At 44.3% G+C, this 288,358-nt stretch overlaps 3 protein-coding genes and 1 long non-coding RNA gene across 22 annotated transcripts; 2 read left to right on the top strand and 2 right to left on the bottom strand.

The window, feature by feature from the left end:
* Positions 1-3,145: 3,145 nt before the first annotated feature.
* CERS3 (ceramide synthase 3) lies at positions 3,146-73,908 on the bottom strand. 2 transcript variants are annotated; one of them, XM_006129209.4, is made up of 12 exons: positions 73,789-73,908; positions 55,336-55,518; positions 53,294-53,411; positions 51,365-51,483; positions 40,146-40,203; positions 38,734-38,784; positions 38,138-38,230; positions 32,491-32,619; positions 30,682-30,788; positions 29,304-29,460; positions 23,152-23,199; positions 3,146-5,340 (listed from the first exon to the last, which is right to left on the bottom strand). In XM_006129209.4, exons 1-12 carry the CDS (start codon positions 73,842-73,844, stop codon positions 5,212-5,214), a joined length of 1,248 nt encoding a protein of 415 aa, XP_006129271.2. In that variant the 5' UTR covers positions 73,845-73,908; the 3' UTR covers positions 3,146-5,211. The 2 variants fall into 2 exon arrangements, with proteins under 2 accessions (XP_006129271.2, XP_075753065.1); XM_075896950.1 differs by lacking the exon at positions 23,152-23,199.
* Positions 73,909-90,510: 16,602 nt separating this feature from the next.
* On the bottom strand, positions 90,511-113,101 carry LINS1 (lines homolog 1). Of its 13 annotated transcripts, none has more exons than XM_075896933.1 (9): positions 113,035-113,101; positions 112,143-112,304; positions 106,976-107,090; positions 105,270-105,836; positions 105,092-105,181; positions 102,137-102,278; positions 100,272-100,868; positions 93,287-93,455; positions 90,511-91,731 (listed from the first exon to the last, which is right to left on the bottom strand). In XM_075896933.1, the coding sequence occupies exons 4-9, from the start codon at positions 105,693-105,695 to the stop codon at positions 90,837-90,839; spliced, it is 2,319 nt and encodes a 772-aa protein (XP_075753048.1). In that variant the 5' UTR covers positions 105,696-105,836; positions 106,976-107,090; positions 112,143-112,304; positions 113,035-113,101; the 3' UTR covers positions 90,511-90,836. The 13 variants fall into 13 exon arrangements, with proteins under 13 accessions (XP_075753048.1, XP_075753054.1, XP_075753049.1 ...); XM_075896939.1 differs by having other exon boundaries at positions 112,212-112,304; positions 113,035-113,057; XM_075896934.1 differs by lacking the exon at positions 113,035-113,101 and adding an exon at positions 112,964-113,032.
* A 68-nt stretch (positions 113,102-113,169) lies between these two features.
* ASB7 (ankyrin repeat and SOCS box containing 7) lies at positions 113,170-164,607 on the top strand. 6 transcript variants are annotated; one of them, XM_075896948.1, is made up of 7 exons: positions 113,170-113,353; positions 115,252-115,297; positions 115,702-115,794; positions 127,235-127,335; positions 132,165-132,411; positions 139,116-139,721; positions 159,773-164,607. In XM_075896948.1, the coding sequence occupies exons 5-7, from the start codon at positions 132,201-132,203 to the stop codon at positions 159,910-159,912; spliced, it is 957 nt and encodes a 318-aa protein (XP_075753063.1). In that variant the 5' UTR covers positions 113,170-113,353; positions 115,252-115,297; positions 115,702-115,794; positions 127,235-127,335; positions 132,165-132,200; the 3' UTR covers positions 159,913-164,607. The 6 variants fall into 6 exon arrangements, with proteins under 6 accessions (XP_075753063.1, XP_075753059.1, XP_075753062.1 ...); XM_075896944.1 differs by having other exon boundaries at positions 115,702-115,908; XM_075896947.1 differs by lacking the exon at positions 115,252-115,297.
* A 3,113-nt stretch (positions 164,608-167,720) lies between these two features.
* LOC112546827 (uncharacterized) lies at positions 167,721-283,361 on the top strand. Its single transcript, XR_012895705.1, has 4 exons — positions 167,721-169,894; positions 179,807-179,922; positions 265,994-266,218; positions 283,280-283,361. It is a non-coding gene; the product is annotated as an uncharacterized LOC112546827 (long non-coding RNA).
* The last annotated feature ends 4,997 nt before the right edge of the window (positions 283,362-288,358 follow it).

Below are 288,358 nucleotides of genomic sequence, written 5' to 3'. Positions count from 1 at the left end.
TAGCAGCCACTACGAATTACAGAAGGGTTCAAGCCGGGGGACAGGCTCAGTGCAAGATTGGGGGCACAGTGCACAGCTACCGCTGTGTCACGTTACTGGACTTTGAAGGGAGCAGCAGGATCACTGCTGCACCCCTGGGAGGGGGGTTGGCCCCAAAAATGGTATAAAAGGGGGCTGTGGGAGGTGTTGAATAGAAGCTTACTGTCTGCTAATCCTATGTACGCTGTTCATGTGTTTGTATAATGCCTGTGTGTGCAATTATAAGCATGTACTTGTATGGATACTGAATATTTCCCTGCATGTGGTTGAGCATTGGGCAGAGCCCGGCTTATGGACATGCTAATCAGCGAGGCCCTGTGGGACAATGGCACTCAATGAGCCAAGGACACACTTAAAGAATGAGTGGTGACTCATACCTAAGGGCTACCAGCAGGCAACACAGGAGTAAGGTGGACCAGGTGACCTGCTATAGCCAAGAAGAGACCAGGAAGGAGGGATAAATAGGCCATGTGGTGGTCTCCATCTTGTTCTCAGCTCAGCACTTCATCCCAGAGGCAGCAATGCAGGGGTCGAAGAGCCGGAAAGACCTGTGCACCCATCCTGATTCTAGGATGTGCAACAAGGACTTTTAAACCAGCAGCTGTAACATCTCTGCTAGAGCCTGCATCGAGGACTGGGAGTTTCGATGCATGTAATATACTATTCTTTAACAACCTTACTCTCATGCTTTTCTTTATTGTAATAATATACCTTTAGATGTTAGATGCTAAAGGATTGGCCCAGCGTGATTTGTGGGTAAGGTCCAGAGGGTAAATTGACCAGGGATCTATGGCTGGTTTCTTGGAACCGGACAGAACTTGTTCGGGGTAGGTGTGATTGGGTTCTAAGACCCCCCCACCAGTGTATGAGGCCCGGGGCCATCCGGGGCACGGATATTGCTGGGGTGTCAGAGGGGTTTTGCTTGGGAGGCTTCAGGCAGGCAGCTGAAACGCTCTGTGGGACTGGTGTGTGGCCTGTTTGGAGAGGTCACCAGTTAGGGGCTGTAAGGAGCCCTGGATTTGAGCAACTCGCCCTGAGCGGACACCCTCAGCTGTGCCCAGACACGGCCCGGTCCGTCACACGCTGCACACAGATACACGCCCCTCAGCACCACTGATGTGCAGCTTCGCTTCAGCTGAGGATATATCCCCATGAGACCACTGAGCTTTTACAGCTATTAGATGCCAAGGGAAAATAAGCCTGCTTATTTGCCATGTTAAAAGCCGTAGCTTTTTACTTATCCAAAGCCATGCTTGAACATGACATAATGTACCAAGTACAAAGGGCTTTAGCAGAGGGACATACGTGTGCGCGCACACACACACACACACACACAGCTGTAGAATTCAATGGTGCAATTTCAAGATTTCGGAATAATCTTAATGAAAACAGCTACTCACAGAGGCTAATGATGGTAAACGAACAAGGGCCCAAGAGCATTTCAAACTTGGAGACATTTTTAAAAGGTTTATTTATCGATTGGAACATGTTTGACAAGACAAAAGTAGCGACATGAAGTATAAAAATGGTGATCACATAAAAGAGCATGATAATGACCCGTTATCAGTGAATCCCATGATGACAGCAGCCCTGGTCCAAAGTGGTTCACTAGGTTAAGCCAGCCATCTTTTTTCTGTCTAAATAACTGCTACAGAAGCAGCATAATAGAGATTTTTTCCTTGAAAACAAAGGATGAATTCATGGCACTATTGACTTTAGACTGAGGGTAAAATCTGGAGCCCACTGAGATCAGTGGCAAATGACTTCAAGGGGGCCAGGATTTCAGCACACGTCTATAGTGCTACTGACTGTTCATATGCTGATGTGGAGAAAATAGAATAGCAAAGTTATCCTCACAACTTCAACTGGTTAATCTCTCCATTACGTCACACTTCTCCACGTGCCAACGTCCAAATGCAGAACACGCTGTGGCACAAAGATCCAAAATGAGGGGCATGGAAAAGACAGGGCAAAGAGCTTGAAGCAATGTGAAAGTCATTTCTTTAGCACGGATCATATTCTCGAAAGGCCCGTTTCTTGCTTCAGGGAGTGTTAACAATTTTCAGGAAATAACGCAAGTTCCGAGGGGGGGGGGGGGGAGAGGCATTTTTGGGGTTAATGTGAGGAATGTCCCTCCTAACTTGGGAAAATTTGGAGATATGCCTTAAGGAGCAGTTGAGAATTCTTACCCAGGCAAAACTCCCATGAACTTTCAGTGATTTCAATGGAAGTTTTGCCCAAGCCAGGATGGCAGAGTTTGGCAACAACTCGCATCAAATTCAGGCTTATTCCTCTGAAGAGTTCAGCATACTCTCTCCTTTTGGGGATGGGGTGGGGGAGGGTTCCTCTCTTTTGCACACAGGAAATATTTTTGAATCAAAAGTGAAAAATTATGTGCTGGCTATCTCCCAGAATAGCTCACCAGCTTGCCTACCATAACTCTAGCCACCGCTCTTATAAAAAACGATATAGCCTGTTCGTTCCTGGACTTCCTAGGTTTACATTTTGCTAAGAAAAGCCATTGTAATGCATTTAAATTATTAGACGCAAGTTTTATAAACAAGGACGGCTCAGAATCAGAGCTGTTGCTGGTGACTTAAATACTGGCAGTGAGATACAATCTCTTGCAGTGTTCCAGGTATTTCCTACAGTATGTACAAATAAGTACAATGGACTACAGCAGACATTGAGATAACTGGCTACTCATCCCAAGCAGTGCAAGCATTGGTAAGCACTAAATACAGCACTGACTGTCCCAATGACTGATGTTTTTCCTGGTATGTCTCCTGCTCTTTTCAGAACCCACTAGGTTAGATTCCTTCTCTAGTGTAATTCCATTTATCTATAATAAAGCATCCGCTGCGAAGGACCTCTACCCCTTATCCTCCAAATTAAATATAATTTTAGAGATCAAAATGACCACATCACCAAATTTCCTCTCCCCTCCACTTCCGTAGCTTATTATAACAAATTAAAACTAATTAGATGATGGCATAGAGAGTACGCTTACTAAGTTTGCCTATGATACCAAGCTAGGAGGGGTTGCAAGTGTTTTGGAGGACAGGGTCAAAATTCAAAATGATCTGGACAAACTAGAGAAATGGTCTGAGGTAAACAGGATGAAGTTTAATAAGGAGAAATGCAAAATACTACACTTAGCAAAATACTACAATCAGTTTCACACATACAGAATGGGAAGTGACTGTCTAGGAAGGAGTACAGCTGAAAGGGATCTAGGGATTATAGTGGACCACAAGCTAAATATGAGTCAGCAGTGACACACTGTTGCAAAAAAAGCAAACATGATTCTGGGATGCATTAACAGGAGTGTTGAGAGCAAGACACAGGAAGTGATTCTTCCACTCTACTCTTCACTGATTAGGTCTCATTTGGAGTATCGTGTCCAGCTCTGAGCACCACATTTCAGGAATGATGTGGAGAAATTGGAGGAGGTCCAGAGAAGAACAACAAAAATGAATAAAGGTCTAGAAAACAGGAGCTATGACGGAAGACTGAAAAAATTGGGCTTGTTTAGAAAAGAGGAGACTGAGAGGGGACATGACAGCAGTTTGCAAGTATGTAAAAGGATGTTACAAGGAGGAGGGAGAAAAATTGTTCCCTTTGGCCTCTGAGGATACAACAAGAATCAATGGGCTTAAACTGCAGCAAGGGAGGTTTAGGTTGGACAGTAGGAAAAACTTCCTAACTGTCAGGGTAGTTAAACACTGGAATAAATTGCTGGGGGGTGGGGGTGGACTGTGGAATCGCCATGACTGGGGATATTTAAGAGGGGTTAGACAGACAACTGTCAGGGATGATCAAGACAGTGCTTGGTCCTGCTGTGAGGGCAGGGGACTGGACTCAATAACCTCTTGAGGTCCCTTAGAGTTCTATAATTCTATGAAAATATGAGGCCTAAGCCTCTAGCAACATTTCCCATCCCAGCTCCTTACTCATCCTTCCATTTTCCAAGGAAAGCCTGGGAAAATAGTGAATTCTGCAGCATGTCCTATAGGTCACCAAATGGAGAGAAGAGTTTTTCAGAATGAAAGGCTCTCAATGAGAACCTTGTACCAGTAACCCCTCTTGTCTCTTCTGAGCTACAAGCTTGACTGAATCAGATCAATTCAAAGGCTGCAGAACCACATGGCAGAAGTCTCTACAAGGGGACCCAAATAGGTTAGGGCTTTATAAGTCAGTACTATCTGAAACTTTGTCTGGAAGATGATCGACAGTCAGAGTATTGATTGGAAAGCTCTGAGCTCAAGTGCTCTTTTTGTGCAAGGCTCAATGACTGAGGGAAGCCATTGCACTATGCACTAGTTGCAATTTTCGAGTGGCTCGATAGGGTAGCCTCCTGCTGAGCTCTGTGCCACAATCCAGTCTGAAAAATGTTACAAACACCATTAATGAATGGGATTTATTTATTTATTTGCCGCCACTTTCTTGAAAATCTTCCCCTGAAACAGAAGATACCTGGAGAGATTTCAAAGGACACCATTTCAAAGAACAGATTTTTTTTTTTTTTTTGAACAATTGCTTCTTTAAGTGAAGGAGGCATTGTAGGGCGGCACAAACACTAAACTTAAATAATAACCCCATAGTGTACTTATTAGCATCCCTTAGCCACATGGGAATTAAATCGAATTCCAAAGCAGTAGTCCAGTGATGAGGGCAGTTACGCAAGCAGCATGCAGAAAATGCTAGATGATATATCCCAGTGTCATAGATTTCTCCCACATGGAGCAATTCTGATCTTTATTGAGGTTCACATCACCTACGCACTTCTAAAAATACATGGAAATGCCACCAAAATTATTGGGTAAAGTTGCCTGGCTTTTCTCAGGTTTGCAATGCAGGGTTAAATCCGATTGATGTTAAAATGTTCTGAGATAGTTTTGAAATTCTTGAGTACTTTAAAGAGAGATTTGCAGAGTCTTGGGAGGTTTTTCACATGCTTGTATGCAATAATTCAGAAAGTGGGTCAACACCACCTTTAGCCATTTTAAGCAGCTTTTTCCACCCCCTTCTAAATTGGGTTTCCTTCCATGACTAGCAACCAGGAATAAATCAATCACAGACTCTCATAAGTCAGTTGACTTTAAGATCTCTACTGTAGGTTGGGTTAAGGACACTGCAAGTGGCCCTGCCAGAGGTGGCGCAGGCTTGGATCTAATGACTGTTGTTTAAGAGTTGGCGTCTGCTCACGTTACAGCCATTTTTGCTGCCATTCTTAGTGCACTCTTCATTATCGGTGAGAGAGTCTTCCTCTTCATCATCACTCCGGTCATCTTTCAACTCCTAGGCAGAAGAAGAAAGCATCATCACCACATGCAGATATTTACTATCACAAAATACCAAGTATATCCGGGCAGTAAGGACAATGGCTGAGATTTTCAAAAGTGGACTATGGAGTTTGGACAAGCCAGTCTCATTCATTTTAATGCCAATTGGGTATTGAAATCCACTGGGTGGATTTGGTTCTTGCTGATCTAAATGTAACCCACACAGGAGGTGTGTGGACACCCCTAATGGACACCGGATCAAATACACACAGGACTTAACAGATTAGAACCAACACCTTGGATCACACCTGGAAATAGACTGGAAGCTAGTGATATTTATGGCCCTCAAGTATAATGTGAACTATGCATGAAATACTCCTAAGGATAAACATGCTGCCCAAGTAGTTTTCATGTACCACCCATAGTGTAGTCATCCCATGAAGATGTAATACATGCATGAAAACTGTGGTGCATCCCACCGTCCAATATGAAAGGACACAACTTTCTTTTTTCATGTGAAGATGAAAAAGTGCTCTCAATCGCTGCAGATATCAGGACATCTAGGAACAAGAATTGTGAGCTCTTTTAATAAAGAATGGATAACTCTCCTCCATCAAAAGGGTAGACATGACGACCGACATCGCCTGTCAGTTCCCTGAGTCAACCAGCATCCTTTTCATTTTGTGTGGACTGAGCCAGTCTCAGCCAACTCATGTTAACCTCAACATCTCCAAGAGAGGGGGCACATCTCAAAGATCATCTGTGTTTGATACAGAGGGACTGGAGGGCTGAGTGTCAATTACCCAAAATACTTCAGAATCTTCCAGCAAGTGGCATAAGAAAGCCAACCCCCTCTGATGTCCTGTAAAAGAGCCCTTGGTGCTGATTAGCAATTGGAGACATTGTATATGTGCACACCTCATGTTCAATGGTATCAGAGACTGCTGCCATGTTTAGAGGAATTAGGAGGGAGATTTTGTGTGTGTTCATCACCAGAAGGAAACTAGCAATCACACAGGTCACTGCAGTCTGTCTCGCATCCAGATCTCCCAATAGGCAAGAAGAGCGGAAAACTCTACAAAGTATCCAAGCTGCTTTGTCACTCAAAACTGCTAACACCTTCATCCTGACAGATCCCACACTGCTAACACCTTCATCCTGATGGATCTCACAGAGGTTAGAGAACCAATCCTGGCCTGACAGGTGTCTAGCTTCAATTTCTCCTGTTAGGAAAATGGTAAAAAGAAATGCCAGTTATTGTGCAGATTAACTAATGCTGGTGAAGTGCAGGAAAGGTGAAAGAAACATTATGTATGGTCTCAGCATTAACAACACTGTAACAAAGAGACATGTACTAAAAGGTAGCCTTGTTACTTATAGGTGTAAACTACTGTAGCTCCAGAATTCCTGTTTGCATCTCCATGTCTCCTGGGGTTAACCGAATTCTTAGAAATGCAGTAATCAGAAAATACTCCTCTTTGCAGCATGGCACATGGATCACCTCCTCATTTGCAAGAGACACCCCACACACCCTACTCCTGTCTTACACAGATTGACCAAGCCAGATTTATTATTAGAAAAATTGCAGTATGTGCAGTAGCAATATAACTATTCAAAGGCCGGTGAGAAAGGAAGGGGTTCTTCCCTCGAGTAAGGGGCAGATGGGCAAGGGAGGGACTTTGTTCCTAAATAGCTTGGGGGTGGGAGATTTCTCAGAGGAAGAATGGTGAACACTTTGTCATTCATTCTTCCTGCGCCAAAACCAGGCCAGCTGGTAAATAATTACCTCTTGCCAGCTAAAAACAGGTGCCTGGCATCTGCTGCACCGCATCACAATGAGGCTTAAAAGAAGCTAAGCAAAAATCAACTGAATACAGTGACAATGTGATGACATTTGGCATAATACCTAAAAACTACTCCTTTCCTATGTTTTGTTTCACCACGCCATAAGCAAAACATCATCGTTTTCAGGAGTCGGGCTCAAGGTTTGGTTTAGGACCATCAAATATTTGCTTCCTTTTTAACGTAACAGTTTCGGCAGAGGAGTATCTAACCACTGTAATGACTTTGGTGGAGCTAGAACATCCTCTGACTGAGGGGTCTTTGTCCCGGGGTAGGGGCAAGTGGGTGCTTGCAATCGGGTCAGCAAGCTGCTGTTTATGTTTCCTAGCTATTTGGTGTGCAGTGCACAGCCCTATGTTTGATGGCAGAAGTGCCATTATAAATAAATGGGCATAGTGGCTCTATGTGTTTAAATATTACATGCTAAACCTCTCTAGTCCAGCACCCTGGGGACCTGAATGGTCCCAAACGAGGGAATTTGCCAGACAACGGGAGGTCTCCTGCTACCGGCTTCCCAGACCACCTACCCTCCCCACTGCTGGCCCTATTCGCCTCCTCCGCTGAGATACCATGCTGCTGCGACCACAGCAGCTCAGGCTGCCCCGGATCCAGCCCCGCTACTGGGGCTGCTGCATCTCTGGCCCTGGCTCTGCTACCGTACCTGCAACATCCCTGGCCCTGCTACTGGGGTTGCCACGGCCCCTGCTGCTATGGGGCTCCAGCGCCAGTCCCAACCCCAGCTCCACCGGGCTCTAAGTTGCCAGCCCTTTTATCACTGGGGCTCTCAGCCAGGACTCCCTGGTCCAGGAACACCTGTGGTCCTGCCTGACCACGGATGTTGCCCAATGAGGGAGTCCTGGTTTATGTTCCCACACATGAAATATTTTGGCAAATTTCACACTGAAGTCTCCCTACACCTTCTCTTGCCACGTGGTTACATTTCCTCCAGCGAGGACATTTGGGCTCTATGTATTGGTTCCCTTTGTTATGAATTTCAGCCTAGGGGCTGACTAGGCCTGGAGTTGCAGTAGTGATCTCTCCATGGGATCCAGGGATGGGGGGGGGGGAGATTTCACTGTTTCTGCCCATCCCATTTCCGCTTTGTGAATACCTAATGATTTCACTCCCCAAGACTGTTAGTCTGTCACTGGCCTACAGCAAGCAGTACATTCATACATAAGAATAAATGACCATTACGGCAACTGAAATCCTACATCCCTTTTATATATTAAATTTCAATTAAACCATATCAGACTAGAAAAGAAATTAATGCATACATTCCGCTGGCCTCGTCACAAAGTATAAACTTCCTGGGGCTCTTCTTTTGTCCTTTCCTGAGCAACTTGTAAAGGATACCAAAACAAACAAATCTTAGTGTAAATACTGTAGAATTAACTTGGCATGTCATCAGTTAGAGTAAAGGAAAAGCAATCTTTCCCCACATGCAATTTATGAAGTTTCATCTCCTTTGGATCACCTCTGCTACTTCCTGCTAGTGCTGTGTTTTGTACGTGTGATCAAAGGCAGAAGGGTTAATTTTTGCCATTAGAAATAGTTAAGAAACAAATACAAATCAAATCAGGATAGAGAGCTTGATCCGAAGTCAATGGAAAGACCCCAGGGATGTCAACAGGCTTTCAATCAAGGCTCATGCAGCTGAATGCTAAAAGAGAATGTGATTTGGTGAAGCCAGACTGTGTGTCAAGGTAGGTAAAACATTTAAGCTTATACTTAATTTTAAGCGCGTCTTTATGCCCCACTGAAGGTAAACGGTACTTAAGAAAAATGCTTGAAATTAAGCATGTACTTCAGTGGTTTGCTGAAGTGTTTGCTACAGGGGCCTCAGCAGGATAGCTTTGCAGACTTTGCAGTCAAAAGCACACTTCATTTTCCCAAAATAAATTACGTCAGGGTCACCGTGGGAGGCTTCTTCAGTAGGAGTTATGTTACTGTACTAAAGGATCCATAGTGCAGGGGCCTTTCCATAAGTATATATAGTAGTTTAAAAACAGACATCTTTAAATATAGGACAGGTAGTTACCAGGAATGTTAGATATCGGTTAACTGAATAGTCGAGTAACCTCATTAATTCTTATCGGTTACTTGACTGTTCTATAGTTCCCAGGGGCACGGCTAGCAGCCAGTGCAATCCGACCCAACTCTCGAGGAGCCCACTGCAACTCCATCCTGCTGCCTCTGTATCAGAGGCAGCAGCGTAGGTTGCCAAGCAGCTGCCTGTTGCCTCTTAAATGCAGATCCACAGCAGGGGTAGGTCCCAGACCCATTGCAAGCCAGGACTGATATAGGCTGTTGGCCATCCTGCTAAAAAATTTACTGGCCAGGAGGAAGGGGAGGAAATGCATGTAGTCGATAGGATTAACCTATAAACTTTTGCTTATTGGTTAATCAACTACACTATTACATCCCTAGTAGTTACCTTATCAGTCTAACTCCTCCACTCAAGACTTCATCCTTCCAAGGTAGCTAAACCATATCATGGACTTTGAGGATGGGATCTTCTGAAAGAAAGCTTACACACCAAGATCTGGTCTTCTCTAAGAACAGTCATACGGAGTCGTACTAATGGTCCTAGCCCAGTATCCTGTGGTGTAACAGTGGCCAATGCCAGCTGTTTCAGAGGGAATTAACAGAACAGGCAATCACTGAGTGGCCCAGTCCCTGTTGTCTACTCTCAGCTTCTGGCACTCAGAGGTTAGGGAAATACTAAGCATGGAGTTACATCTTTGACCATCTTGGCCAATAGCCATTGATGAACCTATCCCCCAAGAGCATCTCTAATTCACGTTTGAAATGTGTTACAATTTTGGGCTTTACAATATCCTGTGGCAATGAGTTCCACAGGTTGCTTGTGGATTTTATGAATTAATCCTTTTGTTTTAAACTGCTGCCTAATGATTTCTTTGAGTGACCCTTGCTTCTAGTTTTTATGAGGTGTTAATAGCACTGCCTCATTCACTTTCTCTATGCCATTCACAATTTTGTAGCCCTCTATCAATCCTTTTTTGAAATGGGATGATCAGAACTGCACTTTGATTCAAAGTGTGGGGGATACCATGGATTTATATAGCGGTGTTATGATATTTTTTATCTTATTATCTAGTCCTTTCCTAATGGACATAGATATTAACAATCTCATACCATTTTTCATTTGCCCTGGCATGCTTGGCCAAAGACTCTTCACCCCACACTTGAACCCTCATTGATTCCTGCCCTTTTCTATGCTAGTACAGGCAGTCCCCGGGTTACATGGATCCGACTTACATTGGATCCCTACTTACAAACGGGGTGAGGCAACCCCGCACTAGCTGCTTCCCGCCAGCAGACCAGAGAGATGCGAAGCTAGCGCCCCCCCCTCCCCCAGCAGACCAGAGAGATGCGGAGCGGCTTTTCTCAGCAGACACCTCAGCTTGAGAATAAAGGCCTGAGGGAAGTGAGGTGTGGGAGAATAAAACTGAGCTCTGGAGAAATGTTTGGCTAGAGTTTCCCCTACAATATGTACCAGTTCCGACTTACATACAAATTCAACTTAAGAACAAACCTACAGTCCCTATCTTGTACGTAACCCGGGGACTGCCTGTACTTCCCTTGGCCATCTGCCCCCTATTAGCTGTCATAGCTTGTGGTCTGCTTTGGAATACCTCGCAGTGGAGAGTGCTAAATGCAAGCTACATCTACTCTGACATTCTTACTCCCTACAAGGGTGGAGTGGAGACTAGCATTTAAGCATGTAACTGGGAGTTGGGAAAAAAAGTTCCATTCATAGCTCTGTGAATGACTTATTCTGAACTCGGGCAAGGCATTTTACCTCTTTGTGGCTTAGCTCCTCCATCTATAAAATGGAGAGAGCAACAATTACTGATACTACATCAATCAATGTTTGCTTGGTGCTTGAAGTCCTTCCGTGAAAGGTACTAAGCACAGTAGGGCAAAATATGGGATTCGGAATTCTCATCCAGAAACACAATGAAGTTCTCTGAGAAATAATACCCTAAGGATTTCAGAACAGCAAGAGTGCATTTCCTTCATGTTCTGAAGCACAGAACTGGCTATAGAGCAAGCCTGTTCAGTTCTGGAAAGGTTTATGACCTTTCAAATTCTGATCACTCTCCAGATGGAAGCAAACTGCAAAGGCATAAACTTTCATTTTGACACTGAAATAGATTCAGCTCTTCCCCTTTTGCATCTTTTAAATCACACAAATACTTTCTGAACAACTGATTGCACTTCAAAAGCTCTTCCTTTGGAAACCCTCTCTTTAGTACTGAAGAGTTGTGCAAGCAACTGGAGGGCACAGGAAGTGAAGATGGGACAGAACTTTAAGCAGCAATAACTTCTTCTGTAACTAGAAAATAATTGAGCACTCAGATTGTTTACAATGGACTCCTATAAAGCTATTAGAATAGCGTGAACTGAATTTGTGCTTCTTTTAACTTTGACCCTTTAAGAATGACAGATAATGTAACAGTTCCGAGGCTTCCACTGCTTTACTTCCAAGATACTTTATTTGACTCCAGCACATCATATATTATACTCATGTTTTCCAACTCAAAGAAAAGGTCTCTGCTGTACTAGGATTGATTACGATACTCTCAAAAATTTAACAGCTGGTAAATTGTAGCTATCCGAATGGAGGCCACCACTCAATGCTTTTGTTTCATCGTATTGGCTGGATTTTCTATAAGGGGCTTGGGGAAACAGACATCATGGGCATGTATATTTTATGTTCTGGATGACTAATCAATTTAATCTTTTCTAAATGGGTGAATGGTTTCAAAGTTTATGAGAAGCACACTAATGCTATAAAGCCTCCAAGAGTTATTTGTAGTGAGGCCAAAGCCGCACATTTCTATAATCTTTTCCCTTTTGTTTAACCCTTCCACCTGCTGCTCAATCTGCCTCTTTTAGTTAAATGAACCATCTTGGTGAAATCAGTTTTGGCTCCTTACCTTTTGATGGCTGTTTCAATTTGTATCATGCAAACTGCTAGCAACAAGTCTAGGAAAAGAACAGCAAAGGGGCTTTGACCAACACAATGGGCCTGATTACACCAAACATGTAGAGTCGCTCCCCATCCATGGCGGTGTGAGAATCTGGCCAAATTTGCCCCCTTAATGCAAAGGAAAAGAGCACTTCCCCTCCCCCAAATCTTAATTTTTTTAGGAAGGATGTTTCTTAAATTCATAGATTTGATGGTCAGAAGGGGCCATTAGATCATCTACTCTGACCTACGGTATAACACAGGTCAGAGAATTTCATCTAGTTACTGTTGTCACGATTCCAGGAACTCGTGTTTGACTCAAGCACATTTTTCAGAAAGGCATCCAGTCTTGATATGAACTATGAAGCCCACGATAAATGAAGAACACACCACTTACCTTGATAGGTTATTCCAGTGGTTAATCGTCTTTGCTGTTAAAATGTGTGCCTTATTTATAATTCAATTTGGTCTGGCTTTGATTTCCAGCCATTCATGCTTGTTACACTTTCCTGTGCAAGATTAAAGATCTTCTTCATATTGGGTATTGTCTCCATTTCGAGAATTAGAAAGGTGAGTGGCAAGCACTCCTTTAGAAATCTGCCAGAAAGTGTAATGTCTATGTCTAATGTTGTCAGCAGTGGTTTAGCTATCCTTCCCCTTGATCTAATAGCTGGGATTAACATGCTCTCCTGACCAGTGTTCTAGACACGTTGATCATCAGAGCTGGTTAGGACTGAGAAGAAGAGCAAAGGCATTCTGAGCTCCCGGTGATGCCTCCAGACTGGGAAAAAAACTGAATTAAAATATATTTAAGAACATAAAATACCACAAGGGCTCCATCCTGCTTCCCCTGAAGCCAATGGCATAACTCCCACAGGACTTTCACAAGAACGGAGTGAGGCCACAACTGAAGAGATGAGCAGATTCCAAATTCTCTGCTGGTGTAAATGGGTGAAATGCCACTGAAGTCGGGGGGAGGGGGGTTGTGAAAACAGTCGTGAATTTGGCTCCATGGGAATTTGGCTCTATGGGTATGTATACACTGCAAATTATCTTCTAGAATAACTTATTTTGAAGTAGAGCGTCCACACTACAGGGAAGCCTCAAAATTAGTCCGAGGCAGGCTCCCCTCAATTTAGAGTCCCAGGACGCCCTGGGGAGGAATAACTTAGAATGGACCTCATGAAGAGCTATTTCGACATTGCAGCCGTAGAGCATCCACACACACCCTCTTCCAAAATAGCTTTTTCGGACAAGGTGTTATTCCTTGTGGAATGAGGTTTATCAACATCAGAAAAAGCCCTCCATTATTTCGAGTTTTTTTTCCCAAAATAACACAATTGCTGTGTAGACGCTAGTATTGTTTTTCTGGAATAACGGCCATTATTCCAGAATAACGGTGCAGTGTAGATGCACCCTAAAAGTGCAAGTGAGCACTACCTAGTCTTTACCTTCTTGGCCAACTGGTTCATAGTTCTGCATTTTGCCTGGTGCTGCTGACAAGGCACCATGAGAATATTAGAACCAAATTATGGCTGCCAGTAGGTTGAGGAGGAAAGTGCATGGAATAGCTGATTCCTAAAGTTCCTTTGCCAGAATAGCCAAGGTGGGGGATGCAAGCTTGTAAGCATAGTGAAGGGGAAAGAAAGGGATGGCTGTATGAGTGTTGTAAGCAGCACCTGCCATGTAAGTGAAGGACTGTCTGGGCAGAGTGAGCCCATGACATGGGTAAGTAGCTGCAGAATTGCACTTCAGGTAGCACAGTGAAGTGCATGCATCTGATGAGTAGTCTCCCTGCCAACTACGAACCTCCATGGGCATTGTGCTTCCAGACACGGCTATATAGAGAGCAGTGCTTTTACTTCCTGTCCTCTTTGATCAAAGCCACTGGGGAAGCTTTGTCTGAGTATGAACCCTAGGGTTTGACCCCAGTATCTGCTACCTAATATTCAAAGTGCTAGAGACAAAAGCAAAGGTAAAGACAATGCCAAAGCAGTAAGCAAGGCAAAAAAACCTCTCATAGTAACACTGATACCAGAATGATGATGGAGCCTTAGAATCAAAGCTCATAGAAGAGTACGGGCAATTAATAGAAAAGCACATCATCCACCCTACAGAGGCAGTCTGTGTCCAACAGAACCTAACCATGTTGCAAATTGTCAGATTCCCATCCTTCCATCTTAAACTGTCAGCCTATCTGTCACCTAAACATGAAGAGGATGGCATAAGAAAAAGAAAGAACTGACTAGTCTTAGCAGCCTTTCAAGACAAAGGCTTGATTCATACAGCCCGGAAGCGATCAGAATAGAGAAGTCCAAAGAAAAGTTCTGCTATTCATTCTTCTGACATATCAAGATTTCATCTCCAGACCATCTTTGGCTTGCCCTCAGAAAGGCATTCGCTTCTGTCTGGGATCAGAGATAAGTTCCTGAGGTGTGGTAGAGGTAACAGGCCCAAAGACTGCTCTATGCCCATGAGGTTGAGAGCGTGGATTTTTTAGCCAAGTTGTTATACTAGTAAAAGTTCTTGTGTGGTCACAGTTATACTGGTATAAGGATGCCTTATACCGGTACAGCTATTTCCCTTCCCCTCTGACAAGGAGCTAAACCAGCATAAACACTTTTATATTGCTATAACTGCAGCCACACTAAGGGGTTTATCCAGCTTTCATTGTAGTGCAGAATACTTCAAGTGACACCACTTGTGTGTATGTAGACAAGGTCCAAAGCTAAGGGAGCACTAGTTCTTTATTGTCTCTGTGTCCTACTTCTAGACTAGGTACAGGGCATCCCTGCTATAAGTCGCCCCGGTATATGTTAGTTTATGTAGCGTATCTTGGACTTATAGCAGGGAAGCCCTATACATCATTCTCAAAAACATAAGCGGCCATCTTTGGCCAGAGAGAATCAATATTCAGCCTGCTCCTGAAAGAAAACTGTCCAGATAAAGTTTAAAATACCTGACATTGATAACCATAGGAAATATACACCCATCCACCCCTAAAATGGATTGTATATAAACAGCATCATTCACAAGTAAAACAAAACTCCTGCATTTTGCTTTGCCTTTTGCTCATTATAAAACAACTAATATACTGGTGTGCGTGCACACACATACGCACATGGGCACAATGGGGTCTGAATATCTGTGTCTACTAATGAAATACAGCATGCAAGGTCTAGCTACATATGTATATACTGCTCTCTGGCAGGATTCTGGCCATTTCTGAATTGTGGAAAACAAGAAGGGCTACTAGAGGGCTCACACACTATTTAAAGGGGCACTACCCCATTCCGCTATGCTACACAGTTTAAAATAAGAAATTTAGAGTTAAGGTTAAAGAACAAACATTTAAGAGTGATGAAAATTGGAACCACTATCTTAGAAACCTAACCTAGTTACAGGCAGGATATTAACTGCTGTTTCAATGATGGCTACATACACAACCCTACCCAATTCATTCTTTCACTATTGATCGGTGATTAATACTTCAGAGCCAGGTCACAGGTTGCCTGTTTATACATGTATTGTGCTCATATCAACTCTAGACTCTTTTGCAGAGAAGTAGGCTACCCCCATACCTCCTCTTGTGAGTAGTGTGTACCTCTGCTTTGCACTTTTTTCTCCTCCTTCCTGGCTCTATTACAAAGACTCCACACACTTACCTGTTCAACTACTCTCCTTATGGGGGCAGGGGTTTATTCAGACAATAACTCAAAAGTAAAACTCTCAAATATCTACCCTAAAGCATAGCTCTTACCTTGGAGTCTGGGTGAGCAAAAGGGCTCCTTCATCTAATCCTTTTCCTTTTTCACTAGTGACCTACCAAGGGGGTCAGCGTGCAGCAGTCCTGCTCACAGCTGACTCCTGTAAACTTCCCAGAGTCAGCTCCATCAAACAACTGCTTCCGCTCTCATATAAGGAGCTAGCTGCTTGTGACTCAGGTATCTCTGGTTAGCTCATTTAGCAAACCTGCTCCAGGCTCCAAGTCTCCAGCAGGCAGCACCCTCATTCCCTTTGCTCTCTCACACCTTTGTACAGGAGAGGAGCCACGGTTATATCACTGTACAAGACAATCTCTTGTCAGTCACACAGGCAATAGAAATCAATTATGTTTCTTTAGACATTTGCATTCTATGCATGAATTTCCACCTTTCAAATGTTTGCTGTTTGTTATAACAATAATGTGCTCAGTGATGGTGGTTGAATTTAACAGATATCTATTCAAACTTTAACTCCATCTTAAGAACATTTTTTCATTTCAAAATCTAAATATGTGTTGACTAGATCCTGACTTTCTAAATTTAAGAGCAGTACATTCCACTGCATCTTACAGTGCAAAGAGAAAAATGAGAGATAATAAAAAGTGTGTCCCAATAAGCAAAGGAGGGTAACTTTCCAACAAGCAGTGCTATAATGTCGACATAACTCTAAATTCAGCATGTATAATTCAATTGATTTAAATCAGCTAACATTACGACTTCATGTGACTTTTGTCTCTGCAGGAATGAAAGCAGTCTATATTTAGATTCAAGCAAATTGATCTAAATTTCCAGCACGGAAGATTTTATTGCACAAATTATTTTCCTTTCAGCTTATCATTCTGTAGTCAGTGATCTAGGCAAGGATCCAATTTTGATCCTCAGAGGAAGATGGATTGTCTGTTCCCTTCACTGCTTTCAAATTAAGATGCAGAATCTTTATGCTCATTATGTTGAGCATCTTTTGGCCACAAAGTGCCTTTAATTTAATCTTCCCCTTCTATGCCATGATCAACTGCAAATGATTCCCATTAAGAGTTTTCATGGTGTACTGAAACTGGGATCCAAGAGCACAAAGTTAAAACAATGATTACATTACTTCCCCAAATATTGAAAAGAATAACCAGGTAAAATACAACAGATTTTAGACCAAACTGTTACAGTAAGCCCCTTATTTCAATAATGGAATCAATTCTCTCTTACCAAATACCACTTGTATTACCACTCAGCACAACATAACTGGGGCTACAATATATTGATTGTTTAGAAGAAATAAATCATTGTTTTCAATTAATCAGGTTCTCTGTCATTTCAATAAAATCCCCTTGTTATGTTATTGAAATCCACTACCTAAAGCTTCCATTGGAGTATATGTAGCTTTATGAGAATGTCAAAAACCCAGGAGGTACTGAGTGAGTCATAATGTCCCACTGCGTATTGTATGATTCCAATTTTAAATCCACAGTTGGCAAAGAAACAAAGAGCAATCTAATAAGCATTTTGATGCCATTTTGCAAAGTGAACTTTTTTTTACCCTACTACAAAAACTTGCATGAAGCCAAGGAGTTTAGTGTTGTGAACCTTTATCAGGACATGCCCTCTTATTTCTTATATGAATGCTTGATTAGTACAAAACAGATTATCAGCACCTCGATTTTCTGTACTTAGTGAGGTACATTTAGATTGAGTAGCTGACACAACATATTCTATGCTTTTAGACTGAGTAGCTGACACAACACGTTAGTTATGAGCATTCTTCTTACATCATCCCTGTAATAATATTAACTATTCAAAGCCTGCAGAATATCTGACCACTTGAATAACAAATGCCTCCTTCTTACACAATGTTTTTCTTTCTGCTTTTCCTAATACAGGAGCATATCATTCAACTCCAGGAGACAGACATACTTACAGAACCCCTGCATGCCCACAAAATGTGATCATTGCAAAAATAATCACCTTCGTTAGCACTTATATCAGAGCCATCCATACTTGGCCACGTTGGGCCTCATCATTACCACTGTGTGATGAAAATACAGCCCATCAAGACTACCGGTCTCACCATATAAGAGTCTTCATCTTGTGTCAAGTTAAATTATCATATGGATCAAGTTAGAGCACAACATACACAAAGCAGTGGTCTCTAGTGGCTGCACCTCTGTATTAATGATAATGATAACAATAGAATGCTCTGCACAACTTTAGGGTTCTTATTTGGCCTGTGGACACCAATTAGGATGCTTCTGGTTACTTACATGTTAATTACTTAGGGTACGTCTACACAGCAACATTATTTCGAAATAACTAGCGTTATTTCAGAATCACTTAGTCCACGTCTACACAGCAGGCAGTTATTTCGAAATAATGTTGAAATATGTCAAGTTGGAGGACTTCTTACTCCGACTCCTGTAACCCTCATTATACAAGGAGTAAGGGAAGTTGGAGGAAGAGTGCTCTATTTCGAAATAAGTGCTGTGCAGATGCTCCCAATGTCTAAGTAAGCTACACAATTGATGTACCTCAATTTACGTAGCTTATTTTGAGTTAAGCCCTGCTGTGTAGACACCCCCAGAGGTGCAAACAATGGCTTTCCACATTAAGTAGTAGATGGAACCCAACCTGCTTGTGCCTTATCATTCTAAATTACGGCTGTCTATGTTTTACCATGGCACTCACTTTTACACTAATTACTCCAGGACCAAAACAAAAAACAAACAAAAAAACCTCACCCCACTCAAAAAGTCAAAAAGTGTAGAGTGGCCAGAGTGAGGGGAGGAAAGAGGGAAGTTTACCTGCATTATCTTCTATTTTCAAGAAGAGAGAAGTTTCTTTTTGGTTAAATTAAATACAACTACTGTTCCCCCTAAACTCTTTTTACTCAGCTTAATGGAGCATAGTCTCACTGGGAATTCATGTGGAAATATGAGGAATAGGTTCCTAACTATCTGCTGTGAAGTGGAAACACATTTCAAAAATTCCCCCAGTCTCTTCATATTTCCTTTGAGTTATAAACGGCAGGATCTAAAAGCTGGCTAGAGTTGAAGGTTTGTTGTGAAGGGGACGGTGTCTGTTTTCTAATTTATAGGTTTTAAAAATATATAGTCAGTAAAGAGAGCATTTCATAAATAGTCTCCTGGAACATTAAAACTCACGAGTGAACCAATTACCCCCCAAAAGAGCAACAATTGAAGCTGTCAGCTAGTACCAGGGCATAAAGAATATTGAGAGCAGAATGGCAATTACTGACTTGGAAAACAAGTGTCTCTGGGATGACAATTTTCACATACAGAGAATTTTTAGATCAGGCAGGGCTTTATTAAAAAGGAGTTGTTTCGTGTCAACAGACAGACACATACACACATGATTATTGGACCAGAGGATCCTTAGCTAGAGAAAACTGGCACAGACACATTGAATTCACTAGAGTTGTGTTGATTTATGGCCCAGGATCAACCAAACAAACTTCTGCTGAATTGGCTAGGCCTTACACATGGTAGACTTCAAAGAGCCACAAATATATGCTTCTTTATTCTCCATGGTACTGAATGCCTGCCACTCCTACTGAAGTCAACTCAATACCTTTGGAAACATCAGACTAAACTGGGCTTGCTGCACTTCCTATGAAAGGTCTGTATGACTCCATATGTGACACAGCTGGTAAAACAAGGACACTGAGGGCATTCACATCCATCTTTCTGGGCTGAGGCCAGAGGACTGGTCATGGCATAGAACTCTTCTTGCAAAATATGAATGTGGTGTAATGAAACATGGAGGGTTACTTCATTCAACTGCAGATCCCCTGTCATCCATCTGCTCTGCTACTCTGGTGAACTGTTTGAACATTCATCCCTAACCCACTCTGCCATAGTCCACCCACCTATAAAATGGATATAATGATACCTAACTCAGATGTACATTCTGAAGTTGGTAGATTTTTATAGAGTGCTTTGAGCTACTCTGATGACAAGTGCTAAAGAAGTACAAAGCATTACTGGGGAAATGGTCTGAGGTAAATAGGATGAGGTTTAATAAGGACAAATGTGAAGTACTTCACGAAAGAAGGAACAGTCAGCTTCACGAATACTGAATGGGAAGCGACTGTCTAGGAAGGAGTACAGCAGAAAGGGATCTAGAGGTCATAGTGGACCACAAGCTAAATATGAGTCAATAGTGTGAGATTGTTGCAAAAAAGCAAACATGATTCTGGGATGCATTAACAGGAGTGTTGTGAGCAAGACCCAAGAAGTCATTCTCCTGCTCAACTCTGCACTGATTAGGCCTCAACTGGAGTATTGTGTCCAGTTATGGGCAGCACATTTCAAGAAAGATGTGGAGAAATTGGAGAAGTTCCAGAGAAGAGCAACAAGAATGATTAAAGGTCCAGAGAACATGACCTATGAAGGAAGACTGAAAGAATTGGTCTTGTTTAGTTTGGAAAGGAGAAGACAGAGGGGACATGATAGCAGTTTTCAGGTATCTAAAATGGTGTCACAAGGAGGAGGGAGAAAAATGGTTCTCCTTGGCCTCTGAGGATAGGACAAGCAGCAATGGGCTTAAACTGCAGCAAGGGAGGTTTAGGTTGGACATTAGGAAAAACTTCCTAACTGTCAGGGTTGTTAAATACTAGAATAAGTTGCCTAGGGAGGTTGTGAAATCTCCATCTCTGGAGATATTTAAGAGCTGGTTAGACAGACATCTATATCGGATAGTCTAGACTCGATGACCTCCTGAGGTCCCTTCCAGTTCTAGTGTTCTATGATTCGATGGTTATTAACAGAGCTGGTCAAAAATTGAAATTCCAGTGAAAAATGATTCACTATTTTGAAGTTTATTTTTTTAAACCATCTCTAATTATTAAGAGCTTCCTAAAGTGTTTCTGAAGTTAACACGTATCTGAAGCCTGTGAGCTCCTAACATACAAGTAGCAGCAGTTCAAAACTTACCCTCTTCCTGGATTTTATTCGTAGAAGGAATTCAAAATGGAGCACCTTAAAATCCAGCCCAAATCTCTTCTCCAGGCATGGCTGCTCCTAGTGGTCCTCCTCTCACAGCCTAATTTTTATGCTGTTGTCTTCAGGCTCTTGTACTACATCCATCACTGTGGTATCAAAGCACCTTCCAGGTGAGCATGAAGTGATATGACTCACATCTCTGAGGTGTTTTTCCTTCTAGAGAGCTAATCCCATCACTCCTTATAACCAAGCAGGGGAAAAAACTGCTTCAACCAGCCAGCAGAATCCCATTCATTTTCCAGCTGGTTTAACACCTGTTAGCAAGGTGGGATGTTCAGGTAAACATTAGAAGATGTTCATGCTTGTAGCAGTCTGGCAAAGCCCTCCTTGCCATAGCTGCTCTTACTACATGGATCTACAAATAGGTAACCAAGAAGCCTGTACAAGACTGAAGGCTGCACTATAAACTGAAGAGCTGTACTTCCCTCTGCAGATTTGAACAAGGAGGAACATGTCAAATTCAGAGGGAGTGCAGGCTGGCAAACAAGGGACAGGTTAAATCTATTATAGATGGGACTGTGCTGTGAAGTCCTTGACAGATGGATAAGAATCTTGCCAATGGATTTCATGGTGACAAGCAAAAATTCTGAACAAACTCCCCAGATCTGTCTTTATAAAGTTCCTGTGAAAACAAAGTCTGAAGAGGACAACTTTCAAGCCAAGTTGATGAACCTTCTGGCAACCTCTGACACCCTCTCCTCCAAAACCTTTACCATGGTGTCCTAGATGGGTGTTGTCTGCTGTGACAGATCCAGCTTGCAAGCTATTTTAAATCCAGATTAGCTTGAAAATGAAAGCTTGTCTACAGGGGATTCACACTGTAGAGTTGGTGGATGGAGGAGTACAAAGTTCCATGCTGCTTGCTTGAGTTGTTTCCTCAGGTTTTCTGCATGAGGGCTCTGAGTTATTTAAAATTCTTAGTACCCAAACAAGAATCACATGCTTTGCCCACTTTTAAAGTCAAGCAGTGGCAGACACTTCTGTTTTCATCTTTACTTTTCTTCTTACAAACTGCTGTCAGAGGCCTATAATTGCCAGGAACCTTTTGCCTGGAATTAGCTTTCACCTTTCTTCATTTCACAAATAGAGGAACAATTACAGGCTGTTCTCTTCTTTTTTGCCCTCTGCTATCCAGACATGCTGGCCTGCTATCACACATCTTTCTTTTGTCTTGGGTGCTAGCACAGTCATGAAGTGCTTACTAAAGAAGGATCTCGTGGCACTCCAGGAATGCCCTGTGCATCAGCTTAATTATTTTCTTCAAACACTACATTGGAATCTTTATCTCACACTCAGAGATTACGGCGTGGGCTTTTTGGCTGGTACCCCGTGCAAGTGAGGCTAGCCAGTCAAAAGGAGCTCTGGGTGGTAGAAACCACCTTAGAAATCTCTTCAGCCTTTATGAAGCAGCAACCTATCATGAGTCTTCAGTCAGAAAGGAGACTACACCAGCCTGCTGAAATTGTCCAGTTAGCAGCCTCTCCTGAAATTCCACCTTTGGAAAGGCCTGTCGCCCTGTCAGTCAAAGGTGAGACTAAGTCAAGAGCCAAAACTGGCACAGGGGTTGAGCAGAAATAGAGTACAGGTTGAACCTCTCTAGTCTGGAATTCTCGAGACCTGACCGGTTCCAAACCAGAAAATTTTCTGGACTATGGGAGGTCAATATTGTCTAGCACCATTACCAACACTTCCACTGCTTACTGGGCTATTAGAAGACATTTAGGGGTAAATTAGAGCTAAATAACACTGAGAGCCAGGGCCAGTGGCTGTAAATACATTTTATGGGACCATAACCCATGAAACGTGGACATCCAGCTAACTAAAATAATTCTGGATCATGGATGTTTCCGAATTAGAGAGTTCTGGACCAGAGAGGTTCAACCTGTATTAGTGTCATGGAATCATAATTTACAGTCTTGTGCATTTTAAAAAGGTGAGGGGGAAAAGTGATTTCCTTCTAGTGCAAGGGAGGGGAGCAAAAGAGAGGGTGTGAAGGAGTGAGATTTTGTAGAGTTTTCAGGTGAATCAAATGAGCTATCCCAATTAGATAATTATCTGAAACCCTGGAACAGACACCAGTTGGAAACAAGTCAGTGTATAATTATCTGGCTTAACAAGGAGATACAGTCTGATTTTAAAGGACACCAGATAAATTTCAAAGATAGATGGACCATTTCTTGATTAAGCATTCAGAGTCAATGCATGCGACTTACATTTTTGCCATCAGTTTTAGCCCAAGCAGGTGTAGGCCTCTTGAGCACCTGAAAAGCATAACTTCAGCTATAGCTAGAGCATAACTGACAATAATCCAAGTCCAAGGTATGCTACAAAAAAACTACTCTTGCAATTCGTATGTTAAAGGCAGTTTTCAAAAGAGCTATCTATAACAATAGAAACATAGCTTGTTTTTCTCCTCTGCTACAGAAAAAGTGTATTAAAGTTCTGGCTGCTGGTCCCCTAAAAAAGCTATTAACATGACAAAGTAATGCAGTTGTGGGTAGATAAGAAACCATTCTGAGCATCTAGCATGACCTCTAGCATAACACAGGCTACAGAATTTCACCAAATGGCCCCCAAATCCCGACCAATACCTTATGACTGACTTTGAGCATATCTTTAGAAAGATACCCAGGCTTTCTTCAGAGACTTCAAATGATGGAGAATCTGCCACATCCCAAGGCAAATTATTCCAAAGGTTACTTACCTTCGCTGTAAAAAAAGTCATGCTGCATTTCTAGTCTGAATTTCCCTCATTTCCTCTTCTAACCTTGGGAATTTTTTATGCCTTTATCTGCTAGATAAAGAGCCCTCAACCTATCAGAAATTTTCTCCCCATCTAGGGCCTGGTCTGTACTACAGCTGATGTTCATCTTAAAATAAGCAACTCTAGCTATGTAAATTACATAGCTGGAGTCGGTGTATTTTAAATCGCACTGTCCACATAGCGAGAGGTCAATGGGAGAAAACACTCCTGTCGGCTTCCCTTACTCCTCGTGAGGAGCAGGAGTAATGGCCTCAATGGGGGGTGCCCTCTGAGTTTGATTTAGCAGATCTTTACTAGACCTGCTAAATCAAACCCCAGAAGATGGACCATGGCATTGTCAACATGGCCTAGATACCTATAGATTGTGAAGGGGATGTGGAGTCAAACTCCTCTCGTATGATGCAGTTTGGGGAGCAGTGTGTTAGGGAGCCACGACAAGGACTGTGTGCTCAAAGGGAGGCCTGGGGGCAGTACAGACCTGGGTATCAGATGGCACAGAGCATCCTATCATTAGCAATAAGCTTTCCTGAGAAGAACACAGCCTGCACCCATTATTGTTATTTCCATAGCCATGATGAACACCACTTGGGCCTGCAATCGGTCTTAATTGTTTTTATTTTATTCCTTTTCCACCTGCAGGTAAATTTGACAATCCTGTAAGACAGGGGTGGGGAATGTTTTTTAGGTCAGGGGCCACTGACCCACAGAAAAATCAGTTGGGCACCATACACCAGTGAGAAACAGGGAGACTGGAGCACCAGCACAGGCTCCCCAATGCTGGAAGGGTGTCCCCCAGCCTTGAGGGTCAGAATCAGGCAAGCCTTACATTTCCCACACCTGCTGTAAGATGAATCCTGTGGACACACCTTGGGTCTTAACTCGACTATTTATTGTCACCGAATGGGAAAAATTGCAAATCAGAGAAAAGCAAAATCAGGAAGTAATTTCCTGTTAAAGGGAATATGAGCCTCCCTCTGACCTGGATGTCTAGCTCCCTACCGTTAGACTATAAAATAAACTTGGCCCCAAAGGAAAGGGGTCCAATTTGGAGTTGACTGTTACATGATGGAAAGCTCCCAAGAAAACTGTAGTAGATTCACATGCAAACACTGAGTATTTTCAACATGTAAAAGAAAGATCTGTTAATGACCAGCTCACCGACCTCCCCATGCCCATCTTCAGATAGCATATCAAAATGTTTCCTAAGGAAAATCAAACCGTTCTAATCTAATTTGGGCCTACGGATGCAACCCCATGCTCAGGATGGCCATAAAACTCTGAATGCCAGAAGCCAGGAAGGACATCCAGAGGTATTGCTCTCCAAAACTGCCCTGTTCTGTACACTGCCCCAAAGTTCAGGTGCTGGCTGCAAACTGAGACAGGTTACTGGGTCTCAATGGATCATTGGTCTGAGCTAATGTGGGGTTCTTATATTTAGTCTGATTTGTGCTTAATCTTCATCCAAAAGAACTTTACATTGCGATTTTCTCTGACTAAGGAAAGCGTAAACCAGGGTTGGGCAGGCCTTAGCTGTTTTGAACCTCTAGTGGAGCATGCGCGGTGCTGCCCCCGCCCGGCCCAGCAGCCCCACATGGTGCCCCCTACAGTGGGGCGCCCCAGGCGGTAGCCCGGCTGGCCCATACATTGGGCCGGCTCTGAGGTTATGGGTACGGAAAAGAGGGTCTCCTAACCAATTCAACCCAGAGAAAGTTTTCTTCTGCTGTTAGGGGGCTATCCTGGAATTTGGGAGACCTGGTTTCAGTTCTATGCTCTGCCACAGATTTCCTGTGTGACCTTGTGCAAGTCACTTTGCTGCTCTGTTCCTTAGTTTGCCGTCTGCAAAGTCAGGATAACAGCAATTTCCTAACTCAGAGCGGTGCTGTGAGAATAACTCCATGAAAGATCATGAAGTGGCTCAAACTCTGGAAATGGGGGTCATAAGGACCTACGAAAGGTAGGTAGATTCCTAGTTCCTGGAACAGAGCCCTGGGGCTGTTGACTGTGGAGCTGCTATAATTTTCACTGGGGATCCAGCCCACATAGAACTGGTCAGATCACAGAGGGCACAAAAGTGATTTAGAGACATTTTGTGCTCTAGGTATGTGGAGCACTCCTACTCTCTCCTCCCCTGCTCCCCTCCCCCCCACGAGAGTATGTCACCCTATGCAGGTGATCATCACTTACAGCTTCTTCCTGGTTCAAAAGTGACTTTGTTTTTCCATTCTAAGCTGTTGCTTTTAAAAAAGTCAGAATGGCCTGTTTTCTGAATGAATCCCCCTCATTTTGGGCGGAGACATGAAAACCTTTGCTAACACAAGGGCGACGGTTTACTAGTATGCCACTAAAATAGCAACACCTATTGGCACAGTGTATGTGTCTATTAAATATGTGTTACAAAAAGTATTAGCCCCTTCTATCAGTGGCTTCTCCTTCACCATGCTGCCTTGCAAACAGCGTTCTTTTGAAAGTTGGCTTTGCATCTTTGGGTGCCCAAGCTGATTTCACGGCCAGGTTTGCCACTGCTGTGGGAAACAGGCTCCGCATGCAAGCCAGCTGAAGTCATCCGGGCTGAAAAGGACTAGCACTGCCACCGCCACTGTAAATGTGCCATTGGACGCAGCCTTTTCACAGGGCTGGGTAAGGAATCAAAAATCCAAGGCAATAGTGCCAGCTTGATACCTTCCCGTTGCTTACGATGGCTAGTCCTGGGCAATCGTTACTTAAACTTCCATCCCTTACAAAGAGACATCAGCAGTTAAGCAGAGAGGGACTGCTTCTATTCTATGGAGAGTTTTACACCAGCCTCATCACTGTTGTCCCTGGGCACTTTCCAGAAGTGCCCTCCCATAGCACCAGCCAACAGGAAGGTGGAGCTGTGCCAAAATGGTACTTATCCAATGCAGGGAGAAGAGAGGAGATTTTAATAGAAAATGGAAAGCTGTGCTTTTTCACCCTCTTCTCCTTTTACTTCAACTCCCCCATAGAAGGAACGCATGACATACTCTGGTAGACTCACTTCCAGCTCTACTGCCTCTCCTATTACGTAAAACAGCTCTGACTTGTCATTTTCACTCAGTATTCCATTCCCGGCATCTATCATTTCATGGCTTATAAGTGATTTGATTTCTGCATCTTTCTTAATTAACATCTGCGCCTGCAGAATTCTTGAGTACAGGTTGAACCTCGCTAGTCTGGTACTCTATGATCCAGTAACATCCGTGGTCCGGCATGATTCTAGTTAGCCAGATGTCCACTTATCATCGGTGTGACCAAATTTCCCGTGGTCCCATAGAGTTTGTTTATAGCTCTCAGTCCTGGATTTCAGTGCTCTGTGCTGTTATTTAGCTCTACTTTACCCCAAATGTCTTCTAAGAGCCCAGTAAGCAGGGCAAGTGTTGGTAATGCTGCTTTACAATATCAACATCCTGTAGTTTGGCAAACTCTCTAGTTCAGCACCGGCCAGGTCCCTAGGGTGCTGGACTGTAGAGGTTCAACCTGTAGTTATTTCTAGTTAATTCATGGCATATATACACATTTTTCTTCTAAGTAAAATAATAAAGAAATCAGAATGGACTATTTCTATCCTTCTAAAATGTTCCATATCATTAACTGTGGCTACATCTAGACTGCAAACTTCTTTTGGAAGAAGTTTTTCCGGAAGAGATCTTCCAGAAAAGCTTATTTCAAAAGAGAGCATCCACCCAGCAAAAGCGCAATGAAAAAGTAATGTGATTTTTCGAAAGATAGTATCCAATCAATGTCAACACTATCTCACATTTAAGTTGTGATTAGTCTGGACGGAGTGGCTACCAGGGCACCTGTGTTATTTCCTGAAGGCCTCTTCCCTTCAAAACTCCCTCTTCTGCATCCACAGACGCCTTTTCCCGAAAAAGCTTTTTTCTCGTAGAATGAGATTTACCACCGTTGGAAAAACCTCTCTGTTCTTTCAAAAGAACTCAATGGCAGCGTGGAGGCAAGTATTGTTTTTCTGGAAAAACGGCCATTTTTCTGGAAAAATACTGCAGTGTAGACGCACTCTGTTTGAGATAGTAAGGCTGTTGGCCCTTTGAAGTTACATAATTTGGGACCTCAAGAAAATCATTAGTGTCAATAGAACAGCCTAGCCTTAGGGTGTGTCTAGACTACAGAGTTTTGTCGACAAAAGTTCACTTTTGTCGACAAAACTCTACCTGCGTCCATACTACCACTGAGTTCTGTCGACATAATGTCGACATAACTTAGCAGTTTTGTCGACGCTGGTAAACCTCATTTTACGAGGCATAACGCCTTCTGTCGACAGAATTTCTGTCGACAGAAGGTGTTATTGCATGTAAACTGTCCTTTGCGTCTACACTACCATGTCGACAAAGCAGCTTGCTTTGTCGACAGAACTCAATGTAGTCTAAATGCTCTTTGTCGACAGAAGTTTTGTCGACAGTATCTGTCGACAAAACTTCTGTCGACAGAAGCCTGTAGTCTAGACGTACCCTTAATGGGTAGAATGGCAAACATTTCTTCAGAGATCCTTTTTCCTAGCACTGCTTTTCTTCCTACTTAGGCGATAGTGAAAAGATTGCCGTTTGCTACAGCAGCTGCAGGCCCAGTATTAGGCATGGCTCCTCACGAAGTGGTCTTTGCTGTCTGTTTCACACAGGAGCCCTGCATTATTAGGGGAACTACTTTATAGCCTTAAAATGGTGCATTGTTTTTCTGTTGGGGTGCTGCTGACAGGTGAATTTTGCTTATTATGAGCTCTGTAAAACTTTTTTTATCTCATAAGTAACAGCATTCTAAGTACTCTGACTGGTGTAAGATTACGAGCTTCAATGGAACTATGCCAGTTTAAGACCTGGCAATTAATCGTGATCTGGTTATAAAAGGCAGCCTTTACTAAGGACCATCTCTAGTAAGTCATGTTGTGTCTTATATCAACCAGTTTAGCCGTGCAATTTCCACATGTTTGTCCAACCTTCTGTCAAGCGCACTTCCACAAGGCAAATTAGTCTGGTTGGTCTCTTGGGTGTTGCAAAGACAAGGATTTACTGTGTCATGATATAAAGCAGTATCTGTTTTTATTTTCTAATATTCAAGATTATAATAGGTAAGGATAGCAGATGTAGGGACTGGAGCTCAGAGCTAGACACACTTGTGGAACTTTGGTTGCAAGTTTTCTTATTTTTCTTGAGACAGCACTGAAAGATTTTATTTCTCTCATTTTTTTAAAAGGTTGACCTGCTCATTTTCATAAGCCAGCTAAAAAAATTCTTACATTAGGTGCCACATTTTCAAAAAAGCTTTGCTTTGGGGGCAGATTTTCAAGAAAGTTTAGCTCCCATGTAAGCAGCAAATAAGGGACCAGATTTCCAAAAGTGCTCTGGTTATGTGGAACTGAGTTCTTATAAAAATCTGGCCATGGATATCACAGTGAGAGCTGGTGGATGTTGTGCAACTTTTGAAAATCTTTCCCTTATTTAGATGCCTGCTTGAAAATCTGGCCCTCCTGGTGAAGGAAAAAGTAAGAATCTGTGTGTAAATCTACCAAAGATACAGTTCAGTGTCTGGGATTTCTCACAGCTTTCTACAGAAGCTTCAAGTACTTACCTTTAGGAAAATAAATTTATTCAAAATTTTGAGAACAAAATAGCCCCAGTATAGATGGAGTCCTTGCAGAATTAAAAGTGGCACGTTGTAGATGAAATACGCTATAACCATTGTGGAGGAATAATATGAACACAGATATAATGTACCACGTAAAATCCTGAAAAATAAAGAGAATTGTTACAAAACAAGGAATCCATTGTGCGTGCCTGAGCTATTGGTTAATATAATCACTTTACTATTAACTCAAAATATTTAAATCTCCACACACAAAATATTCAATAACAAATCTTGGCTCTACTGGAATGCACCGTATACTATTAAAGTAGTCTTCCAAAGCTAAGCATTTTGAGAGTGGCATGAAAATGGGTTTAATATGGTTTAAAAATTCCATGATCTCTGAACAGGAAAGTGTATGCAGAAGACACATATTGCTGTTCAAAAGATTTTCTCCACCATTTTCAATGGTAATTCCCACCGATCTCTAGGCCCAATCCTGAAATCCTTTCTAGTGAAAACCAGAAAGAATTTAGTATTTGTCTCTTTGTTAATGAATTCATGTGCTTATTTTGTCTTGAGCCTCATCTTCTATTTCATAGCTAGGTTTTTTGTTTTTCTTTTATACTCTTCAGTTGCTTCCCTTACTCTTTCCAAACTTAAGAGTGATGACACAAGACTCCATAAAGCAAAATGCCTGCTGGAGACTGCTTGTGCAATTAAAAGGACAAAAAAGACAAAAGCTGGGGGCATTTTGGAAATACAGAGACTGACAAAGAATTAAGAAAGGGTTGGGCAATCAATATGCAAGCATATTATTAATATAACCAGCAGTGGGGTCAACAGACTGACCAGGCCCCAGACCAAGCAGGAGGGGGGACAGCTCTGCACCCAGGAAGGGGTGGTGCTTGGGGCAGAAGGGGTGGGGCTGGAATTAATCTCCCTCAGCACAGCCTGGAGAGCGCTGTGTAGGGCTCTAATGGCAATTTAAAGGGCCTGGAGTCCAGCCACTGCCACTGTACCGGTGGTGGCAAGTGGGAACCCTGGGCCCTTTTGAATTGCTGGCCCCCCGAGGCAGTTGCTCCTTTTGCCCTCCTCCTCCGTTGGCAACCCTGTAGCCATCTTGTGTCCCTGAAAAAATCCACTGTCGCAAACTCAAGCTACGATGCACATCTTAAGAATTTTAATGAGCCAAGATTAGGTACTGTCCCCATTGTATTTATCATTTAATGGCTGCTATTTTGACCTCTGAAAATGAATTATAAAGATGTTCTCCTGAAGCCATAACCCAGCCAGGTCCTTTTCCTTCCCGTCCAAACCTTACCCAACCTCCATCTGAAAAGAAAATGAGCGAGGACGTGTGACTGAACCAAATGGTACTTACCAAAAAGGGAAAAGGACAATCCGTGTGATGAAGAACACAACAGAGAAGATGACGAAGAGAACATTGCAGGTTTTTTCCCATCGAGCGTAATTAAACATTTTGGCTGACTAAAATTGAACAAAAACCAACCAGACATGTTCAGAGACAGTCACAGGTTCCTATGTAAGTTCTGATCAATAAGGGTTTAGATTAAAGAGACTTCCCATCCCTTGTAACAAATAAAGCAACCGTTTTAATGTTATGTGATAAAACAATAACCAAACATTGCAAAGAACAGGTCTCTGTGCCTAAGGCCTTGCAGCAACTCTCTAGTTAGAACATTAAGTTAGTTGCAAGACCTTCCATTCCCAAGGTTTGCACCAGATTTAAAGGGGCCGCAGTCAGGGAGGAGAGGGGAGAGACAGGCCCTGCTACACACTCAGGAACAGCCCCTTATTTAGCCATCAGTGGCTAGCAATCAGCACTGTGGCACCAGAGCTGGCCAATGAGGGAGGAGAGAGATGTCCCAGAGCCTAGTGATTTACAACGGCCCAGGGTTCCTGGACACTGCTTCCATTACCACGGCAACAGCAGGCCTTTTAAATCACCACTGGAGCCCTGGGCTGTACTGAAGAGCTCGCTGCGGAAAGCTAGCCACCAACCCTGCCCCTTCATCTAAGGGTGAATCCCTTTCGGGTCCAAGACTCACCCCCCCCCCACACACCGTGCCAAGGGTCCAGCGAAGTTTGTCAGCTACCTTGGATAAGGGCATGCTGATGTGTCTCCCTCAGTGCCTGATGCACAGAAGATATGTTCCAGATTGGCTCTTTAATTCACACTCTAGAGCTTATGCTTTCAGTGCTGGAAGCCTCTGGTTCAATCTAGTGTAGTGGCCAAAGCTGGGTCTCCCACTGATTGAATTAATCGAGGTTTGTCTCATTCATGAAGCCTCAGCTAGCCTTTGTCTACACCATGGATTCCCAAACTGGGGGGCGTGAAGAAATTCCAGGGGGGGCACGAGCCCTTCCCTCCTCAATTCCCCCCCTCCCCGCCCAAGTTGTGCTGCTATTTTTGTTTTTTGGCCCCAGTCAGTTCCTTTTCTTTCTTTCTTTTTTTTTGCTCAACAAGTTTTGCTGCCGGGGGGGGGGAGATGAGGGTTTCTCAAAAATCAAAAAGGGGGCATGATGCCAAAAAGTTTGGGAACCACTGATCTACACCTAACCAGTGCAGGCACCCCAATTATTGGCCTGAGATAACTGAATCAGGGCTCCCAAGGGCGGACACAGCTTCCTGGCCCATCCTCTGCTCTTAGTAACACACGTGTAAATCTAGAGTAACTCCACAATGAAAGCACCACTATGTGCTGGCTCTGCTGCAAAGGGGCAAGTTTCACCTAGTGGAACTCAATAGACATGCCACACACAGAGAGCACTAAGGGTCAGCCCACAGGGGTAAATGCCTAAGAAGTTAAGTGAATCTGGATAACATTACAGATGCTAATCCAGACCAAACCTCTTGAGATTTACCCATCACTACAAACTACCCAAAGTTTGACCTATTTTGTTTCAGTCTAATTGCAAAAGAAGACCAATCAAAGGCACACAGTTGAAATTTTAGCCCCAGTTTTACACTACGGGATTTCTCTTCCTGTCTGTTTTCAACTGCCCAAAGTTATTCAATGACAAGGGATCAGACTAGATGATCTAATGGTCCCCTGGGCCTTAAAAATCTATGAAAACATTTCTTACTGAGGTTGAAAAGGGGGGAAAGAGTGACAAAAAACCTGCCACTGAACAAAACCTGAACAGTAAAATTAAATGCCAGGTTTACCTCGAGCCAGAAGTCTGCAGCATCGTGTACAATCATCACTAAGGATCCAATACGAACGTAATTGCTGCACCAAGAACAGGCCAACAAAACAATGGCCGCCACATGGTGAACGACGTGGGCCATAAAGTCCTACAAATGAAATAAATCACAACACTTAAAAGCAGAACACTTTTCAAATCAGACATTTAAAACATGACGTGGCACAGCAGTGCTTGCAGCCAAACGAGAGGGTGCATTGGAAAAAGAACGGTTACTTACCTGTAACTGTTGTTCTTCGAGATGTGTTGCTTATGTCCATTCGAAGTAGGTGTGCGCGCCGCGTGCACCACGTCTTCCGGAGCGTTTTCCCTAGCGGTACCCGTAGCGCCAGCGGGGCGCCCCCTGGAGTGGCGCCGCCATGGCGGAGCATAAGTACCCGTGCCGGCGCTGCCCCACCTCAGTTCCTTCTTGCCAGATACTCCGACGAAGGGGAGGTAGTGTGGGAGTCGAATGGACATGAGCAACACATCTTGAAGAACAACAGTTACAGGTAAGTAACAATTCTTTTCTTCTTCGAGTGGTTGCTCATGTCCATTCGAAGTAGGTGACTACCAAGCTAACCCCATGGAGGAGGGGTCGGAGCAGTCATACCAGCAAAGTCATGAAGAGAAGTGAACAATAAAACTGATTTATTTGAACAATCCAACACTTATAAAGCACATATTTAGAACAATGGCAACAGGACATTATTAACCTATTTACAGTATCGACTCGAGGACTGCAGAACCCACACCTGCATCCTCCCTAGCTTGCAGAGATAGCACGTAATGCGCTGTAAACGTGTGGAGGGAAGACCACGTGGCTGCCCTGCAAATTTCTGTTATTGGAACCTGGGCACCAAAAGCCACCGAGGACGCCTGCGCCCTGGTAGAGTGTGCCTTCACCCTGGGTGAGGTTTTACCAGCCAGTTGATAACACTCTGCTTTACATTGCACCACCCATCTTGATAACCTTTGCGTAGAAATAGGTGAACCTTTCCTCTTATCCCCAAACGCAACGAACAATTGTTGGGATTTACGGAAGGGATTGGTTCGGTCAATATAGAATGCCAGTGCTCGCTTGGCATCCAGGGAGTGTAGTACGCGCTCCTTAGGGGAGGCGTCGGGTTTAGGGAAGAACACCGGTAGATAAATCTCCTGTGACAGGTGAAAAGGTGAAACCACCTTCGGGAGGAAGGCCGGATGAGGCTGTAGCCTTACGTTATCGTGCGAAAAAACAAGGTAGGGTGGTTCTATAGTTAGCGCCCTTAGCTCTGATACCCTTCTAGCAGACGTAATGGCTACTATGAAAGCAACCTTCAATGAAAGGTGCTTCAATGAACATGTAGCCAATGGCTCGAAAGGAGGGGATATAAGCCTGTGTAGGACCAGGTTGAGGTTCCAGGCAGGGTGCGGAGCCCTCACCGAGGGGTACAATTTCTCCAAACCAGTAAGAAACCTTTTAACCACCTGGTTAGAAAAAAAGAGAGGCTCCTGCCATACCAACATGGAAGGCGGAGAGAGATGCCACATGGACTTTGATAGAAGAAAAGGACAGGCCACTAGATCGGAGTTGAAAGAGATAGTCGAGAATAGTTGGAATAGGGGCCGAGGATGGCTGTACTCCTCTCCAGGACGCCCAAGACGAGAAGCGCTGCCACTTGGCAACGTACGACCGTCTAGTAGAGGGCTTCCTGCTGCTAAGGAGCACCATCTGTACTTGTTGGGAACATTCCCTTTCCGGTTGGTTCAACCATGGATAAACCAGGCCGTTAGGTGAAGAGACCGGAGATCCGGGTGAACCATTATCCCCCCATCCCAAGGTTGAGTTAGCAGGTCCCGAACTGGAGGGAGTGCTATAGGGTCTTGGGTCAGCATGTCCACCAGGATGGGGAACCAGAACTGTCTGGGCCACCTGGGGGCTATGAGGATGATTGAGGACCGAAAAGTTCTCGCTCTGATCAATACCCTGGAAATTAGGGGAAACGGGGGAAAAGCATAGAGAACGCCCTTTGGCCACGTGGTCGTTAGGACGTCGCCCCTGGAGAATTTCCCCAGCCCCAGCAAGGAACAGTAGTTCCTGCACTTGGCATTGCGTGCCGAAGCGAACAGGTCTAGGAGGGGATAGCCCCACCTGTGGAAAACCTGCCTGAGGACAGAGTCCTTGAGCGACCACTCGTGGGCTCCAAAGGATCTGCTCAGTGTGTCTGCTAGCAGGTTTTTGCACCCGGGGAGGTACTCCGCCTGAGGCGTGATATTGTGGGTGACACACAGGTGCCAGAGACGCAGGGCCTCCTTGCAGAGGGGTGGCGAACATGTCCCACCCTGCTTGTTGAGGTAGAAAACCGCTGCAGTGTTGTCCATACGCACCAGGATCGAGCGGTGGGAGAGCCTCGGCAGGAATGCTTCTCAGGCCCTCCTCACCGCCCGCAATTCCTGGACGTTGATGTGCAGGGTCCGTTTGGAAAGGGACCAGAGGCCCTGAGTTCTGTGGCACCCAAGGTGTGCTCCCCATCCCAGGTCAGACGCATCGGTGACCAGCGTCAGTAAGGGAGGAGGGGCGTTAAAGGGAACCCCGCTGAGCACCACGGTTTCCTGGGTCCACCAGAGTAGGGAGTCCAGAATGTCCGGGGGCACTGTAACTATGGAGTCCCATAGACCCTTGGATTGGCAGAAGACCTTCGCCTACCACGCCTGCAGAGGTCTCATTCTCATCCTGGCATGGCGCACCGTGTATGTGAATGCTGCCATATGGCCCAGGAGCCTGGAGCAGACCTGAGGTGTCGTGATGGGAGACTGTTTTAGCCCTGAGATCAGCTCCACTATGGAGAGAAACCTGCTGTGGGGCAGGAACGCTCTTGCCACCTTCGCATCGAGGAGGGCTCCCACAAATTCTATCCTCTGGGAGGGAATCAGGGATGACTTCTCGACATTTATCATTAGCCCTAACCTTAAGGAGAGAGCTCTTATGAGTGTTACGTGAGCTTCTACCTGCTTGTACGAGCGATCTCGGATCAGCCAATCATCGAGGTACGGGAACACATGTACCCCTCGATTGCGCAGAAAGGCGGCAACCACAGCCATACATTTTGTAAATACCCTTGGTGCTGTACATAACCCAAAGGGGAGTACTGTAAACTGAAAGTGGCAACGGCCCACCAGAAACCGGAGGAACCTCCTGTGACTTGGCCTGATTGCCATATGGAAGTAGGCATCCTCTAGGTCGAGAGTCGAGTACCAGTCGCCCAGTTGTAGTACTGGGATGACCGAGGCCAAAGTCACCATTCTGAACTTGTGATTTACAACCGCCTTGTTTAAGTATCACAGGTCCAGGATAGGACGAACTCCCCCTTTTGGTTTCGGAACAACAAAGTAACGGGTGTAAAACCCCCTGCCCCGCAGATGCGGAGGGACCCCCTCTATTGCTCCTTTTTCGATAGAGAGAGAGAGATGCTCCAACGACCGTCACGGCAGTAAGAAGGAACTGAGGTGGGGCAGCGCCGGCAGGGGTACTTATGCCCCACCATGGCGGCGCCACTCGAAGGGGCGCCCCGCCGGCGCTACGGGTACCGCTAGGGAAAACGCTCCGGAAGACGTGGTGCACGCAGCGCGCACACCTACTTCGAATGGACATGAGCAACCACTCGAAGAAGAACAGAGTGCATTCAACAAGCTTGCTTTGGGTGTACAAGTTCTAGAGTGATGTTGTCCTTCCGTCAGTGGCTCCAGGGGCCGTCTTCACCCATACACAGAATATACAGCTGTGTAGGGCACCTGAAAATTGGGGGCACCCTTGGTTCTTACTGGCCACCCGCCTCTTCATATTCCTCTTCTGTGGCTCTCCTTTCTCCTGAGAGGATCTAGTTAACTTACAAGTGAAAAAGCCTGACAGAGCTATTAGCCCAACACTGAACTTAGGAAAGAGCCATTCCAGTGGTAATGAAGCCATTTAACAGGCATTTGTCAACCCTGGGTATATACTGACAGTTTCTGAATTTACTGTGCCAGTCTACAGAAGCTGAGTTTAAATTTTACCTTAAAACTATTTCATCAGTGTGTTGCTGAAGATTATAAAAGCATACCTCTAAAAAAAATTATCTCCCCTCCCCAGGGTGTCATTGGGCATAGAGGCACCAGTTTAATAGTACTGCGTAGGGCCCCATAAATAAGGACAGCCCTGAATAGCTCTCAACCTTTCTGGACTCAGGACTAGGGATGTAATAGTGTTGCTGGTTAAACAATTAACTGATAAGCAGATGCCGATCAGTTAATGCTACCAGCTATATGCAACCCCCACCCCCTCCACCTCCACGGTTCTGCATTGAAAGTATTTTGGGAGCCAGCAGGCAGGCACACTGGCTCAGTCCTGGCTGGTGCTGGGTGCCAGAAGCTACCCCTGCTGTGGCTCTGCAGCCAGAGCGGGGGTAGCTTCAGGGACCTGGCAAGAGCTGGGATTTAGCCAGTGTGCCTACCTGCTGGCTCTCAAGCGTCTTTAAATGTAGAGCCGCTTATCGGTTAATCGTGTAACCAACACAATTTTTGTTGGCTACATGATTACCAAGTTACACGCTTCCTCACGTCCCGACTCAGGACCCATTTGTCAATGTTTATAGCCTGGGGTGGAGGCCCTGAAGTGATTTCAGTCAGATCCTGGCCCCTGGAGGGTGGGGAGAGATTAGGCCCTGCCTAGCACAGTACTCAGCCAACAGTGGAAGTTCCTGCAGCTCCTATGCTATGGGGCTGACTGGGCTGGGCTTGGCTCCCCACTCTGGGTGATGCAACTTCTGGGGTTTGGCCCTGCTGTGTTGGCTGGAACAAACACACGGGAGTGGAGTTATGACCTGGCATTCTGGGGTGGCAGTGCTGCTCACTCAAATTTGGCCCACCCAGCTGCACTAAATTGGGATAGCCCTTGGACCCCAGAGGGGCAGGGAGGTGAGCCCAGCCAGCCTTTGGGACAGGAGCCACAAGGAGCTGCTGGGTGACTCTTTGAAACCTTCTGGTGACCCACTGTTGGGTCCAGAGCCATGGGCAGAGAAACCCTGATCCAGTGGTTGACCCCACAGAGAGGCTATGAGACTAGTTACTGTTTCCAGAGGTGGGAATTCTATAGAAGCTAGGAATAAAAAGAAGCCTGTGGCTTGGGAGTGGACGGACCAAGCTTTTAGTCTCACCCCCTATTTGTTGCATTTGATTTAACTGTGATGTTGGTTTATTGCAGGGGCATACACACAAAACACACACACACACACTCTCTCTCTCTCTCTCTTTTAGTACACATTACAGGGGTCAGAGTTACTCCTTGTCCCTTCTCCCTGCCTCCCCCCCACACCATACAGAGAATATTACAGAGGTGTTGTTTACTCCTGGCGGCACAGACAGGTTATTATGTGGGTGAGACATTACTCACCTCTTCCCCCCTCTTCTTGTTATAGGGATGAGGGCTCTTCCATACTACGCCCCACACAGAATGTCTGGGGACATTGTGGCCATATCATATTCAGCAATTAGCTTCTGACAAAGGTTCAAGCACTGATTATTTCAGCACCTGCCACAGTGTTTCCTTAACAGAAGGGTATAAATCATAAGAGAATCAAAGATTATGCTTGCAAATAATCATAGATACTTGCCTTCCTTTTGGTGTCAGTACTCAGGGTAAACAACAGAGACCAATAAAAACTAATCTCAGCCATGTAGTACCAATACTGGGATGGTAGCAAGGACTGTAAAGAAAGAAAATATTTCTTTTTTTTCCCCTCTAGTCATTTCAATGCATTGCCACAGATGAGTACAAAATACCATGGGTTCATTTATACTGTGTTTGCCCTTCCTCTCAATCTGCATGTGAAAACAGAAATAATGTTCTGACCTTTATTAAGGGGAAAAAATATTCTGAAAGCCAAATCTTTCATACTTTACTCAGGCAAAACTCCCAGTTATTTAGCGGCTCCACCTCCAGTTTCTAGCATGCTTTCCCTGGCAGTTCGCTGCTCTGTATGCAGAGCGCACGTGCATTTATGTGCAAACCAGTGAAAATAAATCAAGCCCATCATTGTTATTTACAAATTGAAATGTTAACATTTCCACATGTCTGATAACTGACACAGAAGCAACTTATTTATCTGATAAGCCCATGCATCTATCCAAACGGAAAGGGCTATTTCCCTCACTGCAGAAAACAGCAAAAATACCCTGCTGATCATTGCAACAGTTTGCAAGAGCTCACCTGAAACGGGTAGCCAGCCCACACTTGCCATATATCATAAAACCAAGGTTTCTGTGAAAGACAGAACCATGCAAAGAATGAGAAGTAGAGCAGTTAGTCAATCTTAGCTCAGAAATATTTAAAAAACGGCTCTGGATGAAACAGGCTTATCAGTTATTTCCTCATACTGCATTTTCTCTACCAACTGTACCTTAAAGCATGTCCCAGTTTTAATAGGCCAGTCCCAGTTCTTCATATGATATCCCAAATGTCTTGGGAGATTTTTGGGGCATCTGAAATGTTTCAGTTTTCCATTTTATCATTCAAGACTTTGGATTTCTTTTATACATACAGTTTGTTCAAGATGCCTTGTTACAGTGATTAGAATTTGCATAGTCTTTACCAGGCACAAACTTTCCAGCGGAATGAGCAGTCAGCAAGATGTACTGTGCTTGTAGCACAGAAAAAAGCCAAACAGGCACCCACACTATCAAAGTTATTCTTTTGCTCAAAATAAATGTGAATTGCACGTGTTCAGGGTTTCATGGGAAACCTATTCAGAACATTAATTTACAGGAGAAAATCCCCTATTCCAAGAACACCACCCATGCTGATGTTGCCTATTGACAACAGCAATCTCAGTGACCATTTTTTAAAAAAGTGGCTTTTTGAGTTTTATAGGAATCTGATTGTAAAAAATGTGGCATCAAAAGTCTCCTGGACTTTAATTTTAAAAATCTGGCCACATTACATGGCATCAACGAGGTGCATTGTAAAATCATCACCGACCTCCACCCCTGGAGATGAAAGAACACAACATTGCCTAACAAATACTTTCTGCAGTTCTTCCTTAAAATGCTGGTTAGAGTAAAATTACATTTTATTGAGAAAACGTAGTACAGGTTGAAGCGTAGTCTAGTCTGGCATCCTTGGGACCTGAACAATGCTGAACCAGAGAATTTGCTGGACCACGGGAGGTCAATATTTTCTAGCATCATTACTAGCATCATTGCTTACTGGGCTTTTAGAAGACATTTAGAGGTAAATTAGAGCTATATAACAGCACCAAACAATGAGAGCTAGGACTGGTGGCTGTAAACAGACTTTATGGGACCGTAAAAAACTTGGCCACAGCCATAAGTGGACTTCCAGCTAACTAAAATCATACTGGACCACAGATGTTGCTGGATCAGAGTGTGTCAGACTAGGGAGGTTCAACCTGTAGTAAGTTTAAAAGTAAAAAAAATCAAGAGTGAAAAGAGTAGGCTTGTAATATAGATTATTATACTTGATAAAAACAGCATTATGGTCTAAATCCAAAGCCCAACCAAGTCAATGGTTAACCTTCCACTGACTACAAAGGCCTTGGGAATATGTCCTTATTTCGTTAAAAAGAGTGATAAGAATTAAAACTCTCCCCTAAATTAACTTACGTCATATAGAAATATCAATCCAGCAATGGATGATGTGAGATAAAATGAAAATCGCCAGCTGCAACACAAAAAACAAAAATCAGAACCATTATTGCTCCTTCAGAGACATTATCCAGAAATGAAATAGTGGCAGCCAATCAGTGTGTCTGGAGGCTGCCCAAGGAGTGAACCATAACATATGCACCTTTATCTCTCCCTGCAATCTCCTAGCTGTGTCTATCAGTCACCATATGATTATCTCTCAGTTGTCATTATGCAAATATTTCTCTTTGCGCTAGCTAATAGTTATTATTAACAAGGATATGGGGCTTTACATAACCACGATATGGCGAAGGAGTGTGCACATTTCTCTGTTATGATTAAGTAACTCCTCTCTTCTAACTGGCTTTACAGAATGTCTTTCACAATGGCAAAATGTTGATGAAATGAACATCCATAGCAACTGGCAATTCAATTTGAAGTGACATATATTTGTTATAGCTGAGGCTGGTACCACAGCCTTATGTTAAATTTGCCCAACACTTCCCTTTGCATAGTCTCTCTACACTACTACCAGATAGTCACGTTTCAATAAGAACTTTTTCTTGTTGGGGGTAACTGGCCCCTTTTCTGGGACTCAGAGCTCAATCTTCTTGCAGCTGCCTTCTGAAGACCAAAATGGGGATAACTCACTGTCCTGAGTGTCTAATTAAACAATTAGGAAATGAACATCTGAGCCTAGTGTAAAAGTTACCTCAGCAAAGGTAGATACGCTCATGGAGAAGGTGCTCCTAGAGAGAAGTCTTCCACAGAGGAGATGTGTGTTTTCAGGGACAGAAAGCTGGTCAGGGGAGTTCACAGGAGAAAGGACCTACAAGGTATGCCCCTAGAGAGAGGACATCCCTAAGGGAGAGCTACAGTTAGCAGGCCATAAGGAAGGTCTGGTCCCAGGAAAGGGATCTCGAAACAGTGGTAGGAAGGCCAGTCTGTCAGAAATCACAGGCTGTCCCTGAAAAAAGCTGTGGCTGGCCAGTCTCCACAGATCTCTGGCTCCGGGGAAAGATTCTTCACAGATGGCGGCAAGAGACCGGACTCCAGGAACAGAACGAGAGAACCCTGATGGTTAAAGGACCTGGACAGAGGAAAGCAATGGACTCAGATGGGATAAAAACTAAGACTGACTCTGTCTCCCAGCTAAAATACTGGGGATGAAGATTTTACTGGCCTTGTCTGTTAATACATGAGATCCTCCAAAGGGGACATTCTTTAGTACCTGAAAGTCTGACTAAACTTCTTTATACCACAAATGAGGGGAAATCTTTCCTAACCCCACAGGGGTGCTCTGGGGTAGCTTGAACCCTAACACCCTCGTAATTCTATGTCTGCAAGGTGGTGAGGCCCACTAACTACTACGAAAATCTATGTGGCATTCAGAGCACCAATAACTAACTTGTTTTAGTTCAAAATCAAACTAACTTCTATTCATCGCTTAACATAAAAGGTAGAAAACAGCAGAACTGTCCAAAGTGAGCAAGTTTATGTCTCATTGCCTGATGTTGGTTGACCCTTGGGTCAGGTGGGTTAACATTTTGATGAGCCTGATTTTTGGTTTTGAGTGACAATCACATGGCATTTGGTGGCCATTAAACAGCTTTCATCCAAACCAATCTACACATTAACTGAAATCTCTGAACAAAGCTTGAAAGTCAACTGAAACAGTACTGCTCCTTACAGATCTAGTAAAGAGATGTTACAAATTCCAGTCAGTCAAGCACTGTTGTAATAACAAGAATTGGGCAGAGGTGTTCCATGCCTATTTCTTAAGATGATGGAAGTGCAATACATTATGGTAATTTTCTTTGCTGACTCAATCCCCAACTTGCCCCAAAATAACTCTGGATGGCCAAGGCGTGGCATTAGCCAGCATGAAAATGTTCCTTGATTTCAAGTGTCAAGAGTGGGAGTAAAAATAGACACGAGACCCAAAATTTGGTGGGAACATTTGGTTAATAAACAAAGTGTATCACAATGCTGTGAAGAAACAGTGCTGCAGAATGATCACGCAGATTTGACATGCCGAAGAGGATGAGACAAGATAAACTCCTACACTAGAATTCATGCAGACATACACAGAGAAGATGACTATGGTCTTCTCCTGATACTAATTCACTTACATTAGCACAAGATGAGAGACCTGTGTGAACAAAGGCAGCTTGACCTTGATCTGCACTGCCCTGGCTCAAATCCAGTGTGAAGCCATTGAGGGGTGAAGCCAAAGAGCCAGCATATGCAGTTTGCAGGAGTTCATAACAAGGGTTGGTTTTTTCCCCTAGTTTTCAGCCCATGGCAGGTCAGATCATGCAAGGTGCTGGTAACTAATTCTGTGAAGTGCTTAACTGTAAATATGTGGATAGTCCTGTTGACTTTGATAGCCTTATTTCTGTGCTTAAATGCTTTAGAATCAGAAAAATTATATAATTAGTAGCCCAATGTCTGTGAGTCTGTAATGCTGATGTACACGGCCACGCCCCCTGTCCGTGTACATCAGCGCCCCACCCCCCCTTCCCCTCCCGCCGTGGTACTGAGTGCTGCACCCCTCAGCCAGGCTGCCACGGGGGAGAGAAAGGGGGGCGGTGACGTACACGGCCCCGCCCCCTGGCCGTGTACGTCACGTCACCGCCCCACCCCTCCTCCTCCGCGGTGGCACGGCAGAGCGTGCAACACTCAGCCGAGCCGCCACTGATAGAGGGGAAGGGGGCGGGGCAGTGATGCCCTCTTCCCCTCCTGCTGTGGCACTCAGCTGAGAGCTGCACCCCTCAGCCGGGCCGCCACAGGAGAGCCAGCAGTGCAAGGGGCCATTTGGGCTCCCCCGCAGTGGAAGGGCAAGGGGGAGGGTACAGTGATGTACACGGCCTCGCCCCAAGGCCTTGTATGTCACCGCCCCACCACCCTCTCTCGTGGCAACCCGGCTGAGCAGGCAGCACTCAGCCGAGCGTCACGGCGGAAGGGGAAGGGGAAGAGGAAAGGAAAGGGAAGAGACAGAGGGGAGAGAGAGGCAAGAGGAGGAGGAGAAGAGAAAGGGAGAGTGAGAGGCAGGAGGGGGAGAAGAGAAAGAAAGACGGAGAGAGAGGCAGAGGAGAGCTGAGAGAGAGAGGGGGAGGCAGTAGGAGGAGAGAGAAAGAGAGGGAGCGAGACTAGAGGCTCGGGAGAGAAGACCAAGGTGGAGGAGAGACCTGAAAATCCCGTTTTATGATTGGCTAGTCATAAAAGATTAGGATGGGAAGAGAACTCAAGAGGTCATCTAGTCGAACCCCAGCTCAAAGCAGGTACCCGGGGCACTCAGCTTGATACCAACTACCCACTAGACATTGAGCCATTGATCACTACTTGTTGAGCCCAACAATCTAGCCAGCTTTCTATCCATTTTATAATCCATTAATCCAACCCATACTTCCTTAATTTAGTAGCAGGAAGACTGTGGGAAGAAGACCACTAGCAAGAAGATGATATCAAAAGCTTTGCTAAAGTCACGATATATCATGACCACAACTTTCCCCATATCCACAGAGACAGTTATCTCATCATAGAAGGCAATTATTTTGGTTATGCATAACTTTCCCTTGGTGAATCCATGTTGAACGTTCATGATTATTTTCCTCTCTTACAATTGGTTCAAAATAGATTCTTGGAGGATCCCCTCCATGATTTTTCAGGGACCAAGGTGAGGCTGACTGGTCTGTAGTTCCCCACATTCTCCTCCTTCCCTTTTTTAAAGATGGGCACTACATTTGCATTTTTCAAATTATTTGGGACCTCCCCTGATTGCCATGAGTTTTCAAAGATAATGGCTCAGCAGCCACATCAACCAACTGTCTCAACATGTTGGGATGCATTAGATCTGGCCCCATAAACTTGTGCATGTCAAGATTTTCTAAATAGTCTTTAACCTGTTTTTCACCACTGCACCCAGTACAGCAGCCTGGGAGCTGACTTTGTCTGTGAAGACGGAGACAAAAAAAAAACACTTTTCCCACATTATCTGTCACCAGGTTGCTTTCCCCCACTCAGACTACATCTACACTGCATGCTTCTTTTGGAAGAAGCTTTTTTTGGAAGAGATCTTCTGGAAAAACTTCTTCCGAAAGAGAGCGTCCACACTGCAAGAGTGCATCAAAACACTGATCTGCTTTTTCGAAAGAGAGCATCCAGACTGAATGTATGCTCTCTTGCATGCAAGCAGTGATTGCTATGAACGGAATGGCCACTAGGGCACCTGTGCTTTTTCCTCTTTCCTCTTCTTCCGAAAGAACTCCCTCTTCCCTGTTCACACATGCCTTTTTTCAAAGCAGCTCTTCTCAAAAAGGCTTCTTCCTCGTACAATGAGCATTATCAATGCCGGAAAACCCCCTCTGTTCTTTCTATTTTCTTGCGGAAGAATGCAATTGCAGTGTGGACATTCCTCAAGTTTTGTCAGAAAAAAGCTGTTTTTCCGACAAAACTCTCTAGTGTAGACATACCCTCAGTAAGTAAGGGTCTCGCACTTTCCCTGACTTCTTGTTGCTAACATGCCTGTAGAAACCCTTCTTGTTACCCTTCACATACCTTGCTAGCTGAAATTCCAATTGTGCTTTGGCCTTCCTGATTACATTCCTATATGCGTGAGAAATGTTTCTATACTCTTCCCTAGTCATCTGTACCAGTTTCCACTTCTTATAAGCTTTCTGATTGTGTTTAAACTAACTGAAGATTTTTCTGTTAAGCCAAGCTGATTGCCTGCCATATTTGCTGCACATAAGGCTTCTTTAGAACACAGCCAGCAATCCTGGACTCCTTTTCCCTTCATATTAGCCTCCCAGGGGATCCTGACCATCAGTCCCCTGAGGGAGTCAAAGGGCACATTCCTGCACAGGGCCATGGTGTTCAGCACCTTGCAGAACTGACCTCTTAGACTCCGACCATGCAAAGATTTAGGCATGTGTGCTCTCCTACTAACTTCGGTGGGACAGCACATGCATAAGGTTATGTCTAGACTACATCCCTCTGTCACCAGAGGGATGTAAATTAGACATACCGACACTGCAAAAAGCTGCTGTCAAGACGGGGATTGGGCGACAAAGAAAGCCTTTGTCGCCCAATCCTGTAAACCTCGTTTTATGAGGCATAAGGGATCAGCCGACAAAGGCTTTCTTTGTTGCCCAATCCCCGTCTTGACAGCCACTTTTTGCCGATAAACTGCTGACTTGGCAAAACACGACGGCCATTTTTATTCAAATGAAGCACGGGAGATTTAAATCCCCGCTTTATATGAAATGTCGGTATGTCTAATTTACATCCCTCTGGTAACAGAGGGATATAGTCTAGACATATCCCCAGTCTTTGCAGGACCGGAGTCTCAATTTACTCCCCACAGTGAATTTGGAGTTGGAACAAATCCCAGAACCCAAAGCAAAACTCATCCAGAGGTTCAAATGAACGACAATGTTATTTATGCTCCTAAGTTACTTAGACACAGTAGTGGCACTATACATGAAAGAAAATGTAGAATCTAATAAAATAAAAATCTTAAATGAACCAAAATGCTCCATAGAATCTCCAAGGATAGTAATTCCACGCTCTGATAATAAGAGTATAGCAGCAGGGCTATATTATCGATCGCCTGACCAGAATAGTGATAGTGACTATGAAATGCTAAGGGAGATTAGAGAGGCTATCAAAATAAAAAACTCAGTAATACTGGGGGATTTCAACTATCCCCATATTGACTGGGTACCTCAGGGTGGGCTGCATAGATAAAATTTCTTGATATCTTAAATGACAGCTTCTTGCAGCAGCTGGCTCTGGAACCCACAAAGGGAGAGGCAATTCTTGATTTAGTCCTGAGTGGTACGCAGGATCTGGTCCAAAGAGTTAAATGTAACTGGACCACTTGGAAATTATGACCATAATATAATAAAATTTAACTTTCCTTTGGTGGGGAAAACTCTTCAGTAGCCCAGTGTTGTGGCATTTAATTTTAGAAAGGCAAACCACACAAAAATGGGGAGGTTAGTTAAACAGAAATTAAAAGATACAGTGACAAAAGTAAAATCCCTGTAAGCTACATGGAAGCGTTTTTCAAAGACACCATAATAGAGGCCCAACTTAAATGTACACCCCAAATTTAAAAACACAGTAAGAGAACCAAAGAAGTGCCACCGTGGATTAACAAGCAAGTAAAAAAAAAACAGAGAGAGATAAAAAGGTATTGTTTAAAAAGTGGAAGTTAAATCCCTGTGAGGAAAATAGAAAGGAGTATATACTCAGTCAAATTGAAGTATAATAAGAAAAGGCGAAAAGGAGTTTGAAGAACAGCTAGCCAAAAACTAAAAAAGTAATAGCAACATGTTTTTAAGTGTATCAGAAGCAGGAAGCCTGCTAAGCAATCAGTGGGGGCACTGAACAATCAAGATGCCAAAGGAGCACTCAAAGACTATAAGGTCACTACAGAGAAACTAAATGAATTCTTTGCTTCAGTCTTCACGGCTGAGGATGTTAGGGAGATCCCAAACCTGAGCCATTCTTTTTAGGTGACAAATCTGAGGAATTGTCCCAGATTCAGGTGTCATTAGAGGAGGTTTTACAACAAATTGATAAACTTAACAGTAACAAGTCACCGGGACCATATGGCATTCACCCAAGTGTTCTGAAAGAACTCAAATGTGAAATTGCAGAACTATTAAATGTGGTTTGTAACCTATCCTTTAAATCAGCTTCTGTACCTCAGGACTAGAAGACAGCTAATATGATGCCAATATTTTAAAAGCGCACATAGATAAACATATTGTTGGGGGAAGGTCAACATGGTTTCTGTAAAGGGAAATCATGCCTTACTAATCTACTAGAGTTCTATGAGAGGGTCAACAAACTTGTGGACAAGGGGGATCCAGTAGATATAGTGAACTTAGATTTCCAGTAAGTCTTTGACAAGGTCCCTCACCAGAGGCTCTTAAGTAAAGTAAGTTGTCATGGGATAAGAGGGAAAGTCCTCTCATGGACTGATAACTGGTTAAAAGACAGGAAACAAAGGGTAGGAATAAATGGTACGTTTTCAGACTGGAGAGGGCTAACAAGTGGTGCCCTCCAAGGTTCCGTAACGGGACCAATCCTATTCAATCTATTTATAAATTATCTGGAGAAAGGAGTAAACAGTGAGATGGAAAAATATGCAGATGATATTAAACTGCTCAAGATAGTTAAGACCAAATCAGACTTCGAAGAGTGTCAAAAAGACCTCATAAACCTAAGTCATTGGGCAACAAAATGGCAAATGAAATTTAATATTGATAAATGTAAAGTACAGGTAGTCCCACACTTACAAATGCATCGACATACGACCAACTGCACTTATGGCACCAACCTCCCATTAAGCGCAGCCCTGACTTACGTAAGTGCGGATTATCGTTCGAGCAGCGTGGTCCCATTGAAATGAATGGGGCCCAACTTATGAACACATCAAGTTACGACCAAATGCTTGGAATGTAACTCGTTCATAAATTGGGGACTATCTGTAATGCACACTGGAAAAAATAATCCCAACTATACATAGAAAATGATGGGAACTAATTTAGCTATAACTACTCAAGAGAGAGATCTTGGAGTCATTGTGGATAGTTCTCTTAAAAAATCCACTCAATGTGCAGTGGCAGTCAAAAAAGCAAACAGAGTGTTAGGAATTATTCAAAAAGGCATAGAGAATAAAATAGACTATCTTACTGCCTCTATATAAATCCATGGTACGCCCACATCTTGAATGGTGCATACAGATGTGGTTGCCTAATCTTTAGAAAGATATATTGGCATTGAAAAAGGTTCAGAAAAGGGCAACAAAAAAAGATTAGGGGTTTGGAACAGGTACCATGTAAAGAGAGATTAAAAAGACTGGGACTTTTCAGTTTAGAAAAAAGGAGACTAAGGGGGTATATGACAGAGATCTATAAAATCATGACTGGTGTGGAAAAAGTGAGTAAGTAAAAATTATTTACTTGTTCCCATAATATAAGAACTAGGGGTCACCAAAAGAAATTAATAGGCAGCAAGTTTAAAACAAACAAAAGGAAATTTTTCTTCACTCAGTGCACAGTCAACCTGTGGAACTCCTTGCCAGGGGATGTTGTAAAGACCAGGACTTCAGCAGGGTTCAAAAAAGAACTAGATACATTCATGGAGGTTAGGTCCATCAATGGCTACTAGCCAGGATACATAGGAATGGTGTCCCTAGCTTCTATTTGTCAGGCTGGGAAAGGAGAGAGATCACTTGATAATTACCTGTTCTGTTCACTCCCTCTGCAGCATCTGGCATTGGCCACTGCTGGAAGACAGGATACTGGGCTAGATGGACCACTGTTGTGACCTAGTATATCCATTCTTATGTTCTAGACTTGTCTATGCTAGCCAAGTTTTACCAGCATAACTAATCTTTTTGCTAAAATATTTATGCCAGTAACAGCCCTGATATGAATGTGGGCTATATAGGCATAGAGGTGCTTGTATTGAGGTATACATTATTTTGGTTCCCAAACCAGTATAAAGTATATGCTATAAGCATTTTACTTAGTATACCTGCAGCCAAGGAGTTTTGGGCACTTATACTAGCATAGATAAGGCAGTAAAAGTTTCTAATGTAGACAATTCTGTCTGTCCTTTTGAAAATCTCACCCTTAAATGCTTTGTCTGACTTGCAATTATGTGCACACAGGTTCTGTTGTTTACGAACATTTTTGTCACCCACAATTACTTATTAATGTCTGATTGATGTGAACATATTTCAGTTTATGTTCACAACCTGTTCCCCATGAGCATCCATTAGTCATACTCTCACTAATAGCAGCCACACTGGAAAAAAGGACTAACAAAAATGTCTCTTTCCATCAACATTTTTTGCAAATGAAAAATTGTTCCTATTCTCTGAAAGCTGCCATTGACAGCGAGTGCTGTAGCTAACTCCTATAAACAAATATTAAGCACACTGAAGAATAAAGCAGAAAACTTCAGTGAAATGCCAGGGCGAATTCTAACTTGCTTTAAGAAAGAAGAGTATCTGCTGAAGTAAAATATCAACCCACTCTGGAGACAGAAGAACAGAAGACACCAATTTGCTTAAAAGCTTAAAATAACTGATAAGAAAGGTACTTTTTAAAATCCCTTTTGTGTTATGGTACATACTATTGTACCATTGTGTTATGTTACATACTATTTGCTAAACATTTCAGTAACGATTCAATAATAAAAAATTATTAATTAAGAGAACTGATATTAAATAGCATTGAGTGCATGTGAAAACACACAAATATAGAATCATAGAATACTAGGACTGGAAGGGACCTCGAGAGGTCATCGAGTCCAGTCTCCTGCCCCCATGGCAGGACCAAATACTGTCTAGACCATCCTTGATATACATTTATCTAACCTACTCTTAAATATCTCCAGAGATGGGGATTCCACAACCTCCTTGGGCAATTCATTCCAGTGTTTGACCACCCTGACAGTTAGGAACTACCCTGGCGGTGAGGAAGGACGTTTTTGTGGTTAAGGCACCGGCCTTGGAGTCAAAGTAGATCTGGATTCTTTTCACAAAAATAAAAAGTTGCTGTACGACACTGGGCAAATCTTAATCCTTCTCTACCTCACTTTTCTCATCTGTTGGATGGAGATAAAATGCCCAGTTTTAATTTTTTAAGCTTTAATTAACCCCACATTATATTAATTTTACCTTTAATCAATCACATTCCCATGCTGGCAGATAGAATTCATCTTTTTTTGTACAGATGGGGAAATGAAAAAGAGAAGTCAAGATACATGCCCAGGGCAGAGGAGTTTGCATGTGCCAATTAGGTGTGATCACATAAGCATGCCCATCTTTGGCCATACCTAAGTAAAGTAAAATATGTATATTAAATGGACATTGGTAAGATAATTAAACTTCAGTGAGAGGAGTCCAGAATTTAACATAGTCAGAATACAAGTTTTCATCCCATCCATCATGAAAAAAGGACCTACCGAGTTGGGAATTTTAAAAAAAATCTAAATTGCTACTGAAATCTAATGAAGACGCAATATTCTACCATATAATTAATTTTAAGATTAAAAGGTCACTCTAAATCCTGCTTGGAAGCCCAATGAATTTAGTGGAACATGTCAGACAGAAATAGGATTTTACTTAGCACTTGTTGTAATGCTAATGCTTATACATCTTTCATTAACTGCCATGGCAGCAAAAATAACTGAGTGATGCCAACCATCTGGGCATCATTGGCAGCACGCAAATGAAAAGGACTGGGGTGATTTTATGTGCTTTATCAATTTTCTGCTATGGGACCTTAGCTACGTCCCTTCACTCTCCTATGTCTCAATGTCCCCAGATGTAAAATGGGGATGATTCTTACCTTTCTTTTTTAAAACGTCTCAATCTGAGGCCATGTCTATACTTACCCATGGATTGATGCTCCGGAGATCAATTTTCTGGCATTTGATTTACAGGGTCTAGTAAGGACCAACTAAATTGAATGCTGATGGCACCCCATTCGGCACCAGTACTCCTACTCCTTCCGAGGAGTAATGGGCGTCATCAGGAGCATTTCTCCCATTGACCACCCACTGTGTGGACGGTGTCCAAGTTCAAATTGAGGTACGTTGACTCCAACTAAGCAATTAACGTAGCTGGAGTTGTATATCTTGATTCGAACTTATCCCCTAGTGTAAACTTGGCCTACCTATCAAAGTTATACTTCGTGTTAAAGGGATCCCCAAAGCTGTACTGCCTACACTGTCAAAAATGACTAGTGATTAGAAGTGCTTTGCTTGTCACGTCTTACAGGTCAAAATATCTGGGCAGTTGCAGCAAGTTAGTCTATTTTAAGGGGAACTCAGTTTGGCCACCCAAAATCAAGTAGTTCCTTTGAAAATTGGACAGGAAGCAATGGGCTTAAATTGCAGCAAGGGAGGTTTAGGCTGGAAGTTAGGAAAAACTTCCTAAATGTCAGAGTGGTTAAACACTGGAATAAATTGCCTAGGGATGTGTGGAATCTCTATCACTGGAAATATTTAAGTGCAAGTTAGACAGACACCTGTCAGGGATGATCTAGACAGTGACTGGTCCTGCCATGAGGGCAAGCGACTGGACTCGATGACCTCTCAAGGTCCCTTCCAATTCTATGAGTCTATGTAGGCCTCCAGTATCAAAATAGGCAGTTTTCTCTTCCTACCAAGCTTCCTGGAATTTCCGAAGCAGCGTTGGGAGCTCAAGATTTCGTCGTCTCCTAAACCACTTTTCCACCAAATGAACTGTCCAGTTACACTTTTTGGCCAGGCCTTGAATCTCAGACTGCAAAAGGAGAGAAGAGTGTTAATAGTAAAAAAATACATCTACGTCAGTTTATTAGCTTTGCTGATTTGGCATTTTAAAGACCAGTCAATGTATTTAAAAATAAACAATTAATATGATCTATTTGCAGTTTGCCTGAAAGCTTTTGGATCTAATTTTTGGACATTCATCATTGACATGTTATCTGTCAATTAGTTTCTGTATAAAGGTCACAATGATCTGCCCCTCACCATGGACACAGTGTGCAGTTTTATGATGCAAGTTCCTTCGGTCTCATTCATATAAATGAAGCAGATGTGAGATTTATAGGCCTAGAAGTAGAACAATTGTCTTTCTGTTGGCCTCAGAGGATCTGGGCCGTTAACATTTGGTTTTCATCACTGAAGCATTTACTGCTATGAATGAGATGTGAGTGGGGAGGATTTGGTACAGTGCCACGTAAGTTACTCATTGACACTCTAGAAGCCACAAAGTGGCTTTAGCCAATGAGAACTGGTTATGCAGTATAAAGTGAGGAAGGATGTTTTTGTGGTTAAGGCACTGGCCTCGGAGTCAAAGTAGATCTGGATTCTTTTCACAATAAAAAGTTGCTGTATGACACTGGGCAAATCTTAATCCTTCTCTACCTCACTTTTCTCATCTGTTGGATGGAGATAAAATGCCCAGTTTTAATTTTTTAAGCTTTAATTAACCCCACATTATATTAATTTTACCTTTAATCAATCACATCCCCATGTTGACAGATGGGATTCATCTTTTTTTGTACAGATGGGGAAATGAAGAAGAGAAGTCAAGATATGTGCCCAGGGCAGAAGAGTTTGCATGTGTCAATTAAGTGTGATCACATAAGCATGCCCATCTTTGGCCATACCTGAGTAAAGAGAAAGTAAACTAGTGGTAGAATCAGAAATAGAGCAGTTGTGGTTCTAGCCTTACTCCTCACTCCAAGGCCTAGGAAGTAGATAATCATTGGCCATGAGCTGTTTAGAAGTTTAGGCTGCATCTAGACTGGCATGATTTTGCAGAAATACTTTTAACGGAAAAGAGCATCTAGATTGGCAAGGATGCTTTTGCGCAAAAGCATCTGTGCCAATCTAGATGCGCTTTTGCGCAAGAAAGCTCTGATGCCCATTTTAGCCATCGGGCTTTCTTGCGCAAAAAATTAAGGTGCCTGTCTACACCAGCCCTCTTGCACAAGTACATTACAAAGTCAGTGCTCTTGCGCAAATTCAAGCAGCCAGTGTAGATAGCTGGCAAGTTATCTTGCCAGTCTAGACGCACCCGCTGTGTTTTCGGACACCAACAGACTGCATTTGCAGAATGCTGACATCTTATTTTAATTGCTCTTGTTTGGGTTTCAAAACCAATCACAGATTATCAAAGGTGTTTTTATCCTGCATGCAGCCTATGACTAAACACCTAAGAGCCAACCAGAAGGCTTGCAGTCTATTGTTTCAATTTTGCCCCCTTAAAGGATAGCATAATATTGTTTTTAACCAACATGTCCATTGCTGCTTTTCTCCAAGTGCAGTGATGGATTACTGATCTTCACCAGAAGTAACATTAACAATCTGACCTACAATAACAAGCCAAGAAATTAAACTATTTTATTAGTTTTTGTAGTTTAGATTTTGGATGCTGTGTACCCTGCCAGCAGAGTAGTAAAACAAATCCAAGTGAATTACATCATGCACCGATCAGTTGGAACCCATCCCTTGGACGCATGAAGTCACTGTGGATAGCTGATTGAAACATTAAGAGTTGGGATTTTCCATCCCCCAAAGCACCTTAAAAGAATTGAAATTCTTACTTGGGATGGATGTTTTGTGCATTTTCGGAAATAATTCTCTAGAACAGCATTTGGTTGAGGCTTCACTCGTGTTACGTTCTTTAAACCTAAAGCTTTTGCTAGAGGTATAGCAACATATCTAAAAAAGACACAATGGGAAAGATCTCTCAAAAGGCACAACGGTTAATGGCATTCACCTAGCCCACGAGGATACTAAGGAATTCAACCCAAAATCTTTTTTATCTGCCATCAGAGAGGTAGAAGGTTTATGTGCATCTTCAGCAGAGCTGTCTTAAGAAAAGATAATAGTATCCATACAGCAAAAGCCTAATTCAGCAGAAAACAGCATGTTACTGCTTGTGAAACAGCTTGATAGGTGGTTTTCATTTAAATATGGTAATGAAATTACTATATATTTCAGAATGTTGTGTGCCTGTCTGTCTGTCCATGTGTGAGTCTGTTTGTCCAAGAACTCCTCCTAAATGATAAGAGCTAGGATCACCAAATGTGGAATGAAGCTTCTTCTTATAACTTAAAGCAAGGTCAGGGTTTGGTTGAGACAAGGCAATGGGATATGCCTGGAATGTGATTATTTCTCATAAACTGGAAAGGGAGGGGTCTGGTAGGAAGGATAGTTATACTGTAGAATGAACACAGGGGAACAATAAGTAGCCAGACATGGGGACTAAGATAGCTCTAATCCCATTGGGGCAGCGGGGGGAGGGGTGGGAGAAAGGGACAACTATCTACTATATATTTCAGAGAGTTTGTCTGTCCCCCAGAGGCTGGCTGGCTGTGCCCACTGCAGTTGTAGCAGCCATGGACAGCACTTCTCACCTGGTCCCAAGCTATTGTGGTGACAAAGAGCTGGGATCATCCGCTACAAAACAGTCTCCTAGGCCCTTCAAGTCAATAAGGCACCTTGCTTATTAGGCGGGTCACCATCCGCCAATTGACGTTTTCTGTGGTGGGTGTGATTTGACTGACCAATGACAGAGCACCTCCCACAGGAATGGAGGGCAGAAACAGCTGCTTTCTGTTCCACCTCCCCCAGCTGCAGAATGTGCTGCCAGTATGGCTAAGCTACTTAGGTTGGTCTGCTTGGAATAAGCCCCTCTCGCCCTTGCTGGTGTCCTGCTTAAAGTGAGTTCTTAGCACCAGAACAGTGGTCTGGTTCATCCCTGTTCAAATCAGCTGCACTGTTGGACAGCTGGATGGCTAACTGAGCAGATGAGCAGCTTCAAAATAGCAGTGAATCAAGGCACAACTGGGCAGGCATTTGCTCAGGAGAATAAGACTCTGAATTGTTATAAACAGATTGTTCCAATTCTTTCTTATTTTGAACACAAGTGAATTTCTCTGATTTTGTCTTAAACTTGTCCAACATACAACTCTCCAAATATCCCCATTTTCCCCTGAATTGGTTATCAAAATCATAGTAACGTCTCAGCCTCACAGGACCAATCACAATCTGTCCTGTAAGATTTCAGCTGCAGCAACAGTTCTACGTTCAGTGCCAGATCTTTTTTTGGTAATTATCTTTACTAGAAGTGCATGAAATACTCACATGGAACTTTGTGAGCCCTCCAGCACCTATAGGTTTGCTATGGTTTGCACACATGGGATATCTCAGTCCTAGACACCTGATCTGAAGATTCAGGGAGAAGAAGGGGGAGCCAGAACAGGAGGGCAATGTGAGGTAAGTAAAGGGCATCAGAATTTTTTATGGGTTGGTTTCATCTTGTGGGGAGGAAATTATGGTCTCCTCTAAGACTCACAGACTCTAGTCTCTAAACATACCTTAGGGAAAATTCACTTCCCACTTCTGTAACTGGGCTGCAGGATTCAAACTGTCAACATGACTCCAATAATGGCAAAACTCCTATCCATTTATTCTTCCTTTCTGATCTCCTGTGTTATCTGTAATATACCTTTCTAATGTGACTATTGGCTAAACCATCTTTCTGAAATAATTTGCATACAGATCTAAACACATTTTAGTTTGCTAATATCCTTGGAGCAATGGGAAGGGAGCAAAGTAAAATGTCATGCACATTTCTTACCTTTCTATCAAGAATCGGGCCATCAGCATCACAAAAGCAAATGGTATTGTGGCATATAATTGATATGGCTTTGGAAAGACAAGGCCATCACGGTCTTCAAGATCTGCCCATGTGCAATTGGCAGGCATCCACAAGCTCTCCCACCAGAACCAGCTGTTGAGTGTCTTCAAAATGTATGCCATCCTAAGCAGGTAGAAGAATATTTTCAAATTTGTCCTGATATGAAAGAGAAACCACCTGTATCTCCATAGCAAATAACATATTGAACATTGTTTAGGGTAGATGACTAAGGTTAATAAAAAATGGAAAATGAAAAATTAGGATGCAAATTAATGTCACCCCATGACTTCCATGGCTCTGTGCTGACTTATACCAACTAGGGATGTAGAAGAGTAGTTGATAAGTTAACTACCCAATAAGCCTAGATCAGAGGCAGCAAGGATGGGGGAGCAGGAGCAGGAGCAGGAGCTGGGGGGCGGGGGAAGCCAGCTTAAAAGCCGGTCTATCAGAGGCAGCAGCATGGGGGGAGGCAGGGGAGGCTGCTCTGGCAGCAGCCCTTGTCTGCAGGGGATCCCAGTTGGGACCTGCCACAAACAGGAGCTGCTTTGCCACAGCAGCTCCTGTCCATGGGAGTGTCTGAGCTCCCCACTGGGACTCCCTGCCGCCCTGCGCACAGGGGCTGCTGCTGGAGCAGCCTCTGTTTGCAGCAGCCTGGGATGGCCATGAACAGAGGCTGCTCTACAGCAGTTCCTGTCTGCGGGGAGAGGGTCCCAGCTCCCTGCTAAAACCCCCCGGGGACAGGGGTTGCTGGGCCCAGCATGAGCAGGGACTGAGCAAGCCCGTCTCACTCCCAGCTCACACTGGGTCCAGGAGCTACTTCTGCAGTTTAAATGTTGTAGGAGCCGGGCTGCCTGTGCTCCCGGCTCTTACTACATTTAAACTGCAGAGCCATGGCGAGGGTAGCGCCTTCCCTTATCGACTAATTGTGTAGTTGATACAAATTGTATCAACTACACGATTACCTAATTGCCTGCCACTTGACATCCTTAATACCAACTGGGAATTGACTGGCAGTCTGTATGAAACAGCTGCAAGAGCATTCCTTGTTCAAGGCAAGAAAGAGGTAAACTGCGGCCTAGCACGCCTCCTGCTCAGAGGCTCTGAAGACGGCTGTTTGGAAGACAGAGATGGCAGATGGAAATTGGGCTCCATGTTCAGGATCACAGAACTAAAACGAGGCCTTAGACTGGCCTTTCTGTTTACTTTTCTACTTATGTGAACTTATTTTGAATTACAAGGACTGTCCCTCTGGGAAGAGACCTTGCTGGCTGCCATTTTCTCTCTGTGCTGGTTCATTTCAGTTTTCAATGGCTTAGTTAATCATCAGTCAGATCTACTGAATCCACATGAATAGTCGAAGATGAGAGGGACAGCATGTTTGCAGAGTACTGCATATCTAAATTAAGTTAAGATAAAAGGAGATGAGATGGAGCAGAAGGGAACCCAAGTCTGTACTGATGAGGGTACTAATGTTTGGCTGCCAAGTCAGTCCTACTTAGTAGGCTGATTGCAAAAGACTTTGGATCCTAATTCTGCAAACACAGCTATCCAGGGTGCTATACATCATATTTCCAGAGAGCAACCCCATAAAACGAGAGCTTTCCAAACTCTGGCTATTTTTTTTAAATGGGAAATTCTGCAATGTTGAAATCTGCCTTAGTTCCAAATAAGAAGGAAATGGCCCCCCGCCCCAAACACCAAACCCAAAACACACACACACACACACACACACACACACACACACACACACACACACACACACAATTTCCCACAAAATTAAAAGTTTGGAAAAATGTTGGTTTGGGTCAACTGAAGCATTATGTTTCCCCCAATTTTTTTCATGATAGCTCAAATTAGATTTAAATATTGTTTTGAAGTAAAAAAATAAAGTTAACACAGAATGCTTGAATAAGGTCAAAATGCATCATTTCCTTCACCAGAATCAAGTGTAGCAGCAACTGTATCAGTTTAATTGAATGTGCTTTTTCAGATCAGAAAGTGCTCTGTTGGGAAAATTTTGACCAACTCTACCTACAGTGTGGTACTTTCTCCCCACCGGATGGTTTTCCGTCTTCAGTGTGTGCAGGATTGAGTGCTAAGAGTTTATCCCCTTATGTGCATGCTGACGATTGCCTGTGAGCTCACTTTTCCTCAGACATGCCCATTCCTTCTTCTTACTCTCTCTGTACAATCGTGAGTAAAGGATCAATCAGTACAGCAGACACCACATAGCTCTTAACTTTGCACTCACATGTAGCTTCTACCAGCACTGGCTTGTAACATCCCGCCTAGCATACCCCGGCCAACTTTCCAGATTCAGACCTTAGTCCAGATCTGAGAAGCATTCTTAAAAGAGAATGATCTCTTCTGGAGCCTTCCAGCAGACCTGTGAAAAGCTTGTGTGTCGCAGGACTGTGTCGTATGGAGCAGTGATAATCCAGATCCTTTTAATGAAATTACTGGCCATTCAGAGTGACCAGTATTGAACCGTTAATAATTCACCCATTTAGTATCAACAGGTGTGTTGTAAGCAAAACTCGTGAAGTCATTCTGCTGCTCTACTCTGCACTAGTTAGGCCTCAGCTGGAGTACTGTGTCCAGTTCTGGGCGCCACATTTCAAGAAAGATGTGGAGAAATTGGAAAGGGTACAGAGAAGAGCGACAAGAATGATTAAAGGTCTAGAGAACATGACCTATGAAGCCAGGCTTCCTGAACTGGGCTTGTTTAGTTTGGAAAAAAGAAGATTAAGGGGGGACATGATAGCGGTTTTCAAATATCTAAAAGGGTGTCACAAGGAGGAAGGAGAAAATTTGTTCCTCTTGGTTTCTGAGGACAGGACAAGGAGCTTAAAGTGCAGCAGGGGAGGTTTAGATTGGACATTAGGAAAAAATTCCTAACTGTCAGGGTGGTCAAATATTGGAATAAATTGCCAAGGGAGGTGGTGGAATCTCCCTCTCTGGAGATATTTAAGAACAGGTTAGATAGACATCTGTCAGGGATGGTGTAGACGGAGCTTGGTCCCGCCTTGAGGGCGGGGGGCTGGACTCGATGACCTCTCAAGGTCCCTTCCAGTCCTATGATTCTATGATTCTAGTATTTTTAAACAGCAAAAGGGGATTATAAATATCTACTACATAGATTGTGTAGGTATATATTTTTATGTACAAACTAAAGGGGAGGGGAATCACAGTTCTTCCTGGGCAGGGACCTTGCATGCTGAGCTTTGGCCCAAAGCAAAATTTTATTGCTGAATTATAAACCTCCAGAAGTAGGGATTTATAATGGGACTTTTCATGATAATGAAGCATAGCTTTAAACCCTGATATTTTAGGTCAGACGTAGATGTTTGCAGTCTAAGATGACTCTATTATACAGTCGTGTTCCCTTGTTTTATTTAAAAAACAGACTGAATTGCAAACCGTCAAAAGCTGTAATGATTTCAATGCACAGTAAAAAGAGACCAGTCTGATGTAATACAGTGGAAAGAGCACCTAAGTCCTTCACACACCTTTCGAATGATGGAGCAAGGATTTTAAATACACCCATTTTATGCAGGAATGTATAATATTATGTAAATATTGAGGACAACATGTATCTTTATACTCGATTCTTGGGATTTTAAAATCTTGTTCTTCTAGTACTGTGTGCCAATACTACTGCTTCTGCAGTGTTTATTAACTTTACTGTGCTCGGTTCAGATGCAGCAATACATTCCTTTTCAGCAAAGTCTTTAAGCACATGCCTACATGCTTTTTCTGAATTAGGGTGTAAGGATGTGAGCCACAGCCCATCTTTCCATTCACTTCACCGGGCTCTGGATCCGGCCCTTGGCTCTAAATAGTACACCCATACAGACACCAGACATGAGTACAATTCTGGGGGCTTCTGCCCACTGGAAGTCAAAGGGTTCGTCCAGTCCCAAACAGGCTGTGCAGCAGAACAATCAATCTCTTGGAGTTTCTTCTACAGATATGAAGGCTTCCGCTGTAGTCCTCGCAGCTCCTGTTTTCCTGTTTCACAGCAATGGCTGCTAGAGCCACACAGCAGAAGATTCATGGGCTCTGTTCCTTCTCGGTAAGCCCACATCCATGGGAACATGCCTCTACGAATGGGATCCCAGCTGGCCCATTTCTCCATGTCTACCTCACAATTCGAACAAAGTGCAGACTCTCCTATTCTGCTAGGAAGTGCCTCATAATGCCAAACAAATACGCATACAACTTTTCCGATGCTGGAGGAGGAAGAACTACTGAGATTCCTCTTTTCTCCCCATGTTGGACACACGCAGTCAATGGACCCCATGCACACGCAAGCAAGGCCCACCCAAACACGATCCACCTGACTTTTGGATGGTCCTGCCCCGGCTGGTGCCCTGTGAGCTGCCAGCTACGCATACTTTTCCGGTGTGGCCAGGGCTTCCACGTGCCTGCCCAATAGGTTACCAACTGTTTACACATGCAACCCAGAGACCTTTGCCCCTGCCCCGCCCCCCGAGGTCACATCCCTGTCTCACACAGGGCTCTGGCAACGTGACCTGCAGCCAATGGGAGCAAAGGGGGCGGTGCCTGCGGATGGCCAGTGTCAGCAAAACATCTCACAGCCCACAATCAGATTACCCTGATGGGCTGTAGGTTGCCCACCACCGCCATAGCCTGAGGCTTGCTCACATCCCCTACCCTCCCCACCAATGGCGATCCTCTTCATTGTCTACGTCAGGTCAGTATTCTGATGGCTTTATTGTTGCCAGTCACTCTGGGTAATGTTTGCCCAGCAAAGACTAACCTCTGGCTTTGAAGGCTGCGAAAAGCCGGGGCGAAAAGGGGCACTCCCTTCACCTTAGCTAGCACCATTGCCTCTAGGGCTCTTTGGGGACAGGGCAGGGCACATGCAGTGTTTCTTGTGACACTTTCTAGGATGGTGTTGCCTGCACTTCTCTCCTTTCCCACCCCTGCAGCCACAAGCTGGCACACGGCCATGTTCCCATCCAAACATGCCCCACTGTCACCTGGAGCAGCGCTGGGGGGGCACTTGCTTCCTCCCTCACTCGCACTTCTTTGTTCTGGATGCCCCGTGTGAGGAGGATGGAAGAGGCCTGCTGAGGCCTCTCTTCCACCAGGCGTTCCAATGAAGCAAGCTATGAGAGCGTCTACGCTGCCATCCTAGCAGTGCCCATACATACCCAGAGTTCCCAGCATGCTCTTACAGCTCATCTGCCAACACTACACTGCTATTTTTAGCCATGCCAGCGCTAGTGCAAGCCTACCCGTGATGCAGTCTCACCTTGGAGTGCAGGGTTGACGTACCCTATGTCTGGACAACAGTCCAAGTCAAGTGTAAGGCACATTGCCAGAGCAGGAATGGAGACACTCGCCCTAGTAATACTTAAGTTGTAGGCATTCCATAGACAGAGCACGGCCCTCCGCACGACAGCAAACCTGGCACTTTGCACGAGCACCCATTGCAAACACCCACTTTAAGAAGATTAGAATTGAGATGTTCCAACCCTAAATATAGCAGAGCAAAAACCTGGCCACTGCCAAATGCCAGCATTTCAGAGAGGCTGGCAAACCCTGCTGTGAGGCCACAAAGCCCAGGATTCGCTGACTGAGTCAGCACACTCCCCCAGGCCTGCTGGTTTTTGACTGCACTTGTGTTCTGGTCGCACGGCTTTCACAACAAGCTTGTTTCAGGCTGCCATCCAACCTGCCACTCTGGAAATGTGCGACTGAATGGGACTTGTGACAGCCAGATTCTGCTCGCAGGTCACACAAGTGTAAACATGGATACATCCCACTGACTTTTGTTCAAGTTAGTTACAGTGGCATAAATCTAAGGTCACTGCACTAGCTATACTGGAGTGTATCTGGATTTACACCAGTGGAACTGAGATCAGAATCTGATTCATGGGTTCCAAGGAAGTCCACTTTTTTTTGTTTGCATCAAACTCACACTTCCCACCCCCACACTCCACAGTAGTCCCAAACCTGCTCCTATTGCAGCTAAGCGCAAGATGCTTGATTCTCTTGCATGAATCTTGAAAGCATGCCCAGAGAACAGTCTGCTTGTTCAAAGCTACGTTCAACATTCTGTTCTCCTAGTTCCAAACAGAACCAACCAAACAGACTGAGGGGTTTGGTGTGGGATTAAGTTAGGCCAAATGCACTAGGCTCTGCTGAACCCCTGTGAAAAGACCTCCATAAATCCAATCCTACTGCTCAGTGACAGGACTGAGCACTTTGCCATTGACTTCAGGGCCCTTAGAGAGCATGATCTCTGAATTAAACAAACTTTGGGAAGCTGAAAAGTTCCCTTGAATCCTAGACATTAGATCCATTCTATCAGGGAAACTCATTCACCACTGCCAGTGAAAGACCTACATCTCTGGCCTGTTCAGTCACGTTTTAATGACCAGCTGCAAAGACAGGAAAATCAGGACTGATGGGTGGAGGAATTTCAGACTCACGCTGCTGTGCCCTTATTGAAGCACACACGTAAGTCAGAGAATACTCCAGTGATGCTCATTTTAAAGATCTATTTCTTAGCCTTCTTGAGATGGTCTGTTAAAACATTTTGACCTTGTGCTTCTAAGAGATTTTGCAAAGGAGACCAAATTTCGATTTGCCTTAGCCTAACTGGTTGGGTTTTCTCCCATCAAAATCTAGGTGCTATTTGGAACCAAGGTCCATTGCATCTGGGCCACCAAACTCGGGGGAAAGTACAGAAGACGATTTAGGATTGTTGTCCTCTTCCCACAAAAATCAAAAGGGCTTTACAAAAATCTTGGTTGAGCTATTCTTCTTTTGCAAAGCCAAAACCAGATTCAGGGTAGGTGATACTGTATCCAAACCAGAGTTTGGGAGAAGGGTAGGTAAGAGTGTCTTTCCTAAGCTTTTAACATGGTGAGAAGCCACAGAGAATGCAGGGGTTGCCTGAGCATGGCCAGAAAGACATGGCTTCTCTAAGGATCTTGCTAGACTGCCCGTGGGGCACAATAGGAGACAGAGACAGAACAGATCCAGCAGAACACAGACTAATAAAAGAACTAGGGAGGTTAAATTATGTGACAAGACTGGAAAACCTGGTACAGTGACTTAGAGCTGTGACTGGTATTTCCCAGATGTTAAGTGAGATAGTGAAGTTACTCCAAGCTATTAATCATCCATGCTAAACAGGGAAAGGGATGGGGGGGGGGGGGGGGAGGAGAAGGCTAAGACTAAATAGGACACAGATTCATCAACCCCAGGGTTTGCTGCTTAAGAACAAGCAACAAAGGCTACACGCAGGCTGCTTGCGGGGTTTAGCAGCAGACTGTGGCCTACTCACACCAGAGTACATCTTTCACAGCGGAAAATCCCAGGATCTGTTGTTAATTCCATTTATGATTCCTGAACACAAGCACTTTTCAGGTAAAAAGAGAAACTGTTTTGTCCAAACTGAAGTCTGTGAGAGTATACAGCCGCTTATCCTACTGAGGGCAGCAAAAGCACTATGTAAAATAGGTACCTTTAAAAACTAATCAGCTAAACACAAAGGCATTTAGAAAATATTCAGGATTATTAATGCAGTGTGTGTTGACAGTAATCAGCTGACTGGACAGTATGCACATAATGGAAAGTTCTGACATGGTTGATGTCTCACTCTCAAGTGTTTCAAAGGCACAATGGTACATGGGAACGTCAAAGAAACAAATCGCATATCACGCCTGGTGTTCATCAGAAGGAGAATACGAACACCTCCCAAAACAAGCATGAACCTGGATGATGCAAATTCAGATTTGTTTTTGCTGAAGTGCGAGGCAGTGTCTTAAGCACTTAAAGCTACAATGTGCTGGCCTACTGGATGAAGGTAACTCCTTTGCACCATTGTCTTTTTGTTCCCACCATGTCTTCCAGATGTTGTCCATGTTCTTTATTTACTTTATCCTTCTCACCTGTTACAGTCCCCCTCCTGCCCTCCAGTCTGCTCCCACAAGTCCTGTTACCTTCTTTTCTCCTATCACTGCAGCCATACCACCTCTCCTGATTGCCCCTTGCTTGTTCATTCTTGTCCTCACTCCATCCTCTGGCTGTACGTGTTCCACACAAGTACTTCTCCTATGTCTGCTCCTTTATCATCAGCTACCCCTTGGAGTTCTCTCCCTGCTAATCTTATTCCCATCTCTCTGCTCTCTGGTTCCTTCCCTCCCACTGTCATTCCATATAGAACTCATGCCCCATGTCCAAAGAGCCAGTGAGGAGGAGGATAAAGAAGCTGGGACCACACACCGAAATAAGCTATCTCCTTCAGAGGGTTTCAGAGTTACCCAATCCTGGGGTGAGCTTCTCTCTGATCTCGAGTGTCTGTCTTCCACATGCTCCTTTGTCTTTTCCATACTTTCTCCTCCCTCCTACCAACATTTTCCTTCTCTGAAGCCCTCTCCATCCAGCTCTTCTCTCCTCTCTTTTCCAGACCACTAACATACATGGTCTCTTGGCTCCTTCCTTTTCTCTTCTGGCTTCCTCCCTTTTTCCCTCCTCTCATCGCAGTCTCCCCCTCCTTTAATTTCAATTCATTCAGCATCCATGCTGATCCCCTTCATACCCCACTCATGGCCTCTTTTTCACCTGTTGGCTTGACATTCCCTGGGGAGTCTCGCCATCTCAGCCACTTTCTCTCTTTCTCCACTAGTCCTTTATGGCCATTCCCATTTCATAGAATCATAGAGCTGGAAGAAACCTTAGAAGGCCATCAAGTCCAGCCCCCTGCCCAAGGCAGGACCAATCCCAATTAAATCAACCCAGCCAGGGATTTGTCAAGCCAAGACTTAAACACTTCTAGGGTTGGAGACTCCACTACTTCTCTAGGTAACCCATTCCAGTGCCTCACCATTCTCCTAGTGAAATAGTTTTTCCTAATATCCAACCTGGACCTCTCCCACCACAACTTGAGACCATTGTTCCTTGTTCTGTCATTCATCACTACTGTGAACAGCCTTTCTCCAGCCTCTTTGGAACCTCCCTTCAGGAAGTTGAAGGCTGCTATCAAATCCCCCCTCACTCTTCACTTCTGCAGACTAAATAGACCCAACTCCCTCAGTCTCTCCTCGTAGGTCATATGCTCCAGCCCCCTAATCATTTTGGTTGCCCTCTGCTGGACCCTCTCCAATGCATCCACATCCTTCCTGTAACTGGGGGCCCAGAACTGGACACAGTACTCCAGATGTGGCCTCACCAGAGAGGCGTAAAGAGGAATAATCACATCTCTGGATCGACTGGCAATGCTCCTCTTAATGCAACCTAATATGCCATTAGCCTTCTTGGTTACAAGGGCACACTGTTGACTCATGTCCAGCTTCTCATCCACTGTAATCCCCAGATCCTTTTCTACAGAACTGCTACTTAGCCAGCTGGTCCCCAGCCTGTAACAGTGCTTGGGATTCTTCCATCCCAAGTGCAGGACTCTACATTTGTCCTTGTTGAACCTCATCAGATTTCTTGTGGCACAATCCTCCAATTTGTCTAAGTCACTCTGGACTCATTTAACGGGCACTCCATCATAATCATCTCATGATCTCAAGTCAATCAGCTTCTGAGGCTTTCAGAGACCTCTTCTCTAACTACCCCTGACAATACGGTGCCAACACCTTTGACTGCACCCTTCTTTCTGCAATCAAACGACACCCTTAAAGAACTGCTCCTCGTTTCCCCCCGTTTATGCTCTCGTACCAGTCCTCAACCTTGCCTCCCCCGCCATGCTGCACACTGACTCTGGAGACCATTTTTCTATAGATGGGACATTGTTTTCCCCAGTGAGTAGCTAAGGATGTTCTTGATCAGCATTCCCTGTAAGCTGTGCACTTGGGTGGCCACCCAGGAGAGATTCCAATGCTACCCAGCTGATAAGCAGAGCACACACAGCCGGCAGCATGTGTTTCTACTGGTGGTACATGCCCACACATGCTTCAGTGCACATAACAAAATTTATTCCACACATGGATGGAAAAAAGTGAAACGGAACATTGTTTTTGATGCAAGCTGAATCCACTCAAGACAGAGGTGATGCTGGTGGGCAGAGAAAAGTGCTTGGAGAGTTCACAGAAACAGAGTTGCTTTCTTTGGTTCACAGTTTACATGCTTCATGGGTCGATTCAGTCTGTGGTTCTTGGATACAAAGCTCTCACATAACAGAATCTGCAAGCAACACTATCTACCATTTCTAGTAGAGGGGGTTCCATCCCATCCTCACTGACAAAGATTTGGCCTCAATTTTACAGTTTAGTCCCTAAGCGGGACTACAGCAACGCAGTATAGCTAGAAACAAAACCATCAGCCCTTAGGAATCTCCTGCTTGTACAGAACTCTGCAGTGTCTGCTTAGCTACTAGGAGCATATCCGACTTGTTCTTCACTCTCTTCATGGGCTTCCCATAGGCTACCGAGTCAAGTACAAACACGCATTCCTTTTCTGGAAGGCCTTGGGCCCAGCATATCTAAGAGGTCGCCTAAAATGCAGGATGAAGTCCATGGTCGACAGTTGTGCTCCTGAGACAAAAGTGAACCTTCTGCTGAACCAAACCAAAAAAAAAAAAAAAAAAAACCACACCCTCCTCAATATGGAAGGAACCGCAAGAAGACATTAAGTCCAATCCCCGGCCCTCATGGCAGGACTAAATACCATCTAGACCATCCTTGACAGGTGTTTGTCTAACCTGCTCCAATGATGGAGATACCACAACAGGAAATTTACTCCAGTTAATTCCTCTGCTGGAGAGGCAGCAGCATGGAGGGTGAGAAGGGCAGGCTGGAGCCGATACACAGGGGGAGCCAGCTTTCAAGCAGGCTCCTGTCACGCGCCGGCTCCGTGGGCCCGTCGGCCCGTCCCCTGCTTCCTACAGAGGCAGTGAGTGGGGGCAAGCAGGAGCCGGTGGCTGGGAGGAGCCAACTTAAAAGCCGATTTCCCCCAGCACCAGCTGCCTCTATCTGCGGGGGCAGAGTGAAGGGGAAGCTGCTGTGAGGCAGCCACGGTCTGTGGCAGCCCAGGCTCACCGTGGACAGAGGCTGGTCCACGGCAGCAGCCCCCATCCGCAGGGAGTCCATGCTCCCCACAAACAGAGGCTGCTCTGGCATCCTACGGAGCAGCCTCGGTCTGCGGTGAGCCTGGGCCCGCCTCAGACAGAGGATGATCTGTGGCAGTAGCCCCTGCTCATGTTGGGGGGGTCCGAGCTCCCCATGAACAGAAGCTGCTGCCATGGACCAGCATCAGTCTGCAGGAGCTCTAACCCCCTGTGGACAGGGGCTGCTTCCACCCCATGTTGCTGACACTATGTCAGACTGGCTCCCCTGGCAGACCAGCTCCCGCCCTTACAAACCCTATCCATCTCTGCACCAAATCCTCTTTACCTTTCACCTGTTAAATAGAAGCTTTATTTCTACACGCAACAACGCTAGACCTACCATGCGAGGTAGGTAGCTACCTCCCAGGTGCTGCCTTGAGGTCAGGGATCTCTCTATTGCACCCTGCCTCTGTTTTCCCCATCTCCAGAGCCCTTTAAGAATTCACTTAATCCAAAGATAATTCAACCATTCCTCTCCTGGGGTCAAGTTGACTGAATTTTGCCCTAAGCTCCAACTCCAGTTTGGTGTCTCTCTCACTAGTGAGCATCCCAAATCAAACACCAATTCAGTCTTCATCTCAGGTGCAGCAGGGCACAGTCCCATGTCCCTGGGGGAGTATCTCGTTTCCAAACACCTCAGGCCTGTAGTTTGTCCTTCTCCACAGGCTTTTCCAGCTGGACCTTTGCAGCCTTTCCCCTGTTGTACATAGGGTTGCCAGATGGTTGAAAGAAAAATACCAAACACTCCCCCCCCCACCCCAAAAAAAAACACCAGGAAAAAATTCTTCTGAAGGAGAAGAAAAGGGGGGGGGGGGGGAGACCAAAGTTGTTGAGCAAAAAAAAAAAAAAAGGACTCCAAGGACTTATTAATTTAAATGTAAATAAAACAGCATTAAAACAGCATGCCCCAAGGGGATAGGAACAGGGGAGAGGTTGAGCACTAAGACTTGCTTTCCCTAGGTCTTTTGGTCAGCAGCTATTTTGTGCCAGCAGCCTTGGGGAACCAGGTAAGCATGGGGGCTGGGGTCAGGAGGCTGGGGGTGTTGGAAGGAACTCGGGGGCGGGGAGGCCGGGCACTGAGTGTTTGTAGGGTTGCCAGGTGCCTGGCATTTTCGCCTCCTGGCTGGGGAAAAATTCAGAAAATACCGGACATTGTAGGTATCTGGTAGTCTCTGAATTTTTTTTTACCAGACAGGAGCTGAAAATACCAGTCTGTCCGGGTGAATAACAGATACCTGGCAATCCTACAAGGTGCCTCCCTTCCTAGAGAGCTTTCCTCACTCTAGCTGTGACTACTGCCAGAACCACCATTTGCTGGGCTTTTCTCCTTCACTGCCACGTCCGGCTCCTTTTGTACAGGAATCACCTGATCCTTCTCCGCCGAGTTTCGTCCTGTAACATGTGCTGGCTCATCACTGGGTTCTCTCGTCCATGAGGCAAGCCACCACATCCCTGGTAGCATAAAGCATTTTGTGCTCCCCTCAGACAGAATAAGCGTCCTGCTGCTTGAAGTGAGCTAAGAGGACTCTCGGGAGCCATTGGGGTGAGGTATGCTTAGCAGGGTCCGTAAACTTTCACCCCAATTCTCTGCGTCATTCACAGCTGCTGGTTTACTGGAATTGCTCCTCCTGATGAGGCAGCCATAACATAAAACATTATCAATGGTGAAATTAATTATTAAATTTAATGGGAGGATGTTGCAGTGAAAGTAAGCAACAGTGAAGGGAAAGCAACTATCGGGAGTGATTTGATCATGTGGAACTGCTTTGCTCTAACTGCTCTGATCTAAAAAACCAAATCATGAGAAGATTAAAACTGTTTTGTCTGCCTCGTCTGGAGGAGCAATTCCAATAAACCAGCCACACCAATCCCCCAGACTTCACAGGCCACATCTAATCATTCAGATAGGAGGCTCCAAAGCAGCAGGACAATATATAGCCTGGCTGCCACATGGCGTATTAAAGGGCCCTTTTCAAAAGGCTTAATAAGGGTTAGTGTCTCTCTTAAACTTTTGGCTTTGAGCAATGAGCAGGGCTTGAAAATTCTGGGAGGCCATTAGGACCAACCAGCTGTTTGTTGAAATGACATGTATCACGGAGAGATGTCCGAAGCAGAGCTCACAATAGCATTGCCAACACCAAAAACATTTTCTAAAATGTAAGCCAGCCTGTAAAAATCATGTGATTGGCCTAAAAAAAAAAGATAGTGAAAGTAAGATGATCCATTCTTCTAGCTTCCTTTGATTCTTTATGTTTCACGCTTCCATGATTTTCTTTGCCAGCAATCATTTCTGCCACACCACCGCAGTTAATGGGAATCTTGTCATTGACTTCAACAAGCACAAGTTCAAGCCCTACGAGTGTGACTATTTTTTTAAACTCCTGAGTGAAATCTTCCCATGATTTGGTTTTTTTTAAGTCTTAGAGCAGAGCAGTTCCACGTGATCTAAACTCACTCCCTATAGATGCTTTCCCTTCACTGATGTTTAGTTTCACTGCAACATCCTCCCACCACTAAGAACTTAAGAACATAAGAACGACCATACTGGGTCAGACCAAAGGTCCATCTAGTCCAGTATCCTGTCTGCCAACAGTGGACAATTCCAGATACCCCCAGAGGGAGGGATCACAACAGGGAATCCTCATGTGCTCCCTCTCGTCACCCATCTCCAGACAAACAGAGGCTAGGGACACCATTCTTACCCATCTTGACTAATAGCCATTGATGATCCAACGGATCTAACTTCCATGAATCTATCTAGCCTGTTTTTGAACCCTGTTAAAGTTCTAGCCTTCGCCACATCCTCTGGCAAGGAGTTCCACTTTTAAAATTAATTTCACCACTGATAAGGTTTTATGTTAAAATATACTCCCAACAGCCATTATAGTGCAGATCAAATTCAATCTTAGATAGTGATAAGTCCTGTGCATCTGTCCACCATAAAGACATGGCCCAACCTGCTTCAGGAGTCTCAGGTTTGGAAGGGTCTTTTTTTGGTTGACAGGTTCATAGTCTGAACTATGTTTTAACACTTGAAGTGCTGGAATGTGGGGCGATATGATGGGAGAAATGGTTTGGTTAGCACCCACCTGTTTCCTTGAAACATAAAAGAAAATTCTTCACACAGCGCACAGTCAACCTGTGGAACTCCTTGCTAGAGGAGGCTGTGAAGGCTAGGACTATAACAGTTTAAAAGAGAGCTAGGTAAATACATGGGGGTTAGGTCCATAAAAGGCTATTAGCCAGGTTGTAAGGAATGGTGCCCCTGGCCTCTGTTTGTCAAAGGCTGGAGAAGGGTGGCAGGAGACAAATTGCTTGGTCATTGTCTTCGGTCCACCCTCTCTGGGGCACCTGGTTACTGGCCACTGTCAGCAGACAGGCTACTGGGCTAGATGGACCTTTGATCTGACCCAGTATGGCCGTTCTTATGTTCTTGACTATGTAGTAACTATGTCCCATTTACATTTTGCACTCATGGGCTCTATGCCACCGCATGTATGGCACCCTTAGGAATATGCAAGTACAACTGGTGGCAGAACCGAGTAAAACAGTCAAACTTGCTGCATCTCTTATGGTGGGAACAGAATGAAGCAATACGCAAACAGCAGAGCTGAGTTACGATTGCTGGAGGCCCTCTGACTCCAAATTTCCTCAAAAATAGGTATAAAATCTGAACAGCAGCATCTCCTTATTTGTTTCATTTAATTATGAATCTGAAGATTTTTATGTCTCTGTATGGGGGTGGGCAATCATTTTTTTTGCTGGGGGCCACTTCAGAAATTTGTTAAGTGGCCCTGGGCTGCACTGGAAGGGGAGGGGCCTCAAGCAGAAGGGGCAGGACTAAGATACTCCCCTGCTTCCCCACTCACAGACCCTGATTGGTTTGGGAGCGTGGAAAGTGCGCGAAGTCTCCTCCCACCCTGCCAGGAGCGCGTGGTGCTTCTGAGTGCTGCATGCTCCTCACAGGGTGAGGGGAAGGGCAGAGGACACTTCGTGCACTCCTCCTGCCCCCAGGTCAATCAGGGTTTGGGGCAGGGGAGTATGCAAAGTCTCCTCTCAGCCTACCAGGAGCTGCGTGCTCCTGACAGGGTGGAGGAAACCTCATTTGCTCCCCCCCCCCCCCAGGCTCTAATTGGCCTGGAGACAGGGGAGCATCAGGGCCTCTGTGGACTGGGTCATGGGCAAAGCTTTTTGAAAGAGTCACCATTCAGACTGAACATTTTTAGCTGTGTCTCTGCCCAAAGGTGAATTGTTCTTGCAAGTTTGACTGTATCCACGCTACTGAGTTAGGTGAGAAAGTGTGTGTGTGTGGGGGGGGGGGGAAATCAACTCTTGTTAGGTGTTCTTATTGGTGCCCAAAACAGCTACTATTTTAAATTTGAAATAATACTGGCTAAGGAGTATTGTACACAACCTCTGAACTAGTTTTGAATTCATTTAGTTATGACTATACAAACTGCACGGTCTGCAGAAAATGTGGTTCAATACAGAAGGGCCAGATTCATGACTAGTGTTCCATGTTTGGACAGCCCCAGAAATCCATGCAAATTGGTTCACGGGCCGACCAGTAGAGTTGGTCAACATTTCTAATCAAAAGAAATGGGTGTACGTGGATGATGTTTTTTTGGTCAAAAATAGGCTTGCCTTCTCCCTGCCCCATTACAAATGTCAGGACAACTTTTCACTCCCCCCCCCCCCCCCATTTTTATGACATTGAAGTGTTTGATGACCATCAATGTCTATGTTACTTTTGAAGTGGAATTTGGGAGCTTTGTAAGCAGACAAGTGTAACTTTTTGATCTCCACTCCTGATTTAAGGCAAGGGCTTGGAAGCACTGATTGCTCTCCAGTGTGACAGAAAACAAAAACACAGCAGCCCAAGCAGCATATAGTAGCTAGGACAGGCGTGGGCAAAGGGCCCTCCGTGGGCCGGATCTGGTCTGCCAAGCTGGTGGAGCCGGCCCATGGCCACCCTGCCACTCCCCCATCCCCAGGCCAATCAGAGCCTGGGGGCGGGGAGCACGCAAAGTCTCTCGCGTCCTTTCCCCGCCCTGCTAGGGGTACACAGTGGCTAGAGACACATGCTGGCTGTTTTAGCCAGTGTGTCTCTCTAGCCACTGTGGGGGGGAGGAGACTTTGCGTGCTCTCCCACCCCCAGGCCCTGATTGGCCCGGGGGTAGGGAGAGCGCATGAGGTCTCCTCCCACTCTGCGCCTAGAGGGAATGCCAGCTGTTTAAAAACAGCTGGCGTTACTCTCTAGGGGGCAGGGTGGAACAGGGAGAGGGAAAACTTCTTGCGCTCTCCCACCCCAGGCCAACTGGATGGGGGGGGGGGGGAAACACAAGAAGTCTCCAGGCCCTGCCCCTTCCATCCAAGGTCCTGCCCCATCCAGGGTGGTCCGGGGCCACTTCAGAAATTTCTGAAGTGGCCCCCTTTTAAAAATTATTGTCCACCCCTGAGCTAGGACATTCCAAAAATACTACTCGGCAAGGAGATGAAGGTGGATCCTTAAAATCTTACTCCAGATTATTGGAGCAGGCATCCTTGGCACGGAAACCAGAGTGGGAGTGCTATTGGTCCGACAGAGTGGTCAACAGGGCTAGAAGAGAGGCACCAGTCTAGCTCCTGATTTGGAGAGGGGAGTAGTAGGAAGGAGGGCAGTGAAATGAAAGATATACATGTTCCTCCATTCTGAGCCAGTCAGTAAATGGCTGTCAGGCCAAACCTTGGGATGAGTGACAAGGGGAGAGTTTTGGATGGAGTTTTATGCTGGAACCGAGACCCACAATCAACTCTAGCCCTACTGGAGGCAGTGGCTACAGGTTCCCACCCCATGATTTTCCAATTAAACATATGCAAAAGCAAAGGAGTAACATGCTGTGCAATTTGAAGAGAGGAGGGAAATGCTCCTACGTACAACAAAATAGATACAACATAAGGTATACCTCTTCCTCCGCCAAACCTCATTCCCTATTATCTCCCTCCCTCCTTGGCCTGCCTTATTCTACTCCTTTGCACGGAGAGCTCTGTGGAGCAAGAAATGTGTGATTATTCACACACTGGCATGTCAAGCCATTCCAAGGTAAGGGTTAGACAAACAATAATGAATACAATAATACCAAGAAAATAATAATAATACTAAGGCTGCCCAAAGATGCATGTAGGAGGAGAAGAGCTTCAGGCAGCATTAACCCACAGCCTGACAGCTACCTATGGCTACTGCCCAGACTTGCGCTCTCGTTTCAACAGATTCTGTCACACCAAAATGAGAGCAGATTCCTGCTGGCTGTCCTCTCCCCGGCCAATACTTCTCCCACCCACACCAAAACCAGCATGAACACGGTGGGTATAATAATCATGCAACCATCTGGCCTTCCATCTACATCATAGCAACTGGCTCCCAGCTCTTGCCTCACATCAAGATACGGGCTGAAGGCCAGATCTGTAGCTGATGTAAATCAGTGTAATCCCAAGAACATCAGTGGCACCATGGCAGCTTATACCAGGTGAGGACCTGACACTGAGGCTAGGAAATTACAAAATCTTATCTTAAAAAAAAAAAAAGGTACAGGTCAAAAAAATGTGTGTTTCCTCATGAAGAGCTCTCTGCAAGAGCATGCGAAGTGTGATACCATCACTTTGGAAGTAATAGTTGTGGTGACTTGTTTCAATGTGAAATGTCTGGCAACACCTGTTTCAGCTCTTTGGTCAGAATGATCTTAATATAGAACAGACATCTCATGTTCTGATATTAAATTCAGTTTTCTGTGAAACAATTTTTAATTATTTTACCATTCTAACCCCCAACCCCTTCCAAAAAAAATCAGCCACCTTTTTCATGTGACTTGAATACAAATATTTTCCTTAAACATACAAGAAGAAAAACAGAATTCTCTGTGTAGTTAGCTTACTTAGTTTTCCTGTTAAAAGCATTTTTTTACTTCTTTGATTCAATAATTTGACATTGTTCAATTAAAACTTCATGAAATAGTGATCAGACTGGTAAGATAGGAGAAAAAGCAAAATCTGCCATTCTAACCTTCACACTCTAATTTAAAAAGAAAACTTATTGCAAAATATGAACACCATGACCAATGAATCAGTCATAAAACATACAAAAAAAGTTTTCAAATAAAGATTTGCTAAAACTTATCTCAGACATCTGGCTCATTCAAACACTTTGTCGTAAGTTGTGTTAGAATTGCAGTTTTTCTTTATGAGCCAGACAATGTTAGAAACCAGAGCCTGCTAATAGCTCAAATCCTCAATATTCAGTGTGAAAGGAAGAAATGCCTACCTACCTTTGCAGTGTTTCAGTCAAAGAGGGTGCTAGTGTGTTAGCAAAGAACAGGTACATATGCTGACTACTTTCTCAAAGGTAAACACGCCCCATCTGCAGAACGCCTTCAAATTCTTCAAAGACCCACCCAGTAAAGCTGCAATTCAAGATTTCTGACTGATGGTAATCCTGATGTTGTGCAAAACCACCGGATGCAATTTTTGAGTAGTAATGCAGTATGTATTCTCCATTGTTAGTTTCAACATAGTAAAGGGAGAAAGGTTCTATTTTGATGTCCCTGTGAGCCTCTCTCTCCGCTCTTCTAATTCCAGGGTGGATTTGAACATACAAATTAGGGAAAGGACTCCCTTTTCTATATTTATAATGGAACATTTCATGTCTCAGTGTCAAGTGGATACGCAAACAAATGGCTAGCTGCTCTGACAGTACAAACTGCCATTGATATTCACATAGCTGTGCAGATTTACACATACTGAGGACCAAGCTCTACATGTTTATGTTGTTACTAATTTGGTTTTGCTTCAAATGAACATTTAAACATGACAACTAGTTATAATTAGGATAGGAGGGCAGTCAAAGACCATTCGGCACCACTTACCCCCCAAAACAGCTGACAGCATCTGGAACTGATGGCATCACTGGAAATTTAAAGGCACCATCGTCTCCTGCTGGAATAAGGACTGGGACCCTGTGGCTTCCAGAGTTTGGACTCTGAAATGAGTCTGGAAGGCTCTCCCTCTGCTTCCTAATTCTGCTAGCTAAAATAAAATAACCCATTCAGTGCAATAAAGGCAGATGTGATACAGTCACAAAATTTGGACTAGGGTCTAAATGTCTCCAAAGCTCAGGGTTGTTTGGATCAAAGAGTTTATAACCCCATTTTTTGAGGGGGAGGGGTACAGCATCCTCTATGAGCTGGGTGCATTTCATTTCTTCAGTCCTGCTATAAAAAAAGCCGGGAGCAGTATTCCAACTAAAACAGTACTGAAACATGTAACTTGAAGGTTTACTCTAGAAAGGCAACTTTGCTGTGCAACTTAAATTATTTCTAATTTTTTCCATATCTGAACCCATGACCAGGAGCCAAACAGAACATCTAAGGGCGCTTTCCCAGTTAGGGAAGCAAGCATAGAGCAAGTTGATGCATGTATCATTTGGTCACCACAGTGCTTTTCATTTAATAGTCATTGGCATACTTGTGATGTCCTGATTCACCACCTCCTCGCTGTTGCTCTCGTTTGCCCCAAACTCCTGTGCTCGACTCAAGGAAATTCAAGCCTCTTTTAGATAAGCTTGAGAGAATTATATTTTTACTGGTAAATGTTGATTTCACAGTCGTAAACAAAAAAAAATTTCTATCTAGAATAATTGAAATGAATCACTAGACAATGTGAGAAAATGAGGTGTGAGAACTTATGAGAATCCAAATCTAGTGTTTTAAATATGGCTTGTTACAAACGGACTAGTGAATGAATAGTAAAAACAGGCAAGATTTGTTGATGTAAGTATATTTACTTTGTATATTTTGACCTGTGCTGTTGACAGAGTGTATTGCCTGTTGATAAAGCTTGAATTTTCTGAATGACAGTGCCACCCTAAAATTCCCACAACTATGAACATTTAAAATAGATAAAAATCTAAAAAAATGCTTTGAAAATAAACATTGATAATATCCATTGAAATCATTTTAAAAAATACAAATCAAATTCTGCCAAGATTGTTATAGATAACTAGAAGATTTACCCAGCATTGCTCAGGTCCATAACCCAAGTAATTTTTGTTTCTTGGAAAATGAAATGAAAATGCCCATGCTTCATTTAAATCATTGCTCGAGGGTGGGGGGAGGGGATCAGTATCCAGGCTGCCCCATGGAGAGACAATGACCCTAGGCATCTCTCATTGCAGCACCTTGGGGCCAAGTGAGAAGCGCCTCTCCATGGCCACTGCAGCTCCAGTGGGCAAAGCTGGGGGAGGGGTTGTCATGTTACTGGATTTTAAGGAGAGTAGCCAGATCACTGCTGCACTGCTGGGGGGGGGGGGTATTTTCCCCAAATGTATACAAAGGGGGCCATGTGAGGTGTCACATGAAAGCTTCTGTTCTACTGATTCTGTATATGCTATTCATGTAACGGTATAATATCTGCATGTGGAGTTATAAACATGTACTCAGTATGGATGCTAGAAAATTCTGTCGGTGGCTAAGCAATGGGCAAAGAATGCTCAGCCAATGGCTATGCTAATTAGTAAGGGGACAATGAATCTGTAGGTGCCAATACTCACCTCAGGAATGTGACTGATACCTGCGGACCAGCATGGGACACAGGGATAGGCCACTGACCAGGTGACCTGCTGTGGCCAAGAAGATGCCGGGAGAGGTATATAAGGGCCACGTGGCACCCTCCATCTTGGTCTTCAGTTTTGCTCCTGATCCTAGATGCAGCCTTGCAGGGAACAACGAGCCAGCAGGAACCGTGGACCCATCCTGACATAGGATGTACTCCAGACACTTTTAAGATAGCAGATTATAAAAGCTCTGCTAAGAGTCTGCATCGAGAACTGGGTGATTTGATGCGCATAATGTATTATCTCTTAACAACCTTACTCTCATGCTTTTTAGATTTTATATTCTAAAGGATTGGCTCAGCGTGATCTTGTGGGTAAGAGCCAGAGTGTAAATTGATCGGGACCTGTGGCTGGTTTCTTGGGACCGGAAGAACCCATTTGGGGTAGGTGAGATTGGGTTTTATAATCCCTCACCTGTGTGCAGGCCTGGGGCTGATTGGGGCACAGGGAGAGCTGGGGTGTCAGAGGGGTTTTGCTTGTGAGGCTTCTTGTTGTCCAGATTGGCAGCTGAAGTGCTCTGTGTGATTGGTTTGTGGCCTATTTGGGAAGGGCTTCCAGTCAGGGGCTGTAAGGAGCCCCGAGTTTGAGCAATTTGCCCTGAGCCGATGCCCTCAGCCGTGCCCAGACCCAGTCCGGTCCATCACAGGGGTGCATGTCCCCTGGCTGAGGCAGGTCCAGGTTCATTTGTCCCCTGCGCTCCCCAGCCAGAGTGAGGAATTCAGCAAAGCGGGCACTTTCACCTCACCCCCTGATGAAGGGGAGCAGCCAGCAATGTTTCTGTACAAATTGGAGGCAGGAAGGGGAAGCTGCATCTTCCCTGCCCTTCATAAAGGGTCCCTGGGGGGTGGGAGGCTTGGGGTTGGGGAAGTCCCAAATAGGGGGGTTGCCCCCAGCCAACCCCTTTCATCTGTCTGATGATTCTGTCTATTTTCTGTATGGTTGTATGAGAAGCGTTCCCATTCCAGGCACATCCCATTTTCCTGGCACAACCAAACCCTGACCTTGCCTTAAGTTATGATAAGAAGCTGCATACCAGATTTGGTGGTCCTAACTCTTGGGCTATGTCGAGACTGGTGTGATTTTCCGCAAATGCTTTTAACTGAAAAGTTTTTCCGTTAAAAGCATTTGCGGAAAAGAGCGTCTAGATTGGCATGGATGCTTTTGCGCAAAAGCACTTTTTGTGGAAAAGTGTCCGTGCCAATCTAGACAGTTTTGCGCAAGAAAGCCCCGATCGCCATTTTCGCCATCGGGGCTTTTTTGCGCAAAACAGTTTTTAGCTGTCTATACTGGCCCTCTCGCGCAAATACATTTGCGCAAGAGGGCTTTTTCCCCAAATGGGAGCAGCATAGTATTTGCGGAAGAACGCTGACAATCTTACATTAAATCGTCAGTGTTCTTGTGCAAATCCAAGCGGCCAGTGTAGACAGCTGGCAAGTTTTTCCGCAGTCTAGACGCAGCCTTGCTGTTTAGGAGGAGTTCTTGACCAGACAGACAAACTCTCTCAAATATATAGTAGATAAAATGGAAGACATCAATTTTAAACACTTTTTAAAGCATTTCTCGGCTGCCACAGCACTCACCACAATAATTTGGACTACATTACAACATTAAATCAAGTTATTATTGCCTAAACAACAAACTAGCTCAATTCTAAGCCAGCTCCATCAACTAGGCAAAGCTATTCACTGATCTTTCAGTCTGCCCCACCGCCTGTGAGAGAAGGCCTCCACATCCCTTTTGAACACCAGTTGCCCAAAGTGGCAACTTGTGCTTGTGTGCAGCAGCACTGTCCTCTCCTTGCATGTGTGGTGTGCCAAGACAAAGACATTTGTTGTGGGGCCGGAATGCAGGTGTGGTGAAACTACCATGTTGATTTCCTAGTTCTTATATTGTGTGAATAAGTAAATAAGTAAATAACTTTTCCTTATTCATTTTTTTCCATACCAGTCATGATTTTATAGACCTCTATCATATATAGCCTGACAGCATTCTGTACACAATAGATCAGTCCTGTTTAGTTCAAGACAGCAACCATGCTTCTGCAAGTGATGCGTAAATTCGGTGTATAATCATTTTTCTCACATGAATAGCTGACGATAAAACTTGGAATCTGAGCATAGTGAAATCAATGCCTCTCTCCAATTTTCCTATTCACCACAGTGCAATCAGATGTGGCAGTTGGGAGTTTTTAAAAGAAATATTTTTTAGTTACTTAGGCAGGGCATGCAAGATGGAAACGAGAGACTGCTTGGAGTCATGATGGTGTAATGATTATGTGAAGAAATAAAGCTTGATCATACCAAATCCCCAAGCATATGTGCTAATTACAAACTTACATAAAATAAACCCTTGGGAGGAAAAGGTTATTAAATTAATTGCACATTCCTATACATTCAATGTAGTTTTGTTCTCTTCAATAGGACTCAGAGGGCTTTCAATTGCACCTAGTGCAAAGGACAAATTGTATAAATACAGAAACACAATTATATCTCATGCTATCAGAAAAGAAGTCCAGTATTGTGATGTTTTAACTATGGCTATGTCCACACTGCACGTTTCTTTCAAAATAACTCATGTTATTTTGAAATAGAGTGCGCGTCTACACAGCAAGCCTATTATTTCAATACAATTTTGAAATAACAGGCTTCTTGCTCTGACTTCTGTAACCCTCATTTCACGAGGAGTAAGGGAAGTCGAAGGAAGAGTGTTCTTCCTTGGACTTCCTGCAGTGTAGACAGAGCCAAAAGCCGAGTTAAGCTATTTCGACTTCAGCTACGCAATTAAAGTAGCTGACGTTGTGTAGCTTAACTCAACTTTAGCCTGCAGTGTAGACATACCCTATGACAGCAAACTGTTCTCAATGACATTTTAGGAGGCATATAGTATCACCAAACACTTTCGTTAAGTGAGCATATATATAAACATATTGCCTTTCTTGGCTAACCCCAGGAATTCTCTGCTGTGGAACCAATTCTCTTTGTATCAGGAGATATGACTATGTCTGCTTTCTTTGTTAATCTAACTGGCTCAGTAATAGACTAATATAGCATTGCATAGGGCCAGGTTATGAGGAGGTTATACAAACATCAATAATTATGCTACCTTGGCACTGTTTCTGTGGGCTGATCACACCTTCTCCCTTTTTTGGCATGCACAACTAGTGTGGCATCATTTCAACTTTAGTGAGCACATGCTTGGGAAAGAAGTTGCAGCTTTTTTCAGATGACAGCCAGTAATTCCTGTGCACGGGCAGTTTCTTTTCTGAAATAGAAAGGGCTTCATTTTCTTAACTCAATTTTTGTATCTCAAAAAACACAGCTGAAACAGAAGTGGGCCACTGGTAACAACAGCCTTATGAAAGGATCATAGAATCAAATAATCATAGACTACTAGGACTAGAAGGGACCTCAAGAGGTCATCGAGTCCAGACCCCTGCCCTTATGGCAGGTCCAAACACTGTCTAGACCATCCCTGATAAACATTTATCTAACCCTCTCTTAAATATCTCCAGAGATGGAGATTCCACAACCTCCCTGGGCAATTTATTCCAGTGTTTGACCACCCTGACAGTTAGGAACTTTTTCCTAATGTCCAACCTAAACCTCTCTTGCTGTAGTTTAAGCCCATTGCTTCTTGTTCTAGCCTCAGAGGCCAAGATGAACAAGTTTTCTCCCTCCTCCTTATGACACCCTTTTAGATACCTGAAAACTGCTATCATGTCCCCCCTCAGTCTTCTCTTTTCTAAACTAAACAAACCCAATTCTTTCAGCCTTCCCTCATAGGTCATGTTCTCTAGACCTTTAATCATTCTTGCTGCTCTTCTCTGGACCCTCTCCAATTTCTCCATATCTTTCTTGAAATGCGGTGCCCAGAACTGGACACAATACTCCAATGCAGAGTAGAGTGGAAGAATGACTTCTCGTGTCTTGCTCATAACACACCTGTTAATGCATCCCAGAATCATGTTTGCTTTTTTTGCAACAGCATCACACTGCTGACTCATATTCAGCTTGTGGTCCACTATAACCTCTAGATCCCTTTCTGTCATACTCCTTTCTAGACAGTCGCTTCCCATTCTGTATGTGTGAAACTGATTGTTCCTTCCTAAGTGCAGCACTTTGCATTTGTCTTTATTAAACTTCATTCAGTTTACCTCAGACCATTTCTCCAATTTGTCCAGATCATTTTGAATTATGACCCTATCCTCCGGATTAGTTGCAACCCCTCTCAGCTTGGTGGTATCTGCAAACTTAATAAGCGTACTTTCTATGCCAATATCTAAATCGTTGATGAAGATATTGAACAGAGCCGGTCCCAAAACAGACCCCTACGGAACCCCACTTGTTATACCTTTCCAGCAGGATTGTGAACCATTAATAGCTACTCTCAGAGTACGGACATCCAGCCAGTTATTCACCCACCTTATAGTAGCTCCATCTAAGTTGTATTTGTCTAGTTTATTGATAAGAATATCATGCGAGACCGTATCAAACGCCTTACTAAAGTCTAGGTATACCACATCCACTGCTTCTCCCTTATCCACAAGACTCATTATCCTATCAAAGAAAGCTATCAGATTGGTTTGACATGATTTGTTCTTTACAAATCCATGCTGGCTGTTCCCTATCACCTTGCCACCTTCCAAGAGTTTACAGATGATTTCCTTAATTATTTGCTCAATTATCTTCCCTGGCACAGAAGTTAAACTAACTGGTCTGTAGTTTCTTGGGTTGTTATTTCCCTTTTTATAAATGGGAACTATATTTTCCCTTTTCCAGTCTTCTGGAATCTCTCCTTTCTCCCATGATTTTCCAAAGATGATAGGTAGAGGCTCAGATACCTCCTCTATCAGCTCCTTGAGTATTCTAGGATGCATTTCATCAGGTCCTGGTGACTTGCAGGCATCTAACTTTTCTAGTTGATTTTTAACTTGTTCCTTTTTTATCTTCTAAACCTATCCTCTTCCCACTAGTATTCACTATGGGTACGTCTAGACTACCGCGTTTTGTCGACGGAAGTTTTGTCGACAGATACTGTCGACAAAACTTCCGTCGACAAAGAGCGTCCAGACACATTGAGTTCTGTCGACAAAGCAAGCTGCTTTGTCGACAGAACTCCGTAGTCTGGACGCAACGTTACAGGCAATAACACCTTCTGTCGACAGAGTTCTGTCGACAGAAGGTGTTATGCCTCGTAAAATGAGGTATACCAGCGTCGACAAAACTGCTGAGTTCTGTCGACGTTATGTCGACAGAACTCAGCGGTAGTGTAGACGCTGGTATAGTTTTGTCGACAAAAGTCCACTTTTGTCGACAAAACTAGGTAGTCTAGACACACCCTATGTTAGGCATTCCTTCAGATGTCTCGGTGAAGCTGAAACAAAGAAGTCATTAAGCATCTCTGCCATTTCCAAGTTTCCTGGTACTGTTTCTCCCTCCTCACTGACCAGTGGGCCTACCCTGTCCTTGGTCTTCCTCTTGCTTCTAATGTATTTATAAAAAGTCTTCTTGTTTCCCTTTATTCCCATAGCTAGTTTGAGCTCATTTTGTGTCTTTGCCTTTCTAATCTTGCCCCTGCATTCCTGTGCTGTTTGCCCATATTCATCCTTTGTAATTTGTCCTAGTTTCAATTTTTTATAGGACTCTTTTTTTATTTTTAGATCATGCAAGATCTCGTAGTTAAGCCAAGGCGGTCTTTTGTCATATTTTCTATCTTTCCGACACAGTGAAATAGCTTGCTTTGGGCCCTTAATAATGTCCCTTTGAAAAACTGCCAACTCTCCTCAGCTTTTTTCCTCTCTGTCTTGTTTCCCATGGGACCTTGCCTATCAGCTCTCTGAGCTTACCAAAATCTGGATGTGTATGGATGAGGCAGTACACAAGATTACTAGAGACTAGGCAGTGGATGGTAGAGAAAAAATAATAGGTGCCCCAAAAAATCTATTTCACCTTTATGACAGATGGGAGGGGAACTACAATTTTCCAATTCACAGACACTTACCTTCCTTCCTCCCCCTTCCCACCCCCCCCCCCGCATCCCCCTTCTGTTCTGCAACGTGATTTGTCCTTTTCATATTTGTTCATTTTTTTAAATTGTATCCTTTGGTATATATGGTTGTGACTACTTTCTTCCACTATTTGATCTGAGGAAGTGGGTCTGGCCCACGAAAGCTCATCATCTAATAAACCATCTTGTTAGTCTTTAAAGTGCTACATTGTCCTGCATTTTGCTACAATTTTCTAGACATCCCAGCATTCAGTAATGGAGGGTATGTCTACACTGCAGAGTTTTCCCAGAAAAATGGCCATTTTTCTGGAAAAACAATACTTGCGTCCACACTGCTATTGCATTCTTTCAACAGAAAGCTGAAAGAAGGGAGGGGTTTTTCCAACGGCGATAAATCTCATTCTATGAGGAAGAAGCCTTTTTCCGAAAAAGCTTTTTTGGAAAAAGGCATGTGTGGACACGGAAGAGAGTGTTTTTTCGAAAGAAAAGGCCTCCAGGAAAAAAAAAAAATCACAGGTGCCCTAGTGGCCACTCCATCAAAAGTAATCATAACATAAATGCAAGATAGTGTCCAATCGATGTGGATGCTATCTTTCAAAAAAGCACATTGCTTTTTCATTGCACTTTTGCTGCATAGATGCTCTCTTTTGAAAAAAGTTTTTCTGGAAGATCTCTTCTGGAAAAGCTTCTTCCAAAAGAAGCTTGCAGTCTAGACATAGCCTAAATTGCCTGTAAAGGGTTAAACCCAGACTAGTGGGAAGAGTGTGACAAATTTGAAATGAAACCGGTTTTGCACCTACTTCAGTCTCCTTTGTGTAAGAGTTCAGTGTAAGAACTGGAAGAGAGATAGACTGAGGCAGGAATAAGGCATGGATTATCCAGCAATATCCACATGTAGGAAAAAAATCTCTAAACTCTGGAATAACAGAGATGTAAGAAGAACAGGGATTATTTAGACAGACATGATCAGGATATTTTCTTTATTTTCTGGTTTGTGAACTGTGTGCTGAACCCAGGTAGCTAAGGGTATGTCTACACTACCCCCCTAGTTCGAACTGGGGGGGTAATGTAGTCATACGGAGTTGCAAATGAAGCCTGGGATTTGAATTAGGCTTCCTAATCCGAACTAGCTGTACGCCTTGTTCCACGAGGCGTACAGCTAGTTCGGATAGGAAGCCTAATCCGAACTAGCTAGTTCGTGCCGCGTGTAGCTGCGCAGCATGCAGTCCGAACTAGCCGGCATTTAAAAATGGCACCGGCCGGCTTCATGCAAATGAAGCCCGGGAAATTCAAATCCCGGGCTTCATTTGCAACTCTGTATGACTACATTACCCCCCCTAGTTCGAACTAGGGGGGTAGTGTAGACATACCCTAACTTTTAAACTGAATCCCAAGGAAACAAACATCTGCCTTTTTTCAGTTGCTCTGCAACAGCCAAGTATGCTTTACCAAATAGATCTTTGTTTTGTTAACAAAATCACCTTTGTAAGACTATACATCTGATTCCTGTGTCCTAGAACCAGGTGGTTCTATGTGTATGCCTGAGATTGAAAGTCAGCTATTAAGAGGTTACAGTTTGTTTTCAAGCTCTCTTCTAAGGGAGGGTAAAGAGCTTGGGGTTACCCCACAGGAAGACATTCCCAAGTGCATCTTCCTGGCTTTCAAGGTTTTTTTGCATTTGGGTGGTGACAGTGTACCACACAAAGTTAGGGAATCTTATCTTGGGAAGGTTAAGCAGAAGCCTTTAGGGGCAAAGTATTTTAAGGTCTCCTACCAGGCCCCACCTTCTGCACTCAAAGTGCCAGAGTAAGGAACAGCCTTAACAATCTTATTGAAGAACACACTCAAAATCCAAAGGAAATTTACATAAAAGAAAAAAAGAGTCATTTCAGGTACTGCTGATGGAAAAGACTTACTTTATGCACTGCCACAGTGTTAGTGAAGCAAGCAGAAATGCTTTTATAAAATAAAGGAGTGGCTACTCATCTAAAGAATGAAAAGTTTAGTCACACACAGTTTAAGCCAGTGCACAGAATGATCAGCTGGAGAAAGAAAAAGAAAAGTCCCACCTATAAGCCCTTTCACATCTCTTACCTCATGGCTTGCTTTATTGCTCCAATACAAGTCTCAAAACCAGAACAAATCAATTCCAGCTCCTGGCACTGATAACCACCTGTAGCCTCCCCAACTTCGGCCAGCTGGCCGGGGAGAGCAGCTTCCTTCATCTTTTTAATATATAAAACAAATCCCATTCAGATCAGCTATTTACTAAACAGGAACCCAGGAATAACCAACATGCCAAAATAGTTTTACCCCTTTAATTTTAATGTTTGTGACGAGTGGCATCCAACTTTAATGCCTCACAGCCAGACTCACGCCATTCATCTCTTGATAAAGTATTTTAAAAAGTCAGCTGCACTACAGGGCTGGATATTGAATTACTAATCTAGATGGAACTCTGTTTTTGTTCCTGTACACCAAACTATGTTCTTTTTGTAAAAAGCAGAGTGCAATATTATTGTCCAAAAGAGGTGACTTAAGCCATGGCCAATTAAGCACTTACAGAGACTATTCCTTAATATTATTCTAGTTGCAAAGTTCACTAAGCTAATAATAGTTAAGGTTACAATCAGATAATCATTTATAAATAGTTTTCTCAAGACAGCAAAACTGAATGAGTATTAAATAGACTAGAGGTCTCAAACTCCTGGCCCACGGGCCACCCCCTGCTGGAGAAATTGTGAAATCTGTCCCAGTAGCCCTGGGAAGTGGGGTGGCTGTCTGTTCCATTCCTCAAGCCCTGTCCCTCAAGCGAACATGGCCTCAGGGATTACCGGAAGTGTCTGGTGTGGGGTGGCGGAAGTGGTCAGTCCCCCTGCACCTCCCGCAGCAGCAGACCAAATATGTGGGTGGATTTTAATTTCAGCCAACATACAAAGGACCCTTCTCACACCAGATTGGAATGTTTTCTGGGGATACTTATGCATACATAAAATAAACAGTGGGAAGATAAATAACTGTTTAAAATGAAACACTAAGGGTATGTCAACACTGTGCAGCTATTTTGGGATACCGTATCCCAAAACAGCTAATCCGCGTCTCAACAAGCAGCCCATTATTTTGAAATATTTTTCAAAATAACAGGTGTGCTATTTCGGCATCCTTGAAACCCTCGTTCCATGAGGGCTAGAGGGATGTCTCAAAATAGTGCATTATTTCAAAATTTGGCGCTGTGTAGACACGCCAAATTGCAAAATAAGCTATTTCACAAAGTAATCAAAATAACATTCAATTTGTGTAGCATATCTTATTTTGAGTTTAGGATCCTGTGCTGTGTAGATGCACCCTAAAACTCCCTCTTGAAGGAATTTAGGTTGTTTCATAGTATTGCCATCTCCCTAATGAATTTAGTGTATGCTAACTGATGTCTCTCTGATGGAATATGTGTAGTAATGTCAGATTTCTCACCGTGAGCAATATTTACCTCATGACTCATGACTACTTTAGGTGCAAAATGTTACGTATGGATTGTCACGCTTCTTTAAAAAAAAAAAGATATTCTTTTTGCAAAGCCTTGTTAAATCACTCTTTTCTTGCCCTTTTCACTCATTTTGACACTAAAATAAAATTTTACAACTAGTGAGCTGTGGCCCCCCCCACCCTTCTTGCCACTGCACTCACCAACAGCCCTCCAAAAAACCCCAACCCTCTCTCATGTGGCCCCCAGCTGAAACACCTCACTCCCTGGTGCTCCAGCCCTATGGTGTGGGGAGGGGCAAAGAGAACTGACATTCAAGGCCTCAGGCCAGATTTACTCTTCTGGAGTCCAGAGTTAGTGGATTTTGTGCCCTACCCAGAGGCTCCGGGGTAGGGTCAAAAATGAGGATTAAGTGTGCAGGACAGGGCTGCCAGTGAGTGGGTAGGAATAGGGGTGCAGGAGGGAGAATGCAAGAGGGGATGAGGGTGGCAGACTCTGGACAGGAGGGGCAGGAATTGGATGGGGGTAGGGTGTCTGGCCAGAAAGGAGGGTGCAGGAGCAAGGTAGGGTGGAGGAGCAGGTTGGGGGTGGATAGGGTGTCTAGCCAGGGGGCAGATGCAGGAGCAAAGGAAGAGGCAGGAGCAGGCTGGGAGTGCGAGGTCTGGGCTTGGATGAGCAGGCTGAGTGAGCAGGCTGGGAGTACGGGGTAAGGATGTTAATAAGCGGGTAACCGACTATCTGTGTACTGGATACAATTTGAATCGAGTACATGATTAGTCGACAAGGGGCCCAGCTGCAGCTCTGCAGCTTAAATGTAGTAGAAGCTGGGAACGGAGGCAGCCTGGCTCCTACTAGACCTAAACTGCAGCCTCAGCAGGGGTAGATCCAGGTCCAGCGCGAGCCAGGACTCAGCAGTCCCAGTCACACCAGGCCCCAGACCACTGCACCTCTACCTTTTAAATATAGTAAGAGCCGCCTGGTTCTTACTACATTTAAAAGGCAGAGGTGCACCAGGAGACCTGGTTCGAGCCGGGACTCAGCAGTCCCAGCTTGTACCAGGTTCTAGACCACTGCACCTCTTACATCCTTAGTGTGGGGTCTTGGTGGAGGCGGTGAGTGAGTGGGCTGCAGGTGTGAGGTCAGGGCATAAGGGAAGGAAGGCCACTTGCTTGTGCGTGGCTCCCAACACTGTGCCCCAGGCATTGCTTCCCACTGCTCCTATTGGCTGGATTCCAGAGCAGTGGGAAAAGCCTTCAGGAAGTGTCCTTGCGGTCCTATTCCTCCAGATGGGGGAGAGAAAAGGGGAACAGAATCATGCAGTGGCTTTTAGCTGCGCTTCTTCCCTGCAAACTGGATCCTGAGGGGAGCCTTTCGGTCCCCCCCGCTCTGCTGAAATATTGGAATTTCCAGGACACGTTAGTGCTTTATGGGGACAACGGAACGGAAGACTTACAATTGGGACTGTCCCGGAAAGTGTGGGATCTATGGTCAGAATAAATATAGCTCATCTACCAAAGTTATTACCCTTTAGCTCAAATGAATTTGGACAACCATATAGAAGGATAGATTATTCCTGGATTCTCGGAAAACAGGTGAGCACAGGAGATTGCCTGTTACTCAATTACAAGAGTACTCTGTTTTCAGGGAGACTTCAGAATGCATTGGTATGGTCTGGTGAGTACATGCAAAAGTAGCAGCAGTAGTGTAGCAGTTATTGGTACACTGAGTTCTTGGTGATGCTGGCTATCTCCACTAAATTCTCAATACCAGACCCTTCCATACAAAAGCTTTTTTGTAAAAAAAAAGTCAGAGCGAAAGAAGTTGTACTTCTGCTTTAGAAGAAGTATAAATATCATTTGCACTCCTCTAACACTACTGGACTCTCAAATAAAAAGACAAACAGCATGTCAGGCTTTTCACTCTCAAGCTTACCAAGAAAATTTTTCAGAATTCAAAGAGTTTGATGTATTAAAGTTGCCAACCCATATGAGCAAACAAAAAATGTGAATGTGGAAAAGCAGTACAAATATTGGAGGAGTTTTGAAGAACCACAAGTGTTCTAGATTTAGATGGATTCCCAGTAGAGTTCCAGAAATTAATACCTATTCTTGAAGAAATGCATATTCCGTCAGCTTTTAATAGTAAATAACTTGCTTTCTTATTCTGAAGCTAGAACATCAAATGACTACACAAACCATGGGTCAATCCCTTTTCTTAAAGACAGGCTGTGGAAATGTTAACTACTCAGAACAAAGGGATTTGAAATAATTTTCAACACAACTCATCTGCCAATAGGATTTGTGGTTAAGTTATTCTGCAATAATGCCATGTAATTGTGCATGTCATTAAAGATAAAGAACCTACGCCTGTTGATCAGAGTTTGCCAGAGAGAAAGAGAATCCAATCCCCACGTGCCAGTGATAATGCATTTTGCTACTTATTTGCTGTACAGATTGAATTACCACCAAAGGATTAAAATATAGAACATTTGAGTCCTAAAGGGGTCGGTCATATGGCCACAATGCTCTCTGTAGCACAGTGCTGTAGACTTTGATGTACCCCAGGAACCAGTCTGCTAGCTGCCTGCCAGAGTATTCAAATAATGAGCTAAGAGGTGGAGATAAGAACTACAAAAGATAACTCATATCACTGACATGACTCTAAACCAGCCCCTATATTTTTCGCAAACTCTAACACTATCAATTTCAGATCTTTAATTACAAGATTTCCCCACAGTTTTTCCAAAGAAAAAGGAGGCTTCAAAGCACTCTGAGGATTGTAATGTCAATTGGGTTCCTAAGGAACTGAATAATTGTAAATGATCAAATAGAAATAAACAACAACTAGCCCACAATCAATTTCAGCCTGGAGTTGGTGAGAATTAAAACACCGTTTGTGCCTGGTATCTTAGACCAGATTAATGAGCCCTGATAAAAGTTATATTAATGAAATTAAGATTAATTATAATTATATTATATTCTATAAAAGGATAAAATACTTCAGAATTGTTGCAATTATCCCCAAAATAAACATTAAAAAGATTGAAAATTCAGAGTTAAGATTAACTTTCAGAGAAGGTCACAAAATAATCAATTATAATTAATGCATAACAGTAACTGTGATAGATTAGAGTAATATGATTTTTAAATAATTTATATATTGGACATTTTTTCCCTTTGTGGTGCTATTCTCTATACGCAGCATTGTAAGTTACTGTGGAAGATTTGGATGTAAGAAGAAACTGGGAAAATCGTGAGATTCTCCGGTGATACTGCTGATCTCCCTTCGGTGTTCTACAGAAAACAGTCCTGTATGGGTCTTGTTTACCCTATTGTATAACTGACTAGCTCTTGACTTTATATAATCAATGTACAAATCATTTTTGGAGAGAAAATGTTGATAGACCCAAGCATATCCAAACCTGCTATCAGTCATTTTTTTTTAAATCAGTAGAAATTGTACATTTAAAAGCAGTCTATAAACCTCCCGATGGATAAAACTGTGGCAGATATTTTCTGGAAGTTACCTCGTCTAAACTGTGAATGTGAAACACTTCCCACTATCGCTCCCATTTTTATCCATTCCTAACTAAGTGCAAGATTCTACTTTGGGCAAAGGCCAAGCATGGAAAATTGCAGCCTCAAATGGTTAAATCTGGTTTGTAACGCTTGAACAGTCTGCAGCCATTTTTATTTCAGCAAGGGTAAAAAAAATCTCATTTCAAAACAACTTAGCAATGTATTATTTATATATATACACAAGGAACAATCTTTAAAAAAAATTCCCAAAATGTAGGGTCTCTCCAATTTTGCTGCATTCTACAATACCCTGAAAATTCTAAGCTTTAAGTTGTGAAGCTAGTCATTGTAGCAATGCAGAGGAAAAAGACAGAAAACTGGTATCTGCCAAACAAGAAATTTATCCACCCTTCATTAACATGTTACAGATATTGCCCAATTGGCTATATTTAAAATTATAACATTAAGCATAACATTAAGCAATTTAAATACCTTAACACAGCCATTAGCAACAGTGAAATTATGTTTCTAAACGTGATTAACCAGTTAATCACATATAGTCAGTAAATGCAGAAAATGTGGTCTAATGTTGTTTACATTGCATATCTGCAATGCAAGCAAGTTAGTCATTTCTTCCAGTTACATGCTATTGTATTATAACTTTATCATTATATACAGGATGAGTAATGCACCTGCATAAGCAGTGCTGTTGGAATTTTACATCTGCATTGCATAGTTTTAACTTGTGTTGCATTAGCAAGTTCATTTAAATAGGGAATTTATATTCAGGTTGAACCTCTCTAGTCCGACACCCCAAGGACCTGATCAATGCTGAACCAGAGAATTTGCTGAACCATGGAAGGACAATATTGTCTAGCAGCATTACCAACCCTTCCACTGCTTAGTGGGCTCTAGAAGACACGTGGGGGTAAATTAGAGCTAAATAAAAGCACAAAGCACTTAGAGTCAGGACCTGCAGCTGTAAACAAATTTTATGGGACTGTGAGGGCCACACTCATGATACGTGGACATCCAGCTATATAAAATCATGCCAACCCAAACCAATACTGACTTGAGAGGTGGAACCTGTATTAGTTCAGCTTTTTTTTTTTTTTTTTTAAATTAAAGCACAGAGGTGGAGGAATGGGATATTTTTTTATTACCCGATGCCTAAGACTCTCAGTCATGGATCAGGATCCTGTTGTGCTAGGTTCTGTAGAAACATAGAAGAGACTGACCTTGCCCCCAAGTTCTTATACAGCTGAGCTTCTAAGAATGCGGGCCTAGAATTATCATTGCATCAGCGTTGGTAACGTACTAATAACTTAGTTGGGGCTTACAATGTTAGAATGACATTAGGAAGAATTACACCTTACACTTCAAGTTAAAGTACTTTATTATGTCTTTATGTGAATAACTTACTGATTGTTTATTTTGTTAATACCCAATAATTCACCTTCACTCTGTCATTCATACCATGAGTAAGGTTGGCACCGTGAGACAACAGGTTGGGTACTTAAACATTGCTGCAGATTTTTCTTTTCAAAGTGTCAGCTGGCAGCCAGTTTAGCCTGCTTGGTCTAAACACGCTGATAGGTTTAAAAGGAATTTTGTCTCTGAGAATGTACACTCTTCTTGTGGAAACATTCCATCACACAGTGCTGTGAAATCACTTCAAAATGTCAACAATAGCACTTCACTACCTTATAGTGGATTCATGCTTTTACTGATTGTCTCAATGTGACTCAACAGTTTCAACAATGCAGCTGGGTTGTATGGGAAAAGGTTTCTTCTCTGTAACCTAGAAATTGCTTTTTGCAATTCTTCCAAACATTTCATTGATTTGAGAAGCACAGGGTTATTTGAGGATATATTACATAGGTGGAGGGATGAAGAGGGATTAGACCTTTTTTGTTTCAGGGGCAATGCTTTAGATTCAAGTGTATGGTGTTTGTCATCTAGGTCCATACGAACAGTTTCCTCCCTTATCTCTGTACTGCCTTGATTATTTAAAGGCATCTGCTTTATGTTTGCCAAACATTCATTTCCCGCTGATTCCAATTCAGAATCTTCTGAACTGTCATAATTAACAAGGCTTTGAAAGCAATCCAATACTGAGGTGTTATCAGTGCATATCAATGAGTTAGACTTGTTGGGTTTTAGAACTTGGTCATCACCTTGCTTTTCCATGTGTATAGAAGGCTTCTGGGAAGAAGCCAAAGATACCAGTGTGTGTTGTTCTGGATCACAACAAGCATTTTCCAAACTCGAATCTGTCAGACAAGTTATTTTTTCTTGGTGGGATAACGTGACAAAAGAAACACACACGTTTCTTTTAGACACAATAGCAAAGCAGTTAGAGATGCTGACAAAATGATGCCAGTCTTCTTTAAGAAGTTTTAAATATCTTACGAAGTACTCAAGGAAGCAGGTTTCTGATGAAATCAAAAAATCAAGAAGAACTGTGAAATCAAATGCAATGCTTTTTAGGAAATATAAAAAGATACAGTGAGGATTACAGCCACTCTCATGTGTCAGGCAGATCCAGGTTTCTTTTTCTTTTGCAAGGCACAAGTTACCAGCTGCATCATGCCATAATCTGAAAAAAATAGTCAAAACACAGAATGAATGGAATGCAATAGAACAGCTATTTATTACTGAATATATTTTCCATAAAAACATTCTTGCTTAACATTATTTAGTAATTTTAACTACCTAGGTAGCAGCAATATGTGAGAGCTGAGCTGGATACACATCAGATCCTACTAAAATAAAGGCAAGATTTTCCAATCTATAGATTTAATTCAGCAAAATTCATTTGAGATCAGCTGTGGCGGTAGAGCTAGAGTCTCTGTTAGTATAAAAACCAAGAGTGGACTCTCTGAGGGCCTGCCAGCTTTGGAATTTGCTTCCCTTCTTGGTCTGAAATATATTTAAGCTGATAACATCCATGATATTAATATATCTGAAACTTTTTTGCTCAGTTAGCGTAAACTATAATACTCCATTTAATATGTAATTATAAGTTATGTCAAAGGTGTCTTGAACATGTGACTAGATACCCTTTTCGTGCTTTTGTAAAAATGCAAAACATTAATAAAGGTAACTTCATTTACAAGATTCTACACATCTTGGAAAAAGTTATTTAGGTTCCTAAATAATAGATTTATTGCATTAAAGTTAGATACTTTAAAGTAGGTGTCTCAAACTCCAGGCTCACAGGACATCCCCAGCTGGAGCAGTTGTGCAATTCAGCTTGGGAGTACTGCTGAACTGACAGAAAAGGGATCCGTTCCCACCACCACCCTGCGACTCCCAGGCCAGATTGCGCAATTGCTCCAGCCAGGGATGGCCTACAGGCTGGGAGCTTGTGACCCCTGCTTTAAGGCTAAAGGCTATCATTTTCAAACTTGGGTGCCTTAACATTTAACAACAGATGCTACTAACAATAATGCAATCAAATAAGTTTGAAATCAGCAAGTGATTCACCCAGATAAGTTTCTTTTCATAAATTTGGTCTGCATCTTACCTTCTTTGTACTGGAAATTGAATGAAAAATCAAACACAAGGGTTTGCGTGATTAATTCATAATGCACATATCGCAACGTAAGTTAGATATCAATACTGCCACTTTTCTGCAAGTTATGGGGCTCGTGCTTAAAAAGCCATTACTGTAAGATGTGATAACAGATCACTACAGCAATCCTTAGATTCAACTTCTATTCATTCTTAAATTTTGTTCATAACATGAAATCCTTCTCCAAAAAGCTGAGTGTTCAAAACACTTTCAGTCAGCATCTGACCATCACTCAAATTATGGTAATTCAGCTACTGTAATTTAGAGGGTAGTATTGAACTTGTAATAAAAAATACTACCATCAACACCACAGAGTCTGAGCCAAAAACCTATTAACAGCAATATAAGGCACCCAGTGAATTTCAACTATTGTGAAGTCAATGGGAATCATATCAGGTCCTATAAAACCATTCAATATATCCATTAAATATAGCTCAAAATGCATTTCTTGTATTATTTCTTATGTAATGATCATAAGAAAATACTGCTATTACAAACTATTATGTTCTCAATAAAGTAGTTTAATTTGTCTTAATAGCCCCATCAAAGAAACTTATATTTACATATATATACTAACCTATCAAACTTTAAATAAATTGTTAACAGTGTTTTAGCAGCTTCCAGCATGTCATCATCTTGTTCTATAAAGACCATGGAAAGCCACGCACAACAATGTTCATTTAATAAAGGCTTCAAATGTTGCTTCAAGAATATCAATAGCTGGAACATGAAACTCTGCAAGTCTGCTAAAAACATAAAGCATAACTATAAAAAGCAAAATGTCATTTAAAAAAGCCAAACACACACTTCCTTAAATTAACAATGAACCCAGCTGTCCAAGCACACATCCTTTAGCTCTACTGAATTAGCATTGCATTGACAAATGCCTTACAGAATAATACTGTTTATGGAATCAAAAATCAAAGCAATTAGAAATGGTTTGCTAAGAGCCAACAGCAGAATCATTTCACCCTAAAAGCAAAAAATACTTTTTCCATAAATATTGTATACGGTATGTAAAAAGTCTTACATTAACTTTTACAAGTCTAATGTAAAATACAGATTTCACCGCTGAAGTGCAAGACAACTTCCAGAAGAGTTAACACTGATGCAATTTAAAAGACATATGCAAGTATATGGGATCCTTAGGCTCTTTTCACTCTCTTCCACAGAAAAACCACATATAAGAGGTGAGGCAGGGGAACCTTTATAGTTGGGGGTTAGGACAGGGTCAGCCCTCTCTCTCCCAGTCTTACTGAAGAATAAACAGGGAGATAACATCTCCAAAACTTGCTGGTTTCAGGAGAGCTGTAAAAAACCCAAAGCCATCTACACAGAAATCCTGAGTTCCACATTTGCCCTAAGGCCTCTGGTTCTCATTGGCTCTTTGACTGCATGTCGCCACTGGTCCTGGTCTCCAGCAAATGCAAACAGAGGGGTGAGAGATAATCTGCCTCATCCCCTGGATGCAATGATCCGATAAGGCCACCTTGCTTTAATTTATCCCACTGGTCCCTCCCATACAAAGGAATAATCTGGTGAAGTGTAAAGAATGAGGGTATGTCTACACTATGCAGCTTTTAGCAAAAGGCTGTGTTGACACGGTCTTGTAGGTAAGAGCCAGCTTGTGTGAACACTGTTTTTAATCAACACTTTTGTCGACAAAATACTTCCACCCCTAACTAGGGAGGTTCGCTTTGTCAGCAGGAGAATGTTCCTGCTGACAAATAAGTCTTCACACTTCCACTTGCTGCGGCAAAACGTTGTCCATCAAATACAAGTGTAGACATACCCAAAGATTCTAAGGGGCTAGTTCTTCAGCATCAACAAATTTCAGAATCGGGACCTAAACTTTTGCAGGAAATATAAATGTATGAAATTGGTAATATAACCATAATGAAATCTACTCAAAAAATTCTTCAAAGATTAGACATGTTCTCAAGTGTATGTTGGCATACTGTTTTGAATGAACATAAATATTGAGAGATACAAACCAAAACTTGCCAGAAAATTACATTGAGTAAGTTAATAAAATTTTCCTGCAAGCCCTCATTCTGGATTGCAATACCACTTAATTTTAAATACTATATCTACTGCATGTCAGCAGCACCTGCATTGCCACATACACATGGAGGATACAATAGGAAACAGATTCTTCCATGACTACCATGTGATTTCTAGTTCTGTGGCCAGCTCTTGCATACCTACCTTAGATGAGAGATTTATCTTTGCAATATTCCAGTGCATAGTATAAAAATTCTCCAAATCCAAATTTGGGCCCCTACTTTTCCAAACAAGTGCTCTACATTTCTACAAAAAGTAATGGTAACTTAGATATCAGAAGGCATTTCTTAGATTGTATTGGAAAAGCTTTATGGATTGAATGGTATGGCTCGCCATTTATCTGAAAGGAAGCTAATGTCGCAAAGATTGTTACAATATGGGAATCATCACTGCTGTAAAATAGTACAATATCACTCACCCTTAAATTACATTTTTAAAAGCTTGCCTTGCTTCTCAGAAAAAGAACATGAACATTCAATCATCCTACATGCTTTTCAGACTGAAGTCAGGAATCATTCCATTTCTGTTTTTGTACAACTAGGACATCTGGTATCTTACCACCAAGGGTTAATTTAGATGATTTTAAGCAATTTTAAGTCTATAATTTAGCAAAAACCTCAAACAAAACCCAAAAATATGATCAACCACCTGTTCCTAAATTGTGTTCCTAACATATAGCTTAAAATTCAGTGAAAGGATTACTCCAATATTTTAATTATTTTAGCTAGTTACACCCTTCCTACTTCCATAGGCCAAGCAGTGGGTTCCTTGGAAGCGGTGCCCAAAACTGCATTCTCCACAGACATCAAGCGGTTTAGTGTCTGTATAGCTCTTAGAGGTGTGTGTGAAGGGGTGATCTGAGCTCTGTGCCTTGGCTGGGGGAGACCTGGAAATCTGGCCCAGCAGGACAGGGTGCTGAGAAGCCCCAGAGAGCAAGGAGGTGAGTAAGTGGCTTTGTCAGCACTTTGGAAAGCAGCTACAAGGAGTTTTCTGTGACCACACCTTGTCTCAAAAGGATGTTGAGGGGACATCAAGTCCAGTCCCCTGCCCTCATGGGAGGACCAAGTACCATGTAGATCATCTGTGAAGGTACAACTACACTGCAACACTATTTCGGGATACAAGAGTGTCCCAAATATAGCTATCCTGAGTCTTAACAGCAGGCTCGCTATTTCAGGCTCGCTATTCCAACGTCCCTGTAAGCCTCATTCTATGAGGAGTAAGTGGCATTTCGGAAGAGTGTTTTATTTCAAAATTTGGCACTGTGCAGACAGCACCAAATGATGAAATAAGCTATTTTGAAATAGCATCAAAATAAGATATGCAATTTGTTTAGCTCAAACTGTATACCTTATTTCAAATTATGGTGCACTGTAGACACACTCTGAGAAAGGTCTGTCTAACCTGCTCTTAAAGATCTCCAGTAATGGAGATTCCATAACCTCCCTAGGCAATTTATTCCAGTGCTTAGCCACCCTAACAGTTAGGAAGTTTTTCCTAATGTCCAACCAGGGGCGGCCCATGAACCTAGGCAAACGAGGCAGTTACCTAGGGCGCCGCCAGCCCAGGTGCCCAATGATGACATGGCAGGGCGCTGGGGCGCACCATGATTACGTCATGGCCATTGAGGGCCGTGCTGGCGGGGGCGCCAATCGCGCCTTCCACCTAGGGCGCCAGCTGCCACAGCCGGCCTCAGACCGCTCCTGTGTCCAACCTAAATCTCCTTTGCTGCAATTTAAGCCCATTGCTTCTTGTCGTATCATTAGAAGTCAAGGAGAACAATTTTTCTTCCTCCTCCTTGTGACATCCTTTTAGGTATTTAAAACTGCTATCATGTCCCTTATCAATCTTCTCTTTTCTAAACTAAACAAGCCCAATTCTTTCAGTCTTCCTTTATAGATCATGTTTTCTAGATCTCTAATAATTTTTTAGATGCATGCATCTGACAAAGTGGGTCTTTGCCCATGAAAGCTTATGCTCCAATAAATCTGTTAGTCTATAGGGTGTTACAGGACTCCTCGTTCCTTTCGCAGATTCAGACTAACATGGCTACAACTCTGATACTGAATAATTTTTGTTGCTCCTCTCTGAACCTTCTCAAATTTCTCTATGTCTTTTCTGAAATGTGGTGCCCAGAACTGGACATATTCCAACAGAGGCCTAATCAGCAGAGTAGAGCGGAATGACTTCTTGTGTCTTGCTCACAACACTCCTGTTAATGCATCCCAGAATCATGTTTTCATTTTTGCAATAATCTCACACGATTGACTCATATTTAGCTTGTGGTCCACTATGACCTCTAGATCCTTTTCTGCTGTACTCCTTCCTAGACTAAGCCCTTAGTTCGAGCTAACTGTTACACCTTGTGGAATGAGGTATAACAGTTAACTCGAACTAAGGACTTAGTTCGAGTTAATGTTTGACTGCCATGTGTAGCCGTGGGCAGTTAGTTCGGACTAGGGGGATTTAAAAATGGCGCCCGGACGGGAAGATGCAAATAAAGCCCGGGATACTTAAATCCCGGGCTTCATTTGCAACTTCGAATGCCTACATTAGCCTCCCTAGTTCGAACTAGGGGGCTAATGTAGACATACCCGAAGATAATAAGGGAATAAGTAACAGACTGATGGATTTGTTGAGAACAAATATGTCACACCAACTTGATAGCTTTCTTAGAATAACAAGCATTGTGGAGAAGGGAGAAAAGTGGTAGATGTGATATATCTAGATTTGAATAAGGCTTTTTTATATAGGCTCCCATGACCATCTCATTAACAAACTAGGGAAATACAACCTAGATGGACCTGCTATAAAGGTGACTGCATAACGTTTCCCAGAGAGCAGTTATCAAAGGTTCAGAGCCATGTTAGAAAGGCATAATGAGTGGAGTTCTTGAAGGGATCAGAACTGGAGCCAGTTCTGTTCAATATTTTCATCAATGATTTAGATCGGGGTCAGCAACCTATGGCATACGTGCCATAAGTGGCATGCGATCTGATTTTGAGCAGCATGCAACGGGAGCTCAGCCTTCCCCTCCTCCTGCATGCAGCAGGGAGCTCAGACTGCTGCTGAAGCCCTCCTCTTTCCCCCACGCCTGGCGGAGGTGACAAGAGGCAGCGCTAGGGCTGAGGCAGCAGCTCCTCCAGCATCCGGGGTTAGCTCAGGAACTGCGTGACTATGGTAGCGGCACCTCCAGGGCCAGTCTGGGAATTGTGTGGCTGCGGCAGCGGTGCCTCCAGCCTCTGGGGCTGGCTGGGAATTGCATAGCCATGGCAGCAGCACTTGCGGGGCCAGAATTGTGTGGCTGTGGTGTCTTCAGGGCCGCCACCGAAGACAGCTGGGAAGTCATCACATAGCACTGGCCCCAGCTTTAGCCTTGAGTAAGGCTGGATTTGGGGCTGCAGTGTGACATGGGAGTGCTGGGGAGGCGGCTGTTGCAGTGGGAGATCAGGCTGTTGTTCTTTCTGCCATCATCACTGATGGAGCACCGCTGGAGACAGAGGCTTGTATGCTACTTTAAAGTATCAAATCATGAGCCTGAGATTGGAGAACTCAGCAAGGGAAAGTGAGGCCAAGGATGACATTAAATGGTAAGATTTGCATCTTAGTTTATTTATTAATGAAGCTGCTAAAATGTAAGTAGGACTATTATAGACTTTAAAAAGTATCAATGGCACGCAGGCCTGTAAATAGAAGTGAAGAAATTAAATCTTGGCAAGCCATTTCTGAAAGGTTGCCGACCCCTGATTTAAATAACGGCCTTAGAGGTATGAAATCGCAATTAATCAGTTAAATGTTGGGTTACAGCTCTAGGGGTAGAGGCAGCTGCCAGCCCGTGGGGGCTCCCAGCTACGGATATCAATGTGTATACGACTACATGATTAACCGATAAGCCTAGGCTTATCAGTTAAACCTGTCGACTACATGCATACCTCCCTCCCCCCCGCATCAAACAGTCGTGTAACTGCTAAAATTTGATGCAGTTACATGACTATTCAATTACACGCTGTGTAACATCCCTATTCCTAACCCCACATAGGCGTGGCTGGCTGCCCAGACCTGCTCCCATCCCCAGCCACCAACTGTGTGGAGATGGCTGCGGCCTGCCAGCTGGTGGCCCCACACAGGGGCCCAGTAACTAAAAGGGTGATGCTCACTGGGCAACCGGTTAACCCTTCACATTCCTAAATGGCATAGAAAATAAAGGTATAAAGTTTGTGGATGATACCAAGATGGCAGGATTGTAAGTACTTTGGAAGAATAGGATTAAAATTTAAAATGATCTGGACAAACTGGATAAGTGATCTGAGGTAGACAGGATGAGCTTTAATAAGGACAAATCCAAAGTACTCCACTTAGAACATAGGAAGTTTTTTCTTATCAGGGTGGTTAAGCACTGGAATAAATTGCCTAGGGAACTGTCAGGAACGGGATGCATTGTATAGTCGATTAGGGATGTATTGTATAACCAATTACAAAATGCTTATTGGTTAATGCTATAGATTCCTACACACAGTCCTCCTGCCTCCCACCAGCAAATATTTTAGCAGGCTGACCAGCAGCCCAGATTAGTCCCAGCTTCTGCCGGGCCTGGGACCTATACCTTGCTGCAACTCTGCATTTAAAGTGTATTAGGAGCCAGGTGGGCAGGCAGCACAGCTCAGTTTCAACTTACACCAGGTCCAGAACCTCAGACTGTCTTCTGGACAGCGGCTGCTGCCACCCCACGCTGCTGCCTCTGTATCAGAGGCAACAGTGAGGGATGACAGGCAGCCACTTCATGAGCGGAGCTCTTTTTTAAACTGGCTCCCCTTCAGACCAGCTCCCATCTGGCACCCCGCGCTGCTGCCTTTATATCAGAGGCAGCAGCACAGAGTGGCAGAGGGCTCCTTGGGAGCTGGGCCAGAGCACACTGGCTGCTGACCTCACCCCTGGTGACTACAAAATAGTTGAGTAACCGATAAGAATTCATTCAGTTAATCAACTATTCAATTAACCAATATTTAACATCCCTAGTCTAGCTGGTGCCTGACCTCCAAAGGCCCTTTCATGTCCTATGATTGTATGATTCTCTGCTAAGCCTCTAGCTGCCCTGATGAGTGATTTATTTACCCCAGGGATTACAGCAGGAAGAGCAATTATTTATCTTCTGTCATTCAGGGTGCCAACTTATTACACTCTACAGAAGGAGTATGGTTATGCTGCAAAGTATTATTAGATGTCATCAGTCAATAACAGTAGCCCCAAGTGGTTCCTATGTTCACTCTTTCAATATTCTGATTGTCCCCAAAATCAATAGGGTTCTGGTCACTTACTCCCTGAAATTGATTGGATGTGGCATTTAGAAGTAATTGTGTTACACACATACACTCAAAAAAATGCAATTGAACTGTGTGCAAGGCTCTGAAAGCTCAACCAAGACATTTAAATTGCCTAAATCAACCATAACCATAACATTTAGAATGCATGCTTCTTAATGAATTCAAATTGAACATTACCTTTTATTTCAGCTGCTTTAATAGAGTCCTGGAACTTGATCTCTAAAGCTTTAAGTAAAACCAAACTTAAGGCTCTGAGGATTACTTGGTCAGGACCACTGTGGATGCTATCCTCAGGTTGAGCTTCATTGCCTCCAAAATAGCTGGCTTTTCCAGAAACAGGTATTTGATTCAGCCACCCTAAACTCACAGCTTGCAAAACAACGTTAGCCAGTGCTAACATATCCTTATACAAATAAGGATCTTGTAGGGATAAAGTGGGTAATGATCCACTTACAAAATCTTCACCAGCTTTATAAAGTAGACTTTTTTTAAGGAGCATAATGAATTTCTTCTTGATAAAATAATGAATGGATGAACAAGTGAGGTCCAAGATGTAAGATGTATTAAAAAATAAAATTCTTTGGCATTTGAAATGTGACCCTAGTTGGATTCTTGAGGCCACAAGAACTTCAAGAAAATCTATAAATCCAATCAAGTTGTTTTCAGCTTTAAAACATGAAGTATCTTGGCAGCTGTTTAAACGATGAGACAAAATGGAATTGTAAAATCCTTCAAATGCAGTATCAAGAGGAGTAAAAACCTTCTTCAGTGTGTCTATAACAGTTAAAAAAAAAAAAGCATTAAGCAAGGTTGAAATGGAATTCCTACAGTACAATGTAATCTACTATATACAGGGCATCCCCACTGTAGAGTCGCCCTGATATACATCCATACCACACTAAAGTCATTGATGTTTGTAGGAACTGATGCGTTATAAGTCCTCCTGTTCCCCGCTATAAGTCGTGTGAAACAACTAATTTGCTTAAATGGAAGTCAGCTGTGGGGAAAAAATTCCCCGCTTTAAGTTGTTTCGCTATAAAGTCCAAGTTTTTTGGAAAGTATCTTCAGGAGGACGGCCTGAAGTTGAGAGAGTCTGCCCGTTCAACAACTCCTCTTAAAATGGGAAGAACTAGGACCACTAAATTCAGTATGCAGTGTCTTTTTATCATAATTTAAACCAAGAGAAGAGTTTGGTTGTGCCCGGAAAAGGGGATGTGCCCAGAATGGGATTACTTCTTATAAAACCATACAGAAGAGTCACGGAATTACCAGGCAAATGAAAGGAGGTGGCTGGGGGTGCACCTTCCTATTTGGAACTGCCCTAGCCCCAAGCCTCCCACACCCCTGATGCCAGGGAAGTCTGACAGTGTCTTCAAACAAAAAGTGAGCCAGGTAATATTACCCTCCCTTCATATGGTGAGACATTGCTGGCTGTTCCCCTTTATCAGGGAGCGAAGGGAAGTGCACAATTAGCTGCATTCCTCACTTTTGATGAGAAGCCCAGGGGACAGATGAACCTGAAGTTGCCCCAACCAGGGGATATGCACCCTTCCCCTGGCTGTGCCCACTGGAGCTGCAGCAACCATAAAGAGGCGCTTCTCATTTGGCCACAACAAGCTGCTGCGGTGAGAGGGCTGGGATAGTCCTCTTTCCCCAAGGTAGTCTGTATACTGAACCACTCTTCCCCAGCCCCACCCCAGAGCAATGATTAAAATGAAGCATGGACATTTTCATTTTTATCTTTTTAAACCAAATTAACAACGATCCAAGCAATGCCGGGTAAACCACACTACCAGATTTAAAACTTTTCACCACTGAAACAGCAGCAAGGAGGAAATCATGATAATCTCTCAAATTCAATGTGTACTGAAGGCACTGTATTTTTATTTTTTACTTTTTCATAATGAAAAAACCCACAGTATCATGAAAAAGTAAATAGTATTATTATTTTAAAGCGGCTGATTGCTCTGAAATAAGTATAGTAAGTAGCCTTCCGCCCCCTAGTGGAGACTAGTATATTAACGTTTAAAAATTCTTAGTACCTGCTTTCTGCAAATCTTTATCTTTCAAAATGTCTCTAATAATAGCTCTAAGAATCCAAAGACATTCTGCTACTTGATCACTCTTAGGGAAGTCTGACAATGTCTTCAAACAAAAAGTGAGCCAGGTAACATTAAATGTATTCTAAAAAATAAATTGAAAGAAATCATTGTGCATGGTTGTATATAGCAAGTTAACACAATGACAACAGTTTAAATGAAAGTTGTGGGTATGAACGAAGAACAGAGAGAATATAGTCAAACTGCATGGCACTTCTAAAGAACCTGTTATCCCTTTACAAATATTAAAATGCACAACAGACATTTGGTAAGCAAAAAACTTCATCAGGCTTTGGTTTTCCTATATGTAAAATGAGGATATGTGATTTATCCAAAGTCCCACAAAAGAACTGCAGCAGAGGCAAGAACTCAACCCATAGCTCCCACTTTTCTTGTTTGTAGAGGCTGGTAATAATATAAACGTGAGGAACTGTTTGCAAGAAAACACAGCCTAACTATTTTGCACACGTACAAGTTATTTTCTTACTGTTTGGACCTCCCTCGTCTGCACCCTTGGAACCTGACCGGTCCTGAACAAGAGGATTTGCCAGACCAGGGGAGGTACCTCCCAACATAGCCCATGCTGAACTCCTGCACCTTGGTAGGACTCCAGCCCAGCACCGCTGCTGCCTGCCCAGCCGTGGCTCCCTCCACTGCCGCGGCCGGACCCCGACCTCCACTGCCAGGGCTGGAGCTCTGCAGCCACTACTGACCCCTGCTACCTTCTGGCCATAGGAAGCAGAACTGTCCACTGCACTGATCGACCCTCCATATTTCCACCTCTGCAGGAGGCTCCCGAGTCACCATTCCCTCTGCCACACTCCTGCACCAGAGATTGACCTCCTTTTACCTGAGCTCTGTGGTCCAGGAACATTCCTGGTCCTGTCGGACCAAAGAAGTTGCCAAACCAGAGAGTCTCAGTTAAGCGAGATACAATGTGTACTAGCAAATTGAGACACAAGACAGAAACTGAATTAATGGGATTTATCATTTTAAGATCCCTATGCAAGAAGAATTAAAAACAAATATATTTCTGAAAGCCAATACCATCAACAGAAATTGTGACTGGGCACATACTGTAGACCCTATAAATAAACATAGTAGTTGTATCTCTGGCAGTCCCAGGATATTAGAGGGTGAGGTACTGTCTCTCACGAACAGAAGTTGGTCCAATTAAAGACTTTACCTCACTCACGTTGTTGCACGAAGTAAACAGGAAGTTTTGGTAAGTGGGACATTCAGACAACACAAAATGGAAAAGTTTTCTATTAGTTATGAACTGGTGAGCGGCTTTTTTTTTTTTTTAACTGGAGGACTTCAATTTCAAATACAGTAAGGCTATGTCTAGACTGGCATGATTTTCCGCAAATGCTTTTAACTGAAAAGATTTTCTGTTAAAAGCATTTGCGGAAAAGAACGTCTAGATTGGCACAGATGCTTTTGCGCAAAAGCACTTTTGCGGAAAAGCATCCGTGCCAATCTAGATGCAGTTTTGCGCAAGAAAGCCCCGATCGCCATTTTTGCCATCGGGGCTTTTTTGCGCAAAACAGTCCTCCCCTGTCTACACTGTATTTGCACAAGAGGGCTTATCCCTGAGCGGGAGCATGATAATATTTGTGCAAGAACACTGACAATCTTACATTAGATCGTCCGTGTTCTTGCGCAAATTCAAGCGGCCAGTGTAGACAGTTGGCAAATTTTTCTGCAAAAACTTGCAGAAAAACTTTCCAGTCTAGACACAGCCTAAGATTTATAAAGTTCACCAAGCTGTATAGTTGATATTCTACAATGAACATTGCCTGAAGGGACCATCCTTACGACACAACATAAGATTAAGTGCATTTTATTTAAAAACAAAAACCACAAGCTTGATGAATATTTACATTAAAAGAAATATTCATAGCTCTTTACAGTTTGTTGCTCCTGCCTATGTTTGACCTCACTTCTTCCTACACATTCTCCTGATCACTGTCAGAGCCACTAACTGTTCCCTTTGTCCATTCCATGCCTTGTTAGGTATGTCTATACTGGAGGTGGGAGCAAATTTTCCCTACTGGGTGGACAGACTTATGCTAGCAGGACTCAAACTAGTGCTCTAAAAATAGGATTGTGGATGTTCTGACTAGGGCAAAAGTTCAAGCTCTCAACTCCACGGGAAGGGGGGGCCTTGAGAGCTCAAGCTTCCACCAGAGGTAGGACATCCACAATTGCTATTTTTAGCACACTAACTCAAGCCCTGCTAGCTCTCTCCCACTTGCAGTGTAAAGATACCCGTGACTCCCCTCCTACCAACCATCTCTCCTTTCCTTCATCAAATGACACCTCACCCAAGACCTTCTCAAATATAACCCTTCCAGTGTGATCCACCCCACTACACTACGTCATATTACTTTCACACACTGTTTCTGAAAACGGTTCAGGAAAAAAAAGTGCCCAGTGTTGCACAAAAAGCAAAATTTAGAAGCAGGAGGCTACTGAGGGATGTGGCCATGGCATGCTGCAAATCAGTCATGTTAGCAACTACCAGATCCATTGCCTAAAATCACTTTTTGGAAGAACGGAACACAGGAGACAGACATTACAGATCTGAAGTTGCAGGAAGGGAAAAAACTCTGTTACTGCTCTCTAGTCTGACAGGGAATGGAAGGATTCCAGTATCTCCTTTCACCCACAGGCACTGCCTGTTTAGGCAGGCTTTGCACTAGACAGAAAATTTAACTATTACACTGTAAAATTTTCAGTGACTATTCTGTGCAATTTAACAATTGTAGAGAGCCAGCTATGGTTAGATGGAATAACTTAAGAAAAACTGGATGAAATGTATCCACCAAGTATTCATGTTCACTTTGATAGGTTACATACAAACTCAAAGTCCACCCAGGAACTTGACACACTCACCTCTTCCTTTAGCTGGAAATATACAAGGGAGGCAATACTTTTTGAAGCCATGTGAGATAACAGCTTATCAGAACTGCTGCACAGACAAATCTGCAGTCATGTAAAAAAAAATCTGTAAGTTACAAAGTAAAAAGTGAGTGTATTCTGGAAAGTTTTGAAAATATTTAGAAAAGCTTACTAATTTTGAATCACTTTTCATCTCTTTCAGAAGAACAGTAATTATATCGCAGTACTTCCGTCTTATGCTGAATTCAATTTCCTGGGACTGTATTTTGGCAATCATCATCTTCACCAAGGTTAACTGGAGCAGTATCATTTCCCGTGAGCAGAACATTGAAGAGTTCATGTTTGCAAAGACAGCAGATTTATTATCTGTCACAAGGGTAATAGCTTCTGAAACAGCAGATTCCTGATGGCTCCAAGAGCCACACTTTGGAGATTCTAGGCATATTTGATTATGTGATTCATTACCTCTTACAGCTGAGTCTTGTGTTGAAACATACGGATTGAGGAAATAGGCATAATCATGGCTATTCTTTGTTAAAGGAGTGCCTACCAACACATCCCTATGCAGCTCCTGGAGAAGAAGAAACAGATCTCCCATTTTGAGGAAAATGTTATGTTTTTAAGAATGCCTTATGTCTTCACTTATTACTTGTGGGCATTATGGGTCACTTTTGAAGTTACTTCTGTCCAATAAAAGAAATGGATTTGTAGCTCTATAAAGACATTCCTTCTGGAGTATCTAGGGGGAAAATAACAAGATTAAACCATTTTTGCTATTAAATTTAATAAATTAGCAGAACGATACAGCTGAACTTGGATCATTTACCGAGCACCATAGGTAAAATTAAACTACTGTTAATAAACATCAGTGGAAAGAAACAAACTGCAAGTGTTCATTCAATACAATATTTCTTAAATAGCAAGAATGATAACTGACACCCACATAAAACTCTTCATCTAAACATCCCAAAGCACAAACTTTGCTATACCACAAATCCAGGAATCCTGAATTAAGCTATTTGGATGGAGTCATGCAGGACTGGGTGTACAGTAATACTTCTGAAATGGGGCAAGAATGAAAATTACTGTGGCCATTTGAAACTTCTGAGGAATTGTAGGCGGTCAGAGTGACATTATTCAGTCAATTTGGCAAAGCAGGCAAAAATACCATGCCATTCAGAATGATCAAGACCTCAATTTAAAGTCTCACATGAAAAAGCTCTTGTAACACACAGTGCCTCCAAACAGCAAGCAGGGGCACAAACTCAGACTTGAGAGAACAGTGCCACCTACTGCATTGCCAGCTCCCTTTCCTACAACATCCTGGATTTTGCCAGCTATGAATAAACATTTTTTTTAAAAAGACTTGAATAAAGATGCATAGTCAATATGTCTGAATGTTTGTACAGCAGAGAAAAGGTATACAGCCTTCTTCTCAAAACTTTTATTGCTTGAATGTTCAACAATAGCTTGTTTTGACTAACCATACCAATTTGCATATTCTTTTGCTTCTGCAAGTGACCTACTTCCCTTTTAAAGCCATTAATTGTACTGAGTTTTAAGCTGTTTGGCTGGTGGATGAGCAAAACTCAAAAAAGGAAAACAGTGTATTCACACTGGATTTTAACTCAAGAAAATAAGACCCCCGTTCTCTAAATGGATCCAGGTGAGCAGACCCTTGATCCAGACAGAGACCCAATGAAATCAGTGGGATTATACACTAGCATCAAGATCTGCCTGCGTAATGTGTTCTCATAAACTTAAATGTGAAGCCTTCATCTTGCAATGTACTTGCTGATAGCTGCGTAAGTCTTTGCAGGACTGGCACCAAAACATTTTCTTGACCAAAGAGTTGTATTAAAAATAGGCTAACTTAACTGCTCTTATGATGCAGATTCCTCTAGAGCTCAGAGACATGACTGCAACATTCAAGTGCTCTCCGGAACCGATAAAGGCAAAGTGGAAGGCAGGTTATCACAAGACACATTTTGATCTGAAACACAAAAAGAGAATGTTGGAGAAACATTACTCTCCTTCTAGAGAAGGATGTAAAAACACAGGTTTCTTATACTTGACTTCAGATTCAATTTAGGAGGGCTACATAAAAAGGAATGGGAAGAGGGTAGGATTAAGATATTCACCCACAATAATATTTAAGGTGTCAAGTATCAGAGGGGCAGCTGTGTTAGTCTGAATCTGCAAAAGCGGCGAGGAGTCCCGTGGCACCTTATAGACTGAGAGAAGTGTTGGAGCATAAGCTTTCGTGATGAAGTGGGTCTTTGCCCACGAAAGCTTATGCTCCAACACTTCTGTTAGTCTATAAGGTGCCATAGGACTCCTCGCCGCTTTTGAAGAATAAATTAAGGATCACTCTTAAAAAAAATGTTGAATAGTAGTAGAGAGGTAGCCGTGTTAATCTGATCTTGCTAAAACAAAAGGAAAAACTATGTAGCACTTTAAAGACTAACAAGATGGTTTAATAGGTGATGAGCTTTCGTGGGCCAGACCCACCTCCTCAGATCATATTCTGAAAAAGAATTGGCATGACCATATATACCAAAGGAATACAATGAAAAAAGTGACCACAATATTAAACTGACAAATCAGATTTAGAACAGAAGGTGGGGGGAGGGAGATGGAGGATGGGAATAGCTGTTTATAAGTCAATGAATGGTTAATCAGGGGTGATAAGTGGGGAAGCTGTCTTTATAATGTGCAAGGTAATTAGCATTTGTTAAGGCCCATTCATAAAGTGTCAAATTTAAGCATGAATGAAAGTTCTGAAGTTTCTCTCTGTAATCTGCTGTTAAAGTCTCTTTGAAGCAAGAAACAAGACAGGACTATGCAGCACTTTAAAGACTAACAGGATGGTTTATTAGGTGATGAGCTTTCGTGGGCCAGACCCACTTCCTCAGATCAAATTGTGGAAGAAAACTGGCATGACCATATATACCAAAGGGATACGATAAAAAAAAGTGAACACATATAAAAGTAACACATTGAAGTAAGATGCATGTAGTAAGGTCATTAAGACTAACTCCAGGTAGGTTGAAATGCAAACGGACAGGTTTTTCCTTGTGAAGATGTCTGATTTGTGGGCATTAATTCTTTGGCAAAGTGTCTGAGAAGTCCAATATACATAGCAGAAGGACATGATGGCATAAATTATATTTCTGGACGAACAGGAATGTGTGTCCTTGACCGAATAACTGACATGGTTAGGTCTAATGATGGTGTCACCAGAGTAAATATGTGGACAATGTTGGCAACAAGTTTGTTGCAAGGGAAATGAGGAGTAACAGTAGTCCAAATTAGGGGCTTTAGTTTGAACTACCTAGCCCGTGCTGCGTGTAGTCACGGGCAGCCGTGGGCAGGGAGTGCGAACTAGCGGCGCATGGGAACATGCAAATTAAGCCCGGGATATTTTAATCCCAGGCTTCATTTGCAAGTTCAAATGACTACATTAGCCACCCTTGTTCGAACTAGGACCTAACCCTAAGTTATTGATAATGCATTGGAGGGGTTTAAGTTGGGGGCTAAAGGTGGTGTTCTGTTGTTGGTTTTCTTGGGCATATCTTGAAGTAGATGGTTTCTGGGTATTCGTCTGGTTCTTCCGCTTTGTTTTTTTATTTCCCCCGGTGGGTAATTGAGATTTACCAATGCTCGGTAGAGATCTTGAAGTTTCTGATCTCTGTCAGTGGGATTAGAGCAGATGCGATTGTACCTAAGGGCCTGACTATAGACCAGTTTCAAGTTAATATCCAAGTTTTCATACCCCCTACTCATAACTCCAGTATCTGAAGAAGTGGGCTGTGCCCATGAAAGCTCATGATACCATCTACATGTTTTGTTACTCTATAAAGTGCTACGAGACCATTGGTTGTTGTTTTTTTTTTTTAAACACATTATAAAGACAGCTTCCCCACTTATCACCCCTGATTAGCCATTCATTGACTTATAAACAGCTATTCCCTTCTTCCCTTCCTCCCTCTCTCCCCACCTTCTGTTCTAAATCTGATTTGTCAGTTTAATAATGTGTTCACTTTTTTCACAGTATTCCTTTGGTATATATGGTCATGCCAATTCTCTTTCAGAATATGATTTGAGGAAGTGGGTCTGGCCCATGAAAACTCAACGTCTATTAAACCATCTTGTTAGTCTTTATAGTAGTACATAGTTTTTCCTTTTGTCTTAAAAAAATGGAGATTAATGACCAGATATTGCACATAAGCTCAATGGGAGTAATATGCAAATACTGAAAAAAATATATAAAAAGTTTAAAAAAAAGACAATCTTTCTAAAAGTGTACCAAAGGAGTAAAAATAAAGTTTTCCGCTACCAATTTAGGAGAAAGACTGGATGGCTAAGTATGATTCAAGGTAGTTGCTAACTGTTAGCCATCCAATCTTTCTCCTAAATTGGTAGCGGAAAACTTTATTTTTAGTCTTTTTTTTTTTTTTTAGTTTTTTATTTTTGTCTTTTTGGTCTTTTCCCTCCACACACACTGCGGGATTGCTAGCTCCCCTTCTCTCCCCCACACACAAACTCTCTGGGGATACTGCCTTTCCCCCAGCTCTGGGGCTGTTGCCCTCCTGGTTCTGGTGCTACTACCCTCCCTCCAACTCTGGGGCTGCTGCCCTCCCTCCAACTCTGGGGCTGCTGCCAGGGGACCGGGAGCCAGAACTGGCAGGGGTGGCCTGCTGCTTCGGCTACAGCGGGAGCCAGGCAGCAGATCACTTCTACAGGAGCTGGTGGGGACGGTCGGCCTGTGTGCAGGAAAGGCAAGTTGAAAATCCCATGATAGACAGACAAGAACGGTGACAGCTTAATAGAAAAATTGTCTAATAAGAATTGGTCCCTCACTTTCATAAACAGAATAAAACAAAGCGTATGTAACTGCATTAGTTAACATCTACATTTTCCAAATTAGTCTCTAATTCTGGGTGCCAAACTCCAGAAGCCATAAGCCTGATTTCTAGGGCTGCTAAAATATTAGCTAGTGGTACCCAGCATATATATAGTACTTTTTAGCTGAACATCTCAAAGTACTTTCCAAAGATAGCAAATATTCCCATTTTATATATGTGGAATCTAAGAGATAGATGGATAAAGTGATTTGCTAAGGTTATGTGGCAAGTTAGTGACAGATTGAAGTATATAATCCAAGTGTCCTGACAGTGACTACCATAACTAGACCATATTGCCTCTGAGGCAGAATCTAAAATTGGGATTGGAAGATAAGACAATCCACAATGGACTATAAACGTTATGGTAGCATGCATTTTTTTACATAGACATCCATGTATTTTTGAGAATATCCTTCCACAGCACTTGTTGACTTGCAGTTTTAGAACCTTACAATGTTCCTCAACCAAATTTCAGTGAGGCTACTGTAGGGACCTCTATCAGTTCACAAAGCCTGAACTTTAAATATTAAGAATAAATCTGATACTTCAGGCTACATATTTACCCTTCATTTGTGGAATATACTTTGAATTCTACCTAAGATAGAAAATTATCTGAAAACTCATAAAATTTATTTGTGACTATTTTATACAACACACTTTACCTAAACAAATACACATACATTTATTAATACACTCAGGACCAAACTGAATTACTTCCCTAAATGTTAAATGAATGGCTCTCTTGTGTACCAGTTAATACAATGCAATGAGGCTGTTAGGGTGAATCAACTTTAGAACTCTTCTAGGACTAGCACTATGAAATATTATCTTTCCAATACACTAGTGCTTGCACTTTCCCAGATTATATATTTTACAGCACCATTAATTTACATAGTACTTTACCAAACTTCAATAAACCATGCCACTTGTTTCAAAGACCTCAATCTAAAATAGATTAAAAAAATATAGGATACCAGGTCAGGAAAAAGTGAGTGGTGATCATTACAAAGTGGGACAGGATTGCTTTAAAAGATAGGTTTTAAAGGGTGAATTTGAAAGAAGAGATGCCAGAGGACAACAGAGATATATTCAACTATAGTAAGACAGCATGGCAGATAACTAAACAGGTGAGGAAGGGAGTAACAGCAGTATGACAGTAGGGATATGTAAGGAATAATGTACTCCAATTATATCTAATATTATGGCAGCTCCTAGAAGCCAATCAACAGAACGACCCAGAATAAGACACAATCCCTGTGATGACGAATTTGTAATGTAAACAGACGAGACAAAAGATTGAGAAAAAAGAGATATAGCTTACAAGCAGCATGAGTAACATAATGATTGTCAAACATCATGTAAATTTCATTACTGTTTTGGTTTGATTTAAATACAAATCACAGGGGTTGATAAATAAGGATTACCTAAATAGAAAGCAAGGGAAGAGAGACACTAAAGGAAAAGAAGGGAAGGGATCAGAGAAGGAAGCATGGAAAATAGTTTATTTGAGGCCAATAAATTTTGAGGAATACCATAAAACATGTAAGTCAATGGCTAGTCACTAACTCCACAATATCTCTAAAATGGAATTATGAAGTCAATATACATTTTCAGTGTGGAGTACTTAAGCTAAGTCCTATATACAAAAATCCATCACTCATTTGATAGTGACTAACGAAACAGTTGTTTTCAAATCACATTATCTTCTACATTCTCAGACTACATCTTAAGTTGCAAGTGTTTTTTTTTATTACAGCTGACATGCAGCTGGATGGTATATTATGACTCACATAATACAATTAGCCAAAAAGCATGTGTTTCTCACAATCATGATTAAAGGAAAGTCCTGTTAAAACACTATGTTTGTTTTACTTTCAACTTCATTAAAGTAGATCATATTAAAATACTATTGCATGGAAAGCTTCTCTCTTTAATTGCGGTCTTCACAAACAGAAAACAATGGTGGTTGCAACTCTGATGTATGAAATATGGGGCATGAGGATTCTCTAATTTCACTGAAAGGCTTTTGTTTGCGTCAAGGAAGATCCACACTTAAATCATGAGGTATAAACTAAACTCTGGCTCTCTTAACTTTGTATGCGGGTGGAGAGTTGGGGGTTTTTAGCTTATAGGCTTGCCTTTAAAAACTGTTACATTTCCGGTCTCTGCGTGGGAATAAATATTTCCAAGGTAAATCACAGTTTGACCTTCCTGTCTGTGCAAACACTTTCCACCAATTGTGAGGTGTGAACCATCTGCTGTCCTGATGGTCTGCAGTGTCGTTATAGATGGGCTGATTCCTAGATAGGAAACACAAGGTGGGTGACGTCATTTCTATTATTGAACCAACTCCTGTGGGTGAAAAAGACCACCTTCAAGTTCAAAGTTTAGACAGACCTGTTTTTTCCAGGTCTGGGAAACCAGCTTGGAAGCTGGTCTCGTTCACCCACAGAACATTGGTCCAACAAACTGTATTACCTCTCCCACCGTCTGCCTCCGGATTAGAATTTAGAATGTCACTTTTTCACGGCTGGTCCTTACAGAAGAAAAAAACCAACCACCCAGCCAATATCCTTGCTGAGCAGCGCCATAATTATCAGCACACAGTGGGGGAAATTGCCTCACTCCCCCCCCCCAGTGGTTTTCATCCTCCAGCCCCAAAACGTGCAGGCCACATCGGGATGCGAAAGAGCAGAGCCAACCCCCGCCCCCAAAGGCTGCGCCTCAGCTCCCCCCGCAGCGCCGCCTCCTGCTTCCCACACCTCCCCTCCCCCTTCCCCTTCCTCGCACCCTCGGCCCAGCCTCCTCACCCCCTCCCGCCAACGCCTCCGGGCTTCCACAGCCCGGCCGCCAGCGCAACCCCCTCCTCCCGGCCCAGCCGCCCTCACCGAGCCGCCTCAGGTCCCACGCTCAGCCATCGCCGCCCACCCAGGGCTGCTAGGCAACCGCCTCGCTTTACCCGCCCTCCGGAGACGGGGCGCGGGAGGGCCCACTTCTCCCAGGACAAATTCGAGCGCAAGCAGCCCTTACCGTTAGCTGTCGCAAGGGCCCCCCCTCTTCCCACCCCGCTTTACGGCACTGGGCGGGGAGATAAACGGAGTCACCCAACCCGGCGCGGCGGTGGTTTACGGCTCGGGGCGGAGCTATGGCGGCGGCAGCGGATTGGCTGCGGTGGGGGTCAGTCCCTGCCCAGTGACCCCGGAGTGAGGAGGGGGGCGGCTCAGTCAGTGTAAAGTGTCCCCACAACGCCCCCGGCTGGGTCTGCGGCTCCCCCCACTCCTGAGCCAGTGCCAGTGGGGGGAGCGGCCGCGGAGCGACCGCCGGTCCCGCCCCCCTCAGGAGGAGACAGGTAACGGCTGAAGCCCGCTCTGTCCCGAGACCCCGTCAGGGGGGCGCCTGCCGCGGGAGCGCTCCACCCCCGCCCCGAGTCTGCGCCCCCTTCCCATGGGACTCTGCGGTGTGTGGGGGAGGGGGATAGTCTGCAGCCCCGTGCTCCTCTGAGACTGGGGGGGGCACTAGCCCATCCCCCCCGGACAGGGTCTGGGGAGGAGTATTCCCGCTGTGGGGCTGAGGGCCACCCCCCGCTTTGGCCCATGGTTCCCTTGAGACGGTCTTTAGGGGGGGAGGTTATCTCCCCCCACCCGGCCCAAAGTCCCCGAGGCTCTTCCCATCGCCCTCATCTCGCTGACTCTTTCGAGGGGGACGTGCTCTTCGCTCGTCACTATCCCCTGCCCCCGTCATGCTCCCAAGACTGTTATGGAGCAGAGCAAATCTGCCCTATGCCCCTCTCTTAATCCCCCGCCCCCGTCACTGCACTACAGGGGGTTCACGCTTCTCTTTTCCGCTGGTCTCTTTTCAATGCCTCGAAATTCCCTGTTTTGTGCGCTGCTCCCTTCCCCACCTTTCAACCTCTTCCCCACTACTGGGGTTCTCTCAGCAAATTTTTGGAGGCCTCATAGTGTGGCCACTAACTTTTGTGGTGGCCACTATGAAAATTTTCCTTAAAATATTTAACTTCAGTGAAAATAAATAAAAGGTGGAAGATTTATGTGATCCGAAGAGAAACATACACACATACATGTCCAGATCGTTATAATTTATGTAGATTTTTTTTAGACTCAATAATAACATACAGTTGTCCCTATTTTTTACTTGCCCTAAATAAGAATAGAAACAAAAATAAGGGGCTTTGCCTGTTGTTGTCTTTTGTTGTTGTTTTTTTTGCTTTTTTTTTAGTTACAGGTTTTTTTTAAGACTAACTAGCTAGTAAGTTGTCTTTTGTTTAAAAAAAAAGATATTGGTATGTTTGTTAATATCGCTTTTTGCAGCCAATTTATTGGCTAGTTCGGAGGCAGTAAAAAGTTATATTAACTTACAAATATCACTTTCCATCACAGACTTATTCAGCCCTGGTAGGTGAAGGATAAATTAAGCCTTGAATGGAAAGGTGGGTAGGGAGGTAGCAAGGACTGGGGTATTGGTATGTATGTATAGGTGAGCGGCCAGTGACTGCAGTGGGAGCTCAGGGTAATGGGGGAAGGCAGGGGAGAGTGAGCCCAAAACTCAGTAGCTGAAGTCCAAAACCCAACCAGTGTCTGTGCAGCCAAAGTCCAGAAACATGGGTGGAGTCCATGACGAACCTGCTGGCCTGTGGCCACAACCTGTGCCTGCCCCTTCAAGGCTGACACTAGAAGCCTGAGCTCCATCACACCTAGGAAAGGGGGGAAGTCGCACTGCATTTCTGCTCTTCTAGAGTGCATATCTCCAGGGCAGGGCCCAACCCCTCCTTTTGACCCCCTAGAGAGGAGTTGTACCTTCCCACTCCCCATTTTTCCAATCACCAGCTAGGAAGCTATGAGGGTAAGAAAACTTGTGTTGGCCACATTTGAGAAATGATGCTGTAGATTTTGGTTAGGCCGTAAAAGCCCATTTCTTGATCTTAGATGTTTCTCTAGCCATCCACCATTACTAGGCGTATGAATGTTTAACCAGTAGGGGCTGGAGCAGCTCCTGGACCCACTGCAGATTGGCTGCTCTGACTGGCTGTTCAGAACAGCCCCTGTCTGTGGTGGGCCCGGCCCAGGTGGTGCACCACAAACGGGGACTGTTCGGATCAGATGGCCAGTCATAGCAACCCTTGTTTGTGGTGGGTGGGCTGCTCCAGCCCTAAACAGTTAACCAGTTAAACATAATGTTTAACCAGTTAATCAATAAAACCGAATTTTACATTCCTAACCATTATCCTAGGATTCTGTTCTGGACCATCTGTGTTGCGACCTCAAAACCATGCCTGGTAGGTAATCTTCTTCTCCGAGCCCAACCTTTGTTCCTCAGAGGTCCCCAAGACTTTGTTTTTTGGTGAGGACTTGGGGACAGTTACCTTCCTGCTTTTTCTAATTCTCCAGAAACTCTGATTTTTTCTGTTATTTTCTGCCTACCCATTAATGTTCCTTGTTCCTTACTTCAATTACAATGAGACCATACTTTGAGAAGAATCTCTTGCTGGTTTTTTACCCACATTAAAACCCCAAATATTCCATATGGTTCACTCCTTCTTTTCAGTTTCCACTTTGGGGAAATACCCTGTGCTTCCTTTCTCTTCATTCTCCCTACTTCAACCTTGACAGTGTTTTGGATGCTAATTCCCTTTATCCTCCACTTCTCACTCATCTAACAGTACTAACTCCCTCTTTTCAGGCTCAAGCTGACTCAAGGGAGACTTGCAAACTGGGAATGCAAAGGAGAAGATACAGACTGTAAGAAAAATTGAAAGTGGCACTCAGTATAAAGGTGATAATCCACCTTCATTCTTATCTTGTATCCCAAGCCAACCCTGCATGTCCACACAAGCTTGTCTGGATGCTTATGGAACCCGTTCTTATTGGCTTTCTTGACTGATTTTATGTGAGTACCTAGGATTAGATTTCCCTCTTAGGTGTTTTTTTTTGTGGGTTTTTTTGGGGGGTTTTGGTTGTTTTGGTTTTTTTTTTTTAGAAAAAACAATTTGCTCTTTGGCTTAAAAAAGTAACAAAAATTTGCAGTATAGGGAATGAACTTTTTCCCTTTTCTGTGTCTTGTTCTGCACTTTGCGTTCTCATTTGATAAAATAAGCTCCAAACATTTATTTACTTTTTTTGTAGGTTGCAACTTCAAGATCTTTTTGTGGCTTCTCTCTTTAATAATTTTATTTAAAAAAACCAAACAAACCCACCATGTCAATTGTTAATTGGGTCTCCTTATTTAAAAATAAGCATTGTGTACATCTCTCTTCTTGTCTTACTTCCCACCAATACACACAAAGAAAACCTTCCATGATAAGAGAAATGATTGAGAATTATTACTAGAGTAGGTAACAATAAAAGCATTTTGATGGTTTACTAATAATTATGTCTGTAATTCTTAATGTGTAAAAAGCCTGTGTGTACAGACTGTATTGTCATTAGTTTGTGAACACTGAATACTAATCAATTGATTGTTTACAAGTTCAGATCCTCTTGATGTATGTTGGTCTCTGCAGACGTAGTCACAGGGGAATCAAATAGTATTGTTCATTGCAACTCAAAATGCTACTGGAAAGTGTTTGTTTTTATACACAGTCAGTCAAAAATGTTTTTCTCCTGAAGGATTTTAAAGGGTTTACATGTTCAAGGGAGTTGGAAGATATAAAGCTGCCTTAGTATATAGTTTTAATGAAAGTGTTCCTTTTTCTGTCAGAAATTCTGGTTAGATATTTTAAGTCACTTAACTGTTTCCACTGATGATAGTGCTTAAGCTTATGTCTTATTTAAATGATTTTTTGCAACTATTTACAGTAAAAACTTCTTGCACAGAATAGGAATGTAAATGACTAATCAACTAGTTGCTCTCCTTCCTTGCTGCCTTTATCAGCAAGGGTGGGGAGAGGATGTGCTGGGGGAGCTGGCTCCATGGGAGAGGGCAGGGGCATAGCAGTGGCATTCCACCTCTTGAAATGTACAAGACTCCCTGCTGGGGCTCCAGGTGACATTTTAATCTTTGAAATGATTCCTCTCTTTTTACTTTTTTCCTTCAAAAACCACTTCTTCCTTGCACCACTTCCAATTAAGGATGTTAAATATTGGTCAGTTGAATAGTTGAGTAACCCCATGAATTATTTTCGGTTTCTCAGCTCTATAGTCCCGAGGTGTGGGGTAGCAGCCAGTGCCCTCCGGTCCCACTCCCAAGGAGCCCCCTGCTATCCTGCACTGCAGGCGGAAGATGGTCCACAAGGGGACCCAGTTTAAAAACCAGCTCCCCTCATGGACTGTCTACCTGTCACCTCGTGCTGCTGCCTTTGATACAGAGGCAGCAGCGCAGGGTGGCAGCAGCCCCTGTTCATTGGGTGGGGATCTGAGCTCCTGGATCCAGTGCAATCCAGAACTGAGCTGGGATTCCTGCCTGCCTAGCTCCTAATATACTTCAAATGCAGAGCTGCAGTGGGGGTGGGTCCTGGACCCAGCGTGAGACAGGACTGAGCTGGGCTGCTGGCCAGCCTGCTAAAAAATTTACTGGCCGGGGGGTGGGGAGGAGAGGGGAAATGCGTATAGTCTATAGCATTATCCAGTAAGCTTTTGCTACACTATTACAACTACACTATTACATCCCTACTTCCAATCTCTCAGCTTGTCAGATTTACCCTTATTCTTATAGTAACTGTATTGGTATACAAACCATTGAGTTCTCAAGACACACAAATGCCACTCGCTCAAACTTAATTCAGCATGCATCATGCTACAGCCCCATGAAGGTGGGGGTACCAAGGCTTGGGGCTTCTGGCCTTTGCTGTGGAGACTTGCAGTTGCCTTGAGATGGATCAAGTTAGTCAGGGCTGGATCTATCCCTTGGGCGATAGGTTCCCCATCCCTGTAGATGATAGTTTCAAAGGATACTGTGGAGCCATCCTTTTTGTAGTGTTGATTGAACTCCTGTTTATATTTGTTTTCATTGTCAATTTGCATCTAACAATATTCTCTCTCCTTATTCAAAAAATTTATACTTTACATTTACCTGAAGGAGGCTGTGCATTGTAGTAGAGAAGGAGACAACCAAATTGAATACATTTGAAGTCATTGTTGTATTTAATTTGTAATATACCACAGTGTAGCTTTTAGGTCTATCTACATTAGGGAAATGACCTACTGTTGGCAATGGTTTTCTGACATTCAGTGCTGAAAATGCAAGTGTAAAGGAGGCTGAGCTTTTCTCTGTTACAGAAATATCAGTAGTAGGGTCTATTACACTTTTGAAGTGTGTTGAAATGAATTTGACCCAGTCTTCACTAGCAGTCATATTTTTTTTCAGCATCATTTTCAGAGAGACTATTATTTTTGCTGGCAATATTGGTTAACAATTGATCACTTTGCTAGTACAGATGATTCTTAGTTCATGTTCACCATTGTCAGACATACTTGTTATATGTCAATGGCTAAACAAAAAAAAAATCCACAATCATGCAAGTCAAATAAGATTTATATGATTTTCTAAAAGTATTATGAGGAAGTACTCTGTTACCTTCCTTCATGATTACGATGTATGTTCAAAATCATACCCTTACTGTTACTGAATATGTCCAGCAAACATATTCTATGTGCACCCAGGGGCTTTTTCTACTTGACCGAGTCTTGCACCAGTATAATTTCACTGATATAGCTACACTGGTGCAAACCCCTAGCATAGATGTACTATTTTTCCCCCTTCTTAATCCTTAGTTCTTCGGGATTCATTCATTGGGTGAACAGCAAGCATTAATTTTTTGATTTTGTGAAATACTAATTCAGCAAAGTTTGTAACAGATAGTTTTATGAATGTGATCGCTATCAATTAGGGAATTAACTGCCAATTGAAACTTGATGACTATGACAAGTAATGAAGCAAGGTTAGGAACTGAAGGCAAAATCAGAATCTCTGGAGCAAGAACCGTGTATTACAAGTACAGCTATTTCCTAGGTAGAAGGAAGATTGCACACATAAATATACAAGATAAGTAGTTTTTTTGTGTTTTACTTTCTAGTTGTATAAAACTGCTTCTTCCCTCCCTGCACTTTATGGTGGACTCTTAGGACATGTCTACACTAGGAAATTATTTCAAAATAATTTTACAAAATAACTCCCAAAAATCACTATTTTGAAATAAGCTTATTTCCCCAAGGAAAGCAAAAGTTGTTATTTCAAAATAACGAGGCCATTATTTTGAAATAATGGGCTTGGTACTGTGGACGCTTTACTTGTTGTTTTGAAATAAGGGGAAATATTTCAAAATAACTCCCTAGTGTAGACCTAGGCTTTGACACCTGAAGACTTGCTGACTGAAACTGTCTTCCATTGTTGAGCCCTCAGCATTAGCTTTTAGAATTACACTGAGTGAAAAACTGTTGTGTTATCCATGCAAGTGATCCATTGTATGGTTTCCACTGAAGTTTTTATAACATTCTAAAATGAGACTCTTAGCAAATATAAATCTTTAGTTGAGATCTTTGGATGATGAAACAGGTTATATAAATGCTATTTATTTTTATTCTGCATTAGTTGTGTTTAGAAATATTCTAAGAATGATTGGCTATTTCAGTTCATATCAAAATATCTTTCTCTGCTTGTTGATTCTCATTGAAGTGTCTCTGTTCAGATATTTAAATGGTAGAAGTCTAGGGGTGGTCAATGGTTAGAAGGGCCTGCCACCTAGTCTCGCAGCATCTCTAAGGTCTTGCAGTAGCCTTGGGGTTCCACCACCTGGCCCTCTAGCCCCTCTGCAGCCAGAGCTGCTTCAGTTCAGAATTACTGGCTGCTGCTGGAGTTCACCAGCAACTGGTGGTTAACTGGTAAGCATATGAATAAGCTTCATGCTTTCCCATAGGGCTTAGCGGTTAACTGTTTAACATCACTACAAAGTCACATGTTCACATCAGTTCCATGGGAAACTACAAGCAGCTTTAATTTGATTGTGCTTTTTTGCAGGCAGTTGTGCCCATGCAAAACTTGTACACAAAGAATCTTAATTTTTTTGTGAGTGGTATGTTTAAATTATGTATGAATTGTTATGTAAATTTATATTTACTCACAGTTGTATTTGATTCTTGAGTCCAAATTTTCATGTCAGTTACATCACTGCTTCTCTCTTAATGTAAATAAGTTCCCTACTGGGCCTAAGAGGTGTATAAGTCGTACACCTTGTAAGTAAGGATTGCAAAACACTTGGCACACGGAGCCAGATTCGCCTTACAGTCAGTTAAATTCTCATAGTGATTCTAAGGGAAGAGGTAGCTGCACAAAACTGTTAAAATTGTTCTTATTCCAAGGGAGCCATAAGGGTCTATGCCCTTGGATTCCTCCTGAGTGCTTTAACTCCAGTTGGGAGTTCTACTAGTAAAAGCTTCCCCTTTTCTTAGCTGGAATCATGAGGTTGATTAGCAACAGAAGCACTGCTTACCTGTGCTGCTCTCCAGCACAGAGATCTTGAGCTTACGAATTCTTTCAAAGCCGGCCCATAAAATACGCCTTACAGCACCGATGTGACACAGAGAAATATATAGGTATTATTTCAACCACCATTGAAATGCATCCACCTGTGGAGTGTAACAACACAACAGCTATTTAGCAATGCATATAATAGCATACAACAGCTAAGGACGGGAAGTGAAGAATACCTAGCCAATTGAAATTTCTGGGGAAATTTAAATAAGCAGAAAGTAACTAGAGAAGTTAGAATTTGACTAGCATGCTGGACTCTAATGTCACTTTTTATAGGAAGTTATTGGATTTTTTTTTTTAATGACCATGTGTGAATCTAGGTTGGGTTTTTTTTGTTTTTTGTTTTTTTGAAACACAGTGGTGCAATGTCACCAATACCATTTTGGACGATTTTTTTCATTATTGTTTCTGAGATAAAATGTCTCCCAATGATTCCACAGGTCCATATTCTGTGGCAGTTAAATATTACTTGATCTCCCTTCCATGGACTTAACCTGTCTAAACCCTGCATAACTTGAAGTGTAACTGGACCATAGCACAGCGTGTCCACTGTGAAGTACAGCAGGATAATAAAGCTTCTCAAAATACTGCCGCCATCAGTTTTTTATTTGGTGCTTATGAAAATGGGATATGATAGGAACGGCTATTGTAAGTGGTACAAGAACACAATAATCATGTGGTAGATGCAGAAAGATGCAATCCCTACCATTAATAGACTGCAGCCAAAGAAAATGAGCAGCAATTGAAGGGTGTCAGAAACGTGTCAAAAATACTGTCAATTACAGACATTTTTTATTTTGAATAAATTGCCATTTAAACTAGCCAGTATTAGCCAGATAACTTCTTGTAATGGAAAAGTGGGTTCTGAAGAGAGAATATTGCTCATATTTTTTAAAAATAGAGTGTTATTGAACATTAAACTTCAACAAGAGAGACCGGGATTTAGACTTAATGTCTCATGCGTACATAGCAGTATCATGTACAGGCAGTCCCCGGGTTACGTACAAGATAGGGGCTGTAGGTTTGTTCTTAAGTTGAATCTGTATGTAAGTCGGAACTGGCGTCAGCCGCTGCTGAAACTGATCAGTTTCATCCGCGGCTGAATCTGGATGCCAGTTCTGACTTACATACGGATTCAACTTAAGAACCCTAGGTGTCCCCAAGTCAGCTGCTGCTAAAACTGATCAGCGGCTGATTCCAGGAAGCCTGGGGCAGAGCAAAGCCGCAGAGCACACGGGCAGTGGGACAGTCCAGGCGCGCCGTGGCTGTCCCACTGCTGGTGTGCTCCGAGGCTTTGCTCCCCATCTTCCTGCAGACCAGGGAGACGGAGAGAAAAGCCGCTGGACCCCCCCAGCAGATCAGGGACACCCGAGCAAAGCCGCCGCCTGGGTATGGTAAAGTGCCAGCAATAAAATAGCAAGCCACAGATCTGATGCATGGCTTTGGGATGATTGGTACATAATTTGCTATTTAGATGTGCAAGACACAATAACTGTTGGTATCAGACCTTGCTTTCATGAACACCAACTTATAGCTGCCTGTAATAGAAAAACCTGTTAAGCCATGTCAGAATTTCCCATTTGCATTTTGGTTTTTTACTTATTTAATATGGAACACGCTCATGTAGAAAATTCTCAAATTATAATCTCGGCAACATTAGCGCATATATTGACAGATAATCAAGAAAAAATTGCCAGATTTTAGTTACTGTTATTTCTGATATCTGGTGAATTATTACAAAGGATCTTTGTAAATCCTTTTAATAGGCAAACTTAAGTTATTGCACTTAGTAAAGTCACTCTTCATTTTGGTTGGAGATTTTACTTTTGCCGTATGCAGCTATTTTCCTCTGGAAAAAATACTTGTTACTTTTTTTTTCTCCTGGAGAAAGTTGCTACCTTGTCTCAAGTCTGTGAAGTCAGTGTGGTTCTAATTTATATCAGCTAATAGAAAATGTGTGGCTTTTTTTAAAGTGAAAATCATGCAAAAACAAAAAGAGAACTAATGGCTGATCAGTTATGCATAAACAAGTTTAGAAATGTGATTGAATTAGGTCATGGCAAGTCTGTGATCATTTCTCTAGTTGTGTGATGCTTTTTATACTCTGGAAGGCAAAGATATAGGTAATGGTAGGACCGTTGTGGGTTTCTCTCTTCAGCTACTTTTAGAATGCAAAGCTTTGGTTGTTCTGTGTTTAAAATTTCTGTCACTTAATGTAAGCTAAAATTGCACATCTCTTGTAACTATTTCAGATCAGCTCAGTTGCACAATATAAGAAACAAAAGCCAGTTTCTTTGCTTTATATGATCTGCTAAATAGTGGAATAATTGGTCCTTTTAGTATTTGTTTTATTACTGAAGTGCCTAAGAGCCCTAGTCATGGGCTAGGACCTCATGTTCTAGGCTATGTACAAACATAACAAAAAAGATGGTTCCTACTCTGAAGAGCTTCCAATCTAGGTATAAGGCCAACAACAGCAAGTGAATATGGGCTTATGAGGATCACAATAAATCAAGGAGATTATATTGGTCAGCTTGAAAGACAGTGGCCTCAGCACACACAGCCTAACCATTGGCAAACTTTTTGTAGGCGCCATGGGCAAAGAACAGTTTTGAATAAAGATAACATGCTCATTTTGCATGTGTTCATGGGGAGCGCCTTCCATGCACCAATGACAGTATGAGAGAAAACAAGAAGGAGCTTGCTTGGAAATGTGCAAAGGCGGGGGATGGAGGTTGGCATTGTGTATTAGTTGGGAACGGGGAGAGAATCAACATCTTGATGATGAATGGGAAATGGAAGGTAGAGTGGGGATAGGCTGTAATAGGCCTTCAAAATGAAGACAAGTAGCTTTATATTTGCTGGGATAGAGACGGGGAAGTCAGTGGAGGGACGCAAAGAGAGACATGACATTGTCAAAATGTCAGATTAGGATGATGATCTTTCCAGCATTCCGAAAGAATAAGAGCAGAGCAAGTTTGCATTTGTCCAGGCTTGAGAGACATATGTCACAGTAATTGAGATGTAAAATGGATGAGTCCCTGTACAAGCGTTTTACTGTGTGGATGGCTAGGAAAGGCCATATCTTAGAGATGTCATGCAGAAGGAATCTGTAAGATTTAGAGGTAGCTTGATGTGAGGACTCGGAGACAGGACAAAATTGAAAATGACTCCCAGGTTTTGGGCCTGAGTTATCGGCAAGACAACGTCTGCAGTGATTGAGAAATGAAGGTAACAGGGAAGACTTTGAAAGAAAAATTAAGAGCTCTGTTTTAGTTATATTGAGCTTGAGCTGACAGACTTGACAAGAGATGCCAGAGAGAAAGGTCTTCATTTTAATTTGGACTGAAAGACAAGTTTGGAGTACAGAGGTTGACCCATGAATTGTCTGAATGGTTGAGTTTGTTTTTGGATGAAGTTAACCAGAGAGGAAGTGTAGAGGGAAAAGAGAAGGGGACCAAAGAGCCCCGTAAAACTGTCACAGAAATGGGGGATGAAGAGTATCCTTTGAAGGACACGCTGAAGGAGAGATTAAAAAGCTAAGAGGAGAACCAGGAGTTGACAGTCACAGAAGCCAAGGAAGAATGAAATATCAAGGAGAAAAGCATGGTCAATGGTGGCAGAAGTGACTGTTTGGATTAAGAGGATGAGATTTTGGTGAGTGATTTTTTTTTTTTTTTTTTTTTTTTTTTGGTCACTGGAGTGCGAGAGGCAGAAAAGTTGGATTGGAGAGAGTCTGATGTTCCTCTCCCCCAGTTCCATACCAGAGATTTGTAGAAAAGTGTTCAGTGAGGTTAGATGAAAGGTACATGGGGCAGTAGAAAGGCAAATGAGGTCAAGGGTGATGAGATTAACATGGGAAAGACTAAAGCATGCTTGTGTAGTGAAGGGAAAGAGCAAAAGAAGGAGAGGTAAAAGAGAGAGTGAGAGTGATTACAAGGGAGAAGAGGAGATGGGATGTTGTCACTAGGGCAAATGGAAGATTTAGAGGGAATGAGCAGATGGGAAACTTCTACATCTGCATCAGGGAAGAAAGAGGAGAGAGTTGGAAGAGGAGAAGGGAAAGGTCGCAATTTTTTTTGGTAAACTTTTCCATGAAAGAATTTTTTTAGAGAAATGGAGGCAGGACAAGGGGAGAGTTTGAGTGAGGAAAAGGTGGCTGGTGTGCTGGGCATGGAATTCACTGGGTTGGAGAAGTAGAGCTGTTTAGTTAGGAAGATGGCAAAATTGAAAGAGAAGAGAGTGAATTTGTACTCATGTGCCAAAATATTTCATCAGAAATGCTCCACAATAGAAGAGCAGGAGAAAATGGATGGTGGGGATGAGCCAGAGTTGGGTTTGGCAGGGTGGACCTTGAGATGGGACAAGAGTCAAGGGTGGTGAATGAAGTATGGAGAGAATTGACAGCTATATCAATGGGGGAAGGTGGAGAAAAGGAGAGTGCAGAGGGAATATGAGATGTCATCAGTGTCTATGGGCTGAAAATCTCAGAAAGGCAGATTGACAGGGTATTGTGATGGGGAGGGAGGAGCTGATAGTCAGAGGGGAGGGGGGAAACTCAGCAACAGAGAAATCAGAGAGAGAAAATAGTGCTGGATGAAGTCCAAGTCAAGTGAATGGCCCTTTTAGTGACAATGTTGATCCTGTAACACTTTCAGAAGTTTGTTTTGGACTTTAATACAAATATTCCTGAAGTACATTTAAGAAAGTGAAGAGGCAAAGCCTTAGCTTTGTTTTATGATACCAGGGATTATTGTGAAGGTTCCAATCAGACAAGTGATAGAAATGTAGCCGTGTTAGTCTGGTGTAGCTGAATCAAAAAACAGGACTATGTAGCACTTTAAAGACTAACAAGATGGTTTATTAGGTGATGAGCTTTCGTGGGCCAGACCCACTTCCTCAGATCAAATAGTGGAAGAAAATTGGCACAACCATATATACCAAAGGATACAATTAAAAAAATGAATACATGTGAAAAGGACAAATCAAATTTCAGAACAGAAGAGGGATGAGGGGAGGAGGTAAATGTCTGTGAGCTAATGATATTAGAGGTGATAATTGGGGAAGCTATCTTTGTAATGGGTAAGATAATTAATGTCTTTGTTTAGACCTAGGTGAAAAGTGTCGAATTTAAGTCGTTCATACTTAAATAGTGAAGGTAAAGAGCAAAAGAAGGAGAGGTTAGAGCAGAGTAAAAGAGGGAGTGAGAGTGGTTACAAGGGAGAAGAGGAGATGGGATGTTGTCACTAGGGCAAACGGAAGATTTAGAGGGAATGAGAAACTTCTACATCTGCATCAGGGAAGAAAGAGGAGAGAGTTGGGAGAGGAGAAGGGAAAGGTCGCATACTTAAATTAGACACTTTTCACCTAGGTCTAAACAAAGACATTAATTATCTTACCCATTACAAAGATAGCTTCCCCAATTATCACCTCTAATATCATTAGCTCAGACATTTACCTCCTCCCCTCATCCCTCTTCTGTCCTTTTCATATGTATTCATTTTTTTAATTGTATCCTTTGGTATATATGGTTGTGCCAATTTTCTTCCACTATTTGATCTGAAGAAGTGGGTCTGGCCCATGAAAGCTCATCACCTAATAAACCATCTTGTTAGTCTTTAAAGTGCTACATAGTCCTGTTTTTTGCTCCAATGAGACACAGCATTGATATTGCTCTTATGTGCTGAACCATATTAAATAATAGATCTATGAGGCCATGGACTAGGACAAAATGAATCTTGGGAGTGGAAGTGGGAAAGAAGGTGCAGCTACTGTGTCTAAAAAAGAATGGTTGTCTTTTAACTCCTAACATTTTAAAAACTAATTCAGTACTTGGTAACAGTGGTACCTAGCAGGGAGGGGCTAAATCTGTCCTCTAGGGCTGCATCTACACTGGCATGATTTTGCGCAAATACTTTCAACAGAAAATCTTTTCTGTTAAAAGTATTTGCGCAAGAGAGCGTCTATACTGGCATGTGCCTTTGCGCAAAAGATTTGCTTTTGCGCAAAAGCATCCGTGCCAGTGTAGACGCTCTCTTGCGCAAGAAAGCTCCGATGGCCATTTTAGCCATCAGGCTTTCTTCCGCAAGAAATTAACATTGCTGTCTACACTGGCCCTCTTGCGCAAGAATACTTGCCCAAGAGGGCTTATCCCTGAGCGGGAGCGTCAGAGTATTTGCGTAAGAACCACTGATTTTGTATATTACAAAGTCAGTGTTCTTGCGCAAATACTTGCGGCCAGTGTGGACAGGCGGCAAGATTTTGCGCAAAATCTTGCCAGTGTAGACACAGCCCAGTTGTTTTCACAATCTGCATCCTTTAAGGGTTGGTGCGTGAGACTATGACAGTAGAGCCTACTCTAGCCTTTTGGCTGGATTTTCTGCTCATATTCCATAGCTTGGGGTGAGGAGCATTCCTCCTTCTCCCCTCAGGAGAGAACTCAACTTAGTTTTTCATTCTTCTGTTTACTGGGGGAAAAGAGAAACCTCTACCTTCTCAAAAAAAAATCTGTTTTCTTCCCCTTCATCCAGACACAAATAGCCAGGTTGATTCACTATTATCCAGTCTAACTGAACTCTACCTATCAGACTATAACATCTTATAAAAACTGACTTGACACTTTGTGCCCCTTTTAGCCTAACAGTATTCTGATGACATGAGGTTAAAACCAGGTGCCATGTAAAAGCAGACAAACCCTTTCTATTTAATCTATTTTTGAATCTAACAAGAATATATTATTCTTTTGAAGGAGTGGCTGCTTCTTTGAAATATTATACGGGCAAGATTATGCATTAATGAGGACCATGAAGAGTAGAACACACATCAAAAACAGCAACAGCTTCCTGTAAGGTAATATTTCAGGAATGGATTGAATTCATCCAGGCTGTACTTGCAAATCAGTTAACTTGCTTTGCCATCTGTTTGCGTGATGCTGTACAAATCATGGCAAGAGGGAATTTCCAGGTACATCTTATATCCCTTTCTTGCTTCTTTAACTTGCATGAAGAGCCAGTTGGTAGCAATCCACCCACATACAATTATATTCTAAGGGAGGTGAACGATATTGGAAAATATCAAATGCCATATTGTTCAAACCTTCTATTAACTCTCCCTCCTAGTCCGAAGCTTGATACCCTAAACAGGATTTTGAAAGAATTTTTGAAGTTAACATGAAAGTAGTTTCCACATTTGTGTGTATATACAGCTGTCCCGAAACCTCAAAATGTTAATTATTCTCACATGGCATAATTTGAGTTTCAGTATTGGTAGAGGAGGTGAAATATAAATGTAAAGGCTCTACAAGTGGTAAAAGAAGCTGCCAATGGTTTAATTTGTCTTTCTGCTCTGCATGTGTTTGGTCTAGCTAATCTGACTAATACCCACTGGCTGCAAGCAGCATGTGGGGTCAGTGCCAGCTTTTTATAATACTGCATTACAAATATTCCTACCAGCTGAGACTTCAGCAGTATGATGAAGATCTCTACTTCTTATCCAGCTGCCTTAAATGATATTTGGAAACTTAGTGCTGGTTTCTGAATAAAGATTCCCATTTCTTTCCTTCCCTTTTCTCCCAAAATACCTGTCTGTTGTTTTTGAGTGAGTAGGCATTGTACTCCTTTATCGTGGAGTAATGTGTCCTCAAACTGTTGTTCCTGTGCAAAGAGATATTGTAGACAGGGTGATGGGTGTTGTTATGGAAATCACTAAAATGACATAACCCTCATTTTGAGAAATAGGTTTTGATAACTTCCAGTTTTTCAGACTCCAATCAGAGAGTCGAGGTGCATGTATATATTTTTTTTCTGGCTTATGCATATCACCAGTAGAGTTATTTCTAGACAGTTTCTACCTTCAGTTATGCTTGTAACTCTCAGTGCTTTCAGTAGACTTGCACAAATGTAATGATGGGAATAATTTGGCCCTGCAGTTCAACCTTCATTAACAGTACTGTAGATATGTGATCCAGGGCAGAATCCAGCTCTCTCATGGGGAGGTGACTTGGCTCTGATGTTCTTAGTGGAGTTTAAAAAAATAAAAGGGAAAAAGGGGCTTGGAACCTGATCCAAAGCCCACTGGGATCAATGGAAAGACTTCCATTGATTTCAGTGGACTTTGGATAAGGCCCTTTGTCACTAGATTAAGCAAAATTTGAATACTCTCCAGGAGCAGAATAAGCAGGTGCTGTTTTTATAGCAACTCTTTTTACCATAACCGCAGACAATTTAGTACATACTATGAACACCTGCTTTTTTAAAAAGTGGGGATGTTAAGACGGAAACACTGGAAGAAGGAAATAAGATAGTAATGATAGAGCAGAGGATGGGGTATATGGCAGAGACATTACAGGGATGTGAGTGGAAAAATTGTCAAAAATAATAGCTGTAAATCCCATAACTCTTTTGATTGATCCAAAATCTGTTTTCATGTACTCTTGCCCCACTTCCCAATTGTATTCTCTTCCTGCTCTTTCTCCAGAAAAAGGTTTTAAACATTCTTAATGCTTTCTACTCCCATCCCATCTCTTACCCTGATAATTTATTCCATGGGTTGGTTACTTTATACATTAAATCCTACTGTGTTAAGAAATTGAGTAAAATAGGGAATTAATGTATAGCTTTTAACTAGGGATGTAATAGTATAGTTGATTAACCTATAAGCAAAGGCTTATAGGTTCATGCTATCGATTGCATGCATTTTGCATTTCCCCCCGTCCTCCTCTCCTGCCAGTAAAGATTTTAGCAAGCTGGCCAGTAGTCTGGCTCAGTCCTGGCTTGTGCCAGGTCCGGGACCTACCCTTGCTGCAGCTCTGCATTTAAACTGTATTAAGAGGCAGGCAGCCTGGCTCAGTTCCAACTCGGACTGGGTCTGAGAGCTCAGGTCCCCTCCTGGACAGGGGTTGCTACCACCCAGTGCTGCTGCCTCTGATTCAGAGGCAGCAGTGCAGGGCAACAGGCAGTTGGCCCATGAGGGGAGCTGGTTTTTAAACTGGCTCCCCTTGCAGTCCAGCTCCTGCCTGGTACCTCATGCTGCTGCCTCTGATACAGAGGCTTCAGCACAGAGTGGCAGAGGTCTCCTTGGGAGTGAGACTGGAGCGCACTGACTGCCAGCCTCACTCCCGGTGACTATAGAATAGTCGAGTAACCAATAAGAATTCATGAGGTTAATTGACTATTGAATTTACAAATATTTAATATCCTTACTTATAACTCTTCACCATGGTGACCTTATGTTAACACTTTTAATTGAAAACATCTGTTTCTCCATACTCAGCACATTAAAGGAAACTAATTTAAACATTACTTAACTATTTGAGCTCTGGTATTCTTTACAATGACCATTATTATACTCTACCCCAGGAGAGCATTTACAAAAGGGAGGTAAATATCTAATCTGTTCCCTCTTTACAAAAAATTAAAACTAACTAACTAAATAAATGTAGTCTTAAATAATGCCACAGTAGAAGGAATCATAAGCAAACTCTGAACTAGCTTTGTGCAAACAGCTTTTGTGTGAACTTTTTAGTTAATCGTATAACTATCAAAATAGAAACGTGTTCAAAATGTCTAAATCCAGCCTGTCTCTAGGTGGCTACCAGTAACTTCTGAGTACATGTCTTGTACTCTTTCTTTCTGCATTCTTGCAACAGAGTTCTGAAGGCAGCATGCTCATTAGTAATAACTTCTTGCAACAGACACAACCTTATTGAGAGAAGAATGGATATCAGGGGCCTTATACAGAAAGAGTTGCAATGTTTGACTTTTTCACTTATCTCTCAACTGTATATATATCTGGCACAATAGGAAATGGATGGCCAATGAGAGTACAAGAACCTCATTGAGAGAGATATCTCTTGAATGACCTATAGGCAGATTTAATCCCTTTATTTAACATACATAATTTAGCCTATTTAAATTGTTAGGTGGGATGATGTAGTCTGGCAACCTTGTTTTAAAGGGACACGGTAATGTGGATTTTTTTTTTTTTTTTAAAGAACTAATTTCAAAAAACCTAATTTTTGTTTGAGAACATCAGTAACTTTAAAGACTAAAATGTCTTGTTCTGAAAAGAGCTCTCCCCTAGCTGTCTTAGTGTATCTGAATATCTGAGTTTTCTTCTGTTGCTCAGCACTTAACTTTCTGATACTGCTGCTTTCTTCTTTTGAGCCTTCCATAATAGGGTTACCTCTCTGTGGGATATGGTATGCAGTATGTATAAAAAATAGGAATACAGGCAGTCCCCGGGTTACGTACAAGATAGGGACTGTAGGTTTGTTCTTAAGTTGAATCTGTATGTAAGTCGGAACTGGCGTCCAGATTCAGCCGCTGCTGAAACTGACCAGCGGCTGACTACAGGAAGTCCGAGGCAGAGTTGCTCTGCCCTGGGCTTCCTGGAATCAGCCGCTGATCAGTTTCAACAGGCTGAATCTGGACGCCAGTTCCGACTTACATACAGATTCAACTTAGAACCCCAGGCGTCCCCAAATCAGCTGCCGCTGAAACTGATCAGCGGCTGATTCCAGGAAGCCCGGGGCAGAGCAGCTGGGGTGCTGCCGGGTTGGTCCAGTAGCGCCCAGAGCGGCGCTGCGGGACCAACCGGCAGCGCCCCAGCTGCTCTACCACAGGCGTCTGGAGAAAAGCCTGGTCTGCTGCGGGGGGGCCCACTAGCTGCGCCTCCCCCCTCCCCCAGCAGACCAGGGAGACGGGGAGCAGCTTTTCTCGCCCCGGAGGACACGGGTGGCGGGACCGCGGCGCATCTGGACGTCCCGCCGCTCCCGTCCTCCGGGGCGAGAATAGCCCCGTTCATAACTGCGGATCCGATATAAGTCGGATCCGCGTAACTCGGGGACTGCCTGTACCTTGCAAACTCTGTAACTGCCTATCTTTTCAGGCAACAACACAGAAGTAAGGATGGCAATACCATACCATGCCATCCTTATTTCTGTGCTACTGCTGATGGTAGGTCTGCTTTCAGAGCGGGGCTCCCAGACAGCAATCACTGCTCTTCAGCTGCCTAGCTCTGAAGGCAGTGCCATTTCCAGCAGCAGTGCAGAAGAAAGCGGAGCAGCATCACAACCAGTACTACAATAACCTTGTGACTCCCCCTCACAACTCCTTTTGGAGTCAAGACCCCAACTGTTAACAAGATTGAAATTTCAGATTTAAATAGCTGAAATAATACAATGTATGATTTTAAAAATCCTATGATGGTGAAATTGACCAAAATGCACCATGAATTTGGTAAGTCCTTAGCCATAACGTATTTACTGTGTTCTTCAACTAAAGGTATAGTTGGCATTATAGCTCCAGAATTGCATGCATTAAACTTCACACAATGATCGGTCATTAAAGTATTTTTTTTTTTAAGCTTAACTTATTGTTGATTATTCATTCTAATACACTGTCGTTACAGTAAAAAGAACTTTGTACACTGCTAAAGGCATCCCAAACTTTGTAAGTATTCCTTTCTGTTGGGATGAAAAAATTAGAAATCCTACAGCCATCTCTGTTTCCTCGTCATTTTGTCTGGCTGTCTTTGATCCTATGCTTATCAAGGTCTTGGTTTGGGTGTATATTGGAAGACTTGTTGCATGGTGTCATTTGTAATGAGTCCTTTTTTTAAGGCATCTTCTGTTTTCCAATTCCCAATTCTAATTTCTGTATTCTCTGTGTTGATTAAAGGTGAATATTGTTTTGTAAGAAGCAGATTCAGCTAGGATGTTACACCATCACTGTCGGAGAAACCCTGAACTACAGGAAGAGTTGCAGATTCAGGCTGCAGTAGCTGCTGGGGATGTTCACACAGTGCGCAAGATGTTGGAACAGGGCTATTCTCCAAATGGCAGAGATGCAAATGGCTGGACCTTGCTTCATTTCTCTGCAGCAAGAGGGAAAGAGAGATGTGTTCGCGTATTCCTTGAACACGGAGGTGAGTTGCACAGAGATAAAAGGTCTTGGATTCCCTTCAAAAGTCTTTCAATTCCAGATTGATATCAGATTATTTCTGAAGTAACTTTCTAGTTTTCTTTGTTTCTTGGGAGTGGTTCTTTGTTCCTGTCTCCACTTCTCCATGCTACTCATTTAGGATGTTGGCTTCTTAAATGAGCTGGCAAACTGTTGAGCCTTTTATCTCAGTTCATTAGTTTTCAAAATTGCCAGGAAGCAATTATCAAAATGAATAAGCAAATGGTAGGCAAAATCCTAGTGATTGCTGAGCACAAAGCAGTTTATAGTTCTAACCTGTGTCAGTTGGTCATGTTAAAGATTAGGCTTCCTGAGACTTTAACTTGATCTAATAACTCACGTGAAAAGCACAAGGCGGTTTGTCTTTACTAGGATTTTACCTCAAGTTAGCTAATTTGAGTTATGAATGCACCTTTTTTCACAGGAAAGCAAGACCATAATTATAACTATCAATTCAGTATTTGAAGGGCATGGCATCAAAGACCAGCAATTGGTTAGGGTAGTATAAGAGAGAATAAATGGAAGTAAAGTTCAAGGTAAATATCACTTTTACTGACTTCTGTTGAAATATGGAAGCCTTTTAAGAAAAGGGATGGAAACACTTTTTCTTGAGTTATTTAAAAATTGTTGAGACAAAGCACATCACTAATAATGGAGCACTCCTTACCTTTAGGCTTTTACAAAAATTCCTCGACTTCTGAGGTCACTGGATTGAGTTTGTTGTCCTTGCAGTGAACAGCGTACGAAATGAGAGAGATGAGCATTCCGGGTCTTTAATCTGAACTCCGTCCCTTTAAATCAGGGCTGAGGAACCTATGGCCCAGGGGCTGAATGTGGCCTGTCGGCTTGCCTGGATTCAGCTCCTGAGGCTCAGGGTTCTCCCCCAGCACTGGGGAGCCCGCAGTGGTGCTCCCTTCACCCTGCAGTCTCCCCACCATTCCTCAGTGATTTACAAGTCAAAAGCAAAAACCCACCATTTTGGTTTTTGCTTTTGACTTGTGTGGCCCCCAACTAATTTTTCTGTGGGTTAGCAGTCCCCAACCCAAAACAGGTTCCCCACCCCAGCATTAAACTTTCTTTCTGACAAAGAAGCGCTAGATCAGGGGTGGGCAAGATCTGGCCTGCAGGCTGGCTCTGGCCTGCAAGGCAATTTGATTCAGTGGGAGGGAACTGCTAGCGGTTTTGAACAGTGAATGACTTCGCACACTCCCGCGCCTGCAAGTCCCAATTGGCCTGGGGGCGGGGAGCGTGCAGTCTCCTCCTCCCACCAGGGGCACACAGCACCTAGAGCATGAGTTCCCAAACTGGGGGGCGTGAAGAAATTCCAGGGGAGAGGTGCGAGGCGACCCAACCTTCCCCTCCCCCCAACAAGTTTTGCTGCTATTTTTTGGGGCAGGGAGGGGTGTGAGGGTTTTTCAAAAATCAAAAGGGGGGGGGCGTGATGCCAAAAAGTTTGGGAACCACTGACCTAGAGGGAACTGCCAGCTGTTCAAAATGGTTGGTGGTTCCTTCTAGGTGCTGTGCACCACTGGCAGGGCGGAGGTGAGGGGCGAGAGACTTCTTGCACTCCTCTACCCCCTAGGTCTGATTGGCTTGAGGGCAAGGGAGCACATGAAGCCTCCCCCTGCCAGGGGCGCATGGTGCCTAAAGGGAACTGCTTCTTCAGCCTGAGGCCCCACCTTTTCTGGGATGGTGCTGGCCCACAACCAATACCAAAATTGGCCTCCCTGCAAAAATTATTGTCCACCCCTGAGCTAGATGGGACTCCTGAACTTCCTAACACTGTTCATAAATTAGAGAGACAGTTTGCTACATTTTCACTAACTTCCCATCCCATGGAGACTTACACGAGCGATCTGATTCATAGGAACTACTCGCATATGTTACAGTGTATGAGATCACGCCTCCGGTGTGTGTTATATGTAATAGACTATTTATAACAATACAAAAACTATATTTAAAAGAATACTAGTTACAAAGTCAACCAATGAAAGCTAGAAAATGCCACATGTAGGAATCAGAATTTAAGGTGCATGGGCAACCCTAACTCTGGCATTTCCTGATTTTTTTTTTTCAAATATTTGATTTGCGATATATAAATATCTTGACAATTTTATAAAGTTGACATTCTTTCCAGATTTACATGCTTTGTTTTTTCATTATTCAGTATATCTTCTTATAACTATTTTTTTATAGATACTGACTGGCTGCTATATTTCCCTTTTTAATTATTGTTTTTAATAACCTATTGCCAGGTTATCTGAAATGAAAATCTTTTCCTGGCAGCAGTGCAGAATGCAGTTGAAGGAACTGCAAAGTTGAGTAACTAGGCACCTGAATAAGAAGATTCTAATGGTGTGGGTGTTAGTTACAGGAGGAGGTGTGGGGTCTGGAAGGGAGTTTGGGTGAAGGGGGTTGTGATTGGGGTAGAGGAAGGGGTGCAAGATGCAGGAGAGGTTTCTGACTTGGAGGAGGAGTGTGGCATCTGGGAGGAGTTCGTGGCCTGGGGTGGGGGTTCAGGAGCGACTGTGGGGATTTGGGTTGTGACCTAGAGGCAATGGATGGGATTGCAGGCTCTGAGAGGGGGTATGGGTGCAGGAGCGGGGTGAAGGGGTTTGGGTTGCGATTGAGGGTAGGGAGTTTGGGTGCTGGAGGTGGTAGAGTGTTAGGTACAGGCTCTGGCTGGGGGCACTTACGTTAGCTGGCCAGAAGCCCAGCAAGACCCTAAGGCAGGCTCCCTGCCTGCCACATCACCCATGCTGCTCAAAGTGGCTGGCTGCTGGCCCCTAGGGGGGGTCATCCATGCTGTCTGAGCCACAAGCGTGGTTGCCAGCGGAAGCTGCAAGATTGTGCTGGGGAAGGGAGCAGCATGCGACATCCTCCCACAGGATTGTGTGGTGAGCAAAGATACCCATGGCCCCCGCAGCTAGCCGCTTTGAATGGCTTGTGGAGTGTGGACGCAGGGAGCCTGCCCAAAGCTCCTGCTGGGACACAGATCCACGGTGAGAGAGCATTGGCCCATGGGCTATATTGAACACCTAGACTGGCTATCTTTGTGGATAAAGATTAATGCATTTCTTGGATCTTCCTTGCACCAGTATTGTCTTAGGCGATCCCATGCAGGCAGCAATGTGGTAAATATTTGTGACCCTTGTACTTACAGGTAACTGTCTGGAAGGAATTAAGCCTGGAATAAAGGGAATACACATAGCTACCCATCAACATAGTTACTGCATCTCATGCAGGTGGATTAACTGTGCCAACAGGAGAAGCTCTCCTGTCAATGTTGTAGCATTTTCTCTGTAGCACTACAGTGTTGAAGTACCATTACAGCATTTTCGGGGTAGACCTGCTCTTAGTAACAGTCCTGGAATTTTTTGGTGGGGGAAAAGAAGGAACATACCACAAGGAGTGTCCAAACAAATTCTGTCCAGATGTAAGACAACTGGTCATCATACAAAGTTCACTTTCCAGAGTTGGATAGTTACTTAGGATGGTGCAAAGTGAGAAACCTAGAATGAATAAGGTTATACATTTAACTTCAATATCACCAATATTAATTTTATTTTGGGATGGCGGTAATGGAAAAAACTAGTTTTTGTACAAGATAGTGTAAGTGCTTTTTATCCTCGTAATGTGCAGCTCATAATAGTTTGTCCACAAGATGGCAGCAAAGCACTTTCTTAACAATAATGGGCTGTCTTTTGGGTTTCTTTTTAATGATCTGACTTCTTAATTGAGTAGAAAATTGGTACCAGTGATCCAGTAAAAACCCATAATTTTAATGGGAATTTAAAATATCATTACCATATGGCGCTGTACATCGTATAGGTTTCATAAAGCTTAGTCGTCATATGGTTTGTTTACACGGTTGATTGGATTCTTTCACTTTTTTCAGAGGTTATCTCTTACATAGCTTACTACTTGGTTGGCCTTTATGTCATTATGAGTAACTGAATTGAATTGAGGGTAGAAGGGAGGAAACACTTTTAAAAGGGCACCCTTGTTTGAGAGCCAGTGGCGTTAATTAAAAAAACACTGCTAGTGCTAATCTAGGTGAGTGTAGAAACAGAGAAAGCATAGACACATTACATCACTGTACATTAAAATCAGGTATTTAAGCGGATGATTGGATCAAACAGAATGGAGTGAATTGAGAGGGTCTACCATGCTATCTGAGCAGTCCGGAGAATTTTTTTTTCTGCTGATCATTAATATTTTTAATCTTTATGTTTTTTGACTCTACAGTGGTATGGTTTTAGAGCAGGTTGGGAAAGATACCAGTTGCTTCCTAACAGTACAGGGCTGCTCCCTGCAGCTATTTGTCCAGTTTCATTATTAAGTTTCTCAAGTGCTTCGACTTCTGCTGCTTCTGTTGGGAGACTAGTCCACAGTCTAATACAGCTCGCTGTGAGGAATTTTGTCCAGATATTTAATCTAAACTTGTCCTTAATTTCATCTCATTATATAGAGTTACCCCCTTTTCTTACCTCAGGCAGTAACACTTCCTGTTTCTTAATACCCTTTGTGGATTGTTCCCCCACTGCTCCATTTTTAATTGCTTAGCCATGCTATACTTATTTGGCTCTCGTAATCTTTCCTGTTTTTTATATTTTTTTTTTAAAAAAATCTCTCAAGCTCCTTCATCACTTTTGTTGGTCTCTTCTGAATTCTGCCTTATTTGTCAATATTTCTGGTGAGGTGATGTCCATAAATGATTCCAGGTGTGGACACTTGAGACCCATATAAAGCAGAACTTTTTCTTACCCATTCTATGACTGGATTCATCTGTATGTTTAGCCCAGCATTACATTGACCAATTTTGTTGCCATATCCTATTGCAAACTCCACTTACACCTCCATAGTTGTTGTTTGGAATTTAAGATTGGACTTTGTATCTTACTCCCCAGGCTGCTATGGATGAGGAATATAGCAGTTGCCTGTGTGTCTGTGTTCTCTCTAATCTTTTCTATCCATATGCGATTTTTTTTCCCATCCATGTGCAGAATAAATTTTATGTGCATCAAGACGTGCATGTCCGACACCAGTAGAAACAAAAAATCTATCTGTAGTTGCTCTGCTAATTAGCTGGGCAGCATTAGAATCTCTCCTGAGTGGCCACACAAGTATTCAGCTTATAGGGAGCACTGCTGTGTGTATGTATGTATGTGGTAGGGAGAGTGTTTGTCCCAAGCAAGCCACACAACAATCCACATTAGGAGAGGTGTTGACAGCCTCCAGAGGGAGCAATATTTTATTCTTTGACCTTCTGGAAGAAGGGTCATTCCATCATACTTCTCTCTGCCCCCCTTCCTCACCTTTCCTTTCAAACACTGAATTTATGTCTGATAAAATGCAATGAATGAAGTGTGAGAATGCAGCAATGTGGCTGTCAGGGTTTTGCTCAGCCAAAATGCAGTACTGTCAAATTAAGGATGGTCTTCCATGTGGATGGCTCCTCTCTTTGCACACTTGGAGACTTGGATTGGGAAATGGACTTGGGTTTCCAGGCTTTAGACTGGTAGAAGCTGAGCACATTACAAAATGATGCACATAGGTAAAGAGGGAGGGAGATGACCCTCTATCAGCCTTGCTAGCTGGATAAGAATGATAGTGGGACAGTCTCCATAACCCAGTTAGCTGGCTAAAGGTAAGATGTTAAATGCATGTAAGGAAAGACTTGTGAAAATTCATTTGGGGTGAAGGGGTGTGATCGTTTTTAGGAGTTGAGAGTGGAATTAGGTAACTTGGTCTGGCTAATGTATTTGACCATATATAAAATAGCTATATGGGGTGGGAGGGAAGAATAGGACCTGTCCAATCACTTGTGAATTTAGTACTGCCATGTCTCTGATTTCCCCCTCCCCCCATAAGGGGATGCTTACATTCTTGTAAAATCTTAAATTTTTGTAAAACTATAAATTCAGAACAGACCTTTTCATCTTATAAAAACAGGCTTTTATCAAGATGATCTGGAATAACATATATCTTACATGCTTTGGAAATCCTACAGACCACAGAGTAACTCTTTACCTAATACAGTATTACACCCTAAAAACAACACCATCTTGCCAGACCACAAAACATCTGTAATTTGGGACAGCAGATGTTGCTACACATGCTTCTTTTTAAGACCAAGCAGCAGCACAAGGGAAAATAAAACAGGGAGAAAGAAGCATGACATTACAGATCTGGAAAGGAACTGGATGGACAAAGAAGTTTGAACAATTAGCTTAAAAGTGCTAGGAGAACTGTGCATGAGTTTAAACAACTTCATCTTTTTCTTGTTGATTATGTTTATTAAATGAAATAAACAATTTAACTCTCTTTAAAATTTTGACCTAAGTTCTATATAAAGGCATCTAGACATTGCTGCACTCAAAATTGAAACACCTAACTGATTTAAGATTCTAAATGTTATTTTTAAAAGGGATTTAGGCAGTTTTGGTTCCTAAGGGTAGCAGTGCCTAAGTGCTTTTACAAATCTGGCCCATCGTCTATAAAAGCAAGTAGTAGTTTGAAGCATGTCAAACTACTTCAGGATTTACATCAAAAGTAACATTCTGTCATTTGAGAGAGAGGGGTGTGTGGGGTTTTTGTTGTTGTTGTTGATACCATCCTTTTGTACTCTGTGTAACTTTTTCCCTTTATTTTGTATTTTAACTTTAGCTGATCCCACAGTTAAGGACTTAATTGGAGGCTTCACTGCTCTGCATTATGCTGCCATGCATGGCCGGGCAAGGATTGCACGCTTGATGTTGGAATCAGACTATAGAAGTGACATTATCAATGCAAAAAGCAATGATGGTTGGACTCCCCTGCACGTAGCAGCCCACTATGGCAGAGACTCATTTGTCAGACTCCTGCTGGAGTTCAAGGCTGAGGTTGATCCGCTCAGTGATAAAGGTACTACCCCGCTTCAGTTGGCCATTATCCGAGAGAGGTCAAGCTGTGTGAAAATCCTTCTGGATCACAATGCCAACATCGACATTCAAAATGGTTTCCTGTTACGATACGCTGTGATCAAAAGCAATCACTCTTACTGCCGAATGTTTCTCCAGAGAGGGGCGGATACAAACTTGGGTCGCTTAGAAGATGGACAGACACCATTACACTTGTCTGCTCTTAGAGATGATGTGCTTTGTGCACAAATGTTATATAATTATGGAGCAGACACTAACACAAGGAACTATGAAGGACAGACCCCATTGGCTGTTTCAATAAGTATTTCTGGAAGTAGCCGACCCTGTCTGGATTTCTTACAAGAAGTAACAAGTATGTATGTAAGAAAAGTTAATGAAAGCACACAGTTTTCTTTTTTGGGTTTAGCCTCAGGAAGACATTTCATCCTAGCTGGTTAAATGCTTTAGAAAGTTCCTTAGGGATGTTGGTGGGAGAAGTTCATATACTAGCCTTCTCAGTAAAGATGCTAACGCTAAGGACGACAATTTAATAGAACATTGTTTAAATTATGTATACTGTCTGGAAGTGTTTGTGTTTGTGGCTGAAAAATCCAGCTTTATTAGAGCTGGCCTGAAAGTACAAGCATAATCTGGCTTCTCTACAATCCTTTGCTGCAAAAACTCATCAGCTCACTATCTCATCTGGCATTTGGACCAGAGCAGAAGGAATTTTGTTGTTCAATTTTTTTTTTCTTCTCTTCCTTCTCATTTCCTCCCTGGGACAGCAACATGAACCTACTTAGTTGTTTTCTTCTGCCACCTTTTGCAACTTGTGGGGATCCATAAGTTGTAATGGTAGCCCTGACTCTTTTATTAATATTTCTGAAATGAGAGAGGCATTCTATATTATCTTCTATTTAGAAGTTTAAATGGATAAAAATTGATAACCTGGCGAGTGGACTGTGCATAACACTTTTAAAATAGTACCTGTTCGATATCTGGAAACACTAGACTTAATGAAATTCTGTCCCAGTTCTGACAATTTTTTGACTACATTATGCATATTAAAATTGTGTGACCTATTTAAAAATTTCTTTGCAAGGAGGATGCTGCCATTGAAAATATTCAAAGTCCAGAGCTGTATTGCTAATAAGGTAACAAGGTCTAAGCAAAGATTTAAAAAGGGCCTGACTGCTTCTCCTGTGCCTAGGATCATCTTTCAGTACAGGACACACATTTGAATTGCCAAGTAGTATAGGACAGGTGATGTGTGGCTTCTTAATGATTCTCTTAGATTTTCTGTTGCATTTTCAAACAATGAAAATTTTACCACCACATGTAGTATAGATGCTAGAGAGAAACTGAATTTTTAATAACTGAATCATATGAAATTTAGGAATTGAAGATACACAAGCATTGAGAATTGGACTTCTAACAGTATGTCTGACTGGTATTACTTTGTTTAGTAAAAGTCTATAGTTCATATTAGGGATATAAGCGACTAGTTAACTATCTGATAAGCAAAAGCTTATCAGGTAGTTGACTAGTCCCTCGACTAGTTGCTCCTCCCCACTGCCTCTATCAGAGGCAACAAGGAGGGGGAACAGGAGCCGCTGCTGCAGGGAGCTGGCTTAAAAGCCATTCCCCCCCCCAGCGCTGTCTCTGCTGGAGGCACAGAAGGCAGGGAGGTAGTGGGGACCAGGAGCAAGCCGGATATCAGCTGATTCCCAGCTCGTGGCCAGTCGCAGACACTGCACCTCTGCTTTTTAAATGTATTAAGAGCTTGCAAAATTAAATAACTTGTTTGTAGGCTGCAGATTTCATGAGTGGAATTGCTAGCTTCAAACAATGACTTCTTTAGTTATAAGTCAAAAGTAATTCCAAAGGAACTCTAAAAATATCTTTATAGCTTTAAGAAGTGGCAGCTATCTTTGTTCATACATGGACACTAAGAGTCAAGAAACCAAAGTAGGAATGTGAATGGCTAACTGGTAAGCCTCACCCTTAATGGATGAAGCGTACCAGTTCTGGTTAACCAGTAGGGGTTGAAACAGCTCCCCGCCCACCGCAGGCAGGGGACTCTACAGCCCTGCCAGGCCCACCACATGGAGGGCCTGCTCTGGCCAGCCAGAGCAGTCCCTGTCTGTGGTGGGCCCGGCTCCCCTGCTACAGGCAGACGCTCCCATGGCTGGCCAGAGCAGCAAGCAGCCCTTGTCTGTGGCAGAGGAGGGCCATTCCAGGGCTTCCCCCGACCTCCCCACCCGCCACATCAGTTAACTGGTTATACATAATGTTTAACTAGTTAACAAATTAAACAGGATTTTATAACCCTAAGTCAAAGCCTTAGAATATTGTTACATCTGCAGTGGGCATTCATTCATTTGCATGTACCAAAATAACTTATGCATAGCAATTACGTTTTCCAAGTACTTTAAAGAATTATTCTTTCAAGTTAGTTTCTCTTCCTTACAGAGTATTGTTATCATTGTTCTGAAGGGCTAAGCACAAATTTAAAAAGTAGTTCTATTATCAATGTGTTCTGCTCAACCAAAGAGGCTTGTGAGAACTGGGGTGAGAATTACGTGAAGGTAGAACTTATTGATGAGGATGCTAGTAAAGACACTAGTGGAGTTCTGATTAAACTGTGGCAAGGGTTTCATGTAGGGTTTCTTGTCCCACATTGGCTTCAGCAGAACCTGAGAGATTATAAATGGCCTTAATATGTCTGCTTTGGGTATGTGGAGGTCTCCCCAAGCATCTAGCTCATCTCAGCAACACTCCTTCCGTGTCTGTTTTAGGACATCTGTGAGAGTTGTGTAACTATATAAAATAGATTTATGAAGGTTTAAAATGGAAGAGGGAAATAGCATTGGTTGAAAGATCTGTGGCTGCTCAGTCACTGTGGTAGGCAAGGGGAAAAAAGGCAGGACTAAATCAGTTGCAAGATCAGGACTGAGTTTGAAATATCTCAGAGTACGTCTACACTGCATGCTTATTTCGAAATAAGCTATTCCGGAAGAAATAGCTTATTTTGAAATAGCATGCCCATGCTACAGGGAAGCCTCAAAAGTAGACAGAGGCAGGTTCCCCTAATGTGAACGTGCTATCTCGATTTAGAGCCTCAGGAAGCACTGGGGAGTAATTGCTTTCAGTGGCCCCAAGGAAGAGTTATTTTGAAATAGCTATTTCAAAAGAGGCATTATTCCTCATCCAGTGAGGTTTACAGATTTTGAAATAAGCTGTCCATTATTTCGAATTTATTTCAAAATAACAGAATTGCTATGTAGACACTCGCATTATTTTGAAATAATGGTGCAGTGTAGATGCACCCTCAGTCTCACTGTCCATCTTCTGAGTCTGCTTTTGTGGGAGAAGGATAGTGTGACATTGGCCTGCACAGCAGAGGTAGAGACCACCATCTTCAAATTGGTTCTTGCATTTGTAGTAATAATCCTGATTAGATGATATTGCAGAATGTTTATCAGTACTGCAGTTGGGCATTTGGTCGAAGGTAAAGTGAGTAGTGTGGTTCTGTTGATTGCATTTTACTTCCAAAAGCAATCTCCAACTCAGATTAATTTTTGATAGCATGTCAACTATTGAGAATCCAGGGAAGGTGTTACTTTGGATTTAGTAGAGGTTGCCCTGTTTCATGGCAGAATCCCTAGCTGAGAGCCAGGCTGATTGCTCTAGGTGACTACATTGTCAATGTGGGTAATTCATCTGGTTTAATTAAGGATCTCATGACCACTCTTAATGGTTGTGGAACTATTCCAGTTGTTGCTGTCTCATTATACGTAGCTGGCTATAGACTTGAATTGTTTTCTGGTTTAGCTTTAGAAGTTCTTTTCCCTGGTTTCCCAATCTGGAAAATAGATATTGTAAGCCTCGTTTAACCAGGATGGATGGGAAGATTAACATTGTATATCCATTTGTGGGAGTTATACCACCCCCCTCCTAAGACGTTACCTGTCAACTACGATTGTTACTGAGATCAACTCAGCCTTATTTTGGAGGCTATCAGCAACACTCTTTAACTGTCTTGTGAGACTAAATGACAGATAACTTACTCCATGCCCTGGCAGAGGTTTAGGAATATGAGATTAGAACTAGCCTCTTCCTTGTCATTTATAAAATTCAGTGCGGTTGAACTATGAGACTATTTTAAAAAATGGAAAAACTTTTCATGCACTCCATGTGACCAGTAATTATTTACTTGTACTGTTAAAATCACTGAAATCCTTAAACTGGAGTTCAGGTTGAGAAAGTAGCATTAAAGTAAAAACGCACAGTAAAACATGGTAGTCTAAAAATCGTTAGAAAAAGTAAATGTTAGATTTTTAGTTAAGATGACCCTAAGAAACACTTCAATCTATCTTCCTTAAACTCTTACTGAGCTCAATCTCGATGCATATGGCAAGTTTGGCCAATGAGAAAATCTGAATAGATATGTAGGTTACATGTACCTCTAGAGGGAGACAACTAAATTAACTGGTATATCCATTAGCACAGTCTACATAGCATGAGCGCCAATAAATGTCAATTAACATTTGCTTATTAACTAAATCCTGGGTTACCATTAAATCAATGGTTAGCTGAATTAGTATTTCACCTATATTAAGATCAGTCGTTTTGTCTTTTGAAAAGGACAAGTCATCAGTTTTAACATAGGATTTCAATTTGTTTGCTTTAATTTCATGCATGCCTATCAAACTATAAACATTTTCTAAAGATAAAAGGAGATCCCCTGCATTGTAGCTATCGAAATTCACTGTGCTGAAAGAGTTTTAAGTAAAACTAATATTTTTTGCTATAATTTAGGCCAAAAAATTGATTTTTTTTGTGTTTGCATAGTTTCAATTTCTCTGAATATAGGAATTTCACAGTGTAAAGTTATGATGCAAATTTAATTACCAAGTTACATTACTTAACCCAAAAGCGGTTATTCCTTGAAATCACCTGCTAGGAATCCGTTGGATGAAACCTTCATAGAATCATAGAATCATAGGACTGGAAGGGACCTCAAGAGGTCATCGAGTCCAGCCCCCCGCCCTCAAGGCAGGATCAAGCTCCGTCTACACCATCGCTGACAGATGTCTATCTAACCTGTTCTTAAATATCTCCAGAGAGGGAGATTCCACCACCTCCCTTGGCAATTTATTCCAATATTTGACCACCCTGACAGTTAGGAATTTTTTCCTAATGTCCAATCTAAACCTCCCCTGCTGCACTTTAAGCCCATTACTCCTTGTCCTGTCCTCAGAAACCAAGAGGAACAAATTTTCGCCTTCCTCCTTGTGACACCCTTTTAGATATTTGAAAACCGCTATCATGTCCCCCCCCTAATCTTCTTTTTTCCAAACTAAACAAGCCCAGTTCATGAAGCCTGGCTTCATAGGTCATGTTCTCTAAACCTTTAATCATTCTTGTCGCTCTTCTCTGTACCCTTTCCAATTTCTCCACATCTTTCTTGAAATGTGGCGCCCAGAACTGGACACAGTACTCCAGCTGAGGCCTAACTAGTGCAGAGTAGAGCGGCAGAATGACTTCACGAGTTTTGCTTACAACATACCTGTTGATACAACCTAGAATCATATTTGCTTTTTTTGCAACAGCATCACACTGTTGACTCATATTCAACTTGTGGTCCACTATGACCCCTAGATCCCTTTCCGCCATGCTCCTTCCTAGACAGTCGCTTCCCATCTTGTATGTATGGAACTGATTGTTCCTTCCTAAGTGGAGCACTTTGCATTTCTCTTTATTAAACCTCATCCTGTTTACCTCTGACCATTTCTCTAACTTTCTAAGGTCATTTTGAATTATGTCCCTATCCTCCAAAGAAGTTGCAACCCCACCCAGTTTGGTATCATCTGCAAACATAATAAGCGTACTCTCTATCCCAATATCTACATCATTGATGAAGATATTGAACAGTACGGGTCCCAAAACAGACCCTTGAGGAACTCCACTTGCTATCCCTTTCCAGCAGGATTTAGAACCGTTAACAACAACTCTCTGACTATGGTTATCCAGCCAATTATGCACCCACCTTATCGTGGCCCTATCTAAGTTATATTTGCCTAGTTTATCAATAAGAATATCATGCGAGACCGTATCAAATGCCTTACTAAAGTCTAGGTATATGACATCCACCGCTTCTCCCTTATCCACAAGGCTCGTTATCTTATCAAAGAAAGCTATCAGATTAGTTTGGCATGACTTGTTCTTCACAAACCCATGCTGGCTATTCCCTATCACTTTATTACCTTCCAAGTGTTTGCATATGATTTCCTTAATTACCTGCTCCATTATCTTCCCTGGGACAGATGTTAAACTGACCGGTCTGTAGTTTCCTGGGTTGTTCTTATTCCCCTTTTTATAGATGGGTACAATATTTGCCCTTTTCCAGTCTTCTGGAATCTCCCCTGTCTGCCATGATTTTTCAAAGATCATAGCTAAAGGCTCAGATACCTCCTCTATCAGCTCCTTGAGTACCCTGGGATGCATTTCATCAGGACCTGGTGACTTGCTGACATCTAACTTTCCTAAGTGATTTTTAACTTGTTCTTTGTGTATCCTATCTTCTAAACTTACCCTCTCTCTGCTTGTATTCACTACGTTAGGCACTCTTCCAGACTTCTCGGTGAAGACCGAAACAAAGAAGTCATTGAGCATCTCCGCCATTTCCAAGTTTCCTGTTACTGCTTCTCCCTCCTCGCTAAGCAGTGGGCCTACCCTGTCCTTGGTCTTCCTCTTGCTTTTAATGTATTTATAAAAGGTCTTCTTGTTTCCCTTTATGCCTGTAGCTAGTTTGATCTCATTTTGTGCCTTTGCCTTTCTAATCTTGCCCCTGCATTCCCGTGTTGCTTGCTTATATTCATCCTTTGTTAGTTGTCCTAGTTTCCATTTTTTATATGACTCCTTTTTTATTTTGAGATCATGCAAGATCTCCTTGTTAAGCCAAGCTGGTTTTTTGCCATATTTTCTATCTTTCCTACACAGCGGAATTGTTTGCTTTTGGGCCCTTAACAACGTCCCTTTGAAATACTTCCAACTCTCCTCAGTTGTTTTTCCCTTCAGTCTTGCTTCCCATGGGACCTTACCTACAAGTTCTCTGAGCTTATCAAAATCTGCCTTCCTGAAATCCATTACCTCAATTGTGCTGGTCTCCCTTCTACCTTTCCTTAAGATCATGAACTCTATTATTTCGTGATCACTGTCCCCTATACTGTCTTCCACTTTCAAGTTCTCAACTAGTTCCTCCCTATTTGTTAAAACCAAATCCAGAACAGCTTCTCCTCTGGTAGCTTTTTCAACCTTCTGAAACAGAAAGTTGTCTCCAATGCAGTCCAGAAACGTATTGGATAGCCTGTGCCTCGCTGTGTTAGTTTCCCAACATATGTTAGTTTCCTTGTTAAACTCATCATTAGTCTTCATTTATGTGTGTGAAATTGTGAAAATCTATTGTCTCATTAGGTGCTAGTGGCAATCTCACACTGATAAATGGGCTTTATTTTGTGAGCCTGGGTTTTGCTTCGTGTTAGAGCTATAGGAATCAGTTATTTTATCATTTGGGCCCCATAAAATAAATAAAATCTCATAAAAGTTCCGTGATATTTTCTTCTTCTCACTAGTAACTGTTCAAAGATGAGTTTGTTCTTCAAATAATTTTTGGTTCTTTTATGTAGCATGTTGATGAGAGATCAAATCACCTTTTCGAAGAATTGACACAACCCACGTTCTTTCAGTTGAGGAAAAACAAAGGGAGTAAATTTTCAAAGCTGTCTACAGCATTGCAGTGTGACTATCAGTGTAGTCAGAGTTGGCTGGCTAAAACTGGCACAATGCTTTGAAAATATACCCAGCAAGGCTTTTTTAGCCTGTAACTGGGTTTTTTGTTCATTTCGATCTTTTGAATATTTGCTATCTCAGCAGAACAGTTTGAAGACCCCCTTCTGCAAGCAAAAATTTTGATACATCAATTTCTTGTGTTTTCAAGTACAGGCAACTTGGTCCGTGGAACACAGTATAGTAGGTAACAGGGATGGGTAAATACAGACTTGTGGTCTGGCAGAGTTAGCTCCTTGTGGGCTGCCACCGCTACATTTACCTGCGCAGCCACAGGAACCAATGATCACAGCTCTCAGTGGCCATGGATCACCGTTCCTGGCCAATGGGAGCTGTGGAAAGTGGCATCCAGTCTTCGCCACTTTCCGCTGCTCCCTTTGGCCAGTAATGGTGATCTGCGGCCAACAGAAGCTGCGATCACCAGTACCAGTGGCCATGCAGGTAAATATAGCAATAACAGCCCGCCAGGGGTTTACCCTGGTGCCCCCATGTTATTGCCCACTCTTGGCATATAGTAAAGTATCAGGTATGCAGCCTGTAAGATGGTCCAATAACACTGTTTCTGTAAAGTACGTATTAATTCATTAATTTCTTTCAGCACACTTTTCTTTGGTATATCATTTCCTAAAAAAGAAATATGAAAGGAGAAGTAAGCTTTATGATACTGGAGCTATTTTTGATGAAAAATTCTGTAATATGATTTAATAAAGGCTACCTTCAGTCAAATTACTGAATGCAAACAAGAAGTAAGTTCTGATGTGTGTAGTTCAGAGTACTAAAAGTCCCAATGATATCAATCTTAATCTTATTACATGCTTCCGTGCTTCATTTCAGAAAGTTGGCTGATTGTTTTTGCATCCATGTGCAAAATTTTCAAGCCAAAGGTACCTTTTTTTTAGTACATATTTAATATACCAGAAATACGGAGCTTTGATAGACCTCTACATGACTAATATAAAACACTCAACTTATCTGGAGTGTTGGGTTTCAGTGAAGTTTGAAAATATGGTTAATATACATGTCTCATAGCACAGGTGTCAGCATGATGTTTTAATTAAACTGAAGCTTTTAAACTAGTTTGTTTTCCATAAACTTAAATGGAGTAAAATACTAGCTTGGTCCTGTGGAACTAGTGGAAGGGGAGAGGGGGAAGGAAGGGAATCTGTTTGGTTTCACAGTGCACTATTGTACTGGTAGCCACAAACTATGCAAGTATTCCATTCAAGAGGCACAGGAAATAGTCTCAGAATAAATGATTGCTAGGTTTGATATTCAAACTAGTCCATACGGATTTGATTTATTTTAGACGAGAGAAATCTTCGTAGTGGCATTTACAGTGGTACAAAACCAAATCCTGATATGTCACTTGACCTCCCTAGTCATTTGATTATTACTGTTCCGAGTAGAAATTCTAGATGTTGCATTTCTTAAACTGTTAGCTAGAGCAGGATCAACCCTCCAAAATAAAGTGCAAATTTCCCATTCGCTTCAGTAGCAGCAGGACTCCCATTTACTTCATTAGGAGCTTGTAGTTAGATGATGAGACATAGTCTTGCTATCTCTTCTGCAACATGTCAGTATGTTTCCATGGACATATCTTACTCGAACAGCGAGCATGGCAATGATACACTGAAATTCCCTTGCGTGGAATGAACTAAAATGTTTGGTCCCATAGCCTGATCTGCAAGGCAAAGCAGACCAGCCCTTAGGGAATGGAATGTGTGTATTAGCGGGGTAGCTTTGTTTTCTATACAGTAGGGCATGTGCTTTATGAAGGGCTCGATTACTTAAGATATTCTTAAATGAAAAGCTTGATGTGCTCTTATACTGTAAACTAGTCAATGGACAACTCATGGGTCTTTAAAAAAAGACACTTTTTTTTAAAAACAGGCATTTTTTTTTAGTTATGGTGTCTGTTCCCTCACAGTTGTGAACAATTAATAATAGATTGCACCTTTGTGCTAAACAAATTGGATGGGAAACAAAAATAGATTTGACCCCATTATACACTCCCAAACAAACATAAAAATGTTTTCTGTGTAGACATGTAAAATCCCACTTAAACAGAGGCGGGTGCAGGGCAGGGGGCCTCTCCAGCCTGGATGGGCTGGAATGGCCCCCGCCCGCAGCATTGCGTGGTGAGCCCGTGGCCTGGAACACCCACTCCTCCCCAGTGTGGGCGAGAACTGCTAGGGCTTGGCTGGAACAACTTCCACCCCACCCCCTGCCATGATGAGCTGCTCTAGTGGGGGTAGGAGTCCACCATGGTCAGCAGGCTGCTCAAGCCCACTCAGGCCACCAGTTAACCATTGACATCCCTAATTCTCTGTACTAAAACGTCAGGCCCTGCTGCTTGCACCTTTGCCCCCTTTCTGGCCTTTAAGTTCATCTGCCCCAGGTGTTCAATCTTTTCCCTTTTCCTGTCTCTGGAGTGAGGGGGGGAATCTCCCGATTCCTCCACGCTTCCAACAAGGACCTGGGCACACTATCTGGTGTACACCAACCAGTTACCTACAGGTCTGAGTAAGTCTCAGGAACTTGTGACTGGTGATATTACCCACAGCTCTCTTGAAACAAAGTATTGTTATTTAATAGTTCGAACAAAGCATTGGAGAAAGAGGGTTGAATGGCAACAAATAGCCTACGTACATGTTGAGCCTCATTTAATTTTTCACTTAGGTTTTAGTTATTTTAGATAAGAAGTAAGTTTGTGACAAGAATAGAGCCAGCATGCCAACCAGTCTAGATCTGCATGTGTCTTAAGTTTGTCTATCTGTCCCCCCCCCCCCCTTTTTTTTTTCAAGCTAGTTTTGGAACTCCACAAAGAGAGCTATTTAAGCTACTCGCACTAGCATTGTCTTACTAAACCTTAAATCTAAGCTGTCAGGTGACTATTAGAAAGGGCCTCCCTCTTTTTCCTAAAACCTTTTACACATGGGGAAATTGGCAATAGCTCTTCCAGAATTGTTCCTCCAAGGACATTCCATTCCAGAATAAAAGTGATTTTTTTTTTCATTCTAGAATAATGTCTACATGAGGAGCTATTGCAGAATGAGCTTTCCTATAATTTCTCTGTGAAGACATGACACATAACCGAAGTAGATAGACTGCACTACACCGGCACACATTTCACCTGAAGTTTTCCCGCATTTATGATAGATCCTGTTCCCATGATAGTGACAGAACTAGATCAAGAATTAATAGTTATTAAACAGCCTCCACATTGTCATGTTGGTGGTTAAATTATTCTGTATTCTATCTCTCTATGCATCTTTTGCTGATTACAGAGGTGTTGTTTACTTTCTGAACTCGTCTTGGATAGCACAGTTCATGGAAACAAACTTTCACAGATATAGAGATATGAATGGTTAATTTTATTGGGTGATGCTTACCCATTATGGTTAACCGGTGAGCTAGAGCAACACCCTGCCTGCCGCACTCAACCCCCAACTGTTCTACTTAATCGGTTAACTGGTTAAACATCGTATTTAACCGGTAACTAATCGGGATTTTTCATCCCTAGTTTGTGGTATTGAGGATTAAATCAGAATTTAGGCAGAGGCTGTGTGTATGGGAGACAAGTGTTGTTTACACACCTCTTAAGGAACAGTAGGGAGGATGATTTAAAATGTTTGCTGTGCCAGTATAGTGCAGACTTGCTTTCTGGCCAGCTGATTGATATGTGGCTATATTACTAAAGCACTAGGTGGACAGAGATTCTACGTTCCAACGACAGTGCACATATTCTGGAAGGAAGACAGCCAAGTCCTGTTAGCTCAGTAAGAACATGACTGCCTATGAAAGAGGCCTTGTCAGTGTCCTTTTTTCTAAAGCCATCAGTGTTGCTATTTATATAGTCTCTTACCCACATATTTTGAGGAGAAGAAAGTTGGCTGGTTTATAATGGGCAGAAATGTTTTGAAAATAGACTGTTGCAGCATTTTAAAGATGAAACTTGGGAACCCATGCTCTATATTTTTAAAGATTTTTAAAGCTCACTGTTTACCTTGTCCCTTCCAACTCTGATAACTAATGCATAGAGATGCCAGATATTTATGTTTGTTTTCTTTAAAACTTGGGCCTCTCATTTTATATTATGTAAAAAACTTTCTAATGTCAAAGTACTGTAAAATGTATTGAACTATACCACTCATTCCCAAGTTCAGGAGCCAGCCCTCTGTGCCCCGAGCTAGTTATTTTGGAAGCAGCTCACTCATGCTTGAGATGTAACAATATCCTCAACTAAAATCGTAGAAAAATGTGGGGTTTTTTGTTTTTAAAGTCTGGGTGAGTGAATGGAAATTGAGGGTAAAATGGAAGGAATTAGTTGTATTCAAAATACAGGCAATTATCTTAGTACAAGAAGGAACCACTCTAAAAATCAAAAATGTTTTCTAAATAAATAATTTTAACTGACATAATAAACCTCTGGAACTTGCTTTGCAGGCAACTGAGACATCTAACTTAGAGAATGTTAAACATTTTATAAGAACAAAAATCTGTCCCACTACGTGAGAGAAATCTCAAAGCTATCAGCACTCCATACTGTAGACCAGGGATGGGCAATGATTTTTGACCAGGGGGCCACTTCAGAAATTTTTGAAGTGGCCCTGGGCCACCCTGGGAAGGGCAGGGCTTTAGGCGGGGGGGGAGAAGGGGAGAGGACACTTCCATGCTTCCACAGACCCCGATTGGCACCTCTAGGCACCTGCGCCCGTGGCGGTAGGAGGAGACTTCACACAGTCCTTCCTCCTTCCCCCCCCCCCACATACCCTCCTAAGTCAGATGGTGGGGGGAGCGTGCAAAGTCTACCCCTGTCCTGCAAGGGAGCGCCACCACTTAGTCACCTGCCAGTTGAGCAACAGCTGGCGGTTGACTCTTAAGTCCTTGCAGGGCAGGAGGAGACTTTGTGTGCTCCTCCCACCACCAGGCCAATCAGTCTCCTCCCACCCCGCCCCCATCTTGCAAGGACTGTGTGGTGCTTCTAATTGGCTTTTAATTCTCATCTCCCTGATTGGCATGGGGACAGGGGGAGTGCAAAGTCTCGCTCCCTGCCCTCTGGGGCACGGCGGTTAGTCACCAGGCCCTAATTGGCCTGGGGGCGGAGAGTGGCAGGACTTCCGCTGGCTGAATCAGCCCACTTGGTAGGCTGGATTTGGCCCGCGAAGGCCCTTTTGCCCACCGCTGCTGTAGACCATAAAATAATCAGTGATGTGGTACGAAGAAATTTGTCTATGATGAGTGGACTATTGCACAAGTGAATGGATTATGGGGAAATTCTGCTTCCTCCTGAAGCATCATCTAACCTTGATGAATAGCTCTTGGGAGGAAGAAACCAGACCAAGAATGTCAACCATAAGAACAGATTAATGGTTCTGGCCGCTCTATTTTTTTTGAAGTCATTATTATAGGATACCATACAGCCATCTATAAAAATAGCTGATTTACTCGTGAATGTTTTACCAAACCTTTAGCCTTGAAAGAGCTGTGAGCATTCACTGGCTTGATCTTAACTAGAATAACACAAATATAATGAGAAGAGAACAATTCCAAAATTAAAGTTGCAACAAAACAAATGGCTGTTTGGGAATGGGAAGGAATTTCTTTAAGGGGTATTTACTATTAATAGAAGTAATTTTGTATTTCACCACAGTCTCAGAGACAGGCTGCTGGTTTGAAAATCATTCTACTCTTCTTCTGCTCTACTTCTTAAAAATCTTATTAGCCTAAATATTCTTCCAAGGTCATGATGCAGCAAGTTCTCCCTGCTTGTCTACTCCTAATCATTTTAGTAAGAACTTTTATTCATCATTTAACCTGTCGTCTTATTCCAAGTTACTAATAGCATTTTAGATTTGCCAAACTAAGGTTCATTGATGTTGGTCTGTAATCCTTAATTTTTTTCTTTTTCATTCAGATGCAATCAAGAATGAGTAAGTGCTCTAGACACTGTTTCTTATAAATCACAAATGCATTAATAACCCTGGAATTTGCAAGGCATGACCTAAGACACTAACAGCCGCTAGATGTAGCAACTGGTGCTTAACATTGGCAATGTCCACTGTTAACACATTTCCAGGAAATATTCTTCGGCATATGGGAAGGTGGGGGAAATGTCAGACATTTGATAATCAGGTCTCTAGTAACTCCCTAAATTTAACTGCAGGCCAATTTCTTCTGGCTATTTTACATTGTCTGTTTCCTTTTACTCTTAAACAGATCACAGGATGTTAATTTAGATGACGTGTGATTCTGAAACCAGAAATCATTGTATCATAGCTGTATTCTTATGTGTACTAAAACACACACAGAGTATTGTAGTGTTTGCTAGCCCCAAACACTGTTGTTTGTAGTGAAAGTTTAAATGGTGCTTCCATTCTGACATTTGTTTCAGTCATTCATAAATGTATCCGCTTTTCTTTTGGAATATGAAACCCCATGCTTGGTCTCAGGTCAAAAGTGATTTTTTTTTTCCCTCCCGCTCCCTGAAACCTAAACATGGAGCTCTATAACTTCACTCTCACATTATATGGATTGAACCTCTCTAATCTGGCACCTTGGGGACCTGACCGGTGCTGAACCAGAGAATTTGTCAAACCATGGGAGGTTTTGACAATATTGTCTAGCAGCATTGTCTTCCACTGCTTGCTGGGCTGTTAGAAGACTCTTAGGGATAAATTAGAATTAAATAACAGCACAGAACATGGAGATCCAGGACCAGTGACTGTAAACAAACTTTATGGGACTTTAAACTTGGCCATACCCATGCTAAGTGGCCATCCAGCTAAGTGAAATCATGCCAGGCCATGGATATTGTCAGGCTAGAGAGGTTCAAACTGTATTACAAAATTTAAAAAATCTATTATATGGCTAAATCCTCAGTGATCTATAATGAGCCACATCTTTTTAAAATTAGCATTTAATTTCCATGGTGGTGCGTGTCGTAGAAGTAGTATCACTGAAAGAAAGATCCAAATTCTTTGACTTCGGATCTACTAACTTCCAAAATGAGTTTTAATTTCTAGTATTACACCTTCTAGACTTCTCTTCTGCTGATTTTTTTTGTTTTAAAAAAAAACAAAAACAAAATTCAATTGTAAATGTACCTCTTTCCTGTTTTGTGAAAGACCTGCAAACAAAAGGTGAAGCTATGAAACTATACATATGAAGTGCTGAAGTATCCACAGAGTAAACTAAAAATAACAATTTAGACAGCAAAAAAACAAGCAGTTGACTCTCACTTTTAACAAGAGGACTGTAAAATTCAAGGGAACTTAAGTCCGTTGCATACCCTTGTCCACCCTGACAGCAAAAGTCAGGTTTTGCCAACAAAACTCTGGAAGTGTACATGCTACAATGCTCCTTCTGCCAAGAAAACTGTCCTGCTTTATCAACAAAATAAAACCACCTTGATAAGAGGCATACAGTGTTTTGTGGCAAATTCTATTGACAGTGTCAGACGCCTTGCTTGGCTATGTTGCCTTAAATGGCCTCCAGGAGGTGTCCTACAATGCTCATCCTGATCACTCTAATCAGCAGTTGGACTTTGCTGCCCTGCACCACAGTACACAGGCATCTGCTCCTCCCCCTTTAAAAGCCTGGCATTTTTGAAATTGCATTTCCTGTCGTCTTGGCATGGAAAGCTCATATTGCATATGCCCAGCTGAGTGTGGCAGCTCCACAAAGCATCGTTTTCCGTGGTGCCCCTACCTCCAAGCCCACAGCCCGGTGGATGATTCACAGGGCTGGAGGCAGCAAATAGTGGATCTAACCCCAAGGACAAAATCATGAAAATGGTTGAGTTGGAGGACAAAATGGAGCACAGGGCAGGGTTGTCCAGTGACCTGGCGAGTTGGCAGCTCTTTTCTACTCTGGAGGGGTCTAACGAGTCCCAGCAGTCTGTTGCAAGCATGCATGATGCAGAAGAGAAGAGCCCTGGTAAGTGATCTTTTTGACTTGATGTTGCACAGTTATGAGGTAGAACTGTCCTTGCACTGAATGCATTCTAGAAGTGGGCGAAGGGATAGCTGTGTACAAGACTAGCTGTGTTAGTGTGCTCCACATTCCCTTGTGCAGCGGAACAGTGTGTAAATGCACATTGAGATTTCATGGGAATCCTCTAGAGAGATCTCTAGGAAACTTTCCTGGAAATATTTGCCAATTCTGTGCCAAAGGTTCTTTGGCAGAGCTGCTTTGTTTCTTCCCCTGTTATAGGAAACTTTCCTGCACTGCTCATCAATCACTCACGCAGGAAAGACAGAATCTGAAGCCATATGCATGCAGGAGATGCACCCTTGCATTCTTGCTCACCCTCAGGAGTGAAATATCAACTTCAGTTACCCCAGTCTGTGGAAAATGGTGGCAGAATTAACAATATTGTCCCTAGTTGCCTGCACTGATCATCTTTAAAAAACAGCTAGACTCTTTGCACCATCTTGAGTGTCCAACCTCCACTCAGCCCAAAGTAACCATGTTTAGAGCGTTCACCAAGATGTGTGCTTTCCAAGGGACAGCGCAAAAGCGATTTTTATGTTAAAGGTGTTTTACTGTAATGATTCAGTGCTGTGTATGAACTAACAATCATGCTTCTGTGTGTTTGTGTTTCTGCAGATTTGCTGTCAGGGGAACTCCCTACACTATTGCAGAGTGTCTCTGCCAGATAAGGCAAAGCAAGGAGTGCATGTTCCGGAAGGTGCTCCAATCCTCAGAGGCCAGCAAAAGAGAATGCAGGGAGTGGAGGGAGACCCTGAAGGAAAATTTTAAAATAGAAAGGCAGGGCATAAAGGAGGGTGCGGAGCACATTGTAAAGGACCAGGAATGGCTCTTAAAAGTGATGGAGGAACAAACAGATATTGAAGTTCCTGATCACACTGCAGGAAGAACATGTGTGCTCATCCTCCCCTCATTGCCGCCAATGCGCAATTGCTTTCCGTGCCCTCCCCAAATTCTTCCCACACATTCCTTGTAATGTCTCAGAACATCTCTGTACCTCATTCACTCCACCCCTTGGACAGCTTCCAAAATGCTAAGACTTAAAATGCTAAGACTTAAACTCAGCTAGGAGAGCCTACGCTGCTTTGTGTTGTCCTCTTCCCCCGCACACCAAGCTTTTCATGTGTTGTTAATTGGTATTTAATAAAAATGACCTCTCTGAAAGACCAGAATCTTTATTTGTCTCTTACCCATGGTGGTTGCTGCTGGTCATAATACATACAGTCAGTTTAATGATTTAACTGCCTACAGGTCCCAGTCAGGAATCATCACAATTTTCATGCAAGGTGCCAAGTTGACAAAGTGTGGCAGAGTGCTGTATTATTAGTGCTCACTAGCAAAATGTTGCTTTAAAGCCTCCCTGATTTGAATAGTCCCCTTGGTGTGCCCCTCTAATAGCCCTTGTATCTGGCTGCTCAGATTCAGCAACCAGGTGATTCACCTTCATGCTCCATCCCAGAGAAAACTTTTTACCCTTAGACTCAAATATTATGGAGTAAGCAAAATGTTTTCCTCATTTACATCTAGTCTGCCATAAAGGCATCATCAGTGTACTTTTAATCTGCCAAACCCACATTCCAAGGTCATTCTGCACCTCCTCGGCCTATTGTTGAAGGCTGTTCAGGTTATATCCTTGAGGCTCTTTTATGTGCAAGGCTTTGAGCTAAGGGAATAAGGGGTACACTCAGTCTGCCGGGATCACGATGGGAATTTCAGTATCTCTCACTGGAATCTTCTGGTCTGGAAAGAAAGTCCCTGCTTGGAGCTTTTTGTATGGCCAATATTCTTGAAGATGTGTGTGTTGTGCTCCTTCCCAGCCGCCATGCATTGATGTCAGTGACACATCCCTGATGATCCACAAGTACCTGCAACATTATAGAGGAGTCTCCTTTTCTGTCGATGTACTCTGTCACAAGGTGGTCTGGAGCCAAAATGGGATTGTGTGCCATTTGTTGCTCCTCTGCACTTAGGGAATCCCATTGCTGCAAAGTCATCCACTGTTTCACGCACATTGCCAAGAGTCAGACCTTTGTAACAGAATGTGATGAATGACCCTTCACACTTGCATCAATGCAGCTCCAATGGTCGACTTCCTGATCCAAAGTGATTCATGAGCAAGTAGCAGGCTGGAGTTGCCAACTTCCACTCAGCAATAGCCATGAGCTTCTCCACTGAGAGTATCTTTCATTTTGTTGTCCTTACAGTGCTGGGGCACTCCTCACACAGTGCCAAGAAGCTGGCTTTCTGTAGCCACTGCTTATCATCCCAGGTTTACGTAACAATGTGATCCAACCAGACCGTGCTTGTTTCTTGAGCCTAAAAGTGATGGTCTACCATATTCAGCTGTTGCATGAATTCCAAAATTAATCTGGTATTGTTTCTTTCTTTGGCACACAGCAGATCAGGCAACTTGAATTCTTGTTCATATTGTGGGCTCATAATCTACTGCTTGATCATATGATACGGTCATAACAGTAACCACAACTGTAGAGAGCAGTGCAAGAGATAGAGATTGCAGGTACATGATAAATGGGCTGTTGAAAAATGCTGCAAAATGCAGTCAGAAGCCCCATGGAATGCTGGGAAGGAAAATTGTGTCATGGGATATTGTGCCAGCACCCATGATATGGTACAATCCTGTCTGCCGTCCCACAACTACTAGCTGCCAAAGGTGGCAAATAGCATAGTGGAAGAACTACCCACAGTGAGTGCACTACTTTCTGCATCGATGCTAGAGCACCAACAGTGTGCCTAGACTACAGGGTTTTGTCGACAAAAGTGGACTTTTGTTGACAAAACTATACTTGCGTCTACACTGCCGCTGAGTTCTGTCGACACAACGTCGACAGAACTCAACAGTTTTGTCAACGGCTGTAAACCTCATTCTATGAGGAATAACGCCTTTTGTCGACAGATTCTGTCGACAGAAGGCATTATTGCATTTACACTGTCCTTTGCGTCTACACTGTCATGTAGACAAAGCAACTGGATGTAGTCTAGACGCTCTTTATCGACAAGCAGTGTAATTATACCGGTTTTTAATTGTCAGCTTAACCTGCTCAGACAAAACTTTATGTACACAAGGCCTCAGCCTCCCATTTGGAAAGAAGCGATTCCAAACGTGAGATGAAAATGCCTTCAGTAAAGTGACTAACTCAAGTCTAAAGGATTTTATCACCTCCATTTTGTAGCCCCGTTGCCTGGTGTACATAGCTGTACTATTAGCATTGTATTGTTTACTTTATAACCCACAATTGCAGTAGTGTCAAATGCAATTTTATTAAAAACATTTCCTTTTTCGCGACAAGACCCTTATTTACATGTTTGCGACCTAGGAAATCTTGAAGAAACTGGAAAATATTTCATTTAAACTGTTCAGATTGATTTCTTCTGAGTACATTTGTTTACTTGTTTGAATAATTTTGTGAAAAATAACACAAATAGTTCTATTTAGTGCAATCCAGGCCTTTTTCTTTCTTTGATACGGCAAATGCCACCTTTCACCCCTAGCTATTAGGAAGATGACAAATGCTTGCTGTAAGGTTGGCTGATTACAGATTATTTTGAGATAGCAGTATAAGCATTTACATGTGTGTCTGTTGCCCAGTCTATTCAAAGTAATTGAAAACAAATTTTAAGATATTTCCACTCACACAGTCTGCTGCTTTTATGATGATTTAATTGTTTAGGGTGGCTTTTTCTTTTTTTCTTTCAGTGTAGGAAATATTTGAAGTTAAAACATTTTATGCACTGTATCTGGAGACGCACACAAACTTCAGGAGTCAAAGCATCCTATATCATTTATTTTGAGATGCTGCTGGCTATGTTAAATGTTTTGGGGGTAGATGTTCCAAACTGTTCAGAGTCCAGCAGTTCCATTTATAGATAATGACCCTAAATGGGAACTCAGTTCTTCAGAAAAATCTAGCCATTAATGCTTTGGCTGCCGTGATAGTGGTGGTGAATGGAGACTTATCTCCCAGGTTCTAGCTCACTCCACTGGGACATACGTATATTTTGAATGTGTTAGAAACTAAAAGCTTGGCTGGAGGCGGGGCGGGAGGGGCGATTATTAAACTTTGCCACATGCTCCTTGAATTGGTTAAACCTTACCCTTTGAATTCATTTTCAGTGCTGGTCATAGCAAAACATTTGTTATAAGGATAAATGGTTGAACTACTTGTACACGGGTAGAAAGGGATCAGAAAAGGTCATAATTGAGATTTTTTGCTGCATAATTACTTGAAAACCATTTTAGGCTCCAGTTCGCCAAATGCTTAAACATATATAAGCTCACATAAGTATTTATAAGCTCACATAAGTATTTATAATGAAATCAAGGGAACTAATGTACGTAAAGCTTTTTTTTTTTATGGACGTGCTTAAGTATTTTGGGGATTGGGCCCTTGGTTTTGTGAAGAATTATTCATTTTCTCAGTGGTTAAAAATAAACAATTACTAAGAAGAATTCCCCCCCACACACATACCCCAACAATGGTTTTAAACTATAAATAAACTTGTAAAGCACATCTTAAATGTGATTATATTGCTTAAATATGTTCTTTTTGTCTTTCATTTCAGGACAGCCCAGAAATTTGCAAGATCTATGCCGAATTAAAATCCGCCAGTGTATAGGCCTTCAAAACCTAAAACTGCTTGATGAACTACCCATTGCCAAGGTTATCAAAGACTATTTAAAACACAAGTTTGATGATATCTGATATCCACGAAGAAAAGAACACTGAGCAAGATTAGTTTTATTTCAGATACTTAGAGGCTTGTTGCCTTGCACAAAGTATATCCTATGCAAATTCTGATTTTTCTGTAAGTCAGAAGGCAGGTATACACTTCTTGGGTTTTTTATATCACATAATAGAAGGTCTTAATTTTTTGGTTTCTTGGTCCAAGTTTACAAGGTCCAAGCTTTCTATACAATATTACATTTTAGAATGTTGGGGTTTTTTTTTTTCTAAATGAGGAGTGCAGACTTGAAATGGAACATAGCATATTCAAAAGAAGTGATTGGTTGTGATTGGCATGCATAATCTGGTAAGCCAATTGAGCGCTTGTTAAACAAGATGAGGTTTGGCAACTGAGGCACCAGTCCTGTGAAGGGACCCATGTGGGCAGACCTTTATGTCCACATGATCTCTTTGATTTATGGGACTTTGTGTAGGTGTAAACCTCTGCCCATGTGTATCATTTTGAGAATTGTAACCATGGTTCCTGAGACATAGTGTACAAATGCCATATGGAAGCTTTTTAAAAATGCAGCCACCCTGTTCAATTTTAAAATGTATAAGTTGGCTCTTTTTATAATGTTCTTTTCTTAATTACTGTAGTTTGGATGTCCATAAATCCAGGATCTCTGCTTTCCTGATATTCTCTGTCAGTGGGCTATTATTTGTAACTATATTTTTAACAGTGACAGTACACTGCACAGAGTCATATGGTCTCTCTTTTTTACATTAAGTTAAGGGGAAACAAGTTGAGATTTTGAAGCCGATGGATTCTGTTTCTCATACAGTGCCTCCCGTGCAATAATATTTCTGATGTATTTTGTCCATGATTGTGTGACTTTTGCACCCTTTTGTACTTAGCCTCAATGCATTATTTGTGATGACAGGAACTGGTGCTTTATTGTAGCATTGATGCAGCAATGCTATAATGATGTCTCAGTTGCTGTTGCAATCCCTGAACTTGTTGAATGTATAATTTGGCTATTTAATTTCCCTTTGAGATGAAATTTTGCATATAGGTGGTTAGCTTGGATCTCTCTCTGAATGGCTATTATTTAGCTAAGTTATTTTTATTTTAAAGGGGTTACAAGTTTTTTGTTGTGCTCAACTTTTGTTTTTGATTTGCTTGAAGTTGACTAGGATGTAGTCTCTATTAATACGTGCACATAACCCCCATTAATTTGAATGTTGTATGTGCACTGACAAGAAAATAGTCCCCTTAGCATTAGAAGCTAAAATTTTGCAAACACTAAGTGGGTTCTTCTTAACCTGAAACTGGCAAGTGATTTCATTAGTCAAAAGTTGCTTTCGTGTTTTCGTCATAAGCATTAAGGAGACCTGATAAAGAGCCTGTTCCTAATTGTCAGTGGAAATAGGCTTCAGCCCCAAACAGACTTGGGTCAAAACTTGCAACCATTTCACTGTTTTTTATTTCTAAGGGATTATGGAGTCAGTATAAAGTTCTTGTCAATGTTTTCTACTCCTGCTTTGCCATGGTAGTGGCGCAAAAAATCCTTTTTTAATATGAGCAGCTCTTTCATACTAGTGATATCAGTGAAAGCTGGGAGGTCAGGGAAACCATATTGACTCTTTATTTTCACTGTCCCTGTCAAAAGCTTACATAATTAAAAAAACCTAAAACAGTGGAAGCAAGGGAAGCAAGTACATTTTGATTAACCCTGCTAGTTCATCCCTAATTCCTTGAAGCCAGGGATTGTAGTTTCCTCAAGCAGGAATCTTATTGCTAATGATGGATGCACAGGAACCAAGGCAGCAAGGATTATCTCACCCTTTTGTGCCTAGCCTTGCACAGGTTTCCAAACAATGAGTGATTTTTAGAGAGTCAGCGGCTCAGAGAAGGGGTAATGGGGTGTGGAGCCTTTCATCTCTGATTCATCAGTTCCAATCCAGCCTGCTTCATCAGTGACCAAAAGATAACAGCAGCCTGTAGAAGCAAGTTTGTATACATCCAAACCACACACCAGTCACCACAGCTATTGCTTAGACCCTTATTGGCAGCTTCAGCTAAGGGGCCAGAGAATAACTGGGGAAAACAACTTTCTATATAGTGCTTCCTACAGGTCATAGCTGAAGCATGTCAGTGGTATTATAGTGTGGAGAGAGAGAGAGAGCGTGTGCGCTGTTCAGTAGTATCTTTTAATTAATACTCAAAACACCGTAGGGGCTGATCTCTTCTGTAAATCCTGCAGTACCTAGGCATAATGAGGCACATTAAGGATGGGATTGCAGCTTTTTTAACTCTGAATCTTCAGTTTTGTTACATAGAAACAATCTCCACATTCTTTGTTTTAAATATTTACTATTGTTAATCTGCTTTCCTGAGAAACTTGTTTGGTTTTAAATCATTTTCTTTCCCATCAGTGAAAGTGCATTTTTACAGGAATCTTCTCTGAAATAATTTAGACTGCATTTTAGTCTGAATCCATAATAAGATAAATTATTTGTTCTGTCTTGCTGCTGTGACTTCAGAAAATTATGAAAGACCTTGCTGGTAACAAAAATGCTATTTAATGAAGAAGTGTGTCATTCCATTATTTATTGATTGAGGTTTGGTATTGTAATAACTGACATTTAAAGGAAACACTTTCACATTTTAGGCTAATGCAAAACCTTTCTTTAAAAAAATTGCAGAACCCTCATCCCCTTTAGTAAGATTAAATTGTCAAAGGACCTGATCCAAACCCCACTGAGAAAAGACTTCCACTGGACTTTAGATCAGGCCTCTTAGAGCTGTCCCTCAGCAAAGCACTTATGGTCTTACTGATAAGCACGTGCTTGAGTAGTCCTGTTGATCTCAGTGGGATTATGTATGTATAAACTGTAGCAGCACATGCTTAAGCTAGTAAAGTACAGGGTTTATTCATCATTCAAGCATAACTAGAGTTGAATGTTGTAGATCTATTCTGTTGTCACTCTCTTAACTGAGTATGATGCACAAATATTTAGAAAACACAAATAGATTTGGTTTTTCCATAATCTTTTGGAATAGAAAGTGGAAAGATGGGTACATAATAGAAATGTATCACACATCCTACTTCTATTCCTTTAATATACATTGGTGGTCATTTTACTGAATCTTAAAAGATAATAAAATTGGCAAATACACCAAAGAAACAGACAAGTAAAAGGTTCTGATCATTAATAAACTGCAAACCTCATCCTTTAAAAACAAAGCAGAAAGATGTTTGTAAATAAGTGTTTATAATTGTACAGCAGAGTAAGAGTGGTTTTTTAGATTATTTAATTACCATATTTCTAAACTATTTACTACATTATAGACAGTACTTGTTAGTTTGAAAAGCTTTTTGAGTGTGTTGGTTTTTTAATTCATTATCAGTCATGCTTGGAACAACTCTGGCTTGGGATAGCGTGGAGAATTTTTTTTTCTGGCAATAACAAGAGAACACATCTGGACAGAGAGGACTAACATGATTAATTTCTCATACAGACACCCTGAAGCAAAAGAGAACAGAGTTTGTTTACCAGAGTGGACCATGTGGAAATTTTAAATCTTAACTTCTTAATAAAGTTGATCCAAAGCCCACAATGTCACTGGGACGAGCAATTTACAATTTGCCCACAAATTTAGCTTCCATGCACCTTTTTCTGTTATCAATATCATGATGTATTTTGTTCTTCCTTCGTAATGTAAGTTCTGCTTTGGGTCAGTTTGAATTTTTAAAATATTTAAATCTGGTTAAAATCTTTTGGATTTGTTCTATTTATTTCCAATTGAATGTTTTAATAATATAACATCACTTTGCAACTTTCCCTCTATGTTTATCCTCCCTGAAAACTTTTAAAGCAGTACTGACAAGGAACAGCTTAATGATGTGTAAACTTAGCTGTTGAGGCTGAGTTCTGTGTTGAGATATGACCAAGTAGAAGTCATGTCTTACAAATGGGTCTCTCAATGTGCAGTGTCATTGTTTTTAATACTAAAAATTTGAGTAAGAAAGGCTACTTCTAAACATATCATTCAGGTGGGAACTGAGAACAAAGAGCAAGCTTGGGTCCACAAGGAGCCTTTGAAAAGTACAAGTTATGACTTTCTTAGGGGTATTCAGAGGGTAGAGAGGGGTGAAACTGGATTAGTTCCCTAATCATTGTTCAGGTAGCCATTACAAAAACTATACATTATTAAAAGCTGGTGGTGAAAGGGATGTTTCCCTATTAATGGATTGCATACCCTTGAGGAGCAAAGTACAAAAACTGATTCTGGATGTGCAGATTCTGTGCCATACATCACTACACACCGCTTAATGATGTTCCTAACAGAGTGGACAGATTTGGAAGACGAGTGAATTTTCTAACTGCTTTGTTGTCATTGATGTTCCTGTTTATGTATCCTATTTCCTGCATCTGTTCTTTTGTCAACTGAAAAACAATTAATGATACATGCAGTTGTTTACATCAGTGATGGGTTTGCAAGCTGTTAACAAATAAGATTACGCATAGATAACAAAGTCCAGTGTCCTCCATATACCTGCATTACTAAGAGTTGTGCTTTGTGGTAAAGTATATTTGTTTTTCACAATGCCAGAAAATGATTTTTGCAAACAGTGAAAGCAAAAATTGAATTGTTGCCAAATGCAGAATAGCCAGCAGTGATGGGAGCTAGGAACCTCTTGAGTTCTTTTCTGGCTTTTCCACTGATTCTCTATGAAGCCTTGGCCAAGACCCTTCACCACTCTCCCCTCTGTTTCTCATTGTGACACTAACATCTCTGTGAGGGGTTTGGAGCTGTATTTTTGAAACCACAAAATGTTATACGTGTGCTGAAATTTTCTTTGCTACTGTCAGGGGCAAGTGTGAATTTTTTTCTGTTCTACTTCTTGTTGACTTCAATTTTAATATAAGTTTGGTTTATTAGCTTAATCTCATGAAAGCAAGAAAAGCTGGAACTGTACATTAGTTCACTATTACATTACTCACAAGGCTAAAGATTTCCTCAGTCACTGGATTCTCTAGGGAGCCACACCAAACGTGGGCAGTCATGTATAATGGGAACCTAGAGCTGCACTAGCTTGGGCAATCTTCACAGCCCCAGGGAAGAGATCTGTATGTCACCTTCTTTCTGCTTACTTGTTGCAGCTCCACCGAGTTTGAGTGCTTAGTTTGGGCTCACAGGGAAGACTGGGAGACTGCTGCGGAGTACGTTGATCTCCCTCTGCATGAGAGGGGTGTGACCAAGGTTCCCTCTAAGCTGCACAGTTTCTTAATAAGCCCTGTGCAAGGGCTCAGGGCTGCCACGTACTGAGCTGCCTCAGCCAGGGGAGAAACCCCTCTGTCCCAGCCACAGCAGCTTTTGGGTATACAGCTCTGGGCTAATGGAGGCTCCCTTAGGTCAGGATCCTAAGCTGCAGCCCCTAAGCACCCTGTGTTGTGTGCCAGTCTTTCCTGGTGGGTGGGGCAGGCATGGAGGCTGCTCTGTGTGTGCTGCTGCTCTTTTGAGCCCCAGCTGAAGCCACATCGCCTCATGCTCTGGGAAGCTCTGTCCCTGTGGCTTCCATTGGCTAGGAATTGCAGCCAGTGGGAGCAGCAGGGGGCGGTGCCTGAAGGTAAGTGTGAGGCAGCACGGAGCCACCTGTTTTCTCACGCATGCGCGCGCGGGCTCACACACACACACACACACACGAGCTGTCCCCAATAAGCACCCAGACACAATCCCTCTCAACCATCCTAGCTCACTCCTAGACCCCACCCCAAATCTGAGCCCCTTTTGCATCCTAACTCCTGCCCCAATCACACCTCTCCCCCCACCCAACCTTGAGCCTGCTCCTACACTCCAAACCCTTTGACCTTAACCTGGATCCTCCTACACCTCAAACACCTCATCCTTAGTCCCACCCGAAAATCTGCACCCCCCAGCCAGAGCCCTCATCTCCCCAACCCTGAACCCTCTCCCACACTCCAAAACCTTCAGCCCCATCCGCTGCCACAGACCATCCATGTGCTGAATAAATGTTGTTACATGCACCAGTGTAGAGGTAATATGTTGCACATCTCCATATTGGTGCATATAACAAAATTAATTCCACACATGGACATAAAAAATTAGAGGGAAAACTGGGTGTGACCCATGTGCAGATGATCGTCTTCGTATATGGATATGGAAGTACAATCAAATTCCTCTTAACTTGCCTATTGTTACTAGGTGGTGGCACCTGAATTGTCCTGTGTGATAACTGTTTGAGAACAGGCTCTACTGGAATATGCACCCCTTACAGAATTGCCTTGATTCTGTGGTTTTATAGCAAGGTACACTCAAGGGTATAATTTTGTCATTTCTTAAACAATTGCATACAAAATAAGAAATGAAACCAGAACTGGCTGCAAAATAGAAACTGAATAACTAAAAACTAGATTTATATTTTTTACCAGCCACCTATAGCAAAAGCTTGTAATCATGCTGCTCCACTTATAACATCTATTAATATAGGATACCGAATGCACATTCCTAAAATATATAGTAAGGTAAGAGTAGTGTCTGTGAGACTCCATTTGTTCAAGAACCCCTCTTAAATGGTAAGAGCTAGGACCACCAAATTTGGAATGCAGCTTCCTCTTCTAACTTAAAGCAAGGTCAGGGTTTGGTTGTGCCAGGATAATGGAATATTTCTGGAATTTGATTGTTTCTCGGGAAAGGGAGGAATCTGGCAGGAGGGAGTTATACTGTAGAATGACCACAGAGGGCAGTAAGGAGCCAGCGATGGGAACTGGGACAGCTGTAACACAATTGGGCTGGCAGGGATGTAGAAAGGGACAGCTTTCTGTGTGTGTGTGTGTGTGTGTGTGTGTGTGTGTGTGTGTGTGTTCATACAAGTCCTTGGGGGTGGGAGAAACAGGATTTCTGCTTTCCCTAAAAATAGGAAGATAGATAACCAGTAGGTTTAATTCAGTTTCTCAATGTTAACAGGAAAGATTTGAAATGTTGCTTTGAATGAATTTTTTTCACAGACAATGGGAGCACCCATTGGTTTCTCTCGCAGTATGTCTACTCCCACTTCATTAGGGCTCATCCACCTTTACATCCACTAATGTGATACATGCCATTAAATGCCAGCAATGCCCCTCTGATATATATATATATATATAGGCTAAACTAGACAGTCTGCACCAAAAATAAATGGACATCAATTGGACATCAAGAAATGTAACACCACAACACTGTAAATCACTTTAATCTCCTTGGACATTCAGTAATGGTTTTAAAAATAGCCATCCTTCTCCCAAAAAAACCCCAAACCCCTCTTCAAAATCCAATTACAAAAGGAAACAGCTGAAATGCAATTCATTTGCAAATTCAACACAATCAAATTAGGACTGAATAATGATTTAAATTGGTTATCCCACTACAAAGGCAATTTCCCCTCACTTGGTATTCACATCTCACCATCAACTGCTGAGAGGGAGCCACTTCCATCCTGAGTTAATTAGTCTCATTAAGGCTGTGTCTAGACTACATCCCTTTTTGTCGAAAAAGGGATATAAATTAGACACTTCAAAATTGCAAATGAAGCCGGGATTTAAATTTCTCATGCTTCATTTGCATAATGGCAGCTGCGTTTTTTTCTGAAAAGGGGCTTTTCAAAGGAAAAAGTCTGTTTAGATGGGGATCTTTCGAAAATAAAACACTTTTTGAATGATCCTGTATTCCTCAAAAAATGAGGTTTACAGGATCTTTCGAGAAAGGGATCTTTCAAAAATAAAATCCTGTCTAAACAGCTGTTTTTCTTTCAAAAAGCCCCTTTTTGGGGAAAAAAAACCAACCTGCGGCTGCCATTATGCAAATGAAGCACGGGAAATTTAAATCCCGGCTTCATTTGCAATTTTGAAGTGTCTAATTTACATCTTTTTTTCAAGAAAAGGGATGTAGTCTAGATAGAGCCTAACACTGGTCCTAAATTTGATAAGTGTAAGAAGTAAGTATGTGTCCCTGTCTCTGTAATTTCCATTCCAATTGATCTGACAAAGTGGGTTTTACCCACAAACGCTTATGCCTGATCAATCTCTAAGGTGCCACAGGACTCCTGTTGTTTCATTAGAGAAGTGTATCCTGAGTAGATCTGTTGAAACAAGTAGTCTCTTCTTTAAAAAGGGAGGGAGTAGGGATTTTAGGCCATTATTCCTTCAAGGAAAACCTATGCAGCAGGGGTAGCTAACGGAGAAACTCTTTGCTTATAATCATATGTGTCACTGCTCTTGGGGTATTAGCAGCTTCTCCATTGGTCTCTGAGCTTGCACTCAACTTGTATATCTGTCTTCTGCATTCATGCAGCCAACCCTCTACTTAATGCTTAATTAAAAAAAAAAACCCTTCAAAATAGAAAATCTAATATGGGTTTGGTTATAGCGTAGGTAGGGCTGCCACCCTTCTAACAACGGACTCAAAGCCTCAAAAATAAGGCAATTAAAATGTAACAGGACCTTCAGGCCTGCCTATTTATGCCTTTCCCCTGTGGAGTTATTGTTTTCAGGCCCTCCTGTGGGGGAAATCCTATCTCAGTAGCTGCCTTTTTACATTCACCCACCTCCTGGGGAAGCCATTGGGAGCTGCCATACAGGCCTGTGGTGGCCTATGTTCCCTCACCCTAGGTAGGAGAGCTCAGTCTCCTACAGCTTGTCTGATAAAGGCTGGTGAAGCTCTCAGCCCTTTTGTACTCGGAGCTTTCTTGTTCTGGGGTTCCCCATGTGCCTTTGCTCCCCTCGACTTTGGCCGTCCCAGGACCAGTCTTTTTTCATATGTCTTCAGGGACTACCTGGGTGGCGCCTATTGGAAGGCTGACAGACTGCCCGGCCCTAGGGCAAGGTGTGCTGGTGGGGGAAGATGCTTTTTGCTCCCAGATGGGGTGGGCTGCGGGCAACCAGCCCTCAATTCCATCCAAAGTGGACTGCACTGGTCCCTTCCCCCTCCGCCAGCCCTGAGAACCACCCAGAACGTTCCACTCCAGCAACGATGCCCTGCAGCGAGGGCAGCCGGGAACCTATTGAATTACGTACTCAGAAGGAGCAGATGACTGAGGGTGGAAAGAACGGGCAGGTGGCGGAGTGAGTGGTGTCCGAGAAGTATGGGCCTCATGACGGCGGGTGGAAAGACAGGGTGCCGTGAAAGGAGGACTGAATAAATGCGGATTGACAGCTGGAATGAATTTGTGGCATGGTGAAAGGAGGAGGAATGGGCAAGGGGTCTGAATTCATAACCATGTCAGTACATTCAACTGTTATTGACTGCAGATGATGGCAAGTTTGATTCATACCCTCCCCTTCTCCACTTCCAGGCACACACTTTACCACGACCACGACCACAACCACCACACGTTATATCGACCATATACTGCAAGTTTACCTCTGTCCCTCCCTCCATGCCTCCTGTCCTAGGGTTAGCCTCTCCTCCCACCTTTACCCAACTATTCCTTCCGTTCCTATGCAGTTAAGTGACTGTAGTTTGGTAAAGAAGTAGGGGAGGGGAGAAGATTGAGGGTGGTTGTTATTGAGTTATTGTTGTGGTGTGTGGTCTGTGGCATATGGTAGTTGCGGTAATGGTAAGGTGTGTGTTTTGTGGGTGAAGAGGAAGACGTGTGCTATTTTCACTTTTGTGATTTTTCTGGCTTTGGGCCAGGTTTGGGGGGCGTGTTAGAGAGAGGGTAGGAAGCTGATTGTGTATCCATCGTGTACAAAGCAGAAAAGTTGCTATTCAGGATATAACATGGTTCCATTTTTTTTTTTTTAGGTGTTAGTGCTTTTAGATACACTGATTATTTCTCTTTGTTTTGTTCAAAGACTTGCGCTGCTTCCTCATTGAAGACCAAACTTCCTGTGCGCATCTTTACAGAGTTAATGCCATGTTTCAACTCAGTGGGACTCCAGAAAGCTGATATTTCAACAGGTTTAACAAACATGGACATCAGCACAACCAGCTTATTGGTCAAACTGGAGGAAGGTAAAGCAAAATATCGCAACAGTTACAAGACTACGCTACTCCCCTATTTATTGGTTCAAACTGAATATACCTGAACCTCTTTAATCCAGCAACCCTGGGAAATAGGATATGCTGGATCAAAGATTTTGCCATGCTATGGAGGGCACTATGGGGTCTGGGCATAAGGGGGTGGGGCACTTACCTGCCACTGCACTCCCCACTGCTCCCAGACACCACCCATGGCTGCTACGGGAGTGGTGGGGAAAAGCCTCAGGGGAAGTGGCTTTGTGTGCTGCCAGTCCCCCAACTGGGGTGGAGGGAAAGCGGCAGCACATGGAACCACCACCTCCCCTGGTTAGGGACACACAGAGTACAGAGATTTAAGTGTATTTTGATGCAGCTTCTAATAGTTTTTTATTGATGTCAGTGAAATCCACGGCAGTGTGTTTACAGGGCCTAGCGAAAATTATCACTTAACATTAGAAAAAACTTTGTGGGCTATTCCAAACTCGCCTTTCTGTGAAAGATCAGAGATGCCAGAAGCTTTCTGTTTTATCTGACAAGTGGATTCAGAGGTTTCTCTCAGGCTTGGGTGGCTTCTTTTCCCCTTTGTTGCTAGGTGAGGGATAATATATGGATATTTTTTTTCCTAAAGCAGTTTTGCATGAATGTGTTGGAAACAATCACTCTCAAGCGAAGGAAAAATGTGAACCACCCTTGTGGAACACTGTCTACACTACAGACCTTCCTGTGCTGCTGTAGGGCCTCCCATCTAGCTGCTCTATGCCTATAGGAGAGAACTCTCCTAGCCGTCTAATTAAACCACCCTCAAAGAGCAGTGGCAGTGGCAGCAGGGGTGGCCGACCCGCGGCTCTCGAGCCGCATGTGGCTCTTTGCTCAAAGAAATGTGGCTCTTGCTAGTTCGCAGCTGAGCACCTGGACTGCTCACGGCTGCTCTGCAAGCATGCTCCTACGCCTGGAGGGAGAAGCATGTGGCTGAGGTTCTGGTGAGACCCAGGCATTGAGTTAGAGGGGTGGTGGGCCTGGATCTAGGGGGGGAGGGGAGGAGAATTGGGTTAGAGGAGGAAATGGGGGTGTCTGGCTTTGGGGGAGGGGAGGAGTGGCTGCATTGGGTTAGAGTGGGGGGTTGGGGGTGCCTGGCTCTAGGGGAGGGGTGGGTGCATTGGGTTAGAGTAGGGAGGCTGGGAGTGCCTGGCTTTGGGGAAGGGCATTGGGTTAGGGCGGGGCGGGGAGCTATCTAGATAGATATATAAAAATAAATATATAATACGTGGCTCTCTTAACTCTATCCACAGCTATTTTGGCTCTTAGTCTCTAGTTGATTGGCCACCCCTGAGTTAGAGAGTATCTCCCACCAACATAGAGCTGTCCACACCGATGCTTTTGTCTGTAAAACTTACGTCAGTCAGTGTGGGGGGGGTTTCCACACCATTGACCAACAAAAGTTTTCCTGACAAAAGTGCTCGTGTAAACATAGTCTAAGGCCAGGTCTACACTGAAAGGGAAGTTGAATCAAGATACGCAGCTCCAGCTACATTAATTACATTGCTGGAGTCGGCTTATCTTGATTCAAGTTTCCCCAACGTTCCCACAGCAGGAGGCTGATGTGAGCAAACACTCTCATCAGCTTCCCTTACTCCTTGGAGGAGCAAGAATACTGGCTGCTGCCGGAGTGCCCTCTGAGTTTGATTTAGTGAGTCTTAACTAGACCTGCTAAATCGAGCTCTGGAAGATCAATCGCAGCAGCATCAATCTTCCGCTGAGTGAAGACACGGCCTTAGTCTCACTTAGTCAGATCCCTTTTTTGTTGAAGCCAAGTGATATTTTAAATATTGACTTTTAATGCTGAGAGAGTCAGACCCTTTATCTTTAATGGTCATTTTTTCTGCTGACCTGGTGTCCAGTTTTGCACTCCTTATTCAATACTCTGTTCAATCTTAGTTGTGTGGGGAGTTCTTTAAGCTACACGGCAATCATTCTCACTTTTAATATGTAGTTGAACTTAACTGTTTGAACAATGGCACATGTATGACTTGAATTCTAAAACCAATCTACCCTGTTCAGTATACTTCTCTGTTCTTAATTGTGACTCGGTATCTTATCTTTTGAAAAACAGACTGGAATCCTTAGCTTATCAACAGGTCTGCTTACATGTAATAGCAATGCTGCTACTTTGTTCTGAATCACTGCATTTGTTGGCAATAACTTAATAACTTTGTTCTATCCTCTCGCAAGTGTATTTTACAAAATTCTGTACTCACCTGCTGCATGTATTTTGGGTTTTGCTTTCAAATTTCCCTACTGCCTCCAGAAGGGATTACAATATATTGTGTTCTCATTGGATTGTGTGGCTTTTACTTGTATTGGTCATGTAGAATGACTGTGCTCCTAGAATGGGGAATCGTCTGTCATCATTCTGAACTGCCTCTGCATCATATTAGTCTTCTTTGTACTAAGACACACCACAAAGGCTTTTTGCTTGCTTGCAGCTGGGGTCAGAACCAGACTGTTTCCTCATTGACAGGTAGGGAGACCTCCTTCTGAAAATGCTGCTTGTGTTGATTAGCCTCTATAGCTGAGGCCGTTTGTGTCAGGTGCCCCTATTACAAAAGGAATATTTTCCAGGTACATATATTTCAGTAAAGCCTTGTCTACATGATGAATATTTCCAAGTTCACAATTTATTTATTTTGTGTTAGCTGGAACATATGCTATTTGCTGTAAAGTAGTCTGAGATTAGAACTCCCCTCCCCCCCCCCCCCCATTTTTTAATTCTGCAATATATTTACCACTATGTCCAGTCAATAAGACCTTTTGTTCTCTGCTGAAATGTTGTCCTGCATATATACGTATCTGCTATGGCCAGGTTCTCAAAGGTATTTAGGCATCTTACTCTCCCCTCTGGACCTCTGAGTTTTGATAATAATCATCAAACTTCTGGGAATTGACAAAAGAGATCCGTGCAAGTTATAAGCAAAGGGCAGACATTGACTATGACAGCAATAGCCCATTACCCATCTCAGTTTTGTGACCAATATGATGCACTAATGTAAAAGCAGGAAACGGAAAATAATGCAGGGCTATTCCCTTGATGAGTGTGCTTGTCTGTCTAGAAGTGTACTTCAGTATAGATTGTAATGTAGCATTTGCTCTTAAAGCAGCTAGAACCAGCCAATGGGAGTATAGAGCTGGTGCTCAGAGGGAGGGCAGTGCGTCGAGCCCTATGACCCCGTGGCTAGGGGCTGGACTGCTGTTGCCCGCTTCTGAAGTGCAGTGTGGCCCCTAGTGCCAGAACAAGCAGGAAGCTGCCTTAACAACCCTCGCTAGTCACCCAATCACCCAGTGCCCGGTATTCCACGACCTAATACTGGGTTGCAACCCCTATTTTGAAATCCACTGCCCTATAATACAGGAGAGAGGTTCAGTACAGTTCTGCTGCCAAAATGATGCTTTGATATCATAGCTTTGACTTCTGCTCTTCTGGAAGCTTAATGGCCATAAAAATCACTTCGTGCAAGAGCAGTGACTGTAACAAATAAGTTGAACTAAACCATCACTTTTTGTTCACTTTTACTGATTACACTGCTCTTGCCTTATGACAGAGGCTAATACAAAGAACGAGACGCCGATGACTTGCTTTAAACTCCTTGTCTGATTAAACTGAATACTTTGAAGATGACTTGTGTGGCTTGACACCCTCGCATTTCAGTGTTCGGTTTAGGTAGTCATTGAAGGCAAAACTGGAGATATTCAAACCAGATCTGTTCTTGGTGGTTAAACCATTTTTTCTTATCTTTCCAATACATCATTATTATGATTTTCTGCTTTTTAAATATTCCTGTTTCCCATGTAACCCCTGAGAACCTTTCCTTGTCAAGAAAACATTGAAAAGCTCTTGGGACTTACTCCACTTTTACATTTCTAGTCCTATTGACCTACACTATTACCTCTGATGCCGTGTACATCTTCCTTTGTGCCTCTTGAAAAGTTTTATTTCTTGTCAGATATTTTTGTTACCTTTTCTTAAAAGAATCTATTTGACTGTCATCCATGTAAAAACAATTAAAATTGGGGCATATGTTGGGTAGCTATGTGTTTTCATGATTTTCTATGTCTATCAGTGCTATTACTTACACTTAAGGCAATAAAGTAGCCTTGTTTAGTAAAGACTTAGCTGATTAGTAACGTCAAAGAAAAGATCCTTAACTGTCTTTCTAGATCATCTGTCATGACACCTGACTTGCTGCTCATAATCTCCAGAAATTACACATCCTGTAGATATGTTCCTACTCATACCCCTCTTCTGGACAAATAACCCCCTGACGCTAATTGTACCACACTTTTCATTCTGCTTGTCACATTTTTTAGTAAGCAGATATTAGGATGAAACCTCTTTGTTTGCCAGAGTATGAATGACAACAGAACTTAACCTTCTGATTCAGCTACCGGGAATTATTATTAGTGTTGAATAACTAACTAGGTAAATAATGTTCTTCCACAAGTTATGGTCTGACTAATAAAGATCTCTAAACCCAGGGAAGACATGACTCGCAAACAGTACAGTTTCTCTCCCTGTCCTCTTATCCCCTGAGATATGGTGATAATGTGAGATGTGCAGTATTTTACTGGTATTTGTCATTGTTTCGGCATGTAGGCCTTAACACAATAGTGAAATAAGATGAGGCATAGTATGGTTTCTTGTTTGGAAATCATCCTTTCCTCAGTTTTCTAATAGATTTTCTTTTTTCTTCATTTTTATTTTGAAGGTTTCTTGGGCTCTAAGGCTATAACAAAGGGAATAAGGTTTTTTTTTTTCAGTTTTCATCTGTTGAACCCTGAAAATATTGTACCCTTTTGTCGGACCCAGTATAGCCATTCTTCTGTTTGGCTGTGTCTAGACTAGCCAGTTTTTCCGGAAAATCAGCCGCTTTTCCGGAAAAACTTGCCAGCTGTCTACATTGGCTGCTTGAATTTCTGCAAAAGCACTGACTTCCTACTGTAAGAAATCAGTGCTTTTTGCGGAAATACTGTGCTGCTCCCGTTTGGGCAAAAGTCCCTTTTGCGCAAAACTTTTGTACAAAAGGGCCAGTGTAGACAGCTGAGATTTGTTTTGCGCAAAAAAGCCCCGATCGCGAAAATGGCGATTGGGGCTTTTTTGCACAAATGCGCGTCTAGATTGGCCACGGACACTTTTCCGCAAAAAGTGCTTTTGTGGAAAAGCGTCCATGCCAATCTAGCCGCTCTTTTCCGCAAATGCTTTTAACGGAAAACTTTTCCGTTAAAAGCATTTGTGGAACATCATGCCTGTCGAGACGTAGCCTTTGTGTATTGGAGGTTTGCATGTGCACAAGTCCTGGGCTTAGCTGCAACCCCACACACCCACCCCAAAAAAGGTACCTACCCGTGAAGATCAACACAGAGAAAAGGTATTTCCAGCTCTTTTGCTCCAACCGTACAAGCCAGTAATCTTACAGTGGTATTAGTCATGATTACACATTACAGTGGTGTAGTGTTTCAACAAATCAAGCCTTAATTGTTTTGTTATTACTTAACTAATGCTGAGGCGTGGTGAAGAGCAGACTGAAACCCCATCTCACCTTGAATGAATGACTCAGTTCTAAAGACAACAGTTGTCACGTTGTGGTTTGGGTTGGGCAAGAGGCTACTTTTTATAAAAAATAAATGACATCCCCTCACCTGGCTAAATTTTTTCCTGTTTAAAAAAGAAAAAGAGAGAGAAAAAAAAAAAGAGCAACAACTCCAGCTTTGTGCTTCTCTTCTCAAGGTAAATGTTTGGGTGCTACGATCATGTGGAATGCGTGACTGTGTATTCTGTGTTGTCACGTGTAAACTGTATGCATTGCACAAGTTATCTGAACTTCATTCATGGTGAGCTACTGAACCATAGCCAATACCAACATTGCTCATCAAGCGTTCAAATTGTCATGGATGTGGAGGCATCTCTTTATGTTCATCTTTTGATTGATTGCCTCATTCTCTTGAAAGAGAAGTTTTGCAGCACAGCCTAATGGGGCAATAAAAGATGTCTCTCTAATTTCAGACATGAGTTATAAAGGTCTGAGACCCAATTTTCAACAGCAAATTAATTCTGTGAGTGAACTTCTGAAAGGGCAGCCCAATCTAGTGAATCAAGTTTTCTTGCATCGACAAAAGTAACTAGATTTGTTTAAAAACTGCAGAATCATAAAATAATTGCATGAATGATATGTCTATAATAAATCCTACATGAATGTATATATTTCCTATATTTTATTAACTGCTCTTCTCTAAATGAGTGAACATTGACTTATTTTCTACTTTAAAACAAAAACGGGAGGGTTTCTTTTATTTCTCTGTGATTTAAAATGTTTGGTATAATTAAGTTAGGCATAAAAATTGTTTTGTCAACGCTCACCGATATCCGTACTCGAGTTGCAACATCCATAACTTGTTATCCTGGCCAAAACATGTGGTATTCCTAGACTTCTACATGGATCTCTGATCACTTCCAAGAACATTTGTGCAGAGTCCAAATATTTCACTCAATAGCCAGTAATTTGCTCAATAATTCTGTTATGTATTATGGTAGCAGCTGAGATTAGGGTCCCATTCTGCTACTGCTCAAACGTGGAATAAGAGACAAGTCGTGTCCCAAGGACCTTACAATCTAAAGAGACAAGACATATGGGTTGAAAGAACTTAATCAGAAAAGGGAGTTTCCTCAGGTGGTAAATCCAGGCCCACAATTAAATGTTTTGTACCCAAAAATCCCACAGAAAATATAGGGCAAAATCTGAAACGGAGCATAGAGCTCTTGATCTTAGTCCTGTATATTACCCATTAAACTAGCCTTGGTATTATGAAGCTCCATGATTCTACTACTGGTAACTATAAAATAGCCAATTGGGAATTACGATCCATCCTGGCTTGTGAAAAGAGATGGTTTGGTGTTGTTCATTATTAATCGTTCCTAATTATTCATAGAGGGTTTTTTTTAATCTCAGTAGCCAATGTTGTGGCTTGGACCTCTTTCTGTTTGACTGAAGAACTGGTCTGCCACATATGGGACTGTCCACTTTGTTCGGTCAGTTCTTGTAGATATTGACTTCGGTAGCAGTCGTCTGGCACCACAACAGCCTCCTTCCCTCAGGACAGGTTTAGACTGTCTGCTAAACTCCTGTCTCCATTCCTTGACCTGATCCAAAGAAAAACATTTCATGGACAACTACTGTGAAGTTTTCTTTCTGTCGGTTTTGAAAACCAATTAATTGTATATAGACTTTGAACACTTTGTGGGGAGGGGAGGTGTTTCAGTTTTCCCTTCCAGTTCTTTTCCTTCCCACAGTGCTATTGGAAATAGCAGACATCAGTAGTGGGAAAGAATGATCAGGGAAAAGATGGCATTTTGGGGGGAGGGAAGACTACACTTTTCATTTTCCTGTTTCATTAAAAACCAGAATATTTTTAAAAACAAATTGTGGGGGAAAGTCCATTTTAAACAACTTGTTGGGGTCTCACACTAGTTTTGGTAGGTACTTTTCACACTCTTAGATTCAAAGAGAGATCCTGTCCTCCTAAGCCTGGAAAACCATGCTAGACTTCGACTGGGAACTGCTCTCTGGACTGCTAGCATGGTTTCGCCAATGCAGAGGATGGGGCAAAGTGTCACTTGGCCCTGTCACAAGTGTAGCTGTCACATGGTTTCCCCACAGAGATTGACCCTGCATTTTGTAGACTAAACAGAAAAGATGCGTAATGGCTGACATAAGGGGTCAGAATGGACGAGAAATGAACCAACTTGCAGACTTCATGTGGTTTTACTATGACCTTAAACTGGAGTTGTAGTCTGCTAGTTTAAGTATAGAGGATAAAATGCATTTGTCCAATTATTGTCATTAATAATCCCTTTACTAAAACTCTTTTAGTTGTGCTCCTTTTTTCGTTAATCAGTCACGTGGCACCTTTTGCCTTTCCATTCCAGAACGTCAGTCCATCCAGTGCTAGTGGAGATTACATCAAAGCATGCTTGTTCATGATGGGGGAGTGGGGGTATCAAGCAGTTTGAAATGGTTATGCATTCTATCTAATAGACTGTCTCAGTTTACGGTATACCCATAATCCTGCAGGGCAGAACTTAAAAAGGACCAAGAGGGGTGTTTAGTTAAAGGGCTAATGAACAAGCAAATGAAACGCTTGCCAGTTACACTAAGAACCTTCTGCTTCCGGATAATACAAAGCCTCCTGTTGTGTGCTATACTCTGATCACCTGCAGCTGTGTTTTTAATACTTTTAGTGCAACAGCATTTCCATGTACCATCCTGCTCATCCAAAGGCTTTGGCTGCAGTAGTCTTTGGATTAGACTCTGTGCATTCGGGGTCCCTAGAACCATAGAAAGGGGAGAGAAATTATCAGCAGCTCCAACCATGTTGTTGGTACTTTCCTTGCTTTACAGGGATCTATCAGTGTTGCAAACACAGCTACATCCAGCATGTCCAGTTGCACTACAAAGTCCAAGGCTGTAGCTCTGTTATCCGACACTGGGAAGCTGTTGTTTGGGTGAGCCACCATCTTGATCCCAAGCAGGGGTCTCTGCAGCTCGAGAGCCAGGCTCTGTAGCTGGAGCTTGGAACAAACTCTCTTCTGGGGATCTGGTCCCAGAGGGGGACAAGTAACGCTTACTAATCCATGTGTTACATCTCCATTAGGGAAGTGGGTTTCAAACGACGGATCGTGACCCAGGATTGGGTCGCAGAATGTCAGGCACTGGTCTCATTGCTGCAGGGGGATCAGGTGACCAGTGGGAATGCGAAGGCAGATACCTGCCTGTCCTGGCACCATAGGCTGCACTGTGCCGCTCACAATTGGCTCCTACGGCAGAGGGCTCTGCACACTGCCCTTTCCCTGAGCACTAGCTCTGCACTCCTGTTGGCTGGGAACCTGCTGCTGGCTGCTTCTGGGTGAGGCATGTTCTGCGGTGCCAGGAGAGGCAGGAAGCTGCCTTAGCCCCCCCGCTGCACCGCGGACCGGGAGCCACTCAAGGGAAGCCCCTTCTGCTTCAGCCCTGACACTCCCAAAGCTGGAGCCCTCTTCTACAGCCTAAAGCTCTCCTCCTCAGCCCCACCCCGGAGCCCACGCTCCAGTCAAATCATGTTGGGTTGTGGGCATCAGCAATTTTCTTCAACTGAGTCATGCGAAAAAAAGTTTGAAATGCACCACGCCAGAGGACTCTTGCAATTTGAGTCAGTTGGATTTGTAGTGTGGGTAGGACCCAAGAGATCATGAACATGAGTGAGTGAGATTTTTCTCTTTCACTTCTCCAAAAGCATCTGTCCCATCCCTTAAGAGAGCCCTAGCTAATTGCTTTCATTCCTTTGCCATGGGAGGCCTGGATAGCCTCCGCTGAAAGTCCCATTGGAGCTGAGGCCTGATTGCTAGACATCACAAGGTCTCGCAGTGTTTTGAGGGAGGAGAGAGAAATATTTATTCATGCTACTGTGATTTGGTTTTAAATGGCTGGAGCACTGGTTCGCAATTCCCATGTGACAGATCTCCTAATCTTGGCATTTGGACATAGACCTAGATGAGCCGGGCATGTCTTTCCCTAGTGAGGAAAATGCACATGAAACCTGTGTTCTGTGTCACTCCCTGCCCTGCAAGGAGTCCAGCAGATGCAAATAGCTCTGCATGAGATAACAAATTGTAGTCAAGCATATGTTTTTGTGTTTATTGCAAGATGTCATTATTTTAGGGGCTGGATGTATGGTGTGTGCATATTTCCAGAGCCCCAAGGGGGCTACCCAGATGTTGAAAAGAAGCATGGAAGAGAGCTGTAGATAGAGGAGAGACCTCTAGGGTGGGACTGTAGAAACGGATCCAGAAAGGGAATCATTATGTTTTGCTCTCTGTCACAGCAGCTGGCTTGGAAGTAGCAAGAGAGGTTTCCAGATACAAGCCATGGATGGCAGGAGTATAAATAAGGAATCCATTCCAAAAGGGTGAACAAAAAGCGGGAGGATGCCATATACCCGTAAGTAAATATTTAAACAAGATCTTGAAACAGCTGCTGGATAAGCTGTCCTAATGGGAGCCCTAGGTATAGTGTGAAATAGTTTATGTGCTGATAGTTGTGATGCACGAATCTTAAACAGGACATGTACAGAAACAAACACCCTTATTAATCATATTCCCACGTGTATCGGTTGAGATGTGGTTATCTCTCAGATGCTGCCTTAGGAACTGATGTAACTGCACACTTGGTCGCTGTGTTCCCAGAACATGCGTTTGAATGAACTGTCCTGTTCTGATTCTTCACTGAAGACTTTCTGCAGGACCTTTCCTCCTACTCTTTGTGGGCGCTGTGTGGAAAATGTCATCGGTTTCAGATTGAACTGGTTTTAGGGTTAGCAGCCCTAACAATCCACTTTGGTTACTTGTTTAACACTTCCCCTATTACAACCTCCTATATTGAAGTTCTGTTTTATTCTATGATCCCACTAAAAGCAGAGTTCAGGATCATCATCTGCTGGTCTCTACATTACTTGTTTCTCTTGTCCCACACCAAGGGATACAGTCCTTTGTATTTTCTGCACAAAAAAAATTTAATCTCCGCAGGGGTCTCCCCCTCTCTCTCTTGACCCCATTTCTTCTGTTTTTGCAAGGATGCAGATGCAGCTGCTTATGGGACAGGAAAATATTCACAGTCCAAAAACAGCCTGCTTCCTTTTGCATAAGATCAAATTGAGTAATGGATCTGATTTTAACAGAGATATGTCCTCTTGCCAGGGACTTTTTCTTTACTGCGGTGGGGGGCAGGGAGCGAGCAACTAACTGTTGTGTCTATAGACACAGGAGAACTGAGGTCTAGTGCCTTGATTATGAAGATCAGAGGCAGATCAGAGTTTTTTCTGCAGCTCTGCCACTGACTTGATCATATGGCCTTGGGTGAGTTCATTAGAGTTTCAGCCACAGCAGGTGAGCTTTGCAAAACCCTTCACTGCCAAAGGTCACCCACTAAATAAGTGAGGCTTGCAAGGGCTGCAAATATGTCACTGCTGGATACTTTCTTCAGCCCAGTGCTGTAGGCAGCGTGAGATAGAAAGCCAGACTTCCAGATTGCATAGCCTCTAGGAAATTCCAGAGATCTGAACCCTGCAACACAGCGGTAGCAATAGTGCTACCTAACAGTTCTGTATTTGGCCACATTAAACTGTGCTCAGCAGAACTGTACTTTGCAACTATATCTGTAGCTAGAGTTGCTTGGTGCTCCAGACAGAATAGACAGTACGGAGGCCCGAGGGGAAGAAAAGCGGGTTTTTACCAGTGTTCCCTGTAAGCTGAGCGCTTGTGTGGCTGCTCAGGAGAAATTCAGGTGCCGCCCAGCTGGTACGCAGAGCACCTACAGCTAGCTGTTTTGTTTCTAGTGGTGGTGCACACACTCACATCTCTGGGTGCACATAAAATGTATTCTGCACATGGATGGAAAAGTTTAGTGGGGACACTGGTTTTTACTAATATATGCGCGCACACTAGGGATGTAAGTGACTAATTGACTAGTCGACTATCAACACACTAGTTGACTAGTCACTTCCCCCCCCCCTTGCTGCCTCTATCAGAAAGAGGCAGCGGGGGCGGAGGAAGAAGAGGGGGTACTGGGAGGAGCCAGCTTAAAAGCTGGTTCCCTCCACCTCCAGCTCCATGGGAGGTGGCAGGAGCGCAGCGGTGGTGTTCCACCGTTGAAATGTACAAGAGTCCCCACTGGGGCTCTTGTACATTTCAAAGCGGATGCGCCGCATGGAGCCTGGGACTAGCGGGGGACTCAGAGAGGCTCCATGCCACATTTCAATCTTTGAAATGCACAAGAGTCTCGCTACTTTTCAAAGCAGAAGAGCCCTTATCGACTAATCAAATAGTCGAAGGAAATTCCATTGACTATTCGATTAGTTGATTCATCTAATTTTAACATCCCTAGCGTGCACACATTCTCTCAAACATTTACTTGACAGAATAATATTTGGTAATGGGCAAATCTCAAAGGTTTCAGCTAAGTACTTGAAAATGGCAGATGCTTTTACAAACTATCAGAACATCTTGGGTCTGTGTCTGTTGGATTAGAATGGATATGTAGAAAAATAAAAATCGGTGGATGCTTGAAATTCAGGGAGATGGCAATCCAGTGCAGTAGGCTGACCATAGAGTAACATCATCTGTTCCCTGAACAGGAGGTTAGTCTGTCCAAAGCCTTCCAGGTCTCTGCTTCTTCTGAAAATAGCTCTTGGACACTCTCAAAAGAGGGGAAATTGAAGTAGCCTAGGTACAGTGTGACTGAGGCATGAATAAAGTTCTCAGCAGAGTCTGAGTCAAGGGGCAGGGTCAAGCTACAAGGACTTATTCACAGTAACTTTCAAGATGTGGCTGTAAGATTTACAGGCAACGAAAGTGTGGGAGGAAAGCAGAAATTCAAGGCTGCGATATGGGAAGAATGAAAGTTCAGAGTCAAGGATGACACTAACCTGGGCAGAGAGGGAATTAAGTTCTGAGGAAAGGACAGTGGTATCAATATCCAAACTGAGATTAATATTTTTATCCGGTAAAGGGCTTGTTTTTGGATCAAGTGAATGTCGTTAAGCCCTTTATTTCAGTAACATTTAATCGGTATTCTTTGTGCCCCTATGACTGATCCTTAGTAAGACAGGCCCAAGAAAGCGCATGCAGTGAGGAACCTCCTGGATACTACCACAAATGACAAATAGCATGTGATCTTCAGCTTGCTGCTGCCTGTGCCAAATAGTATTGAGTGAATCAGAGAAGAGACAGATTGAGGAATTTACGTGGGCCAACTCACTGAAATGACAAAGGAAACTCACTGCAGGAGAAATGTACCAGGGAGACTATCCTGTGTAAATAAACCTCCAACTCGCACCAAGTTGAGAGGGAATTATCTTCATAGCTGGTGAGTAGCCTCTTTATCAGCCAGGCTAGCTCCAGGCCCCAATGCTTCTGTGCGAGGACTCCCATTCCCCGCACGGCCCGGCCAGAGACTGGACATCCCTCACTCACAACTGAAGGAGCCCTGGGCCAGTCCCAGCTGTCTGAACCAGGGCTACTCAACACATGGCCCATGGGTGTTGGTTTGTGGCCCATGGTGCAGTTTGGGTTCACGCGGGGCTCAACACTCAGCTCGTGGGTGAGATCCTTTGAATATGGCCTGCACTGGGAACCCTCTCCACAACGGCGAGGCATCTCCCCGGCGGGGTGAGCACTGAAAGACGCAAGTGGAACAGACTGGTAGAGGGTGTCGGCGTTTGTGGCCCCTGGGGAGCTAGGTCCTGGGAGCACCGGGGCATTGTGTGAACGAAGCTATTTGCATATGTTTACATATATATTTGCATGTATAGACAACCACACTTAAGTTGCAGCCTTCGGCATATGCTGTGAGGATCATTGTGGCCCCCGGAGCTTCCAAAGTTGAGTAGCCCTGGTCTAAACCATCTCAGCCCGTAGCCCAGCCCTGGCTGGAAAATGAGAAATATAGTCCCCTCCCGAGACCCCCAGCTGCTCAGTGGCACAACGCTGAGCTTTTTACATGCGCTATGCAGCTTCCCCATTGGCTGAGGAGATGGTATCTGTCACTTGGCTTCCCTGGATTCCACGGAAATTACTGAAGAACCTGGGAAGGGGGAAGCAAGAGGAAGAAGGGAGAGGGGAAGCTCAGAGTTGGGAGTCTTGCTAGACCAACTTGATTTTCATGCAAACCTACTCCTGGGTTTACATGTGGCCTTTGGTGGCCAGGCTGACAGCTATCCTGCCATAGACGGCCATGTTTCTCCATCTAGTGCAGAGATCATGGATGTTGGGGGCATCCCCCGCAAACCTGAATAAAGTCCATGATCTCCACCCTGGACCAGGAAGGTGCCCGCCTTCTCCTGGCCCTGGCAGGCTCCTGGGAGCTGGCAGACTGCTCCTGGGGAGCGGTGGAGGGCTGGCTGCCAGTGGCTTGCTGGCTCATGTTTTGGGGCCACTGGGTCGGGGCAGTGACTCTGACTCTGGGCTGGCAGGCTTGGAGCTGGCACAGGCCCTGTGGCCAGAGTCAACCCCTTTAATGGCTCCGGGGAGGGAGAGGAGTGTTCTTGATTGAGGCTGGAGTGGCCACCAGGGCACCCTGGGAAGGCTGGAGGCCCCCTATTTTGATATAAGTGTCTAGATAGCACTTATTTCGAAATAGCTATTTCGAATGTGGCATTATTCCTCGTGGAATGAGGTTTACCAAATTCGAAATAAGCCCTCCGCTATTTCAAATTAATTTCGAAAGAGCAGTTTGGCTGTGTAAACACTAGTAAAGTTATTTCGAAATAACAGCTGTTTCCAGTCATCTGAAGAAGGGGTTGTTCCCATGAAAGCTCAGGATACCATCATGATGCCAACTTTTTATAAATCAAATGTAAAGGAAAGAAGGCAGAAGGTAAATGCCCAGGTAAATGCCTCTGTGATGGGCCGGACATGGCCTGCACTCTGGAGAGCGTGGCGGGGGCTGAGCTGCCGGCTGTAAGCCATGCAGAAGCTGATCACAGCCAGGGAGAGGGGCAGGTGAGCGCCCCCACGGCATCCCGCGCGGCACCCATGGCGGGGCCAAACCTGGGGTGGAGGCGGCAGGCGGCGGCAGACGGAGGAGGAAGCGGGGGGGGGGGTGGCTCAAGCCAGGGCTGCCCCTGGCGGGACCCCGATCACCACTCCAGCCCCACTGCCAACCCCAGCAGCAACACAGGCCCTCCCAGAGGAGGGCAGAACCCGTGCCCTGGGCCGGACGCCGGGGGCGGGGCTACGGCGAGGGGGCGGAGCCATGTTCCCAGGCCTGACATGGTGGTGCCCTTGAAAAGGGCGAGAGCAGAAGATGGAGGGGCGGCTCCAGCTCTGGGAACCGCCTGAGGAATCGGGAAATGGTTCGTCCCTCCTCGGTGGCGGAAGCCGGAAAGTGGCTGGGAGAACCAGACTCTGCACAGGGATCGTCGCGACCTGCCAGAGGGGTAAGACTTGGGGGCCCAGAAGAGGGACCCAATGGTCGAGGGGGTGCTAGGAAGCAGCCAGGGGCAGAGTGCTTCTGGCACCCGTGGGCTGGCGAGCTTCGGGTGGAATCCCCGTCAGCCGGGTAGGGATGGCCAAGCCCACCCTTAGGGCGCCGGGCTGGGACCCGGTGGAGAAGGAGGCCCCGGGTCCTCCTTCATCTCCTCGAGCCACTCATCCATCTGCAAGTCTAATCGAACGGAGAAAGTTCTTACGGGGAGGGGACAGGATATACGGCCGTAACCGGCCAGACTCCCCACACGGTCGGCGGGCCCGCAGGGCCCTGCCCTCAGACTTGGGGCAGAGGCTCACGCCTACATAGCTGACCCGGCGAGGTTAAGACAGACAGGGGGAGGGCTCACTGGGCCCCGCCCTCCGGGGCGGCGGCTCGCGCCCCAAAACCCCGTCACAGCCTCCCGCCCCGATAGCATTACTCTGTTTAAATATGTATTACACATGGCCTTCAGGAGAGGCCAAGGAATAGAACATTTCAGCACCAGACTCCGACCCGCTCACAAATCCCCTTACATAAGAACGGCCGTACTGGGTCAGACCAACAGTCCATCCAGCCTAGTATCCTGTCTGCCGACAGTGGTCAATACCAGATGCCCCAGAAGAAGGGAACACAACAGGTTATCTTCATGTGATCTCTCCCCTATCACTCATTTCCAGACAAACAGAGGCTAGGGACACCATTCCTACCCATTCTGGCTAATAGCTATAGCTATTATTCATGGACCTAACCTCCATTAATCTATCTGGCTCTTTTCTTAACCCTGTTAAAGTCCTAGCCTTCACCACATCCTCTGGCAAGGAGTTCCACAGGTTGAATGTGCGCTGAGTGAAGTGTGCCTTCTCTGCACTGGTGTTCCGCATCCAGCCTTCCTTCTGTTGACTGTGATAGGCCTTCACTCTTGTGTCAACCTGAGCCAGGCCAAGTCAGTCCCTGGATGGGAGACATCCAGACAAAATCCCAGAGTGCTTCAGAAAACCAGTCCAGTCATGAGGTAGGTCATGTTCTTTGATCTGCTGGTACTGAGTCAATGACCCAGCATAGTGCTAGGGGGCAGCAATGGTGGCTGGAGGATAGCATCCTTCAGATGAGAGGTAAAACTTAGGTCCTGACCTACGTGGCTGTTCCAGTTCCCATTGTGTGGCACTTTGGATAGGGAGAGAAAGTGTAATGTTCTTAGTTAGAACCCGTTCAGAGGATCTAGGGAGAAGTAGATCTTTTATATGGAAAATCCACACAAGCAAGAGATCCTAGAACAAGGGTTGTGATTTATTTCCATGTGAGAACTTGTTCTGAAGTCTGTGGGTACGTTTACACTAGCCCTCTAGTTCGAACTAGGGAGGCTAATGAGGGCGACCGAAATTGCTAATGAAGCATGGGATTTAAATATCCCGCACTTGATTTGCATAATCCCGTCCGGTCGCCATTTTTGGAAACTGACTAGCCCGAAGTAACTGCCCACATCTACACACGACAGAGAAGCAGGATTCCGAGATAAACACCTTAGTTCGAATGAACTGTTAAACCTCATTCCACGAGGAGTAATGAGGTTCTGTAGGCTCTGCTGTGTGAGGGAAATGTGGGGAGTGTCTTTCTGCTTTTCGGTGAGGGGTGGGCACATCAGTGAGGGTTGGGATTTTTTGTTTGTTTTGGGGGAGGGATTGCTTGCAGGAGGCATAAAGGATCTGTCGAAAAAGGCTTTCTTTCTCGATAGATCCCCCTCTAGACTGCCACTTTTTGCCAACAAAGTCCTGAGTTGGCAAAACACAGAGGCCATTTTTATGCAAATTAGGCACGGGATATTTAAATCCCTGCCTCATTTGCAATGTCGACCTGCCTAATCTGCATCTTTCTGCCAGGAGAGGGATGCAGTCTGGACATACCCTTGGAGCTGTGTTGGTCCCAGGATATGAGCAAGACAAGGTGGGTGAGATAATATCCTTTATAAAGTTTATTGGAACTTAAAGTAGTGATGGTAGAGCCCTGCATGGATACATAATTTTGTATCTGTATCCACAAAACTGAGTGGCAGATATCCACAGCTGAGGATGCAGATACCCGGAGGTATAAAGCACGTATCCGTGGATTTGCAGGGCTTTAGCGATGGGTAACTGTCAGACGGTTCTGATAACTACAAGTTCAGATTCTTCAAGACAATGCATCTGAAGTACCAAAACCTGTCACAGCTGGAAGCCTTGTATGGAAAACGTCTTGTCAGGTTCCCAGTGCTTCCAGTCACTCCAGAAATTATGACGCTCAGACATTGCTGGTGACTGGAAATTTAGATATATAATAGACACAGCCAATTCTGTGCATCCAAAACCTGCATTTGCACGTGCAATTCAAGTCCCTGCTTGGGTGTGCACCGCACGGGCGCACAATCCCACCATCACGGGCAGACGAACGTGCAAAATGAGCATTCAGAATCAGAGGCTACAGCTGCTAATTTGTCCTAACTGGATTGAGAGATTATCGAATACCTCTGCTCTGCTGTGCAATTAATCGGCTGCAGAAGCCATTTGTTGTCCTTCATAATCCCCTGCCACAAGCAACAGCCCTTAATTACACCAAATCCAGGAATTTACTTTGGTATGTGACACCTGATAGGATTACACAGGGACCTGCACTCCTGTACGGCCCAGCAGTGGGAAGCCCCCGAATTGTTAGAGCGGTGCAGAAGAAATAAAATCTGTTTACAAAATTGCTAACTCTCTAAATGTTTGGCTCAAAAGTATAACACAGGATGTTGCATCTACCCGATGCAGCTGTGTTTGACTTCATTTTCAAGTGCATACAACTGCACAAGCAACTGCTAAATAGTGCTTCACAGGAAGATGGCTCTTAAGGATTTGCTTGGCATCTATATTCATGCTGGTATTAGTGAAGAGGGATTAGTTTCATAGTGCAAAACATTAATTTATGCCTGATTGAAGAAGATACCGAAAGCTGTTGTTCCAGGAAGTTACTTTTACTGGATTTCCTCCTTTTTATTTATGTATTTCCTCCTCCCCCTCGGGACAGTCCAGGCAACACATTGAGAAACTACCTCTTCAGCTACTGTTTGTAAACACTGCAGACTTTTCCTGCTTGCATTTGCCAATGCAATCTTCTTCCCCTGAACAGATCTGGCATAAGCCTGTATAAAGGAAGCGCCTTCGGGGTGTGGTTTTTTTTTTTTTTTTTTTTTTATATACTGCCTTTGTGTTTGTTGATGACTGACTATGTCCATTCCAAACAGTAAAAGAATGTGCTTCGTTTACTGTTTCCAAACAGCTAATCACTACTGCTACTGAACTGGTATTTCCCTAATTTTGTTTTCTGCCTGCATATCTTAAGCACAGAAGAGAAACTGGCATCTCTTTCAGGGAGTGTATATGCTACCGGCCAGAATCACCGGCAGCAGCAGGAGTTAAGAGTAACAGGTTTAAAATAAACAAAAGGAAGTATTTCTTCACACAGTGCATCATCAACCTGTGGAACTCCTTGCCAGAGGATGTTGTGGAGGCCAGGACTTTAACAGAGTTCAAGAAAGAACTAGATAAATTCATGGAGGTTAGGTCCATTAATAGTAGCTATTAGCCAGGATGGGTAGGAACGGCATCCCTAGCCTCTGTTTGCCAGAAACTGGGAATGGGTGCAAGGGGCTGGATTACTTGATGGTCCCCTGTTCTGTTCATTCCCTCTGGGACACCTGGTGCTAGCCGTTGTTGGAAGACAGGACACTGGGCTAGGTGGACCTTTGGTCTGACACAGTATGGCCGTTGTGATGTTCTTCTGTTACAGCACAGGTTGATTTTTGACAAATCAACCACCGAGCAATCTCCCATCAACTCTGACATGCCACCAGAACGAGAAGCACAGGCGGAGTCAACAGGAGAGCGTCTGCCATCGACTCGCCACAGTGAAGACACTGTGGCAAGTAGATCTAAGTATGTTGCTTTCAGTTATGTTATTCACATAGGTGAAGTTGCATAAGTTAGATTAATGGCCCATGGTAATGTAGATGAGGCCTAAGGACAGGGCTACTTAATTTTGGAAGCCCTAGGATCCACAGTGATACTCACAACGCATGTTGAGGGCTGCAACTTAAGTGTGGTCGTATGTACATGTAAATATATATGCAAAAAGCTTTTTTCACACTGACGGGCATACATACAATGCCCCGGTGCTCCTGGCACCCTCTTCCCTGGGGGTTAGAAATGCCAACACCCTGTACCCGTCTGTTCCAGCCAGCCCGTCCGCTTGCGTCTTTCAATGCTCACCCCGACTGGGAGATGCCTCGCTGTTGTGGACCGTGTTCCCAGTGGAGGCCAGGTTCAAAGGATCTCATCAATGGGCCGCATGTTGAGCCCCGCGTACACCCAAACTGCACCTTGGGCCGCAAACAGCCTGCAGGCTGCATGTGGAGTTACCCTGCCTAAGGGTATGTCTACACTGACATCAAAGACCCATGACACAGCTGCAGCTGGCCCAGGTCAGCTGGCTAAGGCTTGTGGGGCTTGGTATGTGGGTTTCAGCCTGGTTCCTGAGACCCTCCCGCCTTGCAGGGTCCCAGAGCTAAGGCTCAAGTCCGAGTCTGAAAACCTACACAGCTATTTTATAGCCCTGCATCCTGACCCAGCTGACTGGGGCTACCCCTGGGGGTTTAATAGCTGTGTAGGCTTTCCTTAAAAGGCCTGATATCATCCAAAGGGCACTGCCCAGCCAAAAAGTGTCACACGTTTCAAGTTATCCTGCTAATTTATTATGGATTCCTGACTATCAATGTTCCCTCTAATCTTTTCCATCCATGTGCAGAATACATTTTATGTGGACCAGGGCATGTGTGAATGTGCACCACCAGCCAAAACAAACCTAGCGGTGGGCTCTCCACTATCAGCTAAGCGGCACTGGAATCTTTCTTGAGCAGCTGTACAAGGGCACAGCTTACAGGGAGCACTGCTGACCATGTTTTGTCTTCCATATGTTCCCTTAATTTCAGCTGATGTCTCTTACCCAGATCTGGCTCATTATTTCCTAGAATTAGCTGAGGATGTGGCAAAGGCATTATCTGCACATAAGCTGATACTGTGTTTATTGATGTTGTAGCTGAGGTTCTTGTAGTAGTGCATCAAGCTACGTAGCTAACATCTTGCATGCGATGTCTGTTCTCTCATCTTCTCCCCGGAAGGAGAAGTGCATGCAGTAAAGTGTTCATTTTGGAAGGGCTATTTTTGTTTTGTTTGTGGTGACACGACTCTAAGTGATACCTCAATTTGGCACTACTTCCTTTGAGAGGCTATTTCACAATCTAAAGAAATCTCTTTACCATCTAGATTTCTATGTGCTCCATTTCATCCTTCTAGCTAGACTTTAGACGTTTCCTTGCTGTTCGTTTCAGAGGGGGAGCCATGTTAGTCTGTAACTGGAGAAACTTCAACAACAAATAGTCCTGCAGCACTTTCTTAGAGACTAACAAAAAATGTTGATGATATCATGAGCTTTCATGGGCACAACGCACTTCTTCAGATGAATGGAGTTTAAGGGGTCCAATTTTCAAATAAATAGCACAGAGAGGGGATGAGAGAAGGAGGGGAAGAGGAGGAAAAACAAGAAGAAAAGGGGGAAAGAAATTGTAAATCAGAGTGTTCATGCTAAATGAAGCTGCTAAAAATATATAATACCCACTTCAAGTACCCTTTGTTTCTTTGTTTTATGTCATTAGGATGTGGAATGTAGTGGGCCATCCAGCCAACGTTTTTGTTCAGACTTCTGTTGTAGGAATCAAACTTGTAAATGAAATTAAGTTCTGTAGCTTCTCTGTCGAGCTGGCTTTTGAAATTGGTTTGAAATAGTACGGTGACTTTGAGATCCATTAATGAGTGCCCAGGCAAGTTAAAATGTTCCCCAACAGGTTTTCGTATGTTGCCTTTTCAGATATCTGATTTGTGTCCATTAAATCATTCTCAAAGAGACTTTCCAGTTCGTCCAGTATACATGGCAGAGGGGCATTGCTGGCACTTGATGGCAGGAGCGGCCCTAGATGAGCTGGCAGCAACTGGCGCCCTAGGTGAAAAGCGCAATCGGCGCCCCCCATCTCCAAAGCCCTCAATGGCCATTTTTCTTGGTGTCCTAGGCAACCGCCTAGATCGCCTGTATTGACGAGCCACCACTGCTTGATGGCATAGATCACATCAGTGGATGAGCAGTTGTACGAGCCTCTAATGTGGTAGTTTACGTGGTAAGGTCCTGTGACGATATCGCTTGGATAGGTGTGTGGACAGAGTTGACATGGGGGTTGATTGCTGGCGTGGGATCCTGGGTGCGTATGATGGTTATTGGAAAGAATTTGTTTGAGGTTAAGGGGTTGTCTGTAGATGAGGGTTGGTCTGTCCCCCCAAAGCTTGTGAAAGCGAGGGGTCATTTTCCAGGATAGGTTGTAGATTGTTGATAATGCATTGGAGTCTGTAAGGGTACATCTAGACTACATGCCTCTGTCGCCAGAGGCATGTAGATTAGGCTACCAGACATAGGAAAATGAAGCAGCGATTTAAATAATCTCTGCTTCATTTAAATTTACATGGCTGCCGCGCTGAGCCGACAAACAGCTGATCAGCTGTTTGTCGGCTCAGCGCGATAGTCTGGACGCGCGGGTGTCGACATCAAAGGTATTTGTCGACCACCCAGGTATGCCTCCTAGGATGAGGTTTACCTGGGTGGTCGACAAATACCTTTGATGTTGGCAGGGGAGCGTCCAGACTATCGCGCTGAGCCGACAAACAGCTGATCAGCTGTTTGTCGGCTCAGCGCGGCAGCCATGTAAATTTAAATGAAGCAGAGATTATTTAAATCGCTGCTTCATTTTCCTATGTCTGGTAGCCTAATCTACATGCCTCTAGGCGACAGAGGCATGTAGTCTAGACGTACCCTTAGTTACAGTCTCTTTTCCCTCATAACAGGGCTTACTAGTGTTGCAGCATTATGCTGAGGTTATCAGTGAATTATGCCTTTGCTTCATGGATTTACCCCATTTCTGAGTAATACAGTTATTTCCACACTGGTGATTTTAGAAGCATAAAGCTGAGGATGAAATCATGACATTTTTGATGCCTCTTCGTGGGAAAAATAAAACTATAATGTGTGTCACACTTTCACTATTATTGTTCTAAAAGTCTGCAAATAAAATGTTACCACTGTCCCCCTGGACTCATGAACCTCAGGGCTGTAACTTAGGACATTTTCCTGAACTATCCTCTCTTGATCTTACTTGTAGACAGTTTTTTCCAAAGTTTATAGGGTAATCAAATACTTACTCAAACTACTAATTTGTATTCTCTCTCTTTACCAAACTCAGACATTTTTCGTTTCCACTAATGAAAAAAAAATTGTTTCCCAGCTTAGTGGACTTGATTTAGGATGCTAAAGCTAGAAAAATTAAGCTGACATGGACCAATTTTCATGTGGGTCTTAGAAAGAGGTTTAGAGGAGGCTTATGGATTTTGTCCCCTTCTTATTATCGGTGTGACGATCATTTTATAAATTATAAATTGGGTTTTGTGTAGCCTGAAAAAGAATGATGATTGGGCAATTTGCACAGCGATGACAATAAGAGCCAAGGACATGAAAACTGAGCAACAGGGCCAATTGGAGCTGGGGTACGGGGGCAGGAGGACCATTTGGTTTGGGCCTCAAATTTAGACACTTGTTCATTTTTTGACATTTGATAATGTGTTGAAACAGGTAAAGAACTCTCACCATTCAACTATGGGACAAGAGCGTTTGAACCAGCTTACCATGCTTAATATCAACTGTGACACTGCACGAAAGCAAGGGTTGTTTTTTCCCCTCAGTAATTAATGCATTTGCACAGGAAAAGGCTAGAAAAGCACTGGTTAAATACAAAAATATTCCAATTATGTCTTTTTGGTGCCTCATTTTGTTTGTATGTCTCATTGTTTTTAATTTTTATAATGACTAGGGGCCTCTGGACCTCAAAGCGGGCCTGCCGAGCAATTGAGAGAAATTATTTCTTTTTTTCTTTTTTTTCTTTTTTTTTTTTTTGTGTCAGATGGTTTGTTTAAAATGTTGGGTTTCGTTTTTGTTGTCTTTGTTCTATACACAACATTAAGGACATGAGGAGTCCACATGGACACAGCTGTGCTCCAAATATCTCTGTTTAGCTATGTGCAAACATTCAAGACCTAGCTAAATATAAATATACATGGATGCTCTCTTAGGTTCTGGTGGCTTCTGTGAGGAAGGGCTTCCAAACTATTAAAAGAGAGATTGCTTAAGCATGACAATGTTTGTTACCACCTATTAACTTTGCTGGCTAATGTTCTAGAGAAAGGAAGTCTTTGGGGAAGCAATACCCTGCGGTTACAGTGTGGTAATTAGTAATATATGCCTGTAACAAGCCCAAACAAATCAAAATGACCTTTGCACGTTGCCTCCGCTGAATTATGTACCTCATTCCCCGAAATGAGTTGCTAAGAGAAACTGCTGAGATCCTTAACTGTAGTCAGTGGAACACGATTGGGGAGCTCTCCTCAGAGGCCAGGTCTACATTAGGGCAGTTGTTCCCAGCCTGTGGTCCGTGGACTCCTGGTGGTCCATGACAGTACTGTAGGGGGTCCGTGGTAGGGATGTAACAGTGTAGTCGATTAACCGATAAGCAAAAGCTTACAGGTTAATGCTGTAGACTACATCGGTGGTCACCAACCAATCAATCGGGATCGACTGGTAGATCTTGGAGCCTCTGACAGGTGATCCTGACTGGTTTGGTCAAGAGGCTATCAAGTGCTGGTACTTCAGCTGCCCCTCCCCGCACTGCTTCCCTTTGCCTTAGAGCTTTCTCTCCCCCCCCCCCCCCCCCCCCCCGGGGAGCCTCCTGCTTTCTGTGTGGAGCAGGGGAAGGAAAGGAGGGGCGGTGATGTCAAGGTGCCCCCTCTCCCACTCTGTATCCTTTCTCCACGGAGCAGGGCGAGGGCACAATAGGGCTTGGGATGGAGTTTGCTGGCTGCTTTAGGGAGTGATCCAGGGCCACGGCAGGGGTGAGCCTGTCTTAGCCCCAATGCACCACCACCCAGGAGCCATCAGCAGTGCCCAGCTGGAGCCCACATCCCAAATTCCTACCCTAGTCATGAACCCCCTCCTACACCCCAAGTCCCTGCCCTAGCCCTGAGCACTCCTGCATCCAAACACCCTCCCAGAGCCTGCTCTTAGAACCCTCTCCGGTACCATATCTACCTGCTCCAAGCTCAGATCAGAGCCCTTCACACTCCAAATCCCTTAATCCAAGATCAGAGCTTGCACCCCAGCCTGCTGCCCCAGCCTGATGAAAGTGAGTGAGGATGGGCAAGAGAGGGAGGATGAAGCGAGCAGGGGCGTGGCCTTGGAGAAGGGGCGGGAAGGAGGTGGGGCCGGGGTATTTATATTTGAGGTAGATCTTGGATTGCATCTAAATTCAAAAAAGTGATCTTGTGCTCAAAAAGGTTGGAGATCCCTGCACTACATGCATCTCCCCCGCCCCTTTGCCAGTACATTTTTAGCAGGCTGGCCAGCAACCTGGCTCACTCCCGACTTGCTCCAGGTCAGGGAACTACCCCTGCTGTGGCTCTGCATTTAAAGTGTATTAGGAGCCAGGCGGGCAGGCAGCCTGGCTCAGTTCCGACTCATGCCGGATCCAGGAGCTCAGACCCCCTCACTCCAGACAGGGGCTGCTGCCATCCTGTGCTGCTGCCTCTGTATTAGAGGCAGCAGTGTAGGGCGACAGGCAGCTGGTCCGCAAGGGGAGCTGGTCTGCAAGGGGAGTTCCTGCCTGTCACCCCACGCTGCTGCCTTTGATACAGGGGCAGCAGCGCAGAGTGGTAGGGGTCTCTTTGGGAGTGGGGCTGCTGGCCTCATCCCTGGGGATTTTAGAATAGTCGAGTAACCAATAAGAATTCATGAGGTTACTCGACTAGTCAGCTAACTGATATTTAACATCCCTTGTCTACAAAAAGTTTAAAATAGAAATGAAAATAAATGTACGGAGCCTCTCGCAGCCAGCATGTCCTTCAGCCCCCGATGCTTCCCGAGCCGCAGGAAGCAGCGTGGGTTGAAGGACATGCTGGAGCCAGAGTCTCCATGCTGGCAGCCGGCAAGTCCCTCAGCCCATGCTGCTTTCCAAGAGGGCCGAGAGACACGACTCGGGAGACAGCGCGGGCTGCGGGACGTGCAGGCTACAGGCACAGCCATATTGTTTGGGGGAGGACTGTAAAATTGTAATACATTGAAAAGGGGTCCGTGTGCTCGAAAAGGTTGGGAGCCGCTGTCCCCGGGGATAAATTCGAATTATGTTACACACCTCCTGCTCCGTATATGTAGCTGGAGTTGAAGTATCTTAAATCACATTTTGGCACCATCCACACTGCGGGTAGTCGAAGGGAGCACGCTCTCCCTTCCACTTCCCGTACTCTTCGTAGAAGCAGGACTACAGGCGTGGACAGGAGCGCCCTCTCAGCTCGAGTTAGCGGGTCTTCACTAGACCCGCTCATTCAAACCCCACAAGATTGACTGAACCGGTGTCGATCTTCTCTGTAATGTAGACCTGGCCAGAGTGAGGTGTGATGAGGGGCCCAGTTAGCAATAACATCGACAATAAAACAACAAGCCCACATGAGAGTTTTACACAGCAGGAGCTACCAAAGAGCCTCAACCCCTGCTTCCTGCAGGCTTCAGTTCTTTGCAGACCAAACACGTACCCTGCTAAAATGAAATGATTTAAGTTAGCTCATGGATCGTTCATCTGCTTCATGTATTCCCAGACTCAGATCAGCAAAGTCATCTGCCAGGATTTCACAAGGAGATAAAAATGTACCTTTTGCTTCCAACGCGATCCGTCTATTTACCGTTCTAATCACTCAGCTTCTGATTGCCACAGTCTGTTCATGTTATTCCACCTCGGTTTAATTACCAACGGCATTGTTCTCCTTTTAGCACGTGATTTTTTGCTTTTTGTGTGATGCTAATACTGATTTAACCATGCAGTTTTACAACCACTGTTAAGTTTTTCCAACTTACCTAGGGATTGAAAAGATTTAGCCTACATTGAGCTATGAATATGAGTTGAATATGAGTCAACAGTGTGATGCTGTTGCAAAAAAAGCAAATATGATTCTAGGTTGTATCAACAGGTGTGTTGTAAGCAAAACTCGTGAAGTCATTCTGCCGCTCTACTCTGCACTAGTTAGTACTCCAGCTGAGGCCTATGTCCAGTTCTGGGCGCCACATTTCAAGAAAGATGTGGAGAAATTGGAAAGGGTACAGAGAAGAGCGACAAGAATGATTAAAGGTTTAGAGAACATGACCTATGAAGCCAGGCTTCATGAACTGGCCTTGTTTAGTTTGGAAAAAAGAAGATTAAGGGGGGACATGATAGCGGTTTTCAAATATCTAAAAGGGTGTCACAAGGAGGAAGGAGAAAATTTGTTCCTCTTGGTTACTGAGGACAGGCCAAGGAGTAATGGGCTTAAAGTGCAGCAGGGGAGGTTTAGATTGGACATTAGGAAAAAATTCCTAACTGTCAGGGTGGTCAAATATTGGAATAAATTGCCAAGGGAGGTGGTGGAATCTCCCTCTCTGGAGATATTTAAGAACAGGTTAGATAGACATCTGTCAAGGATGGTGTAGACGGAGCTTGGTCCTGCCTTGAGGGCAGGGGGCTGGACTCGATGACCTCTTGAGGTCCCTTCCAGTCCTATTATTCTATGATTCTATGATTCTATGATGAGTACGTCTGAGCCAGGGTTTTCTTTGCTTTATCCAAATGGACACCTCTGAGGCTACCACGGCAGGAATATTAGCTTACTGAGGGGCACTGCATGTTGGGATGTTTTATTTTTCTATAAATATAGAAGCTGTTAAACAGTGTTCATCTTGCCATCTCCTTCAGGCACTAAAATCTTTCATTCCAAATGGAGAGATGTATTGGAGAGCAAAAGGCTTCCTTTGCAATATCCGGTATAATTTGGGTCTGAAAGCACCTGTCTTCTCAGCCAGAAACACAAGGTACTGATGCATGACTGACGGAAACTCAGACACTGGAATTCCCTCCTGCTGAGTTATTGCTTCAGAGATAATCCACAACCACTATTTTTCTGCCACCACACTTTATATGGAATTTTCTGTAGGCCTGATGTCATTGAAGGGTAGTAATAGAATAACTTGCTTGGAAAGCAAGTGCCGAGAGCAACATAACGTGCTTGTCTTTCATGCTCTAGGAAGCCTTGAGCAGATCCAACCAAGCAGCAGAGGAATAAGGAAATGAATGGCTTGATGCAAAACAGTAGGAGCTTTATTTCAGTTTTTGAAGGGGAATATGAAACATGATCTAATTAGTAAGGACTTAAATACTTGAAGTATCCAAGCATTTATCTGCACAAGAGCTGGTCATATTAGCCTGACAAAGCCAACCCTGGTGACAGCCAAGGGGCCATACGTTTCTTGAAATAATTAAGGAAAAATACCTCACACATGGCTTCATCCTGAGAATGCGGCCTTATTGGGTTTCAGTTTTATTTTGGCTTGGTTTTACATTGTGACTCCTTCATCCTTGCTTCAAATGCCTGGTTTACTTGGGAGCAACATGCACGCTTCCCAAACAGCCTAACCATCAGACCTATGAAATTTCACCACCACTTAATTATGAACATTGCTAGTTGTGAACTAAGATTGTATTAAATAACGGTGCGTTCCAATGTTCCCTCTAATTTTTTTATGTGTGGAATAAATTTGTTGTGCACCGAGGCATATGCAATTGTGCACCACCAGTAGAAACACACGGGGGCAGCTGTGGGTGCTCTGCTAATCACTTGGCCAGCATTTGAATATCTCTTGGTTGGCTGCCTAAGAACTCAGCTTACAGGGAACACTGATGCCTTCTAATTAAGGGACATTCTGAGTCATACCTGAGGTATAGGTGAGGTGTATTACTGAAAACTCTCAGGAAGAGAGAAGAGTGACTTTAAATAACCTGATGCAGGAAGTGAGGACTGTGTTTCTTTGAAACAGTGGGAATGGAATCTCTTCCTGCTGAGTTAACCAATGATTTTCTAGTCAACAACAGCCACCAGTAGGACGGAACTGCATTTGCGCTGGTGGTGGAGGTGATGAACTTCTAGCTGAGCGTCATGTATGAGCCGTGGTGTAAAAAAACAGCAGCTCAGATCGCCGGGGGAATGCCAAAGCATTCATGATTCCAATTAGAAAACTCGCTTCTGAAAGCAGCTCCATATGCTATTGATGGTTGGCTTTCCCAGAAGACAGATCTTGCTGTATTAGTGGGGATTGAATGAGCCAGTCTGGATAACGTAAAATCCTGTCTGAATCACTGCCCTGATCATGAACAAAACCAAACGAAACTTTCCTTTAGAGGCTTGGAAAAAACGTAGTGATTGTTCCCGCCTCCCCCTTGTTATATCTCTATAGTAGAAGATTGACCCAGCATTGCTCGGATCCTTCATTCAATTAACTTTTGGTTTTCTTCATCTTAATCATTGCTTTGGGGTGGGCCTGGAGATGATCCTGTAGGAAGGCTGCCCCGGAGAGAGAGGGCAACCCCAGCCCTCTCTCACCGCAGTAGCTTGGGGCCAGGTGAGAAGCACCTCTCTATGGCCACTGCAGCTCCATCAGGCACAGCTGGGGGAGAGGTGCATCATGTTAAGGGTTAAAAAAGTTAATAGGGCCTGTATGCTTTTGAATCTTTACACTCCCGTGGAAAAACAAGGGCCCCCAGATGGTTCTCCCTAAACAGTTCAGCTGGTGGCGTGAAGCCGTTTGTCCAGCCATGGAAGAGAGGCACATGGTCAGTTGCTCAGAACACAACCTAAGTTCCAGCCCAGTAAAGATCAATCTCAACAAAAGGCTGACTAAGCAGATAGCCTTTGCAGTACTTGGTGACCTTTTCAAACTCAGGCTCAGCCAGATCACTGCGAGAAGCCCCAGGTAGGAAAAATCTGGATTGTGCCACCAAGACCATTCCTCCTTACCTCTACTTCTGCAAGGGAGCATCAGGGGAGGTAGCCAAGGCCTAAATAAGTGAGCTCCTGTAACTTACTGAAATTATCTGTAAGGTGGCTATTATCTTAATACCTATATAAAGCAAGAAAAACAACTGGGAGTGATTGTATATATTGCTTCATATGAGGTACCAGACTTTCTCCTTTGACTCTGTATTTTTGGAAAATGAAGAGACACTAACTTCTTGGTATGAACCAAAGACTTTGTTTTTATTGTATTCAAGGTAGACAAGACAGAGGAATTGTTGCAGTGCAATCTGATAGCACCAAATGTAGGTAATAAGGATAAGCAGGAACTGTATTATAATGCCAGGCACTTTGGTATAGGGGAACACCTAGTTTTGCTTTTTTCACAGATTATTACTACTTACCTTTATAATTTATATACTGTGAATACATTCTCCTCCAGATCATCTTATGTCTATTATAATTCTAAATCCCAAACCCAAATATGTCCAATCCAAAGCCATAAACATAAGTCAAATATTTTGGGAATCTCCAGTGGTAGTCCATTTATCATTTATTAAAGTCCTAGGGTGTTTATAAATGCACCATTTAATTTATGGGGGCTTTCTTCTGTGTTGCTCTTCAATGTTCTGTTTTCAGTAGGGTTTTGCTTAACTAACAATGTCTCGAGGAAGCTGGGTATATATTCTGCATATAGCCAGACTCTCTTGCCTTTATCACCTCATTTTTACATCAAAAGTAAGTCTGGGACACTTCCAGCTCACTTAATTAGCTTCATTGGCACCTGTCCTACAGCTGACAGGAATCTTTTTTTTTTTTCCCGTTACAATATAAAATACTTGGTTTCTGTTATTCCTCTCCAGCTCATCATCTGAGGAAGTGGGTTTTGCCCACAAAAGCTCTTGATATATTTGTTAGTCTCTAAAGTGCCACAGGACTACTCCTTCAGGAAGCTGAGGACAATGATGCCTTTCTCAATAGTTGCAGAGTAACTCCTCGGGTAGGAGGTTGTCTGATATCCTGAGAGATCAAATTGTCTTAATCATAAATCAGGTTTAAAAAAGTGAATGGAAAAACATAGTGCTTCAGGGAAGAGCTATATGGGGCATCTCTGAGGTTTCTCTAAAAGGGAGCATGTTCCAAACATATAAACTGACCGATGCCCATTTTTCAGGCGTCCCGATTTGGGAGATTAATACGTTTTTGTTTTATATCTTTGGATAAACAGTTGATGGTCTTTGTCTCTGCAAGGGTCTGTTTTGGGACCTGTACTGTTCAATATCTTCATCAATGATGTAGATATTGAGATAGAGAGTACGCTTATTAAGTTTGCAGATGATACCAAACTGGGTGGGGTTGCAACTTCTTTGGAGGACAGGGACATAATTCAAAATGACCTTAGCAAGTTAGAGAAATGGTCAGAGGTAAACAGGATGAGGTTTAATAAAGAGAAATGCAAAGTGCTCCACTTAGGAAGGAACAATCAGTTCCATACATACAAGATGGGAAGCGACTGTCTAGGAAGGAGCATGGCGGAAAGGGATCTAGGGGTCATAGTGGACCACAAGTTGAATATGAGTCAACAGTGTGATGCTGTTGCAAAAAAAGCAAATATGATTCTAGGTTGTATCAACAGGTGTGTTGTAAGCAAAACTCGTGAAGTCATTCTGCCGCTCTACTCTGCACTAGTTAGGCCTCAGCTGGAGTACTGTGTCCAGTGCTGGGCGCCACATTTCAAGAAAGATGTGGAGAAATTGGAAAGGGTACAGAGAAGAGCGACAAGAATGATTAAAGGTCTAGAGAACATGACCTATGAAGCCAGGCTTCACGAACTGGGCTTGTTTAGTTTGGAAAAAAGAAGATTAAGGGGGGACATGATAGCGGTTTTCAAATATCTAAAAGGGTGTCACAAGGAGGAAGGAGAAAATTTGTTCCTCTTGGTTTCTGAGGACAGGCCAAGGAGTAATGGGCTTAAAGTGCAGCAGGGGAGGTTTAGATTGGACATTAGGAAAAAATTCCTAACTGTCAGGGTGGTCAAATATTGGAATAAATTGTCAAGGGAGGTGGTGGAATCTCCCTCTCTGGAGATATTTAAGAACAGGTTAGATAGACATCTGTCAAGGATGGAGTAGACGGAGCTTGGTCCTGCCTTGAGGGCGGGGGGCTGGACTCGATGACCTCTTGAGGTCCCTTCCAGTCCTATTATTCTATGATTTATAACACTGCTGCATATTCTATGTAGGCCTTTTATTGTGTTTTGTTTTTGAATGCCAAGTAGGCCGAAGTACAGGCCGAAGTACTGGAGTACACCACTCAAAAGGCATTCATTTCCATCAAGTGGGCTCAGCCAAGCATAGATAATGGTGATCTTTGAAGGTCTGGATGTGTGGTGTATATAAAAGGGGTCACAGATTTAGTCAGTATGAGTTTAGTTAAATGAGGTGAGATGTGCGCTCCCAGGTATTTGAATCCCTCAGGGGACAATCAGCATGGAAAATTAATTAAGAGGTTCTTGGTGGATTGTAGCCTGAGGGCATTGCCTCTGTCTTGGTCATAGTTTCAGACATGGGACTACAGGCTTCTAAGACGTCCTTAAGGCATTGAATTGAGGCTAGTGTTTCACTGAGAGAAAGCAAGATGTCATCTGCGAAAAAAGCAATTTTACATTCTTTATTGTGGACTGTGATGCCCTGAATCTAATTTAAGGCTTTTAAGTATTCTGCAATCACTTGCATTATCAGAAAATCCCTTCTAGTTAGCGTGGTCTGAGCGAGGCACACGGCTGAAAAGAAAAAGCCATGCAAGAGGCCTTCCCCTGATAGCTGAGACTTTTCGTGCAGACTTTGCAAGGGTAATCTAAAACTTTCTTGGCTGCAATTAAGTAAATCTTGTGTCCTACAGCAGTGAGATAATATCTCCACAGAAATGCTTTTTAAAAGTTTCCTGTTCCCATTGTATTCTCAATCCACATAGGATAATATTCGCATTCACTCAGTCCCAAGCCCTTTAAAAAAAAATTAAAACAGGTGCGAGTCAATGGGATTCCCCCACTTTTGTTTGGTTTTTGCTTAAGAAACATTACAGCAGATGCATTTTATTTGATCAGTCTGGAGCGATACTGGCAATTGCCCAATTCTGGTGGAAGAAGACAAGAGGTTTTTTGTGGGGGAGGGGCGGGAAAGAAAAGAAATTTGAGGTTGCTGAATAATAAACTTACAGACCTAGAGAGAACAGCCTTAGTGTGTGGGGAGAGCACGGACACAGCTTCCAGTCCATTGAGACGTGTAGGAAGCTTCTCAGCTGGATTGTTTGAACTGGCAAAAGTGTTTCTCCTTCCCTGATCCAGAATGGTTGCATTCTGGCTCTTCTCTCTGGGAAGATGTGTGGTCCCATCATTTGAGCATGGGCACTGTTAGCTAGTTCTCGGTTTTCTTCCCAGTTCTGTCTCTGACTTGCTGCACAATCTTGGGCAAATTACGTAATCATTCCCTGCCTCTGTTTACCACCTGTAGCATATAAGAACGTAAGAACGGCCATACTGGGTCCGACCAAAGGTCCATCTAAACCAGTATCCTGTCTGCCGACAGTGGCCAATACCAGATGCCCCAGAGGGAGGGATCACAACAGGTAATTCTCACGTGATCCCTCCCCTGTCACCCACTTCCAGCGAAACAGAGGCTAGGATTAGGGTTAGGGTTCCTACCTATCCTGGCTAATAGCCATTAATGGACCTAACCTCCGTGAATCTATCTAGCTCTTTTCTGAACCTTGTTAAAGTCCTCGTCTTCACCACATCCTCTGGCAAGGAGTTCCAGAGGTTGACTGTGCGGCGAGTGAAGAAAAACTTCCTTTTGTTTGTTTTCAGCCTGCTGCCTATTAATTTCATTTGGTGATTCCTAGTTCTTATATTGTGGGAATAAGTAAATAACTTTTCCTTACTCACTTTTTCCATACTAGTCATGATATAGCATGATTTAGTTGGGGCTGGTCCTGTTTTGGGCCGGTGGTTGAACTTGATGACCTCCTGAGGTCTCGTCCAACCTTATGATTCTATGATAGATAGAAATGTTCTGCTGTACATCAGAAGAAGGGCAGGGCACTTTGAGGTCCCCTGGAAAAGCCGCTGAACAAGTGCAAATTGTTATACAAACCTTCGCAAGATGAATGGGCAGATGTCTACAAATCTGTTACCTTTTCCAGGTGAGCACAAACTACAGCTGTCTACTTTCTACGAGTGAGCCTAACTCCTAGTTTTCTGCTGAACACTCTGCTGCAGCATACACTTTAGTACAGGGACCATTCTGTTCCTGAGGGCATTTGGGTCTAATGCTTGCTCCTAAGCCAGAAGGGGAGAAAATGGTCCATAAAATTTCCATTACACTGAAAAGCAGAAACATCTGTTGGAGCCTGCAAGTGGTGCTGGAAGTGATATTTACCAGCAGAGAATTGGCATCTGCTTGGCTCAGACCCTCAGCAAACGAACTGACTCTTCCTTCTATGGAAAATCATCTGGAGGAATCGCTGAGTCAAAATGTGCCTTGGGTCTTTTCAGGGCAGCAAATTAGCATTTTAGCAACCTGGCTACCTCATACAGAGGGCATATTCCTGTGTTCTGGATGAGCTACATTGCATGAAACTGGAGTTCAGAGACAAACTGTTTCTAATAACAAGTGTTACATAAAGTCTTAAAGTCAGATCTGTAACGCAGTGTTGTGGAAAATAAGTTGGGTTTTTTTTAGGGGGTGGATAATGGCAGTGACAAAGATCCAGATGGATCCAAAGATGTATTCTCCCTCCCAGCCAGTAAAAGCCCACACAAAAGAGGGGGAAATGTCTCACTCCTCAAGGCAATGACTACACAAATGGGATTCAGAATCTTTAACTCCTCTGTCCTGAGATGTTCGCTTAATCCATGCACCTAGAAGCCGGGCCTGGCTTTTTCACTCACCTTGAAACTGGAAAGGCAGGCATCTTCCTCTGAAACCACAGCAATACCATGCCTTGGCTAGGAGAAGCTAATATGCTTCTCCTGTGACCCCAAAGGTGGAGATTGTCTGCTGTATGTGTTGCTTCCACCCTTACCCAACTTGGGGTAAGAAGGTCCCAAGGTTTCTCCTGAACCCTAGCCTCAGAGTCCTACTAGGCTGACGTCTGAAAAGTGGAGACTAATGAACTGCCGTCCCTTTCAGTGGCTAGCTAAGCTACCAGAGAGAGACACCTATCTCCTAAATAAACAAACCACCTCCCACTTGTCATCTGGGGACTCCATATAGCTCAAGTCCCCTCCTCACTAAAAAACAAATTGGGCCTTAAAGGCCAACCAAGAGTGGAGGGAGACCAATGAGTGAGGAGTTGGATTCAAGGCTGAGGAACAATTGTAAAAAACACCCTGTCGGCCATGTCCCTCCCAGTTAAACCACTGGGCTTCCAGTCAAAACTGAGCATGTGTGTTGCCTTGTCACAGGGAATAAGACGACAAGGCAAGCAAAGCTGCTTCTCTGCCTCTTTTTAGGGTGGTCTGCTGGCTTTTCTTCTGATGCTTGGGGATTTAGCTTAGAATCATAGAATACTAGGACTGGAAGGGACCTCGAGAGGTCATCGAGTCCAGTGCCCTGCCCTCATGGCAGGACCAAATACTGTCTAGACCATCTCTGATAGACATTTATCTAACCTACTCTTAAATATCTCCAAAGATGGGGATTCCACAACCTCCCTGGGCAAAGAAGATGGGAGGTGTTGCAGCATGTTCTGCTGATGCGGAGGAGGGCCTCCTGGTTTCATATGGAGAGTGTTGAGAGGTGAGAATAACCCTCTGGACTTCTTTCAAGCCTTTACCTCACCTTTTTTAGACCAAGTGTAATGGACATTCATGGCTGGTGGGACCCAAATGGAAACTTGAGCTTTGCAAGACAGTGGTTCTAGCCTTTTGTGGGCTTTATGGGCTTAACACTAGAATCTTGAATGGGATCTAGTAGTGAATGGAGAGGCAGTACCGTTACCAGTGTGATAGTCTCTTCAATTTATCCCATTCAGAGGGGACCATTGCATTTTGTGTCAGCTTTCACTTTGTGAAACTCTTGACTAGACCCACAGAGTGTGAATTGGAGAAATTCAGCCTGGAAATAATAAATGAATAGGTGACAATGGCTACTCAGTTGAATTAGAATATAGTAATCCCCAGCAAGGTAAGCTCTGACTATTTTTTCCTGTTCTGAAATTCATTTGTCCCTCCCTTTCTGCAGGTCCTAAACAAGCAAAGTTTATGCCACAGCAATTCCAATTGCCCATAAGTTTCAGATGTGTCTGGGATCTTTGTAAAACTGGGATAGTCATAAACCCCATCTTTGTGGGGTTTCTATGTGTGTATTTGGGGGTGGGGGGAATGGTGACCTTTTTTTAGTCAATTTTCCTTTCCCATCCCCAATCTCCTCTCATCTCTCTCGCTCGGATTTGCACATGTCCCTTTAGACACAGACTGGCCCTCTGAATGGCTGCCCCAAATTAATGAGACTGTTAAACTGGGAGACACTGTTTCAGTCTCTCAAGAAGACCCTCCCTTCTTTTTGCCAATTGCATCTACCCTTTTAAAAATCCCCTTTGTCTCCAAGCTGAGTGGTACCTTACTTGAAAGATCAAATGACTCTGAAGGGGCTAAGATGACTCCCAGACCAAACAAGATCAGAAAATTCCTCATCTTCAGGACCCATGACAACTTTACAATCTCCAGGGCAGGATCTTGAGCAGCAGGTAGCATGATGGATCCTAATTGGGTTATTTGGGCAACACTGCGATGCAAATCATATGCCTGGCTCGTACCGTTGTTCTATAGCTTACAATGGAAACCCTGTACCTGAGTCCCTCTTCCTTCTGAGCCTCTGCCAATGGTGTTCTGTGCCTAGAAGGCCACAAGGTTCTGCATTTCCAGTTATTTGCTCTCTTCAGACAGCTTCCTTCACCTGAGAAAAGGCTAACTATGCCAGATCATGCTACCCTGTCCTCCCCCACACTTACAAGAGTAGCAGCAGTCTGTGAACCCTCTTCCCACCACTCCGCTTTTCCTGTAACCAGCATCCCGCAGTGACTTACGGTTATATTTCCCATGTTGAACTGTGTTTGAATTGAAGTTTTTGTTTGTTTCAATGGTGTGTTTGAAGAGGGTGAAGGAGAACCCCATCATCCATTCATGTTTTCCTTGCTGTCTGCTTGAGCGGTGTGGGTCTGACTGTAACCTACAACAGGAGGCTGCACAGTCATGCTATTTAGCTGTAGATACTGACCAGTTGTATTTTTCCTAGAGTGATAAACACATGGAATCTACAGCATGGCTGGATTCTCTACTGCTTTGAGTCTGGTGTGTTCACCTCCACCTGTGCTAAGTAGACATAAAATGTGTCCCCATCACAATATTTAAAGAGATGATACACCTCCCCGTGAATGGTCCAGTCAGAGCATGTCTGGCACAGGATCCCAGGATCAAAGGCATATGGCATTTCTTCTGCCTTTTTCTCTCCTGAGAATCAAGTTGTGACATTTACCCACGATGCCAAGCGTAGCTTAAGGAACTGTTGCAAACAAACTTTGTGAGAGGGTCCAAACAGAGGATTATAAAAAATAAAATCCTTAAAACAGAGACTTCTGTGGAACACTCACGCCTTGTCTGCACTGCCATGTTTTCTCGTCAAAAATTGCCTTTTGCCGACAAAAATGTGAGAGCACCAACATGACAATGCAACTTTTGTCAGGAAAAAACAGCCAGTTTTGGCCATAAAAAACTTCCACTCCTGCAAGAGAATTTTGTTTTTCCTCCTCCCTTTATTGTCAACAAAGAGCTAGTGTGGACCCTGTAATTTGTTTTGTCAAGAGAACTTGCTTCCACCAGTATCCCACAATGCCTGCCCTGCTGGCTGTGCTCAGTGTTTTGTGATCTCTGCTGCCCTGGAAGCATGCGACCCTCCCCTTCAAAGCTCTGGGAAGTAGCTGACAGCTGAGTGAGCTGCTCTGTTTGGGGAACAAAGAGCAAATCATTGGAATGCTCCCGTTCTGTCCTGCTCTAGGAACACAATGGCAGGCAGACTGCTGTTGCAGGGGGAGGGCTGGAGAGACATCTGTGCTACTTTGACGCTCCTCAGCATGGAGAGCTCACTGAGCTGCGAGAGAATCCCAAGAAGCACAAGGATCCACTCTGTCTTCCCACAACACTGCTCTGTGGGATGCTCCCCCACAGTGCTTTGCTCTATCTGTCTACAGGGTGCTAGCACTGTGGCCATGAAATGTCAACAATGGGAGGCAGCAAAACTGGTTTGACCGGTTTTCACTTGTGGTGACTTTTGCAAGTCGGCAGCACATTTGTCACCAAACCTTCCCAATGTAGATATGGCCTTGGATTTCTGGAGCCCCCACCTCCTCTTTTTGTTTTCCTCATAAGGTGACTGCTGCAGTGTGAGAGGCACCAACAGCAGCTCAGACAGATGCTGAATCTCTGAGTAAATCCCGAAAGCCGTTGGAAGCCTACATTGCGTAATAGTTTTGACACAACACTGCTGCTCGGAGTAGCTGAACTGTCCGTGCCGTTCTGCTCTGTCAGAAGAGATTAGGTTTGACTGAGACCAGTATTTTTCTAGAAATCATTTGTCCTAGCAGATCCATACAAGATTGTTTCACACACTTAAAACAGAACATTTCCGGAGGTAGCCAGCTAGTGTAATGAAAAGAAAGAGACTCTGCTGTACAAAAATGTTCAACTCTCCTTATAGCTTTTGAATGTGCCCGGTTCAAAAGGTTTCTTTCCATCCTAATATCAACAAACATTGGATAGGAATAAACTACTGAGCCCTTGTTCCTTCTTTATGTTGGAGCAGTCGTGGGTCGGTCTGGCTACACAAAGCTGTACCCGACAATAGCCCAGATAGTGTCTACTCTGTTACCGTGCCACCTGCTACCAATCCCAAGGACTGCATGGGATGAAAAAGGGATCCGATGAGGGCTCTCTTGAATCCTTGGAGTTCTTAATAGCTGCGGTAGGTTAGTGCAGTATTGGCCTCGCCTACTTATATTTGGGCTAGGCACTGAACCAGACCTAGGGTGAGGCAGGGCAAGATCTACTTTCCTGCCTGTCAGGCCAGGCCTACACTATGTGAGAAAGTTGAACTAAGGTATGCAACTCCAGTTACAAGAATAGTGTAGCTGGAATTGACGTACCTTAGCTTGACTTACTGTGGTGTCTATGTCAACTTCCCTTACTCCTCGCAACTCCCTGGGGTACAGAAATCAATGGGGTCACTGTCAGCAGTTGATTTAGCAGGTCCTTGCTAGACCCGCTAAATCGAACTCTGTAAGATTGATTCCAGAGCATCAATCTCAGGGTAAGTGTAGACAAGGCCTCAGTCTAGTACCCTCGTTGTTGTACGAAGCTGCATCCCCTTTCACTGTGACTTCCCTGCCATTTGCCTAGAGATGAGTCTGGGTCCACTCACTCCCTAACTCTATTGAAATGCATATCGGGACCCAGGCATCATGAGGGGCTTCTGTCTCAGTATCGGGAGCAGATCCACTTTGAGAGTTCAGCTCTCCGTCCAGACTCCACCACTTGAGAGCATCTCTAGTTATAATGCAACAAGGCTGTTCCCATATGCATCTGCCTGTAAAGACATAGCCCATGGTATCTGTATTTGCTTTAAAATAACATCAATGGCCATTTTGCTAAATCCCTCTATCAAAGAAACTCTCTGGCCCCTCCTCTCGCACCAGATCTTCAGGGGACTGAGCAGATGCCCATGTCCAAGTTAATGATTTGTTTCTGGCTAAGAGCATGTTACCATCAAGGGATTTTTTTTTAATATTCTGCAGAGTTTAGTGGAGGCCAATAGAGAGGGAGAGGGGTTAGTGGCTCAGCCTTTGCCAAGATGTTTATGCAGCAGGAATGTTATTTATGTAAATCTGGAAGCACTCTTGAAGTGATAGCTTTGCTCTTGTATCTCAGATTTTTTTCATTAAGTCGTTGATCTTCCTTTAAACCTCCCCCCCCCCCAAAAAAAAAACAACCCTGTACCTTGTGAAGTGCCTGGAAAAAAAATATTTTCTGCACAACCCCTCCCAATTTCCCATAGTACACAGACCTCTGCAAGTTCTCGAAGAATGCCAACGTAACAACGGATTCTGGGCTTTCCCGCTTGCTCTCCCCCACTTTCCCAATGGCCTCCCTTCTGCTTGTAAATGAGGCGATTACATGCTCCAATATCTGACTTTCCATCAATCTGAACATGAGTTCGTTTTGCCCAAACACACATTGCACAAATAACAAAACGCAGAGAAGATTTCAGCTGCCAAAGCCCAGGCCCCAGGGGAAAAACACATGGCCTGATCTACAAATTACTTCTTTTTCATGACGGCAGGCACCCCAGAAACCCAGTCTCATTGCACGTGGCTGCTGAATTCTGGCAAGAGCCAAGCGGTGCGCCGAAGCTTTTTGGAAAGCAACGCTTTCCTCGTAAGATTTTGACCCTGTTTGATACGTTTCCTCCCTGTACATAGCATGAGAAATCAGTGCTGCTTGCCGCTTCATCTCGTAACAGCACAAACCTCAGGAAAAATGTTGGCCGGAGGGGTGGGAGAAGGACTCCTCATACACACATCACTCGTGTTGTGAGTTCTTCTTGTCCGACAGGAAACCACATAAATTGAAGCAGCAGTGGCCAGTGGCAGCCACAGAACTCTCTGATGAAGCCTGTAATGGGGTGGGAACCTGAGGGCTGGGTCTGGCTCCCATCTTGTCTGGATCCAGTCCCTGAGGCTTGGGGGTCCCTTCCTCAGCATTGGGGAGCCAGCACTGGTGCTTCAGCCCCCTGCCCCTTGCTGCCTATCTCTAGAACACACAAAATCTACTAACCTGGGCCCCGCTAGGCTCTGGTGTGCGAGGGGAATATGTGGAGTGTCTGTCTCCTTTTCAGTCAGGTTTGGTTTTTGTTTCTCACTTGTGTGTGGCCCCTGGCTGATTTTTCTGTGGGTCAGCAGCTCCTGACCCACAAAAAGGTTCCCTAAAGTAATCTCTTCTTTTTAATGCAGTCCATGGACACTACAGGTCCCAGCAGGTCTTGTTTCGCAATGCTCTGGGTAACCAGCATGGCTGAGATCTGGGTAACCGGCATGGCTGAGGTATGCAGTCTTTGTAGGCCGGACAGCCTTTTAAAACACGAAGGCTGCAGTCTGTGCTGTGGGCTTTTTCTGTGTATGCTAAGTGCAGCTTTTGAGGCAGGCTATAGCTGGAGAAATTGGAGAAAGTCTAGAGAAGAGCAACAAAAATGATTGAAGATCAAGAAAAAATATGAGGGAAGATTGTAAATATTGGGTTTGTTTAGTCTGGAGAAGAGACAAGACGAGACACAATAAGCGTTTTCAAGAACATAAAAGGTTGTTACAAGGAGGAGGGAGAAAAATTGTTCTCCTTGAGCACTGAGGATAGGACAAGAAGCAATGGGCTTAAATTGCAGCAAGGGAGGTTTAGGTTGGACATTAGGAAAAACTTCCCGTCAGGGTGCTTAAATACTGGAATAAGTTGCCTAGGGAGGTTGTGGAATCTCTGTCTCTGGAGATATTTAAGAGCAAGTTAGTTAGACATCTGTCACAGATGATCTAGATGGTGCTTGGTCCTGCCCTTCCAGTCCTAGTGTTCTGTGAGTCTATGGGCATAAATGCTGCAGTAAAATGGTGACACCAAGCACAGAAAGTTGGGGAGCAGGGCTCATTCAGAGATGGGATGTCGTGCCGTTGTTTCTGCATACACCATGTTTAACGCATGTGTGGGGGGTCTGATTTGATCCACGTGAATAAAGACTGCAATCCTTTGGAAGCTATTTTCAAAAGCCACTGTTACCTGCTCCAAAACCTCTGCAAAGAACATGAATGAAGATGCAGAAATGTTTTTATGGATTGCAATGCTCTAATGTTCAATGCAGACTTTTTGTCCGGAGCCACAAATACAGTGGCTGCTGGGACACCGTGAAACCTTCAGGTTCCTGTTGGATCGCCTTCTCTTTGAGGATGCTGAACACTCTGACCAAGGAGAAGTCCTCTGTGTGAGAGAGAAGTGTCATCTGCAAACCGGGCTGGACTCAGACACTTCAAACACTCAGTCGTCAGAATGGCCACAGAGAAAGGATGAGATGCCACTTAGCGTGTGTGAGTCTTGAACACACACACGGGGTGGGGCCGAATGGTGCTAGCTGTCTAGGCAGAAGGGGCGCTCTAGCTACAGCCATGCCTCCTGCTGGGCTGACCTGCTGCCATGTTGGTGCTGGAGCACATCTACACAACACTACCAGGAATATCCTGCATTGGCCTAACATGGTGGTTTGCAAACCTTTTTCTCATCACCTCGTTAAAGAAGATCGTGGAGGCCACAACCCAACATAAGTTGACTGGAGCGTGGGCTCTGGGGTGGGGCTGAGGAGGAGAGCTTTGGGCCGTAGAAGGAGGTTCCAGCTTTGGGGGTGTCAAGGTTGTGGCAGGAGGGGCTTACTTGAGCAGTTTCCAGTCAGCGGTGCAGCAGGGGGGCTAAGGCAGCTTCCTGCTGCTCCCAGCACTGCAGGCCATGCTGCACCCCGGAAATAGCCAGCAGCAGGTTCCCAGCCAATGGGAGTGCAGAGCTAGTGCCCCCCATCTCGGAGCTGGGCCTGCTGCTGGCTGCTTCTGAGGCACAGCGCAATCTGCAGTGCCAGGACAGGCAGGGAGCTGCCTTAGCACCCCCACTGATCCTCCTGCAGCAACGAGACCCGGTGCCCGACATTCCTCCTGGATCATGACCCATCGTTTGAAAACCACTGGCCTGGGAGGAGCAATGGGGTGAAAGATTTCCTGAACAAGGAATTCTTAGACCACAATGAAGCGAACGTGTCTTGATGCCTGGTCCACCCTGGGACAAGCTGATCGTGGGATGAAAGCATCTTGGGAAATCAGATCGACCCTATAACGGTTGATACTTTTAGGATTACCGGGGAATAGCTCCCTTCTACACAACAGCAGCTGTCCATTGACTACTGCAGAGCTCAGATTTCTTAGCATGGAATTCCAGAGACTATTCCAGATACTAGCCCTCAATTTGCCAGTTGGGAATTGGCACCATTTGCAGCATCAGGAGAACCGGATTCGCTGTACAACACTGCAGCCAGCCTAATGGCCAAGCAGAAGGGAGTGTCTGTGTTGCCCAGCAACTATTTTAAAAACGGATAGTGGGAGACTAACGACACGTGGACTGGACTGGAGAAATGCACCAATAGAAGGCATAGTCCGCTGCCCGGTCCACTCGTTCATGTTTTACTGCCCATAGATCCTGTCTAAAAACAAACGTTTGAAGTCGGCGGCAGCAAGAATGGTGATGGAACTAATTCAACACAGCAACAAAAGTAAGCCAAATACTACTGGGATGGGCACCAGAGAGCTCCCGGAACTTCAGAGTCGGAATGTGTCCACCTTCTACCGACAGTCGAAGACCAAGGCTGGGTCTGCTCAAACTGAAAGAATATGAGGAAGGATCATGGATTCTTAGACCTCTACAGCTCCCAATTCCACCTTGTCTGAGTCCACTAGTCTCCACTGAAGGAGAAGGAGCTTAGTGTAGCTTTGCTGGTGGAACTAGACACATTCACACTGATAGCTTCAGCCCCGAAATGAAAATGAGCTTTTAGAAAAGCCTTTGAAAAGCAACCAAGATGCACTTTTTATGAAACATTGGCTTTGTCAGGGTTTTTTTTCCCGTTCTAAGTATGAGACCAATTATCTGTGCTTTCTCAGTATTGAAGTTTATGAACATCTGGTGTTTGACCCAGCCGGTCAGTGTGTGGCACTGGTAGCAGAAAGGACTGCGATGTGGCAAGAGGGTGTTCTTGTGTGTTTAAAGAATTCTTGGACTGATTCCCAACAGGGACGCGTAGCAATGGGTGTAGGGTGTGGTGAGGTTACTTGCTGAGCTGTGCAACTGCTGGAGAACACCCTACCCATGGGGCAAGTAGCTGGCTGGCCAGCACCAGGAAATGTCGTGGCCGATGTACATGAAAAATGATGGGTGTGGAGGGAGTGTTAACTGAACTTGAATGGAATTTGGAAGAGGTTCTGGCTGAAGCTGGGTGTTTCGGTCCTTAGTTTATCTGTATTGAATGGCCCAACCCAGCTCTCCAAAGGTGAAATGCCTGCGCAATTAGTGGGTCATAAACATTCACAGAGACTTTTTTGTGGACACCTCCCCTCCCATTTGCCCCTTCACGGGCCAGCACCTTTCCCAGCTGGTCTCATGCAGTTGAAATACCGGCTCCCAGCTGTGATCTTGTAATGCCAACAGGCAGATCTGAACCTGGGACCTCTGGAGCTTGATGCATGGGCTTCTACCACTTCAGCTAAAAAGTCAGCTGGCTGGTAGCTACGGTTGTAGAGAAGACTCGTTCTTCTCAGTGACACTAGATAGGACAATGAACCACACCCGGAAGGTGTGTGCATTACATGCTTCCCCTAGGTGAGGGAGTGCATCCAGAGTTTCAGAGACATCCCAGCTGAAATCCCGGATGAGCCCTCACTTGCAATGCCAACAGGCGGAATGGAGCCTGGGACCTTAATTTAGCTCATATGGTCAAGGTTCATGCACTAATGTCCGGAGGTCCCAGGTTCAGTTCTGCCTGTCGGCATTCCAGTTACACAATGTTCTATGATAACTACAGCCGTTGTTCACGTGAGAAAACCACTTTAGGAATGTTCCTAATGGGTTTTTTAGATTCTTAAACACAACTTAGCAGCGGGTGACCAGAAGAAAAGGTCCTGCAACCAACTCTCTGCACCCCAACAGCAGTGACCACTGCAGATCACTGTTTGGGACCAACTAGTGCCATCTGTCATTCACTGAACTATACAGAGAGCTAATCCCATGTAGAAGTAAATGCACGAATCCTATCCTGGAGGAACTACACAGATTTCAGTGGAGCTCCAGCAGCGATGACTTTGTCCTGATGTTTTTGTTCCAGTTAAGCATGGGACCCTAGTGAGGAGAAAGCAGGCTATATGCCATCTTTATGCATAGGTGATCCCCGGGCTAGCCAGAGGCAATGTTCCCTCTAATTCTTTCCATCCATGTGCGGAATAAATTTTGGAATGTGCTCCGAGGCATGTGCAGATGTGCACCACCAGTAGAAACACATGCTGCTGGCTGTGGGCGCTTTGCTAATCAGCTGGACGGCATTTGAGTCCCTCCTGGGTGGCCGTGCAAGTGCTCCGCTTGCAGGGAACACTAGCCAGGGGATAGTTCAACAAGTGAAACCAGTTAGTGCTTCACGAGGGCTGTTCCAGCTTCCCTCCAAGGGCCCATTGTGAGAGCCAAAGACTGACAGCGTGTTCTAGGCATGCTTGCTTCTCCTGGGGATACGACGTCTAAACCGGGGGGCCAGGCAGGGTGGCGTAAAGCAGGGGTATCCAGCTGAGTGCCAGGCAGGATTCCCGTGGCATAAGGGCATCCCTTCAGCTGTCCCATGGGGGCTGCTTGACGGTCTTACAGTTCCATAAGAACGGCCTGAAGAGGCCACAGTGATAGGGTCTGTTTCCATGTCTTTTAGAGCAATAATTCAAATGGAAGCAAAGGCTATAAACATGGGAATACGGCTCAAAACATGCTAAGCACTTGAGCCCCAAAGACCCTTCAGACGTGTATGATTTGATGAAATAATTAAGAAAACATGCCCCATTTCCCTCAGCGAAACATCTAAGCCATCCCCAAATGCTCATTTATTATATAGAGATTTTACTGCTAGGATCCTAATTTTTCACAGCTGTAAGCAAAAGACAAAAGGATTTGAGGAAGGGTGGAAGGGGGGGTAGAGAGTCTTAAGTAGGAAAGAAGAGGTGTGTGATCAGAAAACCTTTGGCAAGTTAAGAGGATTAAGAAAGACCCCAGTGTTCTGATTTTAGGTTCTCTGAGTTCAGCTAGCATCATGGATTAGGTTTGTGTGGTTAGGAGGAAGAAAATGCCTCATTAAAACTGAGCGATTGGTTTAAAGTTGTTGTAAAACAATGCCTGGAGCAGCTCAGCTGGAACCGTCCTGCTCGCTGAATTCTGCATAGTTTGCATTTTTAGATTATTTGGGAGATACTTTTAAAAAAATGAAACAGAAAAGATTTGATTTCCACCCCCAAAATACTCTTTTCCACTCACTTCCATTCAGTTGGGTTATTCCTGTTTGGGCAGAATCACCGTTCTTTGTTACTATCTCCCAGGAATATGGGTGTGGTTTTGGAACTATGAAAACTTTGGGCATATTCTTACCAGTTATCAGATAACACCCTCTCAAAAGGAAATGGATACCTATGTTAGGGATGTGAATGGGTAACTGGTTACCTGGTAAGCATCACTCTTACCAGATGATGCTTACTGGGTACTAGTTAATGGGTACCCAAGAGCAGCCCCACAGGGGCTGGGAGAAAAAGCCAGTTACCCCACATGTTAGGGGACCAGTAGCAGTAACCTGTACCCCCGAGGTTGGGGGCTTCAACCTTGGGATCCTGCTTAATTGGTTAAACTAGTTAACGGATTAACCAGGATTTTACATCCCTAACCTATGTCATTTTGGGGGGAGAACAAACTGGTGCCACAGATACATAGGGAAACATTCTAGCCTGAGTCCATTTCAGAGGCTCAGAGGAAGGAGAGTCCATACTCAGAGCCAAATTCTGCCACCCTTGCTTTATTCCAACTGCCACTGACCACAGTGGAAGTTTCACCTTAGTCAGGGTCTCCTGGATTTGACACTGGGCCTGTGTGTGTGTCTACCACTGAAATATTATAGACCCACCAAACCTCTTCTACCTTCACCACAGAAGTTGGGGAGCATGTTTGTCTATCTGACAGGCTTATAATGCCCCCGTTATTGTGCCGTCTGGGTGCCACAGGCGCAGAGATTAACGGAGAAGCTGGAGGGTGATAGCCTCTGCAGCAGCATTGTTGTTTACCATCTTCCCGTGTGATGGGATGGCTCTTGTTCAGTCCCTTGGCTTGATATTCCCAGCCTTTCCTGGGGTGGGGAGGAGCCATTAGCTCATTTAAATACCATTTAAAGACACAGCCTCCCCCCACGGAACCATTCTCACAGGAGGAAACCGAAGCTTTTAATCAGCCACTCACCATTTACCACAGCTCTGGAGGCAGCAGTTGCAGATGGAGATTCGTGGGGCTTTACTAGGTTGGGAGAAGAGTGGGGGAGGGGGTTGGGATCGGACCAGAAAGAAAAGGAGCCGGAGAACACTGAGTTCCTTACGCACGTGAGCAATCTGGGAACGGTAGGGTCCTAATTAAGAACCAAGGCCTCATCTTTCACCCCATTCTGCTAGGAAATGACTGGACAGTGCTTGACCTGCCTAGTGGCAGGTGCATATTGATGCCGTTATGTGTCCTATCATTGAAAACTCTTGGCTAACTTGTTACAGTTTTGCTGTGCTAGCAAGATTAGTCTAGACAGCCCTGGCTCGAGTAGGTGCAGGCCTATGGGCTGAATTGGGCCCAGAGGGATTCTACTCTGAGAGTTCTAACATGCACCATATAGCCGGTTTGCCTCAAAAGGTGCTTGCTCCGCTCTTGAGGGCAGTGTGCACTCTTACTTCCAGTCGAGTCAATGGCCAGCCTTCCACGGATGCTAACGGGAGCTGGAGTGGGTTCAGTACTCAAAGGCAGGCCATGTTTCCACTGAGTGTTACCTTAGCTGCTTTTTGTGGGGCATTCCATCCCACCAGGCCGGTTTTCATTTCCCTGTTGAAAGCAGAACAGTCCGGCGTTCGCATCATGCCAATGGAAAAAATGACACTAAAAATAAAACATTTTGGAAAGAAGCAAAAGCAGCTTAAAAAAAAATCCAACCCTCGCTAGAAAAACCCAACAAAAACCCCCGTCTAGACATCTGCTCTAGGTGGATGCAGTCACAACTGAAGGGGATAAATTACATTGTGGTTAAGGGGAGAATTTGGCTCTCCTGATTGTAAGACAAAAGAAACCAAATTCCCTGTGGTAGGAAGTTGTGTTTGAGATTACATTAGGCTCGCAAAGGGCCTTTTAGTCTGATCTGAGCTGGAAGCCGCCTCAGAGTTCCAGGGCTTGGAATGGCTGCAGGTCCAAGTGAGGACCACACGCAACTCACCCGCAAAGCTCTGACATTTAAGTGACTAGTGTTAGTTGGCAACCCCTCTGCTGTTCCACAGAACAAGCTGAGGCAGCGCAAGCTCCCCCTCCACTGCTCTGGTGACGTGTTGTAAATGCCGCTAGTGGGGAAAGCAGCAAATCTCTACGACTGTCCAGATTTTCCTTTCTCCACCAAAACTGCCACCAAAGGTGCCATGCCACGTCATTAGTGATGGTGGCTTTAAAAACCACAAAGCAAGTTCCTTTGAGCCCTAGCAAAACGGAAGATAGCCCCCTGCTGCCAGTCTGTTAGAGTTAGACAGTTTAAGAAAAAAATCGATCACCACGCTGGAAGGGTGTATAAACACATAGAAAATATGTGGCCATCTTGTCACTTGTCTGCGATGTGCCACAAACCTAGGCTCTGGGCTTCAATTGGGAGGGGCAGAATCTAAGCTGTCAGCCGCAGAGGACAGACCTAGAGACCTGACGGCTCGCATGCATTGGGCTAAGTGTAAAACCCTGGGGAAGATTCGCTGGCGTGGGATTTATTTTGGTGGTTCCGAAATCCTGGTGCGGATTCTTCAGAGGTTGTCCCCAAACCATTACTAACATGTCAGCCAGGTTGCATTGTGACACTCCTCCACATTAAGTACAAGGAAGTGGGTGTCCAGAATTTTTCTGTGGAATAGCTCTCACTCAGGGTGTGTCTAGACTACAGAGTTTTGTCGACAAAAGTGGACTTTTGTCGACAAAACTATACCTGCGTCTATACTACCACTGAGTTCTGTCGACATAACGTCGACAGAACTCAGCAGTTTTGTCGACGCTGGTAAACCTCATTTTACGAGGCATAACGCCTTCTGTCGACAGAGATTCTGTCGACAGAAGGTGTTATTGCATGTAAACTGTCCTTTGCGTCTACACTACCATGTCGACAAAGCAGCTTGCTTTGTCGACAGAACTGAATGTAGTGTAGATGCTCTTTGTCGACAGAAGTTTTGTCGACAGTATCTGTTGACAAAACTTCTGTCGACAAAAGCCTGTAGTCTAGACGTACCCTCAGTGATCAGCAACCTAGGCTAGTGAGGGGGCGGCATGAGGGCCCTCCTCCATCACAGTGGGCTGCAAGGTTGTCATAACCAAGACAGGGCAGTTTTGCTCACTGCGCTTGTGTGCCTAGAATTTGTGGGGAGTGCCGAATGAACTGTAGCAGCGCTCTGATTGGATGCAAAAGGAGCGCCCGGCGCTCACAGCCAATGCTGTGCGTGATCCGCACACACCTGACGTCACGTGCCCTTGCTTTATGTGCAGGGCGTTTTAGTAACACCGGTAGGAAAAAACCAACAATGTGGATGGAAAACAGCAGAATCTGGTAACCCTGGATGTGGGCAACAATAAACAAAATGTCTCATGGGCCACACAGAGAACCCCGATGGGCTGCAGGTGGCCTTTGGGCTGCCAGTTACCCACTAGTGCTCCAGCTCCTTCTTTCAAATTGTGTTGCAACAGAGATCTGACAGCTTTCAAGCCACGGCAAGTCTCATTTGTTTCTTCAGGACGTCTCTTGAGGGTGGGTGGTACGGTTGGGCGGGTTGGACGTATCCTGCTACTTGTGTCATATATTGTCTGGCTATATATTGATCACTGCTTTTTAACTTTGTTATGTGCCTTAGAAAAACACACTCGTAAATGACCACCTATGTGCTGTATGCCTATGCCTGGAGAGCTGTACATACGCCCTGTACCAATGAAATATGACAACAGAGCACTGAGAGAGGAGCTTTATGTTTTTTTCTAAACACTGTTCAAACACTAAACGCCCCAATGAGGTATGTAAGACTGAATCATATACAACCACAAACTCGACTCACAGTATCAGCCACGCCGAACAATAAAGCAGAACGCGGATAAGGACGGAAAATCAAAGAGAGGTGATCTGTATGAACAGTTAATAAAAGACCTCATGCTATTTCTGTACCACCGGATCTGGTTCCTCCTCCCAACGGCCTTTTGATGGTTTTCATGGTAATTTCCTAATCAATGTGAACTTGAGCCTCGTTTTATGGTTTCGGGATGGGGTGGGTTTTAGGCAAACAAAACAGGGATACAGAGCATTGAAAGATCCCTTTATCCACTACTCCTTGCTCTTTATCAACTATTTCTTTCACGTATTAAATGATTAGTTTTGTAATCATGGAAGCTGCCTTAGCACTGTTTATTAATTAAAAACTTAGCTGGTAAAGAATAAGCATATTGTCCTGGCTGTGGTTTGATCTATTGTTATCAGTGCTCCATGTTGTTACAGATGAGATCAAAGAGTTTAATTTATGATGGGTGGCTGGGTCAAGTTCAGTCGTCTGAAGCAAGCGCTGGGAAGCGAGAATGGTAGAACAACAATGCCTTCAATGTAGAAGTAGCTCGAACAACAAGCCTTTCCTTGTAAATGCCTCAGTCCCACTTTCTCTGCTTCTGATTCAAGGATCTAAGTGGTCAACCTGGATACAAAAGTACAAGGCCAGCTGGATGTAGTCTATCAACCCTCCCCCTTCCTCTCCTCCAGCACAATATCTCCAGGGGATAATATAACACCAAAGGAATCCAAGGCTCAAGATAAAGGAGTTGTCCGGGGAGTATGAGGGCATATTTCAGTCTGAATCACAAGTTTGCCTTGTGTCTGTGTGCATATTGCGATTTCCCTATTGTGTGCTTCACATGATTTCAAAATGTCCTCACACTGCGCTCAGAGCAACCAATTCTTAATTAAGACCTTAAGCTGGTGCTGTTAACCTTAGTCACATCATAATAACAAAGGGAGAGGTAGGAGGTAAACTATATTTATTGGGTCTGCTTATGGTCTCCAGTCACAATATTTTCCTTGAACGCCTCTCAAAGAGGAGTGGGTTGGATTCTTTCCATTGCATCTTTATTCATTACACATTCATGTGCAACATAGTTACAAAACCAAGAACGAGACCCACCTCTCCCAAGCGCCTGTGGGAACTGTGCTGACTCAAACGACACACTGAGGAAGAGTACGTGTGTGAGGGAGTGTGCATGCATCGTTAACATAACTGTATCTCTGGGCGACTCTTCCCCAGAACCTCTGCCCAGCTCTCGAGCGTGAGCAGTTCTGGCGACAAGCTGATTTCTCGGTTTGAAAGTCTGACGTGGGCTGTTCCAGGCGGCAGTGGTGTCCAGTGGCTAAGCCATTGCCCAGGGCACCAGAACTAAGTTCTAAGAACCAGAACCTAGTTCTGCTATCATTGAACCTCTGTGTGACCTTGGGCAAGTCCATTTCATAAGAATGGCTGTACTGGGTCAGACCAAAGGTCCATCTAGCCCAGTAGCCTGTCTGCCGACAGTGGCCAGCACCAGGTGCCCCAGAGAGGGTGGACCAAAGACAATGATCAAGCGATTTGTCTCCTGCCATCCTTCTCCAGCCTCTGACAAATAGAGGCCAGGGACACCATTTCTATCCCCTGGCTAATAGCCTTTTATGAACCTAACTTCCATGAAATTATCTAGCTTCTCTTTAAACTCTGTTATAGTCTTAGCCTTCACAGCCTCCTCTGGCAAGGAGTTCCACAGGTTGACTACACGCTGTGTGAAGGAGAACTTTCTTTTATTAGTTTTAAACCTGCTACCCATTAACTTCATTTGGTGTCCTCTAGTTCTTCTTTGATGGGGACTAATAAATAACTTCTCTGTGCCGCTGTTTCCCCACCAACATCTTGTCTGGCCTGTCTAATTAGACTCTCACCATATGTTTCTACCATGCCTGGACTCAACGAGCTTGGTCCTATCTGAGACCTCAGTGAGCTACCGTAATATATATCATAACTGGGACACCTAATCCACAGGCCAGTCTCCCCATGAGGATTACCGGAGAGACTGTGTACTTCTTCTGGACCTGCTATTTGTGTATGGAAAACTGTCTTCTCCATTTTAAAGGGCTGATTTCCCCTAGTATAGTAATTCCAGTCTGTGGGCCAATTGAGGAGAAGGTGGACTCGAACCACGACCAAGTCTAGACCCTTGGAGCTTGTCTGCTCCTTCCATACACCTGCCCAGCAGGGCAAACCACATTATGGACCGGCAGCATGGGTACCCGTAGAAATCAGCGCTCAGGTAAGCAGAAACGAGCCCAGCAATTCTAGGCAAAATGGTATTTATGACAGGGATGCTCTTATTAATGAGAGTGATTATGGAAGCATTTCACCGGTGTTCATCACTCTAGCCCCCCCGGTGGCTGTTTAAATAAGGATCATGTCTGGAACCTGCCCCCAAATGCCAAATTTTTCTTCTCCCAGCTTTGGAAACATTCCAGACAACATTTTCCTTTCTATTATTTTTCACATGTCTCTGCACTTCCTAGTTCCAGCTGGGAAGGGATGTGTCAAAATAACTCCAGAAAAATGACTCTTGTGGGATTTCTGACTGGATGCGGGGGGTAAAAACCAAGTGTGAGAAATCCTGGGGAACGGTGAGTGATGATGCAATTTCTTTCCATCTCAATTTTGTGAGCTCACCAGGCCAGATTTTCAGCTTGATGTCTAATGGTTGAGCTGCCCAGTGCGGTGTTGGGTTTGTACCATGCCCAGCGAGACTGGCACAGAATAATTCAGAGGGGTACGATAAGGTGGACAGTGTGTTTGCAATTGCTGGGTTTGGGTGGTTTGGGTTTTTTGTTGTTGTTGCTTATATCCCTGGCAAACTGCCCAGTGCTAAAAAGTTGGAGAGTTCACCCACTGAGCTATCATCGTTCAGGAATATTGTTCTTCATGGTCAGCTAATGATGCTAGGGAAATAGTACTGAACCTCTTGTACCATGCTTGCTCACATGGACAAATGTTGTCGCTGCATGATACGGGATATCAAACGTAAGGCTATTGCTGTTGTTATTATGTTTATTAGTTGCATTAACATAGGGTACATCTACACTACAGTGTTATTTCGAAATATCTTATTTTGAAATAGTTAATTCAAAATAAGATATTTTGAAATAATGTGTCTACACACAAAATGCATTTTGAAATAGCGTTTTGCAATTTCGAAATAGTGCGTCCACACTGATTGGATGCTGAATCACATTTAAGGCCAGCTGAAACCAGTTCCAGCGGGGCATCAGGTCAGTAGTTAGGCTTGTGCTTAAAGAGACCCCCCTGGACAGCGGGTTCTCAGCTTTCCCTGCTTGCTTGCCTACCTCGCTGAGGGACAGCAAAGCATTTTTGTCTCTGTCTGCTTTGGTTGCCCTCACTTGGGACACCACAGCACTTGGCATCATGGAGTCAGACCTGGCCCTGGGCACTCTGGTGCTCATTTTGGATGTCTTGCTGCAAGCCTGGCAGCAATAGCTGGAGTCTGCCTCACAGCATGTGCTGCAGCCTAACCCCCAGGCCCTCTTCCAGACCCTTGGCAGGACCTTTGAGCATCTGTGCACGACTGCCATCCAGCAGGCCCATCAGGGGGCTGTGCAAATCCGTGAGGCCCTGAAGGAGAGTTTCTCACAGAGACCCCTGTGACACTCTCCCTTGGGCCTCCCGACAAGGAGCCTGGGTATTGCCCCTCTTTGCCTTTCCTCTCACACCTCTGCCTTTCCTTCCCTCCCCCCGCCCATACCTCTTCCTGTCCCCTTCCCCTGCAGAGACAATAAACTGCACTTCATGTTTGGAAACAATCAACTCTTTTATTTTTATTGGGGAGGGACTGGGGAAAGAACCAGGGGGTATGTCTAGACTACAGAGCTTTTTCGAAAAAAACTGCCTTTTTTTCGCAACAGCTTCACCTGCGTCCAGGCTACAGTCGCGTTCTCTCAAAAGTAAATCAAACAAGCGCGGCGCTTCTTTCGGAATTGCTAAGCCTCTTTTTATGAGGAAGAATGCCTTTTTCGAAAGAGCTCTTTCAAAAAAAGGCGTGTGGACGTGGGGGAGGCAGGTTTTTTTTGGTTTTTTGGGGTTTTTTTAAGGAAAAAAAAGCCTGCCAGAAGTGGTTCCGGGTGCCCTTTTTGTGAGACAGCGTCCTAGCAGTATGGACGCTCTCTTTCGGAAAAGCAGATCGCTTTTTCGATCTGCTTTTGTAGTCTGGCTGCTCTCTTTCGAAAGAAGCTTGTAGCCTAGACGTACGCAGGGAGGAGGGAGGTGGATGGGTGAGGTGAGGGGGAGGAGGAAGGTGGATGTGGGGGGAGGAGAGACTCAGGCTTGGGGCTGGGAGTGGGGCCTGCATCAGGTGGTGCCACCTCCTCATGTGTGGGCCCCATGGTTGGGGGAGAAACTGGGGGGGTGGGAGCCAGCATGGGAGTGGCCATCAGGTGATCGATGACCATACGGAAGGCCACGTGGATGGATCGGCCCTGCTGCAGCAGCTCCCGTCTGGTGTTGCGGCGCAACTGGAAGTCCTCCTCCAATCTCCGGTCCTGCCCGTCCATGGAGCAATATGCTCCTCTGGAGGTGCTCGTGGGCTCCACCAGATCCTGTGGGGTCGGGAGGATGGCACAGGAGGTGTTGACTGCTCCCCCCTGGCAGCTGGTCCAGCTGTGGAGAACAAAGAGAAGGGCAGTCATCCGGGGAGACACTGTGCATGAAGCCAGCCCTCATCTCAGAGCTGAAACCAAAAGGCCTCGGGTCAGATGAAGGCGATGTGCTTGGAGCAAGGCCATGTGTGCTCTAGCCAGTGGGCCCTTTCCTGCAGGGGCACAGATGCCCAAAGGGGGAGCCTCACTCCCCCCATGTCCCAGGGACAAGCAGGCATGAGAAGGTGCCAGCCAGACTGGGAGCCCGTGTCCAGCAGTGGCAGCATCCCACAGGGAGAGGACTTGTATCTCGGGCCGCTGGAGGAGAGAGGGGCAGGGTGTTGGGGGGAGGTGTGTGTGAGTGGCAGATGCTCCTCCGCCTCGCCACACTGGCCCCAGGAGCGGATGCTGCCCCAAGAGTGTGGGCATGCCCGTGGGTGGCACTCCCGAGTGTGTGGGAGGGTGGGTGTCTCCGTGGCCCCAGTCTCCTTCTAGTGGTGGCTTGTGGTGGGAGGGCAGGCCTCTCCAGACACCCTGTGAGCAAGCGCACAAGGGTCCTTTGTTGCAGCCTCCTGGGACTGTGCACCTTGGACTTTACACCCCACGTGCACCCATGTGCACAGGCTGCTGTGAGAGCTCCAGGCCATGAAGGCCAAGTGAGGACCATGCAGCAGCCCGCCACCTCCACTCATGTGTGTCTATGGAAACTAATGACACTCACCTGATGGGCCTTCCCCAGCATCAGATGATGCCTGGGAGACATCTAGGCTGGGGGGACTGGCTCCAGGGAGAACAAGACCTCCTGGCCTTGTCTGGTTCCTCCTCCTTCTCCTCCTCTCTGTCTCTGCTCCCTGGGAGGGTGATGATGGGCATCTCCAGCCCTGAGTCCACTACCAGGCCAGTGAGAAGGGACTGACCTGCATTCTAGGATGCGGTGGAGTTCGTCATAGGAAGAGCAGGCCTGCGGTGCCACCCTGGAGCAGGAGCTGTGCTCCCTGGCTTTGCCATAGGCCTGGCTGAACTCCTTCACCTTCATGCACACCTTCTCCTGAGTGTGCATGTGGGCCCTTGGTACCCAGGCTCTCGGCCATAGACGTCCTCATTCCTGTGTCTGGTGTGGAGATCCTGGTCATTTGCCTCTTCGCCCCAGACCTCAATGAGGACCAGGATCTCTGCAGCAGACCAGGAAGATGTGCACTTCTTTCGCCCCCCGGTAGGGTCCTGGGAGCTGCCTGCCTGCTCGGCTGCAGCCGTGGAGGGCTTGGACAGAGGACGGGGGAGGCTCATAGCCTCAGGGCTGGCCTTACCATGAGGTGAACTGAGGCGGCCACCTCAGGTGCCAGACTGTAGGCGGGAGGGGGGGGGGGGTCACTAGGACCCAGAGTGTAGAAAATTGTGTCTGCTGCTGGTGCATATGTAGGTAGCAGAGCAGTACCATGAGAGGAGTAGAACAGGAAGAAGGCAGAATTGAGACCTTTCAAAGCTTTGGCCCAAGCGAGGGGGCATGGGGGCGTCATTTGAGCTCCCCGCCTCAGGTGCCAAAATATTGTGGGCTGGCTCTGCATGGCCGCAGGGACAGCTGTGCAGGCTGCTGCAATGTGGCAGAGGAATAGCAGGCCCTGCTGTCTGCCAAAAATCCTTTCCCCTGAGGTTGTGCCTTTAAGCCTGCAGGGGAAGGGGTACTATAGAGTTTTGATGAGTGTGGACAGAAGGACCAGCAGGACACCTGTAGGAAGGGCTGGAGGCCAATTATTTTGAAATAACTCCAGCTGCCCTGTCTACACTAATAGCTATTTTGAAATAGCTATTTCGGAATAGGCATTGTTCCTCGTAGAATGAGGGTTACAGACTCCAAAATAGCCACCCATTATTTCGGAATTCTTTCGAAATAACGGGCTTGCTGTGTAGACGCTCGCGTAGTTATTTCGAAATAACACGGCTATGTAGACATGCCCTTAGATCTCCGCTGTAGTGCCTGTTGTCATTTGTAGCTAGGGATTCTTTTTTGTGCTATGTCATGTGGATGTTTACAGCTGACGGAATCCAAGACCTTCCTTTTATGTTACGTCTTGAGACTTCTTCCCAGCTAAAATCGTTGCATTAGATATTGCTAAAATGGTTCAGAGAAAATAAGACTTTCTAGCTGTCTTGGCCTTTGAGTGGAGTTCATGATCCCAAAGTTTTCCAAGAGTTTGAAAAAAGGGTACGTTAGGTTTTACTTTTCAGTTTTTTTCACTCTGCTGTGCTATCCGCAATTTCATCCATACCCATAAACAAAACTGCTGAGATGTTGCCAGGAGAGTGGCTACCACAGTATTTCTAGCCTGAATGGAAGTAGTGAGTATCAGATACCTCATGCAAGAGCATGACTTAGTAACATTTCCAGCCCAACAGTCTACATCCAAGAAATCCACACAATTTGGATAAGCTTCATAGACCCCTATGAACATTGGTTGTTTATCCAAACCTAAACCTTAGAACTTTTAGAAGTTTTCCCATTACTCTTCTCTCTGCCATGCATCTTTGTGAACCTTAAAGGAGAAGAAATGCAAAGCACTTTCTGATGACGAGGTGGGTATTATAATATGTCTCTGGGTATGTCTAGACTGCATCCCTCTGTCGGCAGAGGGATGCAGATTAGGCAGGTCGACATTGCAAATGAGGCACGGATTTAAATATCCCTTGCCTAATTTGCATTAAAATGGCCACCGCGTTTTGCCAACTCAGCACTTTGTCGGCAAAAAGCAGCAGTCTAGAGGGAGATCTGTTGAGAAAGAAAGCCTTTTCAACAGATCCCTTATGCTTCCTGCAAGGAAGTTTACAGGATCTGTCGAAAAAGGCTTTCTTTCTCAACAGATCCCTCTCTAGACTGCCACTTTTTGCCGACAAAGTGCTGAGTCGGCAAAACGAGGTGGCCATTTTTATGCAAATTAGGCATGGGGTATTTAAATTCCTGCCTCATTTGCAATGTCGACCTAACTAATCTGTGTCCCTCTGCCAACAGAGGGATGCAGTCTAGACATACCCTCAGTGTCTGAATTACAAGTCCTGGTGCCTTCACTCTTTGGAAGGAAAACTTAAAACTGTTATTACTACTAGCTTTGCAGAGTATCAATTTGGAAATCAATCTTGCCTTTTAGTTTTCTGAACAAAGCTATCTAAGGTCACCAACTAAAGAACATTGTAAGAAATCTTTTCAAAAACTCGCTCCCTATTATTGGTAAGTAAAGAAAGTAAAAAATTGTCCTTGCCTCTCTTGTCTTTTATAAACTAAAATCTCTCCCTTCCAGGAGGCAGTGGTGACCTCTACAAGCCAATATTTAGATGTAGTCATTTAACTTTGTGTTTACAGAAACCAGAATTAAAAGTTTAAAATTGCCAGAACATTATAATGGGTTCTGTAGCCAGATTTGAAAAAAAGAAGAATGACTTTAATGCTCAGGGTTTTTTGCTTGTTTGTTTCTGTGGAGTGGTATATACAGGAAAATGCTCAAGTACTGAGATGACTCATCAAATGTGCAGATGGTGAGTTTTCTTCCAGACTCACTGAATTAACTGAGTAGGAAGAGATCCTACGTTTTCTCCTCCTCCAGTGCTAAGTTCCGTTGCTCTGTCTCCGCACCAGAGGGTGTGTGAGAATCTCTCCAGGAGACTCAGCTGCAGGAAGGTTGGATTTTCCCGTCAATGTCCTTGAGAAACTTGTTGCACTTTGACTCGATGCATATAAAGCAAAATTCAATTAGACACTTGTTGTGACTGCTCAAGCCACAACCATGTGAGAGACAGAGGCATGTGGGAGGGAGCCTTTCCAGGAAGGAAGAGTGGGCTTCCTGAAGGCCTTAGATGGTCAACCACCGTAGGAGTGGATCAGGACCATTGTATCATCTTACTACATAGGAGGGGTCGAATGGTGCAGGTGGCAATCTGTCCTCCTTGCAGCTAAGGTGGCTGAATCTCTGGTCAGCTGCACAAAGGGAAGTCCCTTTTCTTAACTATTCTCTTCTCTCCCTTGCACAGTCATTCAAGGTCATCCAGAATCTGGTCTGGAGGACCTGATCCACCCCCAGTGGAGATTAGAGGGGATTTTGCTATTGACTCATGGCTTTTAAGACAAGATGAGCATAATGGTCTCTTCTTGGCTGACATCCTGTCATAGAGACTCACCCATCCACTCCCGGCTGCGTTGTACTGAAGTCTAAAATCCAGGATTTAAAGACTTCAAGGTACAGACAGTTCATCATTTACACTGGTTTAAACCTGCAAGTGGCCTGCAACCTGCAGAGGAAAGTGAACACCTCCCTCCCCCAGGGTCTCTGCCAGTCTGATCTGGGGGAGAAATCTTTCCCACCCCCAAATATGGCGATCCACTAGACCCATAGCATGTGAGCAAGACCCAACCAGCCAGACGAAGGAATTATCTGTGGTAATCTGGTTTCCCATCACCAGCCCTTGGAGATATTTGCTGCCTGAAGTCACCGATCAGTTACATGCTGTGGTAGGCATCATACCATCCCCTCCATAAATGTATCAGGCTCAGTCTAATGGGGGTGGGGAGGGCGGAGTGCCATTGCTCTCCTTGGAAAGTTGTTCCAGAATTTCACTCTTAGAAACCTTCATCTAATTTCAAGCCTCAGCTTATTGACACCAGTTCATAGCCATGTGCTCTTGTGTCCACACTAGCGCTTAATTTAAATAATTCCTCTCCAACCCTGGTATGTGTCCCTCTTAAGTATGTATAGAAAGCAATCTTATCACCCCTCAGCCTTCTTTTGGTTAGGCAACACAAGCCAAGCCCTTTGAGTCTCTGGTTTCCTTTCCTCTGATCATCCTAGAAGCCCTTCTCTGCACCTGTTCCCATTTGAATTCATCTTAAACATGGGAGACCAGAAATGCACGCAGTAGTCTAGATGAGGTCTCACCAGTGCCTTGTATGTTGATGCTAACCCTGCCTCGCCTGAAAATATCTTGTCTGACACGTTCTAGGACAGCATTAGCCTTTTTCCATAGCTCTGTCCCACTGGCAGCTCAGTCATCCTGCAATCAGCTAAAACATCCAGCCTGTCTCCTCCTCTGGCATTTTCAACTGATAAGTTGCAAGCATATTGCAAAAATTACTGTTGTTAGTCCCTAAATGCATTAGTCAATTCTATCCTATTTCTATTACAGCAGTTTACAAGTTGGTCCAGATCATCTTGTGAGATACGCTGGACTCCCTCCATCTAGCTGATACCTCCCAAATTTGTGTCATCTGCACATTTTATGAGCACACTCCCATTTTTTGTCAGTGCTAAAATATTAAATATGATTGGTCCCAGGACTCATCTGTAAGAAACTCCCCCAGTAACCTCCCTCCAGCTTGACAGGTCACCGTTCAGTATGACTTGTTGTAGTCTCCCCTTTAACCAGTTTCTCGTCCACCTTCCAGTTCTCCTTTTCATCTCCATTAGCTTCATTACAAGCGGAAAACCGGCCTTCATCTGCAAATATGGTTGGAAATTCTTTGGAGACAGTCTTTGGCTTTTGGGGTGTGTTTAAATGGAATGGGCCGTCTTTTCTCCTGGCAGAATGCCATACTGTCATGGCGGATACAATTCTCCCAAGAAAGCTGTCGAGGGGCGCGGCCCCTCAGTCGGGATCTCCCTCATTCTGGACCAGCGGCTCAGTCTGTACAAGTGTCCCTTCCAGCACCGTCTTTGAAAGTTCCCCCTCTTAGGGTAAATACGGCCCTCTGGCACAGTCTTTGAAAGTCCCCACTTTTGGGGTAAATATGGCATTCTGGCCCACCCTTTGAAAGTTCCCCCTCTTGGGGTAAATACAGCCTTGTGACCTAATCCTTGGGCCTGTGGGCCCTCCTGGACTCTGGGGTGCTGCAGAGAGGGAGGATAGGGGGACCCGGGTCCCAGCCCAGGGCCCTATTGGCAGTGACTCAGTCTACTGCCTGCTCATCGAGGGATTTCTCCCCGCAACCCGCTGAGCACTTGGGGTTCTCCCTGCCCTGGGCTGCTTCCTACCTCCCCGCCGTCCCCCTGGGGTTGTACCTCTCCATGGTCTCCAGGGCTGGGGTTGACGAGGCGGGTGGAGCTGCGGCATTGGTTCCGGCTGTGTGGACTCTTCGGGGTCAGGAGCTGGTCTCGCCGGTCCTTCCCCTTCGGCTATTGGCCCCAAGTGAGCTGGCTCAGGAATTTTTATCGTGTGGCTCACCAGTGAGCATGCCCTGCAAGGCCATGGGGGAGGGGCACTCTCCGTCAGCTGGACCCTCTCAACCAGCTGGGCCCTGCCCACAGGTTCATTTATAGTGCTGGGCGGGGCCGCCCCATTGCAGGTGCTTATACGTCCCTTCCCAAACTCTATTTTCATGGACCTTTCCATCCCTCAGGAAGTCACCCAGAAGGCTGAAGTGTCTCAGGCTTCTTAAACCGGAAGCAATTTTTGGTTTCGATGGTTCATAAATGTCTATTTGTTGCTCATAGGTTCATCTGTATTTCCAGTTCAGTACTGTGGCGTGAATAAAAACAGTGGCTCAGGTGGCAACCGGACTGCAGCCTGCGGCTCATCCAATGCCGTGGTAGTGGATGGTGGTGTCCCAGTTACGGTGGCTGTCTTGTGCGTAGGTGTCCGATGTTGGGGCTGAGTTGGGAGCGGAGGTCTTTCAAAAATCTGTCCCTGATCGTGGATGCTGAGCCTTCCTGGGAATTCTGGCCCCAAAGTTTATTTGCAGTGACAGCCTGGCTATGGAAAGCCTCTTCTTGGTTTGGAAACAGATGTGAGTTTGTAACAACATGCGCTTCGTTACATGGGTACATGTTTTTGCCTTTGTTGGGAATATTTGCTATAAAACTAAGTAAAAAGATCTCTGTAGTTCAAAGTTCTCTGGAAATAACCATCTACGGTTTTATTGGATGGAAGACACGTTTTAATATTATCCTTCCTATTCAGAAAAAGAGTCTCAGAGCAATACGGCATACGAAGGGGATGTTCAATCCAATTGGGGTGGTCTGCATGCCAAGCAAGCTTCCTCATTCTGGTTATTGCGGGCAGCAGAAAGGAAAGCTGCACTCTGTCTCAGTAATGAACTCTGACTGTTCAGGAAAGCATTTATTTTTGCAAAATTAAAGAAGTTGGGGGTGCGGGGAAGGGGAATCAATGGATCTGTTTATAGCAGTGCAAAAACAAACCAAAAAAAAAAAGGCAGAGATGTTAGTGCTTACATCTGCTGCTTTGCACTCCTGGAGTGAAACCATTTGCAGGATATGATTCCAAAATACAGGTGGTGGGTGGTTATTTTAATTTTAAACAATAGGATAGAGTTATTTCACTAAGGGAGCCAGTGCTCCGAATGCATGAGAGTGTTTTAGAAACATTCTATTAGTATGCAGACCCTATTGTACTAGACCATAGCCACTGAGGTCTGTTAATGAAGCGAAGCCAGCCTTAGACTTTTCTTCACTTAAACAGAAGATCGCTGCTGCAGTGATCGATGTTCCGGAGTTCAATTTAGCAAGTCTAGTTAAGACCCACTAAATCAAACTCAGAAGGTGCTCCCCCCACCTGCCTGAACTCTTGCTTATGCGAGGAGTAGGGGAAGCCAACGGGTGCCTTTGCTCTCACCTGTCTCCCACTGTGGGGACGGCAGGGAAACGTGAAACAAGGTACGTTGACTCCAGCTATGAAATTCACATAGCTGCAGGTGCATCTCTTCATTCGACATTCCCTATGAGTGTAGACCTGGCCTTAGAAATCTGTTCTCCCACTGATGAGTGCCTCCATCTACTACTAAGATGGGCTGGCCCCACCTCACTCTCAAAAGCAGCTGGCATGTACAGCAATGGCTCCATGAGCTGCCCCTCATCCACAGGCACTGACCCCACAGCCTCCGCTGGCCACAGTTCTCCATTATTGATCGATGGGAGCTGCAGGAGTGGCGTCTGCTGGCAAGGACAGTGTGTAGAGTGTGAATACTAACACATTCAAAGGGACAGGGCGTTTCTGCCATGGTTTGCTTGTGCTCCCAAAGTGGAAGGTAAAGGACCACGACAGCCCAGCCATAAACAAAACAAGCCAGAGGCAGGATAGGTCTTGTGGTTTAAGCCTCTAACGTGGGAAGGAACGGGTCGGGGCTGCTCCGCAGACTGCCGGAGGGATCCTGGATGAATCCTGTACACTGTGTGTCTCACCTAGACTTCAGTGGAAGAGAGCTTTAGATTTGGAGCTTGCCTAAGAATCCTGCGATCTAGTCAATACAATCAATGCCTTGCTCCCTCCCTGAGAATTCTCTCCTGGGCACTGCCTCTTGGAGGCCCTCTTCACAGAGGAGCTGACACAGCATGAATCAAATATACGTGAGAAAACTGGCAGGGCTCCGTGTGAGTGATTCAGTGGCTTGAATAGCCTGGCTGCCTTCAGAGCCCCTGGGCACAGCCAATTAGAGGGCTGATACCACTGAAGTTGGTGGTACTAACCCCATTGACCTCCATGAGAGTAGGGTCGACTTTAGGGGTGTTATATTTAAAGGCACTGAGTGACTTCCACAGCGTGCTGGGCACCTTCAGCTGACATTGATTCCAGTGGGCACGGCAGGTGCTCAGTCGCTCTTGATAGCAGGCCCGTCAATGGCTTTCCCAGTCATATCTGGGCAATGTCCACAGAGGCCGGGCCAGATTATGAAAGGGGCTTTCGGCTGTAGCCCCTAAAATCCCTGAGTGCTGTAGCTCTGCCTGACATGGGGGAGGGGGTGGGGGAAAGGCTCTGCGCGCTGCTGTACCCCATCCCCTTCGTCCCCCCAGCTGGAGGCATGGGGTACCAGTTGGCATGGATGCTGCAGAGGGCAGGGTAGGGTAAGGGTTAGCTTGGATCTGGAAGGGGCGTTTTGCAGTTTGCGTTTGCAAGAGGTTCGGTTCCGCTGGCTGTTGCAGGCCAACGGGGAGCTGCCGTTTCATTTTTCGTTCTGCAAAACCATGCCCAGGCTCCGAAGGCCACTCGACCAAGACTGTTTTGGACCAAAGGAAGGGAGGGAAGTTTTTTCCAAAGCATCTCATCTATGAGTGTTTCAGGCTATACCCTCTCTTCCAAATCGAGGGGGCTCCAGCTCACGGCCCTCCCATCTCTCAGAACTACGGCAGGATGGCGCAAGGAGAGTGATGGTCTCTTCCTCTGGAAGGGTTAGCGGTAACCAGTTTGAGTCCAACATGGGAGGTATCCTTAGACCAGTGGTCCCCAACCTTATGGGGCTGCTGGGCACCTGGGGGCGGGGCCACTCCCGCACTGGGCACCGGGAGGCAGGGCTGTGCCCAGGCCTGGGGGCAAGGCCACCCATACGCCGCACTCCCGGGGCCAATGCTGGCGCCGATCCTGTGCTGCGCGCCCAGGGGCGGGGATGCCCATACGCCGCATGCCTGGGGCCGGCGCTGCTCCTGTGCCGCGTGCCCAGGGGTGGGGATGCCCATACGCCGCATGCCTGGGGCCGGCGCTGCTCCTGTGCCGCGTGCCCAGGGGTGGGGATGCCCATACGCCGCATGCCTGGGGCCGGCGCTGCTCCTATGCCGCGTGCCCAGGGGCGGGGCACCCAAACGTTGCGTGCCCAGGGCCGGCACAGCCCATGCACCACGCACCTGGGGGTGAGTCCGCCCATGTGCCGCACGCCCGGGGCCAGCCCCGATCACTCAGCGGGCGCACAGAAATGGCCTGGCGGGCACCATGGACCATGTTGGGGACCACTGCCTTAGACTCAGAGCATAAGAATGGCCCTACTGAGTCAGACTAAAGGTTCTTGTAGCCCACTGTTCTTCTGACAGTGGCCAGTGCCAGATGTCGCCAGTGGCATAGTGAGGGTGAGGAGTGGGAGGGGGCAGTTACCCCCAGGCGCCACGCTAGGGGACACCATTTTAGTCCCCTGTCATCCCTTGGAAGCTCCGCCCTCCCTTGAGGTCAGGCTCAACCGTGCACCAGGTTCAGGGCCCCAGCATGCGGCGGGGGTGGGGAGGAAGGCGCAAATTTTGCCTTTGCCCCCGGATGCATAACACCTTCACTACGCCTCTTGGTGTCCCAGAGGAACTTAGAACAGGACTGAGGTGGTGGCTGGACTTGGATAGTCAGCGAGTCAGGACTTCACTTACTTTTCTGGTTCTGTGTCTATTCAGGCAACTTATTCAACTTCATTGTGTCTCCATTTGCTCCTTTTTAAAACTGAGTTCTTACCTCATTAACATGAGCATGTTTAGAGAAGGTGTGGATGGATCGTTATTACTAATGTATTGACACTTCACCAGGAATCCTTGGCAAGGTAGTGGAATGAAATGGATCTCTGAATTCGAAAAGGGCATGTTTTTTCTCCCCTGTTTATTTGTATGTCTATTGATCTATTAAAATTGATTTCCTCCTTCATTTATTTCCTCGCCAACTATATGGATTCTGGATTCAATTACTTTGGGTTTCTTTTTGTTTTCTCTTTGAAATCTAGGTTCAGTTGATACAAGAGAAATACTATCCAATCTGTATTTCTTAAGGTACATAACCAGTTTGTCAGGCTGTTGGCACAAAACAATTGTTTTATTGTCAGGGCAAGTAAATAAGAACAAGGAGTCTAAGTATTGGCATGTGTTGGTAGTTGGCCAAAAAAGTCTGTAAACAATACATTTTCTATTCATTCCAGAAACCTCATACTCCATTATTTCTCATTTTATGCAATTGGCAAATACCCATGTCACCATCTAATTTTGACTATAGTTCAATTTTTTTTGTATGTGTTTGTAAATCTAATCCCCATTATAGTTGTAAACATGTGTTTCATTTGGCTTGGTGCTCTTGTGTGAAAGTGACCAAGATTGTCTATGGCTTACACCAGAAAACACACACACACACACACACACACACACACACACACACACACACACACAATACATGCCTGTCTGTCTGTCTGTCTCTCTCATTGGGAACAATTTTGGTCATCCCCCCTGTTGTGTTTTACAAAAATGAAAATCAGTGGTCACTTACAAGAAGGAATGTCCTTGTGGGAATTTTGCACTCTAGTGGTTGATCTATGTTGTGCTCTGAGTCTTTCTTTTTGGTTAGATAGGACCCATCAAGTTAAAAAACAAATGAAACAAGGAGCCATTCCTGTGAGCACTTTGAAGTGTGTTTCTGTTTGTGTGTTTGTTGTATCAGGATCGCTCTGCCTGGGGAGAATTTTCATTTGAGCCATCCCTTACTAATTGTTTAAAAACACATTTTTTGTTCATGTTTTCCCAGTCCTGTCAGGGCATTACTGTGCGATTACTTATCAGTAACACAACTTGATACCCTTTATTAATCTAGGCCTAGATTTTCAGATGTGACTTGTGATGTTCTGAGGAACTGATGTGTTCCTCAGTTTTGTGGGAACATCTTGAGATATCGTGGAGGAGAGAGGCGAGGGAGCAATTTGAATAGTGGAGGTGCTGAATACCATTGCACAAAATGGTAAACGACGTATGAGATGGAAGACAGGCATTCATTTGTTATTACTGTTTCCAGCCAAAGGTTCCTGCTGCACCCTATCTTAAAATCAGACTGATTGAAGAGGTCTCAAACTGGGCTTCTAAAATCACTTTGGGAAAACTTTGGTCATCATCCTTTGAATGCGACTAGAATTCGTGTGGCTAAATTCATCTCTGGCCTCAGTGGAGTTACTATGAACCAGTCTGGGCTAAAACATTTTGCTTATCAAAACAAACAGAAGCTATGCCACACAGGCAGAAATGATATGTAGATGTTCTGCAGTAATGAGGGCCTGATTTGGTGAGATGTTGTGTGCCGTCAGCTCCTACTGTTTTCCCTATTTTCCCTGGGGGTGGAGGGCATTGGGCTTCTGGCAGAAAACAGATGCACATACACCTTTTGAAGACCATTAAGTGGAGTCAGCTTACCTTAAGACGAGCTTGGTGGTGTTCCCACAGGAGAAGGCCAATGGGAGCAAACACTCCTGTCAGCCTCTCTTACTCCTCGCAAACGCAGGATGCCAGTGGAGGTGTCCTCTGAGATTGATTTAGCGAGTCTTAACTAGACATGCTAAATCAAACTCTGGAAGATCAATCGCAGCAGCGGTGATCTTTCATTTAGTGTAGACAAGGTCTGAAACCATATTCTTCCTTTGCAATGTCACTGGGGTAAGTTTGCCCTCTTTTGGCCTTGTCTACATTAGCTTTTCACTACCTCCAATACAATTCCAGTGGTTCTAATCATGATGAGAACACTAGTACAGACTGTCCCTCATCATTTTTACCCAGCTTATTACCTGCTTTGATATGTGTCCATTTTGTAAAACCTACTACTGGTATAAGTACTAATAGCCAGTTTTGTAGATGACATAATAGCTAAAACCCCAAGTGGCTGATCTATGTTGGCATTCCTAGTACTGGTACAGCTGCCCCAGTAGTTAATGCTACAGTGGGAAATCTGATGAAAAATGCTTACAGAAATGGAGCCTTTCTGCTTGCCTGTTAATTGCTGTTATTGGTGTGGGTAACACATATTTAACAGCTGGTGCTTTGGTTAGGGTTTTTCTGTTGTAAAAGAAAAATAGAGTTCACCACAAAGCATTTTCCCGTATTAAAATATACAACTGGACCACAAGTATTTTCCTGTGTTCATATATGCCACTGAGTCACAAATTGCCTTCCTGTATTTTAATAAATCACAAATTAAAACCACATATCTCTAATCATTATCACCCTATTATCCTCTCTGGGTCATTGTTTTTTTCCTGTTTTCTCAGCAAGTAGCAGTAAAGCCTAGGCCCTTTACTAAACAGATGGTTTATATCCTTATGTAAGAAGAAAAAGTTCTTTTCAATAATCAAAAAAGGTTTTTTTTTCTTTTATTAACATCTAATTTGTCTGCAAAATAAATCAGTTCTCAAAGAAGCTGTTTGACTGACAGTCATACAAAACCCTGATATAGCTTCAAGAAAAGACAGGATCATCTGGTTCAAACTGGATTTGCACCCACTGTTGTGGAGTTCACATGAGCTTGGATTGTGACTGAATTATGCTTTGCCATTTCCCAATTCCAAATGACGGCCAAAGCTTTAGACCGACTAACATCTCATTCATTGCCAGATATTAATATGCTCATCAAAAACTTTAAAAATGCCTCTAGAAATCTGCTAATCCCTCTGTTTTTATCTGCCAATGTATTGCTTCAGAACCTCACTTCGTGAGCAGAACTTGGCTCTAAAAATGACTGGTAATGGGAAGTAGAGCATTCCAGAGCAAGGTTACAGGTTCAAGGCCAAACCTAGCTGTGGGGGATGTCATTGCTGCCGGATGGTTATTGGTGGCGTGTGCAAATCACAATATCCACCATCACACTTAGCACTAATTGGCAACCTTACTGGACCTCTGAGTGGAAAAACCAAGGGCTGGAGAGTGAGAGGAGGAGCTCCTGCTGGATCAGTAGCATGAGGAGAGTTTGCACTGCTGCTGGTGGAGCTTTGGGGATAAGTCCAGGACTTGGGGCAGCCAGTGCATGTCCAGGAGCACAAAATCCATATGCAAATGCAAAGGGAGGAAATGTGCTCCCGGCTGAAAGCCGGCCTGCTGGATTCCAGCCGGGGCTATTCTGCAATCGAGTGTAATGATAAAGCAGCATGGCCGTTATTGAGGAACACGCAATTCACCCTTGAGTGACTTTGGGTATGTGCTTCAGCTTTCCTGCTTGTTCAAATGGGATAAGAATACGACACTTCACGTCTTCCCGCTGGGATTTAACCAGTAAGGATCCCAACCAATTCCCATTGGAGTCAATGGACGTGTGTCCTTTGCTTTCCGTGAGAGCTGGATTGGGCCATCAGTATTTTACAAAAGCCTTTGAGAACTTTACATGGAGTCAACCCTTTGGCCCAGTGACAACACTTCATACGTCTCAAGAGCCAGGATGCTTCTATGGTGGGGGGCACATGCAGCCCTACTGGCAACCTAAGGGCCAAGTAGAGCTGCAGTCTTGCTCCAGGGCTCATACAAAGCCTCAAATGAGGCAAGAAGGAAGGGAGGCTGCTCTTTGCTACCCCTCTACCCTGGCCTGTGGTGTACCAGGGAACCCCATGATGCCTCCCATTGTGCTGTGGCACAATGCTGCTCTGCAGCTTCCCCTCAAACAGGGCCATGCCTACAAGGCACGAGGAGCCACGACAGCGTGTCCTGATGAGGATGTCAACTAGCTCCAAACTCGGAAGGCTTGGCGGGATGGGTTTGCTTCCATTATCCCCCTCCGAGGGTAGCAGTAAAGAGAAAGATGAGACTCTAAAATGTATTGGAGGAGTGAACTTATCTTTCAGTGGATCTAGGAATAAATCCAATCCCGATCCCCTTTATTAATGCGTTCAGGGTTTAATATCACCTTATATCTGCTGGTCCATTGGTTACACTGCTTCCTGTCTATTGTTTATTGTTCTCCGGGGAACATAAAAATGTTTTCTCCATACACGTCTCAACTCTTGCACCTTGTTTATCATTAACTGTGGATATTGTGCTGTTTGTGTACCACATAAAGTTTCCACCCTCTACAAAGGGGTGGGGAGGAACCTCTTTCTTCCTCGGCTTGACTCCATCAGCTCGCCATCTGAATACCTGCATTTCCAATGGTTATATTGCCTTCGCTGCCTGGCGGAGATATGCCCTATGAGCGAGCTGCGGCGGGTGCAATAATATAGATTTCCTTTAGCCGCAATAGTAGCAAAGACCTCAAGACGTCTAGGTTAAAACTCAGTGAAAGTTACCGTTTTCGTTTCCTCTGGGTTTTAGGAACAGTGCTTCACAGTCACAGCTTGCCGGAATCAAGGGCTGACATTGACACTGCTTTTAAAAATCACTCCTGCTTTTCAGCTCCCAAACTACTCAGGGCACAAGGGGGAATGTAAACATTGTTCTGTTATTCAATCTACTACACAAGAGCATTGAGTTTGACAAGACTCCAGGTACCCCTGTGTTCCTTTTTCACCTAGATTAGACACTGATATCTTTCCCCAGTGACACACAATCCAGGAGGCTTGTTTTCAGCCTAACAATTGGCCACTGTACATGTTAGTTGGGCTTCTTCAAGCTTAGCCTACTGCATGCTTTACTGAAATGATTGTATTTTTTTTCAAATATAGTGTTATTTTTATTAAAAATAATTGTTTATTAAAAATTAATTTTAATATATTTTTAATGGGAATTTCATCAAGTGTATGTTTTTTCTACATCCTTATAAACTCTTACCATTCGTTACATTTTAACAAAAAACGGGATATAAACAGTTTGTTTTCCAATAATATTGGTTTTTAGATTTAAACCTTAAGCATTGATTTAGCTGCGCCAAACCAGAGCGCTACTCCAAATTTCTCTGTTTTCTCTCTCTTCTGTAAGGTTTATTGAGAAGCAATCTTATTCTGGGTTCATCTTATTTTTCTGGCTCATCTTGGTTCAATCTCTGTCAACAGTCACTCAGTTATGTCAGTGTTGAGGACTGTGTTTGATTTGATGATTCTCTTTTCTGTTTGGTTTTATGAGAAGCAATCCCATTCCAGGTACATCCTGTTTTCCTGGCACAACTGAACTCTTGCGTTGCTTTAAGTTTTATATTAAGAGGAAGCTGCATACCAAATTTGGTGGCCATAGCTCTTTAGGTTTGGAGGAGTTCTTGAACAGACAAACTTTCTCAAACATATAGTAGCTGCGCAGGTATGGGTTTTGACGTTTGATGTTCCTTGAAACTTTCCATCAAAAATCTATCCAGCTGGCATCCTTTGCTTAGTCATCATGAAAAGCTTAAAGGGTTTCAAGGTTTCAAATACCCTTTCTGATGGTGGATGTTGCCATACTGGGGTGGGCTGCATGAGGCCATTAATGTGAGCTGCAGTAGGCATACGATGAACTTTTGTTTGTCTTGACAACAGATTATGGTGTTATACAAACCATGCAGACTATTAACACAAGAACTAGGGGTCATCAAATGAAATTAATAGATAGCAGGTTCAAAACAAACAAAAGGAAGTACTTCTGCGCACAACGCACAATCAACCTGTGGAACTCCTTGCCAGAGGATGTTATAAAGGACCCTGTAATCCCTCATGTCATGTTGCTTGGAGGAGGGGGTAAAGGCATGGGGGCGGGGCAGGGCTTGGGAAAAGTGTGGAGCAGGGTGAGGGCAGGACCTGTGTTAGGGAGGGATTGCCTCGGGCCCTACATCTCCTTCAGGGCAGCCCTGATCTAACCTAAATCTAACCTTAAATCATATTAAGCCCATCACTTCCTATCCTATCTTCAGTGGACATGGAGAACAATTGATCACTGCCCTCTTTGGAACAGCCCTTAACATATTTGACAACTGTTTTCAGGTCCTCCCCTCAGTCTTCGCTTTCAGCCCTAACCATGCCCTGTTTTTATAACGTGTCCTCCTAGGCCAGGTTTTCTAAACCTTTTATTATATTTGTTGCTCTGCTCTGGATGGCCTCCACTTTGTCGCCATCTTTCTGAAAGTGTATCTCACAGATCTGGACAAAGCATTCATGTAAGGCTGAATGCGATTTGCCAATTACCTCCCATGTCATACTTAAGACAATCCTGTTAACACACGTCACAAGACATTATCCCTTTTTGTATCATATTGTTGGCTCATATTTAATAAGTGTGCATGTAACCCCGGGATCCTTTGCAGCAGTACTATCAGCTAACCACCAATTCCTCATCGTTTAGCAATGCTTTTGATTTTTCTCCTTCCTACATGAGCTATTTCTCACTTATCTTTATTGACGTTTCATCTTGTTGATTTCAGACCAATTCTCTACTTCATCAAGGCTATTTTGAGTTCTAATCTGGTTCTCCAAAGTGTTTACAACCCCTTCCAGTTGCACATGCATCTGACGAAGTGGGTCATTGCCCACGAAAGCTTATGCTCCAACACTTCGGTTAGTCTATAAGGTGCCACAGGACTCCTCGCCACTTTTGCAGATTCAGACTAACACAGCTACCCCTCTGATACCTTCCAGTTCAGTGACATTGGATGATTTGATAAGCATACTGTCTACTTCATTATCTAAATCATTAATAAAAATAGTGATTAGTACCAGATCTATGACTGACCACTAGACACATCCCCTCAGCCTGATGGTGAAGTATTAAGACTAGTCTTTGAATATGGTTTTTCAACTATTCCTATACCCTGATAGTAACTCATAGTACCTGACAGTAACTCCAGTTCCCTAGTTTGCATATGAAAATGCCACGTGGGACTATGTGAAAAGCCTGACTAAATTCAAGATGAATCTCACAGCACCTAGTAATTTCCATAAATTAAACTCACAGGGGTTAAAAAACGCAGCCAATAAACTGCAGGCTTTATATAGTAACATCAACAGCCTAGAAAATCGTTTCCTTTAGGCTAGTCCCTTGGTTACAGTGATTAAGTTAAGATCATACCAGAAGGCATATTGTTTCCTGTCAACTATTTAAATGTAATTTCAACTCGCCAGGAATGCTATTAATACACAAGGCCCTGTTTAAATGCTTAACACTAGTGTGAAGTGAATTTATTTCTGTCCCTGGTTGGGTATCAAATGTTCACAAAGGACCACTTCTCTGGGCTTGAACGGACAGGCACACACCCTGAGCTTTTCTGCCTGAGTTGGGATTATTATCGATCTCCCTAGCGAATTTCCCTTTCGCCGACATTCACCTCAGAGACATTGTCTGGACTGCCCGTGATCACTACGTATCTAATGCCACAGAGGTCAGAATATGGCCATAGGTTGTCAAGGTTCTCCTGAGACGGGATTCCTCAAACACTGGCTTTGCAGCATGAAAAGCGGCCATGTCTATTGCGAAGAACCCTCCGTGGTCCTCATTAATGCAGCCTTTGGAAATGATGCCCAGAGAGTGTTATGAAGAGAGTGGGAATTATTACAAGCATGTGGTACGAGAGACAGACCCCGTGAGTCCATAGGGGCCCCACTAGTTAAAGGCTGCTGGTTTTCTTTTTCCCTGGGCCAGGCATTCCAGAAGAGCATTGTTTTGCTCTTACATTATAAAGGAAATGTTACTATTAGTTAGTCACGGAAGTGTATGCCGACGCCAAAGGTTACCAGGCTGAGGTGATATTTCTGCATTGCTATGATGTCTTTAGGAGTTTAAATTAAATTCTTCCAGCATGAGGATTCAATCTCTTTTGATGTGTTTTTTTTTTTCCTACAAAAAAATTAATCAGGCAAGTTATTTGCGTTTGAAAATTGGCTCGGCGACAGGAGCAGTAAATTTCCTTCTGCAGTCAGCAGAAGAGTTTGGGGCCTGGGGCTGAATGAACGCTGGGGTTGGGGGTGGAGAGCCCCTGGTGCTGAAATCTCCTGGGCTGTTCCTGTGAGATGTTGATACAAAATGGCGGACATCTCCTGGGATCTGCTGGCCTCCGGAGATTCCACCCGCCAGGGATCCAAAGCTTACAAAAGAACCGGGGCGCAGCGACGCCTATCACTTCTGAAGCATGTCAGGAGAATAGGCAGGCCTGTTGTTGAAGCAGATTTCAAACCAAAGCCCCTTCGTGGCGGGTTGGGAACCTGAGCCCCCCAGAAGTGAAAGGGGGTTGGATTACAGCCGCATGACAGGAGGGATGCACAGACCTTGCCCTGTTCCTGAGGTAAAAACAACTCAGGCTCACGCAGGTGTTCCAGGCAGGAGCCATCAAAGCAGCAGCAGCTGCAGGTGAAAACGGTGCTCTGAGCTGTGGGAACCCATGTTAGAGAATAGTTTTGTAGGACATTTTCAGGTCTGTGACCAGGAGAGAAAGTTTTCCCTGGAAAGGGAGAATTAATTAACTAAGTGTGTGTTTTCTGTGCTGCCTCGCTGCTTTACACACAGATGAATCAGGATTTGTCTTCCCTGACACCTTGAAAAAAAATCCAGGGCTACTTTGCACTGCTCTGGCTATGTAAAGGGCTCTAAGGTGGGTGCTTTAAGGTAAAGGCCCCTTTGCCACCGCATGTAGCAATGTAGAGCGGGCATTGGTATAAATGAGAATCAGACCCCAGGGCCGAATGGTCCTTGACCAATTTATTGCCGTAGCACAGTTGTGAGCTGTAGCAATTCTGACAGTTGCACTAGAATGCTGTTGTGTTTCTGTATGGGGTAAGTGGTCCCAGGGTTTTTCTGTAGGAAGAGGAAGACTTTTCCTGAGGAAAGAAGCAGCGAACAGTGTGGACAGGGAGCAAAGGACACGAGTGAACAATGTTCCCTGTAAACTGGGCGCTTGTGCGGTTGCTCAGGAGAGATTCCAATGCCACCCAGCTGATTAGCAGGGCGCCCACTGCTAGGTTTTGTGTTTCTCCTGGTGGTGCACGTTCGCATGTGCCTCAGTGCACATACATTTATTCCACACATGGATGGAAAAAAAATCCACATATGTCTGTAAAAAATGAGAGGGGATGCTGCTGGTGAGTGGGCATTTGTCACTTCCTCGTTCTGGAGCAATGATGCAACGATTAGGCTGCAACCGTGGGAGCAAATTATCGGAAGATGTGAGTGCCGTGATGGGAAACGACACTCACGTTGCCCACGATTCTGGCTCATAGACGCAGACCCGCCCTGGTGCTCTTTAAAGACAGTAAAAAACAACAAATGGTCTGGTAGCACTTTATAGACTAACAAAACATGTAGATGGTACCATGAGCTTTCATGGGCACAGCCCACTTCTTCAGATGACCAGAGTTATGAGTGGGGGATATGAAAACTCGAAATAGATAGGAGAAGGGAAGGGGGAAGGGAAGAGAATGAGGCTCTGTCTCCCACCCTCCTTCCTGTTTTTTCTTAAGTATCTGGAGAATGGGTGCTAAACCTAAGCAGATAAAGATCAAAGTGAATAGAAAGATTGCTAAGACAGGAAGGATGCCACTCAGAAAGCTGTTAGCACTTTCAGTGATAGAGTACCCACTGCCCAGGCAAAGAGCTGACACCCTGGCCCCTGTGTAGAGACCGGGTGGATCTCGGTGACCAGCTTTGGCCTAGGGTCCAAGGCGGGTCCTTTGCTGCAAAGGCAGGAGGGCTGAGGAAGAAGGGGGAATTGTCTGCAGAGAGAAGAGCAAAGGCCGTTGGTCCTTGGGCAGAGAGGGACTTTCCTGTGATGTTTATGGGGCTGTCTGTGCTACGAAGGGGAACTGCTTTCTGTAAATGAATTGCACTCAGGCAGCCCTGCTCGGTAGCACTGCCATGCTGGGCGTGTGTTGCAATGGTTTGCTCGGTTGAGTTAGCTTTGCACCAGGGGCGGGAAATCTAGCCCCCGGCTTACTTTGTTCTGGCCAGTGGTGAGGCTGGGGAGATCCCCTGCAGCAGGGCGAGTCAGCGCTCACTCTCCAGCCCCGCAGGAAGTCTCTGAGCCGCAGTGCCCCTCCCCCCAGTCCTGCAGCGCTGGAGCACAAGTGCCGGGCAGGGGCACTGGCAGAGTTTTAATAGTTTGTTTGTTTGTTTTTGCTTCTCACGTGGGTCTGGCCCCGTCGGGGAATCAGTGCATGAGCGGCTGGTAATGCAGGCAAGGGAAGGCATAGCCTTCCTAAAACCTGCCTACACGCCAAAGGCTGGAGCCGCCAAAGGCTAGGACCACGGCACGGCAGCCTGGCTTCTCTGGGCGCCGGCGAGGGATGGGGCCACGGTGCAGCAGCCCTGCTCTCTGGGTGCCGTGGAGGGCCGGGCTGGGGCCGCAGCACGGCAGCCCTGGTGTTCCACATGGCCAGGAAGGATTGGGCTGGGGTGGGCGGGGCTTGGCTCCAGAGGTGGGGCCTCAGGCAGAAGGGGCGGGGCAGGGCTGGGGCTTGCCTTCCCTAGCTGGGCTTTCAGTTGCTGCCCATGGGTCAATGCCTCCCCCCTCCCATCCTCGCTTTACAGGATTGAAAAGCCCCACTCATTGTGAGCTAATGTGATTCAAGCTCTGTTCGCTGGCCACATGGGAGCCAAGGCGGCCCTTGAGGCTAGTGCATAGCTCACACGAATGGAACACACACACTTTTTGCCCATCAAGGTATTGTTTTCTGTCACCAATTTCTCCTCTGACCAGAAACTGACCTGCCAGGCCCTAAAATCTGCTGACATATTTCTATTGCTCTGGGGTTTGCAAGGGCTTGTTCTTACTGGGTGCCGAGGGTAACCTGACTGGCTCCTTTTAAATTTCAGAGCTGACTGATGTGTGTGCTGGGAATTTGCTGAATGGTTGGGAGAAACAATGGGCCCTGAACAGTAACTGTTAACAGAGTTGTAAAAACCGTCACAGACACATGGGCACTATGGTTCTGCGATTGGGGCACTATTGAAATAGAACTAATCACCCTAAGCAAGAGAACTCGGGACCTACTGCAGCCTCTTGGGTGAGCAATGCAGTTGCTCTCTAGGGCTATGTCTACACTGGCGGGTTCTTGTGCCAGAAATATGCAAATGACGTTAAGCGTCGAATATCGCTGAGCTTCATTTGCATACCTAATGAGCCACCATTTTTTGCAGAAGAGGCTCTTGCACCAGAAGGCGCATCTACACTGCCCCTTCTTGCTCAAGAAAAACTCTCTTGCGCAATGCCATTATGCTGATTATTTTCAGGAATAACGGCATTGCACAAGAGGGTTTTTCTTGCGCAAGAAGAGGCAGTATAGATGCTCCTTCTGGTGCAAGAGCCTCTTCTGCAAAAAATGGCGGCTCATTAGGTATGCAAATGAGGCTCAGCGATATTCCACGCTTAGCCTCAGTTGAATATTTCTGGCACAAGAACCCGCCGCTGTAAACGTAGCCTAGAGGTTCCTGCCCTGCTTCCTTCTGTGTCTGAAAATCAGCTGAACCAAAAAACAAACCCAACAAACCATGAACAAAGAACTGAACAAATCCAAACCAGATTAGTCCTGCAGTCCAGAATCAATTCAATTCCTGTTGTATTCTTGGTCCCCATCTGGCAGTGAGTTGTGCACAGATGTACCCTTCTGACCACATCAAGCCTCACTGACCACTTTATAGGTTGGTTGCTTCATAGGCTGGGCCTTCAGAAATCCATCCCGACAGCCTGGAACATCATAGACTCCTGCTTAAGGCTGTGCGCAATCTCCATTTTTGCCATCTGCCAGACTGTGTATAAAGGAGAAAACCCATGTGTAGAGCCTTGTGTGGATACAAAATTGGTATCTGCATCCACATCTGCAAAATCGATCCACGGATATTCATAGCCACATCCGAGGAGGCAAAGTACTGTGGCTATAAAGTAGATAGCCACAAATTGGCAAGGTTTTAGATACAACATTTGTATCCATAGCTGCAAAAATGAGCTGTGGATATCCACATCCGTGCATGGGGGTAACTGCAGATATAAAATGGATATCCGCAAATTTGCAGGGCTTTACCCATGCAATCGGAGACATCCTAATCACAGGCAGTCGGACCAGAATTCCTGGCCCAAATGCTTCCAACACAAGAAAAATTTAGCAGCTGTAATATGAATTCCCATTTCCAGTTGAAAACCCTTGATAACCCTTTTTTTTGTTTTTAGGAAATGACTTGCATCTAAGGAAAGAAGACTAGTCAGAAAAGAATCTAGTGTCTTAACATTCTCTTTCGGTAAACTTTTAAACAGAAAAGGCATTACGGAGAATCACCACTTTTGTATACTTCTGCTAAGTCCAGGGATCAAAGAAACAATGGGCCCTGAACAGTAACACGCACTGTTAACAGAGTTGCAAAAACCGTCACAGACACATGGGCAGAAAAAGAGCCAAATTCTATGATTTCTTTTACTTCAAAGAAATCAAACTCGTGTTCATTGGGCCCATTATATGTACTTTGCTATATGATCTAAGTGGCTTTCCCACTACTTGGCGTATACTATTTTGACACAAAGAAACAATTCCTTATCTTTGCTGAGGGTTTTTGGTTTCTTTCCATGTTTTAAATATATAAAATATGTATGTCTGCCATGTGTTGTCTTTAGCCAGCAAGCCCCCTTTGAAAGATGGCACGAAAGGTTAACAGCAGAAGACTCTAGACGTGACAGCGCTCTCATACGGCGTTTTGGTTCCTGTCTGCAAGCTCATAGAGCGTAACCTTCCAGTGACCAGGGCAATAAATAGCAGCAAGGGTGGTTAAACCTATGACAGCTGGTGCATATATCTCAATATAGTTGTGACAGGGCATCCAGTCCTTTGAGTTGCTGACTGCCCACACCTCCCAATCAATGTTCTTTCTAATTTTTTCCATCCATGTGAGGAATACATTTTGTTATGTGCACCCAGGCATGTGTGGATGTGCACCACTAGTAAAAACACATGGTGTTGGCTGTGGGGGACTCTCCTAATAAGCTGGGTGGCATTTGACTCTCTTCTGGGTGGCCGCCCGAGTGCTCAGCTTATAGGGAACTCTGTTCCCAATAGGAGGAGCCCTCCTGAACATCTGTTGTCAATGCTGAAGGTTTGTCCGTGGTCTGTGCTACATAAAGTTGATGATATTTGGCACTCTTCAGCAGTGTCCTTTCAGAGCCCGGCGAGATTAGGTCTAAATGGTGTATCTCTTTTTAGGCCAGGTCCACACTACACCTGCAAGGTCGGCTTAAGGTACGCAACTCCTGCTTTGTAAATAACGTAGCTGGAGTCAACATACCTTAAGCCAAGCTTGGTGCCATCTCCACAACAGGAGGTCGATAGGAGAAATGCTCCCATCCACTTCCCTTACTCCTCGTGATGGCATGGAGTCTCGGCGCCAATGGTGCCCTCAGTGTTCAATTTAGTAGGTCTATACTAGACTCACTAAATCAAACACCAGAAGATCGATCACCAGAGCATCAATCCTCTGGTAAGTGGAGATATGGCCTAATATGTGGTGTTGGTGTAGTCATGTGGCCCACAGGGCATTAGTGAGACAAGGCAATCTCTCTTATGGCAAGAGAGACCGTTGGCAAGAGAGACAAGCTTTAGACCTTACGCAGACCCCTGAAGAAGACCTCTGTGAGGCTCGCAGGCTTGTCCTCCTCACCCACAGAAGCTGGTCTAATAAAAGCTGTTACCTCCCCCATCTCAGCTCTCTGTCTTTTCTTAGTTATTTGTCCCTGCATGTGCCCTGCCTGCCTCCATCTTTGAACAGCGGGAGGAGCCGTGTATGAAGTATGTGCTGTGTTAATGTTCATCAAATAGGGTTTTGAAAAAAAAAAGTGGCTTTTGAAAAGGGGGGGTCGAATGAGGACTTCCTGTGGGAAATTCCTGGTTTTGAATTTTTGGGGGGGGAAGTTTTATTTGAAAAACTGAAACTTTCATTTTGGGACACAAGTACCTTCTTTTCTTTTCTTTTCTTTTCTTTTCTTTTCTTTTCTTTTCTTTTCTTTTCTTTTCTTTTCTCAGGTTTTATTTACAAAAGAACTTTTGAAGAAAATGCCAATACAAACAGAAACATTGTTTTCATTAAAATTTTTCACAGGAACAAAATTGCTTCTGGCCCAGCTCTAACTTGAATTTATTTGGGTAAATCATCTCTGTAGAGCCTCACCTGGTGTGAAATAATGTACCTCTAATCACTCAGGGCACATCTACACTACACCACGCTTGATCTTCCAGGGTTCAATTTAGCGGGTATAGTAGATTGAACTCACATGGTGCCCCTGTCGGCACTGGTACTCCTACTCCTTGCGAGGAGTAAGGGAATCCGATGGGAGCATTGGTCCTGTCGATCTCCTGCTGTGTGGACGGGGATTTAAGAAACATCAATTCCACCTACATAATTTACATAGCTGCAGTTGCGTTTCTTAATTTGAGCTTCCCATGAAGTGTAGATGTGCCCTTAGTAGAGCACCAAATGACACCAGGTGATCTCTGTAGACATCAGGGCTACGTCTAGACTGGCATGATTTTCCACAAATGCTTTTAATGGAAAAGTTTTCCGTTAAAAGCATTTTCGGAAAAGAGCGTCTAGATTCGCATGGACGCTTTTCCGCAAAAGCACTTTTTGCGGAAAAGCCTCTGTGGCCAATCTAGATGCGCTTTTGCGCTAAAAAGCCCCGATCGCCATTTTCGCGATCGGGGCTTTTTTGCGCAAAATAAATCTCAGCTGTCTACACTGGCCCTTTTGTACAAAAGTTTTGCGCAAAAAGGACTTTTGCCCGAACGGGAGCAGCATAGTATTTCCGCAAAAAGCACTGACTTCTTACAGTAGGAAGTCAGTGCTTTTGCAGAAATTCAAGTGGCCAGTGTAGACAGATGGCAAGTTTTTCCGGAAAAGCAGCTGATTTTCCGGAAAAACTGGCCAGTCTAGACACAGCCCCAGTAGAATAACACTAATATACCCAGTGGCCTTCTATCCTAGGGTTTTTAAATGTCTCTAAGATCATGGGTCAGAAGTAATGTGTGCTCTGGCCTTCATACCGGACTGATTCTGATTGCTTCCGTTGCTAAACAGTACATGCAGATTAACTGCACTGGTTTCGCGAGTTATATTTGCACAGGTATGCAAGTTCTCGGATTGTGGAAACACTGTGAAGGGGACACATTATATGCCTTGGGGCCCTAACCATTGCCTTCCCAGGACCTAAAAATTTTTGAATCCTGTGGGAAAAGGATAGAAAGACAAAATAGGGAGCTGTTTGGTTTTACTTAAGTTTATTCATGTGCTGCGCTCTTTTCCCCTTTGTTGGAGTGTCTCTGGAACATGAATTCACTTCTCCACTACCATGCTCTTTCTGCTACCCTGGCTCTTTAGATTAACTGCGTGCATGCATGCTCACACGTGTGTGTAATTAGTGACATAGATGAGCTCTTTGGTGGAACCGTAGAACGCACAATGCCTGCCTGGGCAATGGAGATTTATAGATGTGGAAGCCAGAGGGGGACGTTATGATCAGTCAGGCATGGATTCCCCATGGGGAGAAGGGAGGGAGGAATGAACCCATATGTCAGATGTCCCAAAACTGCCTTCCTTTCAGTGCTCCTTCGTGAGGCAGAGCGGTGGGGCAGACAAGGTTGGATAGATCAACCCCACCCTCAAAGACTTCACTTGTATCTTGTGTACGATGAATTGGGTATGATGCCCATGCAAGGAGACCTTGCAATATACAGCACGGGATTTTTTTTTTTTCCTATTGCTGCCTCTTTCCAGAGCTCCGGCCCCAGCGAAGTGATGCTGCTCCATTCTTGCTTCAGTTTTCCTCTTGGTGGAAAACGATAAATCTGTCAGCAATGAGAAAATTCACATTTCTGAGCATTCAAGCCCCGGCCATAAATTGTTTATAGTATCAGTCTTATGATGGCACCCAGGCATGAGGTTGAAGTTGAGGATTTCAATTGTGAAGTCCTGTCATTTAGGGGGTTCTACTTGAGCAATGCAAATTCCTCCCACCTAGGGTTATGGGGCACAGCTTACAAAGTTTCCTATGGGCTATTGGCTGTGGAACTGCCCTTAACATCAGTAAGGACCACACACACACACACACCGTTTAATGCTTACATTTCACACACACACACACACACACACACACACCGTTTAATGCTTACATTTCACACACACACACACACACACACCGTTTAATGCTTACATTTCACACACACACACACACACCCCGTTTAATGCTTACATTTCACACACACACACACACCCCGTTTAATGCTTACATTTCACACACACACACACACACACACACACACACACACACACACACCCCGTTTAATGCTTACATTTCACACACACACACACACACACACACACCGTTTAATGCTTACATTTCACACACACACAAACCCCATTTAATGCTTACATTTCACACACACACACACACACACACACACCGTTTAATGCTTACATTTCACACACACACACACACACCCCATTTAATGCTTACATTTCTCACACACACACACACACACCGTTTAATGCTTACATTTTACATACACACAAACCCCATTTAATGCTTACATTTCACACACACACACACACACACACACACACACACACACACACCGTTTAATTCTTACATTTCACACACACACACACACACCGTTTAATGCTTACGTTTCCCTCATCAGATTTCCTCAGGAAAGAGAAGTTGGATTTTTGTGCTAGTAACTAAAAGGGCAGGGTTTTGGAAGTTGTAAATATAAAACAAAATGAACCCTTTCTGATTTTGGAGTGATGGACATATCTGCATGGACCTCCTTCCCTGCTATTGATAGTCCTATTAGAGTTCCACCTTCGGTAGCCAGGGCAGAAGCACTGGTAAAGTCAAGGTGTGAAATTTCCTAGCAGGGCCCCATCCCGGAAGATGTTGGGCATATGACTTGGATGGGTGATGAAGTATTTTGGGGGTGAGCCCTGCATCTTGCAAGATCAGATTTGTAGGCTCCCAGATGGAGTGCAGAGAGCATCTTCATTTGCCTTGTTTAAAGCGGGGGTGACATTTTTGAAAGCTACATAAGAACCTAATGGAAAGGCAATGGAAGATACACCCATGTATCCGAGGAGTATGGCTCTATCTCTCTATCTCCTAGACACGACCTCCCAGCCTCACAAATTCAATGCTAAAGCAGAACATAGGGTGTGCTTCCACCTCGCCTCTGCATCACATGCACCACAAAGGATGCATGACAACTGCAAGGAGAAATGTGCTTAATATGAAAAAAGAACCCATGGTTTAAAAGCAAATCTCTACACAATTTGTAGCTGAAGCATATTGTGATACCCCTGGGTAAAGATCAAACTGGAACGTACTTACTGACATCTGATTCTCCTCAATTTTGGTTGGATCCAAAATCTATCAAAAGGGCATTTTATGCCTGGTCGCAGTCCAAAAAGACAGAACAAAATCACCTGGAGTTACAAATGTGTTACAGTTCAGAGCTCTTAATGCGATTAGGGACAGGTTCTGTAAGTCAGACTTGTTTGCCAAATGAAATACTCTCCTCCAGGATCTGCAGAAAGGAATTACAGGCTGTGTGAGTCATGCTTTTCATTTGGTCTCTAAGTGCTTTTTCTATGTTACCGACCCAATCTTGAGCCTGTGAGGAAAGAGCTTTGCAAGGGACACAGATAGCCTTGGGTGAAGGACTGGACCCCCAAAATTATGAGATGAATGTTGCTTTGCTCTTCTTTTCTTTTTCTCTTGATCCTATAGGAGTCATCAGTGGCAGATATAGGGCAGGGGGAGTGGGGCGGCTGCCCCGGGCCCCGCACTTCAAGAAGCCCCACGCCTGCGCTGTGGCACCACGGCCCATGCGCCGTGTCAAAAGGGGGGCCCTGCGAAATTGTGCTGCCCTGGGCCCCGCAAAATCCTCATCCGCTCCTGGGAGTCATCTTGTAAGCTTCTATGAATGTTAGAATCGGGGGAGGGGGTTTTTCATGGTAGCTAAGAATTGTGTATGATCCCATGACTCCAGGAGCTGGCGCTTTAAGAAAAAAAATAATAATAGTTGTGAAACTTGCTATTGAATTGTGAGAGCTGGCAACAGGGATGCACTTTCCCAGCATACACCTCTAACACCCTGGCACTGAGGTCCAGTGATCTGTGGGAATGGTCTGTGGAATATTGCACAGCACGGACCAAGTGGCCCATTCTCCCAATGAGGTTTATGCTGAAATGGTTTGGGGCTCTGTAGTGAATGGCGGCAGTGCCACATCATTTTCAAGGGGTGTTTGGATCTTACTTCCCCACAAAAGGCAGTTTAGGTTTGAACCCTATGGGCCTAATTCTCCTCTCACACTAGTTTAATTTAATCAAATGTAGTGGTGATGTAAAGGGTCAGAATTTAGGCTCCTTCACTGTAGCTTTATAATAAAAGACGTCTCAGAGGGGTCGCCATGTTAGTCTGTAACTTTAAAAACAACGCGTCGTCCTGTGGCACCTTGGAGACTAACAGAAATATATAGCTATAGTCTCATGAGCTTTCTCAGCTGATGAAGTGCGTCTTACCCACGAAAGCTTGTGAGACTATATATTTTTGTTAGCCTCTAAGGTGCCACAGGGCTACTTGTTGTAATAAAAGAAGCGTTCGCTCTGACCTTGCCCCTTTTTAGCAGAGAAAGGCATGACATAGCCCAGTGGCTGAAATATGAGACACTGGAGGTAATTGCTCTGCTCAGCACTGGTTAGGCCTCAACTGAAGCTTTGGGTCCAATTTTGGTGGTCACCCTCGAGGACAGATGTGGAGAAATGGGAAGAGAGGCCAGAGCAGAGCAACAAAAATGATTGAAGCGTAGAAAATCTGACCTAGGAGGATAGGCTACAAACCCAGGGCATGTTTAGGCTTGAGAAGAGAAAACTGAGGGAGGATGTGATAATAGTCATCAAATATGTTAGTGGCTGTTCTGAAGAGGACTATGACTTTTTGTCTCCATGTCCACTGAAGACAGGTCAAGAAAGAATGGGCTTAATCAACAGCCAGGGAGATTTATGTTAGACATTGGGAAAAGCTAAGGGCAGCAAAGTTCTGGAATAGGCTTCTAAGGGAGATTGTGGAATCCCTGTTATTGAAGGTTTTTAAAAACAGGTCGGACAAACTCCTTTCAGGGATGGTCTAGGGTTAGTCCTCTCTCAGGTGGTGACTTCTTGAGGTCTCTTTCAGCCAGACATTTCTATGTTTCTGAGTTGGGATTAGACAAATTCAGTCAGGAAATAAAGCATTCTACTTTTAACAGAGAGAGTAATTAACCATTGGAACAATTTACAAGGGTCATCTTGGTGGAGTCTCTGTCACTGATTAGTTTTAAATTGAGACGGGATGCTGTTCTAGAAGGTCTGTCCTAGGAATTATTTTGGGGAGGTTCTATGGTCTGTGGTACACAGGAGGTCAGCCTAGAGCAGCGTTTTCAACCCTTTTTTTCCCCTCATGACCCACTTGAAGAAAACTGTTGATGCTGCAACCCAATGTAACTTGACTAGAGCGTGGGCTCTGGATGGGGCTGAGGATGAGAGCTTTGGGGCTTATGCGGGGGGGGGGGGGGGGGGAGTCAGGGCCGTGACAGGAGGAGCTTACCTTGAGCAGTTCCCAGTCAGTGGTGCAACGGGGGGGCTAAGGCAGCTTCCTGCCTCTCCTGGCACCACAGACCATGCTGCACCCCGGAAACAGCGAGCAGCAGGCTTCTAGCCACTGGGAGTACAAAGCTAGTGCTCAGGGCAGGGGCAGTATGGGGAGCCCTGTGCACTCCCTCCCTTCCTTCCCCCGGAGCCAGGCCTGTTGCCAGATGCTTCTGTGGTGCAGCGCAGTCTGTGGTGCCAGGACAGGCAGGGAGCTGCCTTAGCACCCCCACTGGTCACCTGGCCACCCTGCAGCAAGGTGGCCCAGTGCCCAACATTCCACCAGCCAGTCCTGGTTTGAAATCCACTGAACTAGGTGATCGCCCCGGAGCCTTCTAGCCCTGGAATGTATGATTTAAGCATCTTCTGATATTGTGCCAAGCGGCGTTTCTACACCACGCGTTTCCAGTCACCAAGAGGAGTTTTATGAAACTCTCTTTGCGTGCAACTCCCCCCGCCTCCCCCATTTGCTTGCCCTTCACTGCAGTAACTCACTTGGCCATTAGCCAGGGATCCTGACCAATCAGAGCGGTTCATAGTTCATGCCTGATTCCAGCTGTAAATGCTGACTGACTCCCCACCAACCCCAAAGAGATCAATCGGGTGCAACGGAGGTCTTCCACGGGGAGGCGAGGACAGTGAGAAACGAGAGAGCAAACCACTGAAACCATGCTGCCGAAGAAGCAAGAGGAACAGGCCGGACAAGACCTAGAACAGAACCTTTTCTTCTCTTGCCTTTCGGGGTAGGCGTACAGTGCCTTTCGGGGTAGGCTTCATGCAGGATCGGGGCCTACTGCAGTAGGGCCCCGATCCTGCATGAAGCTCCTCAGCGTGACAGCACTGGAAAGAGTAGTTAGTGGCCTTGGTCGAATGATGCAACTCCCAGGGGGACAGATTTCTAGCACGTAGCTATCACCATTCACTCTAGACCCAATGCGAAGAACCAGCTTCAGCAGAGAGAGGTCCAGTTCTGTGCGGCACCCCAGTGGGAACGAGGACAAGGGCAGCTTTGGGCCCTTGATATACCGGGCTGCATTGGGGGCCTTGCCACCCCCCAAAAGTAGAACAGCCCAGGGCTTGCAAGAGGGGAATTCTGGCCACCCTGTGCTGTGCATGGGCTGGGGAATTCTTCCTTGGTGTGAGGGGGTATCTGCCCTGCCCTGTCCTAACAAGAGTTAAATCCAGCCCGAGGAGAGGGCTGAGCCTGTGGAGCCAGCAGCTGAGGCAATTAGCAGCCAATTAAGGCCCACATGGGGCAGTATAAATAAGGGCTCCTGGGGTGGAGGAGGACAAGCTCTTGATCTGGTTGTTAAGAGGCTGGAGAGGTACCTGATGCTGAAATGCTGGGAGCTGTGCCTGGGCAAATGCCGAGGCTGGGGCCTTGCTCTCAAGGCCTGAGGGTACTCAGGCTGCAGGGGGACAGTCAGGATAGAAGGCAGCAGGTCCACACCCCTTGCCTATGAGGAGTGGCCATTTCAGAGATCAGTTTGCCCAGAGACAGGGGTGAGATGACAGCAGTGGGTCACTGAGGCAAGGTGGGTATAGAGGATTTGGGGATCCCTGGGAGGGAGGGTCCCAGGGCAGTACTGTGAGGGAAGAGCTCAATGGGCAGGAGGGAACAGGGATTGAACTATCTCAGCAGGAGACAGATAACTGAGGGTGAGATGCTGGCCAGCAAAAAGCATTGAGGCTGAAGAGTTTATTCCCGAGGAGACCAGCAGGAGGCGATGTGTCAGTGAGTCCCAACCTGTTACACTTGGCTCTAGGGGCTCTTACTGTGCATATCTTCCATGATTAATTATCTTCATTGCAACAACTATTTTTCATCTGAGAATCAATCTCTCTCTTTTTGTCTGTATCCATCCCTCTGTCCTCCTGCTGCAATTTGTGCAAACAATTTACCACAGTGATTGTAGGGCAGCAAAACTGGTTGCAACAAAGGAATGGATTTTACTCTCTGCCATGGTTAACGTCCTGCTTTAATGAGTCTCTTATATCCTGCTCAGCCCCCTAAATTATAGGATACCCTATGCAATTAAATGATAATGTTTCAGAGAGCACTTCTCCAAGTTAATCTGCAAAATGGGTTGAAATGCAGCTGCTACTAATAGTGCTCATATTAAAGCTGGCAAAGTAAAAATGCTTTCATCTTTTTATGTTCCTTACATGTCTTTATTTTTCAATTAAAATTGATTCTTTCTACCATCTTGTGGTTCCAGGGTCACTGTCCCCTGAGATTTCTTTCTAAAGCAGGAAATAGTATATGTAACACAACTGCATATGTTTAAATCTTCAAACTTCATTATTTTGTGGGGAGAAGACTGGAGACTCTGGGTTAGACTATGATTCATTTACCCCAGTGCTAATCCAGAGTAACTCCATATTCTTCAGTGCAATTACTCTGGATTAACATTGTTGTAATCAAGATCAGAAACTGTTCTGATTTCTCCAATATATCTCTAGCCAAAAAAAAAAAAAAAATCCCCTGTCATCCTTGCAGCTGGAACATATTGCTGCATTAACAAGGGTCCGCTACTATGTTGCATTTACATAGTCCTGCATGTGGTGTCCATCTAGTTCTGAAGCAGTAACCGCTGTAGCGGCTAGCGCTATAGAGAACTAGCCACATTATTCTGAAAATGTAAATTTTGTTTTTAAACCCTACCGGCCACATTCACCCAGCCAAATAGCCACATGTGCCTAGCATGTTGGACACCACGGCTAGTGCTTTGTCAGGAATCATGTCACATGTCACTAGAAGGAAGCTCGCTCTGGAGTGAAAAGTGGCTGTTCTTTAATGGACTCTACACTTGAGTTCAGCCTCTACCTATTTGGGGAACAGAATTGGGACATCACCCAAGTACCTGAATAACCCTTACACCTAGCGAGGTTCTTCATACACTGGAGTTTGAAGGATGTTGCTTTTGTTTGGGCAGGCCGTGAAGGATAGCACTGTCCCCAGATGAAATTGCAGAGGGGTTTTGGTTTTGTGGTAGGCAGAATGCAATCCCTCCGGTTTAGAGTTAGTTGAGACAGCACTGCTAACACCTCTAGGTCCTGGTCCTCAGGGAAGGAGCTTTTCCTCACATATGGACCACCCAGGCCACCTGAAAATGTGTGAGGGGGATGTAAGGGAAGAAGAATGGGGGTAGCTGGCTGCAGCTATTTACTTATTCCCACAATATAAGAACTAGGGGTCACCAAATGAAATGAACAGGCAGCAGATTTAAAATACAAAAAGTGTTTCTTCACTCTCTGCGCAGTTAACAGGGTTCAAAAAAGGACTAGATGGATTCATGGTGGTTAGGTGCATCAATGGCTATGAGCCAGGATGGATAGGAATGGGGTCCCTAGCCTCTGTTTGTCTGGAAATGGGTGACAGGGGAGGGATCCCACGAGGATTACCTGTTGTGATCCCTCCTCTGAGCCATCTGGTATTGGCCACCGTCGGCAGACAGGATATTGGGTTGGATGGACTGTCGGTCTGACCCAGTGTGGCCGTTCTTATGTTTATGTAGTCTGTAGCGAAGTCCCATCTCCCTCAATGATCTCATTTTGTAATTAAGGGAAAGAAAAACAATACACAATAGAAATTAGATTAGAAAATGGGTGGAGACTGAATTGCAAAAGCAAGACAGTTGGATAATTACACCAAGAAAGATAAATTTCATTGTAAGGGGCCTCCGGTGGCGCACTGTGCTGCGGAGAATAAAACACAAACCAAGCTTTCGTTTGTGAAATGAGTATAACCAGGTTACTGGGGAGAGCCTCGGCTAGTGCTCAGCCCAGGACCTTGGGCATGAGATCTCACTTCCATTCCTGGCTTTGCCACAGGGTGACCACTCCCTTAACCACTTGGCATCTTTGCAGCTTGGTTTATCAGTCTCTAAAACAGGGCTAGTGCAGTGGTCCCCAGTCTCTATATGTGGCACACCCCCACCCATACTGTATCATGGCCACGTCCCCCTTCCCCTCCCATAATCCAGGGACTGAGGGGGAGAGGCAAAGGTGCTGCAGGGGTTTGGCCAGCTTTAGAGCCATAGCTGGCTCTGGGCTGCAGCCGGGGCTGAGGCCAGAGCCAGGGACGGGAGCCAGAGCCGGGAGCAGAGCTGGATGGGGGTGGGGCTGGGGTTGGTGGCCAGGATGCTGGGCCACAGTTGGAGGTCAGGGGGGGAAAGCTGGGTGAGCCAGAGGTTGAGGGGTCCAGCCCTGCCCACCCAACAAGAGCATAGCAATGGATGGACAGGCACCCTTGGGACATAAGATGGGTAAGGGGGGCCCAAAATGTAGGGAGGGTGGGGGGCTACTCCAGTGGCACAGTGGATAATGTACCCGTTTCCCGAGCCAGACATCGAGGGCTCAAGCCCTCCCTCCCCCCCAGGAACAGCCACTGCCAGCTTGGTGATGGATAGACCAGGCACCCTTGGGACATAGGACAGATAAGGGAGAGGTTGGGAGGCCAGAGCTGGGAAAGAACAGGGCCATGTGGTGCTCCCTCCCATCTCCACAGGGGCTGGCCTGGGCCCCCCCCCCCCCCCCCATTCCTCTGCATCCTCACTGTTTGGGGACCACTGAGCTCATAGGACTGATGGGGCAGTGCAATTAATTGCGGTTTGCAAAGCGCTCCGAGACCCGATCGTTAAAACCAGCGCTAGGCGTTCAGGGGAGATGCCCAGAGAGACCTGCGAGCACTTTCCAATTTGTTGCGGAACGGCTCTGGCATGCAGCGCTGGAGATCGTATCCATTGCGCCTTGGACTTCTACGTGTTCTAAAAAGCCAGCGGCGCCAGGTCAGAGGAGCTGCGGCATTTGGAGGACGTGCTCAAGCTGGACGGCCTCAAACCAGCCCCCTTTTCCCCTCCCCCAGGCAGTTCTGTGGGGAGAGAAGCGCCCACGCTAGACACGATGCTTCCAGCCAGACAAACAGCAAACCTGTCGGGCTTGATCCTGCATGGAGCTGAGTCCTCCTGGCCACCAGCGGCCTTCATCTAGGTCGTGGAGTGAGAGCTAGTCTCTCTCTGTCCTGTGGACGTGGGCTGGGAAGCGCTGTCGGCACAGAGGCCAAACAAACAGCAACGCAGGTGCTTCCTCTGGGGAGCGACTCCCACTTCGTCTTTATGCTGAGCTGACGTGAGGAAGCTCCCAGCGTGCCCCATTCGCCATCTCCAGGACAATAGAAAGGACTGAATTGAAAACGCCCACCCGCTCAGCAATGCTGTAATGCTGTCGTGTCTGCGACCAGCTAATGGGAACCAGATTGGCCTCCCCCGCCCCACCCCCCCGGGTTCCTAAATGACTCTGAGGCGAACGCTAGCATGAACGCTGGCTGAAATAATCAAATTTTGTGCGCAATCCCCTGCAAAAATGTAGGCCCAAGACCTGGCACGCTCAGCCCTGCGTACATAACAGAGGCGCGTCGCATGAACCACCGCCACAAGCCACGGGTGGGCCACGGTAATGTAGCCCTGGAGCGAACGAGTTCCGTGCCTCCCCTCCCCGAATTGCATCACTGTGTGCACACTGAGTCAAGGCAGGAAGATTTGGGAAAACAAGTCAGAAGCAGTTGCGGAGGATGGACTCAGGGCCGGCCCAACAGCCTGACGTTTCAGAGGTAACCGCGTGTCGAAACAGCGTCTAGCTCGCTGGGTGCCGAACGATTTGGACTTCGCCTTGATTGCAGCAGCGGAGTGACCCGAAACAATGCCCTGAAGGGCTCGCAGGAGCAGTCAGAGGGGCTGTCACACAACTGCTTCCTGTCCAGCTTCCACAGTCCTGCTCCAGAGCTGGAACAGAAGCCCAACCCTGAACCCTGGACCACAAGTAAGCACAGACAGGCTCTGCCTTCCCCAACAGCCTGACATGGCCTTGCCCATGGCTAGAAGTTCAGAATAGACTGTAGAGGAACCAAGTCCTGTCTGGAGTAATGGTAGCTGTGCTCCTGGAGGGGGCTGGCGTGTCTCTTCAGCCCCTGAGGCAGTCAGCACAGGGAGTCACCACGTGCTGTCCTTGCCTGCAGACACCGCTCCTGCAGCTCCCATGGATCAGTAACTGGGAACTGTGGCCAGTAACTGGGAACTGTGGAGGCCGTGAGGTCGGGGCCTGTGGATGAGGGGTAGGACCTGTCTCCCTGCCTCCGCCCATCCTGGGAGTGACCAGATAGCCAACACGTGATAAAGGACCCTCTGAAGGTAGGGAGGTTGTGTGGATTCTGGAGTGGACTAGGAGAAAGGGCATTTGCCTGGGGAGGGCAGTCAACACCAGCTACCCCGGGAATGGAGCCGGATCCTGCATTAGGAAGGCAGGATAAGGGACCTTCTGAAGGTGGGGAGGCGGGATGGGTTCTGGAGTGGCCTAGGGGATGTGGCATTCACCTGGGAAGCACAGGGTGGTGGTCTTAAGTCCAGTCCCCCCTCAGCATCCAAGGTCCTACCTTGGTTCCTCTGGACCCTGCCTTCAAGTGGGGGCAGCAGAATTGGGCCCTGTACTGTAACACACAATTGGTATCAGAACCAGTGACCAGGGCTGGCCAAAAGGCTGCTGTCATTCCGGCTGCTGTTGTCTGGACCTATACGCAGAATGGACAGCTGAGTCGGACACTCAGAAATGTGGGACACCGCTGGGCCTTAATGTCTCCTAATGCCCAGCCCTCACCCTAGCCCTCCTCTGTGGCTCTGCTTCCTCCAGAGAGGCTCTAGTTAACGTACAAGTGGCACAGCCTGACAGAGCTAGTAGCCCCACACTGAACCTGGGAAAGAGCCGTTCCAGTGGCAATGAAGCCATTTAAGAGGCGTTTGCCAGCCCCAGCTATAGACTGTCCGTTTCTGCATTTACTCTGTTAGTCGTCAGGATTTGCTTCGAAAAGCTGCTACGTCTACACTGGCAGCTTCTTGCGCAAGAACTGTTTCACGGAAGAATTCTTGCGCAAAAAGTCTTCCACAAGAGCGCGTCCACACTGCCGTGTGCTTTTGCGCAAGAGCGTCCGTGGCAGTGTGGACGCTCTCTTGCACAAGAAAGCTCTGATGGCCATTTTCGCCATAGGGGTTTCTTGCGCAAGAAATTCATGTTGTCTGTCTATACTGTCCTCTTGCGCAAGAAGGCTTATTCCTCATGGGGAGAGGAATAACTCTTCCGGAAGAAGCCCTGGTTTCCGACGCTACACTGTAAATTTACTTGCGCAAGAACGCGCGTGCAGTGTAGACACCCGGCAAGTTTTTGTGCAAGAACAGCTGTTCTTATGCAAGAAGCCGCCAGTGTAGACATAGCCTTAGTGTGTTGCTGACGATTATAAAATCACATCTCTTACAAAAAAAAATAAATTCGTTATCCGGTCTCCCTCAGGCTGCCGTCTGGCATAGGGACACCACTGTAATAGTCCTGTGTGAAGTCCCATAAATCCTAAGGATGTCCCTGATTGTGGGGTGTATGAATGGAATCATTGGGGGTAAGTCATGGGGGGAGGGGTGTAACTGTCCTCATCTACACAGTACAGGTTTGGCCTCAGGTGCAGTGTGGTATCCACTTATGGGCACCACATTTTCGGAAAGACGTGGAGGAATTGAAGAGGGTCCTGAAAAGAGCAACACAAATAATGAAAGAGAGACAGAACCTGACCTAGGAGGAAAGGGTTTTGTTGTTGTTGTTGTTGTTTTTAAAGTGAGCCTAATTAGTCTGGAGAAACACAGACTGACGGGCGGGGGCAACCTCACAACAGTCTTCCAATATGTTACGGGCCCTTCTAAAGGGACTGGTGATCAATTGTTTTCCATGTCCGTTAAAGAGAGAAGACAGACTAAGGTTAACTTGCAAGAAGGACATTTTAGGTGAGATATTGGGGAACGCTTCTAACCCTGGGACTAGCTGCGCGGGAAGGTTGTGGAATCCCTATCACTGGAAGTTTTCAAGAACAGGTTGGACAAACCCCTGTCAGGGATAGTTTGGGTGTGTTTGGTCCTGCCTCAGCAGGGGCTGGAGTGGATGAGCTCTTGCGGTCCCTTCTAGCTCTGCTTTGCTGTGGTTGCCCAGCACTGTCCTGTCGTCCCGCTGCTGGCTAGTTCCCATAGGAACCATGTGGCGGGGCAAAAACTCATTTCTTTCCTCTCCTGCTTCTCTCTCTCCTCTCCTCCCCCAGCCTGAGACCTTGCATGGACGCACGCCGGGAGGGGCAGTGCTGCGGGGGTGCACGAGCCTCCTTCCCGCGTGCACTGGTCACGGGGAGATTGTGACCATCCTCCACCTTCCCCCTGGCTTGTAAGTTCCAAACTCAGCACCATCCTGCTCTTTCCCCAGTGCCGAAGCAGCCAGGCCTGAGACATGAGTGTCTGAAGGGCAGGGGTGAGGGTGCAGCAAAAAAACAAGTGTGGGAACCTCTGACGCAGATGTTTTATCATCCTGAAGCAGGAGCACCAAGACAAGGGGGAGGGGTAGCCCCTCTGGTCTGTATGGGCCGCAAGGGCGAGCGCTGAGCAGGGAGGCGGTGGAGGGAAGTGACTGGATGCTGGGCTTTGGGGGTAGGGGGGAGCAGTGCAGAGCGAGGTCCTTAGGGGGAAGTAGCAGGATGAGGGGCAGGGTCACAATTCAGGGATCAGTGCACCCCCTCTCGCCCACACACTTTTAGAAAACTGCCTCTCTCCTGAACACAAAAATGAATCCGCGCTGGGTGGAATTGAATCCCAATCGTTTGTGTGAGAGGAAGCTGTGGTAAAAACTGAATTCAAGCAGAAAAAGTGCTCTCTGCCTTTCGGATAGGAAATAAGGTGTAAAGTTTTAACAGAGAGGAATGAACCATTGGAGCAACTTAGCAAGGGCTAGGGGCGATTCTTCATCGCGGACAATTTTTAAATCAAGAAGGGGTCTTGTTCTAAAAAAGTTCTGCTCTGGGAATTATTCTGGGGCCGTTCACTGGACTGTGTTACAGACGGTCCCTGCGGGCCTTGGGTTCTATGAATCTAAGTAAATCCAGCGCCCTGCTACAGCTAGCTGCATTCCCCTGTCTAGTTCTGTACCTGCTGATGCTTAAGCTATCGATAATCATAAGGCTTTGTGGCGCGCTAGTTCTCAACAGAGCTGACAGATTTCATCTCTAAAGTCCCTTTATTGGAACTTGTTCCTCAGAAAGGCTTGCAAATTGCTCTGATCTCCCCAGACAAAGCCAGGGCTCACTCTGACTCCTTGAATATCGCACACAATAATGTATGAACTGGTGAGAATCACCTGAGATAAAATATCCTTTACAACATCAAAGTCCCTGATTTCCTAGCTGTCAGGCACAGGTATGTGAAAGTCCTGACAGGCTGAAGATTGAAGGAAGAGATAAAGCAAAAAGGAAGGGAGGGGGGAAGAGGGAAAATTCTCGGAATAAAATGTTAGGTCCTTAAATTTGGTGCTAGGATTTCAGTGAAAAAAGGATTAGTGTGAAGTGTGAGCAAGGCATTGTGCTTGTGCCTTCAAAAATCAGCACGCGGAGGCAGAAACAGCTACAAAGCAGGAGAGGACAGATTCTGGTCTGTTACACTGGTGCTGATTTGGAGTAAGGCCATCCAGAAAAAGTGAAATCAGAATCCGGGAGTGAATGTGCAAAACCCCTTTGTTCTATTGTGTAATCGGTCCCCTTGGGAGGGTGAGTCATAGTAGGGGAAAGCAGCGTTTTCTTAATGTGTTAGCTTATGTACAAGTGGTTACCATGAGCTAACTAACTTGAGGTAACATCCTTGTGAAGACAAGGCCGTTTGTTGTTTTCATGTGCGTAAGCAAGTCAAGGGGAACACCAGAGACAAGCCAGATGCTAACCTGGGTGAAAATTACTAACGGCCTCGTCTTTCCTAGGATACATCTTGTGTTATTTCTGTCAGCTAATGCGTGTTAAGAACCCGTTTTTTCTGCTAGTGAGCACAGGGCCTGAGTTTGTTGAGTCCCTAACATGGAAAAACAAGTGTCCCGTGGCACCTTAGAGTCTAACAAAAATATATACAGTATCATGAGCTTGTATGGGCAAAACCGTTTTTTGCAGTCCTGTGGCACTTTAGAGATTAACCCATCATTTTTAAAGTTACAGACTAACACAGCTACCCCTCTGGGACTTCCTAAGACTGGTATCCTTATAACAATCTTGGATATATACGAGGCTAGCTGCAGCTCAGAGGCCAGTGTAATGTCTTCACTGCCAAAAAAAAAATGTTTTGTTTTACAGCGAAAGAACATAATGCAAGGGAGCGATCTCAATCAAATCCTAGTGGAACCAGGCTTGGTTTAGTTTTTACCCTGTAACAAAGTCAGCACCCAGCTATACTGAGGTAAAAATAAAAGAAAAAACAGCAACTTGTCTCCATTAAGGCTCTCCAGTGAGGATGTGTCTACACAGCACCCTAAGCCCAAAAGAAGATATGTAATTTGCGTAGCGCAAATTGTGTATCTTATTTTGATTCTATTTTGAAATTTGGTGGTCTACATTGCACCAAATTTCGAAATAACACACTATTTTGAGACCGCCCTTAACCCTCGTGGAAAGAGGGTTACAAGGATGCCAAAATAGCACACCCGTTATTTTGAAAAATATTTCAAAATAACGGGCAGCTTGTTAAGACATGGGTTAGCTATTTCAGGATACTTCTGGTATCCCGAAATAGCCGCGCCGTGTAGACATACCCTTAGAGAACTAGCTTGCAGTAGCTCAAAAACCACCAAGCAAACATCATAAAAAACAAATACACACACTTTTTTTGGCAGAGAAAACAAGGCCTTAACTAGGTAAATCTGGAACAATTTCACTGAAGAAAAATGGCATGGATCTAACTCAAGTCAGAATCTGACCTAGACATTTAAACTTCCCTATTTTGTCTTTTAATGGTTATATATTCATCCCACCATCTCCCCTCTCCTCTGATATGCCTAATCTCTCCATCTATTCTGTTTTTTAGAGAGCAGTTTAAATAGCTCCAGGATCACAGAGGGCTGTGTTTTGGCAAACATGCAGAACACTTTTCTCAAGGGACATAAATATTGTACGTTATTTGCTGCCTTGCCAAAATGCAAACATGCGCACACACACATGCATTCCTAACTAAGCAACATTCTTTAAAAGTTAAGATCATTACTCGGAAGAAAATATCTGGCCTATTACAAATCCAAACTGACTCTGTCTGCCGTGTTTCAAAAATATGTGCAAAAATGCCCTCCCCGTCTGCAAAAAAAAAAAAAAAATCTATTAAATCACTTCTGAGACAATGCATGACTGTGCCTTTATATTGCACAAAGGGGCTTAACAATACTTTGAGAGAACTATTTTACTAGGTAACGAAAAAAGTTATTGAAAACATATATAGTTGATACTTTTGGCAATTCATTTTACTACTTGCACTTCCAAATGATTGGTGCAGTTCATGGAAAAAAATATTTTTGCGGTTGGGTCATGTTAATGTTTCTTTAATTTTTCTACTTGAAAGTTGGGATATGGTTTCTCTCTGCAAAGCAATAAAGAAAAACAAATGATACTTGGATGTTTTGAGGAGCGTGTGGACAATTTTAGGGAAAACTTGGACTGGTGCATGGGCCTCAAATATGGGATAGGCAGGAAGGAAAGATGACATTGCTCTGCATCTTTACATAGTAAATCAAATACTCGGTTTCAGTTACAACCATGTAATGGGGACTTCGGAGAAGAACTAGGAGACAGGGTATTTTATGTGAATGAAAGGAAAGGATTCTTTCTAGTTGGTCTTTTTTTTTCATTAAACTTTAAAAATTCTTAAAAAATAAAATAGTTTGTATTGGAGCAGTGTATTCAGGGCTAACAGAAGACTGCGCCAGGCCCGGAAAGGGCAGGGATGGGCTACGGGTTAGCTGCCTTGAGCCAGCTTTTCAGCACTGCTAGGGCTGCAGGGAGCGCACTGACGGGGGCTCCAGCGGTGATTTAAAGGGCTCAGGGCTCATGTTGTCCAAGGGAGCAATGGCCGGCCCCTGGGCCCTTTTAAATCGTCAGGTCCAGAGGCAGCGGCTCCCGTGGCCACGTCGACACAGAGAGAAGATTGAATTTATGAAGGTCGATTTTTTTTTTTAATAAGCACCTGATTTTGCAAAGTCAAAGGTGCATGTCCTCACTGTACACAAGAATTCAGCGCAGTTCAAAGCAGTGCGTCCCCAGTAGGGTGGCTACCATCAACTTTGAGAGAACTGTCCACAGTGCATGAGTCTCCTAGTGCCTGAGCTCATTTGTAGTCCGGGTTATGCTCCCAGTGCACGTTGGGATGCAAACTGCAGCAGGTGATTCTGGGTACATGTCAGTGTCCCATAATGCACTTGTCTCCTCCCTCTGCCTCTGCTTGAAAGCAACAGCAAACAGTCTTATGGTGCTTTTTTCCCCCCTGATTACCCATGCAGATGCCATTGCAGCATAAGCATGAAACCCATCGTGGATCTCCTGCAGCATCGAAGCATTATGATAACGCTCTCAACCATGGCGCACCTAATGCTGGAGAACGTCCAGAGTATATCCAGAATCTGCTGAAATGAGGCTGAATCTTGGAAGGCCACGAACACAACTTCTGCAACTGGCATGTGGCACTGCTATTCGAGCCTCTAGACACAGTGGACACGCACAGACTGGTAGGACTGCATGGGGATGCGGGTAGGGGCTGACCAGCAGTGGCTAAAAAACTTTCGGATGCGCAAGGCCACTTTAATGGAAGTTTGCAAATTGTATTCTCTGGCCTGAATTTCAAGAATACCAGAACGAGATCCACGCAGAGGCTACGTTTACATGACCATTTTTTTCCGGTGGGACGTATGCAAATTGTGCTTTCATTTGCATATCTTCTGCCAGTCCTTTTTGCGGAAGAGGTTTTGCCGCTAATAAGCCCCGTGTAGACGGGCCATTTGACGGAAGAAAACCCTTTCTCTCAAGATCCTGTAAACCTCACTTTTTGAGGAATAAGGGATCTTGTGAAAGAAGATTTTTCCCCGACAAACGGCCCCATCTACATGGGGCTTTTTAGCGGCAAATCCTCTTCCGCAAAAAGGACTGGCAGAAGATATGCAAATTGCACTCATTTGCATATCTGCTGCTGGAAAAAAAACCTGCAGTGTAGACAAAGCATGACAGTGAAGAAGTGAGTGGCAATTTTCCTGTGGAAGTTTGCAATGCCAGACAGCTACTGATCAGCTGGGAATCAATTCGGAGTGGGGAAATCTACAGCAGGAGCTATTGGGATCCAAGTAGCCATGACAATTGATACTCTTCTACTATGAAGAGTGGTGATTCTGGGAAACTTGGAGGACATAGTGGACGGCTTTGCAATGCTGGGATTCCCTAACTGTGGTGGGAAAATAGAGGTATCCAACCACTTTCCCAAGAAGTACATGACAGGCCAGGGGTACTTTTCGATGGTGCTGCAGGCACTGGTGGATCACAAGGGACTTTTCATCAACGTCCGCGTGGGATGGATGGGAAGGGTGCATGACACACACGTCTTTAGGATATCCTGCCTCTTTAGCAAGCGGGAACATTTTTCTGATTGGAAAATTACCGTAGAAGATGTTGAAATGCCAGCAGTGGTCCTCGGTGACTCAGCCTACCCCTTCCTCCCCTGGCGCATGAAGCCATACACAGGCAGCCTGGACCACAGTAAGGAGCAGTTCAACTACAGGCTGAGCAAGTGCAAAATGGTGGTAGAATGTGCTTTTGGGTGTTTAAAGGGAAGGTTCCAGAGTCTACTGCCTAGGTTAGACCTCAGCAAATGCAACATTCCCATTGTGATGGAAGCCTGTTGTGTGCTTCAGAATAATTGTGAGTAAGGGAGAAAGTGATTGGGGGAGGCACAGCTGCTGCCAGCCCTGCACCCAGGAAAGAGGTTTCACTGCAGCTCTGAGCTGAGGCAGGCTTGTGTGTTGATCAGGTTTCCCCATAGGACACAGTATTTTAGGTTCCATCCATCATGCCACTTACCTTCGCCTCACAGTGCTGTTTTCCTGCCCTGCATTTAATTATGATCCTGAAAGTTTTTTGGCAAAAGTGCTACCGACTTTAAAGAAGGACCAATCTCAAACTCTACCCAAGTTGCGTTAGAGTTTCCAGCACCCATCTATCATTACACATGCCTGTGTAACCCACACCCATCCCCCCCGGAGTGGCATTGAGACCACTTACAGAGAGAATGAGTGTGCTCTTCCAAAGTAGCTGAGAGCCAGCTGGCTTTTAGCTCAAGTTGTGGAGGCTCAGGAACTAAGCTCCTGAGGTCCCAGGTTTGGTTCTGCCTGTTGGCGTTACTCCTGCATCTCAGGTAAATTTGCAACCTGATTCTTTCCCCTGCTGCCAGACAAGAAAAGGGTTTCTTATTTGCCATCCGCGTAAGAGTACTGTAAACTTAGTAGATAAAAGGGAAGGAATCAAATATATTTAACTCTATGCAGCCAGTTCTCATTATTTGTAGAAATGTTGACTTGGGCATTTCCATGTTTATCAAAGACACAGTTACCCTAGAGAAACAACTCCAACAACTGCCTGCAGAGGTGTTCTTCCACTTACTGGGGAAAAAAAAGAAGTCCATCTTTAAATGTGTATACTTTTCTGTAGTTAGGCTCAGTTCCAAACTAGACTTGGAATGAGACCAGAGAATGGGTTCCTCTTTCTCCTCCTGGGTCCCGCTCACAGTAGAGAGGAAATCAGCTGTCACAGTTTCTCTCTTTGATTCTCTACTACATATGTGCATTGGGGAATAGCTGAAAAGTCTCCCCCTACTTCTCAGCCGGAGCACGGAACAGGTTATGTTGGAAACCAAGGCATCGTCTCCTGTTTGTGGGAGAACCACCCTTGCGCTCTCCAAAGTGAGACAGATCAAGGGAAGCCACTGACGGTGTCTCCTGCCCTACAGGAAGTGAGAAGTGGGCGGCATGTCTCACAACAAGGGGCAGTGTGATGGAGGGAGGGCATGGATGTTCCCTCTAATCTTTTCCATCCATGCGCAGAATAAATGTTACGTGCACTGAGGCATGCATGACTGTGCACCACCAGGAGCAACACAATCCTAGCAGTGGGAGCTCTGCTAGTGGAATCTCTCCTGAGTGAGCACACAGCTTACAGGGAACACTGGAGGGCATCCCACCTGTGGGCAAGACTGCATATCATTCCATATGGGGCCAGCTGACACGTGGAGATGGAGGGTCTCCTGGGAGGGTCTCTTGCAGGAGGCATAAGGAACCTGTCGAAAAAGTCTTTCTTTCTCAATAGATCCCCCTCAAAACTGCCACTTTTTGCTGACGAAGTGCTGAGTTGGCAAAACGTGGTGGCCATTTTTATGCAAATTAGGCACGGGATATTTAAATCCCTGCCTCATTTGCTATGTTGACCTGCCTAATCTGCATCCCTCTGCTAACAGAGGGATGCAGTCTAGACATACCCGTGGGGTGGGTCTTTAAAGGGAGTTAGCATTAGTGACATTTTCCTATGGGGAGAGTGAATTGAAAAACATGGGACAGCATACTAAGGAGGTCTCTGTTGGGGAGAGAGATCCTTGATTCTGTCAAGCGGCCTCCTTCCCATGAATCCCAGAGACCCTTGAACCGAATCCTCTGGAAAAATGTAGCAAAACTTTCTCTCTGCCTGCTCCTCCTCTCCAGGACAAAAATCACTCCCAGCTTTTAACTAAGGCTTTCTCCGGCCCTAGCCATTCAGGCAAATCCAAGGCGTCCTCAAGCCTTTTGACTAAGGTGCCCCATTGCAAAGAGCGACTGCATGGGGCAGAGCCGCCTTCCCCAGCCTGGGCTAGCTGCAAGTTTTCAGACTGCCTCTGCTCCTCCCTTGACACAGCAGCACCCGTTGTGTGAGCATCAGGCAGTTAAACCTCCCCACCCCCACCCCAGGGCTCGATGGGGATCCTGATAGCGTTAGCATTTCAGAACTAGTTCACGCCTAGGCAAACAGATACTAGGAAACGAGAGACATTCTGGTCCTAGGTCCCAACTCGGCTGTGTTGTTTGCGTGTCCTCGGGCGCAACTTTACAACGCTGCGCGGCTCCAGTGCTTGTTGGGGAGGGAGGGGTCCCCGCTGTGGCATTACACACACTGGCTGAGTCAAATTACCCTCCCCTCTGCTGGCCTGCCTCTGAAATAACAGATCTCCCTGTAACCAAATCTTACCGCTCGGGAAAGCCATTTTGCAAACAGTGAGGAGGCTTCTCCATTCTCAGAGGCTGGTGAAAAGGCCCTTTGTTCTACAGCCTGCGCACCTGGGCAGGGTTAGCGGAGGTGGTCTCTCTGGGCCCAGCATTCTGAACAGCTGCCCCATGGATCAGGCCCATCTGCACATCTGCCCAAGGCGAGCCGCCCGCCCCAGAGAACAGCCATGGGTGCCTCTCTTGGATCGCTGCGTGAGAGGGACCTGGGGAAGCAGCCGCTCCTTTATTTTCTTTCTGTCCCCTTCTCTGGCTTCAGCTGCTTATTTTTACTCCATTCGATCATTGTACAGAAGCAGGGAAGGGGGGAGAACGACCCTCTCCTAAAGATGGCCAGAGACATCACCTTGTTTAATACGCTTCTGGAACATTGGGGAGGTGGAACGCATAAGCCTAGAATAGAACAGAAGTTTGGAGTCATCGGTACGTTATTAGTTGAAACCACGTTTTAGTATCTGCCAGTCAAAACTAGTTTTTTCGAGTAAGAGGCCAGAGTTTAAAATTTTCCTCCAGCTGAGATGGTTGAATCCATTGAAGTAGGGAAACCACTTCAGTCCTCACCTCTCCTGTTAGTTTTTTTTTACTAATGGGACTATATAAACAGAAAAAGGGCACATCCGGCTCAGGGAGGTGCAATGGCAAAATTCCCTGTGATGTCTGTGAGAAGAGCATGAGGTCCAAGTTGTCCCAGAAACGCAATATAAGGAAAACCCTCATACCTAGTCACTAATTGCCCATGGTCATGGCTTCCCTTTCAAATCAGGTCTATGACAACCGAGCTGTCCAGTAAATAGATACCTCGCCACCTGAAAAACCAGTATCAAAACCAAACTCCACGTTTTTCATTCTTTCCCCACGTTTTATAGGATTTCCTTTTAAAAAACAACACCACAGAAGAAAACGAGGGGAAATAGAAATATAGGTGCCTACAGAGATGTCCTCTGGTACTTAATGGATATTAACTATGTTTCCGATTCTGCTTCCATGACAGCCTGTGGGAATTTGGCCACTGATTTCAGTGGAAGTAGAAGCTGGGTCCTGTGAATACAGTTTGGGGCCTGATTTTATAAGCCCTTTGTGCGTGTAGACCAGCTGTGGCCAACCCGTGGCCCGCGAGCCACATGCAGCTCTTCCCCCCCGTTAAAGTGCGACTCCCCCGTGGCTCGCAAAGTTGCCCCTGCGCTCCTAGAAACAGCCCCCGGTTCCCTGTGCTCACCGGGTGCCGGGGAGCCGTCCGGTGCGGCAAAGCAAAATGGAGCTCAGCAACTTTTTCCCCTGTCTGGTTGCGCTCTATGCACAACTCTTTGCCAGTAAGGGGTTGGCCACCCCTGGTGTAGACCTTCCATTGAAGTTAAAGAACTTGAAGGATTGGGTCCCAAAAAGTATTATACGGATGCATTTCACTTTCTAAGTAGCCAGACCAAGGAACCGATCCTGTAAGGTGCCTGAAAAATCTAGTGGCTGGAGCCATCAGTGGTCACTGAAGTCAGATGATGCTCCATTTCTTGTAGGATTGGGCCTGGTATATTTCTAACACCTTTCATTTTCAAGACACATCAAAGATGGGTCCCAGGAGCTGCAAAGTAACAATTCACCACCAAATCCTTCCTCTCTGCAAGACTATCATGGGGCAAATTCACTATTTTGTTCAGGCACGATGGGATTTTTCATTGCGTTCACAGCAGACTGGCTGTATTTGCCAAGTGAAATTGCAAACATTTTCTCAGGGAATACTAGAGATGGCCTTATCTCAGACCTAGCTGTTCTCATGAAGCAAATCTCAGTAGTTTTGCACAGCACTGGCCTTCGTGTATTTGTTCAGATTAAAGCACTTTGAATATTTTAGGGTATCTGTATATGGTATATCTTTAGTCTTTGCCTTGACACTACAGTTATTCTACATATACACTTAAACTTTATAGACATCAAATCCTCCTTCCCTTTCTAATGCTCCGAGGCAGAATCTCAATGTTACTCACGCCAGCAATCCTGTTACCTGCTATAGGAAATGGGAGGAACTTAAGGGAGAATTGGAACATTTTCTTTTATGCTTTGTATCAAAACTCCGAGACTTGGTTTACTTACATCGGAGCTACCGTCTGTAGCTGGATTTGTTTGAATTGTTTTAACAATTAAGTGGATCCAGGTCCTAACAGAACCAGGGACAACAGCAGAGATTTTCCTTTGAAACCAAATATACAGATGGTTGTCTGTGTGTTTCTGCGTCTATCTTCTGGGTTTTTTAGTTTTTATGTAGTATCCAATATCACAGAACCTGGCAATAGAAATTCCATCAAGATTTGAAAGCACTCTTTGCTTGTCTAGGTATAACATAATATAGGCAAAAGCAATTTACTTACCCCACTAATTTTTAGTCTTGGGATAATGATTTCTAGTGACAACACTTATGGCGGTAGCTTATATTTAAAACACACAGAGAGGAAATGTTTAGCTGCTAGTCCAAGGAACCAGCCATCAAACTGTCTCTGTTCATTCAGTACACATACGAAACATGAAGGTTATACGGACAGCAGCCAAGAAACCGAATGAAGTTTATCACACTTCATCCTTAGCTCATCCCCTTGTGAGGGAGAAAAGGTAATTACTGAACATAGCTGTGGTCAGAGAAGATTGTAAACTGTGTACTGTACTCAATAGATTAAAATGGCTCCTTGGGTAATTATCTAATTAGGTGTTTGGGGTACTTTTTCCCCGTTTCAATGCATACTTTGTGTTTTTTAAAATCCCTTTGCACGGAAATAATTCCATGAGTTTTCCAAATCTCTCACAAAAAAGTGTAATTAGATCATTAAGGATGTGCCTGTAAAACAGGGATTTGCAATGGTTAAACAAATATATATCGCCTCATCAGAATGTGTTTGGGGGGGAAATGTAGCCACAATTTGGAATGAAGCCACAGTCTGATTTTTTTTAATTTTTATGTTTTTTAAAGTAAATCAGTATTTTAGTTATTTGGGTGATTTCCTGAATAATCAACACAGTTAAAACACACTAAGGAAATATTTCTTGCCAAAAGTTATTTTAAAATCAAAGCTTTCTTGAATTATGCAAATCTGGAATTTATAAAAGTAAGTTTTTCATGCATTTATGTCTAAAAGGAAACCAAACACACAAATATACATATACACCATGACAATGCCAAGTTTGCAAGGCTCGATTCGGAATTGCAATCTTGAGGTTTGACTGGAATGATGAAATACACCTCCCAAAAAGTTCAGACAGGAAATTTGGAAAATGAATATAACCCTGCCACAAAAGACGTATAAGCTTTGTTTACAGTCCCCCCCCCCCCATATAAAAAAGGGGTTTTGATTGGTTTGTGGGAGATATGCTAATCCTAGGCCAAAATTGTTGAGAAAAAGATAAAAAGTTGAATGCCCAATTATCTTAACAAAAGATTATTAATAAATACAATTAAAATGCATTATTTTTAAATAAATACAATTCCAAATGGTAACCAACTTGGATTCCAGCAAGGAAGAGAAAGATTAATGTTTCCTGTTTTATTAAAATATGTTTTTAGCTAAACTTATCAGCAAAAAATGTTCCTATACTTTCCCTGTGTATCAGTATCTGAGATTGGTCTGTCATACCATTACACACACCATTGCCAGGAAATGAATCCTGGGGCTTTATCGCATCACATTATGAATAAAACAATAAATACGAGCAATCACACAAGTAGGATCTTTGGCGTTTAGAAACCATTTGTGGGGCAGGGGGGATTGTCAGAGTCTTAAAAAAAACGGAAAGAAAATTCCCTAGAGATATAAAGGGTGAGTCCTGATTGTAAAAATTAACGGTGTTTTGGGAACCTCCCGAAGTAATTTCGGGGGGGGGGGGGGGTGGAAAGTGAATTTCCGCAGAAATTCACACGATCCCTTGGCTACAACAGCGCCAAGGAGAGCAGCTAAGAGAGCCGGAGCCTGCGGGCAGATTCAGCGCTAGCTTAGGAGAGGAGTTTGAGAGAGACACACGCGTTCACCTCCCAGTCATTAACCGCCAGGAGAGAATAAATTAGACGAGACCGGATGGTTTTAATGAACGCACTTTTGGAGGCAGAATTTGTTGGGGGAGGGGGATACGCGTGTTCAAAGAGGAAAGTCCCCCTCCCCCCCCCAGCAGATCAGGAGCTGTTTGCAGTGATCAATCTTAATAAAAAAATACCAGATTTCTATTTTTAGCCTTTTTTTTTGGCACTCTCTTTTTTTCTTTCTTCCCCGCGCGCCATACAAAGCACTCAGGACGCCTCTGACCCGCAGCCGGCCAGGGGAGGTTGAGAACAGGCGTGGAGGAAACACGCGGTCCCCACTCGCAGACGGCGCCCCGCCCCTTGATTCGAATTCACACCTGCTCCGGTTCGACACTCATTCCCGCCTCCGTGCCCTTGGCCGCAAGCCCAGCTGTTAAGAGAAGCCCCCTAGGGTGGGGGCGCCGGCGGCCCCAGCGTCTGGAGAAGCGGCGATTACACCCCGGGGTAGGCTTCGCCTTTGGGATTTCCAGCCGGACCTGCCCCCAGCCCCCGCGGCGGGGCTCAGCTGGGCTGCTCTGTTGCACGTGGGAGCAGATCCACAGGGTGACCTTGGGGGGCTCCCACTAGGAATGGCCCGAAAGCCCCTTTGATCCTAATTCCCGCCCCCCCCCCCCCCAGCTGGGGATGCCGCGGGGCCAGGCAGGCGCCCGGCTGCGAGCACGTGGAAAGGCCCGCGGGCTGCTCGCTTGGGGGAGACTCACGCACCCTAGCGCCGCGGCTCGGCTCAGGACCTTGCTCCGCCAGCCTGGAGCAGGAGGGAGAATTCCTGCTTCGCGAGGGCTCCGCATCCGTCTCTGCTGCCCCCAACCTCGGCCTGACTTGTCCCCCCCTTTTCCTCCCTGCTCAGCTCTTCTCTCCCCCCGCTCTTGACCGCTGGGCCTGGCGTTTGATGTAGGGGATGGTGCTTCCTTATGGCCAGCTGATGAGTAGCTAATTGTTTGTTAATGGAGGGGCTGCCGGGCAGCCATGCCTAGGTGAGCAGGGCCGCTGCCTGGGCTGAAATTGCTGGAGATTATAAGTGAGCGCTGAGTACAGCCGGGCTTTGATCTAGGACCTGGGGGGCAGGCAATCGAAGCCCAGTGGAGTTTTAATTATTCAGATGCGACTGGGCCAGCGGTTGTTTCACCTGCTGGCTAAGGTATTTCCCTGACCCCATGTCATGTACTAGCTGTGTGCCTCAGTCTTTAATATCCCACAGACCCAAGCGTTGGTAGGGTAGCGGTGTGATCCCCATTTACAATGGGGCAAGTGAGCACAGACCCTGAAAGGTGTTAGGTTCCTACCCGCTACTGAAATCAATGCTCATCCGCCTTTGGGGTCTATGGAACAAACTGAGCTCAAGGCTAAATCCTAAACCAGCGAATCAGCATGGAGATGGGGCCGATCTGACAACTGGACTAGCTACATTAGGGTGTAGACAAGACCTCCGGCGTAGAATCAGCGTCTCCGATTAATGGTGTGGAATGGCTGGAGGCTGTGCAGTTGAACCTGGTGCACAAGGAAGGGTGGGCCCATGAGTCCTGGGTTTGTGTCCCTGTTCTCCCTGGGTATGTGTAGACAGGGATCCAAGACCCATGACCGGCCTTAGCTGACTCAGGGTCTGGTGTTTGGTGTCAGCTTGGAATTAGGGATGTTACATTTTAATCAAATAACCGCGCTGTGGCTCTGCCTTCTAAATGCTCACGCTGGGTCCTCCACGCTGTACTTCTTAAACGTATTTGGAGCTTTTTAAATGTATTAAGAGCTGATTGTGGGCTTGCGCATGGTCCTGCTACCTCTCTGTCTCCCCTGCACCATGGCAGAAATGGTGCTGGCAGGGACTGGTTTATAAGCCGGCTTTCCCCAGCACTGACTCCTGCTTTTCCCCCTCTCCTCCCCTTTCTCCCCTCCGGCCTCTGATAGAGGCATCAAGGGCGGGGGAGAAGTCACTAGTCAAGAGATTAGTTGCTTCCATCCCTAGTTGGGACCCTGTGAGGATGGCAGGTCCTAGACTTCCAAATGTTCCCATAGTGATTTTTAGCCCTATGAGCCTGAGTCCACTATGGCCAGGCTCCGGGTCTTTTTATTCCCATGTAGGCGTACCCTCAGAAGTTTCCTATGTGATCTTGACCACATTGTTTAGTCTTGAATGTCAGCCGTAGCCCAGCACAGAGCTACTTTCCCTGTGGTTCTTGTCTACACTGGACAGTGCTACTGTGGAAGGAATGAGACCTCTCCTGCTTTAATGCAGTCTGCATGCTCTGATCGTGTGCTTTTGTAAAGGAACTCAATGGACCGTTGCTGCTGCCCCTGGAATCAATGGCCTATTTCAGTGGGAACCGAATCTAGCCTTTTCCTTTTTGTTCAACGTTCTTGCCTGCAGAAGTAGCTACCAATGAAACTTCAGTGTAACTAGGCATTGGAATTCAGACCCTGATGTATTTAGACTCCTAAATTCCACTGAAATCCGTAAAAGTTAGGAGCTTAAATACCTTAATGGATCTCTCTCTCTCCCTGGCTTTTATTTCTTTGTAAAGTGATTTAATAAAACACACCTGTCAGGAGAGCAGCCAAACCTCCAGAGTGTTTCTACTTCCCTGCACGGAACAAGTCATTCCAGGGGAGCTCACGGACTTTGGTGTGCCATTTGGACCAGTTAGAATGGGGGTTGCTTTACTAAATGGTGGCTGAGATTTGAATGGTTTCCCTGGAGCATTGTGCAAATGCCTTCCTCCTTTGGGGAAGATGCAGTTTACATAAGAACGACCATAGTAGGTCAGACCAGTGGTCCATATAGCCGTGTATCTGGTCTCTAATAGGGGAAGTGTACAGAACAGGGCACAGAGAGATCCACCTGGTCCTCCCCACCTGGCTTCTAGTAGTCAGAGGGTTAGGGTTGCCTTTCGCATTGAGTTACATCCCTGTCCATCTTGGCTAATAGACATTGTTGGATCAATCCTCTATGAACTTATCTTTTTTTTTTTTTTTTTTTAAACCGTTATATTTTTGGTCATCACAGCACCTCATGGCAATGAGTTCCATAGGTTAACTTGTGCTGGGTGAAGAATTACTTCCATATGTTTGTACTAAACCTGCTGCCTGTTGACTTCATCGGGTGACCCTCTGGTTTTTGTAGCGTGGGAAAGGGTAAATAATGGTCCTGTAGGGACTTTTCACGGTATTCATGATTTTATAGACTTCTAGCCTCTCTCTCTCCTCGGTGGTCTCTCTCTTTCTAAGCTGAAAAGCCCTGATCTTTTCAGCCTCTCCTCATATGGAAACTGTTCCTACCCTTGAGCATCTTTGTTCTCCTTTCTAGTTCCACTCGATCCTTTTGCAGATAGGGTGACCAGAACTGGGCATAGTATTCCAGGTGCAGGCGCATTGGGGCTTTCTATAGTGGCATTATGATCTTTTACAGTCTGATTTTTTTTTTCTTTCCCTTTCCTAAGAGTTAGCCTCTTTGGTGGCTGTTGAGCATTGACAATTCTGACCCCACGCAGGGAGTGCTGGAGGAGGTGTGAGACTTGGCAGTCCTAGAACAGGCCTTTACACTAACACATTGGTTTTACTGGCTTGAGCAGCAAGACATAATCTCTGTACCTGCAGAGGGGGATTTTCACTCCAGCTGACCCTGAGGTTTGGATGGAGGGAGAGTCTCAGTGCCTCCTCTGAAATCCGTTTACACTGCGGTAGCTGTGTTAGTCTGCTTCAGCAAGAAACAACAAGGAGTCTGGTAGGACCTTAAATACCAAACACCTGAAAATTGTTACTCTTTGGGTGTGTCTAGACTACCTAGTTTTGTCGACAAAAGTGGACTTTTGTCGACAAAACAATACCAGCGTCTACACTACTGCTGAGTTCTGTCGACATAACGTCGACAGAACTCCGCGGTTTTGTCGACGCTGGTATACCTCGTTTTACGAGGCATAACACTTTCTGTCGACAGAACTCTGTCGACAGAAGGTGTTATTGCCTGTAACACTGCGTCCAGACTACGGAGTTCTGTCGACAAAGCGGCTTGCTTTGTCGACAGAACTCCATGTGTCTGGACGCAAATTGTCGACGGAAGTTTTGTCGACAGTATCTGTCGACAAAACTTCCGTCGACAAAACGCGGTAGTCTAGACGTACCCTTTAAGGTGCAGCCGGACTCCTTATTGGTTTTTAAAGGTGTCTAAATCGATGTCAGTGGGAGGCAGGTCCCAAAATACAGCCTTTGAGGCTAGGAGACTGCTTTCAGTGCTCAAGTGGGTTCTGCAGCACTGGCGGTTTGGTTTCCCTGAGAGGCGGCCCAGTATATCAAGGGTTTATATGTTCTGACTGGAAAACGAGGCCTCAGAAATAAACAAATGGCTTCAGGCGGATAAATCCGTTTGGTGACTGTTGCGTAAGCAAAGTCCTCATTTCAGCTTCCCCTCCCTCATGGGAGTGGGACCTTGTCTCCTTATACAAGAGACTGGACTTGACCTTCCCTTTTATTGCTTCTGAGAGGATTTCTGTCCCTCTCTGAAGATTATTCTGAATCCCCAACCCAGTTTCAGGGGGCCTTGGTGCGGCTCTGATAACACCTGCAGTTAAAGTGCCGGGGTTTCTGTGGACTGGTTTTTGTTTGAAGCAAAGAAGGTCTTTCCTTAATAGGAATAAAGACTCTTTCCCTAGCCTTGGTAACCAAGTCCCTCTGCCAGGCTTTTCCCATGCCCAGGTTAAAACCAGGAGAGGAGGTTGGGGGCAGAACTATGGGGGAGGAGAGGTGGTAAGCATGTTGGTCCCATGTCTGTAACACAATAGCATGTCAGCCTCGCTTGCAACAGCATCTGACCACTGCTTGTGTGCATATCCACTTGGCTCCTTGTGATGGTGGTGCCCGTCCTTCCCAGGAGCAGTTGTATCAACTAGATTGTCTCTGTGTGGCGCTGTGGCATGGCCCCCGAAGACCAGTAACAGTTGACGTAAGCCATTCAGGGGAAACACTGACACTGGTGCAGTTGGGTCGACACATAATCTGGGCTCTGTACCCCTCAGAGAAGTTGTGTTCCTAAATCCACTTAGAGCCACTTGTGTTGGAGGAAACCAAATTTAAGTCAGGACGCTTCCATAGTTACGTGGCCGCAAGGTAGCTCACACCAACCGAACCATGTAGCATTGACCAAACCTGAGCTCTGAGGATGGCTTATCCTTAAGGAAAGCTGCAGGAGTGCAGGATCAGGGGAAGTGGTCTAACGGGGATTTGGAAAGACGTGAAAATTTACCTCCCCAAATGCAGAAGAACCAAACTTCACAGGACGGCTTGGGCGGGAATTCCCCAACTGCACAGAGAGCTGCGGGGATCTGGACGGGGTTGAGTTGGACTCTGGTTTCTCAGATATGTACACACACTGGTTATTTACGGTGGCCGGATGTCTGGATTTTATAGGGTCAGTCTGATATTGGGTTTTTTTCAAATAGAGATGCCTAGCACCCTGATTTTTTCACCCTTGCTATCTGGTCCCCCTGGGTTTACACATGCACCCGTTGTTTGTGCAGCAGGGATCCAGATCGGAGTCTGGTTGATCACACCCAAGCCTTTTAGATGCAGCAGGGCACCATTGTGGGCTGGATCCTGGCTTCTCCCTCTGCTGGGCACAGCTTTTATGGGGCCTCTCCAAGCCCGGGCCTCTCCGGCTCTTTCTCCCCTCGTTAGGGAAGTGTTGGGAAGTTGCTGAAGTGCGAAATGAGCCTGCAAGAAAGCTCGTTGTCCTAATTAAACTTTGACAAGGAGAGTGACAAGAGGCAATGGAGGGGAAACAATGTCCCCAGTGTTGGGGACGCAGGCCTGAGCTGGGAAAGCCTTTGTCCGGGGGAACAAAAGCTGTTGTTTGCATGTGTTAAAGTCCATTCAACTTCATCAGCCCCAGGTGCAAACACCATCGGCCCCAGAGACCCTCGGAACCCGCCCCACCTTGGGAGAGCTGCAGTCGGCGCTAATCAGTGCACCGCTCCCATGGGGCACCGCATCAAAGCGGCTCCCTTACCATGTAAATATTTTGCCCTGAAATGAATGTTTGTCACTCTGTCGTGGGGGTGCCACTTGCGCTCGGTGGCCTGGCTGGGGCCTTTGTGAACCAGGCAGGGAGTGGGGAAAAGGCCACCGTTCACAGCCGTGTAATATAATCATTTAAAACTGGGTGGGTTTGTGTCTCGCTCTGTGGCATGTCTAGCTGCCTTCCAGAGCCCCGTTTCCTCCCCTCCACTTGCATGAAAATAGGAACTTGTGCTGCTTGATTTCAGGCCAAAATGTCTCCTCTTGTGTCCATTACCCTGGCCTAGGAGAGGAAATAGACAAATCTCAGTCCAGAGTGGGCTCATGCCATACTTAGTATTTGAGTGTTTTATTTTTCCACCCCAACTCCTCTGATGAAGTGGGTCTTACCCACGAAAGCTCATGATTCTATATATTTTTGTTAATCTCTAAGGGTACGTCTACACAGCAGGGCTAAAGCTGAAATATGCGACACAACTTCAGCTAGGTCAATTGCGTTGTTTAAGTCCAAATAGCTTATTTCGGCTTTTGGCACTGTCTGCACAGCAGGAAGTCTGAGGTAGAGCACTTCTCCTCTGACTTCCTTTACTCCCTATAAAATGAGGGTTACAGAAGTCCTCCATCTCACCATTATGTTGAAATAACTGCTTGTGGTGTAGACACGGACTATGTTGTTTTGGAATAATGTGAGTTATTCCGAAATAACACCTCTGTGTAGATGTACTGTATGGTGCCACAGGATGATTACTTCTTTTATTTTTTTTTTTTTAAGTTACAGGGTAACACAGCTTTCCTTCTGAGACTTTTGGAGCACCAATGTACAAGGATGATCATAAAATCATAATGTAGGGGGGGGGAATGCCCTCTCCTTGAGGACAGGGCCAGCCCTTGAAATGGAAAAGTTAGCAGCCAAAAGAAAACTGAATTAGGCCAAGAAGGGACGGGGCTGGCCCAGAAGGAGAAGAAAATAAGTAACATGCATTTACTAGCTAGAAAAAGTAGCTGTGCAAAGACAAGTGCATGCACAAGAAACAAAAACCCTTGCCTAGGAGAAAGTGGACAAATCTTTAAATTTTCTGTCTAGCGTTTGTATTTCATAAGACAAGAGTAATGTGTTGTCCAAGAACAAACTATTCTTGGGTCACTGGCTGTCCCAAGTGAGCTCACTGGTTAGTTTCTGCCCCGTTGCTGTTTTTAGAAAATCATTTTAGAGGTTGTTGTGGGTTTTTTTCCAATATAGTGGTCAGAACGATTGATTGCAACTGATAGAATTGGGAGACACTCCTCTTCCTTTGCAATTCGATATGAAGGCCCTGACAAGTGTTCTCTGTAAGTGGTGTGCTTTTGCAGCTGCTCAGGAGAGCTAGGCTTTTTGGTTTCTACTGATGGTGCACACTCACACATGCCTGGGTCCACATAAAAATTTATTCCTCACATGCATGGACAAAATCCACATGTTGCTGGAAAAGATTAGGTGGAACAATAGCCCTGACTCAGCAGCATCTTAAGTCCATGTTTAGCTTTAATGTGATGTCAGTTGGGACTGATCACATGTCTTGAATTAAGCAGGATGTTTTGCAGATCAGGGTCTGAGAGGGTCTCTTTTTTAAGTAACTTGTTTGCATAATTCATTCTGTGATTATTTTTTTTCTAATTGCATGATCACAGCCAGCAACGTTTTCCTATGGGAGAGCCTGAGACGGGAGCTGTCTGATGCTGCTCACTAATAGCGTTACAAAGTCACACGATCATCCCTGTAAACAGCAAGGTTTGCTAGGAGAGAGGGAAGAGGTTATGGCATGGGGCATGTTGCATTGTAAACTGTTCAGCTGTACAAGGCTATGTGTAGTGAGGCGTTAATGGAAAATTGGTGGGCACTGGGCCCAGAGCAGATGTGGTGATTAACGGTGGAGAGAAGCTGATGGAAAAAGGCATAATTTAGGATCCTAGGAACCTTGGTAGTCTACAAAACTGTATGTATCTGCCTACAAAGCTTCTCGCCAACTATGAGGGGGCTAAATTAAATATCTAAAGCTATGTAATCTGTGCATGTATGTATAGGTGTGTGATTTATTTTATATATATATGTATAGGTGTGTGATTTTATATATATGCAAATAACATGCACCTAGCTCTTTGCAAACACAGTAGTGGCCAGGTCTGGATTGCTGGATCAATCCAGGAAGTGGTTCCAAAAGTATAAGTTGTTTTTGCTGTAGCTTCTTGGTACCAGCCACCTAGATTGGCTCAAACACAAGTGTTCTGAAGCTTTTTGTCCTAGTGTGCACTCCTGTTAATAGCTTGTCCCATCCCAAAGACAATATTCACTTCTGTTCCTGCTCCTCAGACCCCGGTGCCAGCAAAGTCAAGGGCAGGGAAGAGGGAATTAGACTCCTTCAGTACGTGAGATGTGGAAAAGTTTATTCTGTGCCCATACCTACTTCTCAAAGTATTTGTGGAGACGAGAATATCGAAAGGAAAGCCACCCACCCCTCGCCTTCCGCTGCCTTTGTTCAGTGCCTGTGACTTGGCTGAAAGAAGATTTTGACCGTTGTTGCAGAGTGAGATAAACACAATGTAAATCATAGAAGGGTATTTTAAAAACCAAATGGTTGCTTTGCATTTAGGGCTGAGATTTAGACATCTCATGTTTTACTACTAGCATCATATGACTAGCCAGGTTGTTTGGTTGCACCTTTTCACCTTTAGAATGCACCTTTGTTTTTCTAGGGGTGGAGGGAAACTTTCATATTCAGTCCTAGAATTATTACAATGGATGCTATTAAATAAGTGGGGGAGGGTTTGAAATAGAGATGTAAGAAACTAGTTGACTATCCGATAAGCTGCCTCTATCAGAGAGAGACAGCAAGGTGGGGGTGGGGGAAAAGCAGGAGCTGGTGCTGGGGAGAGCCAGTTCCCTTCAGCACCGTCTCCATGGGGGGCAGGGGAGGTAGAGGCACAGTAGGAAATGGTGTGAGCGGGGACTGAAGCAGTCTCTGCACCGCTTCTGCTGTGAGTCTACTTTTGAAATATACAAGAGCCCCAGCAGAACTCTTATACATTTCAAAAGCAGAAGCCCAGCAGGGAGCATGGGGCCAGCAGGGGATTCCCCCAATGGCCCCTGCTCCCTTTGGGGCTTCCTTTTGAAATGTACAAGAGCCCCACCAGGGAGTCCCCCACTGGCCCCATGCTTGCTTCTGCTTTTGAAATGTACAAGAGCCCCAGTCGGACTCTTGTACATTTCAAAAGGAAGCCCCATGCTCTTGCTACAGTTCAAATGTGGAGGCACCCTTATATACTAATTGAATAGTCAATGGAAATCCCATTGACTATTCGATTAGTTAATTAATCTAAATGTAAACATCCCTAGTTTGAAAGAATAAGAAGGGTAGGAAGGAAAATTGGCTATACAAGTTGATGATCAACATTGTCTCTTGATCCAGAATGGTGTCCCTGCCATGAAGACACAGCCAGGTGCTCAGATGTTGTAAATCAGCATCTCTACACTGAAGTCAAACTGATTTACACCAGGTGAGAATCAGAATCTCGTACTTATGATGTTAAAACAATCACTTGACAAGGCTAATCTGATGCATTTTCTTTACAAATATACTGTAGCAGGTTCAGATCACAAACCAATCCCTGCTTTCCTTCACTCACCTGAATAACCCAAATGAAACCAATGTGAATACTCTGATAAACAGAATGTGACTTGGTGGTATTTAAAATGCAGATAAGTAGGGCTGCTGATTAATTGCAGTTAACTTGCATAATTAACTCAAATTAATTGTGATTATGAAAATTAATCTTGATTTAATCCCGTTGTTAAACAATAGAATACCAATGGTAATGTATTAAATATTTGTGGGTGTTGTTTCTATATTTTCAATATTGATTTCAGTTACAACACAATACAAATTATATAGTGTTCACTTTATATTTTTTACAAATACATGCACTGTAAGAAAATACTATTTCTTTTTTTTATCATTTAATTCATCTCATAGAAGTACTTAAGTTCAACCTCGTTACTCTGAAAGTGTAACTTACAAAAGTAGGGGGTTTTTGGAGCGTGGGGAGGTTGCATAACTGCACTCAAACAAAACAATGTAAAACTTTAGAGTCTATAAGTCTACTCAGTCCTAGTTCTTGTTCTGCCAATTGCTAAGGCAACCAAGTTTGTTTATATTAACGCAGATACTGAAGCCTGCTTTTTGTTTACAATGTCACCAGAAAGTGAGGACAAGTATTCACGTGACAGTTTTGTAGTCAACATTGCACAATATTTACTGCCAGATAGGCCAAACATTCATATGCCCTTTCCTGCTTGGCCCACAATTCCAGAGGACATTCTTCCATGCTGATGATGCTCTTTACATTTGTGACTGAACTCCTTGAAGGAGAATTGTATGTCTCCTACTCTGTGTTACCTATATTCTGCCGTATATTTCATGTGATAGCAGTCTCAGATGATGATCCAGCACATGTTCATTTTAAGAATGCTTTCATAGTACATTTGACACAACACAAAGAAGGTACCAATGTGAGATTTCTAAAGATTGCTATGGCACTTGACCCAAGCTTTAAAAACCTGCAGTACTATCCAAAATCTAAGAAGGATGAGGTATGATGCATGCTTTCAGAAGTCTTAAAAGAGCAACACTCTCATGCAGAAACTACTGAACACAAATTACACCCCCCCCCCCCCAAAATCAACCTGAAGGTGGCATTTCACTGAGATGATGAAAATGAACACACATCTGTCTGCACTGTTTTGGATCATTATCCAGCAGAACCCATTATCATCCCAGACACATGTCCTCTAGAATGGTGGTTGAAGACTGAAGGGACACATGAATCTTTAGCACTTATGGCACAAATCTCTAGCAATGCCAGCTGGAACAGTGCCATGTGAATGTCTGTTCTCACTTTCAGGTGACATTGTGAACAAGAATCAAGCAACATTATTTCCCGCAAACTGTAACCAAATTTGTGTGAGTGATTGGCTGAACAAGAAATAGGACTGAGTGGACTTGTAAACACTAATGTTTTACACTGTTTTGTTTGTAAGGGCAGTTAAGTAACCAAAAATAAATCTATATCTGTAATTTATACTTTCAAAATGAAGAGGTTGCACTACAGTATTTCTATGAGATGAATTGAAATAAATTTTTTGTTCTTTAAAGGACAAATATTTGTAATAAAAATAGTGAGCACTGTACACTTTGTATTCTTTGTTATAACTGAAATATATTTGAAAATGTAGAAAACATCCAAAATATTTAAAATAAATGGAATCTAATCATTGCTAGTGTGAATTTTTTTCCAATTTTGTTTGATAGCCCTGTACAGAAGCATAATACGTCATGAATGTTGTTGCTTTTAATATCCTCCTTTGCTGACTAGTGCAATTTAATTTAATACAGTTACTTGTGCTTGTGTCACTACAGAGCAGGGGTCAGCAACCTTTTCAAACCAAAGAGCCAAACTACATCAAAATCCAGAACAGGTGGTCAACAAAGAGCCAGTATAAGAATGCCCATTTGCATGACTGAAAAATACAACTTAATATTATTGATAATTGACATGATGATTAATAAGAGCATAAATAAAACATTGTGCTCACAGACTTTATTTAATGGGACTTCTGCTGCTGCATCTTTTTGCACATTTCTTTGACATTTATATCATAACTGTTCAAACTCAGGTTCATGCATGCAGTCAAGCTACAGGAGTAATGATGCATCTTTTGAATTAATTTTTCATTTTAATTTAAAAAGTTGCATGTATTCTAGGAATGACAAAAGAGCTATATTTGGTTCCATACTGAGCTATATTTGGCTTGAGAGCCATAGGTTGCAGACCCCTGCTAGAGAGTAAGGGCAGGATAGGAAAAACTTGATGTGTTCATAAAATATAATATTCCTCCTTAAGTCTGTGCTGAGATGAAACCTGACATGAACTTTCAGCCTGTGAATGACCTCCTTAAGATTTTTCATTTTCTCAGTTTGTACAATAGATAAATACTCTATATTGTAAGACTGTGTTGTATTTCATATGTTTACCTCCAGTTCTTTCAGTGTCTCTCCATTGACTTTAATCGACTTTGGATTAGGCCCATAGTGAGAGAGTAAAATGAAATGAGGACCAAACTTCCAAATAGAGGACCTTAACACAAGTTATCTAATAACGTAGTCACCTAAGTTAGTGTGTAGGTACTTAGATTAGATCTTAGTTGCACCTAATAGCTGTCCTACCATCACTGACCTAAAAACATAGAATGCTAGAACTGGAAGGGATCTAAAGAGATCAAGTCCAGTCCCCTGCCCTCATGGCAGGATCAGACACCATTTAGATCATCCCTGATAGACGTCTATCCAACCTGCTCCTAAATATCTCCAGAGATGGAGATTCCACAACCTCCCAAGGCAATTTATTCTAGTGTTGAACCACGATGACAGTTAGGAAGTTGACTTTGTTGTCCCACTCTGCTTGGCACTGGAGAGATCTTGGCTGGAGTATTGTGTCCAGTTCTGGACGCCATACTTTAAGGAAGATGGGGACGAATTGGAGAGCGTCCAGAGCACAACAAAAATGAGAAAAGGTTTAAAAAACCTGACCTAGGAGGAAAGGTTAAAGAAATGGGTATGTTTAGTTGGGAGGAAAGAAGTCTGAAGGGAGACCTTCTAATAGTCTTCAAATATGCTAAAGGCTGTGATCATGTTTTTCTCCATGTCCACTGAAGATAAGACAAGAAGCAATGGTCTTAATTTGCATCAAGGAAAATTTAAACTTGAGAATAGGGAAAACTCTTATGAGGCGTGATTAAGCTTTGGAACAAGCTTCCAATGGAGATTGTCGTATCTCCACCATTGGAAGTTTTTAATAACAGGTTGAACACACGCCTAGCAGAGATGGTCTAGATCAGGGGTCTCCAAACTTTTCAGCCCGAGGGCCGCATTAACTATCAAACAGCAGTTCGGGGGCCGACTACACACTTGAGGTCCAAATAAAAAACAATCAAAACATGGATGTTGTTTTTAATTATTTATTTAATATTATTTTATTCAGTTATTATTTAATAACACATTCATACACTACACATGAACACCTGTATTAGTGTGAATGGTGAAATTGTTTCCTGGATGCCAAAATAGCAGACATTTCTGGCTTTAGATTTGTTGTCCCTAACATCAACAGTGACCTGAGATTATCATCGGACAAGTTTGTTCTCAAATTGTTCTTCACGTATTTCATTCTTGAAAATGTTTGTTCACACAGGTATATTGTTCCAAAGATTGAAAGGTACCTTGATGCAAAAGTTTTGACATTAGGAAAGTCTTCCTTGGGCAAAAACTGGTAAAAACCCACCAGTCCTATTTTGAACTTGTCCCTAAGGAGGTCATTTGCTTGCAACTCAATGACTTCCAGCTGCAGTTCATCTGGGCAACTGGCCACATCTGCTTCAAATGGGTTTTGAAACAATCTCACTTCTTCTGCCTTTGAATCCAAAAAGGTCTCCACGGGCCGGATGAGAGGGCCTCGCAGGCCGCATCCGGCCCCCGGGCCGTAGTTTGGAGACCCCTGGTCTAGATCAAGCCCGGCCAAAGGGTTTGTGGGGCTCAAGGCAGGACACTAGGAGCGGGGGCCCAGCTGGTGGATGGTGAATATTCAGCAGTGCAGGGTCCGGAAAGTGTGGGTCCCAAGGCGTTTGCTCGCCTTGTCCTAGGGCCGGACCTGGTCTAGATGTATTTAGCTGTTTTTCACCACAGGCGGCTGCACTCAATGACTTTTCAAGGTCCCCTCCCGACTGACACTTCTAGGATTCTGAGAGAACAAGACTGGGACCTATGTGGGGATTTGGGTGTCTGAATTGATGACTGGCATGATTTTCTGCAAATGCTTTTAACTGAAAAGTTTTTCCGTTAAAAGAATTTGTGGAAAAGAGCATCTAGATTGGCACGGACGCTTTTCCGCAAAAGCATTTTTGCGATCGGGGCTTTTTTGCGGAAAACAATACCGCGTTGTGTACACAAGAGGGCTTTTGCCCGAACGGGAGCAGCATAGTATTTCCGCAAGAACACTGACAATCTTACATGAGATCATCAGTGTTCTTGCGGAAATTCAAGTGGCCAGTATAGACAGCTGGCAAGTTTTTCCACAAAAGCACTTGCTTTTGCGGAAAAAATTGCCAGGGCTTGTTCTGCAGCCCTAGAGTGGGAGAATGCAGAACAAGGTTCATAAGGGAAGTGGATGTTCATGGATCACAAGAATATTCGGGTTAATGCTAAGAGTCTGGCGGAGACAGAAGATGTTGTACTTCAGAGATTGTCGGTCTCCAATTTGGGATTAAGAGGTGACCTTCATAGTGGGAAAAGTATCCCTGATCTGTCTTTTGGGGGTTTCTTGCACCTTCCTCGGAAGCAAAGGATACAGGCCACAGTCACTAGAGACACCAGACTGGGCTAGATGGACTGCTGAGCTGATCCAATCTGGGAATTCTTCAGTCCATTAAGATATAA

The sequence above is a fragment of the Pelodiscus sinensis genome, chromosome 14 (assembly GCF_049634645.1).
Source record: "Pelodiscus sinensis isolate JC-2024 chromosome 14, ASM4963464v1, whole genome shotgun sequence".
NCBI classification, from domain to species: domain Eukaryota; kingdom Metazoa; phylum Chordata; order Testudines; family Trionychidae; genus Pelodiscus; species Pelodiscus sinensis.
The sequence above is the reverse complement of the archived record's forward strand: the minus strand, read 5'-3'. Positions and strand labels throughout refer to the sequence as shown.

Bases quoted from the DNA above. Each gene is read 5' to 3' on its own strand.
- ASB7 (XM_075896947.1), top strand. From the start codon at position 132,201: ATGTTACACCATCACTGTCGGAGAAACCCTGAACTACAGGAAGAGTTG. The intron at 132,412-139,115 runs GTGAGTTGCACA...TTTTAACTTTAG, and splicing joins CGTATTCCTTGAACACGGAG to CTGATCCCACAGTTAAGGAC. The intron at 139,722-159,772 runs GTATGTATGTAA...CTTTCATTTCAG, and splicing joins TTTCTTACAAGAAGTAACAA to GACAGCCCAGAAATTTGCAA.
- CERS3 (XM_006129209.4), bottom strand. From the start codon at position 73,844: ATGTACCTGTTCTTTGCTAACACACTAGCACCCTCTTTGACTGAAACA. The intron at 53,412-55,335 runs GTAAGAAATGTG...TGTCTTTTTTAG, and splicing joins GCCCGATTCTTGATAGAAAG to ATATGTTGCTATACCTCTAG. The intron at 30,789-32,490 runs GTAAACCTGGCA...GTTCAATTTTAG, and splicing joins CTGCAGACTTCTGGCTCGAG to TCAGCCAAAATGTTTAATTA.
- LINS1 (XM_075896933.1), bottom strand. From the start codon at position 105,695: ATGGGAGATCTGTTTCTTCTTCTCCAGGAGCTGCATAGGGATGTGTTG. The intron at 102,279-105,091 runs GTGAGTGTGTCA...TTTATTTTTTAG, and splicing joins ATTTCCAGCTAAAGGAAGAG to AATACATTTAATGTTACCTG. The intron at 93,456-100,271 runs GTAATGTTCAAT...TTATGTTTTTAG, and splicing joins TAAAGCAGCTGAAATAAAAG to CAGACTTGCAGAGTTTCATG.